At 50.2% G+C, this 250,690-nt stretch overlaps 11 protein-coding genes and 2 long non-coding RNA genes across 28 annotated transcripts; 8 read left to right on the plus strand and 5 right to left on the minus strand.

The window, feature by feature from the left end:
• Window positions 1-28,363: 28,363 nt before the first annotated feature.
• Window positions 28,364-41,269, minus strand: PNPLA1 (patatin like phospholipase domain containing 1). The gene is made up of 9 exons (XM_071450054.1): window positions 40,578-41,269; window positions 37,580-37,812; window positions 36,500-36,565; window positions 34,323-34,535; window positions 33,841-33,901; window positions 33,621-33,761; window positions 33,272-33,365; window positions 32,826-32,936; window positions 28,364-32,303 (listed from the first exon to the last, which is right to left on the minus strand). The coding sequence occupies exons 1-9, from the start codon at window positions 40,777-40,779 to the stop codon at window positions 32,300-32,302; spliced, it is 1,125 nt and encodes a 374-aa protein (XP_071306155.1). The 5' UTR covers window positions 40,780-41,269; the 3' UTR covers window positions 28,364-32,299.
• Window positions 41,270-45,306: 4,037 nt separating this feature from the next.
• Window positions 45,307-55,084, minus strand: LOC139601321 (apoptosis facilitator Bcl-2-like protein 14). Of its 6 annotated transcripts, XM_071450264.1 has the most exons (9): window positions 54,959-55,084; window positions 54,365-54,425; window positions 51,647-52,060; window positions 50,488-50,739; window positions 48,752-49,479; window positions 47,865-47,993; window positions 47,343-47,404; window positions 46,263-46,520; window positions 45,307-45,754 (listed from the first exon to the last, which is right to left on the minus strand). In XM_071450264.1, the coding sequence occupies exons 4-9, from the start codon at window positions 50,499-50,501 to the stop codon at window positions 45,707-45,709; spliced, it is 1,239 nt and encodes a 412-aa protein (XP_071306365.1). In that variant the 5' UTR covers window positions 50,502-50,739; window positions 51,647-52,060; window positions 54,365-54,425; window positions 54,959-55,084; the 3' UTR covers window positions 45,307-45,706. The 6 variants fall into 6 exon arrangements, with proteins under 6 accessions (XP_071306365.1, XP_071306370.1, XP_071306367.1 ...); XM_071450269.1 differs by lacking the exon at window positions 54,365-54,425 and having other exon boundaries at window positions 48,752-49,476; window positions 50,528-50,739; XM_071450266.1 differs by lacking the exon at window positions 54,365-54,425 and having other exon boundaries at window positions 50,528-50,739.
• A 129-nt stretch (window positions 55,085-55,213) lies between these two features.
• On the minus strand, window positions 55,214-66,597 carry ETV7 (ETS variant transcription factor 7). 2 transcript variants are annotated; one of them, XM_071450270.1, is made up of 8 exons: window positions 66,108-66,597; window positions 62,764-62,881; window positions 62,340-62,504; window positions 61,236-61,343; window positions 60,204-60,392; window positions 57,945-58,087; window positions 56,523-56,623; window positions 55,214-56,100 (listed from the first exon to the last, which is right to left on the minus strand). In XM_071450270.1, exons 1-8 carry the CDS (start codon window positions 66,111-66,113, stop codon window positions 55,986-55,988), a joined length of 945 nt encoding a protein of 314 aa, XP_071306371.1. In that variant the 5' UTR covers window positions 66,114-66,597; the 3' UTR covers window positions 55,214-55,985. The 2 variants fall into 2 exon arrangements, with proteins under 2 accessions (XP_071306371.1, XP_071306372.1); XM_071450271.1 differs by lacking the exon at window positions 62,764-62,881.
• A 1,501-nt stretch (window positions 66,598-68,098) lies between these two features.
• KCTD20 (potassium channel tetramerization domain containing 20) lies at window positions 68,099-104,237 on the plus strand. 5 transcript variants are annotated; one of them, XM_071450272.1, is made up of 8 exons: window positions 68,099-68,250; window positions 94,756-94,952; window positions 95,597-95,876; window positions 96,919-97,021; window positions 97,495-97,615; window positions 98,549-98,746; window positions 99,201-99,311; window positions 101,069-104,237. In XM_071450272.1, the coding sequence occupies exons 1-8, from the start codon at window positions 68,168-68,170 to the stop codon at window positions 101,359-101,361; spliced, it is 1,386 nt and encodes a 461-aa protein (XP_071306373.1). In that variant the 5' UTR covers window positions 68,099-68,167; the 3' UTR covers window positions 101,362-104,237. The 5 variants fall into 5 exon arrangements, with proteins under 5 accessions (XP_071306373.1, XP_071306376.1, XP_071306378.1 ...); XM_071450275.1 differs by lacking the exon at window positions 68,099-68,250 and adding an exon at window positions 73,622-73,671; XM_071450277.1 differs by lacking the exon at window positions 68,099-68,250 and adding an exon at window positions 83,756-83,851.
• Window positions 68,729-73,221, plus strand: LOC139601325 (uncharacterized). Its single transcript, XR_011682871.1, has 2 exons — window positions 68,729-71,288; window positions 72,419-73,221. It is a non-coding gene; the product is annotated as an uncharacterized lncRNA (long non-coding RNA).
• Window positions 104,238-105,051: 814 nt separating the features above from the next.
• STK38 (serine/threonine kinase 38) lies at window positions 105,052-121,699 on the minus strand. Its single transcript, XM_071450278.1, has 14 exons — window positions 121,541-121,699; window positions 119,643-119,775; window positions 117,136-117,187; window positions 116,868-116,990; window positions 115,525-115,608; window positions 114,177-114,300; window positions 113,550-113,704; window positions 111,899-112,001; window positions 111,284-111,345; window positions 110,627-110,744; window positions 110,156-110,279; window positions 109,353-109,448; window positions 109,011-109,105; window positions 105,052-108,194 (listed from the first exon to the last, which is right to left on the minus strand). The coding sequence occupies exons 2-14, from the start codon at window positions 119,771-119,773 to the stop codon at window positions 108,064-108,066; spliced, it is 1,398 nt and encodes a 465-aa protein (XP_071306379.1). The 5' UTR covers window positions 119,774-119,775; window positions 121,541-121,699; the 3' UTR covers window positions 105,052-108,063.
• Window positions 121,700-135,495: 13,796 nt separating this feature from the next.
• Window positions 135,496-141,543, plus strand: SRSF3 (serine and arginine rich splicing factor 3). Its single transcript, XM_071449946.1, has 6 exons — window positions 135,496-135,615; window positions 136,362-136,569; window positions 137,413-137,547; window positions 139,762-139,800; window positions 140,412-140,498; window positions 140,742-141,543. Exons 2-6 carry the CDS (start codon window positions 136,364-136,366, stop codon window positions 140,767-140,769), a joined length of 495 nt encoding a protein of 164 aa, XP_071306047.1. The 5' UTR covers window positions 135,496-135,615; window positions 136,362-136,363; the 3' UTR covers window positions 140,770-141,543.
• Window positions 141,544-154,178: 12,635 nt separating this feature from the next.
• On the plus strand, window positions 154,179-159,093 carry CDKN1A (cyclin dependent kinase inhibitor 1A). Of its 2 annotated transcripts, XM_071449940.1 has the most exons (3): window positions 154,179-154,272; window positions 156,749-157,156; window positions 157,879-159,093. In XM_071449940.1, exons 2-3 carry the CDS (start codon window positions 156,757-156,759, stop codon window positions 157,926-157,928), a joined length of 450 nt encoding a protein of 149 aa, XP_071306041.1. In that variant the 5' UTR covers window positions 154,179-154,272; window positions 156,749-156,756; the 3' UTR covers window positions 157,929-159,093. The 2 variants fall into 2 exon arrangements, with proteins under 2 accessions (XP_071306041.1, XP_071306040.1); XM_071449939.1 differs by lacking the exon at window positions 154,179-154,272 and having other exon boundaries at window positions 154,736-157,156.
• Window positions 159,094-159,171: 78 nt separating this feature from the next.
• Window positions 159,172-180,084, plus strand: RAB44 (RAB44, member RAS oncogene family). Of its 4 annotated transcripts, none has more exons than XM_071449937.1 (17): window positions 159,174-162,127; window positions 163,504-163,772; window positions 163,867-163,981; window positions 164,225-164,396; window positions 164,628-164,771; window positions 165,087-165,177; window positions 165,283-165,378; window positions 166,001-166,188; window positions 166,949-166,997; window positions 167,284-167,378; window positions 167,853-168,982; window positions 174,080-174,640; window positions 175,142-175,223; window positions 175,721-175,835; window positions 177,230-177,331; window positions 178,137-178,213; window positions 178,656-180,084. In XM_071449937.1, the coding sequence occupies exons 2-17, from the start codon at window positions 163,569-163,571 to the stop codon at window positions 178,741-178,743; spliced, it is 3,309 nt and encodes a 1,102-aa protein (XP_071306038.1). In that variant the 5' UTR covers window positions 159,174-162,127; window positions 163,504-163,568; the 3' UTR covers window positions 178,744-180,084. The 4 variants fall into 4 exon arrangements, with proteins under 4 accessions (XP_071306037.1, XP_071306038.1, XP_071306036.1 ...); XM_071449938.1 differs by having other exon boundaries at window positions 159,175-162,127; window positions 167,853-168,247; XM_071449935.1 differs by having other exon boundaries at window positions 167,853-174,640.
• A 3,368-nt stretch (window positions 180,085-183,452) lies between these two features.
• Window positions 183,453-208,018, plus strand: CUNH6orf89 (chromosome unknown C6orf89 homolog). 2 transcript variants are annotated; one of them, XM_071449957.1, is made up of 8 exons: window positions 183,453-183,554; window positions 186,847-187,054; window positions 188,430-188,595; window positions 200,633-200,787; window positions 201,102-201,223; window positions 202,286-202,412; window positions 203,101-203,224; window positions 203,593-208,018. In XM_071449957.1, exons 2-8 carry the CDS (start codon window positions 186,866-186,868, stop codon window positions 203,676-203,678), a joined length of 969 nt encoding a protein of 322 aa, XP_071306058.1. In that variant the 5' UTR covers window positions 183,453-183,554; window positions 186,847-186,865; the 3' UTR covers window positions 203,679-208,018. The 2 variants fall into 2 exon arrangements, with proteins under 2 accessions (XP_071306058.1, XP_071306057.1); XM_071449956.1 differs by lacking the exon at window positions 183,453-183,554 and adding an exon at window positions 183,689-185,858.
• An 80-nt stretch (window positions 208,019-208,098) lies between these two features.
• Window positions 208,099-217,056, plus strand: PI16 (peptidase inhibitor 16). The gene is made up of 7 exons (XM_071449958.1): window positions 208,099-208,438; window positions 209,426-209,593; window positions 212,190-212,427; window positions 213,715-213,927; window positions 214,535-214,644; window positions 214,923-215,011; window positions 215,951-217,056. The coding sequence occupies exons 3-7, from the start codon at window positions 212,272-212,274 to the stop codon at window positions 216,058-216,060; spliced, it is 678 nt and encodes a 225-aa protein (XP_071306059.1). The 5' UTR covers window positions 208,099-208,438; window positions 209,426-209,593; window positions 212,190-212,271; the 3' UTR covers window positions 216,061-217,056.
• Window positions 217,057-220,437: 3,381 nt separating this feature from the next.
• On the plus strand, window positions 220,438-229,388 carry LOC139601172 (peptidase inhibitor 16-like). Its single transcript, XM_071449955.1, has 6 exons — window positions 220,438-220,983; window positions 223,384-223,602; window positions 223,860-223,969; window positions 225,167-225,255; window positions 225,648-227,375; window positions 227,723-229,388. Exons 1-6 carry the CDS (start codon window positions 220,831-220,833, stop codon window positions 227,863-227,865), a joined length of 2,442 nt encoding a protein of 813 aa, XP_071306056.1. The 5' UTR covers window positions 220,438-220,830; the 3' UTR covers window positions 227,866-229,388.
• Window positions 229,389-231,752: 2,364 nt separating this feature from the next.
• On the minus strand, window positions 231,753-240,111 carry LOC139601396 (uncharacterized). Its single transcript, XR_011682893.1, has 3 exons — window positions 239,069-240,111; window positions 238,217-238,469; window positions 231,753-233,898 (listed from the first exon to the last, which is right to left on the minus strand). It is a non-coding gene; the product is annotated as an uncharacterized lncRNA (long non-coding RNA).
• Between the last annotated feature and the right edge of the window lie 10,579 nt (window positions 240,112-250,690).

Below are 250,690 nucleotides of genomic sequence, written 5' to 3' on the forward strand. Positions count from 1 at the left end.
CTCAGCCCCTCCTGGTACTCCAGACCCTTCCCTGGACACACTCCAGCCCCTCAATGTCCTTCTTGTCATGATGAACCCAAAACTGAGCCCAGATTGGAGGTGAGGCCTCAGCAGTGCCAAGGGCAGAGGGACAATCAGTGCCCTGGGCCTGCTGGACACACTGTGCCTGACCCAAGCCAGGTGCCACTGGCCTCTTGGCCCCCTGGGCACACCTGGGCTCATGTCCAGCACCCCCAGGTCCTTTTCCAGCTTTCCAGCCCCTCTGCCCCTGGCCTGGAGTGTTCCAGTGGGGTTTTGTCAGCAGAGTGTGAGCTCTTTGCTGTCACCATTCTGGAAGCTGCATCCAGGGGACACCACTGTCCCAGGCCCCAGGAGCTGGGTCCTCCACGGACACAGAGCTCAGTCCAGGGCCCTGTTATTAATAACAAGCTTGACTAGGCCAATATTCAAGCAGCAATCAATTTATTAATTAATATGGTAAAGTATGAGCCATACAGTGCTGGGTACAGTGGGGGAAGTTTTCCCTCCAACTGCACACTGATAGTTGAGGCTTACAGGTATTTATAGGGGTACTCATCAGCTTTCTCAGCAGTTTCTATTCCAATTCTTACTCATCAGCAGTTTCTATTCCCAATTTTTACATCACAATTCTATACACTATGGTGATTTAGTTTTTCTCAGGATGTATCCCAAAAGGAGCATCCCCAGATGGTGCTGGTCTGGTTTCCAAAAGAAGGGAGATGAATCCCATCTGGTGAGGTCCAGCTCTCCAGATGTGGATCCACCTTTTAATTGTAAGGACTATGAATCTCATAACAGTGATGTCCAGCTTCCCTTGGTTGAAACTATAAATCCTTGAGTGGACGTTCATCTTCCTCTCTCGAGCTGCTTTTCACTGTTTTGTTAAGGTGTGACATAAGCATGTTTCCTTTATATATATTCCAGAGCTATAGTTTCAAGGATACAAGCAATTTTCTAAAATTATACTTCAAAAGGTTATTATTGCAGAACTCTTTAAGGCTTAGATACAAGCAAAGAGCAACATCCTTAACACTTTAATTCCAATGCTCCTAAATCAACCAAGGTTAATTGCAAACAAAAGATGGGTTCAAAGGCCTTCTTCCATGCTTTACTTTCCTCAGTTATTATTAGAATCCATCTTTATAACTGTCCCATGGTTGGTCTCCACACACATCACAATCACAAATACACACATTGCCTGTATGTACCTGACACCAAACACAGCTTTGTATTTCACAGCCCTGGAGCCAACAGCAGCTGAAAGCCAAGGGCAGGCAGTGTGGGATGGGTGCCTCTGTGGCTGCAGCCCTGAGTCACCCAGGAGGAGAGCAGGTTTATGGGCTGTCACATAACCTCCTCCTGCCACTCCATGCCTATGTAGGACACACAGCCCCCGGGGAGGCTCCAGTGCTGATAAAGCATTCCTGATTTACTGAGTGCTGAGCTGCAACGTGTCCCTTGGCAGATGGGTAATCTGGGCCAAATTCTGCACTCAGGGGTAGCCTGCACACCTCTACAGCACTTCCCTGAGCCTCTGGATCCTGCTGAGCCAGGCAGGCAGCGTGACCATGGAGCCTGTGCACTCTGGAATGGGCTCCTGTGTGTCCCAGGTGTCTGTGACAGGGTGTCCCAGCACACACACAGGGCAGGGGGACAGGGGGTGCAGCCACCACTGCACCCCCTCTTTGTGACAAGAAGCGTGTGGCCACGCCAGCACTGGGAAAGGCAGAAGGAAAAGGATGAGGGAAGTGTTCAGCAGCTCCCCAGTGGGTGGGTTTGGGGTTTTTGAGTTAAATATTGGCTGTTAGAGGCAGATTTCAGTTCCTGCTTGTGGTACTGAGCATTTCTAGTGAATCCTCCTCAATTCCCTCTCCTTGAGGGGAGCCACTCCCAGCTGCACGTGTTCAGTGCAAATGAAGTGCAAATGATTAAAAACCCTTTTCTAAGGAATCAGAGAATCATTAGGGTTGGAAAAGACCCAAGATCATTGAGTCCAACTGTTAAAGGAGACCCTCCCCTTCCACCCCCCACCATCTGCACCAATCGATGGCCTCTCCCTTGCTGGGCAAAGGAACTGACCTTATTGCCAGCTCTCCCTCCTGCAGAGCAAGGAGAGAAGGTGGCACAGCTTGGAGATCCAGCTGGGGCACAAGGCAGTGCCTCGGGCATTGTTAGAGCATCCTGGAAGATGCTCTAAACTGGGAGGGGTGACATTTTTGCCACTGTGTTCTGCAATGAGCTGCTCTAAAAATCTGACTTGCTATTAAAACAATAATAATAATTTAAAAAAAAAGAGCTTTGTGCTACAAAAAAAATTTTAAAAAAATTTAAAAATCCTGCCCCTGGTAAAAGACTGCTCAGAAACACCAAAGAAACACCAAGAGCCTTGGCTTTGCCATTTTTTGGGAAATGTCCCCCAGACTGTGTCCACTAAGCACTGACTGAATCCATTCTCATTTGACAAAGAGTTCAAGGAAGTGTTCTGGGCTTCCCTGTCTGGTTGGGTGTTGGTACAACACAGATGTACCAGGAATGTTTCCTTTTGTGTTTAACATAAAAAAGCTTCTTGCCCTGTAATTTCTACATCAAGGCTGGCTTGCAGCAGAGCTGGAGGAGCCCTTCAATGTTACACCTCATCTCAGTGCAAAATTTCCATTACTTTTTCCATTCTCTCTTTATTCCCTGGCTGAGTTTATTTTGCTGCATCTTACAAATACTCCCATAGAGAGACACTCTTTGAACTGCAAATTTTAGGGCCTCAGCTCAAAACATGATGGAAACAGAGCCACAATTCAAAGGAGAGAAGAGGAGGAGCATCTCCCTGCCAAGTATTTTAGCACTTGAGCCTCCAGGATACAGAGACCCAGCTTAGCCCAGCCTCATATTAATTCTTTTTGAGATGCAGAGTTTGACTGAAAAATGCAATTTTGCTTAAGAAGAAAACTTTATCTCCATGAGCCAGCAAGGGAAAGGCTGCAGCAGAGCCATTGGCACGTCCTGGAGCAGACACAGCCATTCATCTCGGCCACCTGAGGACAAGGAGTTTGTCTTTTATCCTATTTTAACACCAGCTGGGCCCAAGTGGCAGAAAGACAGAACAAAGCTGTTGATTTAATTTCTATTTGTCTCTTTCAGTTTTGCTGGATGCTGAGCCCATTGCTTTGGACACATCCCATGAAGCTGCTGCTGCTCTTCTTGGGAACAGCTTCTGTGCATTATCCAAGCAGAGCAAGCTCAGCAGTGACCAAATCCTTTCTGGTTCTTTCACTAATCCCCCAATCTCTCAATTTTACCTAATAATCTCTATGTTCCCTATTTATACTGATCTGCTGACAGAATCTCCTGCTCTCCCTGTCTAGGAAAGCAGGGATTAGGTTGTGAATTTTTCAGTTGTGCAGGTGAGGTATTAAAAAAGCTGGCTTCACATTCACAATCTCATGTGTCCCTTTCTTTTGTTCTTCTTTTTGGAGACTGGCAGTTGTGTGAGCTCTGAGGTTTGGGGGCAAAACTGTCCCCTCAGCTCCCAGTCCCACGGGCAGAGGTGACACCCAGGAGCAACGCCAGGGATGAAGAGCTGAGGATCCCCTGCGTGACCATTTTGCTCCTCATCTCAGCCTGACCCAACCATAAATATATGAGGATCAAATAATAAGGAAAAAAAAGGCAGTTTTTAGCTATTGCTGGGGGGTGGGAAGGTTTACACTGAGGATTGAAGAGCGATCTTTGCAGGTCCCTGGAGCTCAGCCAAGCATCACAAGCTCAGCCAGAAAACCTGCTGCCCTTGATTATTGGCTGTGCTGTAATACAGATGCTGCAGGATCTGGCTCTCTGCCTCACTGAACGGGAATTCTGTCCCTGGGGAGGCTGGGAAGGCACACAGCCACCCAACCCCACCCTTCACCTGCACTTCAGACACCCACACACAGCCCCTCCTCATCCTCCTGTGCCACATCCACAGCCTCAACACCACTCAGCTCCTGCTCCTGTGCTGGAAAGGGGTGACAAGCATGGAGGTGTTTTCCATAGGGCAGAAAACCTCCCAGATTCACCAAGTCTTCCCCCAGACACCTTCAGCTGCCAGCCAGACTCTCACAGAGCTGTGTGTATTAAAATCAGATGCAAATCTCTCTGCTGCAGAAATATTCGACAGATACAAGCCTTTGTTCTTTCCCAGGCATAATTGCAATTTGAGGAATGCTCTCATCTAAGAGAAATGTCTATTTAACCTCCGTGCTATCTAGAGCTGGTTAAACTCCACATGTCCATCTGCAGCAGCTGATAGGGAAACAATGAAGGAAGCTGATAACATCTTTCATTTCTCCTCAGTAACCCCACGGCCAGCCTGCTGCCAGCCAGCTCATTTGCCATTGTACAAGCACCAGCTGCATCCTTCCAAGCCCTAACAACCCACTTTTCTATCTATTCAAACCCTGTCATTTCCACCAACATCATTAACAACAAGATTTAGGACAAAATGTTTTGCACCTTGGTTTTTTTGTTCATTTTATAGTCACAGCTGGGAGAAGGAGGTTTGTTTTTTGCTTTGCAAAGGAAGCTGCTAAGAGAATGACAAGCCTTTGTTCTTCCTAGGGTGCTTGGAGAATTGGCACTTCCAGAATTTAAGTCCTTAGGAGGCCATTCAGACTCGGGGCTGTTAAGAAAATTGATTAGAAATTCCATTAAGCAAGTTGAATGAACTGAATCTGGCACCGTTGATTACCAGCCCTGCTTGCCTCAAACTGACATTTCCAAAAGCCTGACAGATCCACGCTCCTTTTCTTTTTTCTTTTTTTTTTGAGGAAAACCCTTTCTGCAAAGTTGAAGAGCCCTGACACAGAAACCCAGGGCTGAGCCTCAGATCTGCTCCCCACAGCTGAGGTGTGTCTGTGACACTCAGGCAGTGTCAAGCTCTGGCTGTGGCAGGGCCTCCACCCAAAGCCAATCGCCCCTTCCCAGACTCACAGGACATCCTGCAAACTCTCCAGAAAGTGCTGGAAACAGAAGGGCAGCAAACAACCAAACCAACCCACCCTGCAACCCTCAGCAGAGTCTGGCACCGGCATGGGGACAGGCCCTGAAGGGACAAAGTGGCTCCAGCAGATATCCCAAGCTCCTGCCATGGATCCCACACCAAGGAGAGGCTGTTCCTCCTTGCCATGGGTCCTGCTGAGCACAAGAGGTGCTCATAACTGCTGGAAGCTTCCCTGGAGAGCCTGGGATGCACTGCATCACCTCCAGCATCCAACCTGTGTCCCTGAGGAGACACCTGGGGGCCTTTCCTCAGTCCTGCACACAATGGGACAAATCTGTGGGGTGATGCTGGTAACCCCCACCAGGAGAGTGTCCTCTACTCAACACCCAAAAGCCCCACCAGGCTCTGCCCCCTCCTGTGTCAGGTCCTGCCTACACACCTACTGAAAGGCCATTTTTGTTCCAAAAAGCTCCAGCTGGAAGTGCTGACCCTGGGAAATGGAGACACAGGGTTTCCTGCAGCTCAGGAACTACAACCAGATCTCCCACATCTGACCTCAGTGTCCCTCAGTGACCACTAACCCACAGCCCCTCCCAGCCCCACAGGGCACACACAGCTGCTGGGACCTGACCACAGCTCATTCTGGTTTCCTCAGCACAGGGAGGGTAGAATTCTCCCCATTTCCATCCTGCAGCAGGATCTATTCCCAATTCCCAGCGCCAGGCCAACGCCTCTCACCAGGTGAGAGGTGATGAGGGAGGTGTGATCTCTATTTTAAGGTGCTGCTGTGAGACTGCTGTTTCTCTGTTTCTCCAGAAGCTCAGTGGTGTGAATGCAGTGTCAGGGAGAAGGTGGGGATGGCTCCTCCAGCCACACACTCAGCTGTGCAGGAGGAGCAGTGCTCACATCTTCAGCTGAGTCACCACCGAAATGGGGAGAAAGCAGCCTTCCCTTCCCTTCCCTTCCCTTCCCTTCCCTTCCCTTCCCTTCCCTTCCCTTCCCTTCCCTTCCCTTCCCATTCTGTCTCCTCTTTCCCATTTCTTCCATCCCTTCCCATCTCATCCTATTCTATCCCCTTCCTTCCTTCCTTCCTTCCTTCCTTCCTTCCTTCCTTCCTTCCTTCCTTCCTTCCTTCCTTCCTTCCTTCCTTCCTTCCTTCCTTCCTTCCTTCCTTCCTTCCTTCCTTCCTTCCTTCCTTCCTTCCTTCCTTCCTTCCTTCCTTCCTTCCTCCCTCCCTCCCTCCCTCCCTCCCTCCCTCCCATTCCATGGTGTAGAGGAGAGGTTGGGATGGAGGAGCTGATGATGTCCCAGGGCTGAGACATTTGAGTGCCCAGTACAACCTCCATGCCCTCTCCATGTCCACAGTGATTCCAGCACTCCCCTGTGCCCACCTGAGAGCACCACGTGCCAGGCCCAGTGCCCAGCTCAGAGGGGACAGCTCCCACCCCATTCCAGTTTGCCTTCCTGCCCACCCTTCCCAGTTCCACACCCAGAGGTGCAGCTGGACCATGGAGGGCAGCGATGTGGCCATGAACAGACACACTGTGCCCAGCTCCTCCTGGCTGGCAGATATTTGGTGTTTGGGAGGGTTATTGCTACAGAGGCAAAGCTAAGCAGACAATGAACCTTCAGTGCTGCTTCAGGAAACTCCAAAATCCCATCCACAGGGCCTTGAGCCCAGTGGTGGCTGACGCCAGGCTGTTAAGCAGGCTTGTATTTATTTTTAATAACAATTCCTCCATTAAACCTGCAGTGATTTTTGAGGTTCCAGAGGCAGGTAAGTGAAAAAAGAGGATATTGAACCTGCAAGGCCAGGCAGCCATCTCCACTGTTTTCCTAACCCTCATCAAAATAATCCTAAAAACAAGGAAAAGCTTGTGTTCCTGATGGGGAGGGAACTACAAATGGCCCAGTACAGCAGTGGAGAAAGCCCTGCACACTGCCCTGCCCCTGACTGCCAGGTAAAGCCACATTTATGGGATTAGATCAGCTAATCCCTGATAAATGCAGTTTTGCTGCACCATGTTTGGATTGAGAAAACAACCAAGCATAAAAACCTGGACAAAAAGCAGAGTTGAGGATATTTGAATCTCAACAGGGAGGGCAGGGAAAGGTAAACACTAAAATCCAGCAATTGATGGAAACAGAAAAACTGAGCCCAGGGGAGAATTCATGGTCGATGGAGGCAGTTGAGGGAAGGTTCCAGGGTTCCTGCTTTTACATCGGCTGTGATTTAATGCTCAGCTCCCTGACACCCTCCTAGGGAAAGAGAAAATGGTCTGAGGGCTTTGTTGGAGCTTGGGCTGGCCCCAAATCCTGGCAGAAATATGTTCAGATAAGGCTGTGGCACATAGCATGGGGTTTCCCCACCCCTACATGGAAAACTTGGATGGGGACACCCAGCAGTGCTCAGTACCTGCTGCTGGTACTGAGAAGGAATTCAAGAACTTGTCCAATGCACCAGACACCCAGGGATGTCTCCAGTCCCCTCCACCACCTCCTGCTTTCTGCCATATCCCACCCTGTGCTTCCCCCATAGGGAAACCCACAGCCAGGGATGTCCCTTCCCATCACAACACTGGAAATCTCAAACTGGAAAGAGCCTGACACTGCCCAGCACTGCCACAGTCACATGGAGAACACAAATCCCTTCTGCAGGCATGGCTGGACGTGTGTCAAACCCCACGAGACCTCACCAGACAGTGCTTTCCTCTCAGCCCTGCAGAGGCTGATTCTCTTGCTTTAATGGGACTTGACAGGGTTATTCCTTTCCCCAGGTACACTGTTGTGTCTTTTCCACTCTCTTCCTGCTTTTTGATGGTTGTGATGCTGTCAGCCTCATCCCTTTTCACAGCAGGGGCTGATGTTTGGAAGGGATGCCCTACAATACCAGGAACTGGGGAAAGGGGGAGGCAGGCAGGAATTACATATGAGATGCTGATTTCTTCCTTTTAATTGCAAAAGGGGGATCAGGTCCTGGCTCCCACCTTTCCCATAGGGCCAGTTCTTCATGAGGACTATGTATTTCCACAGATCCTTGCATAAGGACACCACGAATCACAATTACATCCACCAAAAATCCCAGACCCTCTAGATTTTAATGCAAACCAGGGTGCTGGGTGGTGGCAGGGGACCCTGTGACACTCACTGTTGTCACTGCAGAGTGGCATGGTTACACACAGCAGCCCAAGACCTGCGTGGCTTGAGATTTGCTTTGAGCAGAAACACCTCTGCCAGCTCCCATCCCCTTCTCCAGGTCCCTTCTGAGCAGCAGCAGCCTGGTGAGCTCAGGCTGAGAGTGCCAGATGGAGGAGCTTCAGGCGAGCAAGCACGGTTGGATGGAATGTGCTGAACAATCCCATAGAAATCCTGGGCCCAGATCCTACATCTGCTCCCACAGCCCAGCAGTGCCTGGAGCCAGAGCCTCCGCGGGGTTCCCTGCGTGTGGGGAATCCCAGCCTGACACCGATACCAGGGTGGAGAGAGGAAACAGGAAATCGCACGATTCCTGTAAGAGCACCTTGAGATTGTACTCTGCTCGTGATGTAAACGACATGTGGAGCCACCAGAGACGTCAAGGCCATAAAACAGGGCTGGGCTGCTGCTCCCTACTGGCAGAGGCTCCGTGTCACGCAGGGGACGCAGCTGGGCTCAGGTGTGGCTGCACAGCCTTACCCCATCTGCAGACCCCCAAAGCACACCTGCAGCAGCAGGAACACCCGAGGCACCCCCCTTTTCTCTGTGTGTACGTTTTCTAGTCCACTGCAGCAGGGCAGGGAAGTCCCAGGAACTCCGGGCCTGGCGTCCTTCCAGCGCCGGGGGACCTGTCAGGGAGGGAGCTGCTGTGGATGCCGAGCGTGGCAGGATCCTTGGTGCAAACCCCAGCATGCTATCTTTAGAAGGAGCACATGCTCTGCTCAATTCCTTCTGCTCTATTTGCCACGTGAAACCCTTGCCAGTGCACACTCACAGGATGTGGAGGGAGGAGGGGGCTCCCCGTGTCCTGCAGCCAGTGCTGACAAGTCCGGAAGCACCAAGCAGGTTGGCATTTAAGCTTTGACACCATAATGCATCTCCTCCTGCTGGGGACTTCGTTGTCACACATCAAGAGGCACAGGAGAAGGTCACTCCAGTGGGATGTGGAATAGAGGCACGTCCTGCACATCCCCTCCCATCACTTATGGTCAGCTCCAGGAGGGCTGGTGGAAGCCCTGGTGCAACAAGTGTCATGGAATCATGGAATGGTTTGAGTTAGAAGGGACTCAAAGATCATCCAGGCCCACCCCCTGACATGGGCAGGGACATCTTTCATTGTCCCAGGTGGCTCCAAGCCCCATCCAAGGTGGTCTTGAACATTTCCAAGGATGGGGCAGCCACAGCTGCTCTGGGCAGCCTGTGCCAGGGCCTCATCATTCGCACATGGCAGAATTTTTTCCTAATATCTAATCTCACCTTACTCACTGTCAGTTTGGAGCCATTCCCCCTTGTCCTGTCACTCCAGGCACCTGTAAATAGTCTCTCTCCATGTTTCTTGTAGGTTCCCTTCAGGTACTGAAAGGCCACCATTAGGTCACCCCAAAGTGTTTTCTTCTCCAGGATAAATATATAGGATTTATCCTCAAATTCATGGTCCAGCATCCAGACCCATGCAAGTCTAGGAACCGAGGGTTTCCATCCCTTTACATACTCACATTTTTCAACCTTTTAATAACAGCTACACAAGTGTTCCCTATGGAAATCTGGAGGTCCCTGGAGGTAAGAACTACCTGGAAAAGCACCTCATCTTCTTGGGGTGGGTGCTGTTATAAGTGAGGTTCTTCCAGCAAGTTTCTCCATCCTTAATAGAGATTTTAACACCCTTTGGCTGGGGTCCAACCTCCACTTCCTGGTGGATGGTTTTCACTGTTACACTCACCTAAAAATAGGTCAAAAAGGTATTGCCTGATTAGAGTCTGCAGGAAAAGAGCTGATGGTTTCTGTGGGCTTGGGTGTGATCTCAGCCTTCTACCTCACAGTGCCTCAGACAGTGCCTGGGTTTGCAAACCTGGAAGAAATCATTGCAACAGAGAATTTCTGAGTTCAGACCAGCCAAAGGAGCATCATTATTCCCCCTAGACTTCAGGAACTGCCACACTTTATGGGAATCTGACCCCAAACCCCACATCAGGAATAAATAGCAATCATTTGCACCACTTGGGAAGGGGGACAGGGAAAGGAAATTCCTCTCTGGAGGGCCAAATTAAACCTTAGTGCAGCCACATATGAGAAATGGGAGTGAAGAGACACCCAGACTGTCCCCACATGCTCCCGTCTCTGAAAGCCTTCTCAGCCTGCCCCCACCTCTGGGGTTACAATCCAGCCAAACCACGTGAAGCAGAAAGAGAAAGAAATGTTTGGCAAGGAGTCGAGGCTGCTCTTCTGGGCTGCCAAACCTCATCAGAGCTGCCTGCGGGCAAAGCAGGGCTCTGCCACCTCCGCACAGCGCTGAGCACAGCCACCCACCAGCCTCACCGTGGCTCCAGGGCAGCAGGAAAATATGCTGCCAGCCGAGGTGAGGAGAAACTGCCTGATACTGCTGCCTTCAGGAGCCAGGAGGCTCTCCCAAGGCAGGATTCTGAACAGCAACACCATTCTCCATATTAAAACACCCCACCCTAAGTAGAGAGATGGTTCATTTATAGTTTCAGTGAATTAAAGTGCAACCGATACTGTGCTAGTGCGTGATTTCTCAGAGGGGTGACAAGGCTGTCACCCGTAATAACCTTGCCTGCTGTGTGTGACAGTCACCCAAGGCAGGAGAGCAGGGTTGGCCCTGCTTGGCAGGGCTGGCGAGACGGCTCCAGCTCCAGCTCTGGGCCATTGCATCAGCACGGGGATGCAATCACAGAGCTCAGTGCTTCTCAGTGCTGCTTATTGCTTCTCAGTGCTCCTCAGTGCTGCTCATTGCTCCTTAGTGCTCCTCGTTGCTGCTCAGTGCTTTGCATTGCTCCTCAGTGCTGCTCTGTGCTCCTCATTGCTCCCCGTTCCTGCTCAGTGCTGCTCCGTGCTCCTCATTGCTCCTCAGTGCTGCTCTGTGCTCCTCATTGCTCCCCGTTCCTGCTCAGTGCTGCTCCGTGCTCCTCAGTGCTACTCCCTGCTCCTCATTGCTCCTCAGTGCTGCTCATTGCTCCTCAGTGCTCCTCGTTCCTGCTCAGTGCTGCTCCGTGCTCCTCAGTGCTCCTCCCTGCTCCTCAGTGCTCCTCATTGCTCCTCATTGCTCCTCATTGCTCCTCAGTGCTGCTCTGTGCTCCTCATTGCTCCTCAGTGCTACTCCGTGCTCCTCATTGCTCCTCAGTGCTACTCCCTGCTCCTCATTGCTCCTCAGTGCTACTCCCTGCTCCTCATTGCTCCTCATTGCTCCTCAGTGCTCCTTAGTGCTCCTCATTGCTCCTCAGTGCTGCTCTGTGCTCCTCATTGCTCCTCATTGCTCCTCAGTGTTGTTCAGTGCAGCAAGAGATGCCCAGCAGAGTCCAAATCCCTCCTCTGCAAGACTCTGCTCCCTGCAAGGAGCCAGCCCCTGTTTGTTCTACAGGGTTAAGCAAGGGAAGATGGGGATCCTAGGGGAGGAAGCAGCATCCATCCTCAGAGCTGGCAAAAAGAGAATTTGTGTCCTCTGATCCCCCAAGTTGTACAGAAAAGGAGTGCAGGGGGCTGAGTTGTTCTCCAAAATTGATACACTGCATTTCTCACTGGGAGGGATAGGGGAAAGCACGGGGCTCTTTGCAGATATTTATTTTTATTTCCAAGAGGAAGAACAAAAGAGCCCCAGCAGGCTCCAGCAGCAGCCAGCCAGCAGAGCCACTGGCCAGGCAGGCAATTAACACATTGTCACTGAAGCAGGAGAACAGCCCTGATGGCTGGGACCGCCAGCAGCCTCTGGATTTTCTCTTTTGTTTGGGAGCCAAAGGAAAGCAGAGGAAGGAGCCTCCATCCTGCTGGCCAAGGGTCTGATTCCGCTTGGATCAGCACCCAGCCGCCCCATGCCCCCCGAGTGCCAGGCTGCTGCAGATGTCAGGTGGCAGAGGCCGGGCTGCCAGGGGCTGAAGGAAAGCAAGGAGCTCTCCTCTGCCTCTGCTTTGCCAGGGGATCTTAGAAAAGGCCACTGTCATCCCAAAATGTCCAGATGTGCCTCCAGCCAAGCGGGGTTGCCCTGACATTTCTTGCGGCTTCTTCCACCCACCACCAGAAATCCAAAGGGATAAAAATCAAAGTCTGGAGGAAGGAAGAGAAGAATTGTCTCTCGAGGCACTTCTACTAAAAATTGTTTAGGGAGTGCTGGTTTCCAATCTCTCCTGGCATTGAAAAGAGAAGCAGATCTGGGGTTCACCCAGTGCCAGCTGAACCTCTTCTCGTAGAAGGCATCTCAACCCACTTTTTTGTTGGCCTTAATGCCACAATCCTGCTCCAACTGATAGAGAAACTCAGGCTGGGAGTGGGATTTCAAACAGTTATTTTCAGTCTCTGCAGGAATAAAGAGATTTTGGAGAGTCTCACAGTGCCTGAGCACCATGTGGAGGCAGCATCAGGAGCAGGATGGGGGAATTCTCACACCAGACTGGGAGCTGTGACAATTTGCACAATGGCAGCAATAAAAATCAAAGAATTAAGAGCCACTGAGGGAAGTGTGAAGCCCCTGAGACAGGCGAGGCCACAAGTCAGGGCTGTTTTTTCAGATGGCACAGCAGTGAGTTTGGCTCCTTCTGCCCAGAAGCCCTTTTGAACTTGGCTAAACCAAGCAGGAAAAGCTGAACAGGGGGAAGGGGATGCTTCATTAAATATTCATAGGAAAATGCATTTTTCTCCCTCATAAATAACAAAAATGTGTTCCTCCTCAATTAATATGCATCACTACTAACTTGTCTAATGAAGCCAAGCTCTGTCTGAGGAACTCAACGCTAATGCTTTCTGTCAGCTACATGCACCAGCACTCACAGATTATTTTTCAGTCATTTTTTTCCTGATTTTCCTCCCAAGGTGGGAGTTCCCAGCTTGTGTCTGCCCTAAAAAATGTGAGCCAAGGATCTAGAGAGACAATAAGAAAGAGCATCACACTAGAGATACAATTGTGCTGTACCAGGCAGTGCAACCCAGCCCTGGTGGGTTGGGGTTTTTCCGTAATTAGAAATAAAAGCAATCCCTCTTGCAGGCCTATATTTGGACAAGGATATTTAAAGAGTTCCTCTTATGAAAAGAGGAAGACACGGAAATCCCCTGCAGAAGGAGGCTGACACCAGAAAATACAAAGATTATGGGGGGTAACATGTACTTCATATTTCTCATTTTGTCAGCCATGGGGTGGATGATGAGAGGAGGAGGATGCTGAAGTCCAGGTGCAAATCATTGCAAGGCAGAGCTGAGATCCACCTTGCATCACTTGAGACCCTCCCAGAGAGGGACCCAGACCTGAATTCAGATGGATTATGTGGATTACAGGGCTGCTTTCAAGAAAGATCAAGAAAAACATTTTACAAGGGCATATAATAAAATTACAGACCAAGAGGGAAAGGTTTCAAATTGAAAGAAAGTAGATCTAGATTAGGTGTTAGAAAGAAATTCTTCCCTGGGAAGGTGGTAAGGCACTGGCACAGGTCTAACAGAGAAGCTGTGGCTTCCCATGCCTGGAAGTGTCCAAGGTCAGGTTGGAGCAATCTGGTCTAGTGGAGGGTGTCCCTGCCCAGATAGGGGCTGGAATTGGATGATCTTTAAGGTTCCTTCCAACCCAAACCATTGTGGGATTACAGGATTCCATGATTCTGTCTCTGATTCAGCTGAGACTCCACATCTCACTACAGGTCCTTCAGAAAGGCCTTTGAATCCTTGCTCTGCATCTTCCACATGAGCTCCCCTGTCTCTCCCAGAGTGTTTTCTGACTGTCTGGACCTGTCTTGTCACAAAAGGCCATCTGTCACTGCCATCCCTCGCCTCCTGAACGCTGCATGTCACTGCCTGGCTCCAGTCACTGTCACCCCAGCTGTGCTGCCGGGCCTGGCTGTGAACCCCGGCAGCGGGGTGCAGGCACGTGTGAGCACTGAGCTGTCCCTCCTGCTGGGACAGCCACCTCCAGGCAGCTGGGAAGGGAACTCCTGCCAGGGCAACACTCAGCAGAGCTGGGCTGGCAAAGGTGTTAAGCCCTGGAGATTCAGCTGCTCCACATGGGGCCACTCATGAGTCCTCAAAGCACCCCAAAACCTCCACGAGAGCAACGCGCAGGGACAACTGCAGTGTCCGTGTGGCATTCACACACCCTGTGAACAGAGAGGAGCTGTGAGACAAGCAGAGAGAAGGAGAACACAATTCTTATCTCACTTGCTGTGCCTGTGCTGTGCTAAAGTAGAATGCAATATGGAGATTGTTCACCCAAAGTGAGGATGTTTTGTTCCCTTGGCCTACCAGGGCCAGGTGTGTGTGTGTGTGGGACTGTCATGGGACAGTCAGGGGAGAATCAGGGATGAGTGCAGTTCTGAGCAGTGTGAGCAAGGGTGAGTGCATGGCAGATTCAGTTGAGATGAAATGTATATAGTGCAGTGTAATAAAGTAACTCATTAGCCTTCTGATGAGGGAGTCAGATGCATCATTCTCTCTCCCCTTCATCAGAGTCGCCTTTGCTTTACAACATGTCCGTCCTGTCCTGCTGTCCCAGACTCCCTCTGCTTTGGCCACAGGCAGTGAGAGCACTTTGACAGAGATCCAGCTGGCTGGCCATGCCCACCAGCACATCACCAGGGCCACTGCTGTCCCCTCCCATTGCTGCTCCACCCTCTCCAGCAGCCCCAAAGTGGTTGAGATGGGATTTTAATGACATCTTGCTTGCCCTTCTCTGTGCCCAGCTGCAGGCAAGAGGAAGAGAGCAAAATGCCAGCACCAGTTTCTTCCAAAGAGAAGATCTGGGGCCTTTGTAGTCAAAAAGCAGATGATGGACCACACACAGGCTGAAGCCCATGAGCAACTTCTGGAAATGCCATGCTGGTACCACCCTCCTCTTGTCTCCACTCCAGCCCCAGGGGGGAGAGTTATAAAAGGGGAGCAGAGAAATGCAGGAGCCAGTCCAGCACACAGCACCTCTGGAGATGAATATTTGAGTTGGTTTCCCAGTTTTTAGTTCAGGATGAAGAAAAGATGGCTTTGGGGATATCTCATTGCAGCCTTCCAGAGCCTGCAGGGCTTAAAGGAGTGAGAGAGAATTTTTAAACGGGCAGATAGTGACAGGACAAGGGGCAATTGTTTTAAACTGAGAGGACAGAGTTAGATTAGATATTACAAAGAATTTCTTTATTCAGAGGGTGGTGAGACCCTGGCACAGGGTGCCCAGAGAAGCTGTGGCTGCCCCATCCCTGGAAGTGTTCAAGACCAGGTTGGATGGGGCTTGCAGCACCCTGGGATAGTGGAAGGTGTCCTTGCTCATGGCAGGGGGGGCTGAAACTGGATGAGTCTTAAGGTCCTTTCCAAATCAAAACCCAAATCAATCTGGAATTTAACCCCTTAAAACCAGGCTTACACAGCAAAAGAGTGAAGTATAAATCTAATTCCCACCATCAGTTCACAGTACCCAATATTTGCAACACTACAGTGCCAGAGATTGACACATCAACAAAAAATAATTCCTGGTTTAAAATCGCCTTACTCTCAGGATGACCTAGAATTGATGGATCACAAATTTTCTTTCACCAGCCCAGCCAAAACCTTGTATCTGCTTGAAAGAGCAGGCGATGCTACACAGGAGGAGAGCCAAGAGCAATACTTCTAATCCCGCGCTAACAAACATGACTCACCCATTTATTTTCACTGGTATGTTCATGGTTATTTTAAGCTTTGTCTAAAGAATGCCAGCTACTGTATAATAACTGCAATGAAAGATGGCAGTGTTTTTATTTTGCTTTACAACTAAAGATCTATTTTTAGTTCCTTTTAAATAATGCAAAGCGAAACTGGTTTGTAAATTATTTTAAAGACTTTGGCACCGATTTCCTAAAGCAGATCCACATGAGCAAGTCCCACCTCCAGACCAGAGTCCCCATGAGGGAAGACTGGTGGCCCAGGTGCCACAGGCTCTGCCCTTCCCTGGGAGTCAGCCTGGCTGCCAGGACACCCCAGGAAAATTCCACCTCACAGGTGAGGGTTTTTAAGAGGCAAAACTTTGCTTTGCAGAATGTTTTGTTCAAGTCTGAATCTAAACAGCTGCTGTTTTTCCCCAGGCTCTTCCCAGCACTTAGGAGGTGTAAGATTAATTCTTGGTGTGTTGGATCCATCCTTGCCCTGCTCCCTGTTGTGCTGGTTTGCAACCTGGAGCATTCCAGGGGGTCCTGTGGGGTTACACCATAAGCTCCCATCAGGCATCCATCTGCTCTGTGCTTCTCCATCTGCTCCCACAGCGAGGGGCTGGGTGTTGTCTGGGGGTTGCAGGCAGCAGGGAGGATGCAAGTCAGGACTCCTGGGCTCTGCTCCTACAGACAAATCAATGGAGGAGAGAAAAAATATCCACAGCCCGAGGCTGTCCTCCCTCTGTTAGAAATGGGGGAAAAGGAAAACAACATCCAACACCTATTCCAGCCCTGGAGAAACTTGGTACTTAGTAGTCAGAGCCCAAGGCTGAAAGAGCTTGTTGGGAAAAGGGGGAAATAGCACCTCCAGCTTCCTTCTCCTTGTCAAGATACAAAGACACTCACTTGACTCTCCCTGCTGGGAGAAGGGCTGCCTGGGGCTCAGCTGTGGAAAAGGACAAGCTGGGCCTGCTGGCTGCTCCTGCCTGTGGTGCCAGACACATGGCACATCTCCAAAGGCCCCGGGTACAGGAGCTGGGGAAGTGGGGGTTAAGTGCCTGTTCACATGGGTGATGAGTTTAATTTCACACATACAAATGCCTCGTATGGATTCCTTGGAGCTGGCAAACTCTGAGCTCCCCGGGGCCATGGCTGGTCGCTCTGACGTGGCCGTGGCAGGGTTCTCCCTAGGCCGGGTCTAAGCAAGCCACACTCAGGGTGATGGGTCTCTCTGGACACCCCCTTGCATGGCCAGTGGTTTGTCTGGCCCAGGGGGAGCTCCCTTCTCCCTCCAACACACCAATTTCCAGGGGTAAACCCAAATTCCTGTTTGGGAAACAGGAGGAGAAGCATCTTTGAGACAAGAGGGGCTGAATTTCAGCTGAGCAAGGGAACAACCACACCCAACCACCCCTTCTCAAACCTTCCACAACCCTGAGTAAACACCATCCCATAGCTTCATTTCTCCTTCCCACAACTCCCCACAGTTGTATTTAGAATAAATCCCCTTTGCCATCACTAGGAGACAGAGGGATGGGGAAGGCTGTGACTGCTCACACGAAGGGCAGAGCTGTTCACACAGGGTGCTCTCGGCAGGGATGCTGCTCTTGGCTTTGCTCTCTGCTCCATGTTTATGCCAGCTCTGCTGGCAAATCTGCAATGTGCTCTTGCCTCCAAGCAGACCCAAGCTTCCCTAAGAATTTTCCATCAGAAAGTCACTGTCAGGCTCCCAGAGCCACTCGCTCTTCTGCAGCTGTTTTCTGCCCTCTTGTGAAGCTCTGCAGAAATCCACAGCTACAGCTTTGCAGAAATCCACGATTCTGCTGAGCCACATTCCCTCATCTCCCAGGCAGAGACGTGAGGAGATGGTGACTGTCCCCAGCTCACATCACTAAGGATTTCCTGAGTGTGAACAAGGGCTTAAGGACCATCACCTCTCTCAAAGATGTGCATTGCTCCCATTTCAGCAATAACTCACACTGGGCTCAATCCTGTCTGAGCTGCAATCACCACTTTGAAATCCCTGAGCAGATCCTCCCTTGCACTACTGCCCTTGGCAGAGACAAAGCTCTCATTCTCTCCATCCAGCCCAGTGCTTCCCCAGGATCCTGTGGGAATAAAGGCTCCACAATCCACGGATTCTAAAAGGCTGAGTGCCTCCACAGGCTGTTCCTACCAACAGCTCCTCAGGAGCACAGGCCAGCATTGCAGGGTTCATCCCTCCCTCCCCTGTTCCTGACCTTATTTTGGGAATTCTCTCCATGGGACCCTGAACTTGGTGGTTTGTCCCAAGGGACAAGGCTGGGAAAGGACAGGGATGCAGTAAGCAACCTGAGGCTCAAAGTGTTCCTGCTCACCAGAGACAACAGTTATTTATCCAGGAGGAGCCTTTGGCTCTGATCCACATTTGGTGCCAGTGTGGGCTGTACCACCTCAGCCCAAATTTCTATTTCAATCCTGTATCTCCCCTCTTGGCTCCACAGAGGGACAGACGGGATGTGACTCATGCAGACAGTGAGACAGAGCAGGGACAGAAGGGGAAGCAGTGCCTTGCTGGGCACATTGCCCTCCAAGCACAACCCCTCCATCTGAACCCCACCATCTGATCAACAAGTCATCTCCTTGTCCAGGGAAAGCAGGACAGGTCCAGCCAGCCAGGTCCCGCCACAAATCCATAGCTGCAATTCCCTTTGCCTAAAACCTGCAGTACTGCCCCCAAAAGCAGCAGAACTGAGGCACAACAGGAGCTGTGACTCAAAAACCCCCAGCCCTGTTAGGGACCAGCAGATTCACCCACACGTCTTGGCCAAAAAAGCCCCCCAGGTCAAACCCCACACAGCATTCTGTGCTCTCCTCCTTCTCCAAAGTGCCAGTGACAGATGCCAAGGGCTCTCTGGGGTCCCCTTCATCTTGCCCAGGCATGTGATGCTCCCACACAGATTGTGACTGTTCCCATCAATTCCTTGACTCGGGCAGAATGACGCAGTACAAAGCACAGGCTGCACAGCCCCCTGCTCCTAAACCCCAGGGACAGCAGGAAAACAAACTCCATTTGGTCTGCTCCAGTCACTTGTCACAGCCATTGCAGGACTGCTCCTTAAACACAGCTTTCATTCCAGATTATGATTGTATCCAACAGCACAACACCATCGCACTGAGCCTTTTTCCCTTCCAAGAGCTGCTTTTCAGCATCCAGGCTCCAAACCCCACAGGTGCTGCCAGGGATCTGCTTGTGTCGATGCCGGATCCATTCCCAAAGCTGCCAGTTGGATCCAGCACGTCCAGAGCCCCTTGCCAGATGGCACAGCCACCCTGCTCTGCTCCCAGACAAGCACTCAGCCACGCGCAGCCCAACCCGCTCCGACAAGTGAGACAGGAGGAAGGTCAAACCATCTGTTTGCCCAGGCTCAGTGCTGTATTTAAGGACAGAGTGTTTAAAGACTGGAAATTGGATCTTCGGTTTGTCCATTACACAAGTGCTTTTGTCTTGTTTCTGCACAGTCTCAGTGAGCTTGGAGTCCTTTGGGTGCTAAAGCTGATCAGAAATAGGAAAGCACCCAACAGCTACAGGAGCAGCACAGTTGTCCTCAAACTGATGCTCCCTCTCGTGCCACATGACAGCCAGACTCAACTGTATTCCCACAACAGGAAAAAACATTCCGTTATTTTTTTTATATTTTAAGTTTCTGAAGCTCTTACTGCTAAAATATTTTGAATATTTTCAAATATTCAGTTGACATCAGTTTCTATCCCTTCCCAGAGCAGCAGCTGGTGCCTCTCACCACAAGCAGCTGGATTTCATGAGGCTGTAGCTATTGCCAAGAGTTTGGGGAGCTCTGACACACATGGGCACATCCACTCAGGCTGATTAATTCCTTCTCCAATGAAGGAGATCTTTATTTTCCCTTGAAACATGTCACTTCTACACAGCTAAACCATATTATGAGTGCCCCAGTTTGAACTCCCAGCGTGCAGTGCTTTGAACTGGAGAGCTGGACTACAAAACCTCCTTCTGTGCTCTCTCAAGCTGAGTTTTCATCAATTTCCCTGAGTACTCCAGCCACACTGGAGTTCCCAGCACTCGCAGCTGTGCCTGCATCCCACAGGGCTCCTGCTTGGCTCTGCTGTGTATTTATTTCAAGGCCAGGTTGGACAGACTTGGAGCAACCTGGGATAGTGAAGATGTCCCTGCCATGGTAGGGGTGGAACTGGATGAGCTTTGAGGTCCTTTCCAAGCCAAACCATTCTGGGATTCTGTGATCTACTATTAAAGTGTTTTTCTGGTATTACAGGGTGATCCTAAGTGTTATAAATAGCTATGTAGCTGTTGGCTTTTCCTATTATATATTGGCTTTTACAAATTATTTTGATATAGAACAAAATAATAATATAGATAGTATAATAATACAGATGGCAATAATAATATAGAACAAAATAATGATATAGAACAAAGTAATCTCTTTTTAACTGCTTTTAATATAGTATCATTTGTCAGCTTGTTATAGTTAGAACCCTAATCTCTGTATAGATTTTTATCTTTTACTATGATAAATATATTATAGTTCAGGCTTTCACAAAATATTAAAATAGAGGCTATGTGCTGTGTATTACAACATTAACTTTTGCAGAAGTAATTGTAGTTGTGAAATAATAAGTAATGCCTTTATTTTTGTAACTAACTGACAATAGTGAAATAGCTAATATTGATTGAAAGTACTTGCAAAAATAGCTAAAACCTCTGTATGGTAAGATAACATTGAAAAGAACCAGGAAATAACACTGAAAGGGCAAAGAGGAATATACCACTAACCCTTCAGCTATCCATAACTCTCAAATCAGAGACCAGGGAGCCTTGTGAAGAAATAAAATACAAAATCACATCTACATTGTGGCACGTACTCTAAGAAGATGAGGTCAAGGGTCAAACTAAGCTAAAGAATTCCCAGAACATGTAAACTCAAAAGAATGTTTGGATAGGTATAATCTTCACAAATATGCATTTGACCAATGCAATGAAAAAGTGTATTAGAAGAATTGTTATAGTTAACTGTGTGCATCTAGCTATGCACCCAGTGCTGTTACTTTTGCTTTATTCCTTATTATCCCTTATTAAACATTTAAAAATTTTAAAGAGTGAGCCTCATTTCTCACATAAGGGTCCACATAGGCTAAGGAATCTCTTCTAGGCTGAAATGAAGTTGTGCCTGCCCAAACACCTTCTAGCTGAAGGTGATCTGCTCAAACATCTCCTTATTGTGAGAAACGACCATTCACTTCAAAATTTCAAAGGTTTATTAAACCTCAACACTGAAAAAGGGAAAAGGGACAGCACTGAGTGCTTAACTGTCTATAAAAGGCTCTGCCTTTTATACCCCTGGTGTTGCAACAGCAAAATACATATTCATAAGTTCATTATACATATTCAAACATTTTCCTTATATATCTCTGGCCCCTCCCAAAGTCTGCCAGTTGAGTCTTCTTTGCCATCCATTTGGTGGAGACTTTCTTACTGATTAAAGGTGAGCTGCTGCCATGCCAAGTCTGCCCAGCAGCAAGGTTCACCCATTCCCAAGTGCCCTGTGCAAGGGCACATGCACACACCCTCCCTCCACATGCCCCTGACAACCAGGGTTGTCCCATGGCAACAACACATAGGGAGGAAAAGGGAACCATAAGGAAAACAGAGGGTGTCCAAAACCAACCTAACAATAACAGAGTTACACATCAAAAGAACTTCAAACTTCAACAACACTTCCCTTAACACACACAATATTAATCCCTTAATTGCAAGAGCCAATCATCATTTTACCCATCCGTAACATCATCCTCAGCCTTTAGCAAAAAGTGGAATGAGATGAGCTTTAAGGCCCCTTCCCACACAAACCAGTCTGGGATTCTCTAAATCCTCCATTATTTTGGCTCCTAGCTGTGATCCTGCCTGCACAGCACCAGCTCCTCACTGCCCATGGAACTGTTAGTTGAGGTCTTGACCAACGTGCCACTGCTTGAAGTCTGACAGCTACACGTTGGGTTCTGGGGCGATTCCTTGTCCCACAGAAACAAATTCCTCAGTCTTCCTCTTCAAAGGATTTGCACATCAGAAATATAAGTGGGTTAGCAACACACTGCATTCCCAGAACTGGGCAGCCCAGAGTCACAGCTTTGTCATTGCAGCAGTTCCATGAGGGAAATGGTTTGGTGTCAGCTCAGTGTTCAATATTCCACCCTGAGGAGGCCAGAGAACTTCCTGGCAGGTGCCAGCCTGTCCCTGCTGTCTCCTGACTGAGCAGCTGAGGTGGCTCCTGCTTCATTTGAATCCCATAGGAGGAAGACCCTGCTTGGGCTACGGCCCTGGATTGTCAGGCACCCCGGTTGCTTTGTCTCATTTGCCTAATGGAGCTCCAAAGTGGCCCACACTGGACGGTTTCTTTGCCCAAGCCCAAGCCTGGCTTTGTCCCCAGTACTGAGATGAAGAAATGAGGGACAGATGAGCAGGGTCCTGGGGCTCACAGTGGTTTCTGACCTGCTGATGGGGAAATGCCAAATGCAACAAGGGTGTTTGGCCTGGTAAAACAACAGACTTAAAACACAGGGCAGCACTCAGGGACACACACAGCCTGTGTCCCATCCTGGGGCAGGGCAGAGAGGGGCCAAGAAACACCTTCTGCATTTCCACAGCAGCATTTCCCAAGCGCTGTTTATGCCACCTGGCTCACTCCTACTCACATCACCTGCATTGCTTCTTTCCAAGCCCCACCTCTTTGGAGCCCTGGCTACCTCACTCTGACACAAACTGCACCCAAATACATTTTTCCTAACTCCTTGCTCCTTTCCAAAGACACCAGGGACAGTCCATGGCACTACCTGCTAGGAGGGAATAAGCAGCTGCACTCTTGGCTTCCCTCTGCTGTTCCACAATAAACACTGTTTACTTCTAGGTGCTGCAAGACTGGGTAAGAAGGTAAAACAAAGGGATTTACAAACAATCTCAATATTACACAGGTGCAATTAAGACTAAAGCATGGCCTGTGTGGCGTGATCCATGGCTTTGGTTTGGGATTGGAATGCCAGAGCTCTCCAGCTGCATTTGGAAAGCAGTGCAGTAATGTGTCACATTTCTAGTTCCTTCTCATGCTGCTGACTGAGGGCAGGAGGCTTGAACCCAAGGCTTGAAGCACTGGCAATGCTGGTGCTCCTACAAGACTGCCTCTGGTATTTTCCCCAAGCCATGCAAGTGGGCATAAAGGTTTTCCTTAAGCTCAAGAGCTTTGTGTGCCTCACCCATGCTTTCCAAATGCCACTTCCCTCCATCACCAGGAGCTACTTCTGAAGTTGACTCTTCTCTTTGCAGCCAATTCAGAGGGGATCCTTGCACTAAAGAGTAGCCAGGAAATTATTACCAGTGCATTTGTCCTCTTGATTAGGCATGGAATCTATTCCTTCCTCTTGTCTCCAGTCTTCAGTTTCATTTTTCTGCTCAGCAGCAGGACCTGCAAGGGGTGTGAAGGAGCTCAGTGCCTTGGCTCCTGGGTGCTGGCAGGCACTGCTGCCATGTGGAATTGGGGCTGCATTAACCCTGGGCTGATGCTTTGGGCTCAGTGGAGCCCACAGCCCTGCCAGCCCCAGCATGTCCAGCTCAGCTGCTCTCTCATGCTCAGGGCTGTTTTGCAGCCCCCTCGCAGAGATCAGGGCTGCATCCAAATCCCTCCAGCACTGCCCCGGCACACGGCACGAGGGAGGGGAGCATCTCCTGGTGGCTTTGGAAGCATTTTGCCTGAAGATGTCGGGTAGATCTCCATGTATATCAAAGAGGAGAGTCCAGGTTGTTCTTGTCTGTGCTGGCCACTCGCCTCTGCCTTGCCCAGCTCTCAGCACTGCTTTTCCCACTAGCAGCTTCCCAATGGCTCACCCAGCTGCAAAGCTAAGAAGGCTTTGCCTTTCTACATGGATAACCACTACATGCCTGCATTTGTCAGACTTTTTCCCCCCTTCTTTCCTTCTTTACTGACTTGTTGTTCTACTGTTACCTCAGCCATGTAGGAGGCAGGTGAAACCATGAGGTGTTACCTGGATTCTGTATTTTTACCCTTTTGTAAGCAAACTCAGGCCCTGAAATTGTGAAACAAGGAAAACAACTTAGGTTTTGATTTCTTTAGTAATCCAGCCACCTTCTCCAATCCCTGTGGTGGGGTTTGGCAACTTTGCAAATGGGGCAAGAGAGTTTTGAGCAGCAGCTTGCAAGACTCTTTTGTACGGGGGAATATTTGCAGGTTTCCACTGCCCAAGAGGCTGGAATTTTGTGCTGGAACTCCAGGGTATCCCTGAAGCAGTTCAGCACTTTGGGAAGCAGCTTTTCCCTCCCAAAGACCCAGTCCTGGGGCTCACTGGACCCCTGGGCTGCTCCCCCAACACATCAGTGTGACATGTGGCTGTCCCCATCACCTGGGGCTGCCAGTGCTCACCTCAGGCACCTGCATTGCAGTAATCTCATTTTAATGAGCATTAGGACATCACATCATCCATTCTGCCCACTGCTGCCATGTCACTGGACCTTTGGCTCTGAGATTTATGCCAAACTGAGGCATATAAGACTGTGAGAGTGAGGTTGGAAAGAGAAACACGGCTGAGGTTTGGCTGGCCCTGGAAAACCCATTGAAGCTGTTGGGCAGCTCTTTTCTTATTGTTGGCGTGCCTGGAGTTAGCAGAGATGCTGAAAATAAGTGGAAAAGAGGGAAGACCTTACTCTATACTGTTTAGAGGATGTAGCTTCATGATTGTATACCAAGCTGGAGTGTTATCTGCTTTGCAGGAATTGTCTCCTGACATAATGAAATCTGCATACAGGATCTATGGAGCATCTTCAGGATCTATTGTAGCTACAGCAGCATTGTGTGGATGTGATGTGGGTAAGGGTGACAGATTTCTTTTTATTTTGTGTCTAAAGAGATGGAATTCCTGGGAATTTTGGAGTTGCAGAATTTTTTGTATTATTATCAGTGGGTAATTCCTAAGATTTTTACTTTATTGGCTTCTTGCACAGGGGAAAACATGGGTAAAATAAGCAGCACAGAGAAAACAGTCATTGCATCTTATTAACTGGAATTCAAGGCAAGCATATCCAATAAAAGAAAGAGAGGTGCTCTCCATAATAAAGCATTGGGACTGCTGGCAGATTCCCAAAAAAATGATGGGGAAAAAAAATATATTAGCAGGGCATAGACGCAGAGCTAATAGGAGGAAATGTTATACAAAGGCTTCCTGTCTATTTTCTTCCATTGGTCCAACAACTTTTAAGATGCCTTGTGCAAAAAATGGGAAGAAATGCAAAAAGAAAACAGAACACTTCTCCCTCCTGTAATATTGAAAGCCCTTGGGAAAGTTGGGTCCATTCATGGGAGCTTCAGCCCTAATGAAACACCATGGCTCTAAATGAGCATTTAGCAGCCAGATAAAATTCCCCTTTCCCAGGTGGAAGTGTAGCTCAGAAAGTACATAAATAACTATATAAGGGATGTAGAATGATTGGTTTGCTTTGCTTTGGTTCAGATGAGTTAATGGAGTATTGCATCAGCCGCTTGAAAACCTCTCTCTGGGGGCTGGTCCACGGAGGATCTGCAATTAGACTCTTACGGGAGACCTTAGACAAATTCCTGCCTCCAAATGCCCACGAGCTGGTGTCTGGAAAGCTGCACATTATCCTCACCCGCCTGCACGACTGGAGATGTGTGACAGTGTCCGAGTTTGCCTCAAAGGAGGAGCTGATTCAGGTGGGAGCAGCCACAGCCACCCCGTGAGGGAGGAGCTGGCTGACATTTGCTGCCTGGCCATGTCCCACAGCACAAAATCACAGAATGCTTTGGGTGGGATGGGACTCAAAGCTCATCCAGTTCCACCCTGTCATGGCCAGGGACACCTTCCACTGTCCCAGGTTGGTCTCAAGCCCCATCCAACCTGGCCTTGGATGCTCCCAGGGATGGGGCAGCCACAGCTTCTCTGGGCACCCTGTGCAGGGCCTCAACACCCTCATGGTAAAAAATATCTTCCCAATACCTAAATCTCCCCGCTTCCAATTACAAACCATCAATCCTTGTCTTAATCTAAGAGGCCTTGGTCCATTCTAGTCCATGCCATGATTTCTGTCCTTGCCACTCTCTGAATAAAGACAGGCTGAAATAATTTTAAAATATTAGATATTTTGATGACTGCCTGAATTATCCTGAACATGCAGAGAGCGATTTGAGACATTTCACAGGTTCCTTTTTCTAGTTCTCTGCCCTGGCTGTGGGTATCAGACAAGGTCTGGTGCCCATTAGTCAGTGGTGCCCAATAACCCAGCTGGAGGGCCCCGTTTTGGCACACACAGATGAGCCACCCCTCCCACAGGTGACAGTTTCTGTGGCTCTTTGCTCACCTCTGTCCTTCCCATCTCACCCACAGGCTATGACGTGCAGCTGCTTCGTCCCACTGTATTTTGGGCTTGTCCCTCCAACATTCCGTGGGGTGGTGAGTAGCTTTGTGGTCTGGAGACCCTGTCCCAGCTCAGTCCAGGGCCCCTCCAGCCTCGGTCCGTTCTCCACTGGTGGCATTAAGGATGTTTCTACCTGGGTTTGCCACCAACAGAGCTCAAGGATGGGGTCCCCCAGCATCTGCAGAGAGAAGAACAGGGCCCCAAAATCTGACCTCACTGCAGACAGGAGTGAGCTTCTCACTGAATTGCCCATTTCCCCTGTCCCTGGGCTTTCCTCAGCTCCTTTCTGCTGCACTTTGCTCCCAGGTTCATTGCAGTAGCTGTTTGGTATAAGGGAGTAGGGCGGGTGTGCACCTGGAGCAGGGGAGCAGCAGGTGGGGCAGTTCCCTGCAGGGGGATCTGTGGGGCCCCAGAACCTCAGCCTGGGGTGGGCCTGGCTGGGGAACGAGGCCCCCGTGTGCCCGTGTGAACAGCACTGGGAAGGCTCAGGGCTCCCTGTTCTGCCTCCCAGCGCTACGTGGACGGGGAGCTGGCCATGTGGAGAGCCGACTTCGTGTCCCGCAGCACCATCACCATCTCTGCCTTCGCCGGCGAATACGACATCTGCCCCAAGGACGGCCCCGCTGCCTTCCTGACCTTCCAGCTCTCTGACTGTATCCTACACATCTCAAAAATGAACATTTGCCGCTTACAGCACATCTTCCAGGTGCCCAAACGTCAGGTGAGCAGCTCCTCCAGGTAGCCAGAGCCATGAGCCCCCTGCCGCAGCCCAGCTGCCCTGACTGCCACCTCCCCTCACAGGTCATGGACCGCTTCTATATCCAGGGCTACAAGGACACCATCTCCTTCCTAAAACGACTGAGTAAGTGACTGCAAGTGGGGACAGTAGCTTGGGGGCTTCCCTTACATCCTTGGTTTGCTGACACAAGGAAAGAGATGCTGCCCCAGAGTGACTGGGGCAGAGAAATGCCTGCATTCCTGGCACTGCCAGGATTCCTTGGGTCCTGGTGGCTCCGGAAGCTGCCTCTGGAGCCACACTCCCTTTTTCTCTGCCACACTGGGCATGACAGAGCTTTCTCCCAGGGAACACAGGTCCCAGGTCCTCTAGACACAATGCAGGCTCAGGTGCCCTGTGTGGTGTTTGATAAGCCCCTGATGCACAGAGCAGCAGAGTTTGGTGATCCCTGAGCCCTGGGGTCATCGGGGTCCCTGATTTCCTCTCAGCCCAGGCCATGCCTCCCACAGCTGCAGACCTGGCAGGTGAGTAACAAGCAGTGAGAGCTGGAATCTCTTCCCACCAGGGGATTTCCAGGTGAATTACTTTGAGGGCTTCACACTTTCCTTGGCCCGGGAGGAAACCCTGCACCTGAAAGCACGACTGAGGGGTCTTCACTCCAGAGCCAGAGATCATGAGGAGGACACCAGAAAGAATCCAGGGATCAACAAGGCAGCGGATGAAGAGAAATAGAAAGCCCCACACCACCTTCCCCACCCCAGGAAGGTAAAGAACCAGCACTTCCTTTACCCCATCACTTTTCACGTGACACTTGCCCAGGGCTGTCAGTGCCCAAAGAGGCTCTGGGGCAGGTGACAACACCAGGAATGGGAGAAAGCTCCCTCTCTGGTCAGGGGTTGCAAGTGAGGCCTCACACTGAGCCCTCACCCTCGATTTGGGTCAGCATTGAGGACTTCCCTGCTGGCTGGCTCAGAAGGGCTCTGTGGAGAAGGAGCTCTTTCCATGCAGAAGGCCATGTATTCACTACCCAGTGAGGTAAGAACAGGTTCTGCCCACACCTCCCTTCATTAGGGGTGTCTCAAGGGTTCCAGCTGCCATTCCTGTGCCAGACAAATCCAAACTTCTCCTTAGGAACTCGGGATGCAGCCAAAGAAATACTTAATGCAAGGAAAGCATATTAGAGCTGCAGGTAAACCTCTTCCTATATCATCTTCGAGCAACACAAAGAAAGTTTAAATACAAAACTTATAATTTTCTGCAATCATATTCCAAATAATGCCTGCTCCCTTTTTTTTGCTTGGAAAATCAGTGACTCCTCAGCATTTCAGTTTGCACTTTGTTGTTACTGAAAAATACAAAGAAGCATCTGATAAAATGCAATCTTTCTTTCAATTTTACTCTTTATTTTCTCTTTCCTTATGAATCTTTCAACATTTCAGAATTGATCAGATTAAGTAAAATTACACAGCTTTTTCAACATGACAATTATTTTAAATGGAGACACATGAATTAAATGAAAAGTGATGAAAGACACTGTGCTATATCTAGAAGGTCTAGAAGAAATGAGAAATATAAAGGGGAAAGACTGGGACCATTACCATTCCAGATCTAAAAACAAAAGTTTGGAAAACATTACATGGAAGCAAGAAAGATACATCCACTGAAAACAAACCAACTCTCAACCCACTGAGAAATGCAGGACACAGTGTTAGGCTGTAGGAGATTCTTCCCTGATGGCTTTTTTAAAGGCTCCATCAGTCTGAGCTATGAGCAGCTTGTGGAAGCAACAAGGTGGGAATGAGGTTTCTTTGGAAGCTGGGCAGCTCTGGGCTATCAGGAATCTCTGCCTCTCTTTGCAGCTGGGCTGCAACATTTTTGACCACCCTCAGGAGAAAAATTCCTCCTGTGGGAGGAGTCAAGATTCATTTGTTAGGCCAGAGAGCAAGCAAGGGGTGAGTCCAGGCTCTCCATGTCCAGAGCAGAAGCACATCAGATTTTCCAGTTCTGGGAAGGAAAAGCCCTACTGATCAAGGCCGGGAAAAGGCTCTTGCACTCTTTCCCTGTGCAATGCCAGAACATCAGTGATGCTACCACAGCAGCAGGGGGATAAACTTGGGAACAACTTGTACTTGATTTCCTGGACAAGTGTCTGCAGCCTGCAATCCCACGAGGCTCAGGCTGCACTAGCAGCTTATCCACAAGCACCTGCAGGTTATCTGTGTGCCCAGCAGGACAATTGCACAAGGAATTGCACCCTCCTTGCTGCCCAGACTGGAAACAGAGGCTGGCCTAAAGCACCTGCAGCCCACAGCCAGAGCCACAGGCAGGACTGGCCACGGGCTTGGCTTTGCTGGGCTCAGTTTCACACATCAGACTCAAGGACTCTTCCCTCTAGACCTGCAGTGGGATCCAGCTCCAGAGGGAGCTCTGCTGTCTTGCCTTGTCTCCAGACTCATCCCATCCACCTCAGGCTTCACATTTCTGATGAGGTTGAAGCAGAATGAGACAAGCAACACGACAGGGCTACAGGGGTAATATTTTGAAGATACCAAAACCGGCTGCCCTGTAGACAACAGGAGGAAGAGAAGCAGCTCTGAGCAGGCACTTGAATCCACTTTGTCCCACAGGAACTGCCAGAGGTGTCTGTCAGACTCACCAAGGTGGTTTTCTTCCCCTTAGGGCCAGGTTGAAGAGCATTTCTGAGCCCGCTGCTGCCTTTGGCCCCAGTTTCTGCTTTCAAGAGGCAATGAGCAACTTGGAACCCAGCCTGAAGGCTGAGCCTGACCTGCCCTGAGGAGCACATGGACTGTGCCAGCAATGTCTCAGCAGCACAGGCAGGGCCACAGTTCCCACATGATTCCCATGATCCAGCCCTAGAGAAGGCATTCCAGGCTGCTTCTACCCCCACTGGGTGCAGCTGGGCTTCCCACTTTGCTTCCTTGGGGTGAAAGAAGCTCCTGCACAAGATGATTCCAGTCAATGCCAAACTTTGCCTCTGGCCACTGCCTCTGGCAAAGCCTCCATTGCCATTAGCTCCAAGCTCATGTCTCCAAGAGGAGACAACTCCAGCTCTGCTTGCTTGAAAAGATGAGGGATTAATAAAGCAAAACCCAGCTGACTGGAATATGGAACTGTTAAAGACTTATTTCTTCCTCATTCCTGCAGGTTTGGAGAAGGAGGATTCTTTGCTGAAACCATTTTAGCTTAGGGATTCCTTGCAGATTGATTTTTCCTAAAGTTCTCAAAGTTTTACAATTGTTTATGATCAAGCACCACATGGTGTAGGTGAGATACACTGGGCAGTTCAAACTGTGCTTCTGTTGGTGGCTGAGGTTTGCAGATGCTTCAAATGGATTTGGAGGTCCATTTCCTAGATGGGAATTTTCTTTGGGGGATTTAAATGCCCATTTCAGTAGGGTAACTGCCTCAGGCTGACTGAAATGGTAATATCCTGCCTGGAGGTGGGGATGGGGCTTGCAGCAGCCTGGAGAAGGAGCTGTTGGATAAGTGGGAGGGAGCAGAGGTGCAAAAGCAGATGATGGGCTGATTGTCCCTGCCTGGGGAGGCCTGAGTGTCTCTGAGCCTTCCACTTTGTCCTGTGCCAGGAACAGCTGCATTTGAGCAGCCTGCCTTAGGCTGCAGTGCTTGAGAGCAGGAGCATCCAGGACGGATGGAAGACAGGAGCACACAGGATCCAATGCAAACAGGATCCATCAAAATGGGCCAGAAAATTACAGGGGGACTGGAGCACCTCCCCTATGGAGACAGGCTGAGACAGCTGGGGCTGTTCAGCCAGGAGAAGAGAAGGTTGGAGACCTCACAGCCCCTTCCAGGAGCTGAAGGGGCAACAGAGAAGCTGGAGAAGGACCCCTCATCAGGAACTGCAGGGACAGGACAAGGGTCAGTGGCTGCCCACTGCCAGGGGGCAGGGATGGATGGGATATTGGGAAGGAATTCTTCCCTGGCAGGGTGGGCAGGCCCTGGCACAGGGTGCCCAGAGCAGCTATGGCAGACTCTGGATCCCTGGCAGTGTCCAAGGCCAGGCTTGTGGGGGCTTGGAGCAGCCTGGGACAGTGAAGGTATCCCTGCCATGGCAGGGGGCAGATCTATGTGATCTTTAAGGTCCCTTTTAACCCAAACCATTTCATGATTTATGAAATAAGCATCTAGGTTTCTTTTAGGAAACCCATTCCAGGGAAGGTATTCCTAAGTCACTGATTTCAACCAAAGATGGCAGAAGACAGAATATTGCTCTTTCACACAGTTCTCCTAGTTAACTTTGAGTCTGATTACATCAAAGCTGCCTTCAGCTACTCCCCCCATTCATTTCTGCAGCCTCCCCAGCCCTTTGGATGAAACTTTCCTCTGTTCCATCAGGCTATTTACTCTAATAAACAGCTGCTGCTGTTGGGATCCATTTGTTGCCTGTTGGGAACCAACAAACAGGGGAGACACAATTGGGCCAAAGCCGATCCACAGCTTCAGATATGCAGCACAGTTTTCAGATAATTAAGAGTGCTGCTAATTAATTCTGTGTGCAGACCAGTGGCACAGGGTGTGATTGCCTGGGCCATGCTCTGTGGTGGCTGTGGCTTACAGACAATTGCATGAGAAGAACTCACATATTTGTGAAATGTCAGGAGATGCAGCCTGCAGCACTCGGAAGTATGGGGAAGTTAATCTTTAGATTTCTCCATCCTTCTGCACAGCTGCAAGTTCCAGGGGAATCCAAATGCACTCCCACCTCCACAGGCAAGAGAAGCAGGGCTATGGGGAGGTGTGAAGCTCAAGAATTGATAATTGGTAAACAAAAAACGTAAGGGAACTGTAGAAAAATTAGTTCCTGCCCAGGATGATGCTCCCTAAGGCTTTTTTCTCTCTCTCTCTGAGGAATCTCTCCTGAAGTTTTTGAGTGGGAGGAAAACACTTAAAACATGGCATTTCCAGGCAACTGCCCGCCCTGTAATCTGCATTAAACAGGGAAGGGATGCTGCTGGTGGGGAGGAGATGGAGTGGGCAGGGAAAGGACTGGGCTGTGAGGTCTGCAGGTGAAGCTGCCCCTGGCCCCTTGCAGCCTGGGCTGGGTCCCAGGAGCAGCACCGGAGCTTTTCCTCGGCCATCATGGCAAAGCAGGTGAGGCCAGAGCAGGGGCACTGCAGTGGCAGCACTGCAGACAGAGCCAGACGGGTTCTGAAGAAGAAACACTCCCCAAAAATTCCCTCAAGACCCAGCAGCCGTGCTGGTGTTGCCCACCACGCTCCAAGGCAGCGCTTCAGACCTCCAGGGCACCGCTGGGACAATCCTTGTTACCTGTGGGAACAAGGTGAGAGCTGAGGCAGGGTCGAGGTACTGACAGGTACCAAGCAGCCCCAGGAATGTTTGACTCCAAAGGATTTTCTCACAGCTGAGGAGTTTGCAGCTGCCTCAGGGCAAAATCATTCTGAGGCTCTTGGGCAGCTGCACAGGAGGGAATTTGCAAGTGGATTTTTGGGGGATATGCCTTAAATCCCTGAGAACTTAGTGCCAGAACATCTCTCAAGATCTTGGTGAATGTGCCTGGTGTCCTGCCAGGACAGAGCCCAGCAGATAAATATCTGGAACACAAATGTATTGCAGCAGGGAGGTGGCACTAAGCTGGTTTGTAGCTTCTTTGAAATATCAAAATAATATCACAGGGATAAAAAAATAGCTACTTTTAATGTGGGCTACTCCAGATTTGGAATTTTTAGCCACACTCACCATCAGTGACCCAATGGGTGAGATTCCCAAAGTCTCCCTGCTCTGCACCCTTCTCTCTTTTTGCTGAGGGTCTGCAGACCCCCAGCCCCTCACCTCCTGTCCACAGCTGTCTTAGGCAAACCAGGCACCAAGGTTTGGAGGAGCTTGTGGAGCCGTTGTACCAGGGACCTGACACCTTCCAGCAGCCCCCACACCTTCTTCACCCTGCAAAAGCAAAGTACAGGGGCTGAGTTTAACAATGGCCGAAGGCAGCAAAAGGGGAGGGTGTTCATGGTAAATGCACACTGTAGTAATCACACATTCATGGTAAATGCACACTGTAATAATCACACATTCATGGTAAATGCACACTATAATAATCTTTTCCATTAGCAAGAGATGCTGTGGCATTCCTGCCAGCCCCACCCGCTCTCCCTTGGGTCTTGCCTTCAGGAAACACCAAATCCCTCCATGTGTCCCTTCAGCTGCCCCAGCACTGCTAAAGGCACGGCCCCTGGTTTGTGTGCCATTCCCTGATGCCTCTGTTGGGATGTTCTTACCCCTTCCTGAACAAGGCTGGGAGCCTGTATGGCTGCAGCAGGACCCTCGCCAGTGGGTCCTGCAGTCCATTCACCTGCTCCTTCTTCCACAAGCCTGCACCCAGGAGGGACAGCACAGAAGGAAATAAAGACCAGTAATTACAAACAATTTAATAAATGCAATAACTCCTCTTGCCCAGCCCAGGTAGGTACTGAAGCCCAGGCCAAACTCCAGCTGGAGTCACTCTTACAAAGTGTCTTTGAAATAGAAATATTTAATAAATAACTCAGTAATGTCTTAAATATAACCCTGCTGCTCTTGAAGGCTGCAGCAGCCCTAAAGCCAAGCTGAGCACCCCAAATTCTCTACCTGGCAGGAAGTAAGGGGTCAGGCACTGAGGGACCCTTTTGTACAGGCCAGGGTGTGTCCCATTGGATTTGCCAGAGTCATTCTTCCCACAGGTGCTGCCGAAGCGGAAATTGCCATCGAAGTAGTTAAAGCCAAAGGCATCTGGGAGACACAGAGAGAAGGGGTTGATGTTTGTCTGTGTCACACCAAGGTGCCCCTCGGGTCCTGGGGTGCCACTTACTGTTCCTGTACAGGAAAAGGGCCGTGTCCTGGTACCCCTGGGAGAAAATGTCATTCAAGACCTGCAAGGAAAAACACTTGAGGTCATTAGAGAGCCCTGATCCCAGTACTATAGGATCTATCCAAAGCCGTTTGACTGTGGAGGGTTGGGATGGCCCATTTGGGAAGGCAGCAAGCACTGGTGGGTTTCCAACCACTACAGCACCAGTCAGAGAAACACAGAAAGAGTTGGGTTGGAAGGGACCTAGAGATCGCCTGGTTTTGTCTGGTCCTTTGCAGGTTGTGGACTCCATCCCAAGCTGGCCACCCATCATCAGTGTCCCTTCCCCAAAATGTACTGCAAAAACAGTGGGTGTTACCCTCTCCCTTTGAAATCCCATTAATTAACAGTGGAGAGTGAGCTGAACCTTAAATCTTGAGCAGGCAGGAGCAGCATTAATCTTTTCACCAGAACTAAGCTGGGAGAAGTCCTGGTGGTCTCACCATGGTGCTGGGCGGAAAGAGAGCATAGCTGATCCTGCACAGGTTCTCTATGGAGATCTGGATGCTGCCGTTGAAGATCTGGAAGCAGAAGAAGATGGCGGGGCAGTCGCGGGGGCAGATGTCCAGCTCGCCGGTGAACGGGGACACGGTGATCACGGGCTCCTCCAGGCTGGACACGGGCTGCAGGCCCGTGAAGCCTCCGTCCACGTAGCGCTGGGGACGAGCAGAGGGATGCACAGACATCTTTTATGAAAAACCCTTTTTGCTAGGATTTTCCTCCTGAGAAGCTGAGAGGCCTCAGAAATGAAATGTAAGCAATGGTTATCTGCTGCTGTGGAATGCAACAGGTGCATCTGTGATTGGTCTCATGGGGTTGTTTTTAATTAATGGCCAATCACAGTCCAGCTGTCTCAGAGTCTCTGGTCAGTCATAAGATTTTATTATCATTCCATTCTTTTTCCTTGCTAGCCTTCTGATGAAATCTTTTCTTCTATTCTTTTGGTATAGTTTTTACACCAAAACTATATATATAATATAATATAATATAATATAATATAATATAATATAATATAATATAATATAATATAATATAACATAACATAATATAATGTAATATAATATAGTATAATATAATATAATATAAGATAAGATAAGATAAGATAAGATAGGATAATTTATATACATATTATATATTATATATTATATAATATATAATATATATTTTATATTATTATATATTGTATTTTTATATTTTTATATATGTATATATACACATCCTTTTCTTTTAATATAATATATATCATAAAATAATAAATCAGCCTTCTGAAACATGGAGTCAAGATTCTCATCTCATCCTGCAAACACCACCACAGAGGGAGGGTTTGCTCTGGGGGCCTTTGCAGTGTCCCTGAGTTGGGAGCCAGCAGCTGCACAGGTGACACTCTTGTCGTGAGCCCATCCCAGCTTGTCCTCCCTTCCCACTTCCAACAGCGTCTTGTCCCACCTGTGCTCTTTATCCCTTTGCCAGCTCCTTCCCCTGCCCTGCCTGTGGCACCCAGCCAGCTCCTCGACCAGGTCTGTAATTCACAGCAGTTATTAAAATGGAAATATAATTATTTTCATTCACAAAGATTTGTACAACAATTTTTGGCAGTCAAGAGCCAATTCAGATATCACTGAATGCACAGTGTTGTATAACTTTCAAGTCCTGAGCTTGAGCAGCAGGACCCCCACGTTTAATAATAGCCTACAGATTCATGAGGGATTACATACTGGGCAAGGAAAATGTCAATTGCTCTATTCCAAAAGGAATCTGGATTTACCACCTCCCTTAGTGGGATTGGAAGTCACAGCTGATGGAATTAAATGTTGCTGAAATAACTGTGCAGAGAGGCCTCAGAGAGCAATCACAGACCTGGGGATGGGTTGGGTTGGAAGGGACCTCAAAGCTCATTTCATTCCACCCCCTGCCAGGGACACCTTCCACCACCCCAGGTTGCTCCAAGCCACGTCCAACCTGGCCTTGGACATTTCCAGGCACCTTAGAGACCCCAAAGGGGCTGCAAGAGAGTTGGAGTGACAGGACAAGAGGCAATGGCTTCTCACTGCCATGAGGGTTAGATGGAATATTGTGAAGAAATCTTTTCCTGTGAGGATGGTGAGGCCCTGCACAGGTTGCCCAGAAAACACTGGAAAACACTGCCACTGGAAAACACTGCCGAGCTCCTCCTTCCCCTCCCTCAGACAGGCAGAGCATGGAAATGCTCAGGGCTGGGGGAGGATCCTCTGGACTCTGGATGTCTCAGCTGTGCAAGTCAGCACCTGAGCCGAGGGATGAACCTGCCCTGCAGCCAAGCCCTGCCCAGGATAACTGGATTGTGTCTCAAAGTCCCCACTGTGGGTGTCCTCTTATCTCACTCAGAGATCTGCAAGGTCATCCACAGTCTGTCCATGGGCAAAGCAGGAGAGGGCTCTCCAGATGGCAATTCCACCCAGCTGTCATCTTAGGAGGTGGTGAAGAATAAGCTGATGGGCTTCATGATCCTCCATCAACTAAAGGAAATGCCTGGACACACCTATCCCTCCCTGTCTGTACATTCCTCCTTTACAGAGGAATGTAAACCTCAAATCAAGAACACCCTGCTGGGAGTGTGTGTTTCAGTGGAAATATCACTCACCACTCCTCGGTAGGATGGAGGGATGAATCCACAGTAAATTGGAAGAAAGCAGCTGCAGAGGAGAGCCTGGGGAGGAGAGGGATTGCAGAAGTCAATGTTCCTGTGAGTGTTCTGCACAAAAGCTGTTGACATGGGGCCTGAAAATTCAGCCTTGACAAAGTCTGGAACCAGGCTGTTGGTGCCACCTGGACTTTGCTGGGGACTGTGGCAAGAAAGGCTTCAAGAAAGGGAAAACATCTGATTTCACTGAAGTGGAAACACTTCTCTAGACCAGGGCACAACACTGCATTTTTTTAATTTTATAGCTGCCAGAATTAATAGTTGTAAATCTACATGTCCGTGTCCAACACTGCCCTTTGATGGTGGCAAGCTGAAGCTTTGAGGCCAATTTCCATCTTTGCAGGTTTTTGGACAAAACCGAGACACCCTTACAAGGTATCCTCACCCTGCTGGGATTTGTCAGTGTTAAAGCCACTTCTGGGACATTTGGAATAATTTCCCACCCAATCTCATCAGCTGGGAATGAGCACCCCAGGCTCCTTGGGGCACCATGGGGTCAACTCCAACATCTCCATGGAGCTGCCATCCTCTACTGTCTCCCTGGGACAAGGGACCCAGGACCTCAGGGTCAGCTCTGTTAGGACTTTACCCTGGGATTCTCCCCCTCAGCAGATAATTTACTGGTTGATGAGCTGCTTGTTGTTCAGCAGCAGCTTTGTCCAGTTTTTTCCTCCCAGGAAGGTGCTGAGGCAACAAGAAAACCATTGCCAGATGGCTGAGGAGAGACCTGTAGGGAGAGCTGAGGGGTCACATCAGCACTGACAGGGCTCTTTGCAAAGTCACTATTAGAGCCCCAACATCAGCTCTATGAGGCTGGAAACAAACCTGCTGCTTTTTTTAGCATGATTTGTTCCATCTGATCCTGGAACTCAAACCTTCCTCCCCAGCCCCAGGCTCATGGAGCCCATTGTGGTGGGACCATGGCTATGGCAGAACCTCCCAACTCTCCCCATCTCAGGTAGAAAAAGTGCAGTTAAAGCCACCAGCACTTGGGACATGTCCATATTCAGGTCTGTGTACCTGAATGAGCTCCTCCTTGGAGCTGAACTCCGAGGCCATGACGTTCTGGCCGTCCACCACCCGTGTCAGTGAGATGTGCAGCCTCCCCGAGGCCAGCAGGTAGGAATCCTCTGGCAGCATCCGCTGCAGGACAGTCTTGAGATTGGCCAGCAAGCTGCACTTGGGAGAGAGGGGGCCCAGGATGGTTTTCCTGACTTCTGTTGCCAGTGCAAAGAAAAACTCCTTGATGTCATCTGAGAGAAGATGAGAAGGTCAATATGCCTGCTGCACTAACAGTTGTATTTTAACTCCTATTTTTAACACTCCTCACAAATAAAGCTTCTTGCAGCCCCTCTGTGTTACCCCAGGATGACACTGCTGCTACAGTGGGGGACGTTGAGGTAGGGCAGAAAGTGGGGCATGATCCCCATAATGTCCTCAAAGGACACCATGTCTTTGTGTGACCCCACTGGTGAAATCCCCACCTGCACCAGAGATGGGGCCTCAAGAAGTTCTTGGTCAGGATTAGGGAAAGGCTCCAGAGAGCCCCAGGAAGGGGGACACTGAGTTATCCATGACAACCTGACTTGCACAACACATTCCTGCTTTCCACCTCCCATTTTCCACGTGGGCAGCCCCAGTTTTACAGGGAACTGGGCCAGCTCCTGGGTGGGGATGAGGGGCACCTCTTCTGCTCAGGGCTTTCCTGCAAGCCAGGTGTCCTGGCTCCACATTGCTGGGATTCCTGGCTCTCCTGAGCTCAGGGGAGGTGTTAATAGCCATGGCATGTGTCTGCACATCCCAGGAGCTGGGTTAAAGGAGCAGAGCCTTGGAGCCCTGGCTGAGGACTCAGGAGACTCCAGGTTTTAAAGGTTTCACAGTGATGGGGAGGAGGAGGAGTGCAGCAAATCCTGCAGGCAGCCTGATACCATAGAGGGAATTTGGTGCCTTTGCTGGCATGGAGATCTGACCTGGGGGAACATCCCACCTGGAGGGTTAAACCCTTGCAGTGAAAGCTTATCCTGCACCAAAGCTGCAAAGAGCTGTCCTTGCACCCAGGGTGGGACCCTGCACCAGCACGAGGCCCTGGGCCTGGCCCAGCACCAAGGCTTTGCAGGGGCAGAGGTTTCTGTGCGGTCTCAGGGGATTGTGTGGATGGACAGACGGATTAGGTGCAGTGTCCTGAGGGCAACTGGAGCCACACAGGCGTTAAGAGGGGTTATGTGTGTTTGAGCAGATGCTGAGGCCACACCGGGCCACGATTAACACTGGGTGGGTTTGCACAGAGGGGATGCTGAAAGAGCCAGACCTCCAGGGAGGAGGGGCATGCCCAGGTCCCTGTCTGGCTGCTCTGTGTCCTGGAAATGGGGGAAAACATGGAAAAACTGCCCACAAGCTGCTGGGTAAGAGGTGAGAGCCGAGCGCAGCTTTGCAGAGCAAGTGAAGGATGAGCCTGGCAGCAACGTGACTGTCCCTGCCTGCACCAGCCTGGTGACAAGCATGTCCCCACGAGGGGACTGGTGGGGTCACAGAGGACAGGCTGGCTCTGAGAGCCCAGAGCTCCTCAGCCAGCCTGGGGCAGGGGACAGGGACCTGACTGCAGCCACCCTGTGGGACACCAAACACACCTTTCACCTCCTTCCCGACCCAGTCATCCTCGTTATGACCATGACAGAGCTTGTGCCACATTCATTTTCCTTGTTAGAAACCTGACCAGAGTTATCACTGTCCAAAGTGTCTTTTTCTTCCTCTGGGGAAGATATTTTGGGCACAAGATCATCTCAGCCCCTCTAAGTGGATGCTGCCTTCCACCTCCAGGGAAGCAGATGCCCAGTTCAGGACTGGTGCCCGCACCAAGAGCAGTTGCTGAATGTGTTTTTACTGCTGGACAACCCTAGCTCCATCCATTACAGCAGCAGGAGGAATCAGAAATTTTGGGGCCTTGCTTATTTGTGGAGGAGTTCATCCCCACGTGGGCAGAAATGTTCCTTTCTGCCTCATCTAAACATATTTGCCAATGTTTTTAATTATTTTTAGCTGCAGAAGAACAGTTCCTGCATCCACCAGAGGTTTCAAGAACTGTATGTTTCCTCCCAGCTTCCTCCATCATTATTTGGTCCCCAAAACCTTCTGCTCCTCCTAAATGTCCCCATTGCTTGAAGCAGAACTTGGATCAGGCTTTAGAGTCTTAAGTCTTGTGTACACTTGTTTACACATGGGCACTAATTGGAAATATGGGAGGATGTGATTATTAAAAGTGGATTAACTACTCTGAATTAATTCTACACATGGAGGATCTTGTTGCTGGAGGGCCCTGTTTCCACATGGTTGAAAGAGGGTCAGAGGAAAACCCCTTTAGCAGCAATAAGAGAAATTCCAGCCCTGGGCTGGAGCAGGCTGCTGTTTTTCCAGGAATATCCTGCTGGAGCAACAGGGAAAAGTGCACCTGGAGTTGGGAATCTCCCATTGTTCTGGCAAGGCTGAGTGGGATCAGCCAAAGTGGCATGCAGACAAGGCTGCCAGCTCTATAGATACCTGTGTGGCAGCCACTCGTGTCCCTTCATAGCTACACATCCCAAGAAACCTGATCCACGGGGAAAAGAGGGCATTCCATGGGTGAATCCAGCCCCTGGGGCTGCACTGACTGCCTTTGGGACACACCTCAGCACCCCTCGGACCTCAGAGCAGAAGGGCAGGGGATCTGCTCCTCCAGCAGGAGCGGGAAAAGGAGCCAGTGGAGAATGGGATATGGAATGCCAGGTACATCCAGATCTGCCCCTGTGATTCCTGCCCACTGAGCCGGGGAACACGCGGGCTGTCAGAACCAGCTTTTTCAGCTTACACCTCCCAAAACTGCACCGTGCTGCCTGCCAAGGTGGCAACACCTTGGCTTTCTGTAATGCCTGGTGAGCCAGGAGAGTTCCACCAGCCCCAGCACCCCCCAGCACCCCGAGGCACCTCCCCAGGGCTCATGGAGCAGGAGAGCTCCTGGAAGGACTCGAGGCCGGGCTGTTCTTACCGAGGCCCACGCCGCACACGACGGCAGCAGCGATGATCGACCCGGCCGAGGAGCCGTAGACCTTGCAGGCAGACTTGAGGAGCTCAGGAGCCAACTCCAGCAGGGACTGCACCACCCCAACCTGGTACAGGGCCAGGAAGCCACTGCCCGAAAAGGAGAGAGAGAAAGGGGTGCTGGAAGCCCGGAGATCCTCCACAGCCATCTCGGGATCACAGCAGCAGATCTGGCTCGAGGTCTCGGGGTTGTCCTTTTTCACCAGGTGAACCTCAGGCTGTCTTCTCCTCTGCTGCCTCCAGGCTCATCTCTAGCTGCAGAGGAGTCCAGAAGACGGATTTTCTGCCTCCTTTTATGACAGCTCCCCGAGGCGTTGAGATTCGCGAGCTATTTTAATTGCTGCCTGTGCTAAAAACAGAAATTTTCCCCTGATCAAAACAGCTCTTATAATCCTCAACCACAGCCAGCTCAGATGCTCAGGGCTGATTCAGGGCTCCCCTCTCATGCCACGGGTCTGCAGTGCCCCAGGAGTCCTCCCAGAGAGGGTCCTGGTGCGGTTGTGCCCGTCACACTTGGGAACATCCGTGCAAAAATTCCTCTTTGCTTTATCCTTTCTTCATCAAAGGGTGTTTTCCTAAATTGGATTCTCTATCAATCCCAGCTTAGGCACAGCTCAGTACTGACTGAGTAAAGGCTTGTATAAGACACTTAAAGCCAGAGGGTGTTACACAAGGGGTGGATACAGGGCGTTACGTTGGGTTAGGTTTGGAAATATTCCTTAAGTTTGCTCCCTGTTGGAAGGGTTTTGCCCTTGCCTGACCCTTGGATATTGTTTGCATCAGGAAAAAACCAAAGACCTGGATTTGCTTTTCTCTCCCCTCTCAATAAGGCCCTACAGCAGCACCACGTTGCCCAAACCTGTGGTTATTGAACCAGAATCAAGCTGCCTTTGAACTGTCTGCATTGCCTTGGGGATAGTTATAAAACCAGGGAGAAATGCCATAGATTTCTTGTCTTTTCTAATGATCCAATGCTGCTGCCAACATACAGAACAAAAATTGCCATTTTAACAGATGTATTTATTAAGTACTGGTAAATATTGTGTCGTTTCTGTTGTCCAAATCCACAGGGCTGCACACTGAGAGGAAACATTCCGTGGGTTAGAATTAGGGCTGTGTATACAACACAACATGTGGGTAAAGAACAAGGCTCTCCTTCCCTGTGTCCATGCACCAGCCTGGCCAAAACAGCACAGCATGGTCCCAGCATCCTGATACCACCTTTGCAGTGCTGTTTCATCCCAAATTTTCATACATTTTTCCCTGCCTTCCCCAGCCATGACCGCATCCCCAAGACAGGAATTGGAGCAGAGTCCCCCACACTGACATGCAAAATGTCCCTGGGTTGAAATGTCACCAGGAGCAGCAGGTGGACATGGCCTGGAACCCCCCAGGTAAATGTCACAGCATGGCCAGGGCTGGTCTCTGGTGCTCCCTGCATGTCAGGACACCCAGGAGGAGGTTGCCAGTTCCAGGATATATTTAATTATGAATGGAATTATCCTGGAGGTGAACAAATGCCTGAATCAGGGCTTCTAGATCCACAGCGTTACTGGAACCCTTAATTTCTTGTCTTTCCAGTGTCTGGGGTTTCTCATGATCCCCTTGCTGGGTGAGTCTCCCACACACCCCAGCCTCTGCACCAGCCTCCTGGAGATATCAAAGCTTTGATCTGTGTGATTCATGCCACTGGCTCCTCCAGCCCTTGGGAAAACAAATCCCTTCATTTAAAGGATTTTCTTCCAGCACTGGCAAGTTCATGAAGGACAAAACTATCACCTGTTGCTGTGACTGGTCCAGACATGCCAGGACACTGGAAGTGCAGAGGGTTTGTGTGCTGGAGTGAGTTGTTCCCATGTTCCCTGGGCATTGACTGCTCCTATTGTTTGCCTCAGGCCCCCGGGGGCTCCATCAGGCTCTGCATAAAGAGCTGTAGGATGCTCCTGCTTCACTCCTTGCACCTCCTCAGCCCTGTCCAGCCCTGACTGCCGAGGTGTGACCGTGTTCACAGGGGTCCCAGGATGAGGGAAGAGACGAGGATCTGACTCCCATGTTTCAGGAGGTTTGATTTATTATTTTATGATATATATTATATTAAAACTATAGTGAAAGAATAGAAGAAAGGATTTCTACAGAAGGCTGGCTAAGAATAGAAAAAGAAGGAATGATAACAAAGGCTTGTGGCTCGGACTCTCTGTCTGAGCTATCTGGGCTGTGATTGGCCATTAATTAGAAACAACTAACATGGGCTAATCAAAGATCTACCTGTTGCATTCCATAGCAGCAGATAATCATTGTTTACATTTTGTTCTTGAGGCCTCTCAGCTTCTCAGAAGGAAAAATCCTAAGAAAAGGATTTTCCATAAAAGATGTCTGCACAGCCAAGGTTTAGGAAAGGTATAAATGATCCCATGGGAGCTGTGGGAACAGACTCCCCTGTCCACACTCAGCTTTGTCCTGCACTCAGTCATGGGGGCTTCTCCAGCAGGGCCAAGGTGCCCAATCTCCCCTGCACCCTCCCCAGCTGCCAGCACCCCGGCCCAGGACAGCATCCAGGAGGCATCATCCTGCCTGGCTCAGTCCCATGCTCCCGTGAGATGAAACCTTGTCATCATCCTCTTAGTGACAGCAAATTTTGCATTAATTGGCTCATTAAGTGCCGGCTGATTGTCTAAGCTGCCCTCCCCGCCCAAGCGCTCCAAAGCAGGATTAGTGGGGACTGACGGCTTTGGGGACACAGGATCCCCCAGCAGCCTGGGATGCTCTGGGGAGAAAGCCCCCGGCTCCCATGAGCCCTGGGTGGGCTGGGGGCTGTGCAGGGCTGTGTTTTGCCCGGGCAGGATCATCTGCATGCCCAGATGGCCGTGGCTGTGAGCTGGGGATTTCGTGCGAGGCGATTGTCATCGCTGAGGGAAGCCACCACGGGGTGTTTAGGGCAGGATGAAGGTAATGCCAAGAGCTGGAAACGGCTCAAACCCCCAGGACTAATAACTTGCCCTTCTTTAAAACCTTCTTAATATCTTCAGTGGTCACAGGCAGCCAGGTCCCAATTTTATAAGCAGGAGATTAATCCACGGTGCTGGAATTGTTCATGGGAAGGGACCTGGGCTCCAAAAGCCACCAGCCCTGGGGTGCTGCACTAAGGTAGCTGTGGCTGCTCCCAACTTCTTCCCACCATGCCCAGCTGGAGCAGCATCCCTGCACACTGGGTTGGGTTTTTTGGGAGCCTCTTGTGCAAGGGGCTGGGCAGGTTTGCTCCTTGTTCCCCCAGCACAGCTGCCCCGCTGGGTGGGAAAAGGTCCAGTGAGCAGAGAAGGAGAGGGTTTGGTTCAGCTGTGGTATAGGGCACAGCACAGGAGAAGGGAATGGGAGTTTCCCTGTCTGATGTCTCACCTGGCAGGTGCATCCCACGTGCTGATGGAAGATGATAACCTCTGGGACAGAGACTATTTGACTTTCCACTGGGAAGTCCACGAGGAGACAGAGACCTTTTCTGCTCCATGCAAATCCCAACCCATCCCTGACCCAGCAGGGGGTCAGATGCAAAAGAGATTTGGATACAGGGGCATCCTGTGACCTTGTAACCAATCCCCAGCAGCAGCTCACCCGGGCCTGCTCCCAGCCCAGCAGAGCCCCACGGGTGTGGGCAGGGAACGGGAATGTCGGGGCTGTTGCAAACAGACGAGGGCGGTTTCAGTCTCTCCCACAGTAAAATCTCCTGGGTTGGTTCCCAGCCAAAAGGAATCACAGTGCTGATGCTGCACTCATTGCTGGCAGGAGCCAGGAGTGGGATTTAAGGTTTTCCACACTCTAATTACCCCAGGCTGAATTAGATGGAGCCCTGCAAGGTGTCCCCCTTCCCTCAGCAGCCGGTGACTCAATCCTGTGGCTGTCAAACAGCCCTGAAGGCTCTGGGGACATGGATTGGGGTGGGGAAGGGCTGCTTCCGTCCTGTGAGGGCTCTGCTTCCCCTTTTTCATTTACTCTGGGTTTTACAAGGACCAAGGAGGTCAGATCCTCCAGGAGAGGAGGTGCTGGGCAAAGCTGGGCTGTCACCAGAGGCCCATGGGGGATTGTCACCCCAAAGGTGGCAGTGACACACACCCACACGTTTGTTTGCCACCACCATCACCTTCAACCCACCAGAGCATCCCCCCTGCACATTGCAAACCCCAAAACTTCATCTCCTTCACCCCAGGCCAGCTCCACCCTTGCAGAGGAGATGCTCCACACCGAGCCCTGGCAACCCCCCAGCCCAGCCCAGAGCTGCCCTAATCCATGGCCCTGCTTAGGGGTTCTGGGCCAAGATTAGCTGGAAACATTCCCAGTGATTAGGGCTTAAATCGCTTTGGCATTTCACATCTTCTTAGAGTCATAGGTGAAACCCCAGCAGCTGTAAATCCCCTCAGCCCCTGAGGATGTTACAGCTCCTGCACCACTTGGGAATGAGCTTTACCCAGTTCTTGGTGTCAGATCAAGCTGCTCTGGGTAGTAAATCTCCTTCTGCTGGAAAGGGAAGGCCTATAAATTGTAAAAATGGCAGGACAACACTGTGTATCTGCTCTCAGAGTCCCTTGTGCCACTTGGAATTTGGCTGGAAAGGAGCAGCCCACAGCAGCTGGAGCAAAGCAAACATTATTCCATCTATAACACAACTCCCAGCAGACAAGCCTGGCTGGCATTTAGGCACCAATTTATTTGAGTTTTAGAATTTTTTTTCAAACTGAATCCTTGGCTGGTAGAAGAAACTACAAAAATTATGTTGTACATTCACAAAAACATTTAGAAAAGCAGGTAAATAAATACATATGCACAAACAGCAACAACCCCTGAGGTTCAACACAAGCACTTGGCAGGAGCTAAAATACAAATACAGGGTGAAATGTGGGCTCTGTTTGATTTACTGACTTTTCACCCCCAGCCGGGTGGGGTTCAAGCATTTCACAGTGCTGGTTCTCCTGAAAAGATTTTCAATCCACAGCTCAGAAGGTTACCCCACATCCAGGTCACCATCAGGGATTGTCCTCCCACCACAAATGTTCGTCCTTGGCTTCCCAGGCACCACAGTGCCCGCTGTCAGTCTGGGCTGTCACAGTGGTCTGTCCTGAGCTTTTCTCTCTTCTGCTGAGACAGAAGGAAACATTCTTAGGATCATGGAATACTTTGGGAGGGACTGTCACCGTTGAGACAGCCACAATACACAGAGTACCACCATACAATGCCAGAAGGCTTCAAGCATCAGCCCTCCTTGTTCTTTAGCCCAGCCTTTTACACCCTCATGTTCATGCATTGCACTGTGTGCCCTCTGTTCCCTCTATGGTTGCTCAGCACACCTGGGCACTCCATGGCTCAGTGCTGTCAGTGCTGCTCACCTGCTTCTCACAGCTGCACCCACTGGGGATGGGGCTGGGCCAGCCCCACTCCCAATGACCCCAAACTCTGCCTACAAGGGACCTTTAAAGCTCATCCATTCCCACCCTGCCGTGGGCAGGGGCACCTTCCACTACCCCAGGTTGCTCCAAGCCTTGTCCTGGAACACTTCCACAGATGGGCAGCCACAGCTTCCCGGGGCACTTGCCCAAACTTGCTGCTGGGAGCTCAGCCCCAGGCTCACCCTCCTCCTCCTCCTCACCTGCAGAATTTTGCCGTAGGGTGCAAAGGAATCGTCCAGGTAGCGCGTGCCGAAGCCCATGATCCTGTTCACTGCCTGGCTGCAGATCCCCGCCACCGTGGCCGTGAGATGGACCGTGTAGGCAAACTGGATCTCCTGGAGGTCCACGTTGGGCCTGCTGGCTGTCAGCTCCCTCTGCACGTAGGCATCAGCCAGGTTCTTGAAGGAGCTGTAGGACATGTCCCTGAAGAAGAGCTGCAGCCGTGCATCCTCCCTCACCTGGGTGGGAGACAGGCACGTGGTGAGGGAAGGGCTCTGTGTGCCACCCTCATGGGGACACCTTCAGCTGGCAGAGTGTGGGAATGCACAAAATCAGAGGGGTTTGGGAAAGCTGCAAAAGGCCTCAGAGACAGCAGAACTGGGATTGGAGCTAAGCAGCAGCCATGAGATTGGTCAGCAGAAAAATTATGTGAGAAGTAGAAAAGCAAGGACAAATAGAACAATGGTCTGTGTATTAACACTTGTCTAGAATAACTCCCTAAGCTACAGAGAAGTTATCTATTGAGATATTAGGAAGTTTGAAGCTTAATCATGGAGCTCTGTGCATTGTGTTTTAAGGCTCACAAGCAGGTATTATATTCAAAATAGGCAAGCATTGTTTTAACCAAAGGGATGTATGCTTATAGTGGTGGATAGAACTGCTGTCAACAAAGCTTTTGCTTTGTGGGATTGGTCAAAAAACTTATAAAGTGAATTGTAACATTGAGTTCTTGGTCTGCTGCCTGGGATGGGAGCTGGTGGCATCTTCCCATTGTCATAACCATGGAATGAGACTGATGCTGGAAAATAAAACAGCTCCAGGCAGTTCCTAACAGTCCCATCCCGTTTGTGATTTGTACACAGCCCCCAGCTGGCAATAGCAGAGGACAGGCAGCCAGGCACAATCACACCCAGGCAAGGAATTAAAAGTTGGCATTTTCTGATTTTTCTGAGTGTTTTCCTGCTCCAGGGAAATCAATGGTGTTGCTGTATTTATTTTACAGCAGTGCAGAGCTTGGCCCAGATCCCTCAACCCCATCCAGCTGCCCACAGCTCTCTCACCTCCCTGTCCAGCTCATCTCCTGCACTCCGGAGCAGAGCAACAATTCTCTTGATGGCTTCATCTGTAGAGACAGACACCAGCTTATCTCCAGCCCTTTCTCCAAGCCTCATCCAGATGTTCTGTTTAGTCCCCACGAAAAATTCCTTGAACGATGTTTATCCACGTCCATCCTTCCAAAACCCATTTCAGCCTATTGCCACATGCCTTGTTACCCTTGTTACCCTCAGTCAGCAAAAATACTCTCTTACCCCTGAATTTTGTCTTTTTTGTGGTCTAGTGGAAGGTGTCTCTGCCCATGGCAGGGGGGCTGGAATGGGGTGTTCTTTAAAGTCCTTTCCAACCCAAAACCCATTCTGGGATTCTGTGAATCTCCCTCTCCCCCAACCAAACCCTGATGCAGAAAACCTCCCACATCCAGCTCTTGGGGTCACAAAAGCCCCAGGACCAGGCCTGAGGCAGGGGTGGATGCCATGCAGGCTCTGCAGGGAACAAGCCTTGCCCACATTGTTTCCAACACTCACCAACCCCGTCGGTGCTGGGGGGCTCTGGGGGCTCCCCACACCCTCCTGCGGTGTCCCCCTGGCTCTCTCTGCCCTGCACGACCTCCTGGGGCACCTGGGTGTAGCATCCATCGGGCTGCTCTGCCTCTGCTGGGACACAAACACAGAGCCAGCAGTGAGGGTTGGTTCTGACGGGGCAAAGCCACCATGGGAGCGGGGCCCACCCCGGATCAGCGCATTCCAAAGGTGGAGGAAGCAGCTGTGACCTGCCCTGAATCCAGCAGAGCTCCTCAGGAATCCCCTGGGCAGGGTTTTGGCACAGGAAGGGCTGGGCTGGGGATGGTGTCCCGCGGGCTTTGCCTGCACCCAGCCCCAAGGCAAACCTCAAGCAGCTTCACGTTGGCCTTAGAGCGGCTTGGGATCTAAACTCAGGTCTCAGATGCAGGTTTTAACTAAACCACCGTGACCCCTTGTTGTCAGAGGAGGAAAGCTCATGCTTGCTTGATAACTGCCCACAGCTGACTTGGGGTGACTGTGCTCAAAGAAGCATGGGCAGAACAACCCTTCCTGAGGCAGCAGGTTGGGGTTGGAGCCTCCAAAACCCATCCCAGGCCCCAGAAAACCCTGGGAGGGGGTTAGAAACCAGCACTGAACACCATGGCAGGCCCCAGAGAAGCCCAGCAGGGTCCCCCTGGCAGCAGGCCTGGGTCAGGGCTGGGCTGGGTCAGGTTGGGCTGGGTCAGGTTGGGCTGGGGTCCCACTGGCAGCAGGGGTGGGTCAGGGCTGGTCTGGGTCAGGTTGGGCTGGGGTCCCACTGGCAGCAGGGGTGGGTGAGGGTTGGGTTGGGGTCCCACTGGCAGCAGGACTGGGTCAGGGCTGGGCTGGGTCAGGTTGGGCTGGGGTCCCACCTGGCTGGGCTGGGGCCAGCACGTGCCGCAGGGGAAGGCAGCTGGGCCGTTTGCTCCTGGGCCCAGATCCCGGCTCCTCCTCCCCGTGCTTCTTCAGGGAGAAAACCTTCTTGAGGCTGGGTTTCTTCTTCAGGGCTCTGCCCAGCGCTGGGGACGTGCTGGAGTCCACTTTGTGTTTTTTGGCTCCTTCTGGTTTGGAGCCCTGAGGAGCTTTGACATCTTTCTCCTTTGCTTTTTGCCCTGTGTTTTCCTTCTGGTCCTCAGGGCTCTTCTTCACAAAGAGGTTTAGGAAACCTTTCAGCCAGGCTGGTTTTGAGCCCGAGCGCTGTGGTTTGCCCTGGGAAGAGTTTTTTCTGCTTTTCCTCTTGGCTTTCAGCCCCTCTTTAGGCACCTCCTGGGGAGCTTTGCTGTCATCACCCAAAGTCTCCTCCAGGTCTGGTGCTTTGAGTCTCTCCTCCTGGTCCTTCCTGGGGCTGGGTTTGGCACATGAGTAGGTGTAGAAATCACTTTCTGACCGTTGTAGCCCGTCTGTTTTCCTCCCTCGCCCTCTGTCCTTCTCCTGAAGGGGTTTTTTGGCCACCAGTGAGTTTTCATGGCAGCTCAGTGAACGCTTGACATAAATCTCCAGCACTTTCTTGGCCTCTCTCCTATCCAGAGAGAGGATCTTGCCCAACGGCTGCCCCCCTACATCCCACTGGGACATCTCCTCAGCTGGAGCCCGAGTGCTGCTGTGGAGAAAAACAACATTTTCAGTCTGGATTTTGCCTTCCCCAGTTGGGTTGGGCCGGATGGGAACCTCCCCCATGCTGGCACGCAGGGTGCTGCGGGTGTCTGGGGTTGTTAACGCTCCTGGTTAATGATCAGTCAGTTTTATGGTCATTATCTGAGTGCTCCTGATGCAGATGGCCCACATGGGGTTTTATAAACACAGACTCATTGGTAAAGGAACCGAAACTGTGGAGAGGGGGGAGATGGGCTGGGCATGTCCTAGAGGAGGAGCCTGGTCATCACCCAGGGGGCTTTATCCAGCAAGGACATCACCCAGACACCTCCCGTTATCCCATGGCAACATGTTCCCACACGAACATGAAAACCACACCCCAGGAGCACCCAGTGAGCCACAGAACCCAGAATTTAGGGCATTTCCCCTTAAAGTATTGGCTGATAAAAATCATTCCAGCCCCTGGAGAGGCCAAGGGATGTGGGCTCCTGCAGGTGGCCTTGGTCACTTTGTGATGACACCGCACTTCTGTGAGCAGTGCAGGGCTGGGAAAGGAGCTCAGAGCACCAATCCCTGCCTTTCCCACCACCCTTTTTCTCTACATTTATAAGCAAAATTCAACCAAAGACACTGCTCTTGGAAAACCAGAGAGCCAGGATGGTGCCTTGCGCTGGTTTTACCTCTATAACCAATTTTACCCTTCAAAGAACCAGACCCAAACCAGGCCTCTCCACCCCTGAACAGCACACGGGGGACCAGCACCAAAATCTGGCACCCTTGGCTGTACAAAGCACCCTGGAGTTGGGAATCAGCCTCTGCTCAGACCCAAAGATCATCATCACAACACACAGCACACCCACCCACCCCACCTCACCCTGCTTTTGGGATCAGAAAATCAGCTCCCTTCATCCAAGCCAACACCAAAGTCCACCAAACCCTCAATAAAAAACCATCCCCACTAAATTTAATCACAGCAAAGCCACAACCCCCATCCTACTTTGATTGATTCCAGTACCTTGACCACAGCATTGGTTATTTGCTGGGTTGGTTTTTACCTTTCCATCATTATTTCTGCTCCTTTGGACACCGCTCAAGACGAGCTCCTGGGCCACGGGTGCTGAGGGATCCCAGGCTCTCCTGGGAGGTGCCTTTTTATACCCTGGTGGTGAGTTCAGTCCTATTTTTAGCAGCCATTCAGGTAGGAGAGCAGCCAAGGCTTCCCTGCTATCACCGCCCTCGTGGTGCAGATCAACGGGCGTGAGTTTCGCTGGAGGAGAAAGCAACTTCCTTATGACAAGTAGCAGCAAAACAACACAGGATCACCTGCCAGCTGGTGTAAGCACTGCCCTTTGAGACCAGCTATCTCAGGCAGCTGTTTGCCTTTGGGTTTGGTTTGGTTTGTTGTTTTGCACTGGGTGTGATGCCCGAAATGGGCTCCTCTGGGTTGTGTCTGTGAGGGGAACTCACAACTTTCTCAGACGAGCAGGGTTTCAGTGCAGGAAGCCAAGTGCCCTGCTCGCAGCTCCTGGGGGCCACAGATGCTCTGGGACACGGCAATGTCAGGCTCCTGCACATCCCTGAAACCCCCGCTGGGCTCCTTCAGACAGCCCATCCTTCCACCCTAAAACACGAAGCAGCCCTTGCCCCAAATCCTTCCCACTCAGCCTCACCCAGGGATAGAAAATCTCCCACCAGGCAGATCTGCCCGGCCCAACGCCCACAGACTGCGCCCAGAGCGAGCAAATCTGACCCCAAAGCTCCGTTTGGCCAGCCCAGTGCCCCCTGCCGTGGCTGTGGCATCCTCCGGCAGGTGCTTCCCACTGTTCCCCATCGCTGCTTTGCCATCTGATGGCAAAATTCCGCACTGCAGCTCGCAGGGATGGGGCGGCAGACACGCAGGCTTTGGAAATCCCCGTTTTGGAAAACCCCTGGGGAATGTTTCCGCCGGAGCAGCGCTGTTGTCAGCTGGAATTGATGTTCAGCCTTGTGTTTCCTGCATAAAAATTTTCTTTTCCTGATACAGAGTTCAGCTTGCACTCAGGACTGTTTTATTTCTCTTTCTATAAACTCTCTGAGCTGTAATTTCCTGTGGCTGGGAGAGATCCAGACCATGTCCCTTCATTTCTCCTGAGCCCACACGGCTGAATCAGAGTCTGGTATTGATCAGGAATTACCTGGCTCAGTTTCTCAGCACCCCCATCGACTGATAAATGGGTGAGGAGCTTCCAGGCTGCTTCCCAGTTCCTGCCCACATCCTTCCACAAGCAGGTGGATTCCAGGGATTGAGGAGGAGTTTCACAACCTATTTCATTGCATAAAACAAAAAGCCACATCCACTCTGGCCATGGGGGTCAGTTTGGCCGTCTCCAGTTTGGAGATCTTTTTCTGGAGATTCCCCAAGGCTGATTCCAAACACCATCCCTGCTCATGATTCCACTGGGAATCAGAATTGATGTAGGGCCTCTTCCAGACACAGCCAGAAGATAGGAGAGCCAAACTCCAGGAAAAATCTTCACCTGAAATGTGATTCAGGACCGAGACCTTTATCCAAGCTCAGATCACTCCTGGGATTTGGGACATGTTCAAACCTAATGGGAGAGAGGCACAAGAAAAAGATGCAGGGAGGCTGAGATAAACCAAAATCCCATTACCAGAGTGGGGGCAAGAGATCTGCACCCAAACTTTTCATCCACTTTTCTTATCAGTGCTGGGAGAGAAGGAGGAAGCTGGCAGGAAATTGTGCTGTGAGGGGGGAGCACCAGTGCTGGGCTTGGCATCTGACACTGGGGGAAAAGCAGAACTAAAGCCATGGGAACACAGCAGGGGAGAAGCGGCTTCTGTGCCGGAAATTGCTTCAGAAGACAGAAAAAAACCAAGGGAGCAGAATAGGAATTCCCCACATGGAGCTGCAAGGTGCAGAGGGCAACAACAGGTTCAGAAGGCAGAGCTCAAAGCACCTGAATTCCTTGGGAAGACACAGGCTGAGATTGGACATCAGGAAATCTCCCCTGTGCAGGAGGCTGGGCAGCCTCAAATGGGTGTCTGGAGGGGCTGGGAATCACCTCCCTTGGGGTCTTCTGGGCTTGGCCAGCCAAAGCCACAGCCAGCCTAACCTGGTGTAGGAGGCCACTGTGTTTTATGGTGATCACAAAGATCCCTTTGAGCCAACAGCCAAACATGAGCCACCAACCAGGCACCAGCCATAAACCAGGCATGAACCTTCAACCAGGCATGAACCATCAACCAGGCATGAACCATCAACCAGGCATGAACCATCAACCAGGCAGGAACCTTCAACCAGGCATGAACCATCAACCAGGCAGGAACCTTCAACCAGGCATGAACCATCAACCAGGCAGGAACCATCAACCAGGCATGAACCATCAACCAGGCAGGAACCTTCAACCAGGCATGAACCATCAACCAGGCATGAACCATCAACCAGGTACGAACCATCAACCAGGCATGAGCCATCAACCAGGCATGAACCATCAACCAGGCATGAACCATCAACCAGGCACAAACCATCAACCAGGCACCAGCCATCAACCAGGCATGAACCATCAACCAGGCATGAACCATCAACCAGGTACGAACCATCAACCAGGCACCAGCCATAAACCAGGCATGAACCTTCAACCAGGCATGAACCATCAACCAGGCATGAACCTTCAACCTGGCATGAACCTTCAACCTGGCATGAACCATCAACCAGGCATGAACCATTAACCAGGCATGAACCATTAACCAGGCACCAGCCACCAACCAGGCATGAACCATCAACCAGGCATGAACCATTAACCAGGCACCAGCCACCAACCAGGCATGAACCATCAACCAGGCATGAACCATCAACCAGGCACGAACCATCAGCCTGGCACCAGCCATCAACCAGGCACCTGGGCACAGCAGCTGCAGATCTGATCCATGGTGGTGGTGTGGAGAGAAGAATCTGAACCATGGTGGGGGTGTTGAAGGGAACACCTGGACCATGGCGGGGTGTTGAAGGGAACACCTGGACCATGGTGGGGTGTTGAAGGGAACACCTGGACCACGGCAGGGTGTTGAAGGGAACACCTGGACCATGGTGGGTGTTGAAGGGAACACCTGGACCATGGTGGGGTGTTGAGGGCAGCCACTGCTCCCTGCCCCAGCCAACACGTGGCCTCAGTGGAACCTCTCAGTCCAGTTCTGCGGTTCCTGTGATCCAAGAGGGTGATGGGCACCAGCCCCCAAAGCAAATCCTCTTTTCCTCCAGCCCTGGGCGTGGTTTTAGCTGCTTCCCCCAGCAGATGAGCAATGTGCAATGCCCTGTCCCAAACACCAGCAGATGTGGGGCTGCTGAAGGGTGGCTGATGTTCTCCATGGACTGAAGCCCCTGGAAACCTCTGGGAAAGCCCACATGAGGCACCTGTCTGTGTTTCACAGCCCCTGAACCCCAAAAGTTACCAACAACCGTGTGCTGTCCCTCCCCACACCCCCACACCAAACTCCCTGGCACAAGCAGTGGTTATTTCGTTGTTTACTGACAGGGATGGGTTCCTGTTCCAGGAAAGCTGCAGGTTTACAGCCCTCCTGCCTCTGTTTGGCACAGGGGAAAACAGGTATTGCTCCAGGAGGTGCATGAAAGCTTCCTAGGAGCATGGACAAAGCTCATCCTTCCAACCCATCCCTGCAAAGGTGACCTTGGATTGTCACCCCCCAAAACCCCTCTGGAGCTGCTCAGGGAGGCACAAGGGGGGGTTGAGGGCTTTTGGCAGCTTCCCAGCGAGGAAAGGAAATCCCCAGCCAAGCCCAGAGTGATCTTTGGTCATCATGGGAAAAGCAGGTGAAGAGAGGTCACCCACACTCCCTGTGGGCACAGCACAAGAGCCAGGGCCACCAACCGTCACCTGCCCCAACAAACCAAACACAGGTGGACAAAGGGATCCTCAGGAACCATCAGGGCTGGTTCTGTTGCAAGAAAGTGGAGTGGAAAGAGGAGATCAGGAGAGAGGCACCCATGGGTGCCTGTCCCACGAGTGGCACAGGGCCTGGATGTTACAGCTCCCAAGGAAGGAGATCTGCTCTCCCACCAAAGCCGAAGGATTTCACCCTGAAAAAGGTTTGGTTTGACTCTTCCCTGGGACAAAAAGCATCCTTTGGGGAGGGAAGGACGAGGTTTGGGTGCTTCACTGCCCCTTCCTGCTGTGGAGCATCCCCAGGCTGCAGCTGGCTGGGTGCTGGGAACCTTCAGCCCCTCTCTCAGCAGGGACTGTGGCCTCCCTTCCCAGCCAGGATCTCCCCCAGGCTGTGACCTCACACTCATTTCCCCACTAGAGCTCCTCATTTCCTCCTCCTCCACCACTCAAATTCTCAAGCCCCTCTGTTCTGCCACTGAGCTGGTGGATTTTTTCTGGAAGTGAAATATTTTCAGAGAAGCTGAAGCTTTGCCATCCACCACCACCCATCCCACCACTGTCTCTTACTGGCTACTGCCCACCTACCATCTCCAGGATGCAGGTGTGAAGTAGTTCTGCAGGACCAAGACCAGTTACAGCCAAAGGAACTGTAGTTTCAGGTGGCAGAAACCAGTTTTGGAGGAAACCTCATGGTGTTTGTGCTGGGGTCACCCTTCAGCTGCTGAGCAGCTGCCAAAAGATGTTGGGGAGGAGATCTGGGTGCCCACAGGAGCTGTTTTAAATGAGGAAAGCTTGGATTTCCCAGTTTCAGACCTTCAGCAAGAAGTGAGATTTTCAACCTTACGGTCACAGCATTTTATTTCCTCTGTGGAAAGCAAAGTGAAAATAGTAGTGGGTATTTTCTGTTTTCACACACTCACATACAGACACTCTGTTCACTTCAGCTATTCCTGCTTCAAACTCAAAACAAATAATCACATATCTGACCACGGGTGGGGTCACATTTGTTACTGGCTTTGTTTCTTTTCACATTATTTAATCACAAAATTGATTACAAAAGTCATTAGCTGGAGAGAAAGGATTTAAAGTGAATACCAGCTATGGGCAACCATGGAGCTTCAGCCAGGCCTGATCCAGGCAGGTATTTCAGCACACTCCAAACCTTAATCCCAGGAGCAGAGATTCCAGCACGCACCAGGTTTGCAAGGTGCCCTCGCTCACAGCTCCCACTGCCCAAGCAGAGCAGCAGATGCTCAGCCCAAACTCCTGCTCTGTTCATCTCCCTGGAAGAACAGAGGGATCTTTGCCACAGGTTTGGACCTTAAAGACAAGCATCAAAATTTCAGAGCAAAAATATCCCATTCCCTCCCAAAGAGCAGGAGAGGAACCAGCAGAAGACCAGCCCACACATCCCCCTGTGCCTTGGGGCTGGGGGACACCTTCTGGGTGTGCTTTGCTAAAGAAGCCCCAGAGATGGCCCAGCTTTGGCTCACAGCAGGCTTTGAAATCCAGGCCAGCTCTGTCCTTCTGTCCAGGAGAGGCAAGAGACACCAGCCCTGCCCAGCAAAGCACAAGGGTCCCTGTGATGCACTCAAGTGAAGCCTCCAAAGATTTACTGTGGTGAAACCTCCACTGGGTCTTCCTTCAAATCTTCATGGTCCTCATTCTCCAGCTGCTCCAGTTTGCTGGATTTCTCATGGACAGCCTCCCCAGGAGTCCTCAAAAACCTGAAATACATTTTTGTGGTGACTTTCAGGGCATGTCCAAAGCCAGCCCCAAACCAGGCTGTAAATGTTGGAACCTTTGCCTTCAATAAGGCCAGGTTGGATGGGGCTTGGAGCAACCTGGGAGAGTGGAAAGTGTCCCTGGGCATGGCAGGGGATGGAATGAGATGAGTTTTAAGGTCCCTTCTCACACAATCCCTTCCATGAGTCTGTGATCAGCGGAGCTCTGGAGCTCAGAGGGGATTTGCCATCCCTGGGCTTTGCTGAGGATCCCAGGAGCACTGAGGTCCCAGCTGGCACAGGACAGAAACCCACGGGGGTGTGTGCAGGGGAGGATGTTGCTGGATGAAGCAGCTGCCAACATCTGGAGCTCATCACCTTCCCATGCCCCATCCATGCCATTTCTCTGCTCTGCTTCACCTCACCTGAACAACAGCTTCTGCCCTGGCTCCTTTTTGATGATGTTGAGTTTGTAGTAGTGTCTGAGAGCTCGTGACATCTTCTCATAGGTCATGTTCATCCGGTTCTGGAAGGAGAAGAGGGTTGTGGGGTGTTGAGCAGAAGTGAGCAACAAGTCCTGCTCTGGGTCTGTGTGCAGCAGGGCCTCACATGGGACACTGGAGGAGGTTTGGGGCATTGAGGGACCCTACCCCAGACTGGCTTCATGGTTTGCTTTCCAAGGGGTGAGAAAGGCCCACTTTAACCACCAGGCTGGCATCTCCCACTAACCTGTGGGACCCAGGACATCCCTCTGGCTGTCCAGGATGGCTGAGACCCCGGCCAGGGGGCTCAGAGACCCTGACACAGAGTCCAAGATGCCCCTGTGGGTTTGATTATGACCCGTGGAGCAAGTTACCAACCTTACATGAAGATCTGCAAACCACAATAGTTTAAGTAGAATAATAGTGAATTTATCACAAGCTGAAAAAGTAGATTTTAGGGTTTCTGGTATGGGGGTTCAGGAGGCAAGATGGAGGAACCTGGGTGTGTCCAGCCTTTCTCCTTCTTCTTCTTGGCCTCCATCTTCTGCTGTGATGGTGGCACTTTTATATTGGTTTAGAGTAGAAGCTCAGTGTCTAACAGAGGTGATGGGTATTGGAAAGTAATTGTAAATATTGTACAGGTAGTTTTTAGTATAAAAAGATAACACTGCCCTGGGGCAGGGAGAGTGCCTGGAACTGTCCTGCTGGATGGACCTGGGCAGGAGAAAGAATTTTATAGATAAGATGTGACCGTGTTCACAGGGGTTTTAGGATGAGGGAAGAGACGAGGATCTGACTCCATGTTTAGAAGGCTGATTCATTATTTTATGATATATATTACATTAAAACTATACTGAAAGAATAGAAGAAAGGATTTCATCAGAAGGCTGGCTAAGAATAGAGAGAGAAAGAATGAATAACAAAGGCTCTCTGTCCAAGCCAGCTGACTGTGATTGGCCATTAATTAGAAACAACCCCATGAGGCCAATCCCAGATGCACCTGTTGCATTCCACAGCAGCAGATAACCATTGCTTGCATTTTGTTCCTGAGGCCTCTCAGCTTCTCAGGAGGAAAAATCCCTAAGGAAAGGATTTTCCATGGAACATGTCTGTGACAATAAGATACAATAAACAACCTTGAGACCGAGAAATGAAGAGCTCTGACCCTTTCTTCAAACACCAGGCTGGGAAAACAGACTTTCTAACTTTTCTCAGGGTCACTCTGACCTGCCAGAGATCCTGACACTAACCCTGCAGCCCCCATGTCCCCCTCCCCAGCCCTGGGCCACGAGCTCTAGGGAACAGCTCACGAAAGGGGACAAATTCCTTCTCAGGGATGCCAGACTCCCTCTCAGTTGCACTCACCTTGTGGCTGCCCCAGAGCTGGGCCAGCCCGTTGGGGTTGACGACGCGGAACACCTTGGCCTCCCTGTCCTCCCACCGGATGTAGGGCTCGTAGCGGCGGTCGGCCAGCAGCCGGTACACGAACTCCCAGAGCAGCCTGCAGTCTGAGCAGGGGCAGCTGCTGGGCACAGAGCTGCAGTCTGAGCAGGGGCAGCTGCTGGGCACAGAGCTGCCACCCTGCCAGGCTGCCCCAGCAGCACAATTGCACACGTAGCAGCAGCAATGTCAGAACCCAGGTGTTGGAGCTCAGTGCATCCCTCTGGGTGTCCAGAGCTGCCAGGACCCTGCCAGGGGCTCAGAGACCCTGGCACACAGCCCAGGGCACCTGGGGGTTTGATTGTGACCCCTGGAGCAAGTTACCAGCTTTGTATGAGGACCTGAACGTCACAGAAGTTTGAATAGTATAATAATAAAATTATCACAGGGTGAAAATGTCGATTTTAGGATTTTTGGTATGGGGGTTGTGGGGACAAGATGGAGGAACTTGGGCATGTCCAGCCTTTCTTCTTCTTGGTCTCCATTTTCTGCAGTGATGCTGGCACTTTGGGATTGGTTTAGAGTAGAAGTGCACTGTCTAACATAGGTGATGGGTATTGGGAATTAAGTGTAAATATGTTCTATGTAGTTTGTAGTATAAAAGGACAACACCACCCCAAGGGCGGTCAGAGTGCCTGTGGCTGCCCTGCTGAGCAGACCTTGGCTGGGCAAAAAGAAAATTTTATAGCTAAGAATTAATAAACAACCTCAAGACCAAAAATTGAAGAGCTCTGACTCGTTCTTCGGACACGGGGGCCAAAACAGAGACACCCTGCACATCTCAGGGCTGCAATTAACAACCAAAACCCGAGACCCAGGAAATTCCTCTGCTGCCCTGGAGGGCTCCAGCCCCTGCCCAAGGGGCTCAGAGACCTTGGCACAGAGCCCAAGACCCCTGTGCCTTTGATTTAGCCCTTGGAAAAAACAATTACCAACCTTTATATGAAGAATTACAAGTCAAGAGAGTTTAAGTAGAATGATAGTTGGTCACAGGGTGTTGCCCTGATTTTTTAAGATTTTCTAAGCCTTCTGCTGTTTACATTCTGGTAGGAAACTTTCTCACACACTTTCTGTAAATAACTTATTGTTTTGCATTCTTTTATAGAAGAAGAGAAATTTGATGGACTGTTGGTTTGCCCAGTGTCATTGCAGAGGTGGCACTTTCACCCTCCAGTCCACAGTCTCTTTTAGAAAACTATAAATGTTGGAGTCAGAAAATAAACTTCCCTTTTCTTCACCTTGAGAGCAGCAGTGTGTGAGCTCGTGTTCTTTCATGTCCTGTAGCGACATCAGGGTGAAAAACAGATTTTTGGGGTTTTTAGAATGGGGGTTCAGGAGGCAAGATGGAGGAATCTGGGTGTGTTCAGCCTTTCTCCTTCTTCTTCTTGGTCTCCATCTTCTGGGTGATGTTGGCATTTTTGGATTGGTTTAAGGTAGGAGCTCACTGTCTAACATAGGTGATAGGTATTGGGAAGTTATTGTAAATAATGTACAGGTAGTTTTAATATAAAAAGATAACACCAGTGTGCCTCAACCTGACCTGCCAGACAGACCTCGGTGGGTCAGAGAAAGAATTTTATAGATAAGAAACAATAAACAACCTTGAGAAGGAGAATAGAAGAGTTCTGACCCCTTCAACTGCCAGGCTGGGAAAAGAGACTTTCTAATGTATCCTGGGGTCCCTGTGACCAGCAGAGACTCTGAGATGACAATTGTCACTACAGTCACTGTCACTATGACAATTGTCACTAAATAACATGCCATGGACACAAAGGTGAAAAGAGAGTTTTTAATTGCTGACTCGAACATTTATAGATTTCTAAAAGTGACAGTGCCACCTCTCCAATGACACTGGACAAACTAACAGTTTAATATATTTTTCTTCCTCCATAGCAGAATGCAAAACAATAAGTTATTTACGTAAAGTGTGTGAGAAAGTTTTTTACCAGAATGTAAACATCAGAAGGCTTAGAAAATCTTAAAAAATCAGGGCAACAGACAATAAATATAAGAGCACAGAGCTCAGGCACAGCACTTTTTCTGCAAGATCTCAGAGCAATTACAATTTTTCAGGTGGAAACTGAGGTGGAAAAGCACGGAATGAGGGGAAGGGAGACAGATGGGCAGACAGGACAAAGCACCATCTCACTTCCCCAAGGAACAAGGCCATAAATTCATAATTACCTGCAATTTTCCCATCCACTGGGGCCGACAGGGTAGCAGGAAAGGAGCAGATGGCACCTGGCCTGCAGCTACTCTCTGAGCTGTGGGGGGAGAGGTTCAGTGGCTGCGTGTGGCTGTGGAACAGGGGCTGCTCTGCACAGCCCAGCCACGAGGAAACAGCTGGGGCAGCCTCAGCACTGCAGTCTGCACCTGCAAAAAAACCCCTCATAATCACCCTGGGGTTCATTAGGGTCCCAGACCTTGCAAAGCCCTGAAACAGGAGGGGAGGGACAGCCTGGGGTGGTTATCAGGTGGGACCAGCCCAGCAGAGGAGGAGGATGCTGAGGAAAGCCTGGGATTTTCCTAAGGCTGGTGCAGCACAAAGTCCAGGGAGGGTTAGAGGAGATGTCAGGTAGGGTGAGGGTCAGATACAGAAAAACTGGCATAGGAAAATGCCCCAGAGCAGAGGCATCCCCTGGTAAATTGTTGTGGGGACTTAATATGTTAATTACCTTGCATAGGAACCAGTAGGAGAGCCCAGGAAAGTGCTCCCAGGTCCACCTCCACACACATCCAGCCTCTGAGACCAATCCAGCCCCACCCTAACTCCTACCTGGGTCCCCCAAGGGCACAAAGAAGCCTCACTGGCCCCCACCAACCTCACCTGGGCCCTCTCCCCACCCCATCCCCTGACCCAGCAGCTCTGTGTAAGCTCAGCCCCAGCTCCTCAGCCCTTTCTATGCTGCAGGATTAATCTCCAGCAGGGCTGTGCCTCTGCCTGGCTTTGACCCTCCCTGATCCAAATCTCAGTCTGCAGGCAGATTTCTTAGGGAAGTCACAGCATTGCCAGTTTGCCACAGACCCCCACAGCACTGATTCTGAGCTGCTGCATCTCTGCAAATTCCCAGCTGGCCTGGACTTTGCTGGGCCTGGTTGCCTCTCTCAGGATGGTTCCAGCAGGCTCAGCTCCAAGCCCCAGGTGTGTGCAGCCAGGCTGGTTCTGCCTGCTGGACACTGCTTGCTGCTCTCCCAGGATATTTTCCCCCATCATACCTTCCTCTGTGCTCCTGGCTTTCCTGAAGGGTGAGTTCAGCAAGGGGCTGCACACCAGAGCTCTTCTCTGAGTTTTAATGAACTGGAGTATTTCATAAAGCACATCCCCTGCAGGGAGGGAAACTCTGCTCAGATGCCTTTGGATAATGGTTTGAATAATGTTGCTGAGATTCTGAACTACAGTGTGGGGTTACTCCCCATCCCAAAGTGTTGGAATGTTGGGGGACACAAGACAGAGGATGCACTTTGGAGCTGGTTAACAAAAGAGATTTGATAACAGGATGCCTTGGCAAAAGCAAATGGAACTTTGAAAATTGGACCTGGATTGCAAGAAGATTCAATCAAACAGGTTACCAGAAAAAGAAAATCCCATTAAACTCTGCAAGCAAGAGATGTTGTTATATGCATAAGTTTGTGTATGTGATTTTAACCTAATCATTGCAGGACACATTACTATTCTCCCTGAAATAGTACATAAGTGCTTGTATCCCACAATAAAATTGGATTCTGATCACCGAGTCAGTCCCCTGTCTCTCTCCATCACTGACACCAAAGTATTTGCAGTTCAGATGGACCAGAGAAAGGAAGAGCTGTCCTCATCTCCAGCACAAAACCTGCTCTGCTGGGACCCACTGAGCCCTGTCAGCAGAGTGCTCCTTGTGCTGGGATGGTGCTCACAAACCCCTGGGTCCAACCTGAGCTGGGAGCTCAGTGTCTGAAGTCCTCCTTGCTGAGGATACACAAGGCTTTGCCATTCATTTCAAACTTAATAACCCATGGATATTCTCTTTTCAAGGTATCAAGTAACAAAGAGCCTTATAGAGTAAACAAGAGGATCAAACACCTATAGTGCTTGCAACACATTAGAGAAAATCAAATAAAAAAATAAACTTCTATCTGTTTTTAAGTTACCCATTAACTTGACCACTGTAAGATTATTAAAGTTTCCGTGGCTTCCTGGAATGTGCACCACGTGTACTTTGCATGATGGAAAGACAGTGAACAAGCAGAGACCTGTGCTCCTGCTGCCCAGTGCAGCACTCCCTGGACTTCCCTGATCCCCACCTTGTGCTGGGATGGTGCTCACAAGCCCCTGGGTCTCACCTGAGCTGGGGGCTCGGTGTCTGAAGTCCTCCTTGGTGAGGATGCACAAGGCTTTGCCGTTCATTTCGAAGCTGCTCTGCTCAATGGGCCGCAGGGAATATTCCCTCTCAGCCCATCGCAGCCAGTGCATCACATCATCCTTGCTCCACAGGGAGGGCTGGATTCCTGAAACCAGGAAAACACCTCTGGTCTCAAACTGCTGAGTGGCAGGGTGGGGTTTCTTCTCCATCACCAAACTTTCCCTCTATATTAAACACTCATGGGTCAAAAACACCACAAAGAGAGAAAATGAACCCTGAGGAAGCCTTGTCCCCCTTGCCAGCAGGGAATGGTCCCTGGGTGGGACACCATGGCTGTACCCACCCTGTCCCACCCCATGGCAACTCCTTTTTGAGCAGCACTGACTTGCTTGGCCTCTACTCACTCAGCCTCCCTGGAAGCCTGAAGATCTGCCCAGTGCTGATGGGTGAGGGTCTGGCCTGGGGTGGGGGCGGTACTGACACGGCCACCACGGGGCTGGAGGAGCTGATGGTCACTTTGCCCTGGGGAAGAGATCAGATACATCAGGGGGAGAAATTCTGGTACTGCCTTTGCTTTGGAGGTGCCTCCATGTCCTGCAATGCCAAGCAGACTGTATTCTATTTGCCATCTGGATGCCAGTTGTCTTCTGTTCATGGGCATTTTCCTTATCTCTTCCACACCCACTCCTCCCTCCAGGGCGACATCTGCCGATAACAGCCATTGAATGTCCCTGCATGGCTGATAAGAGCTACAGCATCCCATTGGGAGATGTGAGCCCAGAGGGAGGAGCCAAGCATTCCTACCTGGATATAATCTGGAGATTCTGGAACACCAGCCAAGCATTCCTACCTGGATATAATCTGGAGATTCTGGAACACCAGCACAGCTTCTGCACTGGATTGCCCAGATGAACAGCAGCTGCCTCTGCCCCTGGATCTTCAGAGGCAGAGACTGCACCTTTCTCCAGGATCCCTGCTCCAGCAGAACCAGCCCTGGCACTGCAGGAGGGCTGAGCCACAATTCCAATGGTTCTGCTGCCCACACCCTGACCCACAGGGTGTCAGGCTGGGTTCTGACTCTGGCAGTGTTGGTTTGGTTCACTGCATTGTTTATTTTATCATTTTATTTTCTTCCCTAGTAAAGAACTGTTATTCCTGTTCCCATATTTTTACCTGAGAGCCCCTTAATCTAAAATTTATAGCAATTCAGAGGGAGGTGGTTTACATTTTCCATTTCAGGGGAGGCTCCTGCCTTCCTTAGCAGACACCTGGCTTTCCAAACCAAGACACTCCACCTGCTCCAGCATTTCCTGACTGCTTTCTCATAGCAGTGTGATGTGATGTGTGTTATTTTTGTATTAATGATGGATGAATGAAGTGACCAAAACCCTTAGGTTTTTAGAAGGTAAATGTAAATTTTATTAGACACTATGTATTCTTTTGCAGATAGTTATGATAAAGTTGGACTTGATTGGTCTTTAATTAATACTCTTTATACTATTGGTTAATTAGGAATAACACCCTTATTGTAAATATTTTATAAGTAAACGATATGTTTAAAACACTAGTTGTAAAGATTAAGGATTATTTTAATTCTTTTTCTGAGAATTCTTTCCCTCAAGAATTACTTTCTCAAACTTCCCAGAGTAATGCTTGGGAAAGTTTTTCTGATTCTTTCTCTGACCAGACTTTCAGCAACCACGGATGTGATGTTTTGTCTACAGTTCTTCCTCACACTTTTCCAGTCCCTGGTTGCCAAGAGATCCCTTTCTCCAGCTCTTTAGCAGAGGAACCTGCCCTCATTCAGGCTTTGGATGGGGGTTATCCATCCTCTCTCCCCATGGCTGCAGGGAAATGGGAGATGGAGCTAAGGCTGGCAGAGCCTGCAGTGCCTGTGCTCCTGCAGGACTCTCTGATGCTCAATGGATGCTCAAGGTTTTAGGAGAGCACTTCAGTTCTTTAGAGCTGTTAAAATAAACCTGGCAGTGCTTTGATTTTGTCTTGAAAACACCATATGGAGAGAGATCTCTCACTCTGTCCCCAGGGATCATTTGGGCATAAGTGGAAATGGCCATCCCATGGTTTAGGGAGGTGCAAGCTCCTCTTGTTCACTCTCCATGGAGTTCTGGCCCCCCTCAAGAATTTCTTTCCCTCTCAGTCAGGGCATGTGAGCCAGAAGGGAGCTCAGATCCTGCTTCCAGCCACATCGAGATCTTGAAATATTACTGGCAGCCAAGCAGATAATGTTTCCCCTTAAAAACCTATTAATGTGGATCCCAGCAATTTCTCAGCTTCGCTCACTGGAAAATTAACAATTTTGCTGTCAAATGGTATTTTCTGAAGCAGTTACCAACTCTGAGCACTTCAGGCTCAGGCAGGCTTTTGCAGATGATTTAGAGCAGCCAACCCCTGACTGTGTGCAGGCAGAGGAGTTGAGCCCTCTGAAAATGAGGGTGAGGAGATGGGAGCTGGACACATCTTAAATGCAAAGCTGAAGCTCCCAAAATCAGGAGAAGAGGAGCCAGGAGCAATACAGTGCATCAGTCCAGGGAAAATGCTTCCCTGGGTGTTACAGCAGGAGGAAGGCAGCAGGTGGTGGGAGGATTTCTGAATTCTGAAAATTCTGAAAATTTCAGAATTTCCCTTCTGAAAAAGAAGGACAATTTGGTGGTCACTGGACTGGATTTAAAAAGCAGGCAGCTACATGACACTGCATGAAGAGAAAGTGAGACCCCAGAATAAACTCTGAGCACATTTGGCAGCAACACAAACTGTCTTTCAGATTCACTCTAAGCAATAAGCCATGGGGAAAATAAAAGTGAAAGAAATCAGCCGTGTATTTTATCTAGAACTCTCTAAAAGTTATTTTAATTTTCTCCCATCGACGTGACTCCCTTACTAACAAGATTTACAGTAAAACCAGAACAAATCTGGTATTTTTCTTGCTCCTAAAGATTTCTAGGCCTTGGGATACATTCTGAATTTTTATTATGTTATACTAATTTTATGTTCTTGCTTTTATCCCTGCTTAGCTGCTTTCACTCTTTTCTGAGATGTTTGGGGGTTTTTTTTGCTTCAAGAGGAAATACTGTCCTTGGGGGTGTTCGAGTGGGAAAGTGAGAAAAAGCAGGGTGAAAAGGAACCCCCAGATGTGTGAGAGGAGCTTTTTGCTCAGAACTCAATGTAGGAGGAGAGGCTCCCAGCTGCTCTGGGCTTTGTGAGGTCCTTTGGAGGTGGGCTAGGGGGTCACCCCCCAGGGCATGAACTTCCAGCAAATTTTGTCCTGGTTTGGGGCAAATTTGTGAGAAATGAGCACCATGAGCCAACATATACAGCCTCCTTATTGCCACTTGTACTTCCATAAATTGTGTACTCTGCCAGTTGTGGAGTGCAGCGTTAAAAACTCCGCGGACAGATGCCAACAGTAATTCTGGTGAGACCTGAGCAAGTCTGTCCAGCAACAGTTTCAACTGTTTTCTGTACTCCACAAACACTGCTTCATCTTCACCCTCATTTTCAAAATTATATTCTTCATCGTATATCAACTTCTTCATAGCACCCAACATGATTTGCCTATTTGAATTAGCTTTCTGTTGGTCTGCCAGTCCTGAAGGCACAGAACATCACACCCAGCATAAACAGAACACACGAGCGGGGATACAAGCATCATAACGAGCCCGAAGCGAGGAGGAGAAATCCCGAGAGGGGCCGGGGAGGAGGGAGGACAAGGACCGGGGCCGGCTCCTACCTGCATGGCCGGTGGCCGGCCCGGTGCGAGCGGAGCCCGCAGCGCTCCGCTCCCGTCCCCGCGCCGCGATCCCGGCGAAAAACGAAATCGAAACGAGCGGGAGTCCCGGGAGAGAGCCGGGGGCAGAGCCCGGGGCCGGGTCCTGCTCCCCCCGCCCCCGCCGGGGCCCCGCGGCTCGTCCCGCTCCGCCCGGTACCGAGAAAGCACCGGGAACCTCCTGCTCCCGGGGCCCCGCTCCGCCCGGTACCGGGAAAGCACCGGGAACCTCCTGCTCCCGGAGCCCCGCTCCGCCCGGTACCGGGACAGCACCGGGAACCTCCTGCTCCCGGGGCCCCGCTCCGCCCGGTACCGGGACAGCACCGGGAACCTCCTGCTCCCGGGGCCCCGCTCCGCCCGGTACCGGGAAAGCACCGGGAACCTCCTGCTCCCGGGGCCCCGCTCCGCCCGGCACCGGCACCGCACCGGGGAACCTCCTGCTCCCGGGACCCCGCTCCGCCCGGTACCGGCACCGCACCGGGGAACCTCCTGCTCCCGGGGCCCCGCTCCGCCCGGTACCGAGACAGCACCGGGAACCTCCTGCTCCCGGAGCCCCGCTCCGCCCGGTACCGGCACCGCACCGGGGAACCTCCTGCTCCCGGGGCCCCGCTCCGCCCCGTACCGGGACAGCACCGGGAACCTCCTGCTCCCGGGGCCCCGCTCCGCCCGGTACCGGGACAGCACCGGGAACCTGCTGCTCCCAGGGCCCCGCTCCGCCTGGTACCGGCACCGCACCGGGGAACCTCCTGCTCCCAGGGCCCCGCTCCGCCTGGTACCGGCACCGCACCGGGGAACCTCCTGCTCCCGAGGCCCCGCTCCGCCCGGTACCGGAAAAGCACCGGGAACCTCCTGCTCCCGGGGCCCCGCTCCGCCCGGTACCGGGAACCTCCTGCTCCCGGGGCCCCGCTCCGCCCGGCACCGGCACCGCACCGGGGAACCTCCTGCTCCCTCTAGCCCGCGGCTCGCCCCGATCCGCCGGTACCGGCACCGGGAACCTCCTGCTCCCGGGGCCCCGCGGGCCGACACACTCCTCCTCCTCCTCCTCCTCCTCCTCTTTCGGGAGGACGGAGCGATCCCGGGACACGCCGGGAGCAGCCCCAGGAGCGGGGTTCGTCCTTTCTCTCCCCCAGGGGGAAAGGGGGAAAGCGGCGCAGCGGTCCCGGAGCAGCGGGAGGTGGGAGCACACCGGGAGGTGCCCACCGGCCCCCGAGCACACCCGGGGATGTGTGGGCACACACGATGTGGGGTTCTACGGGTAATTGGGAGGGGCTGGGATGGGCTTTGAAGGGACTGGGAGGGACAAAAAATACACTTTTAGGAACAAAAAGGGCACTGGGAGGCCACTGGGATGGTAATGGGATAGAGTGGGATGGACTGGGAGTGACTGGAATAGATTTGGAGGGCACTGGGATAGACTGGGAGTGACTGGAATAGATTTGGAGGCCACAGGGATAAACTAGAATGAGCTGGGAGTGACTGGGATAGATTTGGAAGGCACTGGGATGAGCTGGGAGTGACTGGGACAGACTTGAAGGGGATTGAATGGGATTTGGGAGGGATTGGACAGGACTGGGAAGGACTGTGAGGCATTTTTAGGGACAAAAAGGGCACTGGGAGTGGACTGTTAAGGCACTGGGATAAACTGGAGGGACAAGAAGAGGACTTTTAGGAACAAAAGGGGCACTAGAAGGGCTCTGGAACCACCGGGGGGCACCGGCATAGACTGGAATATACGGGGATGAACTAGGAGGGGGGTGGATGGAACTGGGAGGCGCTTTTAGGGACAAAAAGGGGCTGTGGGAGGGGACTGGGATAGACTTAGAGCGGAGTGGATGGGACTGGGAGGCGTTTTAAGGACAGAAAGGGGCTGTGGGAGGGAACTGGGAAGGAACTGGGAGGGGACTGGGCTGGACTGGGAGGGCTCCGCTCCCCGCAGGCACCGCCCCCTCTCGCCCCGCCCCCTCCTGCTCTATCGGTTCCCATTGGCCAATTGGGGAAGCCAATCACGGAACTTATCCAATCAGATGGCGGCGTGGGCGGCGGGCGGGGCTCAGAGGCGGGGCCCCGCCCACCGCCCGCCTGAGGGAGCGGCCGCGGCGGGGACGGGGTGAGTGAGGCCTCGGGGGCGCGGGGGGCAGTCGCGGACTCCGCGGGGCTTTGGGGGCCCCTTCTCGCTCTCCTCTGACCTTCTGGGGGTCTTCTCCGTGCTCTCGGTGCTTTGAGGGCGGTTATGGGCCTGGGGGCGTCCGCAGTGCGCTCTGTGTCCGGAAAAGGGGGTTGGGGGGGGGGCTTTCCTGGCCCGGCGGGCTTAGAGGATAGTGCGGGGCCGAGAGGGGTCTGGGGGTCACAGGAGACAGGAGGAGAGGGCTTGAGGGGCTCGCTGGGGGTCACAGGGGGCTCTGTTGTTGTGAATGGGCTTTGGAGGGGGTTCGGGGGTATCTGGGGATCACAGGGGACATGGATGAGGAGTCTGGGGGTGTCTGGCTATCTCAGGGGATGTGGGGCTGAGGGAGTGACTGGGGGTCACACGGGATATGCTGGAGTGGGATGTGGGGCTGAGGGGGTGTCTGGGGGTCACAGCAGACTCTGTTGTTGTGAATGTGCTTTGGAGGGGCTGGGAGAGCTTTGGGGGCTGCTCTGAGGGTGTTTGGGGACAGAGCATTGTGTGCACTGACAGAGGCCATCTGTGAGGATGGGGGTGCTGCCACCCTTGTGGTGTTCACTTACAAAGGGGTCTTTGGAGCGTCTCCTACCCTCTGTGTTTGGTGGGGGGCTGGGGCTGTTATCCCTGGGTTAGCACTGCATCCTCGTGTTCCTGAGGTGTTCGCGTTTTCCTGGGCTGTGTGCGAGGCCGGGGCTGTGCCCGGTGCCCTGTGCTGTGTCCACCACCCCCAGAATGGAACCAGCCTCCCCTTGGGGTACTGGCTGGACACACACCACCCTCCTACACGTGTTCTGGGGCTCTAGGCTGGTGCAGTGTTGTTCTTAAACGTGTTTTTAGGCTTGGATTAACCTTCCTTTTCATCCCTCTTTTCTGGCCCCACTGTGCTTTGAAAGGAGCAGGAATTTCTTAGGGGTTTTCCCCTAAATGGGTGAGGGGAAATGAGTGGGTGAAACCTCAGTCCACCTCTGCTCATAGGCACATTTGTGTGTCAGCTGTGATCCTGCCTGTCTCTGTTCTGCCATCTCAGTGACCCGAGGCTCTTCAGGGAAGGGGTGATAAAAATGCAGTCTTGGCTATGAGGTTTAATAAGACCAAGGTCCAGGTGCTGCATCAGGGCCAGGTCAACCTCCAGTATCAATCCAGGCTGTTGCCTCAATCCATGAGTTGCTTGGACATGCCCTGGTCAGGTGTGTTGGACCCAGAACCCCCAGAGCCCTGGGCTGCTCCCCCAGTGTGGGCAGCAGAGGAAGGGGGGTTCTCCTTCTCTGCCCTGCTCAGGTTGGATTCCACCTGCAGACCTGCCTGCAGCCCTGGGGTCCAGTACAGGAAGGACATGAAGCTGTTGGAGGAGACCACTGAGATGATCAAAGGGATGGAGCAGCTCTGCTGTGAGGAAAGGCTGAGATTTGGGGTTGTTCAAGCTGGAAAAGAGAAGGTTTGGGGTGACTCTACTGTGGCCTTCCAGGAGCTGAAAGGTGTCTGCAGAAAGATGGGGAGAAACTGTTTACAAGGGCCTGGAGTGGCAGGACAAGGGGGAAGGGCTTCACCCTGACAGTAGATTTAGATGGGATATTGGGAAAAAAATCTTCCTGTGAGGGTGGTGAGGCCCTGGCAAAGGTTGCCCAGAGCAGCTGTGGCTGCCCCAGGCCTGGAAGTGTCCAAGGCCAGGCTGGACAGGGCTTGGAACAGCCTGGGACAGTGCAAAGTGCCCCTGTCCATGGCAGGAGCTGAAACCGGATGAGCTTTGGGGTCTCTTCCCACCCAAACCATCCTGGGATTCTGTAACCCTGGGAGATTGAGAACCTCTGTAGGGAGAGTGTTCTGAATTGTTTTGCCAGGGTTCCTGCACCCCAAATCGTGTTGTAGCTGTAGATTATGGCAGAAAGTTCACCTGTGATCCCTTGAGAGCCTCATGCTCAGCTCAGTGCAGTCCTTCCTGCTGGCACAAACAGCTCATGGCAAGGAAGTTGTGTCTGGGATCAACAGGAACCCTGAGCTTTCCCTGTTCAGGTGTGTCCTTGTTTACCCCGTGCAGGGGCTGTGGGGCTGCACTGCCCACAGTCACCTGCCTTGGAGGGTTGTAAATACCTCAGGGCTCAGTTCTCAGAAGTGTTTTCAGTGATCTGAGCATCAAAACATGAATTATTTGGGTCAGGAACTGTGGGTTAATGTGTAGGCAAAGCTGCTTGTGAGAGTTATTATTCTCCAGACTGGATTTCCATGTGCCTTTATTATTATTCTGTTTAGGGAAGCAGCCTCCTTCTGCTAAAATAAATACACTGTTTATAGCATAACTCTGTACTTACATCACTAACAAATGCTCTTTTGCAGAGCAGCCTGTACAACAATTGTCTTTATTTTCCATAATAACATCCATGTTCTGATCTTATGGCTGAAATGCAGCAGCTTATGTAAACCAAGGGAAGCCTGTGCAGAAGATTGTCTAGACTCACTTCAACTTATCTTCAAGCCATTAAGGACAGGTTAAAGTAAGTTCTGCTGTCATGGAAATAGGCATGTGCTGATTTTTTGGTGTTTGTTTCAAGACAGACTAATTTGCAGCACATGAAATGCTTTTTGATCTCTTTTGATGCTGTCTTGTGCTGCCAGAATTAAAGAGGATGAGTTTTATGTTTGATTTGGGCTTGAAAGGAATGATCTTTCTGGTAGGAGTTCATTACATCATTTTATTTTGGGGGAGCTGTCTGTTTTGTAGTTGCTCTCTATAAATGAGTGGAGTTCAGTGAGCTCAGTCAAGCTGCAGGGGCAGCTGGAAGTTGTAGGTGAAAGAACCCAACTGGTTATTTCTCTATAAATGAGTGGAGTTCAGTGAGCTCAGTCATGCTGCAGGGGCAGCTGGAAGAAGTTGTAGGTGAAAGAACCCAACTGGTTATTTCTATCCTTCTAACAGTGCTGAGAACCAAGTAGCAAAGTCATTTGAGCTGTTGGATGTGAAGTGCCTGTACCTGCAGACAGAGAAAGTGAATGTGGGGTTTTCTTGGGCTTGTTTATTTTCTGGAAGGGTTTGGGGGCAGTTCTTGAAGTGGCAGATAAGAGTAATTCCAGAAGCCTCATCACTGGCTGTGCTAACAGAAATGTACATCTGAGATCCATCTAGAGCTGCTGGATGTGTCCAGTATAAAATCACTCCAGGTTACACTTTGCTTTCTGTCCGGCCGTCTGTCTTTGTTGTCTGTCCTGCCGTCTGTCTTTGTTGTCTGTCCTGCCGTCTGTCTGTCTGTCTGTCCGTGCCCAGACACAGGTAGGGTGGTTCTGGGGCAGCCCACACTTCAAAGGACGAGTCTGGACTCTTCAGTTTCTCGCTCTTCACATTGTTTATTATTTCTTATCTCCAGAATTTTCTTTCTGACCTGCAAGGCAGCCAAGGGCACTCTGCCCACCCATGGGGTGGTCATGTCTTTTTATACTAAAAACTACATATATCATATTTACCTTTATTTCCCAATACCTTCCACCCATGTTAGCAAGTGCACCTTCACCATGGACCAATCCCCAAGTGCCAACATCACCACAGAAAATGGATGACAAGAAGAAGAAAGAAGGACAAGACACACCCTGATCCCTCCATCTTGTCTCCATAACCCCCCTGTACCAAAAACCCTAAAATCTCTATTTCACCCTGTAAATGCATCATTCCTGCACCAGTCACTCCCAAGTGACTCTCATGTCCCCAAACAGGTGGCACATCCCTAGAGGGGTCGAAATCAAGCCACCAGACACTCCTGGCAACATTCCAGGATTTCTGTGCCCCCCCAAGGGTTCTCTGGGTAACTCTGGCCATCCAGAGTGATGTGCTGAGTTCCCACAGCTTTCCTGTGCTCCAGAGGTGTCCTTACCTGAGCTCTGCACACCAGTCATCAATATTTGCATCCCCAAAGTATTTTTAACCATCAGGCTTGAGGAACTCTCTTACTTCAGCTGATTGGATCATAAATCTGATCTTACCTCAGTCTCTTTGAAGTACCTTCATGTTTTGGCATGCTCAGTCCTGCCTTCTCAGAGTCCAAGAGCTTTCATAACCACTTGCCTGGAGTTTTCTGTTCAGGGTATTGTAACATTTTTTGTGTGGTGACTCAGTCTGTCTTTACAGGTCATGAGGAGTAAGAATCATCATCTCATTTTATCAGTTGATACTTTCAGCCCTTTCAGAGTCTGGGCCATGCCAGGGTGTGTTTGGCACTCGACCTCATCTTGAACTCGTTCCATGTGCCCACGACAGGCAGCCAAGTGTTCAGTTCACTGTGTAGCAGTACATTCAGAAGAATCAAAGTATAATATTGCTTAAAACTCTTGCTGTTCATTCTACTTAAACTCCTGAACACCCAGAAGCAGATAATTTGGGTGTAGAGATAAGTAAATAACATTTCACCCTGTGTAATGAATTTGCTGTAAGGCTCCAGTGCTGTAGTTCACAACACCTTTGTCCCCCTTTGCCAAAAGCTGTCATCACCAAGGGACATTGGCCAGGCAGTGGGACTGGATTAATAATTGCATCACAGAGCTGCAGAGGCTGTTTGGAAAGGCACTGCACAATGAAAGGCCAACTCAGCAGCCAAATGTGGGGGAAGGAGCCTTGCAGCACTCCTGAAATAGCACCTGTGAGCTCTCTCTTTGGTGCCTGTGCTTGCCAAAGCCACTGTCGAAAATTCTTCCTCCTCCTAGAAAGTCCCATCCTGCCTAATTAATGCAAAGTGAGTCTTCTGAAAGCTTCAGCTTGGGATGGACGCTGGAACTGCTGTGTTCTGCTTGGAGATCCCAGAGGAGTGTGTGGATAATGAGCTCTTCTTTACAAGAAAAGTGCTGAGTTGGTGCCTGCTGATAAAAGTCACTTGAGCTGTCTAAAAGATCTGATTTTTAAATGAGTTTCTTAATAAAAAGTGAATTTAGCCAGAGGATCAGTGCATTACTGGCTAATTTAACCCACATCTAGACAAGCAGCACAACAAACATCTTTTCTGTGGGGGAAAATCTAAAAGAATGGGGAACCATCAGCATTTTTTTCTTCATTTATTCATAAATAGCATAACTAAAGCTAAGTAAAGTTTAGAAATTACCAATTTGGTGTCATTAATATTGTTGTAGAAACAGTTTGATTGCAATATCTGGTTTTGGGGGAGACCTGGCCAGGCTGCTGATGAAAGCCACTCTGATTTCAGGTTTCTCATCCTAATATCCCCTCCAATTCCAACATGACAGTGGGGTAGCACTGCTGGACCATCTTTGCCAAGGTTGGTGCAGTTTTGGGTCTGTGGCATTTGCTTGGCCTTGCCATGTGAATTGTTCACTGAACAACCTCCTGTTCTGAGCCATGAGAGTGCACAGAAGCTGGGACTTGGAATCCAGGTAGTGGGGAGGGGATGTGTACTGGGAGTGTTACAATAATCACAGGTGCTGAAGTCCTGGGACCTGCCTTTCCCTGTGTTATTCCATCACTTTTCACACCCATTTCTCCCCCTGTGTCTTGCTGCAGTTCTAATTTGCAGTCACAATGTGTCCTCCAGCCTCTTCACTGGCCCCTGTGGGTTTGGATCCACTTTTTGGAGCACAAAAGAGCACTAAGGACTTTTGAAGGGCAGCAGGCCCATAAGCACAGGCCTGAAATTGAGAAGGAAAATCGATGTCTGTTAGTCTTGGAGGCAGCATTGAACATGGGCTGTAGCTGCTGAAGCTCAACATTCAGTAATTTCTTCTACAATTTATGATTGTTTTTTTCTTCTTGCCCTCAGAACAACCTCAAATGTGTTGTGTGCAGCTGTTAAAAATTGTGTTAATCCATGGATTGCTCCTGGGAGCAGGAATGTTCAGCCATTGCTTTGGTTTTACTACTGAACACACAAATACACAAATACCCTTGTGAACCATAAAATGGAGCAGTCATATGGATCCCACTGTCAGAGTGCTGAGGATTACTCAGCTTTTTACTGCAAGAATAAAAAGCTGCCCGAGATTCAATTCAGAAGTAGCCAAAAGAAGCAATAAAAAAGAGGTGATAGAAATGGACTAAAGATAGAGAAATGAGAGTACAGCTCTGTGTCAGGTCTGCCTCTGCCATCTGTGGACAAATAGTCTAGATTAGAGTGTATTAGTCAGTCCTGCTTTCAGTGGCAGCAGCATTTCCAAGAACTGGGAAATGAATGCATTTCCAGCTCCCATACAACAGTGCTGTGTCCCTGACCTGTGCTGGGTGTCAGAGTTCAGTCCATTGAATCAGGAAGTTTTCAGAAGGAGGCAGAGCTTGGCAGCCACAGAAACAGGTGAAGTGACCCTTGTGACAGCAGTGGAAGTGGTGTGTAACAGTTAATGATTGCTGCTGCCACCTGGGTTGCATGCAAAGCTTTGGCTACGTAGCTTTGCAAAACAGATGAGGAAGATGTAAACAACAAGGCCAATGTCGGGTCCGTCTGTCTGTCTGTCTGTCTCTGCCCCGACACGGGTAGGGTGGTTCTTGGGTGGCACGCGATGCAATGGACGAGTCTGGACTCTTCAGCTTTTCGATCTCCAGGTTGTTTATTATTTCTTATCTACAAAATTTTCTGTCTGCCCAGCACAGGTCTGATCTGCAAGCAGTCACAGGCACTCTCTGCCCACCCACGGGGCGGTCATGTCTTTTTATACTAAAATCTACGTACACAATATTTACCTTTATTTCCCAATGCTTTTCACCCATGTTAACAAGTGCACCTTCACCATAAACCAACCCCCAAGTGCCAACATCATCACAGGAGATGGAGGACAAGAAGAAGAAAGAAGAAGGACAAGACACACCCTGATCCCTCCATCTTGTCTCCATAACCCCCCTGTACCAAAAACCTTAAAGTCTATATCTCACCCTCTAAATGTGTCTCTTTTACACCTTGTACTCTAAAGTGATTCTCTTGTCCTCAAACTCTTGTTACTTCTGTGGATGGGTCAAAATCAAGCCACCAAACACTCTTGGCAACATTCCAGGATTTCCGAGACCCCCAAGGGTTCTCCTGGCATCTCTGGACATCGGGAACGATGTGCTGAGATCCCACAGCCATGTTTAATAAGAGAAGGGTTTTCAAGCAATGTCATTCCTGGGCTAGAAGGCATAGCTGAGTCCCTTGGAGCCCAGCTCTGGCTCGCTGTGCTGGGACAGCAGCTGGTCACATCTCCTGAAATGAATCTGGGAGCCCACCTGATGCCACTGCATGTCCTGTAAACTGTCAGGATTAAGCATCTGCTCCACTTGGAGCTCTATGCTCAGTTTAATAATCATTCACATGAATTTTTTTCTAAGTGGTGCCTGGTTTGTAACTGAATGACTGCAATTCTCTGGTTTTTCTGGTAGCTCAGATGAACTGGAGTGAGAGGTCCACAAAAGATGGAAAAGGCAGGAAGAGAGAAAGTGATGGCAGCAGCAGAGTTTCTGGATGGACTGGAGATGAGCACAGTGGATTTTCTCAGTCTCTCAGTTCATGTGCTCACTATCATCTGCTAGTTCAACATGACTGGAACAAATAATGGAGAAAAATAGAGTAAGGAAGCTTTAACCTCCATGAAAGTGAGCTCATTTCTTCTTCCTCTGGGCAAGTGGATTAAAAATCGTGGTGTTACATAATCTCTACCCACAGAAAAGCTTCTGTCTGCCTGGAATGTTATCTGCTGTGGCAGTTGGTGCTTATGAATGAGTTCCCTAATCCATTGACACAAACGTTCCAGCAGGCATTTGCAGGCTTCCCTGTGGTCTGATGCTTGCTGAGGAGCCCTTAGTCAGGTGTCAGGGGCTGATCCAGCCTCAGGAGATGGATGTTACATAGAAAAGGCCTTTAAACTGATAGGGGTTTTGGAAAAAAAGACTTTACTGCCTGTCCTGGGAAAGGAATCCAACTAAGGAATGGAAAAGAAATAGAGATTATTAAAATCTCAGGTTTTGATTGCAGTTAAAGTTTGATTTCTTAAATCCATGGAGTTTCACATACATGAGCATAACCTGGCCTTTTTCTATAGGATCCAATTTTTCTTTTTCCTTTCAGACTGACCAAGTTACAAATATGAAAAATCATAAGATGGTTCAGTTGTGTGCAAATGAGGCGATTCAGGTATATTTGGGAAGTGGTTCAGCTTTAATGTAAAGCACCCAAAGATCACAAGGTTTTGCCCATATCCAAGCTTTGCTGAGATGCATCCTGAGCATGTGTAAATCAGCTAATGTTGGGCTCTCTGGGGACAGGCAGGTTTTAGCTTTTATTGTAAATGCTGGCATCTCTGCACTCAGCTGGGCTGATTTCAGAGGTCCCTTTGAGTGCAGTCAAACCCATCGATTGGGATGCTGCACTAATGGAGAGAAATATTGATCATGAGCATTTCTTGGGCACGTGGGAGAGGAGAGGAGAGGAGAGGAGAGGAGAGGAGAGGAGAGGAGAGGAGAGGAGAGGAGAGGAGAGGAGAGGAGAGGAGAGGAGAGGAGAGGAGAGGAGAGGAGAGGAGAGGAGAGGAGAGGAGAGGAGCTTTCTCATTCCCAGCACTGTCTCCTGTTTCACATCCAGTAGTCGGGCTGCAGCATCTCTGCTCCTGTCCCAGCTCAGGGGGAGGCTGTAGCAAAGTCATTTGAGCTGTTGGATGTGAAGTGCATGTGCCTACAGACAGAGAAAGTGAATATGGGGTTTTCTTGGGGTTGTTTGTTTTCTGGAAGGGTTTGGAGACAGTTCTTGGAGTGGCAGATATGATAGTGTCAGCTGATTAGTAGGAAGGATATGATTCCAACTCCTTCTCAGCCAATGAATAGGACAAATAAGTTGGTGATGATTAGGATGAGTAGAGCAATTAGGAAGAATAGTAGGTAGGTGGAAAATTTTGTGATATAGGGGTCTGAAGCTATAGATCATGTTGCAAATAGTAGGATAGATCATGATACAAACAGTGCAATGGAGTTCTTGGAGTGGCAGATAAGATAAGTAATTCCAGAAGCCCCATCACTGGGAGTGATCACTGTCTCCAAACCCCTCCAGAAAACAAACAACCCCAAGAAAACCCCATATTCTCTTTCTCTGTCTGTAGGCACATGCACTTCACATCCAGCAGCTCAGATGACTTTGCTGCAGCCTCCCCTGAGCTGGGACAGGGGCAGAGGTGCTGCAGCCCCATTGCTGATGTGAAACAGGAGACAGTGCTGGCAATGAGATGTGCTGGCTGGGGAGGGCACTGTGCCAGCTCTGCCACTGCTCCTGCTGCTCTGGGACGGGAGGTGCCCCCACAGGGCTGAACAAGGTGGCTTCAGGAAGGCCAGAGTGAGTTCATTTGATGCAAGGAGCTGTGCTGATGTGCAGTTTGGCTGTCAGGCCCAAGGAGTGATAAACAGCTGGGTTGGAGGAGGTCAGCTGGGGTTGCTGTGCACAAGATACTGAAGTGAAACCAGTCGAAGGATTTCTGTTAGCTTGTGCTGGCTGAGCAAGGGGGAAGCTGGGTTTGTTTATTGATAATTATGAAGCTGTGGAGAGCTTTGTGCATTAGCACTGGGCCATATTTAAACAGTATCCTGTCTGTCAGATGTCCCTGTCGCAGACATCTTTCATGAAAAATCCTTTCTTAGGATTTTTCCTTGTGAGAAGCTGCAGTTTTCAGCAACCAAAGTAAACAATGGTTATCTGCTGCTGTGGAATGCAACAGGTAATTAGTCTCCTGTGGGTGTTTAGATTTCTTGACCACTCATGGCAGAGCTGGCTCTTGCTCTGTCTGAGACACAGATCTTTGTTATTCATTCCTTTTCTATTCTTAGCTTAGCTAACTGCTAAAGAAACCTTTCCTTTCTATTTCTTTTTAGTATAGTCTTAATGTAACCTATATCATAAAATAATAAATCAAACCTTCTGATCATAGAGTCAACATTCTCGTCTCTTCTTCACCCTGAAAACCCTTGTGACCACAGTCACATGTCCCTATTACAAAATGTTCTTTGCCAAGATCATGGGCCTCTCTTTTTTAAAGTTGGATTTGAAAATCAATTGTTTTCAGAAAATTGGTTAATATGCCATGGCTGTGGCACCTCTGTGTGTCATTCCAAGAGCATTTTGAAGGTGTTCTGAACAGCTATGGGAAATGCCACTTCACCACTTGGAGAGTAGAATGATTGCATTTCTGAGAGATGAACTAATTCTTAGTGCAGAAAATAGAGTGTTCTCCAGCCTCTCACCCTGTGTGCTGCAGAAACTTAGTGCTGTCTTGAATTAGAAAGCTGTCACAGCTGAAGTAAAAATAACAACTCAAAACAAAACCTCCTGTGAACCAGACTGAGAGCCATGAGCCCTAAAGCTTTACTTGTGGAGCAGCTGAGCCCTGACAGGAGCATCCCAGCCCCTCGTGCTGCCCAGGCCGTGTCTGGCACACAGGGCAGGAGGAAATGTTCCCCTGCTGGGACCTCTGCTTATGGGAGAGGTGCTCAGGTTCAGCAGGAGCAGGACATTGATGGCTTGTGTCTTCACTGACAAAGGCCACCTGGTTTCATGCAGGTCATGTGAAGAGCTCTGAAATGTTCCAGTGTGGTCAGGACTGAGTTGGAATCCTCAGGGTGGAGGGAGCTGCTTTGGGGACATTTATAGACCCTTTAATTAGCAGGCTCTGCAGGAAAACCTATCTTCTTGTTAATCTTTATTAAAATCACACATTTCAGCTCTACTGCTGAAAGATGCTCATGAATTTGAGATTCTCTTGGATTATTCAGCAGAAGAGGGAATATCCCTCACAAGGACAGGCTTTGAAGACCATTTCCTTGAAATAAGTAACTTTTAAAAATTCCTGGAATTTCTTTGGCTCGTTATCTTCGAGATAGACACAAAACCAGCTACAGTTTTGGCTTGAATATTGCTGGGTTCTCTCTTGTCAAGGTAAAAACAGGCCAGAGAGGCCTTTTCTGGAGTACACTTCAATTTTAGAACTTTCCCCTTTCAAGAGTGACCTTATCCAGTCCCCAAATGGACACCTTCCATCAGCACCAACACCTCATTATGTGTGTTGAAATAGGCATCTTCTCTGCTTTTTCAATTTTGTATTTTTTTTTGTGGTATTTCCCTTTTTTTTACTCCCTCAAAATAAGGCTCCAGCTCCTGACTAATTTTGCTGTAATGCTGCACTAGCCAAATATTTTTGTGGAAGAATTATTAGTCATAGAAGAAAGAATGTAATGAAATATTCTTAGAAAGTGTTCTAACTATGCTTGACATGTAAAATATTTATCCAGGCGTGTAAACAAAGCAAGAGGTGTCTTGCCAATGTCCCCTTGTAAACCTTGGCTGGTTTGAAATCATGAACTGTTTTGCAGTTCTTGAAAATAAGGTATCAGGTTCTGTGCTGACATGAATTGGCACAGTGCTAATGGTTGGCCTCACCTAGATGAAATTGTAGCCCCTGCTCTTGCCTTCCTCTAAATAAAATCAGGAGGTGTTTTCCAAAGAGCTGCAATTGTGCTAAATAAAACTCCTGGGTTTATTTTGGTTTTGGATTACTCAGTATTACTTGCAGTTACTGTGAAAGGAGCCTCGTGTTTGTTTTGCTTTTTCTTATTGTCTGTATCTTAATGAGAATGAAAGCATGTGTCTGATTCAGAGAGCTCTGTTCTTTCTAAGGACAGCACTGATAATGTCCCCTTTGTGCCTCAGCTCAGAGGAGCCTCTCTGCCCTTGCACAGGAAAATCCAGCTGTGCTTTACCTGAACAAGCTTCCAGCAGCTCTTTGGTGAGGTAGGGCAGTGCCCATGGGCATGGCACATAATGCCCCTGCCAGGGCCCTGTGCCAGCCTGAACCAGCCCAGACTGGGGGCAATCCCAGGGCTGGGGACATCCCAGTCAGTGGGGACACCCCAGTCAATTGGGGACACCCCAGTCAGTGGGGGACACCCCAGTCAGTGGGGACACCCCAGTCAGTGGGGACATCCCAGTCAGTGGGGACACCCCAGTCAGTGGGGGACACCCCAGTCAGTGGGGGACACCCCAGTCAGTGGGGACATCCCAGTCAGTGAGGGACACCCCAGTCAGTGGGGACACCCCAGTCAGTGGGGACACCCCAGTCAGTGGGGACACCCCAGTCAGTGGGGACATCCCAGTCAGTGGGGACACCCCAGTCAGTGGGGACACCCCAGTCAGTGGGGGACATCCCAGTCAGTGGGGACACCCCAGTCAGTGGGGACACCCCAGTCAGTGGGGACACCCCAGTCAGTGGGGACATCCCAGTCAGTGGGGGACATCCCAGTCAGTGGGGACACCCCAGTCAGTGGGGACACCCCAGTCAGTGAGGGACATTCCAGGGCTGGGGACATCCCAGTCAGTGGGGGCAATCCCAGTCAGTGGGGACACCCCAGTCAGTGGGGACATCCCAGTCAGTGGGGGCAATCCCAGTCAGTGGGGGACATCCCAGTCAGTGGGGACACCCCAGTCAGTGGGGACATCCCAGTCAGTGGGGACATCCCAGTCAGTGGGGACACCCCAGTCAGTGGGGGACACCCCAGGGCTGGGGGACAGCCCAGTCAGTGGGGACATCCCAGTCAATGGGGGCAATCCCAGTCAGTGGGGACATCCCAGTCAGTGGGGACACCCCAGTCAGTGGGGGACACCCCAGTCAGTGGGGACACCCCAGTCAGTGGGGGACACCCCAGTCAGTGGGGACACCCCAGTCAGTGGGGGACATCCCAGTCAGTGGGGGACATCCCAGGACTGGGGACATCCCAGTCAATGGGGACACCCCAGTCAGTGGGGACATCCCAGGACTGGGGACATCCCAGTCAATGGGGGCAATCCCAGTCAGTGGGGACATCCCAGGACTGGGGACATCCCAGTCAATGGGGGACACCCCAGTCAGTGGGGGACACCCCAGTCAGTGGGGGACATCCCAGTCAGTGGGGGCACCCCAGTCAGTGGGGACATCCCAGTCAATTGGGGACACCCCAGGGCTGGGGGGGACATCCCAGTCAATGGGGGACACCCCAGTCAGTGGGGACACCCCAGTCAGTGGGGACATCCCAGTCAGTGGGGGCAATCCCAGTCAGTGGGGGACACCCCAGTCAGTGGGGACACCCCAGTCAATTGGGGACATCCCAGTCAGTGGGGACATCCCAGTCAGTGGGGGACACCCCAGTCAGTGGGGACATCCCAGTCAGTGGGGGACACCCCAGTCAGTGGGGACATCCCAGTCAGTGGGGGACACCCCAGTCAGTGGGGACACCCCAGGACACCCCAGTCAGTGGGGGACACCCCAGTCAATGGGGGCAATCCCAGGGCTGGGGACATCCCAGTCAGTGGGGGACATCCCAGTCAATGGGGACATCCCAGTCAGTGGGGCACACCTGGCTGTGCTATTCCTGCTTCTGCCCTTCACACTGGGCACCAGCTGGAGTCTGAGCCCCCTGCTCAACGTGGCAATATTTCCTTGCAGATTTCATTGCCTGCCATTGCATCCCTGCCTTTGTTTCTTGGCTTTGCTTTTTTTCACTGTTATTATTTTGAAAGCTGCCGTGACTGCGTCCAACTTTCAAAAATGTGCCAGCTATTGTTAGTTAGCTGAGGTGCTGCTGTGTAATTGGTCAGAAATGAATGGCAGTTGGGGTTGTAGAGATGAGCTGGGAATGAGTGAGCAGTTACTTGTTGGGATCCCTTCCAGAGAAGGAAAGGTGGAGTTCTGAGCTCTCACAGCCTTTCTAAAATAAGAGTCCGACCAAGTAGGTGCTTTTCACTGTGGGTAAAATGTCAGATAAGTTTTTGTAGCAAGCAAAAATGTTAATGATGAGAGGAATTTTGGTTTAGGGTATTGGCTGTGCTGAATTTGTAATTTTTGCTTCAATTAATTAAAACTTGTGTAGCTCACACTGATAGTAGAGCAATGCTGAGATCCACAGTGGACAGTTGCTGTCCTAAAAACAAATAGGGTAATTATAAAAGCTGATTTATGAATTATACATACACAAATAATGTCAATTATATATAAAAAGATATCAATCTATTCTTTCTCCTGATGATGGCCACCAGCCTCACCTGGTGTGGGACAACACCTCTTGGTGTTTAGAGATTCTTGCTGTTTACATTCCCCCAGCCTATTGCACCTGTGTCTGGACGATGAGATGAGAGAATTGGGCATTAAAGAAATAAAATCTTGCCCCCAAACCAAAAGTAATAACAAGTTTTTGCTTACTAAAGTTAGTAAATTAGTGACTTGGGTTTGTTTTTTTTTTTTTATTTTCTATGCTGTATTGCTTGGTTTGTTTTTAATTAAGAGCTCTCTAAAGGCATCTTTTATTCCAACTTGCCAGGACACATGGGCTTTATCACTGGCATGAGTCAGGAGGAAAATAGTTTCCTGCCTGTTTAGACTCTCTTTGCATTAAAAATTATATATTCCTGATGATATGTGATATATTTAACTCTGCTGTTTTGTGAACCTGTGTTTGGAGCAGCCTCTGAGCAATCCAGCTGTATCTTAGGGGAAAGCAGTAAGAGCTAGAATGGATGGATTTAATATTTGAGCTGACAGAGGGGAACATTTCCAGGTGACATAAACCATGTACTGCAGTGGTTCTTACTGAGGCTCTTCAGCAATGCACTGATGTGTCAGAATAACTCATTTTATCCTCACTTGCTGTGCATTTGTTTGGGCCCAAGTCCTGGGGATGCACTTCAGCAATGCACTGATGTGTTAAAATAACTCATTTTATCCTCACTTGCTGTGCATTTGTTTGGGCCCAAGTCCTGGGACCCTTGGGAATCCATGTGCACATCCTTATGTACATAACCAAAATTTCAGGTGCTTTATTCCTCTCTGCCTGCTGAAGGGCTGTGTGGCAGGAGGCTGTTTTACCAAATACTATCAAGGGTTTAATTTGAGATTCTCTTGGATTATTTAGCAGAAAAGTGAATATTCCTCACAAGGACAGGCTGTGAAGACCATTTCCTTGAAATAACTAACTTTTAAAAATTCCTGGAATTTCTTTTGCTCGTTATCTTTGAGATAGACACAAAACCAGCTGGGCTAGAATATTGCTGGGTTCTTGCTTGTCAAGGTAAAAACAAGCCAGAGAGGCCTGTTCTGGAATACACTTCAATTTTAGAACTTTCCCCTTTCAAGGGTGACCTTACCCAGTCCCTAAATGGACACCTTCCATCAGCACCAACACCTCATTATGTGTGTTGAAATAGGCATCTTCTCTGCTTTTTCAATTTTGTATATATTTTTTTTGTGGTATTTCCCTTTTTTTTTACTCCCTCAAAATATGGCCTTTTCCACCCCACAACTGAGCCTTTTCTCCCCCACAATTCCTGTCTGAATAAAGAATTTGGGAGGCTTTTACTGAAAACAGGAGACTTTAAGCTGTCACCACATGCACAGCTTATATTCAAACTTTCCACCAATCAGCTGGAGGGACTTTTAACCTGAAATATTTACATGAATCAGCTTTGGGGGAGTGACCAGTGCTGCTGGAGGAGTTTAAACTGCGGAGCTTTGCTGTGCCCGGTGCTTCCCTGTGCTCCGCGAGGATTTCGGGGTCGTGGTGCAGGGAGCGCCCAGCACGGATGAGCCGGCAGTAAGTGAGGGGTGCTGGGCACAGGCTTTGCTCCACAGCAGATGTGGGTGAGCAGAACTTCTGGTGCTTGCAGGTGGATCAGATTCTCTCTTAGAACACTCTCAGAAATACTGCTGTCCTTATGCAGTTTGTAGTTTAGAATGGAAAAACTGCATAATACAAATGAGAGGACAGATTCTCTCAAAAATACTCCTGTCCTTATGCTGCTTGCTGCAGTTTATAATTGAAAAATTGGACTTCTCATAATACAAATGAGAGGACAGATTCTCTGTTAGTGCTGCCTCAAAAATACTCCTGTCCTTATGTTGTTTGTAGTTTATAATGGAAAAACTGGATAATACACATGAGAGGACAGATTCTCTGTTAGTGCTACCTCAGAAATACTCCTGTCCTTATGCTCCTTGCTGCAGTTTATAATGGAAAAACTGGACTTTGCATAATACAAATGAGAGGACAGATTCTCTCAGAAATACTCCTGTCCTTATGCAGTTTGTAGCTTATAATTGAAAAACTGGACTTTGCATAATACAAATGAGAGGAGAGATTCTCTGTTAGTGCTCCCTCAAAAATACTCTTGTCCTTATGCAGTTTGTAGTTTATTATTGAAAAACTGGACTTTGCATAATACAGATGAGAGGACAGATTCTCTGTTAGTGCTGCCTCAAAAATACTCCTGTCCTTATGCTGTTTGTAGTTTTTAATGGAAAAACTGCATAATACAAATGAGAGGACAGATTCTCTCACAAATACTCCTGTCCTTATGCAGTTTGTAGTTTTTAATGGAAAAACTGGACTTTGCATAATACAAATGAGAGGACAGATTCTCTCAAAAATATTCCTGTCCTTATGCAGTTTGTAGTTTTTAATGGAAAAACTGGACTTTGCATAATACAAATGAGAGGACAGATTCTCTCAAAAATACTCCTGTCCTTATGCTGCTTGCTGCAGTTTATAATTGAAAAATTTGACTTCTCATAATACAAATGAGAGAACAGATTCTCTGTTAGTGCTGCCTCAAAAATACTCCTGTCCTTATGTTGTTTGTAGTTTTTAATGGAAAAACTGGACTCTGCATAATACAAATAAGGGGACAGATTCTCTCACAAATACTCCTGTCCTTATGCAGTTTGTAGTTTATTATTGAAAAACTGGACTTTGTATAATACAAATGAGAGGACAGATTCTCTGTTAGTGCTCTCTCAAAAATACTCCTGTCCTTATGCAGTTTGTAGTTTATACTTGAAAAACTGGACTTTGCATAATACAGATGAGAGGACAGATTCTCTGTTAGTGCTGCCTCAGAAATACTCCTGTCCTTATGCTGTTTGCTGCAGTTTATAATTGAAAAATTGGACTTCTCCTAATACAAATGAGAGGACAGATTCTCTCAGAAATGCTCCTGTCCTTATGCAGTTTGTAGTTTATACTTGAAAAACTGGACTTTGCATAATACAGATGAGAGAACAGATTCTCTCAGAAATACTCCTGTCCTTATGCTGCTTGCTGCAGTTTATAATTGAAAAATTGGACTTCTCATAATACAAATGCAGCAATTGAAATAGTGCAAATTTGGAACCAGCTTTGATTTAACTGCCTAAGAACAAAAGCTGAGAAATAAAAGGTTTTCGAAATCCAAAGGGATAAGGCAGCTTTTTTATGCTTTGCTGAAGTGTGTGGGGTTTTCTGAAATCTTTGTAAAGGCTTTTGCAGCAAATGGTAGAACAGAGAGCACAGCCAAACTCTGTTATCTGCAGCACTTCCTCCTGTTGCAGGCTCTCACCTCAGTATTTGTAGCTGAATTTAACACAGGTGAAGGAAAGTGTAACTCACAGGTGTCACCTGCCTTAAAACTTTATTTAGCTCAGTATTGTTTATTTTAGCAGGGAAGATTTGTTTTTCCTGTCTCTAGGTAAAAATATCCTGCTTATATTTGCAACAGCTCATCTTTTGCCACAGTTTTTTTCCCTTTTCCCTGATCATATCTGCACAATCCAACCTTCTGCCAAGGAAGGAGGTGTGTATTCTTTATGGGCATGGCCAGCTTTATGAAAAATGCTGAATTTAATCAGATAGCACTGGCAAAGCTGCCATTGCCATAGGGGTAAGAAGCTCTTTTGGAGGATCAAATATCATTTTTCAGGTGCCTGTTTTTATTCCAGTATTGTGAGGAAATACCCATTCCAGTTCACTAGGGTTTGCTCTCTAACATGAATACCTTGGGCCTCAGAGGGAGGCAAATCCAAAAGCAGTAAGTTGTTGCTGTGTGAGGAATTTTGTTGGATGTATTTCATCTCTTCTGTTGGTGAGGCTGCCACTCTGTGACCTCCCTATTTTGGGAAAGTCAGTAAAAGGTTACATCCAGTTAATAAATATCCATTATTTTTCTACAGGCTTCAGTCTTGCTGTGTAGATTGGCAAAAGAAAAGCAGCTGTGAATGTGGGGCACTGCTGAGGGGTCAGTTCAGTGCATAAACTGAGCACTGGTGGTGACAGAGGGACCTGGTTCCCCCAGGTCTTAAATCAAGGTGTGCAAATGCAGTGTTAAACCCTTAAACCCTTATTGCCAACTGTAGTTTTGAATTACATTTGTAGAAACAGTGGATTTTTGTTGAGCCTCAATTAAATGAGTAAGTCAGTAAACTTTGCTAACAGTGTAGCACTATGCACAGAATGGGAGAAACAATCAAGCATTTCATCAGCCTCCTTGCTGTCTCTTGCCAACATTTTCAGGCTGTCCTGCATTGCATCAGACCTGCTGGACATTATTTTCCATCTATCCTTTGAAACCAGATGGAAAATGAATCCTCTGTATATTGATAGAGTTACTTCATAACAAGGGAAAAGCTTTTTGTCATGTGCCTGTGCTGGTTCAACCTATAAATCAGCTTTTATTGCCTGCTTGTGTTTGTGTTGGGAGAATGAAGTGGGGGTCAGTAGGGGTTTGTGAGGAGCCTGTGAAGGTGCAGTTGGATGTTTTCCTCTCTGGTACAGCCCAGCTGAGTGCCTGGACCATGTTGTGCTCCAGGTGCTGCTACAGCTGCCAGGGAGTGGCAACCCCAGCCCTGCCAGGCCTCACCTTGCCCTGAGCATCTGCCCTGGTTCAGGTGCACGGGGCAGTGCTTGGGGCTCAGCCTGGTTGGGAGGGTGTGACTGTGGTCACAGGGGGTTTCAGGATGAAGAAGAGATGAGAATGTTGACTCCATGATCAGAAGGTTTGATTTATTATTTTATGATATATGTTACATTAAGACTATACTAAAAGAAATAGAAAGGAGAAGGTTTCTTCAGCAGCTAGCTAAGCTAAGAATAGACAAGAATGAATAACAAAGATTTGTGTCTCAGACAGAGAGCAAGAGCCAGCTCTGCCATGAGTGGTCAGGAAATCCAAACACCCACAGGAGACCAATCCCAGGTCTACCTGTTGCATTCCACAGCAGCAGATAACCATTGTTTATTTTGGTTGCTGAAACTGCAGCTTCTCACAAGGAAAAATCTTAAGAAAGGATTTTTCATGAAAGATGTCTGTGACAGGAGGGACCTGAGGAGCCAGGCTGGCAGGGCTGGGGATGTCCAGCCTGGATGGGAGAAGGCTCCAGGGAGACCTTAGAGCCCCTTCCAGGGCCTAAAGGGACTCAGAGAGCTGGGGAGGGGCTTGGGACAAGAGCCTGGAGTGACAGGAGCCAGGGAATGGCTGCCAGGGGGCAGGGATGGATGGGATGGTGGGAAGGAATTGGTGCTGAGGCCCTGGCACAGGTGCCCAGAGCAGCTGGGGCTGCTCCATCCCTGGCAGTGCCCAAGGCTTGGAGCAGCCTGGGACAGTGCAAGGTGTCCCTGCCATGCCAGGGGGTGGCACTGGGGGGGCTTTAGGATCCTTCATAGTTCCAGAATGAGCCATCAGGTCAGCTCTAATTTTTTAATAGAGGAGAATATTTCACTTCTTGCCTTTCTTTCTGCTGGGTGAGTTCCTGTCACCCTGCACAGCCCTCTGGAATGCCTCCCTGCCACTGGGAAGGTTTTACTGCAGCTGAACTGAGCTGACAGGCAGAATCATTTGGTTTTTCTCTTTCTCTGGGAAAGTCTTCATCTAGTTATCAGAAGCAAATAGTTATTATGAATATTAGAAGTTAGATTGCTGCCTACTTGCCAATATTAGAATTTTTCTCAGATCAAGACTGATGGCTGCTTTTATATTTAACCAATGCTACCCAGGCCAGGGGAGATCCATTATCTCTGTGCTGCATTCTCTGCTGTGGTTTATACCTTACAGTGATTCCTCTAATCCTTATGTACAGGAAACACTTCTTATTTATCTTAAACCCATGAGATTGCCCTTTTCCTCTCCAAAGTAGAAAGCCAATCATTGCTCATTTCTCTGCTTTTATGTTTAGAGAAACTTTTGGAATATTCTAAGGAGACCTTTTAAGATGTTATGCTGGTTTTATCTGATATAAAGTTAGTTTTCTTCCTAGTAGCTTATGGGGGGCTGTGGTTTGGAATTTAGCTGGAAAAAGCAGGTTGATAACACAGAGGGGTTTTATTTATTGCTGAGCAGGGCTCACACAGAGCCAAGGCCTTTTTTGCTGCCCACCCCCCAATGGGCTGGGGGTGCAGAGGAGCTGGGGGCACAGCCAGGCCAGCTGACCCAGGGCTGGATATTCCACTCCTTGTGGCATCGTGCTCAGCATCCAGAGCTGGGGGAGCAGGAACAGGGGGGATGTTAGGAGGGATGGTGTTTTTCTTCCCTGCTGATGGAGCCCTGCTCTCCTGGGCATGGCTGAACACCTTCCTGCCCATGGAAAGTGGGGAATGAATTCCTTTTTTGCTTTACTTGCATAGACAGCTTTTATAGAGTCATAGAATGCCAGATTGGCTTGGGTTAGAAGGAACTTTAAAATTCATCACAGAGACACCTTCCACTGTCCCAGGCTGCTCCCAGCTCTGTCCAGCCTGGCCTTGGGTGCTGCCAGGGATCCAGGGGCAGCCCCAGCTGTGCCAGGGCCTGCCCACCCTCCCAGGGAACAATTCCTGCCCAATATCCCATCCATCCCTGCCCTCTGACAGTGGGCAGCCATTCCCTGTGTCCTGTCCCTCCAGTTCATTATGAGCAGCCCCTCTCTGGCTTCCTTGGAGCCCCTCCATATCCTGGAAGGTGCTGTGAGATCTCTCCACAACCTTCTCTTTTCCCTCTTTTCCTTTACCTATAAAATGTCTGGCTCTCAACCCACAAATTTCTCTTCCAATTCTCTGCCCATCCCAGCAGGGAGCAGTGGCTGTTTGGGGCTCAGTTGCCATCTGGGGTTAAAGCAGGACACAAATGAGAGCCAGGACGTGCAGCTCCATCAGATCCATCCTGTCCTCAGAGCAGGGCTGTGGAATGAGGTCAGGCACGCCCTGCGCGCGCGCCTTTCCTGCTTGCTCATATTTCTGACAATAATTGGACATGGGAATGTTTTTGTAGACTTAAAGGAGCGTTGTCACCTTAAAAAGGAGTTGTTTGGAGTTTTATTTCTGTCGTGATGGTTAGGCTGTGGTTTAGGAAGAGGGGAGGATTGTTCACCAGCTGAGTCACTCGCTGCTGCTGCTTCCTCACCGGTTGCAAACCAAGTGGTGAAGTAGAGCCACTCATTCCTACTGTTCTTACTCTCTTACACCTTCTCTCTTGCCATGCCAAATGACAGTGAGACCCTGTATAAGCTGTCAGGGCTTTACTCCTCAATGAATTTAGGCTTTTCATGATCTTTCTTTGAAGTTTCTGTTAAGTTTTTAATACCTAAAATACTCTATAATGGCTCTTTAAAAAAAAATTCCAATGAGTATATCTTTATAAATATAGTAAAATATTGTTTTTATGTAATACAATAAATAAAAAGTAGAAACCAGCACATTTGTAGTGATGCTTTTGTTTTTTCTTGCTTAATAACTGCTGTATCTAAATGGGTTTTCTCTGCTGGCCACGTTGCAGTATTTGAGTTTCTTTTCATCTTGTTCATGGTGTTCTGTGCAGGTGAAGCCATTCAGCTCTTCCAGTAATGGGGTGAGAGCTGCATGCATTGGGAAGTGGCTTTGGATGTGCTTTAGATCCTTTAGGGTGGGGAAGGATAATGTACTGGAGATGTCACAGCCTCTTTACATTCCAGAACACTTCCTTAAGGATTGCAGAGAACAGGGATCAGCCTCTTTATCTCTGCAAAACATTTGCAGCATGAATTGTTTGTACCGATGGTGCATTGCAAAATTGAAATGTTTCCACGTTGTGATTAAAAACAACTTAAATATGACTTCCATGTTTTTCCCTCAACAAAAGACAAGGCTCTAGACAAGTTCAAATAGAGATGATTTCAGTGGGACCACCAGCACAGGCTCTGGAGAGCAGAGATGTTTGTGCAGTTGCACAGCTCATTCTTGACCTTGTTGTGTTCCAGAGGAAGGAGGGGCCCACGTGCTCCATCTATGGCCAGAGCCAGATGGGAATTTTGGGTTTTGATTCTGATACTGATTCCATTTTAAAAATTAAAATCCCAGCCTTTCTCTGGCTGGAGGAGCTTTTTCTCTGATCTTTAGTGCTGAATGTGACCTGGGGCTTTTGCTGCTCCTGCGTGCCCAGCTCCCACAGTCCAGCTGTGAGCCTTCAGCTCCTCTGTGCACTGGTCCTTACCTGCTCCTTCAGGATCTGAGCCTGCAAACAAGTCCCAGAGAAGTGGGAAAAGACATCAGGGTGCCTGTTCACTGCTCCTGAGCCACCCTGAACCAATTTACACTTCCCAGAGGGTGCCCACGTGCATGGAAGGAGCCCTCTAAGGAGGGTGGGACCTGGCAGTGTTTGTCCTGCCAGCACAGGGGAGCTGCTGGTGCAGGGCCAGGAGCTGAGGAGTGAACGTGCTCTGAGTCAGTGACACCTGAGCAGGCAGAGGCCCTGCTGCTCTGAGCCTGAGGATCAGCTCTCTGCCTCTGTGTCCCTGTTTTCTCTCATAAAACACTCCCTGCAGTGCTTCCCAGGGCTCTTAGGAGCAATGAGCAGTTCATATTTGTAAAAAGCTTTGAAGCTGAATGGTGCTAATTATTATTTATAGGCATTTGTTCTCACCATGGGTAGTTCTCCTTGATCCTGGGCATGAAAGGAAACCAGGACATTTGTAAGCTGGTCAGGCAGGAGTTTGGCCTTGAAGTCTTTATGTACTTGTTTCCCCACTGGGTTCTGGGTGTGTTTGTAATATATTTGTCACATTAAATGACCAGTTTGGGGATTTATTGCACCAGCCAGATGTGCCAAAAGATCTTTACTCATTTCCCTCAGTTCTGCTGACACACGACCTGCAGGATTTTGGCATGCCAGGAGACAGGGAAATGCCATCAGCCTGAGCTGGGTTGGATGATCAGCAGGACTGGATGTTCCACTTCCAGGAAAGAGGAAAGTCAGATCTTCTGCTTGGGAGAGCCACCACATTGCAAAGAGCAGCTGTTTGCAGCAGGTTTTGCTGGTGCTCAACTTTGGTGAAGAAAACAGAAAAGAAGGAGGAGAAAGATGTCAAACAGCTGGGCCATTTTTTCCCTGACAATCCTGCTTAGCAGATGAAGCAGCAGAAGGGGGGGAATGACAAGGGAGAATTGGTGAATTGTAGTGCCTGTGTAACTGGTGATAGTTCTGTCAATCATTTCTGAGCTGCTGTAGTTAAGGACTCTGCTGAAGGGTGTGCAGGGTCTCTGCATTTAATTCAGAGCTTGAGGTGATGAACAAAGATTTCAACATTGACCCAACCCAGTTTGGTTGTTGTGAAATTCACTTGGTGTTTTGTGCTGTTTGACATCACTTAAATGGGGCTTGTAGGGCCCAAAGAGCTCTGGGGGAGTTTTGGAGTCTGAGTGGCCCTGAATAACTCTGCTCTTTGCCCTCATATACTCTACTTATTGATCTGATTTCCTGCCTGATTTCTCCTCTCTGCTGAGTAATGCATTAAATAGTCAAGAGATTGTTCAGGCACCGCAAGGGGAAGTTGTTGGCAGAGCTGCAGCAATTCATCACTCCTGGAAGAAAGAGGCCCAAGAAGTAAATTTGATGCTTATCTTGTTTTCTTAATGGAGTTCTTGTCAGCTCACAGAGCAAATCCTGGTCCCTGGTGAGTGTGGTGGCATCAGCTTTGTCAGGGATATGGTTTGTTTCAGTGTAGGGAAGTTAGTGCTGGGGGAAAAGAGTTCCTGAGCACAGCCCAGTGTGGTGTCTGTTCTCTGAGCCACCTGGGCTGGTGGAACATTGGCCTTGAGAGGCTTGAAGGTCCCTCCAGCCCAGAGCATTCTGGGGCTCCTCCTGACAGCCAGCAGCTCTCAAGAATGACTCCCTTTGAGGGCTTTAGGGTTAGGGTTATGATGATATATCTGCTCAACAAGGCTGTTCTTCTCCCCAGCTCAAAATGCTTTTCCCTGAGTAAATCAAACTGCATTTTAAAAACAGGGTTTGCCTTTCAGTGCAGTTAGCAAATTTTAAAGCATTTTGGTTCAGATTACAGATTGCAGAATGGTCTGAGTTGAAAGGGACCCACAAGGATCATTAAGTCCAAATCTTCAGTGAATTGCCCATGCAGGATTGAATGTGCAACCTTGGTTTTATCAGCATCATGCTCCAGCCAACTGAGCTAATCTCAGGGTCAAAACAGACAATGTAATAATTCAGTGGATCTGTTTGAAATCACATTATTAGTGGTATAAATACTTTAACATTTGCAGTCTTGAAAAATTCCATTTCCTCATAACAACTACAGTGCTATGAAGCAGGGGAATAGTTGACTTTTTGTTCCAGTTGTCAGTTCTGGAATTGATTTAAAGGCTTCTGGGGGGGAAGAGGTAGGGATGGGCTTTTTTTTCCCTGCAGGGTGTTTTAGAGTATGTGACTTTTCATATTTAGATTTCCCTCCACACCCCTGTGTCCCACTGCCTGGCACTGCTGGATGTTCTCCCCCCCTTTGCTGCTCTGGCACACAAGAGAAGAGGGCAGAGAGTTGCTCAGGTGGTTCACATGGAGTTTGTGTTACTTTTGTTCAGGTAAAAGATTTGTTCATGTGTGACCACATCCATCCCTCCTAAGATGTTAGGAAAGCTTCTTACCCCAGAAGGTGCTGGGCACTGACCAGGCTCTCCAGGCTATGGGCACAGCCCCAAAGCTGCCTGAGCTCCAGGCATTGTTGGGCTCTCTGTGCAGGGCCAGGAGCTGGACTGGATGATCCCTGTGGGTCCCTTCCAGCCCAGCATATTCCAGGATTCTCCCTGGAGGATGCTTGGTCACACAGTTCAGTTTTAGGTGGCCCTGCAAGCAGTAGGGAGGTGGACTCTCATACTGATGTTCTCTCCTAACTCAGGATACTCCAGGAGTCTATTCCCAGGTACAAGGCAGCATTCACAGGGGTTTCTTCACAGGCAGCCAGGACAGGAAAGCAGCCTGGAGGGTGTGGGGACAGGGAGTTCTCCCACACTGGGTATTTTGGTGAGAGCAGAGGGCAGGGCAGTGCTCTGGGTGCTGTTCAGGTTGCTGGGACTGAGGTGACCCTTGGGGGCTCCTTGTGTCACTGTGCTGCCAGCCAGAGCCTTGAATAAAAGAAATGGTTTTGTTGTTGCCAAAAATCTTCCTTTGGATGACCATCACATGATGTGTAAGCAGCAGATTTTCTAAAAATATACAGATATAATAATGCTGGCAACTTAGAATTAGGTTTACAGAACAAAAGGAATGAATTGTTACTCCTTTTTAAAATTCTCATTAGGAATAAAATGCTTAATTCAGACTGCCAGTAACAATGGGCTTGAAACCCACCACTGAACTGCTCATTAAGGCCTTCACCCTCAGCAGGTGCTGGCCAGAAATCTCAGCAACTCTGACTTGGCATTTTGCTGTTTTATTAGTGCTGTGTTTTATCTGCTTTGTCTCTGCCAGGCATCAGAGATGGCACCCACAGGCCCTGCAGTCATCATTCAGCCAAGGGAAAGACACAGGACAATTGTTCTGCAGGGGGGGAAATTGGAAAAATTCATTAATGAGAAAACTGGTGGTTTATGTTTGAGAGAGGGAAAGGAAAACACTTGAAGCCAAGAAAGGAGAGCTGGTTCTTGTCCAGAGCAAAGCAAATGCCAGAGAGAGTGAGGGAAAGAGACAGCAAAGAGATCTGATCTGCTAGGAGATAGAAAGGGGTGAAGTGAGTCTTAAAGATAGGAGGAAGGAATTTTACTTGGAAAAAAAATGAAGCTGTGTCTCTGCATCTGCTGGAAGAGCATTCCAGATGTGAGTGGCAGTGGTTAAAGCTTCCTGTGTGGGGCTGCTCCAGCCACGGCTGCTCTGCACCATCCAGGGGTTTGTTGTGGGACTGTAGTGGGTTAAATGCTGGGGGGAGCACTGTGTGACAGCACAGCATAAATCAGGAAGAAAGAACCAAAACCAAGCAATGATTGGGAGCAGGGAATCTCCTGGTCAAACCTCAGAGTGGTTAAGAGGCAATGCCTGAGCTGGTAACTGGGAAAATGTTACATTTTAGGCTGTAACCGTGGTATAGAGCTCATTTGGCCAGGACTGAGAGTCAAGAATATAAACATTTTTACAGGAGGAGTTGCCAGGAAGGTATTTGCAGGAACACACATGTGATCTAAATACATTAGTGGCTTTAGACTAAGCTTTAAAAAAGTGAAGGTCTATAAATTAATTAAATAGATTTAATAGACCCCTGATTACTTTAAAATCTTTTTTTCCCTCTTTCCACGTGAGAGTAGGGGCAAAACTACCACCATAAGCCTCTGAAATACAGTTCAATACCTGAAGAAATGCCTTTTGAGCCTGAGGGACCTCGTTTGTGGTACCAGCTACAGAGATTTGAACTTCCTTGCTTGGGAGTTTCTTCCAGAACTAACAGCCTGGATTCTCTCTCCAGCTCTTCTCTTAGGAAACGCCACCAACTCCTCGCAGCACGGAGGCCCAGCATGAATGGGAACTGTGCTGGGGGCACAGACTGGTTGAGAAATCTGGACTCCAGTTGTCCTGTGGAAAACAGAACTCCAGCAGCCCATGAGTCAGAAGAAAGTTCTGTGGTGTTAGGAGGTCACAGCCCTGCAGTTCCCAGGACTGAGGGTAAGGATAATGCTCTCAACATTGTAATCTTTGAGGGAGATTTTTGTTTGGGCTTTAAGGGGTGTAATGGTGTTGAAAATGTTCCAGTATCACAGGGCAGTTTGCACTGGGCAGTATGTGCCCTGCCTGTGCCAGGCTGCTCCAAAGGTCAGGAGTTCAGAGCAGAGTTCAGCACCTTGGCAAGAGCATCCCCAGGGCTGTCCTGGCCAGGCTGGAGCTGGCCCTGAGCAGGTTCACTGCAGGCATCTGGGCAGTCCTGTGTGCCCACCACAGACTAGCACTGGGCACTGCTGCCCTACAGCACTGCTGAGGTGTGTGCTGCTGCTCAGCTTCCTGTGGGAGTCCTGCCAGCAGGCTGGCTCTGTGTTTCTGGCCTTGTTTGATTCCTGTGCTCCTGCCCTTTTCAGCTGAACCCATCTTGCTTTAACAGGGAACATTAAGCACCATGGCTCACCAAAACATCCAGCTGCTGGTGCAGTTCAATAACAACCAAGTTTTATGTCATATAACATCACCCTGACAGTTATGGCATCCTTAATTATTGCATGACTCAGTTTTCTCATTTCAGTAGCAAGTGTTACTATGAAATGATGTTTTTCAATAAATTCTCTCCTCCCCTTGCAATGTTTGTTTGTGTCCCTCAGGTTTGGATTCTGAATGCCGACACAACACTTGCCCAGTAAATCCCCAGATCTGTAGCATGCTGTCTGCTCCTGAAGAACCTCACAGCTGCCATATCCCAGATGGAAATAAGAGACAGCTGGAATATTTTAATACCCAGGAACGCCATGGATGCTGTGCATTGTCTTCAAGCAGCAATTCCCAGACAGTAGCTCCAGAGAAAGTGACCCTGGTGGTGGATGGCACCCGCTTTGCAGTGAACCCCCAGATCTTCACTGCTCACCCTGACACCATGCTGGGAAGGTGGGTCACTTCTGTTACCTTCAAGGTACATCAGGACAGTCTAAAATATTTTTTAATGGAATAAACATGTAATGTTTGTTTTGTGATCTCATCTGTACACATGGTGACCTCAGTCACAATTTGGCTGTGAGTGAGGCCCAGAAGACCTGACCAGATGGAGAGTTGGTGGTTCTCTAGATAAGTCTCCATGTCCATCAGAACATGCACACTTTTAGCCAAAGGTGATCTCCTTTTCCTTCTCCCCAAGTGTTTGCCTGGTCTGTCAGCTGTACATCTGTCCTCAGCTGATAACCTTCCTCCTGAATGAGGAATGTGATAATGCTCCATCCCTTCCTGCTGGCACCTCTTGATACTCTCTCAAAAGAGAAGTTACTCAGCTCCTTCTGAGAGGTTGGAGCCTGTTGCTGCACCAAGAAATCCTCATGTGCTGTATTGCCAGGGGTGCTGTATTGCCAGCACTTCCACCTCTCTGCCCAAAGGGTTCTGGTGGGTCACTGACCCTTGCATGGATCACTGTGTAAAACAAGGCATCTAAAGTCATGTGGAGTTATCTGGTGTAGGTCAGTGCAAGGGCTTTATGGCCAGGGGATTTTCTGGCCCAGGACTGAATGATCTGTTCCTTTGGCTTGTTCCTTAGAGTACAGTAGCCAGAGTAACAGAGGCCTCCCTGAGCCAAGTCTTGTCCTTGTTTACTAAGGAAGAGATTGCAGTGGAGGTTTAAGTTACTGTATCTCTGTGTCACTGCTGGGCTTCATCACAGAATCATGGAATGGCCTCAGCTGCAAGGGACCTTGAAGCTCAGTTCATTTCACCCTGCCATGGGCAGGGACAGCTTCCACTAGCCCAGGTTACTCCAAGCCCCATCCAGCCTGGCCTTGGACACTTCCAGGGCTGGGGCAACCGCAGCTTCTCTGGGCAGCCTCTGCCAGGCCCTCCTTGCCCACACAGGAAAGAATTTTCTAACCCCAGTGCACCTGTTTGTCTCTGGAATAAATGCATTTCGATGTCCTTGTGCACTCACACAGTTCTTCACCTCTTTCAGGATGTTTGGGCCAGGCAGAGAATACAATTTCACCCGGCCGAACGAGAAGGGCGAGTACGAGATCGCAGAAGGGATCAGCTCAGCCGTGTTCCGCACCGTGCTGGTAAGGGCAGCTCTGCAGGGGGGGAGAAAAGAAACAATCTGTTTGTCACACAGCTCAGCCATCTCCAGGCACTCCCTGGAACATTCTGGTTTTAGGTTTTGCATTGTGATTTCTAAAGAAAAAATGTAGCTTTGGTATAAGTCTACGTTTCAGATATTTGCTTGTGTTGCCTTTTACCTTTTCTATGTCCTGCTGTTGTAATTCCTGAGCTGTATCCTGACCTTGTGGTTGTATATAAATACATATTGCATATGAGATGTTATGAAACCCTGTGCCATGGAAAGGTTTTAACTGGAGCTCATAATTTATCAGACCCTAGAGGATCTGCAAAAAGATCGGACAAGCAGGGCTGTTTTATAAATCATTTCAGTATCTCTCCAATATTAGTAAACAAAATAAAGAACTAATTAGGAATTATCATAGTCCAAGATGTTCATAGTTTTTCTCTCCAAAAACTGTCCTTTTATTCACAGGATTATTACAAAACCGGAATCATTAACTGCCCTGATGGGATTTCCATCCCAGACCTTCGAGACACATGTGATTACCTCTGCATAAACTTTGATTTCAACACAATCAAATGTCAAGATTTAAGTAAGTACAAAGAGAAATCAGCTCTTAGGAGATCATCTGCAGGGCATTGAGCACTCTGATCCTGATTCATTGTAGTTCTTAATCTTGAGCTTTAGTTTAAGCATGAACACATGGATTTCACTGGGGCTCAAGTTGTATTTAAACAGCTTCCTTTTGGCTGCTTCAATCCAAAGTGACCAAATCCTTCAGGACACAGGCACTTTGCTCCAAAAGCAAATTTTAACATTTTAGTCTCTTTTTCTAACAGAGGCTGAGCAGAGCTTGCTGTTACTGCCAACAAAATGAAGGCTAAAAGCAGGATTATAACCCCTACCCAAAATGTACCAAAGAATCATGAATAATTTAAGCTAAAGGCTGATGGGCAGAGCAGGAACCAAGGATACCAAATCTGGAGAGCAGTAGAATTCCTGATCATGAAGGGATTTGATTTGGAGCAGCTTTTTGGTGGGCATGCTGGCAAAAAGAAGTACTTTTAACACAGGCAGGTCTGTGAAAGGCACTTTACTGAAATGGGGTGTGTGGTATCATAACACAGGCTGTGGGTGGAATTTCCTGCCCTGTTCTCTGGTGAGTGATCACAGAGAAAGCAGCAAAATGTACTTTCAAGGGCAGAGGTTGTTGCTGGAAATTCAAGTTAAGTATCATAATGAATTAATTATTCAGTCTATTACTGTTTCACTGTATTGATTGGAGCTTGGTGGGTTTTTAATGGGAATGGAATGGTTCTGCAGTGCAATTTGCATCCCATTTGAAATGCAGTCTGCACTTCTGACTTTGCCAGTTCTGGATCTGGAGGCTGTTGATGTGTCTGAACATATGTTGAGCATTTTGTCTGAAGAAGAGCTCTGGCTGTGCTCTTGGATGGATCTGGGAAGTGCAGAGCTGAGATATTTTCATGCTGCAGCAAAGCTGCTGCGCTCTGTGTCTCCTCAGGTGCTCTGTTACACGAGCTCTCCAACGATGGGGCTCACAAGCAGTTTGACAGCTACCTGGAGGAGCTGATCCTGCCCATCATGGTGGACAGCGCGCGGAAGGGCGAGCGCGAGTGTCACATCGTGGTGCTGACCGATGAGGACACTGTGGACTGGGATGAGGATCATCCACCTCCCATGGGAGAGGAGTATTCACAGAGTAAGGGCTCTGCTCTCTGTTCCACACACACCCAGCCATAAGAAAAGGGCACATTCCCAATCTGGCTTCCTCCAGGAGGAGGTGCTGGCATGTGGAGCCCTGATTTGTGTGCTCTGTATGAGCTGGTGCTGCTGGAGGCAGGATGGCTGGCTGGTTAAAACTGATCCCAGCATTCACTGCACCTTTCCTCCTGTTTCTGCCTCCCCTTAGCCCTTTCCAGGCTCCTTAATGAGGGAATATTCTTTGCTTTACACTCCCATCACCACCCAGTCTATCGAGACTGTGATTTGCATCTCTGCCCTCCCAAAAGGAAGTGCAATTAATCCCAGTGAGGAAAACAGACACCTGCAATAATCCTTGGAATCCACACCTGGCTTTTGGCACAGCAGGGCATGCCAGAAGCAGGGAGGAGGTTCCTCTTTGTTGATTCTAATCACCCCTTTTATTTCTCAAGTCCTTTACAGTTCCAAGCTGTACAGATTCTTCAAGTACATTGAGAACCGGGATGTGGCAAAAGCCGTGTTGAAGGAACGGGGCCTGAAGAACATTCGCATTGGCATTGAAGGTAACGTGCTGCTTCAGAAGGTGAAATGCACATTCAGGTCACTCCACAGTCAGCAAAGCCTGATTTCTTCTGAAATCCAGGCATTGCTTTGTTTACTCTGTGTTTTACATTTATTTTTACAAAGCCAGTTAAAACTCAGCATGTTTTTCCTTTACCTCTGCCGTGTTTCACTGAATTTGGCCAGGGGGCTTAAAAGTTAAAGGGAAGTGAAAGGTACATAACATGTAGGAGAAAGACTTGTCTTCTTAGGAATGAGTAAACAGGAAACAGGAGTCAAATGTTTCCACCTGCTGATCCAAGCTTTCCTTTAGGGAGCTTAGAGAATGCTGGGCTCTGTCCTGGGAGACTTATTTTTATAGTAGCTGTGTTTGCTCACAGGATGGCTGGTGCTGTGCAGCACCTGCAGGCTGACTACACACAGTGCTGTGTGTGATTCTCTTGTCAGAGAATCATGGAATTGTTTAGGTTGGAAAAACCCTCTAAGATGATTGAATCCAACCATCAACCCAGCACTGCTAAGCCCACCACATCCCCAAGGGCCACATCCACATGTCTTTTAAATCCCTCCATGGATGGTGACTCCACCACTGCCCTGGACAACCTTCACCAGGCTGGACCTGGTGAAGACATTTTCCATAATGCCCAATTTAAACCCTTCCAGCACAGCTTGAGGCCATTTCCTCTCATCCTGTCCCTGTTCCCTGGGAGCAGAGCCTGACCCCCCCCCAGCTGTCCCCTCCTGTCAGGAGCTGTGCAGAGCCACAAGGTCCCCCCTGAGCCTCCTTTGCTCCAGGCTGAGCCCTCCCAGCTCCCTCAGCCAGTCTGGGTGCTCCAGACCCTTTCCCAGCTCCATTTCCTTCTCTGGACACACTCCAGCCCCTCAATGTCTGTCTTGTTGTGAGGGGCCCAAAACTGAATGCAGTACTCAAGGTGGCTCAGCAGTGCCCAGTACAGGGGGACAGTCACTGCCCTGGGCCTGCTGGACAGACCATGGCTGCTGCAGCCCAGGTGCCCATGGCCTTGTTGCCCACCTGGGCTCCTGTTCTGCCTTGACTCCTCATTTTCTCCCCACATAACCTCAGGACATCCTCATAGTCCTCTTGATTTATCTGGCCCTTTTTCCTTCTCATCCTCACTGGCTCATCTTTTGGCACATGGGGATGACCTGCTCCTGAAACTTTAAGTTTTCCTTCTTGGAGGATGCCCAGCCTTGCAGGACTCTTTTTCAGGGGAAAAGAGAACAGTCTTTTGCAAGCCAGTAATGCTAAATGTGGAATGTGAGCATTTGTCTGGAATCTGAGCATTTGTCTGCTCAGTTGTGCGTGTGTCCCACCCTGACCCCACAGTCACTCCTATAGTAGAGGAAATGTATTGTACTTGAATATCTGTATGGAGGCTTTGCCCCAGGAGGTCTTGGTTGTCCTTGATGGGCTGCAGCTGCAATGTCTTTAATTGGGCTGCAGCTGTGACCAATGAAGATAACTGGGATAAAAGGGGGCGGGTTAGCCAGTCAGGGAGAGCCTTGGAGGAGCCCTGAACTGGGAAAGAACAGCATGCAGAAGAAAGAGTCTGTGCTGTGAAGGTCTGCAGCCATAAGAGCACAACAAGGAGGTATAGACTTTAGAAATCTGACAACAACAATATGAGACTCTAGAAATAGAACACGACCACGCTCCTACCTGGATGTTCTGGGATCCTGTTGTCCCTTTGTGAATCAGAGAGGTGCAGTGGAACTGAGTGGCTGTCTGTGTTTCCAGGGTACCCCACATGCAAGGAGAAGGTGAAGAGGAGGCCTGGAGGCCGCTCTGAGGTGATCTACAACTACGTGCAGCGGCCCTTCATCCAGATGTCCTGGGAGAAGGAGGAGGGCAAGAGCCGCCACGTGGATTTCCAGTGCGTTCGCAGCAAATCCCTGACAAACCTGGTCACGGTGGGGGACGATGTCTCAGAGGACCACGAGGTGATCATGCATCACCCCCCACAAGTGGATGAATTGGACAGGCTGAACGCCCCCTTCTCCCAAATGGTTGTTAATGATCTACCAGATTAGTGTGGCTCAGGGTAGAGAATCCTGCTGGAGGTGGGGAACTCTCACCACTTTCATCCCAGGTGATGGGACACAGACTCCTGCCAGGTGCTTTGTCCTCGTTCATGCTCTTACTACGTTGTCATATTTCAAGCATGTTAATAAAGAGCCACACTCCATAGTCTTAATTGTGCAATCAAAAGCAACATCTGCTCAGACAAAAAGAAATGACCTGTTGTTTCTACTACAAAGGCTTCCGGATTGTGGGTGCTGAATATTTTATCTAAACTTCTGCAAGAAGAGCACAAGTATGGAAATATCTTGTGGGACACGAGAGAGGAAATTCTGGGCCTGTCAAGACAAAGCTTTCCTTTGCCATTAGGCACAGCTTTGTTTTTGTGAGTTACAGAGGAGTGAACATCAAAGCAGGACAGATGATATTCTATATCAACCAGCAGAAATGTAGCACAGTGTGACAGCAAAGCCTGAGCATGGAGGAATCTGTTTGCACTGCCACCTGGCTTTGGATCCAGCGTGGTGTACTGCTGCCCTAGGAAGGAGGAACCAGTTCCATAGGAAGCATATTCACAGGAATTCCCCATCTGTACTTCTCTGTCAGATGGAATCATTGTTTTTAGGGATGTTTTCTGTTCAGTTCAGTAAAATGAGTAGATCATGCTGAAGGAAAACCCAAAAAAGACTGTAGCTGATATTTTACCAATAAAATAAATCTGTTAATAGCCACATAGATGTTAGAAGCTTTCTAGAGGTGACTGTGCATACTGAAGACTTTGCATTGTCTTTCCATCCCCCTAAGACAAACAAAGCCAGTGGAGGAGCTCCCAGTTTACTACCTGAGTAAAATCCTTGTTCTCATCAACCTTAGTCAGAATTGCTGTAGACTCTCCAAGGAGCTGCTGCAGCAGCTTTAAAAAGCCAGCTTTTCTTCCCAATTTGGAACTGACTGGGCCATTTTTCTGTCAGGCAGGTAAGAAATACCAATAGTAAACCAGCCCTAAGAAGAGAAAAATGGACATACCTGGGAACAAGTCCTTTACTGCTCTGAGTGTATTATCCTGATCTATGTCAGCTCTGGGAATTAGGGTTCAGGGCCAGCAAAGCTGTGACTGTAAGAACAGGCACACTCCAGGCTGGTTTAGCTCAGGTGCATTGGAGCCTCACTGGTCCTGCTCCTGCAGCACTGAGTTCCCTGTGGGAGTTCCATGTAGGAATTCCCTGTGGGAGTTCCCTGTGGAGCTGGTTTAACCCCTGATGAGCACACAGTGAGTTCTGCACTGCCCCAGCTGAGCTGAGGGCACCCAGAGCTGGGCTGCCTCCCAAAGCCATCCCTTCTGAGGCTGTGTAAAGGCTCTGTGTACCCAAACCAGAGTTTTAGAACATGGTGCTGGTGCAAAGAAAAGCTGAAACCATTCAAGAAGAAGAAAGACAGAGCTCCTCACAAAGCTGGGCAGGTCAGTGCTGCTCTGGCAAAGGTGTTGAAACCTGCATTTCATGAGTGTTATCTGGTCAGACTTGGCAAAACTGAGGTGTAGGTATCAGTCTGGCCCTAGAAAGTTTAATCCTTTTTTGCCAGGCTGCAACATCAAGCAAATTTGTATTGTTCTCCTTCTGACTGCCAAGTGCATGGTGAATTGAGCAGTGAAATTTGCTGCTGGTTGCTGCCAAGGTGTTTGTGGTTTTCAGTGCAAGTAACATAACAAGATCAAGCAGAAATTTTTAGTTGCAAGTAACAAATCTCTGCCAAGGCACATTATAATTTCCATTAGTATGGATACAAGTTCCATTCTCTCAGTGTTTCCATTCTTAGTGCAGCAAATAGATTTCTTCTAAAAAGAAGTGCCTATGGGAAGATTTCAGGACCTCCTAAGAGTCCCAGGTGTTCAGATGCCTAAATTTCCCTTGACTACTTTTGAAAACTCCTCCCTGTGTGTCACTGGGTGGGTAGAGAGAAGTGTCCTCTGGTGCCTGCACAGAGCTGGGGGATGTGCAGACACTCCATTATTGCCCCAGATGAGTTGTTATTGATGTGGTAGAGAAAAGAAGACACATGGACCATGAACCTCCACCAGGGGCCAGAGCAACCCCAGTCCTTGCCTTGTGATGAGCTGTTCCTCAGGACAACAGAAGCAGTGCTGGAACTTGTCCCTAGGCCCTGAGTGCCCAGCAGTGATGGCCCCCAGGCTCTGTGATTGTTTGTGTGGATTTATTTCCTCAGCAGTGTCAGGTTTAGGTAGATGAGTGTTGGTATTGCCCAGCTGAGCTGGAATTGGAGGTTCCACAGGTTCTGCTCTAAGGACTGGAGTGTGGGTGTTGTTCAGAGCTCCTCCTCAGGGCTCTGTCAAGGCACCAGGTGCTGAGGATTGCAGCTCAGCAGCACCTTCTGGGATCTGACACTGAAGGACCATATCCAGCCAAACCAAATCCCAATCCCACCCAGTGTGTCCCTGAGGGCAGGGGCAGCTCGGCCTCTGGAAGGATTCAGGCATTGATTAAAGTGCACCAGGCCCTCCTGGGAGTTCCAGACTGTCAGTGCTGTAGGAGTTCATGGTTCCCTGTGCAATCAGCTGCACCTTCAGCATGGGATGCACATTATCCAGCTCCCATGGTTTCCATGCAGTTTTTACCACTTACCCACTGTGGTTTATTGGCTTTCCTAAGTAATTATTCATTCTGGATTTTAAATTTTGTTAGTAGAGTGAGTTCCATTGGAACACTGAATCAAATTTTAAAAGTGTTTGCTTTTCCTCCTCGCACAGTCACCTACTTCAAGTACAAGGTCAACTTTTGTCTTACTCTGGATGTACTGAAGTGCTCCTGTGCTGTGTATGAATCCCAGATGTATGGTTTCTTTTCTGTATTAAAATATAAATTATATGTGACTTGTTTGGCTCCTTTAAAAATTGTTTTCAATGTGGAGTAGAACAGGCAGGGCATAGAGAGCTACAAGGTTTTGTTTCTTTGCTTCATTAAATAAGTGGGGGTGGTGATTCCAAAGTCTTAGGAGTAGTTTGGCATCAGAGCCTGGTTTGCAGGGAGGTGTTCCCACCATTTGTGCTGAGAGGACCCCTAAGTTTACTTCATCCCTACACCTCATTGCAATGATCTAAAGGCAGCACAGACAACACTCCCTGACCCACAAACTGCAGCATCTCTAACAAACCCCAGTGGTTTTGTTCAGTGCTGGGAAAAGTGTTCTTCACTTTTACCTGCTTCAGAAGAAAGCAGCTTTGGAGCAGTCTGGCTTTGATTTCTATCTTCAGCCTTGGATGTACTTCAGGCTTCTCCTGATGAAGGTTGGGAAGGCACTAACAGTTCAAACAAGGTGGGACTTGCGTGAAGACCTCACAGCACCTTCCACTACCTGGAGAGGCTGCAAGCAAAGTGGAGGACTCTTCATCAGGACAAGGGGAATGGCTGCCCACTGCCAGAGGGCAGGGGTGGATGGGATATTGGGCAGGAATTGTTCCCTGTGAGGCTGGGCAGGCCCTGGCACAGGTGCCCAGAGCAGCTGGGGCTGCCCCTGGATCCCTGGAGGTGTCCAAGGCCAGGCTGGGGCTTGGAGCAGCCTGGGATGGTGGAAGGTGTCCCTGTCATGGCAGGGGATGGAATGGATAAGCTTTAAAGTCCCTTCCAACCCAAGCCATTCCAGGATTTCCTGATACCTGTTTGTAAAACACAACATAGCAACAAGAGTGTGTTTACTAAGAGGATTTTATTTACACAACACAATGAGATCGCTCCATAAAAAGTTGACTACACCTGCCAAATTGTACAGTGCAATTTTGTAACAGCTTTTAAATATTTACAGAACTTTTTCAACTTCGAGGTTAAGGCAGAGTCAGGGCACAGTGATAAGAAACACTTAGTGCAGCTTTGTGCTAGGCATGAAACAGAGATGTACTGGCAGCATGAGGTGTTCAGATCCATTGGAAACTCAGATTGGAATTACTTCTACAAATCCAGCAACTGCAGCTTAAAAAAAAAAAAAGAGGTAAAAGATACTAAGAACTTCAAAACACAAAAAATTGCAAAAAATGTTTGGCTACCATGGGAGATGTAACAGACATACAAAAACCTTACTGATAGCAGTGAAGTATGGATCCTGGAAGGAGATACTGCAGGAGACACTTTTTCCCCTAATGTTGGTAAAAAACTGGGACAGGATGCAGGCTTACAGTGCACCTGGGATACAGAACCTCCCACTGCAAAGGTGTGTCCAGCAGGACTGGATTCAAGGACATCCAACTTTTGCTGGAAGACAACAGGAATGAGGTACCCAACTGCTCCTCGTGCCTTGAAAACTTCACCTTGGGCTCCAGTGACACACCTGAGGGGTTCCCCTTCAAACACAGCACTAAAAATGCACAATACACAGTACTAGAGAGTTGGTTTTTCACAGCAACTTATCACAACTTAAAATTGTTTAGCTTCTTCATCTTTGGTATTTATAAATAAAAATGCTGGTCCCTTTCAGTAAAGGGCTAAGAATGCAGCTATTATCTCAAAATCATTTGTTCCTAATCCACAGCAGCTTCAAAGGGTTTTGATTTTTGTTTTTATTTTAAGGCAGTAACTAAGCTGTTAAGAATTGACAAAAAAATGATCTTACATTAATTCCAATAGTTTATAAGGCAACATTGTCAAATGGCTAGAAGAAACTGCAGGATAAGGATGGAACAGTTTGAGAAGCTGGTATCAGTCCTTCATGCAAAGTCAAAAGGGAGCAGAATGTGATGTAGGGAGGAGCTGATGAAAGCCTGATCCTGTAAGTCATTCCTTCCCTTAGCCCTTACCCATCCGAGTGAGCCCTTCTGACTACAGACACCCTGGGACTTGTATTAAGGCTGCTTTTGCATTTCAGCTTGCTGGGATCCAAATGCTGTCTGAACTGCTTATGGCAAGTCATGAACTCGTAGGACACGTACAAAGAGCACAGGGGTGGTGAGGGGAGGACCCTGATGAGTTCTGTACAGTACTGGCAGTCCCCCACCAGTCCTTGGGGATGGCACTGGAGTCAAGAGACATCTAGGTAAACATTCCCTAAAAGCACCTATATAAAAAAAAAGTTACACTACAAATCCATTTTGTTTCATTTTCTAATCAAGAAAGTCAGGACTAAACAGACCTGGAAGCCTTTTTTTTTTTTCCTGTGAGACATCACTGGAGCTTTGTCTTGTCTGTACTCCAGAGTTAGTGTTCAGCACCAAGAGAAGTTTGCAGGAATCCAAGACAATTTGAATTGAGACACGCTTTTAGAAAACTCACTGAATTGTATTTTTAATATCTGATGGTAAATTCCAGAGTGGAACCATGTAGGCCCATGGGTTAATGGCACTTGCCCCTGCAAGTGCAGAGTTAACTACAAATGGGCACCATGTGGAGCTTGTGGTTAGAAAAACAAATTAGGAAAAGTTCAGCTGAGGAAGAATCCTCCCTCCCAAAATGCTGTTGTGTTCTGAGAGAGGCTTAGGCAAGGAAAGGCACTTTGGGGCTCTCCTGGAGAGACCCTGATCAGAACTGAATGTACTTTTATAATTAGAGTGGGCAACAATCAATGAGTGGACATGGTGGGTTCCAGTGCCCCAAAAGTGACCCCATGAGCACCATCCATGGAACACTCTGGGTACAGAAGGTACAGCCAGGGCAGCAAGAGCAGCTCTGTGAGGAACACCAGGCAGGCTCCAACAGCAACATTCTGATCCTGCTCTGCTCAAAACCAACAGCAAAAAGGCCACAGAAGTTGGGTTTTGGCCTTTAAACCACTGAAGATGCAGCAGAGCTCAGAGGTGGCTGAGAAACAGCAGCAGCTGGGCTGGGGAGCCTCAGGGCTGGCCCAGCTGTGCACAACTTGCCCACCAAGGATCAGGTTCCTGGAATTGCCTCGCTCTGCTCTAATTCCAGACCCACTTATGTGATCAGCTGTAGTTTATCTGCATTGTTTATGGATCCATCCTGACATACAGGAACCAAAAACTCGGCGCTCGGGGGAGGAAATGGCCCATTTCTCCTCTATTTAGGAAAGAAAAAGTGTTGCAAAATTTTTTAATTTAGAAAAAATATTAAATGGCTTGAGGGTCACTTAGTACCAAAAGTAAAGTGCACCAGAACTGGGGGCCACAGTGACAGAGCTGAGAAATGCTATTGAAGAGGCTTCCAGGGAGCATTATAAAAACAGCACTACAAAGTAAGGTTAAGGCAATCTGAGTTTTGTCCTTCTACTAGACAATTTCCTGGAGAGTTGTCTGTCTCAAGCTTCAATTATTGCTTTGTTTCCTCTGTCCTGGAGTCCTCAACTGCTGGGCAAACAGTGCTGGCAGAATTGGCAGAGTGAGTTTGTCACTTAATGCAGGACTGGACACAGTCCTATAGAATCCCGTGCTTTGCAATGCCAAAGGGAAAGCTTGCTCTCATCTCCCAATGGACTGGACAGTCTGGCAAAAAATATAAAAAAAACTCTTGCTCCTGAAGCAGCAAAAGGTGCTGGCAGCAGAGATGATGCAAACATGTGGAATTTTTCAATGGCGCAGGGAAAAAAAAAATCCTTAATAACAACCAGGTGTGTAACAAAACAGGGTCCTGAAGTCTTCTCCAAGAGTTGATAGCCCTCAAGTTTTCTTTTAAAAAAAAGAACAAGTTCTTTTATGGGTATAAACCCAAAGTACAGCAAGAGAATTCCACGGCTCAGAAGTCCCAGGTAAAGCTGTGTTACTTCCCTCCCTTCATATAGGATGGAATTGCTCCTCGGGCTGTCAGGCCCTCAAAACGTTTATAGGTGTAATTGATAAAAACCCAGTCTTTGTTCTTGTAGTCTGTCTCTGGGTGGTTGCTTGTTGCCACTGGAAAGACATAGAAGAAATGGAATTAATTATCCTTTGGAGCTGCAGAGTTTATTTTTTCATACAAAACACTGGATGAATGTTTCTAAAGGAACAGTCCTAAATGTAGATACAGCTTTGTGCTTCAACCCCAGGAAAGAACTGCTGGGACACAGGACATGGCACAAGCACTGTAAGCTAGAAGAGGGAAGATTCAGATCACATAGAAAGAAACAATTTTTTACAATGTGAGCTGTGAAACACTGGCACAGGTTGCCCAGAGAGGTGGTGTGGATGCCCCAATCCCTGGGAGTGTTCCAGGCCAGGTTGGACAGGGCTTGGAGCAGCCTGGGATAGTGAAGATGACCTTGCCCATGGCAGGGGTGGGATGGGATGAGCTTTAAGGTCCCTTCCAACCCAAACCAGTCTGGGATTCTGTTTTTAAACTCACTGAGCAAATGTGTGACTATGCTGTGATCCTTCAGAGATTCACAGCAAAAATCCCCTTGAGTTCCACCCTTCCCCACCCTACTCCAAGTGCCAGCAGGAATCAGCACCGAGGGGAACTGGCAGCATTGGGCTCTCAGGCCCTGCTGAGATCTGAACTCTCTGGAAGCTCTGCTGCCTCTGAGAGCTGCCCTTTCTCAGGCAACTTCCACATCATTTACAAGACAGCATCTCCTGGAACCCAAATTCCAGCTTGCACCCCCTGCACCACGAGGTTTCCAAGCTATTTGGTGATGATAACAAACAAAATCAGCATCTAGTAAGATCTGGCTAACAGGAAGGATTATTCTACAGGAAAAGGCTTACAAAGAGAATCAAACAATCATTTACCTGTTGGTTTAAGGATATCAGACTCTGGAAATTCATCAAAGTTTGAGGTATCATCAATGCTTTTAATTTCTATTGAAATCGCAGCAGGTCTCTCTCTGCCAAGAAAAGCAGATGAAGCATTGAGATTCCAAAGGCAGACAAAACAGAATTCAGCCACCTTTCATTTCTTAACAGAATCAAGACTGAAGGTACCTAAAGCTCAGCAAGCATCAGGTAGAGAACAAAATGTTCTCACCCACAGCTGCATGTGATAAATGCCAGTCAGCTGCTCCCTGCTGCAGACCAGGGCTGGCCTGAGCAGTCCCTAGAGAAGAGCAGCTGCTTTTCTGCAAAGCATCTTACCTGATGTGCTCCCAATCAACCCCTTCAAAGAATGGGTTACTCTTTATTTCCTCCACACCAGATGCACCAATTCTGTGCTCCCATTCACAGCAAAATCTGGGATGGAAGGAAGAATGAAAATGAAGGGAGGGTGAAAACGAAAGCATTCCATCCAGAAATGGAACAGCTTTCTGAACTGATACTGCTGCAGTTTCTTAACATATACATGGAGCAGACTAAGAACTTCCACAGCAAAACCAGCACACAAAGTTATGTACAGGAATGTCATGTCCAATGCCACAGTTAAGATGTGCTACTCCTTCACAACAGGATAATGTGACCTTTCTATTTCAGGACCAGAGTAGAGGAGAAGAACATATAAAGCCTAAAAAACCAGACATTTATATTTCTGTCCTGAGAATAGATACTGAAGTACAAATGAGTCAGCAAGCACTGGGATACATTTGTATGCTCCAGTGCATACAAAGGTAAAATCACTGCTGTTGCAAGAAGTCAGCTCTGTCAAAAGGACTGAAATTGTGTCCTTCCATGAGAAGGCTGCAGGCAAAATAAGGAGCAGAAACATTTTGCCAGAGTAGTAGCACTTCCATGGAGACTCCTTTTTAGCACAGTTTAGTCAGGGAACCACTAAATCGCCTGAGAGACAAAAAGTGTTTGACAAGGGAGATCAGCATTTAATGCATGTGTGTAACAGTTTGTAGCATCAGGGTTTTCCATGTGAAACAAGCCATGAGAGGCACAGAATACAGGGACAAGACAAGAAAATTAGTGCTGTATTAACTGGCAAACCATGGGGCTGGCACCTTAAAATAAGATCCTTGGCTTTATCAGAGATTGGAACCTCTGGAGGAAATGTCAGGGTCTCCTTCCAGTTCATCACTTTCTTATAGGTCTCTTGAGGAGTCTCAGAACAGAATGGTGGATAACCTGAAAAGAAACAAAAATATCATCTTGGATCAAGCAAAATTAAAATCCAAAACACACCACAGAGACCAGGCAAGGAGTGGATGCTCTGAGAACTTGAACCCAAGCACAGAAATTGGCTGCCCAGAGCAGCTGTGGCTGCTCCATCCCTGGAAATGTCCAAGGCCAGGTTGGATGGGGCTTGGAGCCACCTGGGATAGTGAAGGTGTCCCTGCCATGGCAGGGAGTGACAGGGATGAGCTTTAAGATCCCCTCCAACCCAAACCAATCTGGGATTCTATGAATATATGAATACAGCTGATGTCCTGCTCCAGCATTCCCACCTCCAGCCTGCCCTGCCTGTTCCTTACCAATCAACATCTCGTACATGATGACCCCCAGGGACCACCAGTCACACAGCTTGTTGTATCCAGTCTGCATGAAGACCTCAGGAGCAATGTAATCTGGAGTTCCCACTGTAGAAAAAGCCTGGAACAAACACCATCAGTTATGCATCTGCAGGGAAAACTGCCTGACATGGACATGGGAACTTATACAACAGTGGTTATTTTGAGAAGACACCAGATTGTCTCTGAGATCCTTTAGCAAAGGTGTTTAAAGCCTTTCTTCCAAGATATGTAGAGACAAAATTAACATCTTCACGTGAAAGAGTCTTAAAATAGCACCAGGAAAACAGGGGAGGGGATCAGTGTCACCTTGGAATGGGTCAGCAGCCCTTTGTGAGATTGGAAGTGGCAAGCACTGATAGTTTTGGCTGGGAGACTTCAGATATGCATGTAAATAATTATGGCAGTGCTATCTCTGCACATATGTCACCAGCTGTTCAGCAGATGGACAAAGGACAAACTAGAGTCATTCCTCTTCTTTTTAAAAAAAAAAATGCCTGAATCTTTTCCTTTCAGGATTGTCCAGAACTCAGATGCATTAAAAACTTCCATGTAAATCCATGTTCCATGTGGATGCAACAGCTCAGCAAGAACATCTCCAAGCAGGTGGAACCTACTCACCAGCTGCCGGCGATTCCTCTTCCAAGTCTCTGCTTTCCTCTTGGAATTCATGTTCTGGAAAGCTGAAGGAGATCCAATAGCTGTGACTGAATCCTACTGGTCACCCAATATGTTATTTTTACCCCCAAAATATCTTTACCACTAAAGATCTCATTTAAGATGTGTGTCAATACCCCAAACCTAAACCTCTCAGCAACTTCCAAACCTATGAAATATGGGCAACATTTAATTGAGCCTTTCATGAGCAGACCATGTTTTCAGGGTTGATGTAACTCCATGATCCGAGTTCTTCCCTTCCAGAATAATCCTGGATACTCAGAGACTGTGCTGGTTTATTCATTTCAGTAATGAGATGCAGTCAGCAGCTACCAACTCACTGAGTTCTCATTTTATTACACATGCAAAAAGCTACAGCAGAGTCTGTTTCAGAGACAAACATCTGAAATGAAAATGGGTTTAAAGTAACTGAAATGATTTTACAGAAAATGAAAATCCACCTCAAGATGTAAAGTTGATTATTAGACTCCCCACTGCAGCCACGCCCTGACACTGAAATGAGTTTTGTCAGGACCCAAGAGCAACCAACCAGACACCCTTTGGAGCCAAAGAACTTACTGAAGTCACTGGGAAGACTGTGATTCAAGTTCCTGTAAAATTCTGTCCTGTGGGCTTTCTTCAGTCCAGTACACAGACCAAAATCTGAGAGTTTCACGTGGCCCTAGAAATAAACAAAACAAAACAAAACAAACACCCAGTGTAAGGCATTCTCATAGTAAATCACAGCATCAACAAGGTTGGAAGAAAACCCAACACCACCCTCAACACCTCCAAATTATGTCCCCAATTATGCCACATCCAGATGCCTCTTGAACACTTCCAGATTGTGACTCCACCACCTCCCTGGGCAATTTATTCCAATGCCTGACCACTCCTGCAGTGAAAAAAAAAAACAATAACTAATCTGAACCTCCCCAGCACAACTTCCTCTTGTTCTTTCACTTGAGACATGGCAGAAGAGCCTGACCCCCACCTGGCTGCACCTTCCTGTCAGGGAGAGCAAAAAGGTCCCCCCTGAGCCTCTTTTTCTCCAGGATGAGCCCCCTCAGGTCTCTCAGCTGCTCCAGACTTTCCCCCAACTCCATTCCCTTCTCTGGACACGCTCCAGCCCCTCAATGTCCTTGGCTTTCCTTATTTAAACCCAACACTGGATGGGTACAGGGAATGAAACCATCAATACTCCCGTTGCTACTCCACAGAGAAAACCCAGTGACAATTTACTTCAGGAAACCTCTGCTCTGCAAGTTCCCAACCCCTGCAGGGTGAAAGGAAACCTCTCCAGAGACAGCTGCAGTCCCTGGGTTGTGTATTGGCCCCAGGAGATAAAAATCACCCTCAATTCAGTGATTGAATATGTCCTGGTGGACAACATAACTACAAGCAATTTTTAGAGGTGTATCTATAAAATATACCTCCTTTTCAAAGTCCTAAATGTAGGCATGTCTAGAGGTGAACATTCTGAATTGGGCACACTTGCTTGGAGAAGCTGTGGCTGCCCCAGCCCTGGAAGTGTCCAAGGCCAGGTTGGATGGGGCTTGGAGCACCCTGGGACACCATAAAGGTGGAATAGGATGAGTTTCAAGGTCCCTTCCAACCCAAACCATTCTGAGATTCTGCAGTAAATCCAACAGTGCATTACACAGCAGTGGGAAACTCATTATTTACTGCTGGCTAACTCTTTCCAAGAAATCTTAATTTTAGGCAAACTTGGAGCAATAGGAGGACACTGAAATAATTGGGATTTCTACAAAGTGCCTGCAATAACCAGGCAGCCTGGGCAGCTCTCAGGGGTACACCCTGATCCTGAGGGAGGTTCTCCACTCTCAGCCTGGAACAGCCACGTCCTTCACATTTGGTAAGACCAGAGCTGGCAAGGGGGAGTGGAACAGATGTGAGAGAAAAGGGAAACAGTTTTGCCTAAGAGGGAACTGAAACCACGTGCTTTAAACTGCATCTGAAATAGCCAAAAATAGTTTAAACAGCTGAAATAGTTTAAACAGCTGTCAGAAGAGCTCAAGGTCTGAGTGGAGGTGGGGTCTTTCCTGGCTTTTGGGGATTTATTTTCCCTGGCAATTTGGCAGATATGTCCCTCAAAAGCTGGAAGGAACAGGGCTAAATAAAGAAGCACCATCTTCTTCCACAACTGCCAACACCCCTTCAGGTCAATATGAGCAACCACAAGGCCTCTTTGCTCCTCCCCAGCCCATACCTTGCTGTCCAGGAGGAGGTTGTCTGGTTTTATGTCACGATGGATGAATCCCAGCTGGTGGATGGAGTCAATGGCCAGCACAGTCTCAGCGATGTAGAACTGTGTCTCCTCCTCTGTCAGAGTGTCCTTCTTCATCAACAATGTCATCATGTCACCTGGAAACCCCCCAGAGGTGAACACACAGGCTCCACTCTCACTGAGTTTGAAGACATTTATAGGAAATGCTGCTGCATTCAGCTCAAACCAGCAGAGATTGCCAAAGCTGGATATGCTCTGGCTCTATAGACAGCCAGGGCATAGCAAGGGTAGGAATGAGAAGAATATTAAAGCCAAGTATAAATATTTTTAAATAGAAAAATATTAAAGCCAAGTTTAAATAGAAAAATATTAAAGCCAAGTTTAAATAGAAAAATATTAAAGCCAAGTTTAAATACCTGCAGCTTGAAGACCCAAACAGGAAACCTCAAGCTTGCCTAAACACCTCAGTACCCTAAAAAGCAGAAATCCTGTTCCCTTCCAGATGCACAGTGCAAACACCACATGCACTCTAGTCCCAGACTGCATTTGTAGTGAAGGAATTAGCAATCCCCAAACAAAAGGAGAGCAGTCCTTGCATTCCAGAGTTACCTCCAGGCAGGAACTCCATGATCAGGTAGAGGTTTAGCTTGTCCTGGAAACTGTAGAACATCTTCACAACCCACAAGCTGTCTGCCTCCACCAGGATGTCCCTTTCTGCACGGATGTGGCCAACCTGGACACACACAGTGCATTGGATAAGTTTTATTAAATGCAATTATTTCACAGGCAATTCAATTATTATTCTGAACAGCATCAAATATTGAGAAGACAAAAAAGTAAAAAAAAAAAGTCTGCACAAGGGCAGAAACACTATCAGAACATTCAACGTGTGGTTGATTATATACATATAATTTATACCTATTATATATACACCTATATATAATATATATATAACTCTATATATAGTAAACCTATACATTATATAAATCTTATAAACAAAAATCTCAATTTTTTACAAATACACCTAATCATTAGATCTCTTTTTAAAAACACAAGAGCTGCATCCCAGTGCTGTCATGCTGGGACATGACTGTCCCAGATCATTATATATCCAGAAGTACTGGAAAGCAAAGGAAAGCCTTAAATATATTAGATGCTGCTGCTTTATGTCTCTGAGTCTGAATTCCAGGAATTGTATCTCTGATATTTATATCTGATCCTGCAAGTCAGAAGTGCAGTAAAACACTGGCCTTGAAGCCTGCACTGAATCATTTGCACAGGACTTTGTGTTGAAAAGAAGTCCTTGAGAATTCAGAGGTTTTTCTGACTTATTTCCTCTATAAGAAAAGACACCAAAAAATTCCCAGAATTTTTAGCTGCTAAAGCACAGAAACCCATTCCTGCTCTGCACACAGCACAGAGTGATCCATGGTACAGTTCCTGCAGTTGTATCTCTTATATTTATATCCAATCCTGTAAGTCAGAAGTGCAGTAAAACATGGAATCATTTGCACAGAACTTTGTGTTGAAAGAGCCCACTAGAAAAGAAGTCCTTGAGAATTCAGAGATTTTTCTGACTTATTTCCTCTATAAGAAAAGACACCAAAAACACCCCAGAATTTTTAGCTGCTAAAGCACAGAAGCCCATTCCTGCTCTGCACACAGAGTGATCCATGGCACAGCTCCTGCAGTTCCTGCAGTTGTATCTCTTATATTTATATCCAATCCTGTAAGTCAGAAGTGCAGTAAAACATGGAATCATTTGCACAGGACTTTGTGTTGAAAGAGCCCACTAGAAAAGAACTCCTTGAGAATTCAGGTTTTTCTGACTTATTTCCTCTATAAGAAAAGACACCAAAAAATCCCCAGAATTTTTAGCTGCTAAAGCACAGAAGCCCATTCCTGCTCTGCACACAGAGTGATCCATGGCCCAGCTCCTGCTCAGAGTGTTCCTCACCTGCTCCTTCTCAAGCATGTCAGCTTTGCGTAGGATCTTCATGGCATAAACGTGCCCCGTGTCCTTCTTCTGCACCAGGCGCACCTGGGGGCACGGAAAGACTGAGCAAACCCAGCACTGCTCTTGCCAAGGTTGGGTATCAAGCCCTTGGCTTCCAGCTCATCAAATCATCTCAGATTGTAAAACACAAGAAGCATTAGACAGTGCACAGCAATGGCAGAAAGTCCTGTTAATGCTAAGAGCTGCAGTTATTTTAACACAGGACCATGAGAGATTCACACCTGCAGGAAATAGATTTCTAGAGAATTCTTGAAGTTTAATAGAAAGTTCACATAGTATACATTGGTATGGAAAATTTGAGATAAGAAATATTAACTTAGAAATATTATAGAATAGGATAAACATTGTTGAGAGAAAAATAGAATTAGAAACAAGTTTTAAAAGAAATATATTGTAAATATATATAAATAAACATAATATGAACTTTTATATTATTTTATATATAATTATATATATATTATATAAAATATTTATATATTATATAAAAATATATTCTTTTATATATAATATAAATTTTATATATGTACAATTTATTTATATGATTATTATATAAATGTTTATATTTAAATAATAATATATAAATACATTGGTGTATATATTATATATATATAAAAATAATATATATAATATATAATATATATATTATATATATATATATAATATATATATATATATATTAAAAAAAATACTCACCAAGAGTAATTTTAGATAACTAGCTTTAAAGCATTTACAACATAGGGTAACAAAAACTTATAGACCAAGAAACTCTCATAACTTACACCATCACATCATCTTAATTATTGTAATTAAGAAATAGTTAACTTCTGATTGTGATGGTGTAAATTATAATATCTGTATTGTCTCACCCTTCACACGAGATTAAAATAGAATAAAAGTTTTTAAAACACCTCTCAATTACCCCATCTCTAAATCAGAAAAAACAAAGACCTAAAGCAGGTGGTCCAAAGCCCCTTCTCTGAAGGCCACCAGAAGAGCCTTTGCAAGGGCTCTCCACCTCTCCCTAAGTCCAGCCCCAGAAGTTCACCTTTAAAACCCACTGCAAACCTGTATTTAGCTGGCCATCAGATCATTTTCAACATCATTCTGTTTCCTTTAAAGCACAGGATGTCTTGAACCAGCATTTATTAGGTAAAAACAGCTGCACATGACTGTTCAGCTCAAGTCTATCTGTGGTTGTTCCTTTTGCTTATATAAACTGAGCAAGTCTTTAACAAACAGCAGAGCCAGTTAAAAACGTGTGTAACCATTTTTTCTGGACTCACCTCTCCAAATGCTCCTCTGCCTATTACTTTGAGAGACTCAAAGTCCTCCAGTCCAAGCCTGGTTCTCTTCAGGCGAAGGAACTCCGTCTCCTTCTGTGCATGTGCCGACCTCCTGATCCTTTTCTAGAGTTTAAGAGACCCCAGTGAGAGCTCTGCAGGTGGCTTCCACAGGGACCACAGCAATTCCAAGGAAAGATCTCAGATCTCCATTTAGAAAAAGCAAATTTCTTGTATTTAACCATTAAGATAGTTTTTCCATATTCATTACCTCTTCGTCTTTTAGGCCTTCTTCTTCCATCATTTGTTCTAGTTTCTTTTGTCTAGAGCAGAGACAAATTAGAAAAATAAAAGTTGAATCATTAACCTTGTTTTTTTAAATTAAATTAGAAAAAAACCCAGGTTGAATCATTAACTTTGTTTCTTAACAAGGTGCACATATCCACAACATCTGGTCTGTGCCAGCAAGTTATGAGGGTAAAGATGTACAAGAGACTCAGACAGGAAATGAATTCTGAAGAATCTACTATGCAGTTTTATAATTCCAACCCTGTCCTCTCTGGTTTTATTGAACTAAACCTGCCTTGAGTTCCACAAGTTATTCAAGTGTACATTTTTGCTGTACACAAATATAAATTGAGAGATCTGGGTTCTGTTCTTATCTCTCTCTGACAGCTGGGCAAGTCACTTCAGGCCAGAGCCACAAGAAGCATTTCAACACCAAAATTTCACTTATTCTAGGAAGAATTGGTATTCAAACACATTTAAAATTTCTCTGCATCTCAAACTATTCACATGCAAGATGACAAAAGTTATTTTAGATCTCCTAATCCCTGAAATACTCAAAATATTTGGGAAGAGGAAACTTGTCTGTACATGTTCTCCTCCTTAAAGAATCAGAAATATTTACAGTCTTAGTACAAAGGGATTATTTGGGAGAAAAGAAAGGAGGAAGCAAGACTTTAGAAGGGGAATGACTTCAGGGGACATTTGTAATGATTATCCTCTGGAACTTTTTCCCAATGCCAGTCAGATTAACAGCTGGCTGAACAGGGCCTGGTGGTTTGGGACATTACAAATATACTAAAAAATTCCTTCACTTCTGCAAGTCATTCTTTGCAAGATCCTCTTCCTGTCTCCTGGGGCTCTCTGCAGCTGCTGTGATGTGATAATATTTGGGGTTATCACTTCAGAATCAAGCACAATGAAAATGCTCTTGCTCAAGTACCAGTGAGCCCTGCCCAGTGACCCCAACCCACACTCAAACCAGCAACTCCAGTAGCAAAGTTTGAATTTCACAGAATTAAACAGCTCAGCAGGACTGAGTGATGCCAAAGCCATGCTGAAATTCCCCCAAATATCCCTAATAGGGTCAATCTGCACTTCAGGGTACAGTGTCAACATCATTTAAACTCCAAATTACACACCCACAGACTTCTGTTGCTACAAAAAACATGTCACTTATAAAGGCCAGTCTGTTTGTTCAGACAAGGTCTTGATCTTAAAGAGAAAAAAAAAATTGAGATTTTGGGAATACACAACAGTGCTCATAAATAAGTAAATAAATTTTAAAGGCAAGAGCTTTGTGAGGAGAATGAAACTAATTAAATCAGTGGTATTTTCTGCCTGAATTGGACCTCAGTCTCTCTTCACTCATCAGAAGCTTTGAAGCAAATATCTTTGCACATTACTATTTATTTCTAGATTGCTTCCTCGTCTCTGCAGCTCTTGCAGTGAGCAGGCATTGGGCAGCTCCTCAGGGAGCTTGTTAAGCAGCAAAGCCAAACCAACACTGAACCATTTTCCAAATTCTGGTTATAGACTCCATGGCAAGCTGGGAGAACAGCACTAGTCCCAGTGCTACAATTGAGGATATTCAGCAAATTCAGAGGGTTCCAGCCAAAGTTAAGGCACAGCTCAGTGCAGTCCATTGCTGGATTGTACCTAAAGAGGTGCCCCAGGTTCAGGACAGTCCCAGCAGTGAGGGACTCCTCACAACAGCCCCTCCTTGCTCCCTGCACATGGCTCAGGGCAATCCCAGCAAAATCCAGAGAATGGACTGGGAGCAGCCCTGGCACGAGGATCTGGGGGTGCTGCTGAGGCAGAGCTGGACGTGAGGCAGAGCTGGACGTGAGGCAGAGCTGGACGTGAGGCAGAGCTGGACGTGCCCCAGTGCAGACCCCACTGAGCCCTGGGCTGTGAGACCCCACCTGCAGCCGTAACTCCAACCCTGGGGCCAGCACAGGAAGGAGCTGGAGCTGCTGGAGAGAGCCCAGAGGAGGCCACAGAGATGCTCCAAGGGCTGCAGCCAGGCTGGGAGAGCTGGGGAGAGAGCTGGCTGCTCAGCCTGGAGAGAAGAAGGCTCCAGGGAGAGCTCAGAGCCCCCTCCAGGGCCTAAAGGGGCTCCAGGAGAGCTGGAGAGGAGCTGGGGACAAGAGCCTGGAAGGACAGAACACAGGGAATGGCTTCCCACTGCCACAGGACAGGGTTAGGTGGGATAGTGGGAAGGAATTCTTGGCTGTGAGGGTGGGCAGGCCCTGGCACAGGTGCCCAGAGCAGCTGGGGCTGCCCCTGGATCCCTGGCAGTGCCCAAGGCCAGGCTGGACACTGGGACAGTGGGAGGTGTCCCTGCCATGGCAGGGGGTGGAACTGGGTGAGCTTTGAGGTCCCTTCCAACACAACCAGAAGATTTTATTATTTTTGCTTTGAAAACAAAATTCATTCAATATAACTCTGGGCTGTTATCCAGCATGGAAGGGAAACAAGAAGGATTTTTACCTCATCTCTCGCTCCTCATGCTGAGCTATGAGGTTGCTGTAGAAGTTTTCCAATGTCACCTTTGTCATTGTGACTCTCTCCTTGGTGTGGTTACTCATGGATGAGCACGGTGTAGGACCTGTCATGGCCATGGCTGGTGGGAAAGGAGAAGGGAGGAACATCAAACATTATAAAAGACAAATAATCTTCAAACAAGAATTCATACCCATTAAGTGATGCTTAATCACAGAGTTCAGATTTTAACAACAAATATCACCAGTCCAAGCTAAGCAGGGAAAAGTCTTACAAAATAAAAGGTACAAGTCTAACTTCCTGTTTTGAACATTTTTTGATCTGAAATTAGAGGGAAGGAAACTTAAGAAACTTTGAGCCTCAAAAACCGCAATTTCAGCCAGCACTGCAAATGTTTATTGCTGCCACCACATTCTATCTTTAATGAATGCTCAAAATTCAGGAATATCACACTGAAACATCTAATCCAGAAGTTTTTCTTCCCCTAACCCTTGCAGAAATAACTCCACCAGTTGCCTACTGGCTCCTCTGCTGTGAAATTTATCTAAATCCTGAAAATTATCCCAATAAGAGAGCAACTGAGGAATGAATAAAAAGGGCACTTAGTTGCCCTTAAGCACTTTTACTAGATGTTTTCTCACAGAAATTAGACCAAATCCAGAGGATCACTGCCTTTGAGCAAGTTGTAGTTTAAAAAATAGCCAAAAACCCAAACCCTAGTGTAAGTATCTGACATATTTCTTTCTAAGAAAGATACATGTGTTTTAATACCCTTTCTATTTCTGAGAATACAGTATATAAATACTGGAATGTAGCAGCTTCAGTGTATCTGACAACCCAGCTCTATTTCCTGATATGCATTAAAAAACCCCAAAGATTTCAAATGTACAACTACACCTTACCCCGCTTCTCCTGCACACCACGTAACTCACAGTAAGGTAACAGAGTTTTGCAACCATTACTAGAAGTTGCAGACAAAATAGGTGAGACACTTCCCATTTTTATAACCCTGGGTGCTGCCAACACGCTCAAATGACTCTTTTTGTTCACTTTTTGCAGATCTTTACGAGGCAGGGCCCTGCAAACCACCTCCTTCCCAGACAGCAGCTACGTGTGTGCTGTCTTCACAGGCTCCTCGTGGGACAGGAGCTGGTGACCATCTCCAGCTGGGTGGCTTTTGAGATGGAATTACGTCTTTATATGAGGTGGAATCACGGCTTTATGCAAGAGCAGCTCAAGTAGCAAACACAAGTGGAAGGGGTCACTCTCTTACAAGTACCCCTGGATATGGGGTTACAGCCCCAGAGGTGAGTGCTTACACCCAGAAACGGGGGCTGTACCCCGGAATTGGGGTCAGACACTCTGTGGCTGCAAGTGGGAGCTGTAAAAGCCATGGGCGGTTTTCGCTTCCTAGAGAACAAACCAGGAAAATTCTCTGGCAGAAAGGGCTGCAGGGGAAATAAAAAGGGAAGGGGAACAAAAGAATAAGTATCGGTGCCAAACCACCTGTTGGTGCTCGGGGCCCCTTCACGGGGATGGGCGCCCAGAGCCCACGGACCAGCGGGACGGAGTGGGGCTGGACGCCCCCGCAGCGGGGCTCGGCGGGGCGGTGACACCGGCGGGGCCCGACCGGCGGAGGGGCCCGGCAGCATCCCCGGAGCGGACAAAGGGAGCCCGAGCCACCAACACGGGAGGAGCAGGGGACCCCCGCCGGCCCCGGGCCCGCAGCGCGGCCGCCCCCAGCCCCACTGAGCGCTCCGGGCGGCCGCCCCCGCTCCCCGGGAGAGGCGAAGGGCCCGCGGGGACGGAGGGACAGAGGAGGGCGGGGAGAGGATGCGGAGCGCTGGGTGGGGGGCGCCCGTAGGAACCAGGCGGGAGCGGCTTACCCGGAGCCCCCGGGAGGGGCGGCAGCAGCTGCAGGCGAGGCGGGGTCCCGGCGAGGCGGGTGGGGGGCTCGGGACCGGGGCCACCGCCGCCCCCCGCTCCGACAGCGACCCGGCCGGGACGGGCGGCCCAGGGACCGCTACGGCAGCGCAGGCGCCCCGCGCCCGGCCCGCCCCGCCCGGGCGGAGCCCCGCGCCCGGCCCGCCCCCGCCCGCAGCGCCTGCGCACGGGGCCCGAACAGCCCCGGGCTGCTGAGGCGCTGCTGCGGAGCCGGGGCGGCCGCTGCTCCCCGCTGGGCAGGGCAGGGCAGAGCTGCCGGGCCGCCTGCGGTGCCCTAGCGTACGGCACAGCTGAGATGTCCACGATACACGGAGTGCCGCCGTGCAGCCTCAGAAGGCTTTAAGCGTTCGCCCGTACGGAGTAACACCATGCCACAGTAGAGGTCTTCAAGCCCATACAGAGTAACAGCATGTCACTTCAGAAGGCTGCGAGAGTCTGCCCTTTCCTGTTCTTCAGCACAACCTTTTACACCCTTATCCTACATGCACCGCACCTGTGTGCCCCATAGATCCCCTGTGCCCCATAGATCCTGAAATCCTGCCTCACAGATTCCTTCTGCCCCATAGATCCTGCCCCATAGATCCCCTGTGCCTCATAGATCCTATCTTCCCCATAGATCCTGAAATCCTGCCTCACAGATTCCTTCTGCCCTATAAATCCTGAAATCCTGCCTCACAGATTCCTTCTGCCCCATAGATCCTATCTTCCCCATAGATCCTGAAATCCTGCCTCACAGATTCCTTCTGCCCCATAAATCCTGAAATTCCACCTCACAGATTCCTTCTGCCCCATAGATCCTACCCTATAGATGATCCCCTGTGCCCCATGGATTCCTTCTGCCCCACAGATCCTGCCCTATGGATGCTCTGTGCCCCATAGATCCTGTCTGCCCCATAAATTCCTTCCCTTGTGTGGTTGGTCAGTACACCTGGGCACTCCATGACTCATCACCTTCAGTGCTGTTCACCTGACCCACACAGCTGTAGCTGCCCCATAAATCCTGTCTGCCCCATAGATTCCTTCCCTTTGTGGTTGTCAGTACACCTGGACACTCCCTGGCTCATTACCTTCAGTGCTGCTCACCTGGCCTGCACAGCTGTAGCCTGTTGGGAATGAGGCTGCAGCCCCTCTCCCAGTTACCAAAAGCTGTGTACCTACAGTGCCGTGCCTTGAGGATGCTCCTGGGTGCTCCTCCCAGCCTGGGAAGCCCTGTCCTGGCTGCCTTTCCAACTTCCCTCCTTCCCACACGGTGCTGTGGCCTGCAGCCTCCCAGCACATAGCCTGGGCTCACCCTGGAGGGGAGGTTGGTTTTTCCCATCCCCATAGGGGTGATACGCATCACCCAATGGCCACAGGAGCAAGGTGTGCCAGGGACAGAGGCCACCAAGTCACCAAGCCACCTCTGCCTCTCAGGGATCAAGGAAACAACCCCTCAGTCCCTGAGGAAACTGCATCTACAAGGATGGAGAGGCTGATCCACAGTGTGCTGGGCAGGACAGGAGCTTTGAGCTGTCAGGTCCCCAGGGCTCCATGCTCTGACTCTGATGAGGAAGAGCTCCCACATCCCAGCTCAGCAAACTCATTGTACAGCTTGGGGGGCACAACCCATTTTCATCCCTAACCCTCCCAGCTCATCTGAAAGATCTGAAACCATCAGCTTCAGGAATGGTTTGACTGGCCTTGGGAACCTAATAGGGAGCTGTGAGGAATGACATAACAAATATTCATCCCAGATATGTGGAGACATTGGGAAAATGTTGTTGTGCTTCATTTTATTTCCATTTCTACCAAAGAAAAAATAAAATAAAATAAAAACCAGGTGCAATTAAGAGGGTGAAAAGGGTTTTTATTATTGACATTTTAATCACTGAGAACTGCATTCAGCACAGTTGAAGTCTACAGCAACAGAGGAAATTTTTCAGGATTTAAAACAGTGTCCCTACACAATGGAAAAGCTGATATATTTGTTACACACATGACAGATTTAACTTCTGAAAGACTGACTGTGCTTAGACAAAGATGATCTGATGGACCTTGCTTTGCTTAGACAAAGATGATCTGTTTGTTATCAAAGGTGAACAGCAAAATCCAGTGGTACCTCTCAGGAAACACAAGTGGCCTCATGAATCTGTTTTCCTGCTGCTGTGGGAGCTCTTGGAGAGGATTTCACTTGAGGAAAGAAAAGGAAGTGTGGAACAAAAGGCTCAAAGAGGAACCCTGAGAGCTCATTCTCATCTCCTCCACCAGCAGAACAAGGTGGGTGTCTGGGGCTTTGGCTGAATGGGGATCACTGCCAACTTCTACCTGAAAAAATGAAGGAAAACCTCAGGGTCTGAGATGCCTAAAACAGTCTGCATGCTGAAGGAGCAGGAAAAATCCTTTGTAACTATAAGAAAAGTGATTACTGGAGCAGAGTGTGACACTACTGCAGGCAGGTGTGAATGGAAGAGAGCCTGTATTCAGAGTTAACGTTCTTGGTCAAAACACTGGGCTGTGAATGTGCAGATTAATGATCCAAACCTCCACTGGTGTGAGCTCCAGGAGCTCCAGCTGGCTGCAGCATCCCTAGGACATCCCAAAGAGATGATGGGATGGGATGGATGGAATGGGTGGGGTGGGGTGGGGTGGGGTGGGGTGGGATGGGATGGGATGGGATGGGATGGGATGGGATGGGATGGGATGGGATGGGATGGGAGGGATGGGATGGATGGAATGGGTGGGGTGGGTGGGATGAATGGGATGGGATGGGATGGGGTGGGATGGGATGGATGGAATGGGTGGGGTGGGATGGATGGAATGGGTGGGGTGGGATGGGATGGGATGGATGGAATGGGATGGGATGGGATGGGATGGGATGGGATGGGATGGGATGGGATGGGATGGGATGGGATGGAATGGGTGGGGTGGGTGGGATGGGATGGGATGGGATGGGATGGGATGGGATGGGATGGGATGGGATGGGATGGAATGGGTGGGGTGGGTGGGATGAATGGGATGGATTGGATGGATGGATTGGATGGATGGAGGGCCCTGGCAGGGGAAGAGAAGGGAGCTGTTGGAGTTCTCTCTCAGTCACATTGCCCAGATGGGAGAGGCCCCCGACCCTAACCCTGACCCTCTGTGGAAGGGTCTCTGTGAACACCTGGAGGAGTGAGTGCCCTTAAGGGTTTTCATTTTGCTGTTCCCCTTTGTTCTGGAGCCGTTCCCTCCAGCGGTGCGCGTGTAAAGCCAGGGACAGAGGCTGGGCTGACACTGCTGGGAGCATCAGAGGGACTTGAAAAGGTGCTGTGGGTTCCAGTTACCCTCCGGGATCCTCCCATCCAGCTGCTTTAGTGGGAGGAGGCCCTGAGCTTCCATCTGTTCCAGCAGCTGGCTGGAAGCTGGCATCCTCAGCGGGCTGGACGCCTCCTCTCCACGGCTGCTGTTGGGATCGGAGGGATCGTGGCTCTCCGGCGAGTCGCAGCTGGCGCTGGGGAGCGCGGTGTCCCTGCTGCTGGCCGTGTGCACGGCGCCCAGGGCGTGCTGCAGCCACAGCAGCCGCTTCAGCCCTTGCACCGCCCTCCCCTTGTCGTGCAGGAGCTGGTGCTCGGTCAGTGCCCTCCGGCTGCGGGGGAAGGAACGCGGGGTCAGGGACGGGAGATGCTGATGTGCATCCATGGATCTGAGCGAGGGAGGAGCGCTGGAGGTGCCTCAGCTCCAGCAGCCTGTCGGGAAGCCTAAAGATCCCTGCAGATGGGAGGCTTGTGGGGTTTGGAAGGAATTTTGAATTAATTTAGAGATGGGATTTTTGAGTTGTTTTAGATTGTGTGGTTTTATTTTTTTTTCATCTTCTACATAGGCAGGAAGGATGAGTTTGGCTCACATCTTCACTGCATGGCTCAGAAGGTCTCAAGAACTCTAGTTATAAGCCTTTAAAAAGATTTATTAACTAATAAAACACTATCAACAAGGATATTTATGTTTTTTACTTAATCTTTAAATATTTCATCTTAAGGACTCATGCTACAGTGTAAGCTTTCTTAGCCAATCATGTCATGACACACAAAGAATACTGTACTCTAAAACTCTAAACTTTTTTCTACTTACTTTAGTCTGTCTCTGCTTTAAACTATAAATCCACATTCTTGCTTCTAGCACCTAAGTTTGGAAGCCTTTTCTAAAGTCTCAGATCAAATCCCGTGTTTAATTCTAAGCTTTGGCTTGCAGGCCCAAAGTTCTGAGAGTTCCCTGCATTTCAGATTCCAGCAAAGCTGAAATGCTGTGCTCTTCCCAAAGGTGTGCCTTGAATCTCCTCTTTCTTAGGAAAGGTAAACTGGGGAGACTGACAATTTGGTCTTTCCCAAATTTAGATTCTTTTCAGAGGTTTCAATTGCAGAATAAGGTTCCTTTCCATCACCCCAGTGTTACAGAACTCTTGGGTTTGATTCTTTCCTTCCAGAGTTGTAACTCAGGAGTAATTTACCTGAAATCACTGATATCCATGAAATAAAACCAAATTTTCTACAGATACACCAAAGTTTTTGAGTCAACTGTTGACTGAGGAGGGCAGGCTAAATCTCAGATGCAAATATTTCAGCATTCCAGGCTGCTTAGATAAGATCTCCCTGCAGCTATAGGTTCCTACTGCAGATTTGGATCTGAATGGGAACCTAAATATGGAATTTCAGCATGTGCCATCTCCATGGCTTCTGCTGAACATCCTTATGTGATTTGCCACACTGTGTTTAAAAGTGACAGCTGAAATGTGGTCCATGTTACACAGCTAAAAATGCAATTGGTCTAATTTTATACTGCAGAGAGGGTGAGGTAAAATGGTGCTGTATCAAATACATCAAATTTTTCTTCTGCCATGCCTGGAGTATCTAAGAGCAGTGCAGAACACAGCCCATGAAATCAAAAGTGAACAGTTTTCTAATGATATTAATGAAGAAAAAAGGTAATATTGCTTACTTTTCAAGGTCTTGGCCCATTGCAGAACAGGCAAAAAAAAGAATTGCCAAAAATGTAACTGTCTGCAGAGATCTCTGGGGCAGGAACATTTTCTCTCTTCTTTAAATCAGCTCCACAGGACCAGAAGCTGATGGTGTGACCAGAAATCTTTTCCTCTGTTCTTGCTTTCACCTGACAAAATGAATTTCAGCCTTTAAGCAGGGCTGAGAGTGGAGCACTGTGCTGTGGTGAAACACCCCAGGGCCTCCCACACCATCCCAGACCCACGGGTTTGTAACATACACAGGAAAGGATGGACAGGATTCACAGAATATGTCTGCATTTCATTGCTTTAAATCTCCTTTCCCACTGTTGCCTCTCAATATAACATTTTGTCTTGTGCATTTGCAAGCACAGAAAATTATTTTAGGACTTGGAAGAAACCCTCCTGATCAAAAACCTTCACAGCAATTTGACACAAAGATCACAATTGCTGAAAATCATGAAAATCATGAAGGTATTTAAGGTGGAGCAGGAATATCAAGTTAAAACATGTTCACAGCCCTGTGGTTTGGGCCTTCAATAACACAACCCTTTCCATGAGCAAGACAAGTGCTGACACCCAAATATCCAGGATTATGTTAGACTGATGCTGGATTTCTTTTCTGCGAAGAAGTGGATTTCTGGCTTAGGGAAGGAACAACTAGAAGATGTAATTGTGCAATTAAAAATTATTATTTTAATCTGTGTTATCATTTCATCCAGCTCTATATCTGCTCATGGCATTGGTACACCCGTACCTACATATCCCTTCAACCCCATCACACCTTTTTGGCCAGGTCTAGCCCAAAAATTTCTGTATTTTGGGTATTGATGACTGTACTCTGCTTTGGGATTGGCTCCAGCCTTTATTCCTGTATTAATTGTTACATCAAAACCTGGAGGGACAACAAAACAAAAGTTCTAGCATTTATATTGTTATGTAAGAGTAGTAAAGACAAGTTCCTGTACAAGTTTTTGTAGGAACAATTCTTTCTGTGCAGAAGAAATTTGGGATTATAAAAAACTCAGCATCTTCTCAAAAGACTTGTCTTTATACTAAATTGAATATTGTCAGTGACTGGATAATAAAGCAAATTATACATTAATAGAACATAAATGCTCATCAGTTCTGTATTTGCCTGTAACAAGTTTGTTCTTAATAAGCCTGCCCTAATAATTTGTGAGTAATTTTCTTGGGCAATATGTTGAAATCAAACTAGATGTGAAATAACAAGTGGGTATTAGCTCTGATGAAAAACATGTGTATTAAATGCAGATACATGCACATAAATATACATAAAGATGTGTCTATTAAATGCTGAGGGATATTTGAAGTTATGCTAATGCAGAACTGCTCAGACACGATAGAGAAATGACACTTTGATCAGCACTAAACTCTACATTCATTAAAAGCATTTCCCAGTTACAAAAGGAACATGATCCACTTACTGGTGGTGTTTGGATCCCAGGGAAGTCCTGGCCTGCAGAATCTCCTGCCAGCCCTGTGGTGATGCTCCAGTGCAGTGACACTGAGTGCCCTTGAGCACCTTTTATAGCAGCCCAGAGAGCTCAGCAACAATGGGAATGGGCTGCACAGCACTCTGTGACTAAGGCCTTGTGCCAGGGAAATGAGACAGCTCCAGCAGTAATAAACCTTGGATTTTAAAATATTCAGCTCTGACTAAAGACAAGATCACAGCTTTGCAGGCAGTTTCTTCCCCTCCTGTTTTGTGAGAGCTTTTGATTCTAGCACAGCTTTGCTGTGCCCCAAGATGATGGACAGGGGATACCAACTGTTCCAGGGTTGATCAGAAAAAGTGTCGCTGGTGTGGAAATTAATTTTGCTCCTTTTCTGTCCTTATGGCTCAGGTGTGGACCCTGTGTTGGGTAAGAGGAATCTAAATTAACAGCACTGGTGATGCCTGCAATGTACAGTCAGCAAAGCCCAGTTACAGAATCACAGAATGAACCAGGTGGGAAAAGAGCTTTAAGGGTTAAAAGTCCAAATTATGACCTGACACCTCCTCATCAACTAAACCACAGCACTGAGTGCCACATCCAGGATTTCTGTAATCACACCCAGGACAGTGTCTCCACCATCTCCCTGGGCAGCTGATTCCAGTGCCCAATCACTCTTTCAGTTAAGACTTTTTTCTGATGTCCAGCCTAAACTTCCCCTGGCACAGCTCAAGGCTGTGTGCTCTTGTTCTGTTCATGGTTGTCTGGTAGCAGAGACTGACCCCCTATCTGACTACAACCACCTTTCAGGGAGCTGTAGAGAGTGATAAGGTCACCTCTGAATCTTCTTTTCTCCAGGCTAAACAACCCCATCTCCCTCAGCCATTCTTCACAGGGCTTGTGTTCCAAGCCCTTCACCAGCCTTGTTTCCCTCCTCTGGATGCGTTCAAGCAAGTTCAAGTTACTCACAGAAAATCTCAGGAGCTGGTAAATAATAAAATCCCAGAATGGTTAGACTGGAAAGGACCTTAAAGCCCACCATCCACCCCCTGCCATGGCAGGGACACCTTCCACCAGCCCAGGGTGCTCCAAACCCCATCCAACCTGGCCTTGGACACTTCCAGAGATGGGGCAGTCACAGCTGCTCTGGGCAACCAGAATGAGATCCCACTGGATTTTAATGTTCAGTAGAAATTTAATTTAAATCTGTTGATTGTACAGTAAAAAAAAAAAAAAAAAAAAAAAAAAAAAAAATTGACATTTTGGAAAATGGGAGAAACTCACTAAACAATAAAAGCGCAAGTGGTAGTACAGGCAAAAAGCCAAATTCTGATATGTCTTGAAACCCTGAAAGCTGACAACACACAAGGTTTTGTATTCACTGTATGACCTCTAAGCAGTTAATTTCAATAGAATTTGGATACTCAGGATGTGGCTGGATCATTAGGCTGGAACCACTTAAGAGGACCAGTTCCTGCTTCTCAAAGTGAAAGACAGTGAATGTATTTGTCACCTCTGAGGAGCAATTCCCTGGGAGGATTGCAAAGATCATTTGCTCAGTGTTTTCTGATTCCTTTCCCATAGGCACAGGGCTGTGTTCCTGACAAAGCCAGGCTCAGGTGGATGCAGACACGTTGTCCTGCACAGACAGACCCCTTGCAGGGCTTCACAGCCTCTGTTCTCCAGCTTCCATGGACACCAAATTGCTTTTCATTGTGTTCCTCAAGGCAGCTTGTCTGAGACAGCCAATAAACATTCCTGATTTCATTACCTGAGTCCTGATCATTAAGGAGAGTGGCACCCATTAGAGTGTGTCACCAATTAAGGCTGACATTTGTTAGCACTTATGCTGTTACACCAAATTATCCACCATGGATGGATCCCTTGGTTACATCTTCAAGGATTAATGAACGTTGGCCAAAGTCCTGTGAGAAACATCTGGGACAATTCATCCGTGAACTTTTCAAGTCTCCAGTGTACAATGGGTTTTCATTGGATGCAGTTTTGGCATCTCCACCAGAAAAACATCAATTGAGTGACCACAAGCAGAGATGGTGACGTGGATCATGACAGGGGCACTTGGAGAGTGTTCTGGTGGTCACAGCACACTGCCATGGCTTTGCCCTTCCACCAAGGACTCTGGAGAAGTCAGAATAACCACGGTCATCACCTTGTAACATCTCACACTGCCATGGCTTTGCCCTTCCACCAAGGACTCTGGAGAAGTCAGAATAACCACGGTCATCACCTTGTAACATCTCACACTGCCATGGCTTTGCCCTTCCACCAAGGACTCTGGAGAAGTCAGAATAAGCACGGTCATCACCTTGTAACATCTCACACTGCCATGGCTCTGCCCTTCCACCAAGGACTCTGGAGAAGTCAGAATAAGCACGGTCATCACCTTGTGACATCTCACACTGCCATGGCTCTGCCGTTCCACCAAGGACTCTGGAGAAGTCAGAATAACCATGGTCATCACTCTGTGACATCTCACACTGCCATGGCTCTGCCCTTCCACCAAGGATTCTGGAGAAGTCAGAATAACCACGGTCATCACCTTGTGACATCTCACACTGCCATGGCTTTGCCCTTCCACCAAGGACTCTGGAGAAGTCAGAATAACCACAGTCATCACCTTGTAACATCTCACACTGCCATGGCTTTGCCCTTCCACCAGCCATTTCCTTCCACCAAGGATTCTGGAGAAGTCAGAATAACCACAGTCATCACTTTGTGACATCTCCCTGAGGTCTGACTGCGCCAGGATTACCCTATGTCCATGAGAGATCCAACATTTCTAAAGAAAACATAAAATGTGTCCATTGCACACTCCAGGCACTCGCCCAGGAGGAAATGTTCCCAGCTGTAATGGGGTCAGTGCTAATGTCACAGGGGGAAATTGTACCACCAGCACTCCCTGGTGATATTTTTAGCTGGGATAAGTTGACCCCTGTGAGAGGCCTGAGCGGTGCAGAGAGGAGCAGGAACCCGTTCTGCTGGAGGGATTCGGGCTGCCCCGAGCTTTGTCCCCCCTCAGGACATCCTCCACAGCATTCTTGGAGCCATCAAAGGTTCCAGCCTTGGCTTCAAAGCCTTCTCTCCCTCCCTCCAGCTTTCCCTGCTCCCTGCCTGGGAGCGCCTTTTGCTGTTCCCTCACCTTCAGTGGGAGTTTTGGAGCAGGAGGGTTGTGCCAATTATAGTTTCCCAGGGAGTGATTCTTTTGTTTTGCTTTCCAGCCCTTTCCCCAGGGAGCCAGGTGGGGGAGGAAGGGAATATGGCCTGCTGCAGGGCATGAAAGAAAAAGGGAAGAGAAAGCCTGGAGGCCCAGCTGAGGGGGAAGAAGGAGCTGGGGGAGGGAACAGAAAGCAAAGCAAATGTGCAAATAGCCTCGTTAGGGTAAGGGGGATCCTCTGGCCTGGGATTTGAAAACTTAATTAAACAAAGACTGTGCTGCATCAAAGGGATCCTCTATCTGTAGGGAGAGGGCTGAGAGATCTGAGGAATTTTTTCCATATGCTGTTCTCTGTTACTTACCAATAACAGGAGCGTGGGCTCCAGAAGTCTTCCTGCTTCCCTGACGAAAACATCGACTCTTTTTTAATTACCATTATTTTTGGGTTGTGTTTTTTTTCCCTTACTGCTCTTAGCCCAACAGACCCGAAATCCTGTGAGCTGCTGTGCCGTGAGTGAAAGCCGGGCACCGCCCTGCCCAGAGGAAACGCTCTGACCACACTCAGGGCAAACAGAGCTGCTGGAGGAGAAGCAGCAGCTGCCAAAGGGCTGTTTGCCCTCCCTGGCCTCCCCCACTCAGAGACAGCAGGAAACGACACCTCACAGCAAACCACGGAGATTTTGGCACCATCACACCTGCACTCGGTGCTCCAGAGGCATCACCAGCTCTCTGTCCCTGGGGAAGGAGCCAGCAGACCCATGGCTTCCATCACCATTTCAAGAGGTGAAGTTCAGCTCCAGGTTTCCCCTCCTTTCTGGGTGCTTTTCGCTCTTCTGTGTCACCTCCTTGTCTCTGGGAACAGTCCTGTGCCACCTGGAGAAGTGCCAGCAGTCTCATTTGGGAAGGGGCAAACTGTTCCAGGAGCAGTTTGAAATCGTGGCCCCTGTGCACTGCGTCATTCCAGAGAAAACTCCCATCTTCAAGGGAATTAAAATTAGAGTTGAACAGCAGTGACTCAGGCTCACTGTTTTCATTTTCCATTTTCTGTTTCCAAGCCAGATCTACAGAAGCTCCTGGGACTCACAGCTCTGCCTGAACACGGTAGCAAGGGTGAATGTTTTGTCCTCCAAAACCTACCCTGAAGCCAAGCCTGGGGCTGGTTCTCTTTTCTGCCCAAAATTGTCTCCGGATGGAATATTTTATGTATGCAAAACAAATTCAGGTGAAGCTGAGACAAAGCCTCAGGTCCCTTTTTCAGCTTCTGTAACACCCACTGGGCTCTCTGAGCTTATCCCACAGAGGTTCCACAGTGTTGCAGAAGTCTCCTGAAGATCTCACCTGAGTAAAAACAAAACAAAACAAAAAAAAGGGATGTGTCCCAGTGCCATGAGCCCTGTCTCAATGGAAAGGAACTCTCTGGGACCTGCCCCTGCAAGAGAATGTCACTGTGGTGTCAATGGCTTAGACATGAGACCCCAACAGTGGCAGAAGCCTCACACCTGGAAAGGTGAGGATGAAGGATGAGCAATTAAATGTCATCCAAGTAAAGAAATGTCACACTAATTATTAATCCCCAGGTGCTGAGTCTTGGGGACATGCTGTGCTTGGTTCTGTGCCTTACTTTAGGTCTATGATTATAAATTACAATCTGTTGCTTCCTTCTCTCTTTACATGAAGCCTGAGGTAGAGATAAAAGCTTTCACTGTGTAAAAATACATGTTTGAAAAGTGAGGAAATAAGGGACTTGTACCCTTTAAACAGAAGAGTGTGTGGGAATAAGCTCATGCATTGAAATATATCTAGAAGATCAGGCTTGTGTAAGTCTGTTTCTTCAGAAAAAAGCTTTCACCAGGGCTGGCTGATGGGCAGGATGTGAAAATGGGGTGAATCCACAGGAACCTCATGACAGCAGACTCAGATGTGCCCGTGTGCAGCCGGTTTCTGACTGAAGATGCATCCCCTCCACCAGTTCCTGTTGTGTTTGAGCACTGACATTTCCCACAAAAGCCTTTCCTGTGGGCAGAACTGTGCTAGTAAATAACTGGTTTTGCTGGTGTCTGGTTTTGCTTGAGGAGCAGCTCTCAGAGATCCTCTTGCTGATAGAAGTGTTCTCCAGTAAATATTATCTGTCTCCTGAGGAATCCAGAGCTCCAGGAGCATTTGGACGATGCTCTCAGTCACATGGTGGAATTTTGGGGTGTCCTGTGAAGGGCCAGGAGTAGATTTGTGATGGTTTTTGTGGGTGCCTTCCAACTCAGAATATTCTGTGGTTCAGTGATCCTTTAAATTTGGCTCACAAAGCTGAGGTTTCTTCGAAATCATAACGTCTAGAATGTGCTCATTTTCCCCTGAGACTGAAATCTCAGAAACCACAACAACAGTTTGACTAGAACACCTTACTGCACAACTAGAACACCTTACTGTGGTCTTGGATCCTGGTCTGGGGGTTTATAAAACATTTAACCAATGGTATTGGACACAGGTGGTAAAAGCAGTGAGTGCAATGCAGCAGGATTTTCAGGACATAGCAGGATTTTCCAAACACTCACAAACTTGGAAGAAGGAGGGAAGTGATGTAGCACAAAGCTCCCACATATGTGACATGCACAGGGCTCATGTTCAGTTTCTGAATAACACCAAAACCAAACTGAAAACGGATTATGTTTGCATGATGTGATTTTTGTGGGCTGTGATTTATAAAATGTTGTGACAGGCTTAATCCCAGGGAAGAAGTGCTTGAACAGAGCAGGTAACATGTCCTAGGTGAGTGCTGAGTGCTCTGTTTGCTTTGCAGCAGGTGAGCTGACTTGTGAATAAATCCTTTGTTCCCAAGTCTGTCACCTGGAATTATCTTCAAACGTCTTGTGTAACTTTGGTATGAAATCAAAAGTTCTGTTAAGATTACAAGGTCGTCCAAGTTGCTATCTAATATTTGTTCCGTTTCTTTTTTAAATATCCATTATTGCAAAACTTAAATCATGTTTGATATGCACATTTTGTGATGTGAGGGGGTCTAGAAATGCTGCAAACCCTCTTGGAGAAGGGAGGTGAATGCTGGAGATCACTTCTCAAAGAAGTCACAAAGTGAAATGGCTGAACAGCTCCAACCTTCAAATTATTTCCTTTGTTTGTGTTGCCTCAGGAAATTAGCCATCAGCTAATTTAGATTACAATGGATTAGATTTCCTTAATTAAAGGCAGGTAACTCTCAGATAACTGTATACACAATAAAAATACTTTGGAGCATTCATTACCTCAAAATCATTGTTGTATTTCTGTCCCTTGGCCAGTTTTGACCCTTTGAGGATTTTACTGGGAAAAAGCTCTTAAAAATAATGGGGGATTCCACAGAAGATTTTTGAAAATTCAACTGGTTGTTTTTAAGTCCAGTTGGGTTACTGGAATTAAAAATTAAATTTCTGGACATCCTATCCTCTGCACAGTTCCTGTTTAGAAAGCAGAGTCAACAAGCATTAATTTGTACTCAAAATGCCTTTTTGTGTATTACATGATTAAAAGTATTAGTAATTATACCTGTACCAGATAAATCTGTCATCTCTGGCCCATGGCAAAGAGCTGAAGTCTGGATTAAACCCAGCCTGGTTGTGAGGGGAGGTTTTTGGGAGGTTTTTGCAGCAGCAACACTGAGTAGATTTCTTATATTACCTAATAACAGAAATCAGGAAGCTTGTTATCAAAGACAACCCCTTTGGAACAACTTCATTGTTTATTAGAGGTTAAAACCCATGTTGTACGTACAAATGTTGTGTATGAGAGAGAGTTTGGCAAAGCACATCAACAGCACTGCGTATCTGTGGCTAAAACTCCTCCGTTCAAATCCTCTCGTTTTCTCTAGTAAAAAAAAAAAAAAAAAAAAAAAAAAAAAATCAGTTCCGTCCGTCCTTTGTGCCTCAGTAAGCAAAGCCCTGACATGAAATTTACCAAAAACTCCGACTTACAGCAAATAGCTCAACGCACTTATTTAAAACTCAGGGGAAGAAATGAGTCCGAGAGAATTGTAAACCCTACCTAGAGGGACCTCATCGGGCTAGAGACACAAAGAAATAAAACTTTATTTTTCACCTTAGCCGGTAAAACAGCAGTTCTGGGGCTGTTACCGCTCCTGATTCCAGGGCCCGGGTGGGGCGCCCTCAGCGCTCCCGCCATTGCCGCCAAGAGCCCGCCCGCGCTCGCGCGCGCCGTGACGCCACTTGTCAATCAGCGCAACGGCGCCCTCTGATTCGCTGCCGCCTGGCATCACGTGGGAGAGGACTGGCATTATATAAATGCGGGCGGGGTCGTTGCTGGCCGCCATTTTGTCCAGTGAGGAAAAGCGGAGCTGGGGTCTCGCTGAGGGTCGAGTCGGCTGAGTTTAGCGCGGGCTCCCTTCGCGCGCCCTCCCTCTAAGCACCGGTGAGGATCTTCACCCCGGAGGGCGGGGGGGAGGCGGCAGCCGCGGTCTTGGTGCCCGTCAGGGCGGATGGAAGCGGCGGCGGCGGCAAACAAAGCAGCCGCCATTTTGTAACGCCGGGCTTGGGGCGGCGGCTGCCGCGGCCCTGAGCGGAACCGGGCGGGGAGGCGGCGGGTTGCCGGGAGGAGCCCGTTCTCGGCCTGTTTCCCGCGGGGTGTGAGGCCAGGCGGGGTGGGGAGTGCCGCGGGGGCGGTGTGGCGGCGGCCCGTCCGCCAGTGGCAGCGCTGGTCCCTCACGGCGCACCGAGGAGCAGCTCCGGAGCGAGTCCCCGGGCATTGCCCGCGGGGCTCGGCGGGAGATGGCGCTGCCCACCCCGTTCGTGCGCGGATCGCCCTGATCCTAATCCCGATCCGGGAACAATGGAGCCTCCCCCGCGCAGCGCCCTCTGCAGACCCCCCCGCGCTAAGCAGGAAAAGAAGCGCAGGGACCTCCCCCAACAAATCTAAACAGTAAAAGTAAATGAAATTCCTCGAAATAGTGAATTTTAATCACAATGTGGTATAGCAGCTCTCTTGTTGGGTTTTAAGTTTTCTCCCAGCCCGCTCGCCCCTTCCAAACAGTGTCTCCATCACAACGCATCACTGCTGAAGTTTCAGGGGGAAGTAGCCAATAGAGTGACTTCCCGTGGAAGTGAACAAGCACGTGAACTGTGTTAAATATATGTGAACTTCTTTTTTTCTTGTCCTAGCAATGCATCGTGACTCTTGTCCGCTGGACTGCAAGGTCTATGTGGGTAACCTTGGAAACAATGGCAACAAAACAGAATTAGAGCGAGCTTTTGGCTACTATGGACCACTGCGCAGTGTATGGGTGGCGAGAAATCCTCCTGGGTTTGCCTTTGTGGAGTTTGAAGATCCCCGAGATGCAGCTGATGCAGTAAGAGAGCTAGATGGAAGGTAAAGTGTGCTTGGCTTGGCTGGTCAAAATATGGGACGTTATAGGAGTGATACAGTTTTAAATTGTGAAACTTAAACTGCAGGACTAAAGTCTTGATGCATTTCTTATGCACTGTTTTGTATGGTACTATAAGGGTGTTCTTATGGTGCAGCAATAGAATCTCAGAATGGTTTGGGCTGGAAGGAACCTCAGAGCTCATCCAGTCCCACCCTCCCCATGGCAGGGACACCTTCCACCATCCCAGGCTGCTCCAAGCCCCATCCAGCCTGGCCCTTGGACACTTCCAGGGATCCAGGTGCAGCCACAGCTGCTCTGGGCACTGAACAATTCCTTCCCAATATCGCATCTATCCCTGCTCTTCTTCGTGAATAGTATTGTAATGTTTAATTTTACATTTCCCAGTTGAGCTCCCAAGTTAGGAATTACTTGCATCTCTTTGTGTGTGTTAATTAAATTGCAGATGATGTTACTATAAAGAGGTAAAACTGATTGTGGAGACTCTCCTTTGCTCTTTCCCTGCCTGCTTTACTGGCACAGCAGTTTTGAGAAGCAGCCAATCCTTTTGTCTGCCAAGGAATCTCAGAACGGTTTGGGCTGGAAGCCCATGCGGTTCCACCCTCTGCTGTGGGCAGGGACACCTTCCACTGGATAGCCTGGGCTGCTCCAAGCCTGGCCCTGGACACTTGGAGGGAAGGGAAGTGCTGGAGCTGACTCTGGGCACTGTGCTTTGACAACAGAACATTTTTCCCTTTTGCATTGTTCTTCCACTTTCTGGATCATATGTCCTATTCCTCGCTGCCTTCTCCCTGGCAGTGCTGAGCAGAGTTCCCCTCTCTCCCCAGAACGCTGTGTGGCTGTCGTGTGCGGGTGGAGCTCTCCAACGGGGAGAAGCGGAGTCGGAACCGCGGCCCCCCTCCGTCGTGGGGCCGGCGCCCTCGGGATGACTATCGCAGGAGGAGTCCCCCTCCTCGGCGCAGGTACCTGGGCACAGCACACTCCTAGAGCCCTTGGCACAGTTACCACCTAGCATCCTAGGAGCAGGCTTGTTAAAGGCATGTTGATGGATGGCATTCATCTATCTGATCATGATTTGGAAATGACAGGTGCTAAAAAAAAAAAAAAAACCCCAAACCAACCCCCCACAAAATCGAGGTGAACTTGAGTTGTGTTGAATGTTGTTGGCTTTTGTCCGTAGGTGACTGTGCAGTTGGTAGTCAGTGCCCTCTGTCCTGGGCTTATCCTCCTTCCTCTTAAAACCTGCTCATCTTCTAGTCACACTTTGCCTTTCTTCCCCATACTTCAACTTAGGCTGTTCCTTTCCTTTACTCCATATTGGCAAAACATGACATACAGCAGTATAGCATTTCCATACCAATGGGTTTTTCCACTTTGTTTGCAGAACTAAAATACTTCCCAAGCAGGCAGCTGTTTAATAATAGATTGAGTAACAGTTGCTCTAAACATCTGGAATCTTGACACTTTAGTGTTAGCGTGGAAATAAAGCATCATGTGACAATCCTGTCACCTGAGGTTTGCAAACCCAGCTCTAGCATATAGCAGGATTTTTGGGCACTGGCACGTTCTTGGACCCAGACTAGTTTGTCTGGCAGTTTAAGTGTGCACCGTGGTTTTTACAGGACTGAATTTACCTGTGGCAGGTGAGTGAAGTCCTCCCAAGCCAGGGTTTCAAGCTTACCCTTTTGCTGTTGAAAAAAAAAAAAACCAAAAAAAATAACACATTAGGAGTATTTGTTAGCTAATAGATGGTTGTACTGATGGCTTGTTTTTCATTTTTTTTATGCTTTTTTGGTCCATCTATTAATAAAAATGAACCCGTTACAGAGTCACCATCATGTCTCTTCTCACCACCCTCTGAGTCTGCATTAGCCAGCCAACTAGCCCTTTCAGCGTCATGTGACCAGCGCGCCCCATGCAGCTTGGCTGGTGTCGTTTCACATGACCCAGGCATGGCCAGTCGTCAGGTTGCACCGCCCTTTGGTTCCCGAGCATGCTGTTTTCTCTCAGCCTTCTCTCCAACCTTAACCAAATCGGCAGCAGCCACCTCGACCGCCCACACATTCCCGGCCAATCAGCTCAGCTGTTTATTTACCAAATGTCTTCACAACAACTACAGCAGCAGCCTTCGGCTAACAAAAAAGCAGGAAAAATCCACAACACCCCCTTCGCCAACCAACTAAATACAACGCAACATCTGGCAAAACCTTTTCAGCAAATTCTTCTTGGCAGTCAGTCCGGCAGCCTCACCTCACCATTTCTAGCTTGTTGAAACCAAAGACTTGTAAGTTTTTCCTGCTTATACAGTTTACTGCTGGTTAAAATAAGGAGTAAGCGGCTTATAAGTAATTACTTTTCTCAATCAAAGGCTGGCTGTGCATAATTGAGTGGTAACGTACATATGTTGCTTGAGAAAACTTTTAAGGGTGATATGGAAGCTCTTACACTGTGAATAATGTAAAAACCAGGATATTTGCATGTGAGATGCCAAACTAAATTTTTAATAAAGCTCTAACAAATGTAGCTTTTCCTTGCCAGAAAAATCCTATCACCTTTAAATGGTTTTACTAACAGTTTTCAAAACTTAAAACAATTACTTTTTGGGATGAACTGGGCCGAGCTAAGGTTATATTTTTTAATTTTTTATTTTTTATAAGAAAATAGTCTAAACACACTCTATGGCATTAAAAATGACAATCACAAATATGCAGTTCTAATGTAGCACTTAATGGCATTATCAATATTGACACTGAGCGCATTTTCACTTTTTTTTTTTTCCACTTGATATCTCTTTATGTCTTGTTATGGACCTTTTTGGCTTGCATGGGTTCCAAAACATTTGCTCTGTGCTATTTTTTTTTTTTTTTTGGAACCACCTGTGGGACTTTGGTGTGGTGTTCTGGGCAGTGTATTTAGTTGAAATGGAAAGTGTTGCATTGGACAACTCTGCTCTGACGCGTTCTTAGTTAAGTGAATTCGTGGTTGGAAACGTGCTGTTCACACTGAGCTTGGTTTTACTGCCTAATCTTTCCATGCCTTTTACTGGATGATGGATGCCAGTTATTCTTGGCACGTTCCCTGGGCCCAACAGTGAGTTTGACAAGTTGGGAAATGCCTCAGCCCATTAAAGCTCAAAGAATGGATAAAGTGCCTCACATTTGCTTTTCTGGTTCTAGATCACCACGAAGGAGAAGCTTCTCCCGGAGCCGCAGCAGGTACGGATCCCTTCCCTACCCCATGGACTGCTCCAGCCCAGGAGTCTGAAAAGGACAGCCCAAAACAGCTCCATGTGTGGGCTGTGCACAATCAGTAGTTTGGTAAAGGAGAAACAGATTGGCTTCTGTCATATTGCTTACTTGGAATTACCGAGCTGTTTGAGATTCCTGGGGTAGCAGTGGAAGGATACTGAGAACAGAAGTAATTTCCTTTCTGCAGCTGCCTGGCATCTTCTGTCAGTTTTCCCCTAAGTTTAAGTGTTAATGTGCTACTCTCACAGATACTGTGAGCATAGGATCATTGAGCCCTGAGGTGGGAAAAGACAATTGAGTCCAGGCATAAATCAGAATGTGATTTGAATGGGATTCTGAAAAAAAAAAAAAATAGCAGACCAACCTTCTCCAAAGTGCTACATACCTGTTTACAGCACATTATTGGCTCAGGCTGATTATTCTTCCCTCAAGAAAAGGTTAATAAAAAGCAGCATGGATAACAGGTTTCCCCTGGTTGAACAGTTAGAAACCTTCACTCCTGAAGGGAAGCTCCTCATCTCAGGGAGCCTCCTGGGCCTGATGAAGCTTTGCTCTGATGGTGCTGTGGTCTGTCCCAGGTCCCTCTCCAGAGACAGAAGAAGAGAGAGGTCACTCTCACGGGAGAGGAACCACAAGCCCTCCCGCTCCTTCTCCAGGTCTCGCAGGTAAGGAGAGCCTTCAGTGTTTGTGGTTCTGAGTAAATGTGAAAACAACTTTGTGCCTTGTTGGAGAATCACCTCTAGTGTCATAGGAGATTCTTCGCTTAAAAACAACAAAATATTCAGTTTTATTAAATGAACAGTATTTTTAAAATGCTTAAATATCACCTGCTGATTGTGGCTGGGGGGCTTACAGGAAAATCTGTTCCTGACACCTGATCCTAACCCTACCTGTCTGTTGTTCTTCAGTCGCTCCAGGTCAAATGAGAGGAAATAGGACTGTGGGAAGGAGCTGTGTACAGGAAGTCATGAGATCCGAGGCCAGGAGTATGTACAGAACATTTTGTTTTGAGACTTCATAAAGCTTGGTGCATTTTTAAAATGTTTTAGCTGTTGAACTTGCTTTGTTCCTTGTATCTTGTAACAGGTGGCAAATGTAAAGATGTGAATCTGTATATGGTTCTGAGCAGATCCTATGATTTGTAATATTAATGGTTTTCCAATGTACCATTAGACATGGGAGGTGTGTGTGTGTGTGGAATGGCAAATGGTCTGTGTTGTGTAGCTGGGAGAGCAGGGCTGGGCTGGCCTGGGGGTGGCTGGGGCTCAGCTGGAGGAAGTGTGCAGGGATGGCTCCTTGTGGGATCAGGCCAGGAGCAGAGCAGGACACAGGTGCTCCATAGCCCATGTCTGGGAAGGAGAGTAGTGGGGCAGGGGGAGGGTGAGGGTTGGGGGCTGCAGCTTCATCCAGCTCCAGTTCTGACTGAGCTGCTTTCTATTCCATGAAATACAACTTTGTAGCTGTAGGGTCAGTTAATTTTGTACTTGGTGTGAGTAGAGTCCTTAATTAGGTGATTGTTGATTGACCACGTATTCCAGAAGCTCTGAATAGACCAAATCCACAGCAGAACTGACACCTGGAGTGGATGTGTTGTGTCTAATGGTACATTGTAAACATTAGTTATTAAACATTTCTTTACTGTACAAGAATTTTCATGTCACTTGTAAAATGTCTTTTGTGAGATCCTTGGGATTAAAGTTTTGGTTACAACTCGTTGTTCAGTATTTAACTCGTCCCTGACTGTGGCAGTCACCCCCCTGGCTGTAGCACAGCTGTACCTGCTCCCCTGCCCGTGGTGAGGGGCAGTCTCACTCCACCATGGCAGTCTAATCCTGTTTTACAGGTCCAGCTGGGCTGCTCAGTAGCAAATGCCACCTGACTTCTTGCCTGGCAAGGAGCCCTGTAGTGATTCCTTGGAAAGCCAGCTGGAGATGCAAAGGTTCAGCATGAGCTTTGTGTGCCAGCTGTGGGTTGGGAGCAGCAGTTCAGGTACTCATCCCATCTCAGTCTGGAAACCAAAACTTACCTGAGATTCACTTCCTGTAGAAATGCAGCATGGCTGGAGAGCAGCTGGGGCTGCCACACTGCCCAAGGGCTCCCTTGCACCTGAATCCCCAGACTGCTCCACTGGTTCAGTTGTGTGGTTTAGATTAAATCCCTCATGATAAACACTGGTGGTGTGTGCCCGTGTTCAAAGGGGTCCCAGGATGAGGGAAGAGATGAGGATCTGACTCCATGTTTCAGAAGGCTGATTTATTATTTTATGATATATATTACATTAAAACTACATTAAAAGCATAGAAGAAAGGATTTCATCAGAAGGCTGGCTAAGAATAGAAAAAGAAGGAATCATAACAAAGGCTTGTGGCTCAGACAGAGTCCGAGCCAGCTGACTGTGATTGGGCATTAATTAGAAACAACCACATGAGACCAATCCCAGATGCACCTGTTGCATTCCACAGCAGCAGATAACCATTGGTTACATTTTGTTCCTGAGGCCTCTCAGCTTCTCAGGAGGAAAAATCCCTAAGGAAAGGATTTTCCATCAAATATGTCTGTGACAGTGGTGGAGTTTCCTTGGCTTGGTGGTTTCCAGGCAGGGACAAGGAGGTGGTGAAGCTCTAAGGCAAGGATGTGCTGGTGCTGCTGAGCTGTGTCTGGATTGATTTATTTTTTTAATGACTTAGTCTTTGTTGGGCTGGGTCTTGAAGGTCTCTTCCAACCCCTCTGAGGTTCTGTTGAGTTAACGACTGTGTGCCACTGTGTCTCCCACCTCCTGTCCCAGAAACACAGGCTGGCCGCATGTGCTGCAAGAGGCCCTCACAGCCCTGGAACGGGATTCAGCGATGAGCTGGGACTGCCCGGGCCAGTCCCGGCGTTTGCGGGGCCTCGTTTCACCCGCGGAGGGTGCGAGCAGCGGCTGGAGCGGGCTCGGGCCTGCAGTGCCGCCGGTGCCCGGCAGGGGTCAGCGCGGCTCCTCCGGCCCCGCTCTGTTCGCTCTGGGCTGCCCCGGCCCTGCTCCGTTCCCTTCCCTTTCCCTCCGTGCCTCTGGCAGTGTCGGGTGTGCAGAAGGGTCACAGCTCGCGGTGCCTCTGCCGGCACGGACGTTCTTCCTGTGGTTACCTGGCAGAACAAGGAGCCTTCAGTTCAGCGGCTGCAGGGAGAGAAATCTGAAGTGCCAGAGACAGTGGGAAGCAGGTTGTGGTTTTCATACGCAACACTCTTGCAGAAGTGTTCCAGTTTCAGGTTTCTGACTATTTTACTCCCCAGCTGAATGAAGAAGTTGCTCCTTAGATCAGAAGTGGGCTGGTTTTATGTAATTGGGCGGAGGTTTGAAGGGGAACACAACAAACAGCTTCTAGAGAAAGATGGGAAATTAATAAATATGTGTAAACACTGACTGGACAGCCCTTCCCACAGGGTGTAGGTAATGAGCTATTTTTGATGTACCAGCACATTTGTGGATTTCAGGCATCTCCTTCCTGTCTGAGGGAGTGACCAGCCTGGGAGTGTTGTGTTTCAAAAGTTTGCTCTCAAATTAAATGTACAAGGAAGTGTTGGTGTTCTGAGGCCAGGGCCATCCCTTGCCTTTCCCCGAAGATTCTGACACCAGGAAGAATCACCAAGCAGTCTGTCCCTGCCAGGGTAGGACAGAAGGACACTATCCAAGGCTCCTTGGCAGAACCTCAGCCACAGCCCTGCTCTGGAGACCCCTGGAGTGATGGAGCAATTGCTGCTGCCTGGCACCTTCCAGATTGTTTCAGGGCCTGGTTTCATGGTGCTGACAGTCATGATTTACACAGTGTTTCTAATTTGGGGAGAGGTTTAACTGCCCCTGCTTCAGGCAGAAGCATCCTGGGGTTAATCACCAGAGATCCTCAGCAGTGCCTGAGCACATCCCAGTTATTTTATACACTCTCCCTGGGGAGAGCATTGTGTGCAAATGGGTTTGCAAAGAAGATCTTGTTTTTTTCTTTTTATGTACATGCTGCTCTTTGTTTATGACCAAAGATCGTGTTAAGAATGTGCCTTGCACTTTAGGACATCCTTAGCCTCTCCACTTTCTTTCTTTTGTTGGGATTTGTTGCACTGGCCTGCAGACAGGGTCGTGCTTGGCTGAGGGTTTGTGATCATCCCAAGCACTGACAGTGCTGCTGGTTAGGCTGCTCCATGTGCAGGATGATGTGTCCATATGCATAATGCTGGTTAGGACAAAAACTGGAGAAAAGGAAGGCTGACAGATATATGTTAAAAAAACAAGGAAAAAATCCCTTGAAAAATAGATTTGTTTTTGTCTGTTCCACTCAAATTCATCAGGTTTTAGGATACCTTATCCTGACCCTGTTCAGAAAGCTGAAGGGAGCCAGTATGGACCATTCCCACTGTTGATTTCAAAGCTGAACCTTGGGAAGGATTGTCAAATCCCTGTCCAGAGGTGCAGCCTGGCAGTTTGTGGTTTCTCCTCTAAATTGATTTGCTCCCTATCTGAGAGCAGAACAGAGCTGCAGAAGTCCAGAGCCAAAAAAAAGCTTTTTTACTCTTGGACAAACAGGTGTGCTGTGTTATCCCCCCTCATCCTCCAAACCCAGTCTGGTTCTGGAGCTTTGCTCTCCTGTCCTCCAGCCCAGCTGGAGCTGCAGTGTGTTACTGATGGAAGGGCTTTGAATTTCATCCTCTGCCCTTGCATTTCCTTCTTTCTGAAACCAGAGAGGCACCACACAGTGCCCATGGATCTTCTGCAGCAGCCTGGCACAGGTTACACCTTGTAGTTCTGAACCTCTCCTGCTTTGGTGGGGTCAGGAAGCAGAACCCAGTGCTGGAAGGGTTTTTTGACCTATAGATGTTTTCAGGGTTTTGTGTTTATTAATAAAATCATGGAAAAACCCCCTAACATTGCGTCCAACCATTCCCCCAGCAGTGCCTGAGCACTTCTGCAGCTTTTTACTGCTCTTATCACCATTTTTCAGTTTCCAGTTTTTCCAGTTTTACTTTCATTTGCTGTGATGTCATCCCCATGAGCTGCCTCAGTGTCTCTTGATACACAGGTCCTCAAAGGGGCTGAATGTTGGACAAATTTCTGCTGGATTTGATCCCTGTCTCTGTACCCCTGCTCAAATCCTGCCCCAGCAATACTGTCCCAAAACCTGAGCTGCAGTCCCCCCACAGGTGAACCTGCTCTGGAGCTGTCTTAGTGCAGAGTTAAACCAAATTACAAAACAAGTGAAAAAACTGGAGCATCAGCTCCTTTTGCAAACAAAAGGCTGAAGGGCAGGAGTGCAATTCCAGTTGCTCTGCTTTGACCTTAGCTCCTGCACGGGCGATGGCACCTTGCCATACCTGCCCTAAAGACACAGCTCCCCACTGCCCTGCTGCTGGAACACAGCTGCCTCCAGCTCCACCCCTCAGCCTGCCAAAACCTGGCAGAATAAAGCTATTTTTAGCTTAGCCATGTTTGCAGTTAGTCAGGGGCTTGCTGGAGCTGAAGCCTTATCCCAGGCTCTGACATGAGAAGTGTTCTGGTTTCCTCCAAGCACCATCACTCTCTGGGGTTGCTCTTTCGTTTCTGCAGTTTCACTGGGGCACGGCCACGAGTTCCTCTGTTAATGCCTTTCAAACAAACATGGCTGGGGACTAAAATAAACATGGGATCCAGACAAATACAAAATAGACATGCAAGAGGAACACTATGTTCGTTCCCAAGTGATTCATGTGGCTATTATTTAATAATTTAGTGGCTGACATAACTTGGAGTTGAACAAATCTTCACATTGATTGGGGTGGTGTTTCTGCTTGCTCCTCTAAGTCATTTTAGCCGTCAGATTTTCTGTGGGAGTGATCCCAGTTGGAAAAGGGAAGCACAAATCCTTCCCATCTGGATCCTGTCACCATGGCCAGCGCTGTCACTCCACAACCTCCCTGACCATGAGGAGATTCCTCCTGCTCCAGTCCCACTGTTGTTGTTGGCATTTTGCTGGCTAACACAGGGTTGTCATGTGCCACTGGCTGATGCCAGCCCCAGAACACCCCGAGGTGTGTGACAGGCCCTGGGCAGCCCCGGCTCAGTCGGGACGGCGCTATCGGGGTGCAGCAGGGGTATCAGGGTGGGGCACTGTGTCACTCAGGCTGTCACTTGGGAACATCACCCCTGCCAGCTGTCAGACAGGCATTATCTCCTCATGGGCAGAGGCTGCTTACAACATGAATATTCAAAAATATTCAGCAGGAAGTCTCGGTGCTGTCCCAGCCCTCCCTGCTGATGGAGGGTTTGCTGTCAGTGTTTGATACAAAGCATTTGCAGTTGGTGTTTCAGGGAATCCCGGAATGGTTTGGGTTGGGAGGGACCTTAAACTCATTTTGTTCCACCCCCTGCCATAGGCAGGAGCACCTTCCACTATTCCCAGGTTGCTCCAAGCCCCATCCAACCTGGCCTTGGACACTTCCAGGGCTGGGGCAGCCACAGCTGCTCTGGGCAGCCTGTGCCAGGGCCTCAGCCTCATTGCAGAGAAGGATTTCTGCCCAGCACCAGTGTTATTGCCCCTCGTGCACTGGGTGCTGCTCTTCCTGGTGCTGGATTGATCAGCTTTTCATGCACTTGCACTATAAACTTTGTGGGAGGAGGTTGTCCAGCTGGGGAGATAAGCTCCAGGTGTGGTTTGCTGCCACTCCTGCCAGCTTGTCCTTGCAGCTGCCTGGCTGACACGTGCCACTCAGGAACTCGTGGATGAAACTCTGCCAGGTTTGGAGGCAGGAGTTCCCCTGTGCAGGGAATGTTTGACAGGGACCCATAGGGTATTTTTTGATCTGTAGATATTTTCAGTGTTTCCTGTTTCATAGAAGCATGAAATAATTTAGGTTGGAAAAGCCCTCTAAGATCATCATGTCTAACCAAGCACTGCCAGGTCCAGCACTAACTCATCCATACTTTTTTTGAAATGTGTCCAGGGATGGTGACTCTGCCACTGCTCTAGACAGCCTGTGCATGTGCTTGACAGCCCTTCTGATGAAGGAATTTTTGCTAATATCCAACCTAAACTTCTTCTGGTGCAGCTTGAGGCTGTTTCCTTCTGTCCCTGTTCCCTGGCAGCAGAGCCTGACCCCCCCAGCTGTCCCCTCCTGTCAGGAGCTGTGCAGAGCCACAAGGGCCCCCCTGAGCCTCCTTTGCTCCAGGCTGAGCCCTCCCAGCACCCTCAGCCATTCCTGGTGCTCCAGACCCTTCTCCAGCTCTTTTCCCATCTCTGGACACACTCCAGCCCCTCAATGTCTTTCTTGCCATGAGGAGCCCAAAACTGAACGCACCTCAAGGTGTGGCCTTAGCAGTGCTCAGCACAGGGGCAGGGGAACTTCAGCTTTACAGCATCCCTCTCCCTTTGTCTCCCTCCTGCTCCCATTGTGGATTTACAATTGATAATCTATAAATGTCTCAGTGTTCTGCCAAGCTGAGGTTTGTGCAGAGGTGGGAAGGGCTCTGGTGCAGCATTGCTGCTGGTGGGTGAGGTACAGAACATTTTAAACCCTGTTCCCATCCTCTGTGGCACTGCTGACCACAGCTCCAAGTTCCAGAGTTCCAGCAAATTTTCTTTTTTTTTTTTTTTCCTGAAACTGAAACAGAAAGTTTTATTTTGGCACCTGGAACTCCCCAACTTAAATCTCTGTGGAACTGGGCAGAGCCTCTCTGGTGTGTGGAGCATGTCCACCCCCATGGCCCAGCTCAGGGGACCAGTGGGGTGAAATCTGCTCCTCCATCCCCACTCCCGGAAATCCTGCTCTGCCTGACTGACATGTAGGAGGAAAAGTGCAATCGACCCTTACCCTGTGTCAAGGTGGTGGCTGCCATATCATCACCCCTGCCTTTATTGCCATCTCAGCTGTCCCCTCCCATTACCTCTGCTCTGCTCTGGGCTGTGCACGAGTCACTGCACAAGGCAGGGCTGGATCTGTCTGTCTGGGGTCTGGGTCCTGGTCCTGCCCTCCTGCAGATCCCATTTCATGCCATGCTCAGGGTCTGTCTGGGGTCTGGGTCCTGGCCCTGCCCTCCTGCAGATCCCATTTCATGCCATGCTCAGGGTCTGTCTGGGGTCTGGGTCCTGGTCCTGCCCTCATACAGATCCCATTTCATGCCATGTTCAGGGTCTGTCTGGGGTCTGGGTTCCTGGTCCTGCCCTCCTGCAGATCCCATTTCATGCCATGTTCAGGGTCTGTGTGGGTCTGGGTCCTGGTCCTGCCCTCCTGCAGATCCCATTTCATGCCAGGCTCAGGGTCTGTCTGGGGTCTGGGGTCTGGGTTCTGGTCCTGCCCTCATACAGATCCCATTTCATGCCATGCTCAGGGTCTGCCCCCTGCTCTGCCCCTTCCCTCCCTGTGCCCACGCCCAGCCCCATCCTCGCCCCCCAGCACAAAGTGAATCACGAGGCTGTGCTGGACTGGGGCATTCCCGAAAGGTGTGACTGGGGATCCCAGGAGATGGTGACACACGCTGAGCCAGTGGCTGTTGGGATGGGCAGGCCAGGGTGCACATCCCAGAGCCAGGTTTGTGTGGGACAACCCCAACTCCCAGCGTTTGGGAGTGGAGATGCCCCACCCTGGTGTCTGGGTGCTCCAGGCAGAGGGTGCCCCATGGAATCAGGGTTGTTTCAGAGGTGACACCGTGAGCAAATGCTTGGTCAGAGCTCCCCATCCTCACCTCCTTCTCGTGCCTATAAAGGGCCAGATCCAGCTCCCAATGGATTTCAAACCATCCATGGCTTGGAGAGCAGCAAACCCTCAGCAGCAGCACCGTGCCACATGTGCTGTGCATTGGGAAGAATTTACATCCACTGACAGCTTCCAGGGGCTGCATGGACAGGAGCAATCCTGCCCCACACTCCCTCCACTCACTCACCCTGCTGGGTAAGGTCCTGCTGTTCTCTCCCTGCCCTCACTGAGATGCCCATGGGGAACTGCTGGCTGCAGAATAACCTCCAGTGAGCATTTTGGATGGAGCTTATTCCCTGCAGGAAGCACTGCAAGAGGCTGGAGCCACTCAGTCCTGGTTCCCAGTGGGTGTCTGTGTCCCCTCCTGTGGGTGTCCATGTCCCCTCCTGTGCGTGTCTGTGTCCATGTCCCCTCCTGTGGGTGTCTGTGTCCCTTCCTGTGGGTGTCTGTGTCCCCTCCTGAGGGTGTCTGTGTCTGTGTCCTCTCCTGTAGGTGTCTGTGTCCCCTCCTGTGCGTGTCTGTGTCCCTCCTGTGCATGTCTGTTTCCATGTCCCCTCCTGTGGGTGTCTGTGTCCCCTCCTGTGGGTGTCTGTGTCCCCCCCTGAGGGTGTCTGTGTCCCCTCCTGTGCGCGTCTGTGTCTGTGTCCCCTCCTGTGGGTGTCCATGTCCCCTCCTGAGGGTGTCTGTGTCCATGTCCCCCCCTGAGGGTGTCCATGTCCCCTCCTGTGGGTGTCTGTGTCCTCTCCTGTAGGTGTCCATGTCCCCTCCTGAGGGTGTCTGTGTCCGTGTCCCCTCCTGTGGGTGTCTGTGTCCCCTCCTGTGGGTGTCTGTGTCCCCCCCTGAGGGTGTCTGTGTCCCCTCCTGTGGGTGTCTGTGTCCCCTCCTGGGGGTGTCTGTGTCTGTGTCCCCCCCTGAGGGTGTCTGCCCTGTCCTGCCGTGCTCCAGGCCGTGGGCACTGAGGTGGAGCAGCAGGGGATAAAGGGACAGCCGGGTGCAGGGTCTGGAGCCAGGTACTGCGGCCGCCTGGCCGTACTCAGAACAATGAGGCCTTTGCTGCCAGCAAAAAAACCCCACAAAGCTTCCAAGCTGCTCATGGAAAGTCAGTGAAGCAATTACGTTAATGACTATGAATGGGGCTAAAAACAATCTTGGATGAAAATGAGTGAGGGGCCGAATGAAGCGACCGATTCATGGCCTGGCTCTCGCATCCAGGAATATTTCCAGTAAGCAAAGGCCTTGTTTTAGGACTGTCTCATCCCCTATTTGTGCTTGGTGGGACTCTATTTCCACTCTGCTGGGTCTGGTGTCTCATCAAAATGCCTTCATAAATGGGGCAAACAAGGGCTGGATATGGCAGGGGAACAGTCAATTAACACGATCCGAGTTCTTTTAGGGGCAGAGTTAATCAAGCATTCAGCGTTTTGTCATTCTTGTCTTTCTTTCCTGGGAAAATCCTATTAGTATAAAATCACTTAATAGGGCACTTCAAAGAGCTGATGGGAAAACAGGCTTTGCTGGGATACAAACGCCCTCCAGCCGAACACTGGGCTCATTTAGACTTCTGCTGGAGCGTGAGGGTTTCATTAAGAGCCTTCACGTTTCCCACTTAAAAGAAAAAAGCTTGTTAGCAGAGATAATAAAAAAAAAAAAACCTCAGAGAAAAAAACTCCTGGTGATTTGAATCTTGCTGAAGAGGCTTTTTAGTGCTGGAATACTCAGGACTTTGTCACTGGCAATCTGCTGTCCTGAGTTGAGTAATTCCACCTGCCTGGGATGTTCTGGCAAATAAAAGCTGTTTGAGGAGGGGAAAAAAAATCACCCCTGTGCCCCATGGAGTGGGACACAGCCTGGCTGGACACTTGGGGTGTAGGATGGTGAGTTCTGCAGGATTGAACCCCAACCCCATCTCTCCACTGTCCATGCTGGGGCAGAGGTCCTGTGTTAGTTCCCTCTATTTTCAGGGTGTTTCTTTGGGTAGAAATTCACCTTTTTGCAGAGTTTGTGTTTATCTCACCTTGAGAAATAGGTGAGATAAACATAAAAAAAAGTGTGCCCTGATCTCTGCCATCTCCATCCCAAAAGACCTGAGGGATGCTCATCTGCCCAAATCTTTGCTGTTTTCCCCTCTGTGCTGCTTGATCTAACAGGAATATTACTTCCCTGCCCCAAAAAACCTTTTTCACATAAGACCTTTGACCACTAAATCTCAAACCCGTGTAAAATCCTTACACGCAGGAATCTGTGTGCATTTCAAACAGTCCCGATGAGCGCGGGCTGGACCTCGGTGAGTTATTCCTGCAAGCACAGCTCCACCAAACCACATTTCCCCATTTTCCAAGGCTGGAGCATTCCCACCCCAATCCCTCCGTCCGACCCAAGCCGTTCCCTGCTCCACCCTGGAGCTGCCCCCCTGTCCCCGTGGCTTTGGGGCTGCCGCTTCCCGAGTCAGAGCAGGACACGGGGCAGGGACGAGCCCGTCAGGAGCGCCGTGCCCGGGCACGTTCCCTGTGGAACATCCCGGGCTATGTGAGGATGGGCTGAGTCACACTCGGCTCTGCCTGCCCACAGTGATGCGTTTGCTTCCGTGTCTGCTCAGGCTTCCACTCCCCCCGGCTTCTGCGGGACCCACCTGGGGAGATCCCCTGGGAATTCAGCGCTCCCGAGGGCTCCCTGCGGCCGCTGCTCAGTGTTTGGGTGCCGCCGGTGCTGGGAAGGAGGTTCCTTTGAAGGCTGTGAAATATGCAGTAATTTAATATATTCCTTCTGCTTCCAGGCATTGGGACGGGTTATTCAAGGAAATGATAAACACGGATTCTCCCACGAGCACCCTCCTCCCGGGTGGGGGTTTGGGAGCCCCGGGCCAGGGGAGGTGACAGATCCCACACCGTGGCTATAAATGGTGAGAAGGAAACAGCCCATCAGCCTTCAGCGCTGATCCTGGTCCCCAGTCCTGTGTCTGCCTTGCTCCTCCTCCTCCTCTGTGTTGTGGGATCAAACACCATGAATCACCTTTGGGATTTTTTTTTTTTAAGTTCCTGTATCGCCTTCTTAATCACTCTTCCTCCTCCTATCCCCCCACTCCTTTTTTTCCCTCTGGTAATGCCAATGCAGACGTGCCCATGGACTTCCTGACCCAGACCCTGACGCCATCCCTCTCCCACTTCCCATTTCCAATTAACCCCCTGGTGGCTGGAGCTCCCCTCTCCCAGAGGAAGGGAAGCGAGAGTGGAGTTTGCAAGAGCCAGAAACCTCCTCATGCCCCCCATCCCAGGGTGTGGGGAGTGAACCCTCACCCCACCAAAAAATCACTGGGAGTTACTTTCCTAAGGAAAAAATCTACATCTGATGGATTTTCTTGCTGGTTTAGTCCTGGGCTGACCCCCTGGAGTAGCTGGGATGTTCCCAGCAGCCAGGCTGCTTGGCTTATCTCACTTTTTGAATCACCCAGTCTTGCACCAGTGGCTCTGGGGCCACTCTGGGTTGCACAAGCTCCTTCCTCTGCCACTTCAAAAAGCTGCTGGTTTGATGTTCCCATTTCCTTCTGTGCACTGGGGGAGAAGAGGGAGGCAGTCCTCTATGGAAGAAAAGGGATGTGTTTTAAGCAGGGAGCATCCTCTGGCAAATGCAAATCCCAGAGTCCCAGGTGGCTCCTTTGCACTGACCCAGGGGATGCCTGGGCTGGGGCGGTGCCAACTGCATCCCTCACATGCAGAGGGAGCAAACCCACACCTGCAGCTGGAGCGGGGCTGGGGCTTGGCAAGGAAATCATCTGCAAACTTCCTCTGCATGAGGCTCTGAAGGCTGCTCCTGCCACCCAGGAGCACAAATCATTCCTGGGTGGAAAAAACAGTGACAGCTTCCCTGTCCCAGCTTGCCCCCTCCTCTCCCTGCCTATTGTAAACAGAAAGGATAAATTTTAGAGCCTTCAAGTCCAGACTGCATCTTTACAGGTTGGCTTTTCAGTGCTGTGACAGGAATTTAGCATTCCTCACCCTCATTTCCTGTCCATCCAACTCTGCCGCTCTGGAGGCAGCCACAGGGATTGAACCAGGCAGGCACCACTGGGCTTGGCACAGCTCTCCAGAGTGGGGATGAGTGATTCACTTTCCTCACTGTCACCTTGTCACTTGGAATTGTGATTTCCCATTTCCCACCTTCTTTTCACCTTTCCTATTCCATCCAGCTGTGCCTCTCTGGGGGACTGCAGAGCCACCACTGAACCACATTACAGCACCTTGGCACAGCTCTGCAGAATAGGGACAAGAGATTGTGAAATACTCCTGCAGCTTGTGGCAGGAGCGAAACATGCCCCAACACATTTTTTAGCTGCTCTGGCCAGTGGGAAGCTGCTGCTCCAGCTGGAAAAAGCAGGAATGGTCTGCACACCAAGGGTCCTCCTCAGCACCCCAGCACCTGCTGCCTCCAGGGGCTTTTGAGGACACCTGGCACTCCCAAGGGATCACTTTAACGTGGCCTTTGTCGCTTGGAATTGTGCTGTCACCTCCTTGTGCCCAGGGGAGCAGGCTGTGTTTGTGTCCGTGTGCCTGAGCCACGAGGGGGCTGCAGGACAGAGCCCCTGTGCCCTGCTGGGCTGGCTCTGAGGGCATCCCTCCCCTCCTCGGGCTGCCAGGCAGCGATGGAGCCACGAGCCAGGCTCAGGGCAGCTCCCTCCAGGCCCACAGGGTAACCCCAGCAGAAGCTGACCTGTCTTCACACCTTCCCTTGGATGCGTTTTCCAGCTAAGCCACAGATCTCCTCGAATCCTTGCCGCAGATTCCTGCAGGACATGCACAGACTTGTTCCTCCTCCTCATCCCTGCCTGGACATCTGCAGGACTCAGGGCAGCAGATCCGACTCCAAACACTTTTTGCTACCCACAGTGGGTGCTGGGGCTCAGCTGGTGCAGCAGAGCCGGGCCTGGGGGAGACAATCCTGTTTGAGAGGCCGGGGATGGGTTGGGCAGTGCCTGGGGGCCAGGGGGGAATCATCACCGTGTGGTTCTCAGCTTGGCACCCGAGGGGCTGAGCCACCCCTTCCTTAATCCGTGAATCTCCTTCCTGCAGTGCCGGGTGGGTGGGACAGGACCCTCTTGGGGCTGGCTGAACTCCTGCGTGTCCTGGCTGGAATGTGGCACCTGGATCCACTGCAGGGGGCTCCTTGTACCCTCAACGAGGAGATCTCTGCATCCCTCCGGGGCATCTCCCTGTCCCCTGACCCCTCTAGGAAGGGAGTCTCTGCATTTCCTCATGGATTGGGGGGTCCCTGTATTCCCTGATGGGGGAGATCCCTGCACCTCCCAGGGAGGAGGGCTCTGTATCTCCTGGCTGGGGTTTCCTTTGTCTCCTGCCTGAGGTTTCTCTCTGGTCCCTGATGCCGGAGCCCTGCACCCACCTAGGAAGGGCTTCCCCCTATCCCCTGGTCCCTCCATCTCCTGCTGTAGGGGGGTCCAACACACTCCCCAAGGAGGGGGATCCCTGTATCCCTGACACAGCTCCCCGCCCTCCCGAGCAAGGGGGTCCCGATGCCCACGGTCCTGGCATGGCCGGGTCTCCCGTGGCACGGCGCACATTCCCGGGAACAGGGAATGGGGGAGGAAGGGGCGATGGGGGCGAGGATGCACACGCAGAACGGGGCCGGTCCGGGGCGGGGCGGGAGGGAAATCCCGGGCGACGCCGGGCGCGGCTCCTCCCCGCCCTGCACTATAAAGGCGGGGACGGGCTGGGCTGGGGCAGACGCGCGGAGCCGGCGGTGAGTGCGGGCAGGGCTGGGCACGGCCGGGCCGAGCGGCTCCGCTCCTGCGCTGCCCGGGGAGGGAGGGCGAGCGCCGGTGCCCCCGGGGAGCGCCGGTGCCTGGAATGGGGGAAACGCCGTAGCGGGGGCGGCTCCGCCTGGGGCCGTGTGCCCAGCGCTGGCAGAGAGCGGGGCCGGGGCCGACGGTGCCCGGGGGTAGCGGGTGCTGCTGGGGCCGGCGGTGCCCGGGGCCGGCGGTGCGGAGCCCCCGGAGCCCCCTGGGGGATGCGGAGCCCCCGGGCTGGGTCACGCTCGCCCCCCGGTGGCGGCGGTGCGGGGTGCGGTGCGCGGTGCTGTGCAGGGTGCGGTGTTGTAGGGGTGCGGTGCCCGGTGCTGTTCAGGGTGCGGTGCGCGGTGCTGTGCAGGGTGCGGTGTTGTAGGGGTGCTGTGCAGGGTGCGGTGCAGGGCACGGTGCGGGCGCGGTGCCACCCCCGTGCCAGCCCCCCGGACCCATCGGTGACACGAACCGAGCGTTCTCTGCGTGGGATCAGCGCTTCAGCCACTCCCGGATGCGGATGCCCCCAGCCCCTCCTGCTCGCCCAGCCTTGCCCAAACTGGTGGGACTGGTCCTGGCTGTCGCAGGTGTCTGTGGAGCCCCGCTGCGTGTCCCCCCCCAGGGCTGCTCTCATCACCCAGCTCGGCTGGCAGAGGTTTTAACGGGGCCGTGCACCTGCCGCTTCCTCGCCCGAACCTTGGGGTTCCCTCGGTGCCGGGAGCCTCGGAGCTCCGGCTGGGCAGAGGTCGCTGGAAGCGGCTCCAGCCCCACGGGAGGGGACGATGACCCGGCGCCCGTCGCGGTCCCTCCCTCGTTGGTGGCTTTGGCAATCTGCAGCCATGAGTCAGGGCCAGGCTGTTATCTTGAGGCTCCAGGGTGGCACCTGAGTGGCGTCGGCGACCTGGGAATGGGGACATCGGCTCGTGACGCAGGCGGGGAGGGCCGGGGGTGTCTGGCCAGGCTGACGAACGTGTCCCCCTCCCACCACCTGCCCGGGCTTGCCTGGACATGCTGGGACTTGCCTGGCAGTGAGGTCACCCCTGTCTGTGTGCTCACACTGCCCGGAGATAGGAAGCTGGATTTCTATTTTTACTCGGGGTGCTGGGTCTGAGCACGGGGTGCCCACGGGGGTGCCCACGGGGGCTGAATGTGGCCCCCCAGCCCCGGGCTGGGCACTCCCCAGCTCCCCACTGGCACACTGAGCTGGTGACATGCCTGGCAATAGGATCATTGAATCATTAGGGTTGGAAAAGATCTCCAAGATCCTCGAGTCCAAAAATCTGACCGACCCTCGCCCTGTCAGCTGGACCAGAGCCCTGAGTGCCACATTCAGTTGTTTCTTGCACACTTCAGGGGTGGAATGTGGGGAAGACAATGTGGCACGGGCAATCCAGAGGGGCTGCAGGTGCTGAGTTTGGGGAGAAATTTTCCCTGGAGGAGGCTGAGAACTCATTTCTTGGGGAAATTTGGGGACGGGGAGGATCTTTTGTGGCCTGGCTTTGAGAGTCCCAGATTAGGTGGGAAATTGGAGCTATGAATCTTCCTTTTTTAAGCTGATTCAGTGAGTGTGGCTGTTGCAGCAGGGGCAAGCCTTAGCTCTGAAAACTCAAATCCCAGAGCAGTGCTGCCTCTTATCAGCTGGACTCGATGATCTTGTAGGTGTTTTCCAACCTTAACAATTCTGATTCTATGTCCAGCTTCCTCATAAGTGGGGTGTAATGAGGGGCCCATTATCCCCACATGTGTGTCAGGGGAAGCTCTGCTCGGATGGAAAGGCTTTGTCACTTTCTGGGAAGGTCAAGGCTTTCGGCACCGATTTGAAAAAAAACAAACAAGGTCTTGTTTCTGGTTACCCAACAGCTCCTTGCAGATAAGGAGGGTGGTTAACAAAGTGGTCAAGCTTGTGGCACGTTCTTGCAGCTGCTTGAAGGTTTCCTTACCACTGGGTCTGAGTTCTTGAGATGAAGAAACTGGCCAGAAAAACATCCTGTTGCTTCACTTGCCCATGTGCTAACTTGCCCTTGCCTGCATGGAGGTGGGGATGAGCAGGTTGGGCAGTGTCTGGGGACTGGGGGAGCATCATCTGCTGTGGCTCTGAGGCTGGCACCCCCAGGGCTGTCGTGGGTGGAGCAGTGAGGTGCTGGATGCTCTGACCTGGCAGGGCTTTGCCTGCTGCAGGGGGAGTAGGGAACGTTGACATCTGCACCTTCCCCACCCTCCTGTCTCGCGCTGGGCTGTGTCTGACCTCAGCCATGCTCAAGCCTTTGCTAAAATCTCCAAAGTCAGACTCCAGATGTGTCAGTCCCCTCTGGGCTGCCTCAGTGCAGACCCAGCCCAGCTTGTCCCACCTTGGCTGCCTTGCTTTGCCCTGGTGGCCAGCGCTCCCCTGTGTTTGCTGCTGTCACCCCAGCCCCATAACTCGCTCTGCTTTCCCCGCAGCCGCCACGATGCCGCTGTCCCAGAGCAGGGCTGGGCAGAGCCCCTGCAGCACCAAAGCCTGCAGGAACCTCTTTGGCCCTGTGGACCACGAGCAGCTCCAGCAGGACTTTGAGGACCAGATGAAACAACAGCTGGAAGAAGCTCAGCAGCGCTGGAACTTCAACTTTGAGACAGAGACTCCCCTGGAAGGGCCCTTCAAGTGGGAGAGGATGCTGGTGGCTGAGCAGCCACCCCAACAGGTTCACAGCCTGGTCAGGGCTGTCATCAGCAGCGACAGCAGGAGCTCCCTGGCCACCAGGGTCCCCCCCAAGGAGCGTGTTGGCAGGATTTGCCCCGAGGAGGCTCAGCAGAGCTCGAAGGTTTGCAGGGCTGGTTCCCTGCAGAAACGTGGGCAGACCACAATCAAAGGTGAGCACTGGGGGTTGGTGTCACTCCTTGGGGGCTTGGTGGCATTGATGTCATGGCAGGGACAGACAGAGGGGACTTGGGTGCCAGAGCCCTGCTGGCTCTTGGGCGTGGGGAGGGGTCCCACCCTCCCTGGATGTCTCCTAGGGAAGCAGAGCCCATCTTCCAGAGGGAAAAAGGCCCCCAGCTGGGTGCCTCTTGGCTGCTGGGGTTTGTGCAGGGACTGACATTGGGCCTGTGGGTTTTGTAGCTGAAGATGCCCCCAAGTTCATCACCTTCAGTTCCAATGGCCTGACCCAATCCTAGAATCGCTGAATATTAATGGGTTGGAATGGACCTTAAAGACCTTCAAGGTCCATGGGCAGGAGCACCTCCCACTAGCCCAGGTTGCTCAAGGCCTTCATCCAACCTGGCTTTGAACACTTCCAGGGTTGGAGCATCCAGAACCTCCCTGGGTAACCTGTGCCAGTGTCTCACCTCCCTCACAGTGAAAAATTTCTTCCTGTGCTCCATGGTCAGGGCCTGAAGTAGAACTGCAGATGAGACAAACAGCAGAGATGATGCAGATTTACAGCTCTGCTCTCCAGCAGCTTTGCACAGGGGCTTTAGGGTGAAACCCACCTGGCCTGGGCTTGGGGTGCCTCCCTGGGGACACCTCCCTCTTCCTGCCCTGCTGTTCCCAGCGGGCTGGAGCCACTTTCCAACCCTTTCCTTCTTCCTTCCAGACTTCTACAGTGCCAAGAGGAGGATTGTCCCTGCCCGGCCCCGGCCGTGACGCGCTGGGGCAGCCGCTGCCACCAGGAGCGTGGCTCCCCACCCTGAGCTCCGTGTAGCAATGTAGATCTGTAGTTTCCTATTTATGAGTTGCTCTGGGGTCCTGAGGGACCTCCACTGTGTGCAATGTAGAGGAGGAGCCCCACGGTGGGGCTGAAGGAGGACTGAAATGGACCTGGTGGGATGAAGGCACTGCCCTGCCTGCAGAAAAGCATCCTGTGCCTGTGGGTCCAGGCACCGTCCTTGTGCTGTCCTGCTGTCCTGCCGTGGTCTGTCCCCTGCCTAGGGGCTGGTCCCGGGGGACACTTGTGTCCCAGCCACCTGGTGGCACCAGATATCTTTAAGAAATGTCACTGGTGTGGGTTGTAGAGCCCCGGGACAGCCCTGCTGCCGGCACAGGGGTGCCCTCTGTCCCAGCAGGATGGACTGAGCACTTGTCCGTGTGTGGGAGCAGAGAGATGTGGAGGCTGCTCCTTCCCACGGCTCTGGGCAGAGGAAGCTGTTCCCGGGACAAACCTTCCCTGGGAGCAGCCATGGGGGACCAACAGTGCCCCCGGGAGGCTTTGGGATCCCCTGCACTCTGCTGGCCCCAAATCCCATTTTCTCTCCTTGCTGTTGGCTTGTTGAGAGGTACTGCTTGCCCCCATGCCCCTGCCTGCCCCGACACTGACCAGGCTGGGGAGCCCCTGCTCTGGCTCTGCTGGGCTCCTCTAGGAAGAAGTTCTTCTCAGCAGCATGGATGATGCTGAAATAAGGAATTGTAGCTTGTTTTCCTGGACTCTTTCTCCTTTGGGGCTGGCCAGGAGAGGACCCTCACCTGGCTCTGCTCTGGGACCAAGGATGGCCTGGAGCAGAGGCTGCTCAGTTCCAGCACTGAAGGATGAGTCCCTGAGGGACTCAACACTGTCGGATCTTGGCACTTTCATGGAGTTCATCTGCTGCTCTGCTGGATTTGGACTCTGGAAACTGGTGCAAGATGGTCCCAGGAAGAAAAGGGACAGGGTTGATCTCCCACCTTGCACCACCATGCACTTTGCTGTGGGTGAAGCTTCCAAGCTCCCAGCACTAAATGTTTATTTATATTTAAAATAATGCTATGAAGTTATGTGGGGAAAGACCTCTTTGTCTGTAAGTGTTAACTCTGAATAAACAGCTGTGCAAAGGCATTCTGGGTTAATGTGGGTGATGAGAGCAGGGCCTGGCTGAGGGAGGGGGGTGTTCCAGGGGCTGGGGATCCCTCTGGGGGTGCAGCCCTGAGCTGGGATCTGCCTTTGCCAGGGCTGAGAGGAATCAAGCCTTGCCCCAACCTCTGTGCTTGACCCCATTCCCTGGGGACCGTGGTCTGGTGCTGCCACCATGTCCCCAGCAGTGTGGGGTGTCCCTGGGGGCTCCCTGTGGCTCCTCTGTTGCCCCCATCATTCCCCTGCCCCACTGTGACTCCCCCCTGCCCCTCAGCCTGTGGCCATTAGCCATGGGCAAGCTGCTCCCCTCCCTGTGCCTTTAAAGGGTGCTGGGGGCCCACAAGGGTGACCCACGCTGTGGGATGGGGACACAAGAGCATGTGCTGGCACTGCTGCTGGAAATGTGCATTTTCTGGGTGGCACTGAGATCCCAGGGGCGTCAGGGATGTCTCAGTCCTTGGAGGACTGGGCAAGGCTTGGATGCAGACTCAGGTTCTGGTTAATGTGAGAAATGCCCAGATGAAAAGAAAGCTGATGGCAATGACAACCTCGTGTCATTGCTCAGCTGAGGGTCCCTAAAGCCTCTGCCTGTCCCTGGAGTGAGGGGTGACATCCTCGCAGACCCTTGACACGCACTCAGCCTTTGAGCTGCTGCTGAGTCAACCCCTACAGATTTAGCCCCTGTAATCTTTCCCCTTACGTCAGTCCTTCCAAACCCCCCTGGCTGCTGCCAGGAGCTCCCCTCTGCTGTCACCTCCTGCTTACCAGGAGCAGGAGCAATGAAGGAAATGAGAAATAAATCAGTGAACCCCCCTTGTCTGTGTTTGTGGCTTTGGGGACAGCCAGGTTGGACTCTGCAGGGTTGAGCTCTGAGTCCCCAGGACACCCCAGGACTGTGTCCCCCCAGCTTTGGGACACAAAGCAGTGATGGCAGCTGGGGAAAGGATGGAAACCTCCCACTTCCAGCCCAGGCTGTGTCTGCTGCTCCCAGCCCAGCCTTAGCACAGAGCAGGGATGCTGAGGGTCAAACCCTCACAGGGGGAGGTTCAGGTGCTTCCCTTCCCTTGTCCACATCAATCCCCTTTCATTGGGGGTCTCATTGGGGTTGGATTGTGCCCTCCCCCCTGGGCTGTGGTGACCATTGCTGATCCACTGGATGCACGATGCCAGAGCCTTGCTGGGCAGAGGGCACAAATCAAGCTATCCCAGGGATATTTAGGGTTTTCCCTTCAAAAAGGAAAATTTTCTCCTCAAATCCTTGGGGAAAGCCAAAACCCAGCCTTTCTGTGCAGCAGCAAACATTGCAGAGGGTTGGAGGGTGAGGGCACAGCCTGACCAAGGGGATGCTTCAGTTTGGGGTGAGCAGCAGCAGCAGCTTTGCCCAGAGTGTGGAGAAGAACCAGCTGAGCTTAATCTGGCCCTGATGGAGCAGATGGACCTGAGCTGGCTGCTGCTCCCTTAGGTTAGACAGCAAATGAGCAGGGTGTGGCTGGTTCCCAGAGGGATTTCACCTGTTTAGGTGGGCAGAGAGAGCTGGGGCATTGTTCCAGATTGCAAGGCAAGATGTTCTCTATTACCATCTGTATGGCAGATTATCTTTTGTCAAGAGGGCAGTTTGCCTTGTCTCTCTCTTTGAGTGACCACAATCACTCCTCCCTCCAGAGAGGGGACACTGCTGATAACAGCCATTGAATGTCACTGCATGGCTGATAAGAACTACAGCATCCCATTGGGAGATGTGAGCCCAGAGGGAGGAGCCAAGCATTCCTGCCTGGATATAATCTGGAGATTCTGGAACACCAGCCAAGCATTCATACCTGGATATAATCTGGAGATTCTGGAACACCAGCACGGCTTCTGCACTGGATTGCCCAGAGGAACAGCAGCTGCCTCTGCCACTGGATCTTCAGAGGCAGAGACTGCACCTTTCTCCAGGATCCCTGCTCCAGCAGAACCAGCCCTGGCACTGCAGGAGGGCTGAGCCACAATTCCAATGGTTCTGCTGCCAGCACCCTGACCCACAGGGTGTCAGGCTGGGCTCTGACTCTGGCAGTGTTGGTTTGGTTTACTGCATTGTTTATTTTATCCTTTTATTTTTTTCTTCCCTATTAAAGAACTGTTATTTCCTGCTCCCATATTTTTGCCTGAGAGCCCCTTAATTTAAAATTTACAGCAATTCACAGGGGTGGGGAGGGTTTACATTCTCCATTTCAGGGGAGGCTCCTGCCTTCCTCAGCAGACTCCTGGCTTTCCAAACCAAGACAGGCATCAGCTCCCAGCCCACAGCTCCTGCCCTGGGCTCTGCTGTGGGCCAGGGGATGTTTGTTTGAGTTATGCCCTAGAGATGACAGAGTTTCCTCCTGCCTGTGTTCTCTTCATGTTTTGCAGCTAAAGAGCAGGAAAAATGCCTCTGGTCCATCTGACTCCCCTGTCCCTCATGAGGAAGAGTGGCTGCAGCCCATGACCAGACAGTGGGTTTAAAGCCACGTTTATAATTCAGGCAGGAGCCTTAAAAAAACCATCAGAGAACAGCACAGGAGGGACATCTTCAAATTCTGGGGGCAAAGAGCCTCCACAGGAGGGATTTTCAGGTTGTTCTGTCTTTGGTAGGATGTTATAATCTGGAGGCTGTAGATAATCTTATATTTTGGGTTATTTGGAGTCTTAAAATAACATTTTTTCTTTGTCTGCTGTTCTTCCCCCCACTCCAAACCCCCTCCAGCCCCAGACATGGCAAACCAGGAAAGGATGGAGACTTTTCTGCCCTTCCTGATGGCACTGGCAGTGCCTTTGCAGAGCTGCCTTGGGACCTGGGCACTCTGGGGACACTGTGACCCTCTGGATGGCTCCTTCCCACACCCCCCTTGCAAGGCAGCAAACAGGAAATGTGTGAGCACCGGCAGTTGGTGTCACCCAGAACGGAAGGTGCCTTGAGAAAGAGAGATGAGAGCAGAGGCAGCTCCGTCCCTCTGAGCTGGGGAGCCCCTGTGCCCCACTCTGAGCGTCCTTCGTGGGCAGGGTAAGTCCTGCTGCTCGGGGGCTGGCTTGGACATCACCTTCAGGAAGAGAAAAGTGAGGGAAATAAGGGGTTTTTTCTTGCTGTTGTGATCCAAGGGGTTTTTTTCCTGCTGCCTGTGAGGGGCTGTGGCTGGGGCTCCTTTCTGAGGGCTGGGAGCACTGCAGGGTGCTGTGGAGGGAGGCAGAACACTGGGAGCTGGGGATGCCATGGGGGCCCTGCTTGGCTGGGTGGGGGCCACAATTCCCATCCCATCCCATCCCATCCCATCCCATCCCATCCCATCCCATCCCATCCCATCCCATCCCATCCCATCCCATCCCATCCCTTCCCCCTGCTCGTTCAGCACCTCCATCATGCTGTGGGCTTAGCTCACTTGCCCTGGAGCTGGAACAGGAACCAGGGGCTTCTCCATGCCTTGAACAACCCCCCTGCCCCCCAGAGCTCCTGCTTCTGCTGTCTTAGAGGCTGGGACCACCACAAGGCTGTTTCTGGTCCTGTGGGACTCCAGCAACTCCACAAGACCCTCTTCTTGTTTTAAGGGTTTGGGGCTGGTTTTGGGCTCTGTTCCCATTTCTGATGCACACTGGGATTCAGCAGGACCTGTTTCTCATGGCAAAGGGAGGGGGCAGAGGGCTGGAGGAGCTGCTGTCCCCCCAGGCTGGGAGGGGAGAGCTGGGCTCAGCCAGACCCAGCGTGGCCCCGGCTCTGCGTCACCGCTCCCCACGGTTTCCTTCCCTCACAGTTTCAGCTTTGCCACACAAAGAACAGCCCCCCTAGGGGATGGCATGGTGGCTCTTGGTGACAGGGCCACCCACCCAGGCTGGGGACAGGGCACTGGGGCCCCCAGCTCAGGCCCCAAGAGCCTGGGCGAGCAGCAGCGTGGTGGAAACCGGCCAAGGGCTCCTGCGCTCTGCCCGGAGGTGACTCACAGCTGTGAAAACTGGGGGAGGACTTTAAAAGGTGCTGCTGAGCTCTGAGAAGGCAGGTGGGACCAGCACGTGTTGCTCAGACCTCCAGCATCACCTTGGCTGGTCCTTTCCTGGTGTCACTTCCTTGCTGTGTCACCTCCTGGCTTACCCTTGTGCTCTGTGCATCCTCCACAGCCAGGGAAGAGATTTCCATGGGAAAGGTTTGGGGAGATTTGGGATGGGTGCTTGGCTGGTGGCAGGAGTGTTCAGCAGGCTGGGAGCCCCTGGGAGGGCTGGCAGGAGCAGCTGTTGCTGCTGCAGATCCAGGCTCCATCCGTGCCGTGCAATCAGAGATAAGGCCTTCCCTTCCCTTCCTGTTGCCAAACTCTCCTCAGCAATCGAGGTTTGGGCCCTTGACAGCAGCAAAATGAACTTCCAGCTTGGTGCCTCTCTGCTGTCTCCCACCAGGCTGGAGCAAAGGTGCCCAGTGAGGGCAGGGCTGCCCGAGTGTCCCCGCCAGGCCAGGCCAGGCCATGTCCGAGCGCCGGGCGGGCACCAAGGGCCGGCGCTTGGGCTCCAGCCGGCGCAAGCAGCTGCAGGAGGGCCCTGGGCAGGCACCAGCACCCAGCCCCAGTGAGGAGCCACCATGGGCATCTGAGATAGTGCAGAGGGCGCAGCAGCTGCTCAGCACCAGGCACACGGAGCAGGCAGGAGTCGTCACCCGCTCGGATGTGCAGGTGAGGATGGGGCTGTGCCCTGGGCTCCAGCACTGCCATGGTCACTGCAGATGCTGTGACAGGTGGGTTTTACCCTGGTTTGCTTTGGTTTTAGAAGCTGCAGGAGGAAGGTTTGCCGTGCAGCAGGGAGGAGCTGGAGCTGGTGTTTGATGGGCTGGATGCTGCTGGCACCGGGCGCTTGGGCACAGAGGAGTTCACGGCCGGGCTCCGTAAGTGCAGCCTGGGCTGGTCCTGGACACGGTCCCAGGGCTCTCCTGGGGGATGTGAGGTGCTGCCTTTGCTGTGTGGCACAGGATGAATCATCCCCATGACCAGCTCTCAGCCCTTGGCTCACCAGGAGCAGGGTCCTGCTGTGCTGAACCGCTTTGTTGAAGCCGTGGAGAGGGAAATGTTGGTGTTGGGCTTTGCTGTTGCCCTGCTGGGCACTGAGGATTTGGGATATCTGTCAGCAGGGCAGTTCCTGAGCTCCCAAAATGCTGCCAGGGAGCACCGGAGGAGGAAGACGGCGTCGCGGAGGGTGAGGCTGGTGCTGCCCAGCCCAGTGCTGGAACAGGGGGACAGCGAGGAGAGCAGGCACTTCAGAGCCTTCATAGAGCAGCTGGGCACAGACAACCCCTCTGAAGAGTGAGTGCCCTGCTTGGCACCCGTGGGTGTCCTGCAGGATGGATAGAGGGGGAAAGCTTGGGGCAGGGAGCTCAGAAATGGCACGGAGGTGCCTTGGGCCTGAGCACAGGAGCGGGGTCACAGCAACCCCAGAGCTCACACACTTCAAAAAGTGTGAGTTCAGTGACTCAGCTGGCCTGGCTTTGGGGGTTCTGGGGGGATGCTCACCCCACAACACCCCTGTCCCTGCAGACAGGAGATCTGGCAGCTCTGGGTGAAGCTCCGGCAGGACGAGCCCCAGCTGCTGGACAACCTGGAGGGATTCCTGGCCAAGATGAGGCAGCGCATCCAAGAAGCCAGGAGGGAGAAGGAGGCTCTGGAGCTGACTCTGAACAGGTGAGTGACCCCAGGATAGTGCACAGGGATGGGACAGGAGGGATGGGGCCCTGGAGGGCCACCCCAGCCGTGTGGAGAAACCTGGATGCCTTCAGCATCCCCACCAGCGGCCGGAGCAGAGGTTCTGCCAATGTTTGGGGTCGGGCTCCCTCTACAGTCACGGAAGCGATGGCGAAAGGGCCGGACGGACTGCCGGACACATCCGTGCTGGGGGACACCCTCGGGCAAACCCAGCCCGGCATCCCGAGGCTCCGAGGGCACTGTGGGGTCCTGGAGCGGCTCTCACCCCCCTGCCCGGCCCTGCTGTCACCACAGGCGTGTGGCCGAGCACGACAAGGACGTGCAGCAGCTCTGCGAGGCCCTGGAGCAGCAGATCCAGCAGGAGCAGCTGCGGCTGCAGCAGCAGGTGCGTGCCCAGCTCCTCCTGTCCCTGCCCTGGGGACCCAGCACCCCGGACCCGCTGGGCAGCTGCCGGTGGGTCCGAGGGTGCCAGCGTCCTTGTGCCACCCAGAGCACGGCCCGGAGCCGCCAGCAGGGCGAGGAGCTGCAGCGAGCGCTGGATGCCAGCGAGAGGGAGGTGCAGCGCTTGGTCACAGCGCAGATGGAGGTGGGCTGCCCCCAACCCCCCCTCTGTGAGCCAGGGGTCTCTGGGCTGTGCTGTAACAACCCCATGCTGCTGCACAGCCTGTTCTGGGGTGTCCCCACCACCCCTGGCTGCAGGCTGTCACACAGGACCCGCTACACCCCATCCCTGCCCTCCCCTCCATCCCCTGAGGACACAAGTTGAGTTTCCCATCCACCATCCTCGTGTTGTCATTATAGTGCAAGGGTTCTATTGTCATTACATTGCAAGGGTTCCATAGTGCTGGAGTTTTGTACTGCCTTGATGGTTCTCATAGGCAGCTCCTCTAGGCACTGCCTCTTCCTGGTCCTGACAGCAGCCAACTGACTCCAGATCCCACCAATCCACTCTTTAATAACACTCTTCTGATTGGCTACAGCTGTGGCCTGTTAACATCAGGCCTGCTCCTAATCTTTAGTAATTGGTTCAGCTGCAACTCTTTAGTGGATAAGATTGCATTCTATACCACCTTCATTTACCCATTCTGTATCTCCCCCTACATCCTTGGAGGGGTGGTGTGAAATTCAGCCCTGTTCTAGAGGAGGTGGTTGTGAATTATTTTGCGTGGGGATTTTTGGCTCTGAGTGTCCTGGTTGCCATCCCCCAGCTGGAGCGGCGCTGCCGCAGCCTCCAGAGCTCCCAGCAAGCGACCAGCACGGAGAACCAGCAGCTGCAGGAGAGCAACCAGGCCCTGCAGCAGCACCTGCAGCACCTGCACCAGCAGCTGCAGCACACCCAGGGCCACCTGAGGACCATGAGGGCCACAGTGGCTTGGGAGCACATGGGGGAGCCCAGGTGAGTGGCTGAGTGACCGTGTGTCACTCTGTGTTCCCCACAGACATCATTTCCTCCTGGATGGGGAATGAGTTGGATGGGCCTCAGGCATCACGGTGCTCCAGTGCTGCCCATGGTGCAGGTTAATTGTGGCTTGGTGTGCAAAGCATCAGAGGAGAAAGCAGGACTATCAGCACCATGAATGTGTGCCTGGAGGGCAGTGCCAGAGAGATGTGGGTGTCTGTGACCGTGTTCACAGTGGGTTTTGGATGAGGGAAGAGATGAGGATCTGACTCCATGTTTCAGAAGGCTTGATTTATTATTTTATGATATATATTATATTAAAACTATACTAAAAGAATAGAAGAAAAGATTTCTTTAGAAGGCTGGCTAAGAATAGAATAGGAAAGAATGATAACAAAGGTTTGTGGCTCAGCTCTCTGTCCGAGCCAGCTGGGCTGTGATTGGCCATTAATTAGAAACATCTAACATGGGCCAATCCCAGATGTACCTGTTGCATCCCACAGCAGCAGATAACCATTGGTTACATTTTGTTCCTGAGGCCTCTCAGCTTCTCAGGAGGAAAAATCCTAAGGAAAGGATTTTTCATAAAAGATGTCTGTGACAGGTGTCCTTCACCCAGGAGGGCTCAACAGGACTGATCCAAGGACTGTGGGTTTTGTTGACCTGCCCTATCACTGCCCTGACAGCCCTGGTGCTGGGGTGGATGTGGTGAAGGGGCTGGAGTTCCTGTTTTGACCCTTGTGCTCTGTGTTTGCAGGGACAGAGTGGTGGCAGAGTTACCCATCGTGGTGCCAATGTCCCCCCAGGTACTTCAGCTGGGTGTGTGGGGACAGGTCCAGGGCCTTGTGCTGTTCTGTTTGGGACTGCTGAGGAGCTCAAAAGCACAGGGAGCACCTGCAGCACTGCCTCCCCTAAAATCTCTCTCAAACGGGGCTGGTGCAGATGTTTGGGAAGGGAGGGGGTTGCAGCACCTTACTTCTTGTACCTCCAAGATTTTGGGGGGTACAGGTGGATACTTGCACATCGTTTCAGGTGGATATTCTCCCTCACCAAGTGTATTTTTCTCTCCTCCTCCCACCCTGTTTCCTGCAGCTGAGTCCTGGGAAGAGCGAGAAGTTCCGCTCCGAGATGCGGATCAGGCTGGGATCCCAGAGCAGCGAGGGCAAAGCCAAGAGCCCCCACCAAGTGTAAGGGGTCCCCTGTGTGCCCCTGGGGTCTGAGAGCTGGGGCTGAGCCCCAGGCCCTCCCTCCACCCTCCCCAGGCAAACAATGAGATTTTGTCCTTGTAGCGCTCCTCTCCCACCCACTCATCTCTCACCACAGAGCTCACACCTCTTATCCCAGCTCATCACTCCCTTGGCTCAGGAACTGGCTGTACCTGGCTGAGAATTGTCTTTTCCTGTCTGATAATGTCAATATGGGTACTGGGAAGAGGCCAGGATGCAGCCCTGGGTCTGGCTGCCTGTGTGTGCATCCCCTTTCCCCTGCCCCCATTGCTGCCTGTGTGAACTCCAAGTGCAATGGGGGGAAATAAAATCAGGTTTGGAGAGGAATGGGGTGAGGCTGTAGATCAGAAACCCTCTGGGACTGACTGGGGATGGGAGGGAGCTGGAGCCTGACCTGGGAGCTGGTTCATTGCCCCCCTTTTCTGCCCTTTCCAGGGTTTGGGAAATGCTGCCAGCAGAAACAAACCTTTCAGGAGCCCCACAGAAAGCAAGCTCTGCAGAAGAGGACCCCTTCCCAGAACCTTTGAAAGAGGAAGGTGTCTCTGACCAAAGCTCTTTGCTAAGAGAGATGAATGATGCAATAGCAGCTCTGAGCAAACATCTGAAGGCACAGGCACTGGGTGCACCCCCTGCCCTGGCAGACACTGCCTGTCACCCCTGGGACAATGCTGAGCCCCACACGGGGACAGAGGCAGCCACAGCCCATGAAACAACCCCTGGGGTTCTGCAGGAGACCCTCCCTGGCCACATCCATCGTGAGCTGCTGGAAGGAGACCTGCAGGAGGGAGCAGGCACAGCTGAGCTTCGTGCTCTGGATGTGACACAGGCTGGTGCGTCCGCAGGAGCCGGGCACTGCACGGCTCAGGAGCCAGGGGCAGAGCAGGGAGAGAGCCCAGAGGAGGCACAGAGGATGTTATTCCTGCAAGGAAAGGGTGCTGGTGTGGAGGAGATGGTGCTGAACGTGGCTGAGCATCTGGGAGAGAGCATGGAGGCAGCAGAGCAGGTCCTGACGGAGGTGGAAGGAGCAGGGTGGCTGCAGGAAACAACGGCTTGGGCAGAACCACAGCTCCTGGGAGAAGTTGAGGAAGTGGAGATAAGCCAGAGAGAAGATTTGGAGGCAGGTCTGGGGCCACCTGAGGCTGGGCAGGAAGGTGTAGCAGTGGGACAGTGCCTTGCCATGGATGAGCAGCAGCCAGGGAGGACACTGGAGGTGCAGGCCCTGGGCACAGAGCTGCAGGAACGGGCTGACCCCACCCTGGGGCTCCCAGGGAAACTGGAAACTGAGCTGGGAGAGCACCTGGAGCCACAGCCCCCATCCTGGGGTGAGGCACAAGTGGGAGCAGCCCGTGGGGGTGGTGTCCCTGAGGTGCCAGTGGCTCCAGGCCCAGGAGTGCTGGATGAGGAGCGTGCCAGGATGGAGGTGCAGCCCCAGGGAGAGACCACGGACTCCAAAGTGCTGGAGGCACTGCCAGCCCCAGCTGAGCGTGCAGGGAGCAGCAGAGCCAGGGACGAGGAAGAGGAGGTGGAGGAAGCAGAGCCCAGGGAGGCAGAGCAGCAGCTGCAGGGTGAGTGTGCCAGGGGAGGTGCAGGGTGGAGAGGGAGTGTGGGTGCTCTGGAGCCACTGGCAGTGGCTCTGCCACCCACCCACGGGCAGGGAGGAGGGGGAACAGATGTGGAACTGATGGAGGCCCCCAGCAGCACCAACATGGAGCTGCTGGCAGAGGTGGAGGCAGATCTGCAGGGCTGGAGTGAGGCTGGATCCCCAGGGACACAGCAGGGAGGGGGTGTGGATCCAGGTGTGCAGCTGGAGAAGGAAAAACCAGAGGTAGGGCTGGGAGAAGAAACAGGGGCTGCTGCAGTGCACAGGGAGGGTCCTTCCCCTGCAGAAACACCTGTGGGCAGCCCAGACTGGTGTGGGCTGTTCCCAGGTACGTCTCAGGCACTGGTGGAGGCAGATCTGCAGCTCTCTGGGGGTCCCAGCCCAGAAAACCCCCAGGAAGGGAAGGGGGAAAGAGCTGTTCAGCTCCCAGAGAATGAGGAAGAGGATGGGGCACAAGGACAGGGTGAGCAGGGGCTGCCACATGGGCCAGTGCCTCATCCCACTGGGGTGAGTTTGGGTCAGGGGGACGGGGCTGGTGCAGGGCCAGAGCTAAAGGAGAATGCTGAAAGCCTGGGCACTGCTGAGGAGCAGGGCAGTGGTGCCAATGTGCAGCTGATGGCAGAGGGGGATGAGCTCAGACTGACCCAAGGAGGGAGCACAGAGACAAATCTGCAGCCCTTGGGTGAGGCTGGATCCTCAGGGACAGAGCAGGGAGGGAATGTGGATCCAGAGGTGCAGCCTCTGCATCAGGGGGATAAAGCAGAGGTTTTGGAAAGGAAGGCAGAGGATGCCCAGGCAGATATGGTGTTCCATGAGGGTCCCAGCCCAGGGGCTCCATGGGGAGGGGAAGGTGAAAGAGCTGCTCAGCTGGAGGAGGAGGAGGATGGGGCACAAGGACGGGGTGAGGATGAGCTGCCACAGGAGCCTGAGCTTGATCTGCAGGGATCAGTAGCTGAGCATGGTGAAGGGGCTGGTGAAGACATGCAAGCAGAGGAAGAGGCTGAAAGCCTGGACACTACTGAGGAGCAGAGCAGTGGTGCCAATGTGCAGCTGATGGCAGAGGGGGATGAGCTCAGGGTGACACCAGGAGGGAGCACAGAGGCAAATCTGCAGCTCATGTCTGGATCCTCAGGGACAGAGCAGGGAGGGAGTGTGGATCCAGATGTGCAGCCTCTGCATCAGGAGGGTAAAGAAGAGTTGGTGGAAGGGGAGGCAGAGGATGCCCAGACAGATATGGTGTTCCATGAGGATCCCAGCCCAGAAGGCCCACAGGGAGGAGAGGCTGAAAAAGCTGCTCAGCTGGAGGAGGAGGAGGATGGGGCACAAGGACAGGGTGAGGATGAGCTGCCACACGAGCCTGAGCTTGATATGGACAGATCAGGGGTCAGGCAGGGAGGGGAGGCTGATGAAGACATGCAAGCTCAGGAAGAGGCTGAAAGCCTGGACACTACTGAGGAGCAGGGCAGTGGTGCCAATGTGCAGCTGATGGCAGAGGGGGATGAGCTCAGAGTGACCCGAGAAGGGAGCACAGAGACAAATCTGCAGCCCTTGGGTGAGGCTGGATCCTCAGGGACAGAGCAGGGAGGGAAATTGGATCCAGAGGTGCAGCCTCTGCATCAGGAGGGTAAAGAAGAGTTGGTGGAAGGGGAGGCAGAGGATGTCCAGGCAGATATGGTGTTCCATGAGGGTCCCAGCCCAGGAAGCCCATGGAGAGGTCAGGGTGAAAGAGCTGCTCAGCTGGAGGAGGAGGAGGATGGGGCACAAGGACAGGGTGAGCATGGGCTGTCACACGAGCCTGAGCTTGATCTGCAGGGATCAGGAGCTGAGCATGGTGAAGGGGCTGGTGAAGACATGCAAGCACAGCAAGAGGCTGAAAGCCTGGACACTACTGAGGAGCAGGGCAGTGGTGCCAATGTGCTGCTGATGGCAGAGGGAGATGAGCTCAAATCAGCCTCAGGAAAAAGCACAGGGGCAGATCTGCAGCCCTTAATCCAGACTGACTCCATGGGGGCAGAGCAGGGAGGGAATGTGGCTCCAGATGTGCAGTCCCTGGATCAGGGGGATAAAGCAGAGGTAGTGGAAAGGGAGGCAGAGGAGTCCGGGACAGACACTCAGCTGTGTGTGACTGCCAGCCCTGAAACTCCCCGTGGAGGGGAGTTCTGTGCAGCTGTGCAGCCCAGGGATGGGGCTGGGGATGGGGCACAGGGACAGGGTGTCCGTGGGCAGATGCAGGAGCTGGTGCCTGACCCATCTGCAGTGACCATCAGCCAGAGAAGGGGGACAGATGGAGGTGTGCAGCCAGTGGAGGAGGCTGAAAGCTTGGACACAGTGGAAGAGCAGAGCAGTGGTGCCATTGTGCAGCTGATGGCAGAGGGAGATGGGCTCAGACTGACCCAAGGAGGGAGCACAGAGACAGATCTGCAGCCCTTGGGTGAGGCTGGATGCTCAGGGACAGAACAGGGAGGGAATGTGGCTCCAGATGTGCAGTCCCTGCATCAGGAGGGTAAAGAAGAGTTGGTGGAAGGGGAGGCAGAGGATGCCCAGACAGATATGGTGTTCCATGAGGGTCCCAGCCCAGAAGGCCCACAGGGAGGAGAGGGTGAAAAAGCTGCTCAGCTGGAGGAGGAGGATGGGGCACAAGGACAGGGTGAGGATGAGCTGCCACACGAGCCTGAGCTTGATATGGACAGATCAGGGGTCAGGCAAAGAGAGGGGGCTGGTGAAGACATGCAAGCAGAGGAAGAGGCTGAAAGCCTGGGCACTACTGAGGACAAGAGCAGTGGTGCCATTGTGCAGCTGATGGCAGAGGGGGATGAGCTCAGAGTGAGCCCAGGAGGGAGCACAGAGACAGATCTGCAGGTCTGGAATGAGGCTGGATCCTCAGGGACAGAGCAGGGAGGGAGCGTGGATCCAGAGGTGCATCCCCTGGATCAGGGGGATAAAGAAGAGGTTTTGGAAAGGAAGGCAGAGGATGCCCAGGCAGATATGGTGTTCCATGAGGGTCCCAGCCCAGGGGCTCCATGGGGAGGGGAGGCTGAAAGAGCTGCTCAGCTGGAGGAGGAGGAGGATGGGGCACAAGGACGGGGTGAGGATGAGCTGCCACACGAGCCTGAGCTTGATATGGACAGATCAGGAGCTGAACATGGTGAAGGGGCTGGTGAAGACATGCAAGCAGAGGAAGAGGCTGAAAGCCTGGGCACTACTGAGGAGCAGAGCAGTGGTGCCAATGTGCTGCTGATGGCAGAGGGGGATGAGCTCAGAGTGACCCAAGGAGGAAGCACAGAGGCAAATCTGCAGCTCATGTCTGGATCCTCAGGGACAGAGCAGGGAAGGAATGTGGATCCAGAGGTGCAGCACCTGGATCAGGAGGATAAAGCAGAGTTTTTGGAAAGGAAGGCAGAGGATGCCCAGGCAGATATGGTGTTCCATGAGGGTCCCAGCCCAGGGGCTCCATGGGGAGGGGAGGGTGAAAGAGCTGCTCAGCTGGAGGAGGAGGATGGGGCACAAGGACAGGGTGAGCATGGGCTGTCACACGAGCCTGAGCTTGATCTGCAGGGATCAGGGGTCAGGCAGGGAGGGGAGGCTGATGAAGACATGCAAGCAGAGGAAGAGGCTGAAAGCCTGGACACTACTGAGGAGCAGAGCAGTGGTGCCAATGTGCAGCTGATGGCAGAGGGGGATGAGCTCAGAGTGACACCAGGAGGGAGCACAGAGGCAAATCTGCAGGTCTGGAATGAGGCTGGATCCTCAGGGACAGAGCAGGGAGGGAGTGTGGATCCAGAGGTGCATCCCCTGGATCAGCGGGATAAAGCAGAGTTTTTGGAAAGGAAGGCAGAGGATGCCCAGGCAGATATGGTGTTCCATGAGGGTCCCAGCCCAGGGGCTCCATGGGGAGGGGAGGGTGAAAGAGCTGCTCAGCTGGAGGAGGAGGAGGATGGGGCACAAGGACAGGGTGAGCATGGGCTGTCACACGAGCCTGAGCTTGATCTGCAGGGATCAGGGGTCAGGCAGGGAGGGGAGGCTGATGAAGACATGCAAGCAGAGGAAGAGGCTGAAAGCCTGGACACTACTGAGGAGCAGAGCAGTGGTGCCAATGTGCAGCTGATGGCAGAGGGGGATGAGCTCAGAGTGACACCAGGAGGGAGCACAGAGGCAAATCTGCAGGTCTGGAATGAGGCTGGATCCTCAGGGACAGAGCAGGGAGGGAGTGTGGATCCAGATGTGCATCCCCTGGATCAGGAGGATAAAGCAGAGTTAGTGGAAGGGGTGGAAGGGGAGGCAGAGGATGCTCAGGCAATTCTGCAGCTCTCAGAGGGTCTCAGCTCAGGGGCTCCATGGGTGGAGGGGAGAGGAGCCCTTCAAAATGAGGAGGAAGAGGAGGGTGGGGCAGAAGTACCAGGTGAGAATGGGCTGCCACAGGAGTCTGTGCTTGCTCCAGAAGAAGCAGGAGACCAGCAGGGAGAGGGGCCTGGTGCACAGCCACAGGAGGAGGCTGGAAGGCTGCACACACTGGAGGCCCAGAGCACTGATTCTGGTGTGCAGCTGTTCTCAGACCAGCAGATGCCCAAACCAGGCTCAGGAGGGAGCACAGAGGCAGATCTGACACCTCTGGGTGTAGCTGGGTTGTGGGAAGGGGAGCAGAGCCTGACTCTAGGCTTGGAGGCAGTTCTGGGGACATCTCCCACTGCAAAGCCATGGGAAGGAGCTGCTGCTGCAGATGTGCCCCCTCCAGCTGAGGCTGCCACTGCTGCAGAGGGCCCTGGTCTGGAGGCAAAACTGGGAGCATGCATTGCTCCTGAGGGGCAGATTCTGGAGGCACAGGAATTACTGCAGGGAGAGAGGGCTCCTGCAGAGGGGAAGCCTCTGGATGGAGCTCATGGTCTGGAAGTGGCACAGGGAGAGAGGCTGGAGGCAGGGGTGAGGAATGGAGTGAAAACTCAGGGTCTAGGACTAAACCAGGGCCATGATGATGCTGAGTTGGCCTCCCTGGTCTCCGAGGCGCTGTCACAACTCAGCCCCCTAAAGCTGGAAACGATGATGCAGGAGGATGTTCTCATTCCAGATGTGTGGCGGCTTTGTGCTCCGGGACAGGCAGCCCAAAGGGAGCCTCAGGAGCAGGTTTCAGCACAGGGGCATGAGGGGAGGCTTCACAAGGTGACCCAACAGCCAGAGGGGGAGACACCACCCACGAGGGAACCGGAGCACACGGCTGCTGGACCTGCTGAGCATCCCAAGCAAGAGGTGCCACCAGCATCACCACTGCACAAGGCAGTGCAACCAGGAGATGCTGGGAATGATCAGCTGGGGGTGGTCCTCAGAGAAAACTCACTGGGGCAAAGGCAGCTCTTGGGAGAACAGAGCAAAGACATCAGTGTTGGTCAAAGAGAGAAGATGCAAGAGTTTGGTGAGAAAATGAGCCAGGAAGGTGAGCCCAGCTCAGGAGAGCCAGGGGCTGTGACTGCAGCTGGGGCAGGAGCTGCCCCACAGGGTTGTCCTAAAGCTGCCCTGGACCCAGACCACCTGTACAACGTGCTGTTTGTGGGGGACTCCCACGTGGGCAAAACGTCGTTCCTGTACCGTTTGCACGCCGACACCTTCAACCCTCACCTCACGGCCACTGTGGGTAGGTCTCCTCCAGCCCCCTCCAAGAACTCCCTTAGATCACAGCTGCAGTTCCCTTTCCTCCACCCCACAGGCTGCTGGTGGTCCCCACACGCCTGTTACAGCTCACACCAAGCGTGGTGTACGAGCAGTCCCCAGGGGCCAAGCAGAACCACCAAGTCCCCACGCCTGGGTGCTCATGGGCAGGAAATGCTGCTTCTCCTTGTCCTTCCTAGCAGCAGTGGCCCAGTGCCCTCCTCTCTGCTTTGCCTTTCAGCTCCATTCTCCTTTCCTCACCATCCTGGTTTTATTCATCATGAGATGATGAATAAATGAGATGATGAGATGACAGACCTTCCCAAAATCCAGTGATTAAACATCTCAAAGCCAGAGGCTCACCTGGGACCAACCCCTGGAGCTGCAGCCTCAGACCACCCTGCACCATGTTTCTTCTCCATCCATCTTCTGTCACAGGGCAGAACTCAAAATACAGTATCAAAATATTTTCTTTTGTGTTTTCCAGGACTGGATTACCAGATCAAAAACCTCGTTGTGGATAACAAGCGCTTTGCTCTGCGCCTGTGGGACTCAGCTGGTCAGGAAAGGTGAGGTGCTGGTGCTGCTTAAGGACACAAACTGGGATTTTTTTTCCCCTGTAGTTTAGGGGCAATTGCTATCCTTTGCTTTGCTAAGGTGCTGCTGCTGCTTAAGGACACAAACTGGGATTTTTTTCCCCTGTAGTTTAGGGGCAATTGATATCCTTTGCTTTGCTAAGGTGCTGGTGCTGCTTAAGGACACAAACTGGGATTTTTTCCCCTGTAGTTTAGGGGCAATTGATATCCTTTGCTTTGCTAAGCAAAGGTGAGATTGCTCAAGGAGGGACTCTGTACAGTATGTGATCTGATAAAGCATAATAAAGGAAGTAATTAAGATAAAACTGGCGCTCAGGCTGTTCCTATGGCCCCTGCCATCAGGACAAGAGCCAAATGTGGGGGCTGCCTGTTTTGTAGACGTGCGTTCCCACCTTTCCCGCTAGGATTTCACATCACACGTAGGCAGAACCTCCTCAGACCGTGCTGGTGATCATCCCAAATGCCCGCAGGTACCGCAGCATGACCAAGCAGTTTTTCCGGAAGGCGGACGGGGTGGTGCTGATGTACGACATCACCTCCGAGTACTCCTTCTCCGACGTGCGCTACTGGCTCAGCTGCATCCAGGTGGGGGCGGTGAAAAGCTCTTGGGACTGACAGGAGTGGCCAAGCCCTTTGGAAAGGGTATTCTGCATTGCTTTCATTATAAAATAATTTTTTTTTTGTGGAGGATTTAACGCAGATACAAACGATTTTCACACGCTGGCAGTGTTTCCCGGGGTGATTTGTTGATAGTGTGGAAAAAATGTCAATCACTTGGTTTTAAAATTTTAAAAGTTTAATGGTAATAAAATGATTATAAAAATAGCAATACAATTAGAGTAATAATAATTTGGACGATTTGAATTAGGACAATATGAGACAATAGAAACAAAGAGTTATGGACCTCTAGGTACCTCTTTCTGGGCAGCATAAGCCCAAAAAAGGACCCACGATTAACCCTTAAAAGCAATGGCCTGTTGCATATTCATACACCTCATCCATGATGCATAAATTCCATTCAAACACAGGATTCTGTCTGGTCATCGTCAGCTTCCTCCTCTTAATCCTGATGGTGTCGTCCTGTCCTAGCAAGGCAGGAAGAATTTAGTTTCTCCTGATAATGGAGCAATAAATTCTCTTTCTCTGAAAGATTCAGGTGTCCTGTGGCTGCTATCTCACTGTGAGTCCTTTCTTTAGGAAAAAAACGTATCCTACATAGCACAGTTTCTATTTTAACATGATGTTGTAACCTAAAACGATATTTAACACACTACTTAAGAGAATTAACACAGCATAACTTTCTAACACAACACATATAATATTTATTTTAATATTTGCGAAAAGCCAATCATGAAATACGCATTTTTCACACTTTCATTATAAAATAATTTTTTTCCTGGAGGATTTAAGGCAGATACAAGTGATTCTCACATGCTGGCAGTGTTTCCCAGGGTAATTTGTTGATAGAACCAGTAGGGTAATGATAAACTCTTAAACAATTAAAAACTAGTGCAAAGGAATGGAAAATGTTGCTTTTACATCAAGAACAGTCCACTTTGAGTCCTAGGGAATGAGAGGTTATTCAAGGCCTATTAAAAACTTCTTTTCAGAGATTTACAGTTGACATAAAACCAGTGTTTAAAAATGCTGAAACAAAATAGGATATTGCCTCACTTGGTGCCTGTAAATCCCACCTAGAGCACCTTCAAAGACTGCTGCCGTTGAGAACAAAGTGAATTCATTACAAGTGTAACTCATCCAGTGCTCTGTCATGTTAATTGACATAGGCAGATGATTTAAGGAGAAAAAAAAATAAATCTTAAATGCTGTTGAAATTATTCAATTATTTAAAGTTTTGTTATTAGCCCAAATCCGTGGGTGTCAGTCATGGTGTTCCAGGATTTGTGTAGAAAGTGTGGCCAGCCGGGATTCAAGGACGATTTTGAAGCTGTTCTGATCTTCCCTACTTTCTCACTCAGGAAGGAGCAGAGGATGGAGTTGCTGTTCTGCTTCTTGGGAACAAAACCGACTGTGCTGCCCAGAGACAGGTCCCTACAAAGGAGGGAGAATGCCTGGCCAAGGTGGGTGGTGAAGCACAGCCAGCCAAGCGAGGCAGGGACACCTAAGGATCAACACCATCAACCCCAAGAGCTGGAGAAAGGGGAAAGCCCTTAATTTACCCCTCATGCATCAGTGGTTGACAAAATGTTCTCTGAATCCATCTCTCACCCTTCCCTGCCTTGCTTTCCCTTTGTCACTTCAATTTTGCCTCAGCACCATCCCAGTAAATTGGTTTATGGAACTGGATTTGTGAATTAAAAGATTTTCAGCTCTGCTTATCTTTGCTGTGAAGTGTTGAGTGTCTTCCCAGCATCATAAAAATAGTAAACCCACTGAGCACTATCCTGGTTTAAAGACACTGAAATGATCAAATTTGATTAATCTCTTCACATATAGATGGCTAATAAAAATTAGATTAGGAGAATGAGAAGAATCTCACCTTTACTGCCTTGTGGGATTTGGGCCAGAATCCATGGAGCAGTTTTGCTAATGGAGATCAGGGATAGATGCTTATTCTACCAAACTGAGAGGGAGCAAAAAAAGAGTTGGGAACATCTAGTTATGCCTCTCTCTGTGTTTGCTCCCATGACCAAATTCTTCTGTCTGCACAGTCATCCTTTTCCTTGGTGTTCAAAGCTGGTGTTGTAGCAACCAGAAAATCTGGATTTCACCCTCGTGTTCCAGTAAATAAGTTACTGAGTTATTTGTTTCCTTGATTCCCTCCTGTTTCCCCTTGGCTGGGACTGTCCCATGGCTATTTATTCCCACATTAAACTATTCCAGTGCAAGAACATTACATTTCTACTGGGGGTTTGTGTCTTCCAGGAGCACCAGCTCATGTTTTATGAGTGCAGCGCTGCCTCAGGCCACAACGTCTTCGAGTCCATGGTCAGCTTCACCAGGTGAGCCAAGTGCTTGGATTTTTTCCACCTGTCCTCGATTTAATGGGCTTCCCCTCTGCTTTTTTAACTCCAAATACTGGATGTCACCATCACCAGAGACTCCATGCCCAAATGTCAGGGAAAAATCAGGGTAGTTCATGTTGGGATGAGAATTTAGCACTAACTTGTCTCCTGAACACCCAGCATTGCAAGGAGGTGAATTAAACCCTCTTGGGGATGCTGCTGATTTCTCCCTGGCTTGACTGAAACATGTTCTGTCTGTGATTTGATTTAGGTTGGAATTTTTAGCAGCATCCACAGCTCTAGGATCACATGGAACTGGAAGGATCCTGACTCCTTTCAGCTGTGCTGAGCCTCTTGTACCAAGGTTCATCAAAACAAACAGCACAGAAATACAAAATATGTGGGAAATACACAGCTAATTTGCTTGCTTTTCTCTCAGGTTGCTCAAAGTTCGTGAGGATGAATTGAAAAACAAGGCAGAAGAGGTACCAAAGGCACCCCAGAAGAAAAAGGGCTGCTGCTGGTGATGGAGAGACACCCCACACACTGATCTGAAACTGCACCAACAGCCAGAAAAGCATAAAAATAATCCTTGGACACCTTCTCTTTTCCTGTGTGTCTTCCTTGGATGCTGAGAGCAAAAACTGCTGTGGGGGACCCCCTGCCATTCCCCCAGCCCTCCAAAATACTTCTCAGGGAACTTTACCACTTCCTCTGGGAGACCAAAAACAGGCTAGGAAAAGAGGCAGAAAAGGAGCCCAGCTGGGTCTGAGATGCTGCAATGATACTGGAAGCAGCAGGGAGAAAACCCAAGCCTTGGGAGAGAAGAAAAGAAAACCTGAAGCCATCCAAATGTATAAACCAAGGAGGTTTAGTGCTGTTGGTGCTCTGGGCTGTGGGGACTTCTCCTCAGGCTTTGCAATCTGATTGGATTTGATCAGGAACAATGAGATATTCAATATATTCTAAATGCACTTAAAACTCTCCAATGACACAAGGTAAAGCTGATTTTTCCCTTCTGTGGTTTATCCTGCCAGTGAGCAGTGATGGGGCTTGACAGAAACTACTGAATATTTTGCTCAAAATAAATTCAAAACCCCCAAGAGCACGTCCAGGATAAGAAGAAGATAAATGCTTGCAGGAGGTTTCTTTCATTGTGTTGTCCCCAGAGCAGAATTCTGGATTATTGCAACAAATTTCAGGCTGGGCAGAGAAGAATGAGCTGCTGCATCCTGCCCTTCTGCTCTTTGTGAAGTGCTGAATTGGTTTTAAATCCAGAAAAATCTAAATAAGCACATGTCACAATTTCAAGGGTTTTTTTTCTCTTTTTACAGCTTAATTGAACGATGTTTTTGCAGAAAAAAAAGACTTACAGTCTAAATAAATAAGAATACAAGTGCTATATTTTATTATTTTATATGCTCCATGTAAATTCCCAGCAGTTCAACAGGTGTGTTTAAAGACTGTGCTTATGTGCAGAGTTTTCAGAAATAATTCTGCCTAGTTGGGTTTGCTTTTTTTGCCATTATTATTTATATGTGCATAATAGCAAAGCATAATAGGAGCCAGTTTGTGCCTTTGAAAAATAAAGTGAAAGCAGGAGTTGGGCTTCTAGCAACACTATATATTTTCATATATAATTATATATATTTTATATATATCAGCTTCACCTGACAGAGTCCAACTTTGTAGCGACTCTGGAATTTTGGGGTCTTTTAGGGATGATTTATTTCTCCTGCACACCACAATTTATCACTTCAGTACCTCTGTACCCTAAGTCTCCATCCTCTGTGTCTCCCCCCAGCCTACCTCAAGTAATTTTCCTTTGGCCCCATCATTAAAAGACTTTATTTTCTTAATGCAATATATTTAATGCTCCCATTCCCTGTCCATCCCTCTTTAGTGTATTTCTTTATACAATATTTTTAGTGATGGAGCAGCTCCTCAGGAAGGATTTATGTGGCTCAGCTCAGAGCTGTGCCTGTGGGGTTTGGTATTTGGGATATCTGGAATTGCTTTTTCTTATTGTTTGGGACCTTCTTCACTATTTCTTCTTTTACTTAAAAATAATATAAATCCAAATGTACTTTGCAAATTTGATCCATAATAAGAGAAGCATCATTTCAGTCTGATCGAGCCGAAAACTTTCTGCTGGCTCTGTAACACTTCCCCATGTAAAGCCACCCATCAGATCAGCTTTTATTTTGCCTAAATATGCTGGGATTGCACATGGAAGGTACTGCTTGGCCGAGTGGCAGCAGGATTGTGCAAGAAACGCTTTTATCTGATTCTAAAATGAAGAGTTGAGGCCGTGGAGGCTGAATTTTCCCATTAGATGGCAGCAGCTGCAGCAATTCCTCCCCACTGCAATATTGCTGCTGCAGGGAAGGACCAGGGAGCTCCAACAGGGCCTAAAGTGGGAGCTGAAATAAAAGGATTCCCAGAACAGCAGGCAAAAAGAAATGTCTATCTTATTCCCCTATCTTATTCCCCTAGAGAAATCATCTCTAGAAAAAAAGGATGGAGTTTGTGCCCAAAGCATGAGTTACCACACTCCAAACCTCCTCGCCAAACTTGGAAATGAATTTTTCATTGCCAGGCTGGGAGAAACACGGGGCAGGGAATAAACCACACTGGAAAAAATTGGGCAGCATGTTGCACTTGAAAGCATCTTTCACCTTTAATAATTCACATTCCAGCAAACATTCCCACTCTGGGATCAAAGGCACCGCTCCTTTGCAAGCCATTAAACGCCTGCACAAGTGTTTGGAGGAGGATCAAGGCCTGGGATATTAATAGCAAGAGGGAAATGCATATTTGTTTGGACCACAGGATGTTTTTTTTTCAAATCAGGTGGTTTCCTTTTAAGCTGTTTGAAATTCCTCAAGGCACTCCACAAGAATTAGAGGAGCTGCCTCAGCCAAACCAAGATTGGGAAGATCTCGGATCCCAGCCCAAAGTCAGCAGGGATTTACCATCATCCTGCTTGGATGAATGCACCTTGGAAGCAGAGAACCCACACGAGCTTCTGACAAGTTGGAACAAATCTTCAACCACAGCTTTCAGTGCCCCAGCTGTGGGATTTGGATTTTGCCCAGGAGCGTTTCCCAGAATTTCACCCATTTCCCTGGAATGGCAGTAAAATTGAGATGAGGAGACAATCCCACTCCCCTGGGCTGGGATTGACAGGGCAGGAAATCCAAACCTGAGGAGAGGAAGTCCTTTTTCTTGCAATGTTTAATTCATCTGCAGAACTCAGCACTGCAGGAAGTTGTTGAGGCTGAGAACTTAAACAAGGCTGAAATTTAAACAAGGTTGCTCTAAAGGGTCCTGGTCTGGTGGAACAGGGGGAGTGGAATGAGATGATCTTTAAGGTTCTTCCAACCCAAACCATTCCAGGATTCTATGAAAATGCATCAGAGAGATACCAAAAACACCCATCACACCCACAATCAAAAGCTGACTGAAAATATGTTTAATTGCAGTTAAATACTGAAGCTCATATCTGAGAGTGGGGCTCCTGCATTCTCCGAAGCTTTTCATACCAGGGGTGCCTCCAGGGAGGCCTTTCCCACAATTTTGGGGGCTTTCCCACATTTTTTAGGGGGTGTTAACTGTGTGCTCAGTGCTTGTCACTTGACCTGTGGGAATGGGCACCCATGTCCCCCATGGGGCTGGGGATAAGTGGGGTTCAGGGGGCACTGTGAGGGTCTCCCAGGAGGTGCTGGAGGGGACTGTGGGGTGATACTGAGGACTAATGGGGTGCTGGGAGATGAAGGGAGGTGTTAGGGATGCTATGGGATGTGGCTGTGAAAGATTTTGGGGGTTCTGGAGGGTGTTGGGTGTGCTGTGGGCTCAGGAAGATGCTGAGGGTTCCTGTGGAGGCTGTGTGGGATGTCTCAAGGTGCTGGTGGAGGCTCAGGTGTTCCTTAGGGGGGTCTGTGAGTAATGGGGGATCAGGCAGGTGCTGGAGTGTGGTCTCAAGGTGTTTATGGGCTCAGGTAGGTCCTGGTGGGGTATCTCTGAGTAATGACAAGGTCAGGCAGTTGTTGGGGGTGGTCTCAATGTATTTATGGGCTCAGATGGGTGCTGGGAGGGTCTTAGGGGTCCTGAGGAGCTCTGATGACCCAGGGGAGTCTCAGGCTGGTCTGGGGTGGGAATAATCACGGACTGAGATGGGTGCTGGAAAAGGGGTCTCCATATTCTGTGCTGAAACGTGAGCAGGGAGTCTCCGGGGGACATTGGGGGTGCCAGTGGGGAGGGATGTGGGTGCTGGGGGCTGTTCAGAGGTACTGGGGTGGTTGGGGGTCCTGAGGGATGTTGGGTGGCCCTGGGGCTGACCAGGGTGTTGGGGGTTTCTGGGGGTTTTTGGGGGTCCCGGACAGTGTTGGGGGTCCTGAGGGACGTTTGGGACCGCAGAGGGACAGGTGTTGGTGGGGTCCTGGGGAATGTTGAGGCTTTGGGCTGAGCAGTGTGTTGGGAGTTCTGGGCAGTGCCGGGAGCCCAGGCTGGGCCATCCCGGCTATTGAGTGCCCCGGGTGGTGAGGGGGGTCCCGGGGAGTGTTTGTGTTCCTCCGACTGGGCTCCCTGGGCCATGTGGCCGACCCGGGCAGTGTTGGTTCCCCGGGCAGTGTGGCAATCCCCGGGCACTGTTGGTTCCCTGGGTAATGTGGCGGTCCCCAGGCAATGTGGGGGTTGCCCGGGCAGTGTCGGTTCCCCGGGCAGTGTTCCCTTGGCGATGTGGCGGTCCCGAGGTGGTGTTGGTTCCCCGGCCAATGTGGCGGTCCCCGGGCAGTGCTGGGTCCTTGGGCGATGTGGCGGTTCCGGGGCAGCGTTGGTTCCCCAGGAAATGTAGGGGTTCCCTGGGCAGTGTGGCGTCCCCAGGCAGTGCTGGGGTTCCCCGGGCGGTGTTCTCTGGGTGATGTGGCCGTCCCGGGGCGGTGTCGGTTCCCTGAGCAGTGTTGGTTCCCCAGGCAATGTGAGGCTTTCCCGGGCAGTGTCGGTTCCCCGGGCAGTGTCGGTTCCCCGGGCAATGTGGCGGTCCCTGGGCAGTGTCGGGTCCCCGGGCAGTGCTGGTTCCCCGGGCAGTGTTGGATTCCCGGGCAGTGTTAGCTCCCCAGGCAGTGTTGGATTCCCGGGCGCTGTTGGATCTCCGGGCAGTGTGGCGGTCCCCGGGCAGCGTGCAGGCCCCGGGCCCTGCCGGAAACCGGAAGCGGGGCTGTAGCCGTGCCCGCCCCGCCGCGGGAGGAGCCGGGGCCGGAGCTGGAGCCGGGGCCGGAGCGGGGCGGGCGGGGCCGCAGCCGGAGCGGGAGGAGCCGCCGGGCGGGACGCGAGCGGGGTGAGGCCGCGGGCGCGGGCGGGGGTCGCGGGGGGCCCGGATTGCGGCCTCTGACCGTGGGCTGGGCCGGGGGGATCCCCGGCTTGTGGAGGCCGGAGCCGGGGTGGGGGGTGTCCTGCTTAGTTTATTGATTTATTTTTAAGAATATCCCCTGGCTGGGGCTCCTCTGCCTCAGGGGAGCACGGGCGAGGCCGTGGGGCTGTGGCCGGGTCAGGGTCCCTCCGGAGGGGTTTCATAGCAAGGCTGGGACCTGATCCCCTGGCAGGGCGAGAGAGGCGGCACCAAGCAGATGGGAATATATTTTTATATCTATATCTATATATATGTACATCACTGTAGGTTCACCCGCAAGGCGAGCGAGCTTCCCCTTTTAAAGACTCCTCCAGCTCCGTTTCTGTCTAAATATTTACCTTGTAAAGCCTTGGACTAACCACGCTGGGGTCTGTGGGCAGAGCTGGGTGCTGGGGTGCAAACCCTGCCAGCCAAGTGCCATCACTGTTTCTGTTCATGGAGAGAGCTGCTGATTCCTCCCGGGGTGCTGGAGTTCATAAAAAACCAGAATAACATATGGGTTCCTCGTTCAAAGGCCTCTCTCTAAGGGGTTTGCAAGGGATGAGCCCTGCTCAGTGTGTGCGGTGGCAAAGAGGGTACAGTAGCCTGTTGTTATTATTTTGGAGGGATAGGAAGGGAAATAATGGGTTGTTATTTGTTTTTTAAGGCCTCATTTGTTCTCCCAGCAATGTGGAAGCATAATGCCTTATTTCCTAGCTGGAGGATTGAGTTACTCTTGATTTTGTCAAGGAGGAGGATTGGGTTTTCAGTCTCTGTGATTTACAGGGGTTGTCTACAAAGGTGTTTGCTCAGAGCGGAATGTAAATGGAGAGGGGTGGGAACTGGGATATATCTCAGTGTTGTATTTTAGCAGGATTTTTGTGTTGTTTGGAAAAGGGGAAACCACAGTGTTTGACAGCATTTCTGTGGGGATGTTTGTTATAAGTGGTTCCAGGCAGATCCTGCAAGCAGGAGAAGCTTGTTGAATCTGCTGGAATTCTGCACGGGACAGCTCCAGGGGGGAAAGCTTTGGCACTTGGGAGCCAGAGGACACCAGATAATCTTTCAGACCACTTAGCACAGCACTTACAGTGTCCAGGCGACTGGAGTAACCAGAAAAGCTGGAGGGGGGAAAAAAAAGGCCTTTAATATCCTGCAGATGTGCTGGCTCCTGCTTGTTCCACGAATCAGAGTATTGCATGAATGAAAGAGTTAGCAAAGCAATGGCTTGTTTTTATTGTCACGTGCATGGCAGGTGCTTTACAGATGAGAAAAAGAAGTCCTTGTCTTGGAGAGGTTAATATGAGATATTATTGACCCAACCTGCTTTGCTTGCCCATGGGGCTGCTCAGGTGGCAAGATCTGGGACAAATATTTGCATGGAATGCAGGGAATGCTGGTAGAAGAAGGCCAGAAGCTAATTAACCTGGTAATGCAGTGCAGTATGTTCTCAGAGTTGGGTTTTAATTTGGCATTTTTACCTTTTTGGTGTTTCTGTGGCTGTGGCTAGAAATTTGACACTGATGTTAATATAACATCTGACATTAACTGCTGGAGTTGAATGCTTAGGCAGCTGCTGACCAAACAAATCAGGGTTATTTTTCTGCCAGATAATTTTCCTGATCTGATGCTCCATGTGACCACATAAACAAGTGTACAATGACAGAACAGGGGGGATCTTGTGGGAAGAAGAGCAATCACTAAAGCTGTGAAACTGGGGGGTTTTGAAAATACATCCCAGAGTTGCACTAAAAAGATCTTAACATCACCCTTGCTTGAGTTGTGACTTGTAGGTGGTTTAGGGGCAGAGCTGTCAGCCAGTTCTTTAAAGGCAAATCAGAGTTCAGATCTGAGCTTCATCATGTCTCCAGTTCTGTCCATACATAGAGTTGTGGCTGATTTGTGCCATGGGAGCAGCCAGAACAAATTGCAGCTGAGCAAATCTGAGTTTAGGTGGTTTGTTACTTAGGGCTGGTCAGTGGGTGCTCAGGTGAGCAGAGCCCTGCCAATAGTTACAGTTCTCACAGTGCAGGGACAGAATTTGGGGAGCAAAGAGGTGGATTGGTGAAGTGGATTCATGAGCTGGTTCCTGGGGCCAGGAAACTGTAGAGCAAAATGGGGACAGGGGCGTGATTTCAGTTTTCAGCTGTGATTATCCATGGTGCTTCTTGTGTTTTTATGTGATGATCCTCAGGCTGTGCTCTCAGGGCAGAGCATTGCTCAACTCTCTCCCAGCTGGCCCAGTTTGATCAGGTTAGTGTTACCCACATCAGAAACGAGAGGCAAAGCAAAGCTCTGCAGATTCTGCCTTTCCCCCAGGCAGTGGCAGTGTTTTTTCCCAGGCAATGGGAAAATTTTTTACAGTGTGATTCTCACATTGGCAGCTTGTACCTTGTCCAGCAATTTTTCTTTACATCTTTTCTTGAGCCCATGAGCTGCTGTCAGAGAGGCCTTTGTGGCAGAGTAGAAGTGGTAGAGGAATATACTTTTTTTTGCAACTTAATGTTGATCTCTCATGGGTGTGTTCTTATATAAGTGCGAAATAATTTGCTGTCAAATGCCATTTTGTCACCCAGCACAATGCAGTTCTTGCTGGGATATTTAGTTCTGTGGCATCTCTGACCTGCAGGCAAACTTGGAGAGGAAGGTGGGGGCTTTGTTGCCTGCAGGGCAGCTGCTCTCACGTTGCTGTTACTCAAGAATCGGTTGGTTTTGACATTATGTTGCGAAAATTTAAACAAATTGTGAACTGCCGAACTTTGTCCGACACATTCTGCTTGTTTCTCTGTCCTGTCCCACTGCTGACGGGGGATTTAATGAAAACAAATCTGGGTTGAAATAAGCGACTGCAATCGTAGCACGGGAGGGCTTAGCAGGGCTGCTGTGTGTGATGATCAGCTTTGTATTGTTGGCTTTTGTACTCGGTGAGCAATTGCTTTATGGGACGGATTCATTTGGAGTAAATGAATAAATGGAGTTTCATGGATTTCTGGGAAGCTTTGTTCATTTACATAAGCTGCGAATCTCGGCCGGTTCTGCTCTTGTCAGGAAATTTCACGGCTTCTTTGAGTCGGTGGGAGATCCTGAAGCAGCAGAGACTATTAGGAGTGCAGCTCAGTGTTGTGCTGTTGGCTGGGAGCAGGTTTGCTCCAGAGGATCCTTCCTTCATTCCTGGGATGGCTGTGATGTTGAGTTCTGTGGCTGCAGTTGATTTCTGTTAACACACCCCATCTCTCCTCAGGGATTTTTCCTCGGAGGCCATGGAGCTTTCAGCCAACGAGCTCAGCATCTATGACAAGCTCTCAGAGACCATTGATCTGGTGAGGCAGACTGGCCACCAGTGTGGCATGTCAGAAAAAGCCATTGAGAAGTTCATCAAGCAACTCTTGGAGAGAAATGAACCCCAGAGGGGCCCTCCACGGTACCCTCTCTTAGTGGCTCTCTACAAGGTAAGATGACTTTTGTGCATGAACACAGCATTTGAGGGTCAGGATTCTCCTTTGCACCTGAGCTTTTCATTTCCCATTGCATTTTCTTGATGAATTTTCCAAGATCTTTATTTAAAAAGCTGTGAAGTGTAGCTTCCTTCCTTCATGCCATGAGCTGCTTTGAGAACAGCTGTCCAAGATTTGGAATTGCTCATCTGTGCTGTAAATTTATGTTGTCCACATCTTCCTCTCCCATAAATTATTAAATAATGAGATTTGGATTGATTTTTCAGACTAAGATTCCTAGTGTTGGCATCCTGAATGGAAATGTGAGGAAGGAAAGAGATTCTTGAAGTTCAGGGTTGAGTGAACATGAAGTGAACATGGCTCTTTTTCTGACCCTGCCACAAGCTTCTACATGCCTTTATTCTCCTTCTGGTCTATGAAATAAAGCTATTATCATCATGCTTGATGGTAGAAAAATGTTTTAAAAGCCTTAAGTAAAAGATTCTGTAAAAACTTTTGCAAAGTGAGTGAAAGGGCGCTATTGTTAGGTAGGTTTGAGACCATTCAATCCCAGACTGGTTTGGGTAGGAAGAAATCTTGAGGATCATCCTGTTCCAAGTCCTTTCCATGGGCAGGACACTTTCCACTAGACCAGATGTTTGCTTCAAGTCTAAAAATCTTCCCACTGACATAATATTCAGTAATACTTTGGTGTCATCTCTACAAATCCATTGCAATGGATTTTATTTGGAAAAAAATTCAAGCTCTCTTCCTCGTGTCCTATAAAAAGCTGTAAAATGAGGCAGGAGAACAGGAAACTGCAAATTTGAACTTTCAGCTTCTGTTCTTGTTTTTGCTGTTGATTCAGTTTGACTTTGGCCAGGGGGAGAAATGCGTCATGTCATCTCTTCAAGGCTTATTTGGGATTCTGCTATGGAGGAGGGAGCTGGTGCCAACTCTGCCAAAGTATTTCGAGGCTTGATGGATGTTTGCAAAAGCCACAGGGTTTTCCTTGTGTAAGAGGCATGGCAGGAATGCAAGCTTTTATTTGATTAGGTAGGGAGGAAAAGGAACTATCTGTAGATAATCCTGATTGATCTCTTGCTGGATTATTTGCAGTGCTAAAATACAGGAACAAAGCTGTTTTGTGTGGCTTGGGTTTGAAGGCTGCTTAATTTCATCTGTGGACAGCCCTAATAATAAAACTGGCTGACAACTCTGTGTACATAAATAGCATTGCAGCTGAACAAGGAGACACAGCAAAAATAAAGAGTGTTCATGCTGTGGTGCACAGCCACAGCCCTTTGATACCAGCAGAAGGTGTGTCCTGGTGTGAGGACACCTCAGCTCCTTGCAGTGTGATTTACTCTGTGCCTGTTTTCCCTTGCAGGGACTGCTCACCCTGGGCTTGGTGTTGCTGACTGTTTATTTGGTGATCCAGCCCTACAACCCTCTGCCACCTGAAGCACCACTCTCCAGAGCCCAGGCCTGGGGCTCCCTCGTTGGGCACATCCGGCTGCTGTCCCTGCCCATTGCCAAGAAGTACATGTTGGAGAGTAAGGAAATGTTTTCCCTGCTATAACATAAGCCTAGCAAGAAATACCAACTTAAATACCAGCCACGAGAGTCACTTGAATGTCTCCAGGGTGCCACAAATGTGTTGCTGGCTTGGCATCATGGTTTTCTCTTTTCCTACCACTGAACTTAAAAATAGCAGCCTGAGTTCTAGCTTCACTGGGACTGAAGCATATTTTATCTCTAACTTGATAATTTTGTTCTTGCACATTCTCTTTTCCTTGCTTTTAATGCCTCGGGTCTTTCTTCCACCAGAGTTCCCTTTTCTCTAGAAATCTTTGCACTTTTGAGAACCAGAACTGAGATAGCTCTGCTAGGGAAATGTCACCTTTTCTTGTTTTTTTCTGAGTGAGGCAAAACCAGTGTCTCAACCAAATCTTGATATCTGTGAGCAAAGTGTAAAAACCTCAACTTTTGGCCTGGTTTAAGGAAAAGGAGTTTGTGCCAAGTGGCATATTGTGAAAGGCCTGGGGGATTGAGTGCTGTCATGTTTACGTGACATTAAGGGCAATGTGTGTGTGTGGGAGGAAGTCAGATAAGGGTTCCCTGTGAGGTGATCCCATCACAGGAGAGCAACATCCTAGATTTTCCTAGAATGGCACAATGGAAATGGAAAAGTTTGGCTATTTCTCATTCTTGGTTAATCATTTCACTGACTTAGCCTGACAGGTGGGTGCAAGCCTGGGCTCTACCTCTGCTGGAACACAAAGACTGGCAGTGATGATAAAGCTGTGAATTATTTTGAGCAGGGATGTGGCACAATGTTGATGGTCTGGTGGCTCACTGTAAAAACAAACTCCTGTAGCCATGCCCTTGTCATGGTTATATTTAGCTTGGGTACCTCATTGTGTTGGAGTTGTCTGTGTTGGCTCTGACCTTCCTGCCAGAGCTAAAAAGGGCTCCCTGAAATGGCAGCACCATTCTACATTCTCTCCCTCCCTCTTGCTGACATGGGATTTCTGCTGATTCCAATTTGTATGGGTGGGGCAGGGTATCCCCCATTGTTCCTCTTATTCCTTATGGATTATCTCTGGGAATGAAAAACAAAGGTGAGAAGATGGCCCTGATAAGCACATGACATTAAGAGCTTGCTTATCTACTGCATTCCAGCTTTTCCATGGGTGAACACCTCCCTGCTCCTGTATTGAGATGGAATCCAGTGGGAATTTTAATGCTTATTTCATTTTTCACAAAGGCCAGGAGTGACAGGACAAGGGGAAATGACCTAAATATGAAGGCAGGGTGGACATTAGGAAGAAATTCTTCCCTGTGAGGGTGGGGAGGCCCTAGCACAGTTTGCTCAGAGAAGCTGTGGCTGCCCCATCTCTGGAAGCTTTCAAGACCAGGTTGGGCAGGGCTTGGAGCAACCTGGGACAGTGGAAGGTGTCCCTGCCCATGGCATGGGGTGAAGCAAGGTGAATTTTAAGGTCCCTTCCAACCCAAACCATTCTGTGCTTCTGTTGTGTTTGTTCAATCAGATTTTGTCCAGAAAGTTGACAGGTTCTTCCTTCAGCTACCACAGGGTCCCTTCGGATGAGAAGAGCCCAGGGAGGTTCCTTAGCACAGCTAAAGTTTGTAGGACAAGGGCTGCCTGAAACCATGAGGATCTCCTTGTAAAGATAAAGAAGAGCAGGAGCAGTTCTGGCCTACCTTTGGAAAAATCAGCTGCATGATGATGAGATGGGGAAACATCCAGAGGAACAGGGGAAAAGGGAAAGGTGGATGGAGAGGAAGGATGCAGTGTTTTTATTTAAATGACATAAAATCCCTCATGTCTCTGTGAGCCCTGTAAGTCTTCAGAAGTGATGAGCAATAGGGTGGGCAGCAATCCAGTTCTGGGGAAAGAGGAGAGGGGAGAGGCAGTTCCTGCTCTCTTTTTCACAGAATTGGGTTGTGGTGGAAACCACAGCATGTCCCAATTAACAGATGGACTTGGGGTTGGCTGGAGTGACTTTGATCCTGGACAAGACCCTGGCTATTGAAATGGGAGAGTGCAGCACCCAGGCTGAACCTTGGCTGGGTTCCTGTGGGAATCCCTCATGTCCTGGCTTCCCAGCAGGCAGCTGCAGCCACCAGCACTGTCCCAGTGACACTGGTGTCACCATCACAGCTTGCTGCCCGCAGGACACTGGTGAAGCCATCCAGCAGGGGCTGAGTGCTCTCCCTGCTTTTTGTTTGTTGTATTATTTTGCCTCTAATTTTGGCCTTGTGGTCTGCTGAAGGGAAGGGGTAAAGCTGCATTTTGTGTCTTCTTTGTTGATGAGAGTTTTAAGTCCAGGAGGTCTTGCAGGCAGGTCTGGTGTTCTCTATCTGATCACAGAATGCCAGAATAGTTTGGGTTGGAAGGGACCATTGCAGGTCACCCAGTCCAACCCCACTTTCAAGGCAGGGTCACCTGGAACAGGTGGGTTTGGAATGGGTACAGAGGGGGGGACATGACCTCCCCAGCAGCTGTTCCAGTGCTCTGCCACCCTCCATGGAAAGAAGTTGGAATTTCCTATGTTTTACTTTGTGGCTAAAACATGTTGTTGGGCACCATGGAGAAGTCTGGCACATCCTCTTGGCATCCCTTGGAGATATTTATATGCCTTAATGAGATCCCCTCTGAGTCTCCTGTCTCTAGAAGGCAGATGTTTGCACTGTGCCTGAGCAGCAGAGAAAACCACTAATGAAGGGACTCGATGTACAGACTCCTCTTCCTTTCCCAATCTGGGTTCTGGGAAGAAAATTTTGAGGGGGCTGAGGATGGAGCTTGGAGCTTTCTGTGCTTGGGCACCAGTTCAAAGCCAGCTTGGGCTGTTCCTGTTGGAAACCACCTGGTGTCAGCTGGAGGCTGCTGTGGCCCACCAGCAGTGCTGGCACACGTTACCCTGCCATGGACAGGGGTGGTCTGGCTCCTTCCTCTGTGCCTGGGCAGGCAGGGGCAGCCTGGGCTCTGCTGTCCCTCCTGAGCTTTGGGGCAGCTTTCCTGTTGAGGTTCTGTTCCTGTTGAGGAAGCTTTCTGGGGTTGAGGTTGGAGCCTGCTCTGCTGGGAGCTGTGGGCTGAGCAGCCAGGTTTGTGTTGCAGAACAAGGGCAGCTCAGTTGTTGGGTTTCCCCTGAGAGGCAAGAGCTGCAGTCAGAGTGGTGGTGAGGCTTTGGGAGGTGCAGAGGTGCAGGATGTGCTCCCCCCTCCCTCCTGCTGATGGTGACCTGCCCTCCATCCTTGTGCCTTCCACCCAAGAGTGGTGCTGTGGGTGACAAGGGCTGTCAGTGCCTGTGGGTGGACCTTTGAGCAGCCGAGGTGAGGAGCAGCATCCACAAAACTCTCTTGCATTGTTTATAGGATTGAGTCCAAAGTAAATTTCCTTTTTGCCTGTCTCTGTGCTCTCTTTCTTGCTGACTTTTTTCCCCGGATCAATTCCCATATTAAACCTTATGTTCCCACCCTTTGTTCCTTGATAGCTGACTCTTAGACCCTTGGGTCTGTGCCTCTCTTCCAGCTGTTTTCCCAGGGCAAGATCCCTGTGGTTGGGGAAAAGGTCTGTGGAAATGTGCTTTGCATTTGCTCTTCCTGAGCTGGTGTTTATGCAGAGCTTGTGAAAGCCCTGGTGCTGGGTCACATTGGCTGCTCTTCATTTATAACCCCAGAGAGGTTATAAAGGGCAGTGGGCTGTCAGGCCTCTGGGTCTACCTGCTGTAAGGAACATGGTGTATTTTGATGGGTTAACTCACAGCTATCTAATGCTATTCCAGGGAAATGTAAGACCTGTGCATTCTGGATTAATTTCTCACACAGGCTGGGATGGACAATTCCCGCTGTGTTTCAGTTCTCTGGTGCAAAATGGGGGTACAAGTGCTCCTCTCTCCCAGCATTAGGAAGCATTAGGGATACATGAGCTCTCAAAGTCTTCAGTAAAGCCAAATGAAAAGGGGTTTTCTATTCTTTTACAGAAATTTTAAAACCACGCTGGTGGTCACTCTACCTGATTTTTCTGTCCTTCACAACTGTGTCATCCCTATAGCTTTGTTAATATCTAAATATGATTTTTGATGTCAGCTGGTTGGTAACTGTTCCCTGCCAGCCATGCAATGATGTGATGAGCAGGGCATTAAGCTGCTCTCACATTAACTCATGTGTCAGCCTGTGGTAAGTTCAGTCCTTGCAGCTCAAAAACCTCAGCAGAGCAGGTCTGTCAGTGGGGAACAGGCTGTGACCCAGTGTGACAATTTGCACATTGTACTGGTAGCAGGGAGTGTAATGACCTCAAGGAAAATCCAGCTTTGCTTTTAATAATGACACTTGGTCCTGGGCACACTCATCCTGCACAGCCCAGAATCAGCTGGGTCAGTAACTGCTCAGCACACCTAAAATCAGACAAAAGCACACATGAATCTCAGTGTTGGAGAAGAGATCCTGTGCAAGTTATCCCCAGCTTGGAGAAGAAGTGTTAAATACCCCTTTTTGCCTAGACCAGTAGGGCTAAAATCACGTTTAGGGCTTTATGTGTAATTATTGTAGAGAAAGGAGCCCAGCTGGAGGAGCAGTGTTTAGCAACACCTTGTAAATGGCCTGTCAGTGTGTTACTAAAGCCTGCTGGGTGCCAGAGCTGTTTGTGGGGATGGGTCACAGCAGGCTGGGTGACTGGGGGAGGGCAGCAGCTGGTTACTGGGAGAGGGCAGCAGCCTCTGCCTCTTGGCTGGCCCACCTTGGGTTTAGCTGGAGGCTTGCCTTGGCTCTTGGCCAGCCCCTGTCTCTTCCCTGATCTTAACCCTTTGCAGGCAAAACACTTTTCCCTACACTTCTCTCACTCCAGCCTTTGGAGAGTTTTTATCCTTGGCACAGCTTTTTGCAGAAGGGGAGCACCAAGCATGCCTGCCTTGCATGGAGACTTGCTGCTTCTTGAGAGCAGCCTGGGCACCCAGATCTTCATGCAGCCTTTTCCTGAGAGCTGAGCACCCAGATATTCATCCAGCCTTTCCCTGAGAGCTGAGCACCCAGATATTCATCCAGCCTTTCCCTGAGAGCTGAGCACCCAGATATTCATCCAGCCTTTTCCTGAGAGCCGAGCACCCAGATATTCATGCAGCCTTTCCCTGTGAGCTGAGCACCCAGGTGTTCATCCAGCCTTTCCCTGTGAGCTGAGCACCCAGGTGTTCATCCAGCCTTTTCCTGAGAGCTGAGCACCCAGATATTCATCCAGCCTTTCCCTGAGAGCTGAGCACCCAGATACTCATCCAGCCTTTCCCTGTGAGCTGAGCACCCAGATACTCATCCAGCCTTTCCCTGTGAGCTGAGCACCCAGATATTCATCCAGCCTTTTCCTGAGAGCTGAGCACCCAGATATTCATGCAGCCTTTCCCTGTGAGCTGAGCACCCAGGTGTTCATCCAGCCTTTCCCTGTGAGCTGAGCATGTGTTCATCCAGCCTTTCCCTGTGAGCTGAGCACCCAGATATTCATCCAGCCTTTCCCTGAGAGCTGAGCACCCAGATACTCATCCAGCCTTTCCCTGTGAGCTGAGCACCCAGATATTCATCCAGCCTTTTCCTGAGAGCTGAGCACCCAGATATTCATCCCGCCATTCCCCATGAGCTGAGCACCCAGATATTCATGCAGCCTTTTCCTGTGAGCTGAGCACCCAGGTGTTCATCCAGCCTTTTCCTGAGAGCCGAGCACCCAGGTGTTCATCCAGCCTTTCCCCATGGGCTTTGCAGCCCATGCTCTCTCTGTCTGACCCATTCCTGAGCCCAAGCAGCATGGGCCTGCTCAGAGCATGGGCCTGCTCAGAATAAAGGGTTGAGCAATAAGGCTGCATGGGAGGTAAAGCAGGATCTGATTTCTAACTTGTTTCCTCTCCTCTTGCTCTCAAAGGATGTTATTTTTTTTTCTCCTCAGCAAAGTTGAGCTGGTTTTTGCTCTTGTTTTTGTGTGTGTTTTTGTGCACCCGCTTTGGGGGCTGAAGCATTTGGAGGTGGTTGTGGGTCACAGCATGTGCAGGGCTCCCTCCCATCACTGCACAGCTGCCAGTTTATCTGATCTTTTGTGTATGTAAACAACCCTTTTATGATATAACCTGAAAGCAACCAGCAGACATGTGTTGGCTCGTTCAAAGGGGAAAAAAAAAACAGCTGACTTTGCAGGGCAGGGTGGTGCCAAGCCGTTCATACTCTGTTACTTTGGCCTTGGTTCAGCCAGTGAGCTGTTTATTTGGGTTTGCTGGCAGTAAACTAACCCCAAACCATTGTGGTGCTGTGGAACACAAAATACTCTTCCTTTTATTTCTATATTGTGAAGCCTCCAAAATTTCTTGTCTCCTCATTTGCAGAGTGAATCCTTACTTTGGATTTGCTTCCCTGGGATCGGTGTTTGCCATAGGTGGCCTCTTGCAGAGGCATTTAGCAGCCTGGCAGAGCCCTCTGTGCACTTGTGACACAGACATGTCAAACCTTTTACAGGCTGAGGCCACCATCAGGCAGGTGACAGCAGCTGGGAGGGGTTTGTTTCCAGAGCTGTTCCTCTGAGGCAGATTGCTCATGCAGCACAAGCTGTCACTGGGGCAGGTAACCAGAGGTGCAGCTGGACTCTGGATGCTTTCCTGACAGCTTGGCCTCTGCTTTCCATTCTCGAGACTGGTAGGTGCAGATTTCTCCTGGAAATAATGCTCTTTTGCCCCAGTGGACTGTGAATTCCTCTTGGGCTCGGCTCAGCAGACTTGATTTCACAATGTCTGCTTGGATCAAAATCATTTTCATGCTTTGCTCGGGGTTGACTAATGGTCCCTGTGCTGGTGGAGCAGCCGTTCCCCATTAGTGAGATGAACGAGTAGTTCTTCAAGCTGATGACTTCTACTCAGAACAACAATAAAGGGGTTCTTGATGGGGTTTTTTTGTAGTTGTTATTTTGTTCCTAGCTGTTCCTAAAAATGCTGTGAACCAAACTGGGAGGTACTTTCCTCTTGTGGTATAAATCTATTCAGTATACCCAGAGCTACAATAAAAGTTCAATATGAGGGAGGGGTGAGGATCTGGTGCTGAACAGGGACACTCTTTGTAGTATATATTTAAAGCCCCACTGTGATGCAGTCCTTAATCAGGACTTGCAGGCTGTAATTAATAATCCTTGTTTCCTGCCTGACTTACTTAAGAATCTATCAGTTTAGTCTGACTTTGACATGACATTATAAATGATCAAATTAATTTTTAGCCTAGTGAAGGATTTGCAGCAAGATGGAAACATTGCTTGTGCAACAAAGTGCTCCAAATGCCTCTTCCAAGCTGTGCCACCACTGTTCCTGGTAGCTACAGAGCTTGGAATTCCTACTTTTGTAAAGTAAGAATTATGGGATTTACCTGTGTAAATGTTGTGATCATGAATTGATGCCTGAATTGTTCCACTATTCCAAGTTACTCCAAGCCCCATCAAGCCTGGCCTTGAACACTTCCAGAGATGGGGCAGCCACAGCTTTTCTGGGCAGCCTGTGCCAGGGCCTGCCCACCCTCCCAGGGAAGAATTTCTTTCCAATATCCCATCTATCCCTGCCCTCTGGCAGTGGAAGCCATTCCCCCTCATCCTGACCTCGTCCCAAGTCCCTCTCCAGCTCTTTGGGATCTCCTTTAGGCACTTGGAAGGGGATCCAGGGTCTCCCCAGAATCTTTTCCTCTCCAGATGAACAACCCCAGCCTGGCTCCAGAGCAGAGGGGCTCCAGCCCTCAGAGCATTTCTGTGGCTTCCTTGGGACTCACTCCAGCTCCACATCTTCTTGTGTTGGGGTCCCAGAGTGGAGGCAGCTCTGCAGGTGGGGTCTCATCTGAGCAGGGCAGAGAGGCAGAATCCCCTTTTAATGAAACACCCAGGTTTGTACAATGGAACTACAAGAAAGGACAGAGAAATGTCTGGGGAATATTCAGTGCACAGCCATTCTTGGGAGCCCTGAGTTCATCCAATGCTTGTGGAAGTTGTTTGAATATTCCAAGCATTTCATTCTATGTTTGCTTGAATATTCCAAGGACTGGCCCTGGTGAAGTATGTGGTAGGTCTGGGGAATAGTCTCATCCTCAGAAAGAAGGATGTGGGATTGGGAACCAGCCTTTGCAGGTTGTGGAGCTGCTCAGTTCATCAACCAGTCCTCTGGGGAGCTTCCTGTCAGCGACTGTGGGTGATGGCAGCAACAGCCCCTACAGACACAGCACCTGGGGGGCTCTGAACTCCTGGGGGGTCTCCCTGGGGCCAGACTTCCCTGTGCAGACCTGGCAGGTGCTTGCCTGGTGGAGATTGCTACAGCCTTGCAGCCCTGAGTGCTAGGGAGCAAAGCGGCGTGGTGGGGAGCCAGCAAACTGCCTCAGCACCTGCAGTGCTACAAGCAGGAGGTTTCTGTGTTTTGAACACTTTGTTAGGGTCAGGAGCAGCCCTTGGCTCTGTATCCTGCAGGAACAAAAGTTCCTCCTGCTAGAGGCTTCCCTTTGAACCTTCTGCAGTGGCAGATTGATCCTGCACCCTCTGTATGGTCCCTAAAGAGAGCAGGGCTTGCTGAGATCCTGCTCTCACATCCATGTGGGCAAGTTTCCATGAGGTAATTTGCTTTGCTGCAATGGGCAGAAGCAGGGCCAGGTCTTCTCAGGAGCTATGAGTTTACAATCTGATCATCCACACCCAGCATCTCTGGGGCTGTGCACACACACCCCTCTCCAGTGCTGTGGGCAGCCAAAAATTTGGGAGATCCTCTGTGAAAACAGCCAAGAAGGGCGGGGTACTCATTTTAAATTGAGGGTGACTTGAAAATTATTTTTCTGCATAGTGGAAAGTAGAGTCATAAACTCCTTGTAGTATTAATCATAGATGTGTTTTAAGGGAAGATTGTTATCTTTTGGTCTGTGCTGTGTTAGCAGCTGAAAATCCCAGGCCTGGCTCTGCTAGGAGCTCTCCTGACACAGGGGAGAAGGCAGCTCTTGTTCTGGAGAAATAATAACACATAAAAGGAAATATGAGGTGCTTATGGCCGATGGGGAACTGAAGTTCTGTTGAACAAAGGCTGCCCCTCAAAAAGGGGTGAGAAACAGAGAGAAGTTGGCCACACTTGTGTCGTGTAATGGATAGTTGGATGTGTCACTGCTCCAGCTGCTCTCCTGCACTCCAGCTCCTCGGGGATCATTGCCCACGCCCAGCACTTCAGCCTGGTGTGGATGGGAGTGGATGAGACCATGGTGTGAGGGCTGGGCTGGGATGAAAAGAGCATCTTCCATTTGCATCCCTGAGCAGCGTGTGTGAGCACAGACAGCGCCCAGCCTCCACCAGAGCAATCCCCAGGGTGTCTGGGCAGGCAGGGTGATAATGTAAAAGGCATGCAGGGAGGGCAAGGAGACAAAATCAGCATCCTGGGTGAAATCCTGCCCTGGTCCCCAGTGGCAGTTGGCTTCTGTGTGCCCCATCTCTCCTCCTGCCCTCCCTGGGAAGGGCAGGCACTGCCTGTGCTTGTCATGCCAGTCACACACATGCTGGTGCACAGACTAACACCCTCCACAATAAATCTAAAAGATTAATTACTAGGGGAAAAAAAAAAAATCCCACAACCCCACTTGCAGCGTTTGAAATGCATCTCAGCCAGTGCTCTGCTCTGGTTATTCATGGGGAAAAGAAATCACCTCCTGAATCGAGCAATTGAGAATGCAAATATCCCAGCCTGGCTCAAAAGAGGAATCAAGCTCTGTACTGTCAAGCTGATTAGCATCCTGTTCCGTGGGGTACTGCCCTGAGCCCAGAGGGAAAATTTGGGGACAACTGTGCTTAATGCTTGGGGATGAGGTTTCTGAGTTTTGCCCAGAGAGAAATTACAGCCTTGCTACGCCCCATCTGATGACAGAGCATAGAGATGTTTTCGTGTTCTCTTCACAGTGACTGCCCTTTCTCTGGTGAGATCTTTCAGCCTTTTGTTTCCTGTCACTGACCAGCTGTTTTTTGTGAGTTGAGTTTTTTTGTTGCTGTAAAACTGAAGCTTTGCACAGGCAGTGGAACAAAGATTTTCTTTTTTCTCTTGTGAGCAGGGAGGGAAAGTACATTGGAGCAGTTTCTCATGGGACTGGGACTTCTGCTTGCAAGAAGGATTTTACACTTTGTTTTGCCTTTTTCCTCTTTCCCTGAAAGCAGTGTAGATGCCTCTTCCAGAAAGACTAGGAATTATATCCTGATCCTTTTCAGTCCATATCCCAGCAGTAGGGTGGGAAATGCAGCATTTGGGAGTTGGAAATACTCAGGAAGAAAGAAGCAAAATGAATCCCAGTCTGCTCCTTGTTGTTATGTCCAAATGAACATAAATCCTCTGCAGCATTCCTCATGGCCCATTGCAGATGTCAGAGAGGAAAATAAAACAAGAGTGTCCCTCTGAAGTGCTGTTCATCCCTTCTTAGCCCTGTGCAGGAGCATGAGTGTGGCTGGAAGTTGCAGTGGCAGTGACAAGCAGTTTGTGCATGGTCTTTTTTGCCCCAAAAAGCTGCTGTGTATCTTTGTTTTCCAACTTGATTTTTCAGCCAGACTTCACTCTTCTTTCTCCCTTTTCCATCCCCTCCATTTTTCCAAGTTTGCCTGCAGCAATGTCCAGGAGACTTTGGGGCTGGTAGGGTGGGCCTGCTGGTGAGCACAGATCCCTGGATATTTCATGTGAGATGTGTCCCAGGCCTTGGGTTTTTCCTGACCCACCCTGACAGATCAGGCCTGGGATGGGTTTGCTGCCACTGCCCAAGTTAAGCCTCTCCTGTTGGATTAAGGCTGCAGAACCAGGGCTGTCATTGCCATAAAATCTGTGTTTGAAGTGGAATTTCCATTAAGCTCTCCCATTTCTCATAACCTGCTGCTGTATCTCCCAATTAAAAAATTTGTCTTGGGGATGTTACAACTGGATATCAGGGCAAGGTTCCTCCCCCAGAGGGTGCTGGCACTGCCCAGGCTCCCCAGGGAATGGGCACAGCCCCGAGGCTGCCAGAGCTCCAGGAGTGTTTGGACACCACTCTCAGACACAGGGTGGGAGTTTGGGATGTCTCTGTGCAGGACCAGGAGTTGGAATTTGATCTTTGTGTGTTCTGTAAATTAGACCCACACCCTTTCAGAGTGGTGGCTGCCCTGCACATCCTTTCCATAGAAATGCATGGGGTGTTCAGCATTGTCCTGCTCATTCCCTGCTGCAACAATTCCCTTCTCTTAATGTTTCTTTGGTTTTTTGGGAGAGCTGTTAATTGCAGGAGGGAGGTGGGATATAGGCATCAAGTTGGTGTTTTCATGTAAAAATTAAATTTTTGAAGATGTAAACATATGCAGTGTTCATTGTAGGCCAGTTCAGCTGATTGTGGTGTAACAATTTTTGGAATTTAAAATGAATGTGGCTGTGGTCCAGGGGTTGCTTGTGCTGGAACTTTTCTCCCAGTTTCACCTTCAAGTCAATGCATGGGATGAATGAAAACAGCAGCAGCATGTCTTGGTGAAATCTGACATTTCCCAACATCTTCTGCACATCAGAGATTGTCCCATTGCCTGGGACAAATTTCTAAATTAACACAGTGGGAAAGGGCAGGGTGATGATTTCAGGTATGTCCTGGCAGGGTTCATGACACCAGTGCTAGCCATGTGGGAGTTACTCTTTCCACCCTGAATCTATTTTTGGTTTACTGGGTGTTACCTCCTTGATAACACCTTTGGGTTGCTCATGAAACAACTTATGGAGTTGTTTCAGTTTAATTACACTACATATGATGGTTGCCATCCCTCTGTTGCTCATGGAAGGGTAGCTGAGCTGTGTGCCTCATGTACAGAGAAGTGGAATTTCCATGAGCTCTCCCATTGCTCACAACCTTCAGCTCTATCTCCAAAATGTGCTGGAAAGATTCTCTCCAGCTCCCTGCCTGCTGAAGCTGCTTCTTTTTGAGTTACAGCCATCAGAAACTATAAGAAATCTCAGTGTTTCATGTTAGGGATAATGAGTTTGTAATTGAATTTGTCTCCTTTCCATTCCATTTTTGGTCTTACTAAAGAGGTTTCCCTTGTTTCTTCCCCAGAATGCCAGGACTGGTGGGCAGCAGGTTGCAGACAGAACACTTCTGCACTTCCTGCAAACTGCACAGTCTGTTCTGCTGTGAAAAGCCTTCACATAGTGACAGACTTCAGAGAGCTATCAGAAAAGCTCCAGAGGCATCAGCCTTTTCTAATCAAGGTAATGCAGGGATTTGTGAGGCTGGGTGATGAGTCCAAACTCTTGAACAGCACAAGCCCAAAACCCCTGCCCAGGATTTTCACCCATGAACTCAAACTGCTCATTGAGGACAGGTGTCTAAGAAGACATTTCACTCCTGTCAAGATGTGGGAGGAAAGAGCTCCCTGCATTGTTTCTCTGACTAATGATCATTGTATTTGGACACTTAGCAATCCATGTGGCTGTTGCTTTTGGATATTTTCTAGTGGGAGGGAAATGGCAGCAGGGAGCAACCCTGTGGGCACAGCTTTTATCTTTGTCTCATGTTCTTTAAGACAGGGCAGCACCTCTCCTATGAAGAACTGAAGCATTTTCAGTCCCAGGATCCAGAACTGGCAGAGGTTATAATAGAAGAAAATTCAGCTGAATTATGGAGCTGCCCATTTTTCTTTCCCTGGTGAGTCAGACAAAACATGTGATGGATGGACACATCCTTTCTGTAGGGGTGCTCAGGCTCTGCCTGTGTGAACCAGCAGTGCCTGCAAGTTGCAGTTTAACTGGAGGGAAGGTGTACAGGAGTGGGTTAGAGGCTGCTTCTGGCACTGATTTGTTCTGAGGACAAGACTTCTGCACTAAAAATGGAGAGTTGGTGCTTGGTCTCCAGCTATTGCTCCTCTTATATGATAAAATTATCCCAGGAACTGCCTGGTCCCGTTCTTCAGGCTGTAAATCATCTGGGCTGTGACTGATCACCTGAGGCAACTGGTTCACATTTCTATCACCTCTGTCTGCTCAGTGGAAATCCTCCACCACTGGTGCTGACTGAGAAGAGATGCCATGACTTCTGCAAACACTGGGAAGTGATGGAAAGCCAAAGAATCCTGCAGTTTGTGTTTGGTCTTGTGCAGAAAATATGGCCAGCACTTATCCTGCCCCTGTAATCCAAAAGCTCTTTGCCAAAGCCTTTAATGGGAACAAGACATGTGAGCAACTCAGAGCTCTCTGAGGTCTCAGAGCCAGCACTGGTAGAGGGATGGTCAGGGTGCAGAAGAATTAATCATGTTAGTCCCCTAGACAGGGATGTAAAGATAACAAGCCCCACCTGGCCTTTTCCAGTTACATTTCCTGGTCTAGAGAATAGCCTTGGATCCCCCCCTGGCTCACAGTGTGGGTTCAGTTATGGTTGTGTATGATGCCACCTCTCTGCATCTTTTGTAATTAATGGATCTGGTCAATGACTTGGATCATTTTAAGGGAAAATGAGAGGGAAACGAAGTTCAGGCATCCATAAGGACCTGTTTGCTCCCTCTTTACATGGTCCTGGTGCAGGAGCTCAGAGGAGAGTGGGAAGGAGCAGATTTCGAGGCTGAGGTTGAATTTTGCTCCTGCCTCCCAGGGCTAGTCTGTCATGCTGCTTATCAAGCTTGAACGTTTGGCAAGAATTTTATCTGGAAAATAGCTTTTAAATGCAAACATTATCATTGTATGATGATTGTTTAATAAGGGCTGGTTTGTTTAGGAACAAGTCTGTGAATAGATCCAGGATTCTCCAGGAGTTTTTCCCTGCTTCCTCATTGCTGTCCTTCCCCAAGACAGTGTCTCTGGAGAGCTGCTTCCTCATCCGCCACCCAGATTTGGGGAATAAGGTGAGAAATTAATTCCAAAGGCATTCTCCTCCTGGCCATGAGTTGTCTCCCAGCAGCTCTGAGTTTTTATGGGATTTTCAGGGTATTTTTAGCTGATACAGTCCTGGAAAGGAGCTCTTGGGGTTGTCTCAGTTCTGTCCATCCCTGTGTAAAGTGGCATCTCAAGGTGGTTGTGCCTCCTAGCACTTGTGTCCAGTTTGGGGCAGAGATACCTTGTGCCCATCTCCCTTGGCAACTGGAAATGTCACAGAAACAGAGGGACTTCAAAGATCACCTTGTTCCATCCAACACCCCTTGCCTGCTCCATTCATGTGTCTGGCCTTGCTCTATAGTTGGGTGAGGTTTTTCTGTGCACAGTTGGGCAGAATTGTTTTAAAAGTTGCATTTTAGGAGCTGTTGCAGGCAGTGAGTCTCACTCATTCTGAGACACTTCACTGGCCTGATCTCCTGCTTTTTGTTTTCCTGAGTTGTGGGGATGTGCAGGCCCTGCCTTGCCTTGGAGCAGAGGAGAACCCTTGCATGCAGCTGACCTCAGCTAAAATTCTGTGCTCCACTGGTAACTGGTGGAGCAGCAAACGTGTTGTTTGCTGTGTCTCACCTGCCTGCAGGGCAGTGACTGTCCCTGCTTTGGGCAGACAGAGCCAAGGAAAGCTGGCCAGGCTTTTGAAATCCTCTCCTCCTGTCCTAGAGCTACAGCCTGCACAGCCTCTTCGCTGTTGGGAGTGGGCAGCTCACCCTGACTGTTGCACCTCTGGACACGTGCAGAGGACACTGTGAGGTGTTCAAGGTGGAGCTGGAAGCTGGGGATTTGGGTGAGTACCAGAGCTGTGGCTTGCAGGGACTGGGAGTGGAATCAGGAGACTGCTTCCAGCTGGGTCATTTCTGTCTGACACCTGGGATGGTGGTTTGTGCCATTGTCACCTCCAGAGTGGTGTGTGCCTGCTTGTCACAGCACGGGGAGCGATCCTCTTGGACTGGGAGTTTGTGGCCTAGAACTCCAACACTGGAGATGCTCCAAGCTGAGCAGTGTGGGTGCACAATGGGTACTAAAAACCCAGTGCCCACTGAGGGAATTATCTTTCCAAAGAGCTCCAGCATGACCACATCCCTTTGTGGGAAATGGGAGCACTCATTAAGGATGGGTTCATCTAACAGGGCCTCTCCATTGCCTCTTCCCAAGGTTATGCCAGCACAGATCACTGGACAATGAGCTTCATGGCTAGAGGGACAGAGCCAGCTGTGATTTGTGATGGAGCTGCCAGCTAAGGATGCTGGGGTGGGAAAACAGAGCTGTTCCCAGGACAACAAGGCTTTCAGCTTTGAAGCCAAGGCAACGACTTGAGAGGAGCGAGCCGGGGCTACTGGGGCAGGCAGCTTTGCCACCCTGCATGTTTACAGTGTTTTAAAAGGACTATTTTCCTGACCCTTGAGGTAATCCTTTGCCTTTCCTCAAATGTATTTTGGGAGAAGCTCAAGCTATTTATGACCCTCCCTGTCCCCTCAGGTAAGCCCTGGGTTTGCAGCAAAGGGTTTTTTTTTCCAGGAGCAGCAGATGGATTTCTCAGGATGAGATTCACCTTATGTTCTCTGTGGATTATGGCACTTCTGAAACTTCCTGGGGGGTTTGGGAGTGGATGGGGTGTGTGACATTTCTGTGTACATTCCTCCTGAGGAGGAAGCTTTGAGCCTGTGTAGTCAGGCCAGTTCTATAAAGGGAATGAATTGGTGATGTGTCCCAGCTCTCCCTCACGTCCGCAGCTGTGTGAGCCCTGCAGAGCTGACCTTGGCTCCTGCTCCCAGGCTGGGGAGAGCCTTGAGCCTGAGGGCAGAAACTCTCACCCACTGCATCCTTCTTGTACCAAAAGAATCCCTTCAGGCCTCTCTGTGTTGTGATCGCCTTTCTGCAGCTCTCTGACAGCAGGTTGTGAGTGAGTCAAATGGTAATTGTGCTTTTCTTCACCTCCACTTCCTTTCCTGCAAAAACACCGACACACATCTTAGAGGTGCTGGCAGTGCAGGAGTTCTGGATGGAGCTGGGGCTGGGAGAGAGCAGCTCTGTCCAGCTTTCACCTCAGACACCAAGGGCTGCACAGCCATTCTCAGCTGCTCCTTGTTTTGGAGGCACTGCCTGCGTTCCCAGCCCATGGCACCTCTGGGAGCACCTGAAACCTCCCTCTTCCCTGGCATATTTTTGCATTGACTCCTTCCAGACCTGGAACTCTGTCTTCAGAATGAACGTTGGTTTTTCCTGGGTCCTTTCCAAGCTGCCTTTGCGTGTTTCCTGCTGCTGGAGCAGCGCTGTCTCCAGTGCCCTGAGAGAGGCTCGGGTTCGGGGTTCGCAGACTGCGGATGCTCCGGTCCCTTCCAAGTCTGATCCTTTGGGTCTGATCCCACTGCTGAAGATCATTTACAGATGTGTCAGGCTGAACTCATAGGCCAGGGCTGGAGTTCAGGACATACTCTCTCACACTTGTTAATATGGAGTTGGGAGGGGTTTTGGTTGACAGCGAGTTAACTCTGTTCTCAGGAGCAAGAGCCTTTTTCTCTGTAAATATTTTAGGTACATGTAAAATGACAGATTGGGAAAATGTCTGTCCAGCCTTTGTTTTTGAGGAGAATGGGAGCAAACATTGTGCTAATCTGATTAGGAGTTGACAAAAGCTGCCAAGTGGGATGACCACTTCTGGCTCCTGTACAAGAATAAGGCAGAGGATAGTTCCTGCTCCAAAGAATTGAGTCTGAGGCCTTGACACTACAAACATTTCTATGCATAACCCTTGTTTTTCTCCTGTCAAAACAATGAGAACAAGCCCAGCACCTGTGTGAGTCTGTGCATGGCCCTTGGTGCTGGACACACACCAGATCTAGTAGAACCAAAAGGGGAGAGTCTGGCTCTCTCAGGATAGAAAAGGACTAATATAATTTGTTACCAAGTATTAAAGGGAATTGGACTAATAGAACTTCCATTAGTGTTCTCACTGCTTGGAGTGTATTTCACACTCATGACACTACATTCAATCTTGTACATGCCAAGACACACACACACACCACCCCTCTCCCTCCTCTTAAAACCTGGGTCTTAGTTAATGGAAATTTGGGAGTTCAGTGATGGCAAAATTAGGGCCTCATTAGTGACTGTTGCTATTTACACTTTGGCAGCTTCTCAAATCAAATTCAAAGGCTGACCAGGTTACTGCACCTCTTACTGCTTTTGTATCTGACCCATTTTTGTAAAGCATTTGCTCAAAGATGCTGCTGGAGCCATTCTTGCTGAGATTGTGGCGGTTTGGTGACACTGTCACTGCTAAGTGTCCTTGACTGTAACTTGTAAAAGAGCTGCGGAGATAATTCCCAAGTGTCTGTGAAATGCCTGGATTTTGAGAGTCACACTTAAGCCATTGTGGCTGTCTGGCTCTTTCAGGAAGAAGCAGAGAAAATGGATCTATTTACAGTTGTTGTTTGGACTAGGGGGAGGAAGGGGCAGGTTTGTGCCTGTTTAGCAGAAATGTTCTCACGTCGTGCTTCTCCCTTCCTCGAAGAGTTGCAGCCTTCCTCGAAGAGTTGCAGCTGGTTGGACAGGAGCTGCTGAGTCTGGCCTGTTTGCAGAGCAGCCTTCCAAGTGCACTTTATGGGCTCTGCATAAGTTTCCAGCTCTGTCTCAGATACATTGCATATGTCCCAGCCCCGCTCCCTTCGGGGCTTACATCATTTGTTTTTAAGCTCTCCGGTATATTTTCTCTTCCTCTTCCAAAGGCTGTAAGGAATTAGCTGCTAAACTATAACAGGAGGGCAGTTCTCCTGCTGATAGAGTCAATTTTGGCCAAAGTGCAGAGCCCCAGTCTGCAGCACAGCTTCCAGAGCAGCTCCTGTCTCCAGCTGCCAGAGGAGTGGTGCTCACACCTTCCACATCCCAGGGCAGGCGAGGAGCCACGGTGGGAAACCCAGAGGTGAGGCCACAAGGGCAGAATGGGATGGCCAAAGGGAGGTTTTGATACCTGGTTGTCTTCCACATCCAGAGCTGCAGCTTCCCAGCATCCCTGGAAAGGCTGCAGGACTTCCCTGGAGAGGCTGGTGGTCCTAGTGGCTGCCGAGGTGGAACAGGGCCGTTCCTGCAGCTATTGAGGTTTCACAGCCATGATCACTTGATTCACAGAGAGGGTGTCCCACCGTGGTCTCCCTCAGCTCCCCTTTTGCACTCTCTGTGCTGGTTTGGACAATCTCCCACTCCCACTCTGCCCAGCTCACACAAGTTCCCAGTTAATACATTTTAAAATCCCTTTGTGTGCTTCAGAGCTCATTGCCTGTGAGCTGGGAGGGGGATTCCTCCTCACCCCACATCCCAAAGGCTGCAAAGCTGCTCTGAAATCACACCAGAATCGGTACTACCCACGAGCCCAGCGGGCAGAGGTGAGGAGGGGGCACCTCTGCCCTTGCCAGGCTGGAAGGATGGGCTGTCCCCATCAGCTGGGCAGGAGGATCGTGGTTTAAAGCTGCTCCCCAAAGCAGGGGTCACTGACCAGTGCTGTCAGTCAGTCCCGAACTCAGGGTAACTGAAAGGAGGAGAAAGGATTATTATGATTTACTGCAGTACCAGGAAACCAGTGGCCCCATGGGAGCCAACCTGGCAGTTTCTATTGATTCTTTTTTTTTGCTTTCTTTGTTCCTTTTCATTTTTTTTCCCTGCCCACTGTTATTGCACACATTGATTCCCCTGAGGGGTCTCTTTGCAAGGCCCTGGAGAGCTTTGAGTCAGATTCCCCATGAGTCTCCAGACTGCAGCTTCTCCCACCAGGCCTGTTTTTGGAATATTCTGGAGGAGAAGCTGCTTTGTCTGGGCTGGATCAAAGCACCTCCCTTCCCTCATGGCCTCCTGGGCTCCAGCAGCAGCAGGAGGAGGTGGGGAGCAGGAGAGCATCTCATGGTAGAGATGTGAGCTCTGTAATCCCCAGTGTCTCAGAAAAGGGGATCCTTCTGCCTTGAAAGCCTCTTGTTCCCTCCCTCCAGGAGGGAAATTTCCACACCCCAAACCCAGGTCCTCATTCAGCCCCACGGCCCCCAAGAGAATTATTGAACATTTCCTGGGGTGAGGCCATTTTGGTGGGTGCACAAAGAGTTTTTGCTTCCTGCAAACCAAACTTTCTCCTCTTGGTAAATTTTATAGGTAGAACTCCAAATCCTCCTCTTCAGGAACCTCCTCCTTGTAAAGGGCAGATTTAGTGTCCTGCTGAGTTAGACAAGGGAGATGCTGGACTTCCCTTTGCTTTGGAGATTGAAACAAATGACAGGTGATTTATTTTTAGCATTATCTCCTTGTCTTGGGGAGGGGAGCCACATTCTAAAGGCTCAGAGGTGCTGGGAAGTAAAGCTATATATGCATAAAGACTGTTTCAATGCTGAACACTAAACTTAGTGATGGATTAAAAAAAAAAAAGAATGTGAATATGCACTTAATGCAGAATTTTATGGATGGTCCTAATTTAATATATTGCAAACTTTGTAAATACTTGGGAAGAGCCTGTAAAGTATGTAAATAAATGAGATTTGTATGTAAGAAGAATAAAAAAGTTTTTAATTTTTGCAATTAAATACAAGTGTTAATGACCCTTTTCCTGATTTTTATTTTCATGTTGAATGTCAGCTATTGAGGGATTATTTAACCTTTTTTGGTACACTTTTTCTAAGGGAAGTGTAATTTTAAATGAAAAGTCAGAACACTTTTGTTAGGAAAATGTCATAAGAAGCACTTTGTGGAAAAGGAGCAGTTTGGGAAAGGTTTTAGCCTGATTTTCTGAACAAAGTTGATACAACAGCTCTGCCTGTCCCTCCTTTCCTTTCTTCCCAGCAACAATCTCCATCTTTCCTTCACAATCCAGCTGATTTTAGCCAAACTTTGAGGCGTGGAAGACAATAAACTCCTCCAGAGCTCATAAATCCAGGCGAGTAGGGAGAAAAGAGAGATCCTGTTACTCCCACAGCAGAGCAGGAGCCTGTTAGACACCAGCCAGCCCCACTGGAGACCTCGAGATGTGAGTCAGTAGAAGCCCAGGCTTGGTCACTTCTGTGCTGCAGAGTGGGGCCTCTTGGAGCCAGCAGGGCTGGAGCAGAGCCTGTCAGGTGTGGGTGGACAGTCCTGGGTGGCAGCAGGTTTGGGGTGAGGAAACCTTCAGGAGGGTGGAGGAAGGGATGGGAGAACGGAGATATGACTCTGGCCAGAAACTCCCTGGCAAAGCTGAGCTAATTCTGGGATCCCAAAGCTTTGGGGCAGTGCACAAAGGGTTTCTGGAGCTTAAACCCAGTGTGAGACCCCCTTGATCCCTGTGGTGGGGTTGAAAGGGTGCAGCCCATTTTCCTTGCACACTTTCAATCTCTCCCTGCTGGGTTCCCAAGGATGAGCAGGTGACACTACCAAACATAGGCAAGGATAATGGTGTGTTTGGGGTCATAATGGGTGTGGCTCCTGTCCCCATGCAGTGGCTGCTGCTCCCTGGGCTGGGGGACAGGCTGTTCCTTGAGTGAGCAGAAGGAAAGCTGCATTGCACATACCCTGTCAGAGGGTTTGGTTATTCCAGCCAGCCCTGAGGGCAGCCACACACTCCCAGCTCTCCTGTTTGGGGCCATCTCAGCTCTGTACCCTGTTCTTCCTCTCCTGCTCCCCCTCTCCTGATGGTTCAGGGCAGAGGCATCAAGCTCAGCTCGCCCCTGTTGCCAGCAGGCTGGGCAGCCCAGGGGCTGTTCCTCAGCTGCCAAATGCTGTCCCCCATCACAGAGGTGGGCTCTGCCTCTGTCTGGGGAGTTGCAGTGCTGCAGACTGCTCTCAGCAATTGCATCCTGCTGCCTTTGTTTGTAACACATTTCTAACCCTGCATTCCAGGCACGGGGGAAGACCCGTGTGAGAACAGGGCTTTGTCAGTTGCTGTGGGATTGTTGTTACAGATTGTGGGTGGCACTGTGGTGGGTATTTGCTACAGGGCACCTGTGAGGAGGAGGAAGCTGATGAGGTTTTCTCTGGGCAGCTGGAAGCAGCCTCATGGTCAGAGGTCCTGGTTCTCCTGGGGAGCTTCAGCCATCCTGAGATTTGTTGGAGAGATAACACGGCCCTGCACAGGCTGGAAGTCCAGGAAGTTCCTGCAGATCATTGAGAATAACTTTGATTCCAGTGGTGGAGGAGCCAAGGAGGAGAGGTGTGTTTCTGTTCTGTACTGCCAAACCAGGAGGGCCTGGTTGAAGATGGGGAGCTTGGGGAAAGCCTTGCCTGTAGTGATCCATGTTATGGTGAAGCTCAGGATCCTGTGTGGGGAGCAAAGCAGTAACAGGGCTAGAACCCTGATTTTCCAGAGGGTTTAATCAACCTTTCCAAAGACCTACTTAGAGGAATCCCAGGGAACAGGGCTCTTGAAGGGAAGGGGGCCTAAGAAAGCTGGTCAATATTCAAGTATCCAAACTCAAGACCAGTGAATCCCCATGACCCAGAAATCAAGCAAAGGGGGCAGGAGAACTGCATTGAAGAGCAGGGAGGTTCTAGCAATTCTCAAATGGAAGAAAGAAATTTATGGGATGTTGCAAAAGGGCACATGAGATCTATAGGAACATCTTTGGGGTATGCAGGGATGCAATGAGGGAGGCTGCAGTCCACTTGGAATTGAGTCTGGCAAGGGACATCAAGAACAACAAGAAGGGCTTGTCCAAGTGCATCAGCAGCAAAAGGAAGATTAGGGAAAATGTGGGGCTGCTGCTGAATCCAGTGGGTGTCCTGGGCATGGAAGACTCAGAGAAGGTGAAATTACTCAACACCTTCTTTGCCTCAGTCTTTACTGCTGAGAGCAGCCCTCAGGAATCGCAGATGTTGGAAGTAAGAGATGAAGGATGGAGAAAGAAAAACTTCCCCTTGGTCACAGAAGGTTGAGAGAGAGGCAGACTTAACACCCATAAATCCATGGTGGGATGCACCCACAGGTGCTGAGGGAGCTGGCAGAGGTTGTTGTTCACCCACTCTTCATCATCTTCAAAAAACCCTGGAGAATGAGAGAGCAGCCCAATGATTGGAGAAAAGCCAGTGTTAAGTCCTGTCTTCAGAAAGGACAAGAAGGATCTGGGAAACTCCCAGCCAGTCAGCCTCACCTTCATCCCCAGAAACGTGATGGAACAGCTCATTGTGAAGATCATCACCAAACCCCTGAAAGTAAAGGAGGTTATTGGGAGTGGTCAGCATGGACTCACCCAGAGGAAATCCTGCTTGACCAATCTGATGCCCTCTATGATGGCATGGCAGGATGGGTTGATGAGAGGAGAGCAGTGGGTGGTGTCTGCTTGACTTCAGCAGGATTTTGACATTGTGTCCTGTAACATCCCTATGGATAAGCTCAGGAAATGTGAATTGGATGAATGGACAGTGAGGTGGATCAAGAACTGGCTCAATGGCTGAGCTCAGAGGGTTGTGAGCAGAGCAGAATCCCTGGAGGTCTGTAGTCAGTGGCATTCCCCAGGGATCAGTACTGGGTCCAGTCTTATCTAACTTGTTTATCAACAGCCTGGGGGAAGGATGGAATGGACCCTGAGCAGGTTTGGGGATGGCACAGAACTGGGGCAGTGGCTGATCCACCTGAGGCTGGGCTGCCTTTCAGAGGGACCTGGACAGGCTGCAGAGTGGGATGGAGAGAAGCCTAATGAGGTTCAACAGGAGCAAGTGCAGGTCCTGCACCTGGGAATGGATAACCCCAGGTACCAGCACAGGCTGGGGTGACCTCCTGGAGAGCAGCTCTGCAGAGAAGGAGCAGGGGCTCCATGAGTTGGCCATGAGCCAGCAGTGTGCCCTGGGGCCTGGAGGGACAATGGGATCCTGGGAGGGGGCATTGGGCAGAGTGTGGGGAGCAGGTCAGGGAGGTGATCCTTACCCTCTGCTCTGCTCTGGGGAGGCCATATCTGTGTTCAGTTCTGGTCTCCAAGAAAGACAGGAGTTACTGGAGAGACTCCAATGGAGGCCATAAAGATTAAGGGACTGGAGCATCCCTCTGATGAGGAGAGACTGCTGGACCTGGGCATGGTTAGTCTGGAGAAGAGAAGACTGAGGGGGATCTCATCAGTCCATATAAACATATCCAGGAAGTGTCAGAGGATGGTGTCAGACTCTTTAGTGATGCCCAGCAACAGGACAAGGAGCAATGGCCATAAACTCAAAATACAAGAAGTTCCACCTCAAGACAAGAAAAAAATTCATCCCATGGAGGGTGGCAGAGCACTGGAAGAGGTGCCCAGGGAGTTATGGAGTCTCTCACTCTGGAGATATCCCAAACCCACCAGGATATGTTCCTGTATCACCTGTTCCAGGTGATCTTGCAGAAGGGTTGGACTGGATGTTTCCAAAGGGCCCTTCCAACCTGAGCTATTCTGTGATTTTGAGAAAAAGGACAGAAGGTAAACAAGGGGACCCATAACTGAGGGCTCAGGGGATGGCTGAGGTTTGGAGCAGCAGAGGGGTTGGTCTGGATGATTTCCAGAGGGCCCTTCCAACCTCAGCTATTCTGTGATTTTGAGAAAAAGGACAGGAGGTAAACAAGGGGACCCATAATGGGGGTCTCAGGGGATGGCTGAGGTTTGGAGCAGCAGGGGTTTGGATGAACAATGCCAATCCAGGGACTGGGATTCAGGCATGGAGAGTGACCCTGCATGTTCGTTGGCACCAGCCCAGTGCAGCCTCTCCATCAAGGCTGGTATATGACACGGGTGTGTCCCACGTGGCTCCAAAACTCCAATAAATACATTTCCTCCCCAATCTTCAAGCTGTTGGGTGTTCCTGGCTCTTGGGAGGTGCTTTAAATCCGACTGCCAGAGCCGTGGGCTGCTGAGAGCAGAAGCTGCCTGCATGATGCTGAGCTCAGGTCTTCCTCCCGTTCTCCTGGTGCTCTCAGTGCTGGAGCTGAGCTGGTGCCTGAGTGATGAAGAAAAGAAGATCATCGTGGATGAGCACAATAAATATCGCTCCCAGGTCTCTCCTCCTGCCCAGGCTATGATGAAGATGGTAAGTGGCTTTTATTACAGAGGAATATTGGGGTGTTTGTGTGGTCCAAGGCTGGATCTTAATGCAAGGAGGGGTCAGGGAGTTCCTTAGGGGAGGCAGAGCAATTCTCATCTAGGGTTACAAGTAGGTGTTAATGGAGGGGTTCCCAAAACTGCCTCTAAAGAGAAGAGTTTCCTTTACCTTTGGAGTTGTCTTTGATCATTTTCTGGAAGTTCCTAAGCGTGATGTGAGTCCCCAGATGCTCTTCCATGAGAGGGATGCAGCTCTCGCTCACATGAGTGCCTGCTGGAGCTCCCTGTGATGGCAGGAAGGGCAGGTGAGACCCTGCCATGAGCAGGTGCCATGACCTGGAGACTTTGCCATGGTCATTGCCAAGAGTGGTGGGGGAATCCTGCTGTGTGGGACACCACACAGTGCTCTGTATTTGCATCAAATTCAAACATGTTGGTCAAGTCTGTCAGTTATTTGGGCCCATCATGCTCCTACTCCTCCCCATGCCTTTTGCTGGGCTGCCTTGGATGTGAGGGATCCCCCATTTTGCTTGAGGAAATCAAATCAGGTCCCACATCACATGTGGCTGCAGTGGGAGCAAAACCGAGCTCTAGATCTGGTGCTTTTTGTCTTGCTCAGACTCTTGATTTGATTGGAACTTGGCTATGAAGTTTTATCTTGCACCACATGTGATTTTTCCTTATTGTTTGCAAATCATGGGGAGGAGGAGGACAACTGTTTATCCTGGAAAGTTGGAGCCCTTTCCTTTTTGGGTCACAGTGTGTTTGGAGGACATCTCCCTGCCTGGCCCAGAAGTTGCCCAGAATGAGTGAAGCCTTTGTGGGCTGGTAAATGGGAGTTTAACAACCAAACAAAGCCAAAAATTCAGGGAGAGGAGACCTAACCAGTGACTGCAGAATCAAAGGGGACAGAGCCAGAACCCTCAGCACTGTGATGGTTTCTCCACGCTGAGTTGAGAATGCTCCATGATGGTGTTAGATAAGCTCCAGGAGATGTTGTGAGAGTTGTGCTGGTGCCCTGACCTTCTCCTGTTTGAAGAGATGCAGAGAAGTGCATCTAGGCCCAGAATGGGGGCCCAGGCAGGTTAAACCAAGGCTTGTGCTGAGGCTGACCATGGAGCTCCCCTCTCCTGAGGACTGTGCTGGGCAGGGGTTTGAATTTTCCTCATGCATGGGGAAACTTTGGCCAGACAGAGCAGGGGTCCTTGGTGAGTGCCTTGTTCCTGTTGGAGAGCCCAGTGTCCCTCCCTGTGTGCTGACACCAAGCTCCTTTCAGACCTGGGACACCGACCTGGAGGTTGATGCTCAAAGGCATGCAGAGAAGTGCAAGTGGGGCCAGAACGGGGGCCCAGGCAGGTTAAACCTCTTTGCTATACCTTCAACCCTGGATGTAAAATTTGCCATTGAAGGATGGAACAGTGAGAGGAAATTCTTCAACCTGACAACATCCGAGTGTGTCCCTGTGCATTCGTGTGACAACTACGTCCAGGTACCAGCTGCTGGGGTGGAGGGACTGTTGGGACAGGAGCTGGAGCACTGCCCAGTTCCTCCCAAAATCTTTGCAAAAGGACAGGGAACCAGGTGGGATTCACAATGATAGATGCAGACCTGGGCATGGTGTCAGCCATGAGTGGCCTTTTGGAGAACTTTTTTGAGACAAACTCTGCAGCCCTTTTTTTTTTTTGGCTGCTCAGCAGTGCCAACTCAGTGCCAACTTGTCTTAGGTGGAAGGATGAGATCTGAGTGTTTCTTCACAGCTTGGGTGGGAGCAAGGAGGAGAAGAGATGATGGTGGTAAGTGGGTGGATGGATGGATGGATGGATGGATGGATGGATGGATGGATGGTTGGTTCCAAGACCAAAGCAGAGGTGGTGATGTTCTGCCTGGGTAGATTATATGGTAGGAAAGCTGTGGCACTGGAATATATGGCCTTGGGAAGGTGGTTCGGGGTAAGATCCTGAATGCCAAAGCAACGTGGGAATAGGGATCTGGGGCACCTGCTGGGAGATGAGGAAGATATTGGAGCAGCCTTTAAGGCCAGAGGAGAGACTGCCTTCAGCCTGTTCCTTCACCTTCAACCCTGGTCTTTGCCTTAGGTGATCTGGGCAGCAACAACTCGTGTTGGCTGTGGGAGCAATTATTGTGAGAAGATCAATGGAATGGAAGGAGAGAACTTGCACCTGCTTGTCTGCAACTATTATCCCCCGTAAGTCCCAGGCCCCAATGTCCATCCCCTGCTCTGTTCTGAGGGGGATGAGGGATCTGCTCACCCCCCAGAGTTGTCTGCCCTGGCTTTAGCTGCCTTGGGGTCAGGCTGGTGAGTAAACAGCCCTGACAGGCCATGGCAGGAGACCAAGACCTGTTTTCTACATTAATCCCAAGTTTTGCCTTGGCTGGGATATCCCAGCTGAATCAGCCCCCTCTCTGGGATGGGTGTTTCCCCTTTCCTCATGTCTTCTTTATCTTTGCATTTTCTGCTTCCAGGAGTAAAATAAAGGAAAACAGGGCCTACCGGGAAGGACCCTCGTGTAAACTGTGTCCCAGGGGTACAGTCTGTGTGAACAACCTGTGTGGTGAGTGAGCAGAGCCACACATGGCCCTGGGGGGGATGTTGGGACTGAGACCCCGGGCTGGTCTGAGCTCTGAACCCTCCCAGAGCTGTCAGGAAGCCCCTGAACTGCAGTTCCAGGGCTGGACCATGAGACAGGACAACTGCCTTAAGATAAGAAGGGGCTTGTACCCTGTTAGGCAGCATTATTTGCCCCTTGCATGGCAGGAGGTTGTGAGGGCCATGAGATGTCTCCAGGCTGGGAACCCCAGAGTGACCTGAGAGGGATTGGCTGCTGTTTCAGGCCCTCCTTGGTTTCTGTTGGTCCTGCTCAGTGCATGGATCTGTGGAGGTGAGCCAGCCCTAACCCATGGCACTTTTCATCTCTGCATCTCTTTCCCCCACCCTAACAGCCCTGCCAAAACTCACAGCCACAGCCAAAACAGAACCCACAACATCAGAGGCCATCATAATTACAGCCAAGCCACCATCCAAAAACTCACTTCCAACCACAATGACAGCCAAGCCAGCCCCCACAGCCACACTGCCAAACACAGCCAAGCCCAAACCCCCAAACTCTCACCCATCACAAGAGCCAAACCAAAACCTGCCACCATTGTCTCAACAACAACCCCAGCCAGGCCAAAACCCACAACACCCAAACCCACCACAACTCTGGCTAAGCCAAAATCCACCCCAAGTGTGGCTAAGCCAGTATCTGCTGCTACAACACCAGCATGTGCCGTAATGGCAAAGACACGACTGAAAACTGCCACAACCACAAAGCCAGAGCACAAAGACCTGATGAGGCAACCAGGATCACTCTTTCCTTTGAGCCCAAGTTAGACCCATCTCCAGAGGTTGAGGCAGACAATGGAGAGCTTCTTAGCTCCTTCAATAAAGAGGATCTTCTACTCTAACTTCATCTTCTCTTCTTTTCCTTCCATATCCGCCCTGCACACAGCAAAACCGGGGACAAACTCGGATCCGCCCAAAGGAGGAGCCCCCAGTACCTGCTTGGACCTTTCACTCTTCCTCCTCCCCAGTGCCATCCTGGTGGGCCTTCTGCTCTGAAGGGTCTTCCTCAGCTGTGCCTGCACCCCTCACCAAGGCTTTTGTCAGCGCTGGTTGTTCCACAGCCCTGGCAGGCTCAGGAGCTCCTTGGACAATTCCCACGCTCCCTCCTTGTGCTGCCTTCTCTGCTGCAGCCCCAGAGAGCCAAGGGCAGCTGATGCTGGGGCAGCTTTGTCCCCTTCCTGAGGAGACCTGAGGGCACGAGGGTGTTTGCCATAATGCTGGTGACCTTGGATGCTTCTCCTTTTTCCTGGCTTCTGTTACATTTCCAGGCTCTCCCACTCACCCACAAACCCATGTGGCCAGCAGGCCCTGCCACAGCCTGACCCTGGGGACAGCAGGGTGACTTGGGGACAGTGAGACATGGTGGTTGGCTTTGGTGTTTGATTCCCACAGAAAGGCTCTTTTCCCTCCCAGTGTGTTTCTTTCAGTTTTGGACATATTTTATCTCTTTCCTATCTTCTCCAAATAGAGTGGCTTTTTTGAGGATTTGTTTCCTCCTGGTTCTGGTGTAGCTCTGGCCAGTACTGCCCAGCTGTTCTCCCCTCACCTCTTCACACTCTGCAGCCCTTGCCTCCCCCCTCTCTCTTGCTCTCTGGCACATATCCCATTCCTCAGTCACTCCAATGCCACAGATTCATTTTACGCCTGTGCCTGCACCTGTGCACACACAGAAGAGAAACCATCAGAGCTGAGAGAGGCCACCAGCTCCTTCATGTAGCTTTTCCCTGCATGGCTTCATTGCATAATTTCAGTGTATTTAAATTTAAATACAGACCCTGCTTGATGTGTAACTTGTGTGTGTGTGGTCAGGGAGAACAAATCCCCACGTGTGTCGGTACAATCTGAGCTCCAGAGGTACAAGTGATGCTGTTACAGGTCACTGGTGGCTCTGCTGCCCAGCAGCCCCAGCAGTGCAGCAGGAGCCCAGCTGGCTGCAGGCTGCCCTGAGCTCTGAGCCCAGCCCAGCCCAGCCCAGCCCAGCCAGGAGGTGACCAGCAGATGGCACTGGGAGAGGCACCGCTGGGAACTGGGCACCTCAACTCGCCCCCACACCCTGCCCGAGCTCTGAGCTTTCTTTCACTGCCAGCCTCAGGTGTAGTTAAGAATCAGATTCAAAATAACCTCGTGCCCAGGTGCCGTGGCTGCTTCTTATCTCCTGCTGCCGCTGTCCTGGGGGAGAAATCCCTGCCTGCCTTGTGGACAGGTGATAAAAACACGGCCCCAGAGGCGGCTCCTCAGCCCTGTGAGGGGAGAGGGCTCGGAGCTGGGACAGCATTTCAGGACCTCGTCTGCTTTTGCATCTGTGTGAAGGACAGTGTGGCATTCCCTAGAAGTTCCCTAGAAACTCTACCAAGAGCAGAAGAACATTTCTCCTCCCAGCAAGACCAGGGCACTCGGGCAAGCCCTGATTTTTTGCAGGGCTGGATCCCCCACGCTGCTGAGAGCCTCGAGGCAGAATGCTGCTGCTGATTATCAGCCACCAACAGAATTCCAGGATGGCAGTGTTTTATCACTGGTGTGGGGCTGTGAAAACCCTTGAGTTTTGTTTTCCTGGAGGTTTTGACTTGTGGGGACAGGCTGTTGTGCAAGGACCTATTTATAGAGATCCTTGCAGCAGCAAACTCCAACCCAGAAGGAAATCCGCTTTCCTCTTGCCCTGCTCCCCGGGACAGCAGGGCTGAGCCTGCCCACACAGGCATTTGGGGGCTCGGCTTCATGCTGAATTTGGGGGTTTAGGCACGGGCAGGGTTTGGTGTGGTACACAGGGGAGTGCACAGAAACATTCAAGGGAGACTTTTTCAGCATTTCCACTCCATTTCTGGGCTTGGCATAAAGGGGACTCTGGCACCGAGGTGACCCTGGCAGAGACATTCTGCCAGCTTCTTGCACCCTTATGGCCATTTTTTCTGGGAGGAGGAGAAGGCATTACCCATCAGCCGTGCTGCCTGGGGTGAAATGGTGGCATTTGTGGTGTTTGTGAGGCCTGGCTTCTTTATCAACCTCACCTGCTGGGTTCCCTCTATCCCTGGGCCTGTTTCCAGTCCATTGCAACCATCTGCAAAACTAAAACAGGAGGGCACTTCTCCTGGGAGTAAGGAATCTAATTTTCCCAATCTGCCAATGTCCAGTCTGCAGCACAGCTTCCAGAGTCGCTCCTGTCTTCAGCTGCCAGAGGGGAGTGGTGCTCACACCTTCTGCATTGCCAGGGTGGCAAATCCACAATGGCAAAACTGGGATGACCAAGGGTAGGTTTTGATACCTTGGCCAAAGAGCTGCAAGTGAGCCCTGGTCATTTTCCTCATCCCGAGCTCCAGTTTCACAGATCCTTGGAAAGGCTGCAGGAGGCTGGGACCTCCCTAGAGAGTCTGGTGTTCCTGGTGACCTGCTGAGCTGGAATTGGGTGGGAATGGGGCTGTTCCTGCAGCTGTTGAGGCATTGTGGTGACAGACACAATCAGATGAGTCACCGATGGGGTGGCTTTCCTCACCTCAGCTCTCCTTGGCACTCACTGTACTGGTTTGGACAGTACCCCACTGTCACCCTGCCCAGCTCAGAGGAATTCCCCATCAACATTTGTGTCCCAGCATTTTTAAATAATAGAATGGATGAATGGTGTGGAAGATGATAAACTCCTCCAGAGCTCATAAACCCAGATGAGTAGGGAGAAAAGAGAGATCCTGTTACTCCCACAGCAGAGCAGGAGCCTGTTAGACACTGTCAAGCCCCGCTGGAGACCTCAAGATGTGAGTCAGTAGAAACTCAGGCTTGGTCACTTCTGTGCTGCAGAGTGGGGCCTCTCTGGAGGCACCAGGCTGGAGCAGAGCCTGTCAGGTGTGGGTGTGTGGCTCCTGTCCCTGTCCCCATGCAGTGGCTGCTGCTCCCTGGGGTGGGAGATGGGCTGTTCCTTGAGTGAGCAGAAGGAAAGCTGCATTCCACACACACTTACCTAATGCCGGCTGGACACGAGTCTCAGCTCCAGGGTGGGGCTTGGACCTTGCACTGCTAATCCTGATGCTTCTGACACTGGCTCCAGAAGAAGCTGTCACAGCAGGTTGGGAGTTGAGAAATGGCCCTGCACCCCTTTGGCAGCCGCCCTGCACTAGCCAAAGGCATCAGCTCTTACTCACGTTTCCCCGTGAGCCACATGCCCTGGTGATGACTCCTCCAGGGCTGTTTGCTCTTCCCCACAAGCTCTGTGAATCCCAATTTCCTTCATCCTTGTGGCCATGTTATCTCCTGCAGGGCTCAGCCAGGCTGCTGTAGTGCCAGGGCCTATGGGGAGCCTGGCCCTGCATCTCCACATCACCTTTGGAGAGACCAGAACCTGCACTGGTCCAGTGGAAGGTGTCTTGCTCATGGCAGAGGGGTTGGAATGAGATGAGCTCTCAGGTTCTTCCCAACCCAAACCATTCCATGGCTCTGTGATTCTCAGCACTGCCTTGTTCCTTGTAAGCCAGGCCATGGTGAGCTGGCCAGCAGGAGCTGGAGCCCGTGTTGATGTTTTCTGGATGTTTCTCCAGGGCTCCAGAGATCCAACAGCAAATGTGTGGAGGTTGTCTCCATCAAGAGACAGATTTGCCTTAGCAATACATGGGAATCTCTGGTTTGACCATTGGGGTTGAAGACCTGGTGAGATCTTGGCCTCAGACCCCACTTGCAGGAATTGTTGGACAATTGAGGGCATGGCTGACTGCAGAGCTAGTGAAGGACAAAGTAATCCACAGAGCTCAGAGACCTGGGGGGCAGCAGCAGAGCTGTTGTGGTGAGAGAGGTGACCCGTGTGGCCCCAAACCGGAGGAAAACCGACAGAGCCTTGCCTGGGGACTGGGGAGGGGAGGCAGAGCCGGCGGCTGTGATGAACTTGGCCCGGCTCTCAGAGCTGCCCACCCGCTGATCCTCTGCGATCCCAGCGGAGCTCCTGGAGCCGGGCCGGGCGCTTGCACAATCGCAGATGGGAACCGAGGCTGGAGCAGCCCGGGGGGCTCGGCCAGACCCGCTCCGGCCGCGGGGCTGCGGGACACGGGTGCGGAGCCCCCAGGTGTCTGCGGAGGGAGCACAGCCCGGCTCCGCAGAGCCACGCTCTGGTTATTCCAGCCGGCCACAGCCTCCTGTTTGGGGCCATCTCAGCTCTGTACCCTGCTCTTCCTCTCCTGCTCCCCCCTCTCCTGATGGTTCAGGGCAGAGGCATCAAGCTCAGCTCGCCCCTGTTTCCTGCAGGCTGGGCAGCCCAGGGGCTGTTCCTCAGCTGCCAAATGCTGTCCCCCATCACAGAGGTGGGCTCTGCCTCTGTCTGGGGAGTTGCAGTGCTGCAGATTGCTCTCAATCCTGCTGCCTTTGTTTCTAACGCAGCTGCATTCCAGGCACGGGGGAAGACCAGTGTGAAAACAGGGCTTTGTCAGTTGCTGTGGGATTGTTGTTACAGATTAGGAGAAATGGAGCAGGAGGTGGAGGAGAGGACCCGTAACTGAGGGCTCAAGGGATGGCTGAGGTTTGGAGCAGCAGAAGCTTGGATGAACAATGCCAATCCAGGGATTGGGATTTAGGAACAGGGTCTGTCCCAGGGAGAGGACCCTGCGTGGTCGTTGGCACTGCTGCCTCTCCATCAAGGCTGATATGTGAGATGGGTGTGTTCTGCATGGCTCCAAAACTCTAATAAATACATTTCCTCCCCAGTCTTCAAGCTGTTGGGTGTTCCTGGCTTTTGGGAGGTGCTTTAAATCCGACTGCCAGAGCCGTGGGCTGCTGAGAGCAGAAGCTGCCTGCACGATGCTGAGCTCAGGTCTTCCTCCCATTCTCCTGGTGCTCTCAGTGCTGGAGCTGAGCTGGTGCCTGAGTGATGAAGAAAAGAAGATCATCTTGGATGAGCACAATAAATATCGCTCCCAGGTCTCTCCTCCTGCCCAGGCTATGATGAAGATGGTAAGTGGCTTTTATTACAGAGGAATATTGGGGTGTTTGTGTGGTCCAAAGCTCGATCTTAATGCAAGGAGGGGTCAGGGAGTTCCTTAGGGGAGGCAGAGCAATTCTCATCTAGGGTTACAAGTAGGTGTTAATGGAGGGGTTCCCAAAACTGCCTCTAAAGAGAAGAGTTTCCTTTACCTTTGGAGTTGTCTTTGATCATTTTCTGGAAGTTCCTAAGCGTGATGTGAGTCCCCAGATGCTCTTCCATGAGAGGGATGCAGCTCTCGCTCACATGAGTGCCTGCTGGAGCTCCCTGTGATGGCAGGAAGGGCAGGTGAGACCCTGCCATGAGCAGGTGCCATGACCTGGAGACTTTGCCATGGTTTTCCAAGAGGTGAAAAGAGGGAATCCTGCTGTGTGGGACACCACACAATGCTGGGTATTTGCCTTTGCAGGTGAAGATACTTTTATCTATTGGAGGGAATGTCAACTTATCAGTAAAGGTCTTTCAGTTATTTGGGCTCATCACACTCCTAATCCTCACCATGACTTGGTGTCTTAGAGATGCAGGATCCCCTATTTTGCTTGGGGAAATCAAGTCAGGTCATCAGTGGGAGCTGTAGTAGGACCAAAAACAAGCTTGGTGCTGGTGCTGCTTTTTGTCTTGCTCAGACTCTTGATTTAATTGGAACTTGGCTATGAAGTTTTATCTTGCACCACATGTGATTTTTCCTCACTGTTTGCAAATCACACAGAGAAGGACAATTGTTTATCATGCAGAGTTGGAGCCCTTTACTCTTTGGGTCACACTGTGCTTGCAGGACACCTCCCTGCCTGGCCCAAAATGAGTAAAACCTTTGTGGGCTGGTAAATGGGAGCTTAACAATTAGAAGAAGCAAAAAGTTAAACTCAGGGAGAGAAGGCCGGACCAGTGACTGCAGAATCAAAGAGGACAGATCCAGAATCCTCAGCACCATGATCCCATGGGACCCACCAGGCACAGCAAACTCAGAGTATCGGGGCTTTGGAGCCAAAGTCTTAGAGAAAGCCTGAGGGAAATGATCTCTCAGGGTCCTTGAGTCAATTCCTGTCCTGTGGGGCTGCTCCTGGCTGAATCCTTGCTTGCAGCCCCTGTGCTTTGAGATGCTCCCTCTGCAGCTTCTGCTCCTGCTTCAACACACAGGACCTGCTCTTGGTCTGGGGCCAAAGGCTTTTTCATTTTGAAGTCCAGCAAATGTTTAGCTCACAGCAGCCCTGACGATTCCTCAGCAGAGGTTTTCCATGAGAACACCGTCCTCACCTCCCTCCTGGGACCTTTGCTTGGGCTGAGTTTGCTCTGGATTCACCTGCTGCCATGGCACTGTGCCTGGCTGAGGTCACTCTGTGCTTCCTTTTGGGACATGGGGCTGCTTGCTTTGGAAATATTCAGTTGAAGGGGGGGAATCTGTAGCCTAAAGCCCCTTTGCTAATGAGGCAAATCTGCAGGTGTGAGTCCCCCGTTTATGGAGCCCAGCTCTGTGCCAGAGGGAGAGGGGTGTGTGCTCCCCACATTGGGTCTCCAGCCATCTCTGGCAGCGTGGCTTGGGGCCGTGCTGGGAGCTGAACCAACACTCTGTGTCCCATCCAGGTGTTTCCTCCCCCCAGTGCCTTCATGCCTGTCCTCATCCCCTCAACACCCCAATGGTGCCGTGTCCTCCTGTCTGGCACCTTTGGAATCCAGCCCTGGCTCTGTCCAGGAAGGTTCCCCTCAGGACCCTGTTTGCAGGGCCAAGCTGCTCTCTCCATCAAGGATGGTCCAAACAGCTGCAGTGCAGGATTCCCCATATGCATGCCTGTGAGAAAAGCTCTTCCTCCCCCTCCTCCTCCTCCTCCTGTTCTCCTCCTGCACATCCCTGTGGCCAGGGGCTCAGCTGGTGGCGGGGCTCCTGGCTGGCAGCCACATCTCGGTTCCAGGCAAACAGATGATGCTTCCAGGAGCCTGTGCTCCCAGGCTTTGTTCAGCTGCCAGGAGAGATGTGTCCCATTCCCCTCCCATCCCCACCCTGGGTGAGGAGGGATGGCCCCAGACCCTTCTGGTGTGACCCACAGTGGGTTTCCTTCTTTCTTCCATGACTTCATGGTTTCTCCACGCTGAGTTGAGGATGCTCCATCGTGGTGTTAGATGAGCTCCAGGAGACGTGGAGAGAGTTGTGCTGGTGCCCTGACCTTCTCCTGTTTGACCTATAAACCAAGGTTTAGTTTGTGCTGAGGCTGACCATGGAGCTCCCCTCTCCTGAGGACTGTGCTGGGCAGGGGTTTGAATTTTCCTCATGAATGGGGAAACTTTGGCCAGACAGGGCAGGGGTTCTTGGTGAGTGCCTTGTTCCTGTTGGAGAGCCCAGTGTCCCTCCCTGTGTGCTGACACCGAGCTCCTTTCAGACCTGGGACAAGGAGCTGGAGGCCCTTGCTCAATCCTATGCAGAGAAGTGCATCTGGGACCACAACAAGGAGAGAGGCCGACGGGGAGAAAACCTCTTTGCAATGGCCCCAACCCTTGAACTGGAATTTGCCGTGGAAGACTGGAACGGGGAGGAGAAATTCTACAACTTTACAACATCCACATGTGTCCCCGGGCAGATGTGTGGCCACTACACCCAGGTACAGCTGCTGGGGTGGAGGGGTGGCTGCTCAGCAGAGCTGGGTGCCAGATTTTCTCAGAGAGATGAAGTCTGAGTGTTTCTTCACAGCCTGGGTAGGAGCAGAGATGGTGGTGGATGCTGAATGCCAAAGCAATGTGGGGATATGGGATCTGGGACACACTCTGTGGGATGAGGAGGTCTTTGGAGCAGCCTTTAAGGCCAGGGGACAGTTGCCTTCACCCAATCCCCTCACCTCCACCCTGGTCTTTGCCTTAGGTGGTCTGGTCAAACACGCATCAGATCGGCTGCGGGGCACATTTCTGTGAGAAGATTGATGGAATTGAAACAGAGAACATGCACCTGCTGGTCTGCAACTATTATCCCCCGTAAGTCCCAGCCCCTGCATGGATGGTGCATCTCAGTGGGGTTTCTGTGCTGGAAATGCCCTCATGTCACAGCAGGGTTTGTCCTTGGTCAGAAATAGAAGTTCCAAATAATGCTGCTGTTATCTTGGGTTGGTCCCAGACTAAGGAAGGGCTGTCTGGAAATCCTGGCCCATGATTGTGACTGCTGAGTGCTGGTTCAGCTCCTGGAACACACCCAGGGAGGGACCTTCTTCCCCAAGAGCTGCCCAAGGCTGAGGTGGCAGTAGCTGAGGGTACAAACTCTCCCCTGCCCCGGGCCTTGTTCTTCCCTGGGGTGGAGAAGCCCTTTTGCAGCAGCAGGAAGGGTTGGACGTGGGAGGAGAGCTGGGCACCGCCTTCCCAGCCCTTGGACCAGCCTTGGCACCACTGGCTTGGAGCTGCCGAGAGCACCAAGACTGGCTGGTGGCTGCAGAGCTTCCTGGGGTCTGGAGTAGAAGTGAGACAGAATTCCCTGGCCCGATGTCCATCCCCTGCTCTGTTCTGAGGGGGATGAGGGATCTGCTCACCCCCCAGAGTTGTCTGCCCTGGCTTTAGCTGCCTTGGGGTCAGGCTGGTGAGTAAACAGCCCTGACAGGCCGTGGCAGGAGACCAAGACCTGTTTTCTACATTAATCCCAAGTTTTGCCTTGGCTGGGATATCCCAGCTGAATCAGCCCCCTCTCTGGGATGGGTGTTTCCCCTTTCCTCGTGTCTTCTTTTGTTGCAGTGTGATGCAGTGGCTGTCTCAGTCATCCCGGTTCTTTTCCCAGGTGTGCCAACAACCTCTCCCTTCCCCTCCCTTGCCCCTTGCTGAGTGCTGTCTGTCAATCCTGGCATTCCAACAGAACAAGAAAACCCCGTGGTTGCTGTGTCTTTTAATCCCAGGGAGAGGGGGAGGGAAGGGGTAGGGAGCCACCAACCAGGTAAGGGAGGGGAAGTCTCAGGGGACAAATGACACCTGGATGGCCCAATGTCCCCAGGGCTGAGAGGCAGCTTTTGAACTTCGCCAATCACACACCCCGCCCTTGCTGGAATGCCAAGATTGACAGACAGCACTCAGCAGGGGCAAGGGAGGGGAAGGGAGAGGGCATTGGCACACCTGGGGAAAGAACCGGGATGACTGAAACAGGCTATTACATCACACCACAACATTCTTTGTCTTGGCATTTTCTGCTTCCAGGGGTAACATGAAAGGCAAGAAGCCCTACGTGGAAGGACCCTCATGTGAAATGTGCCCCACGGACACAGTCTGTGTAAACAACCTGTGTGGTGAGTGAGCAGAGCCACACGTGGCCCTGGGGGGGATGTTGGGACTGAGACCCCAGGCTGGTCTGAGCTCTGAACCCTCCCAGAGCTGTCAGGAAGCCCCTGAACTGCAGTTCCAGGGCTGGACCATGAGACAGGACAACTGCCTTAAGATAAGGAGGGGCTTGTACCCTGTTAGGCAGCATTATTTGCCCCTTGCATGGCAGGGGGTTGTGAGGGCCATGAGATGTCTCCAGGTTGGGAACCCCAGAGTGGGGGATAGCCCAGAGTGACCTGAGAGGGGTTGGCTGCTGTTTCAGCCCCTTGTTGGTTTCTGCTGGTCCTGCTCAGTGCAGGGGATCCATTGAGGTGAGCTGAGCCAGCCCTAACCCATGGCACTTTTCATCTCTCACCAGAACTCGTTGTAGGAGAGACCACTCCGGCCTCTGTGACAACAAAGGCAAGGCCATCCACCCCAGCCACAGCCAAACCAGAACCCACAGCCAAACCAGAACCCACAGCCAAACCTGAGCCCACAGCCAAACCTGAACCCTCAGCCACAGCCAAACCTGAGCCCACAGCCAAACCAGAACCCACAGCCAAATCTGAACTCACAGCCAAACCAGAACCCACAGCCAAACCTGAGCCCACAGCCAAACCAGAACCCACAGCCAAACCTGAGCCCACAGCCAAACCTGAACCCTCAGCCACAGCCAAACCTGAGCCCACAGCCAAACCAGAACCCACAGCCAAACCTGAGCCCACAGCCAAACCAGAGCCCACAGCCAAACCAGAGCCCACAGCCAAACCAGAGCCCACAGCCAAACCTGAACCCACAGCACCAGTTCACACCACAGCTGAACCCTCACCCTCACCAGTGTCCACCACAGGCAAATCTGAACCCACAAAACCAGTGTCTGCCACAGCCAAGCCAAAACCCACAGCCACACTCCCAACCACAGCCAAGCCCAAACCCCCAGCACAGGCACCCTTCAGCACAGCCAAGCCAAAACCTGCCAGCACAGTCCCAACAGCAACCCCAGCCAGGCCAAAACCCACAACAGCAGCAGCCAGCACAGCCATGGCCAAGCCAAAACCCACCGTGCCAGCAGCCACCAGCACTGCAGCCAAGCCAAAGCCCACCACAACTGTGGCCAAGCCAACACCCAGCACACCAAAACCCAGCCTAACAACCACTGCCACTAAACCAACACCCATCACTGCCACCAAGACAACATCCACCCCCCTGAAAGCCACCACAACAAACAGCACCACCAAACCAACACCCACCACCAGACCAACACCCACCACAACCACCACCAAACCAACACCCACCACACCAAAATCCACCACCACCACCAGACCAACACCCACCACAACCACCACCAAACCAACACCCACCACACCAAACACCACAACCACCACCAAACCAACACCCACCACAACCACCACGACCACCAAACCAACACCCACCACACCAAAATCCACCACCACCACCAAACCAACACCCACCACACCAAACACCACCACCACCACCAAACCAATACCCACCACACCAAAATCCACCCCAACTGCAGCTAAGCCAAAACTTGCTGCAGCCACAGCCAAACCAACACCCACCACCCCAACATCCAGCACCACTACAGCCAAGCCAGCACCTGCTGCTACAACACCAGCACCTGCCACAACAGCAAAGACACAACTGAAAACTGCCACAACCACAAAGCCAGAACCAGAAAGGCCTGATCCTACTGAGGCAACCAAGATCACTCTTTCCTTTGAGCCCACCTTAGACCCAGATTATAAAGTATCACCAGAGGCAGACACTGGAGAGCCTCTTAGCTCCTTCACTACAGAGGATCCAGCCTTATTAGAAAGCATGGGCACAGCCTTCAGCCCCAGATCAGTCCCAGAAATACAGAAAGGTGTCAAAGAGCATGAGAAAGAGAAATCAGCCTTTCCCAGTCCATCTCCATCCCTCAGCCAAGCTGTTCCAGAGACGAAGCTAGGTTTCAATAGAGCTGAGCTCATAACCCCCTCCAAGTCCGTGGTCCTCAGCCCTGAAGAGCCCACGTTCTTGCGCTTAACATCATCCTCCAAAGACAAAAAAGGGCCGAGCCCCCATTTCCAGACCTCCCTCTCAGGTAAGGCGACCGTGGAGTTTGTCCTGGCATGGACACTCGGACATTCAGGGATCCCCAAGCAGCATGGAGAGGGCTTGGGAGGAGCAGTGTCAGACTGGTCCTTTGGATCCTTCTCTTGTATGTGGCACCAAGCCTTTCCCTCACTCTCTGCTCTAACCCTGAGGGGCTGTTGGATGTCTCGTCCCTGCAGCATGGTCCCGTTCACAGCCTGCTCCCACTAACGCACAGCTTCCCTGGAGCAGAGCTCTGCTGCCTCACGGAGCACGTCATGGCACACCTGCATGAGTGGGAGCTTCTCTTCTGCCAGATCTTCCCCTCTAACTCCACGTTCTCCTCTCTTCTTCCAGCAGGTGCCGTGGACACCGAAGAACTGGAGACAAACTCGGACCAGACAAGTGTGGATCCGCCCAAAGGAGGAGCCCCCAGTACCTGCTTGGGCCTTTCTCTCTTCCTCCTCCCCAGTGCCATCCTGGTGGGCCTTCTGCTCTGAAGGGTCTTCCTCAGCTGTGCCTGCACCCCTCACCAAGGCTTTTGTCAGCGCTGGTTGTTCCACAGCCCTGGCAGGCTCAGGAGCTCCTTGGACAATTCCCACGCTCCCTCCTTGCGCTGCCTTCTCTGCTGCAGCCCCAGAGAGCCAAGGGCAGCTGATGCTGGGGCAGCTTTGTCCCCTTCCTGAGGAGACCTGAGGGCACGAGGGTGTTTGCCATAATGCTGGTGACCTTGGATGCTTCTCCTTTTTCCTGGCTTCTGTTCCATTTCCAGGCTGGAAGTGTTGAGCTCTCCCACCCATCTGCCCATGTGGCTGGCAGGCCCTGCCACAGCCTGACCCTGGGGACAGCAGGGTGACTTGGGGACAGTGAGACATGGTGGTTGGCTTTGGTGTTTGTAGATGAGACACAGTGGTTGGCTTTGGTGGTTTTTTCCAGCAGAAATGCTCTTTTCCTTCCCAATGTGTCTGTCTCAATTTTGGACAAGTTTTACCTCTTTCCCTTCTTGTCCAAACAGAGTGGCTGTTTTGAGGATTTCTGTTTCCTCCTGGTTCTGGTGGAGCTCTGGCCAGTACTGCCCAGCTGTTCTCCCCTCTCCTCCTCACTCTCTGCAGCCTCCTCCCAAGCCCCAGATTCATTTTACGCCTGTGCCTGCACCTTTGTGCACACACAGAAGAGAAACCTTCAGAGCTGAGAGAGGCCACCAGCTCCTTCCTGTAGCTTTTCCCTGCATGGCTTCATTCTTTGCATAATTTCAGTGTATTTGAATTTAGATACAGATTCCTCTTGACGTGTAACTTGTGTGTGTGGGGTCAAGGAGAACAAGTCCCCACTTGTGGTGGTACAATCTGAGCTCCAGAGGTACAAGTGACATTGTTAGAGGTTATTGGTGGCTCCTGGGCCTGTTGCAGGACCACTGGCATTGTCTGGGCCACTGTGTTTTGTTACCCCAAATCTCTCCTCCCTTCACCTGAGGATTCCCAGTCAGGTGTGTCAAATATGTGCCAAGCTTTGCAGACAGATGGAAGGAAGACAATGGGGAGATGCAGCCCCTTCTCTGTCATTGCAAACTTTCATTTCTTACAGATGAGGTGGAGGATGACCTGAAGGCCATTATTCAGATCCTCCACTGCTGCTCTGTCCTGTGCATCCCCAGAGCATGCACTGAATAAATCCTGTTGTGAAAGTCTGTTCACTCTCTCTCTGGGGGATCTGGACACCTGGGAGCTGCTTACTATTAAAAATGCTCTTAATTATGTGCTTACATAGAACTGCTAAAAGACAACATGACTTCTGTGGGTCCTGAAGGGGTTTTTTGGCTTTCCAAAAGCATCCATGTGCTGCCTTTTGTAAGGGTGTAACTTAATGTTTTTAAACCTTTGTAAAAGCAGCAGGAGGCCATGGGGATTGAGGATGACGTAGGGAATTTTTCTTGAGCATCCAGCTGAGTGTAAAGTAAAAATGTGTCCCCACCAGGAATTCTTGGGCAAGGCAAGCAAGAGAAAAAGACCTCAGAGCAAAACAAGAAATAAAAACTATGGCTGGAGCACATCTGGTTCTCTGTTTTAGGAAGCCTAGCACAAGTCTCTCACACCCTAAACACAATTTCATCTTTGCAGCACAGAAAAAAGATAAATTCCAAGTGTAGATCCCCAGATTCTGTTTTTGCAGTGTTTTCACATCAGAACATCCATCTGGGAGCAGCATAAGGGACAAGGACCTTGAGAGGCAGAATCAGCACTGAAGTGATGCTGGTATCTGACTTTGCCTTTTGCTTTTCCCCATCCTCCTGCTTTTCCCAGCAGAGCTGTCCTGCAGCTCCTCATTCCCCTTGTCCCGAGCCCCTCTGCAGGAGCCCAGCTGGCTGCAGGCTGCCCTGAGCTCTGAGCCCAGCCTAACCGAGCCCAGCCCAGCCTAACCCAGCCCAGCCCAGCCCAGCTCAGCCCAGCCCAGCCCAGCCCAGCCCAGCCAGGAGGTGACCAGCAGATGGCACTGGGAGAGGCACCGCTGGGAACTGGGCACCTCAGCTCGCCCCCACACCCTGCCCGAGCTCTGAGCTTTCTTTCACTGCCAGCCTCAGGTGTAGTTAAGAATCAGATTCAAAATAACCTCGTGCCCAGGTGCCGTGGCTGCTTCTTATCTCCTGCTGCCGCTGTCCTGGGGGAGAAATCCCTGCCTGCCTTGTGGACAGGTGATAAAAACACGGCCCCAGAGGCGGCTCCTCAGCCCTGTGAGGGGAGAGGGCTCGGAGCTGGCACAGCATTTCAGGACCTCGTCTGCTTTTGCATCTGTGTGAAGGACAGTGTGGCATTCCCTAGAAGTTCCCTAGAAACTCTACCAAGAGCAGAAGAACATTTCTCCTCCCAGCAAGACCAGGGCACTCGGGCAAGCCCTGATTTTTTGCAGGGCTGGATCCCCACGCTGCTGAGAGCCATCGAGGCAGAATGCTGCTGCTGATTATCAGCCACCAACAGAATTCCAGGACTGCAGTGTTTTATCACTGGTGTGGGGCTGTGAAAACCCTTGAGTTTTGTTTTCCTGGAGGTTTTGACTTGTGGGGACAGGCTGTTGTGCAAGGACCTATTTATAGAGATCCTTGCAGCAGCAAACTCCAACCCAGAAGGAAATCCGCTTTCCTCTTGCCCTGCTCTCCGGGACAGCAGGGCTGAGCCTGCCCACACAGGCATCTGGGGGCTCGGCTTCATGCTGAATTTGGGGGATTAGGCACGGGCAGGGTTTGGTGTGGTACACAGGGGAGTGCACAGAAACATTCAAGGGAGACTTTTTCAGCATTTCCACTCCATTTCTGGGCTTGGCATAAAGGGGACTCTTGGCACTGAGGTGACCCTGGCAGAGACATTCTGCCAGCTTCTTACACCCTTATGGCCATTTTTTCTGGGAGGAGGAGAAGGCATTACCCATCAGCCGTGCTGCCTGGGGTGAAATGGTGGCATTTGTGGTGTTTGTGAGGCCTGGCTTCTTTATCAACCTCACCTGCTGGGTTCCCTCCATCCCAGGGCCTGTTTCCAGCAGGGACAGGGAGGTGTTTGCTGCTGGTTGAGCAAGAGGAGCTTCCTTTGCTTCAGCTCCTGAATCTCCCATGAATGCAGTGGGTCAGAAGGGTTGGGGTGAGCACCTACACCCTGCTGGGTATTTGGGGTTATGCTGCTGGCAGTTCCCTCCAGCTTCCAAGTATTCCCTCAGAGTGTTTGGGCTGAAAGTGCTCTCATCCCACTGTGTCTTGAGATGGTCTGGGGAGGTCTCACCTTTCTTGATCTTGTTTCCTGGCTGCTTTTTGCTGAAAGGAAGTGCCCATTCCTGCCTGCCACTGTGGTCAGGGGTGATGTGGCTGCCCCAGTGCCAGGTGCTGTGGGATCCTGGCTGAGTCAGGCTGGTGTCCCACAGATCCATGGTGTAAGCTCAGCCTGGCTGGTCACCCTCCTCCTGGGCAAAGCTGCCCTTTCCTTTGTGCCAGGATCCATTGGAGCAATTAAACATTACCTGGGCTGGTTTCTTAGCCCTTGATGGGATTTATTTGGGTTAGTGAACCCTGTGTTCTCCTCTGGCTGGTATGCACATTATAAACCTGTTTATAGCAAGGACTATCCAGGGCAGAGGGAAGCCCAACCTGCAACCCTTGATCTGATTCAGGGTGAGGAAGCAGGTCAGGCTTTGTGTAAGAGTTGTGCTGAAAATTTGTGTCAGGAAAGCACCTGCTGACAGCCAGCACACATGGTCTCAGCTGCTTGGCCAACTCAGTCTGCCCCACATCCTCATCTCGTGGCTTCCCTTTCACACCCAGGATTTTGGTCGGTCAGGAACAGTGATCACCCCTCAAGAGGTCCCAGTTCACCAGCCAAGCTCACTTCAGGGCAATAAAAAGACTCAGTTTTTAAAAAGTCAAACCAAGTTTATTTTCACGAGGGAATATCTCCAGTAATATTTTATTCATGGCTTCCAGCTCACACAGTTCCACTGTTTGAGATTCTCTGAGTTAATATCAGTGCCATGGAGGGGGACTGAAGAGATTCCATCTGGGACACGTGGGATTAGCTCTTTTCCAGGGGACACCTCTCCAGATGAAGTGGATATGCTGCCCTGTTCCCATCCTTGTGCTGCTATTTTGGTACCTTCCAGGCAATCTGTGGGCAGGAGCCCTGCCCCTGAGCAAGCAGCTGGAGGATAATAATGCAGCTCAGAGGACCAAGCTGTAGCTTTTTGCACAGCAAGTCGCCAGGACTGCTGAAAAGCCAGATTTATGGCGAGAGGGCTGCATTCCTTCTCTGCTCGGAGCTGCAGCATCCCCACCCAGCAGCTGCGTCCCAGCCCCGCTGCAGCTCCGCCCTGTCCCAGCAGAGGGGCCTGAAATTCTGCTTCATTCTGGGGACTCCCAGCAGCCAGCTCTGGCTCTCCCTGTGCCTCTGCTCAGGGTGAAACTGGAGGGCTCCAATTTCTCTCTGCTCTCTCCCTCCCACTTCATCTGAGAAGGTGTCCTCTGCTTGCCCTCGCTCCCCGGTGGCTCGGGTCTCACAGTCTCCCTGGCAGTGAGATGGTCGTGATAATGGCCTGAAATGTCCTTCCTGGTGCAGCCCTGATCGTGTTACAGCTCCACTCCTGGTCTTGATCCTACTCACTCTGGAAAACGGCAGAGGGATCGTCCCATCTGCTCCTAAGAAACACAAAAATTAACAGCTCCCTGTCCCTTGCCAGGGGCAGAGCTCTGAGGCGTGATGCCTTCTCTCATGTCTGTTGTCAGGGGAGAACCCAGAAGGATTAGAACCTGCTCCTTTTGCCTCAAGTCTCTTCCTTACCTGTCTCCACTTTAGGACAAGATTTTAGTTGGAATCATTGGTTCACCCTATGTAAATACCCAAGAGCCCCAAAATTCCCTGACAGGGTTTGCATGTGAGGGAGTTCAGTTGATAAGGGATTATCAGATCAGAAAGAACCACCCTCTAACTCTGTTCCATGGGACAGGCTGGGAACTCGTCCAAAACAAAATGCACTTCCTGAGCAGGGGCCAAGCAGCCAAATCTGATCAGCTCCCAGGGCTCTGAGTCCACAGGCTGAGCTTGCCCCTGGCTCTGGTTCTGAACTCAAACTTCAGAACTGAGCACAAGAAAATTAAATCATGAGCTCAGATCCGTCCCATTTATACAAAAGTGTCTTCTCCCCTCCAGACCTGAGGACAGACCAGAAAAGATCAACACATTTAAACATTTTACAACTTGAATCCATCTCCTGAAAAAAAAAAAAAAAAAAAAAAAAGAACAGAATTGAACACTGAGTTGCTGCTGTGCAAACTCATTTCCCTGGTTCTCTGGAATCCTAAAGAGAGGTGGGTTCCCTGGAAGCAGGCGGCTCCATGCACCAGTGCCTGAGGCATGAAGCAATTCCTGGAAGAATGCAATTCTGGATGCTGTAAGAGAAACACCCACTGAGTTGTTTAACAATGCCATGCTGCTTTTTTGGATCCTCCACAAAAGAAGCGATGCCTCAGGAGCTCCTCCGTGGTTTTGCTGCTCTTTAAGGAAGGCAATAGACTGTATAGTTATCACCTGAAATGGGATCAAATCCCTCCCACCAAACTATACAACCTACTACCTCACCTCCACAGAGCAGAACAGATGGGTCACGGGCAGGGATTTGCTTTTCTGGCACCACCTGCCCCACACCTGGTGTAGAAGTGGACGAGCAGAGCTGAAGACCTGACTGTCTCCTTAGGAAAGACAGTAGATTGTATAGTTAGCTCAGAGGGAGGACCAGACTCCACAACTATTCAATCTACTACCTCAGCCTCAAGGACAGCTTGGGACCGTGGCAGCCTAAGGCACTGAGATGATCTTTATCCAGGCTATGAGATGATCTTTATCCAGGCACTGAGATGATCCTTATCCAGGCACTGAGATGATTCTTATCCAGACACTGAGATGATTTTTATCCATCCACTGAGATGATTTTTATCCATCCACTGAGATGATCCTTATCCAGGCACTGGGATCAGCCTTATCCAGGCATTGGCTGCTCTGTAGGTCCTGCAAGAAGGAATGAATGAAAAATCAGAATTCTTGATGGCAGGGGAGAGGACTCATATCCAGCCTTGTCCTGGAGCTCTTTCTCCTTCTTCAAACCTCCTTCAGCCCACTTGGACTGTACCTTGTGCTTGGCAATCACACCGGCTGCAGACTTCATGCACCCAAGGGTGCCCAAAAGCAGCAGCCCTGCCCTTGGAACCTGGGGCTACACACGGAGATAGCAGAGCTCTCGGGAAGCTGCAGCAGCGCCAAGCACACCCAGCCAGGCTGACCTCACCTCCTGAACACACAGCATATCTAGAACAAACCTGCCAGACCAGATAAGAGAATCCATCAATTTAGCTGCTGTGCACTCCAGGGAATTGAGCAGATTAGAAATAACTAAGTACAAGGAAGCTTTTAGGCTGCAAATGTAATGGTATCGAGTACATCAAGGCAGATCTTATTTCCTAAACAAATGAGTGCAACATGCAGCCGTGCTGTCCCTCTAATGCTGCAGCCCAGCCAAGCAGTATTAGCATGGATCTGAGACAGACTGGCTTCCCCCCAAGCCCTTGGCTCACCTTCTGAGGCTTCTTCACTCTCTGTACACCCAAATACAGAGGCGAGGTATTAATCTGGGAGTTTGAAAGGAACGTGTGAGGCTCTTTTGCAAGGAGAAGAAAGAATTCCCCTTGGAGATGAAAGAGGCCCTAACGACGAGGGAGCCACGCCAAGCAGGCTGCATGTGCAGCCCAGCACAGCCCCAAAGGATCACTTCCCATGGGAGCTCAGCAGGAGATGTCCCCAGCCTCCACAAGCATCTGCTGAGTGCTGTGGTGGGAGAGGAGGGGGCTCAGGGAGTTTCCAAAGGGATAAAAGCTGCCTAATGCTTTGTGCTTCCACAGCTACCAGGCAACAGGCAAAATAATCCCAAAGTTTTGGTCAGCTACTGTAGCTGGAATCCTTGGGAGAGTTTAGGATGGCCTCAGGTGCAAGGGTATCTCTGCAGCAGGGTTGGGAAGTGCCCTCTTCCAGAGCTCTCCGTGGGCTCTCCTCACTGGCATTCAGCACAGTCCAGGTAATTCTCTTAATTTCCTTTGCCAAACTGGTCCTTGACAGGGAATGACCCACTGTGCTGGTGTAACAGGGCATGAACAGCATCAAAACCCAACGTGGCAGAACTGGATCCTACAGCACTGGAGTGCCCAGCCCATCCCCGGTGCCAAGTGCATCCCAAACAGCCTCCTGATGGGAAATGCTGTTTTCTCCTGGTTTTATCAGCATAGAAAGTGATGCACAGGGGTTGCACATCCCTCCTCAACCAGCCAGAGGTGAGGTGAGGTGACAGCCAGGCTTTGGGGTCCATCAGGTCTGGCACTGCTCAGCTCCTTGGGGACAGAAGGGTTAGTTTAAACCAAAATGTTTCAGCTTCCCAAAAATTAAGCTGCTGCCACATGCACCAAGCAAAAGGGTGGCAAGAAAACCAGCAGATGCTGCACTGGTCAGGGACTGGGAGGGTGGGTGGTCTAGATGAGTCCTGGGTGATGCAGAGAGGCAGAGGATGCTTGTCTTCTCCAAGGAGACTTTTAGCAACTCGCCTGGAGGAATAATTTTTCCTGATTCCCAGTCTGGTGGTTTATATTACTTTAACCACATAAGCCAGATGTATCAGGCAGGCATTTCAAAGGTCACTCTTGATGCCATTGCAGACAACAGGCATTTGGGTATATCTCAAACTGTTGGTGGAAAATTACATTAAATAACTCTGAGCTCACATAGATGTAATTATACATGGAGAGAGAAAAAAAAAAAATCCCTTCTGACTTCTATAAGTAAACCTGAAAACAGAAGACTTAATTATAATAATTGTCTTAATGAGTATAGGTTTTGGGAATACCCAGCTGCTGAGTCTGGAATCCTGATTTTAGCAGGATCTGTGAAGAAAGGAGTCAAACAGGAGGATTTATGGATCAAACAGGGGGATTTTTTTATGCCCAGTAAGGATGACTAAGAGCATCCTACCCTTAGTATCACTGTCACACTTGTTTGTCCTACACAAATTGCAATGACAGGAATTCCCTCTCCTCATGGCCCAAGGTCTAAACCATCAAGACAAAAGACAAGGAAGGAAGGAGATGTGCCCAAATTTGCCTGGATGTGATGCAGCTATGCAAAATTCTGGATTAAACAGCCAACAGGGTCTGTAGGGGTCAGAGACCCACACCCAAAGCTTCTCACTGCCTTCTCACATTAAACCCAAGATTTTTTGGATCCTTGATTGCCAAGAACCTCTTCAAAAAACATCACTTTCTGTGCACGCCTTAAGGCAGTGGCCCTGTAATTTCCACTTTCCAGATTCATAGAAATCCCTCAAAATTGATAAAATCTGATTTCTGTGAAAACACTTCATCTGTTTCTGCAAGCCACTGCATGAAGGTCCCTGAGCACAGAGTGTGTCACTACATGGTCCCACTGTCTATGGGTGCTTGGAGGGGTGAGGAAAATTGGGAGGTAAAGGGTATTTTTTCACAGCAAGATCCTCCAGGCTGCAATAAAAATGGCATTTCCAGTCCAGCTTTCAGACTTGTTTTTGGGATCCAAGTGACCTAAACTGCTCCTCGTTTATCAGGGCTCAGGGCGGCTTGTGATGACCCCAGCAGAAAACCCAAGACGCCGTCCCCCAAATTCTGAAACATCTTTGCACCAGAGATTGCTGAGCATGGCCAAATGTCTGCATTTAAAAGGAGCCCACCTCGGAGAGGAGCTGGAAAGGCTCCGAAGCCTTGAGGAGCTGATCTGGTTCATTAAGGAGCACTGAATGCAATGGAAGAGGGGGGAGGAGGAAACCAGAAAACAACAAAGTCTCTGCTTTAAAAGCTGACACCACTTTCAGCCTTTGTGTCGGTGCCGAAACGTGCCAGGGACAGGGAGGGCTTCTCAGTGGGAAATCAGGACCCTGAGTCTCCAAGAGGATTTTCAGCCTCCTGGAGCTGGGGCAGAACCAGCCCCGGCTCCCTGGAACGGCGGCGTTGGCACAAAATGGCCGAGTGTGGCCATTTTGTTCTCTTGGCTTCGTGTCCTCCCAACCTGGCTGGAAAAACAAAAACCCAAACAGACCAAAATAAAATAAAATAAAATAAAAATCAAACCAAAAATAAGCGAAAAGAAGGGTGGAAGGTTTTCAGTAACTCCCCAATATTGTGGGGACCCACAGCGCCAATTGGAGCTGCTGATCCGGCCGGCAGCGAGGAACCCGCTCACACAAAAAGCAGAAAACAAACCAAAAACCCATCTTGGACACACCCTGTGCCACGGGAAAGCAGTAAAAAATGACATTTGCCAAACTAGCCATGAAGACAAGTTGTTTATAACTTCTCCCAGGCCAGGCAAACCTCTCAGCAAAGCAAGGCCAACCACCTTCGCAAACACCCCATCCTAAAGTCAATATTAAATATCACACTTTGAAACAATTAATCAAAGACACCCTGAATAGGGAAAGAGAAATGGAAGTAAAAATATTTACAGTTCAATGCTGCAACAGCCCGTGGCTCTCAGCAATGCTTTTACTCCACACACTTTTAATGACATAGGGAATATTTCACATCAATTTTGTCATCGCATTTATTATTAAGCAATTAGCAGGCATCTTTATAAACAATTGCTCATCACTAAGGGGTTGTCTTGAGTCCTATCAGATGTTTCTAAACATCTGGATCATTATTAATGAATCTGATATTGTTATCTATAATGCAGGCATCTGTAACTTGCTTGTTGTATGACTTATCCTTTATTAACCCTTCCTAAATGCATTATTAAAGGCGGCCATAAAGGTAATGCTTTTTCTAAATATTTTCCTAAATTTTTCTAAATATTTTCTAAGTATTTTCCTTCTAAATTTGTATATACCTCACCCTCTCCTGAAGCAAAAAAAAGTCCCAGAATTTTTGTCATAAAAGATAGCCGCTACTGATATTTCACAGCGTAATTTCATTAAATACTAAAAATAAGGCTTATTTTTACCTGTTCTGCACTCAATTCTATAGGCTAACTCAAAAATCGAAAGAAAAACCTTTTTTTTTTTTCTGTAACACTCTATAAAACTGTTCTATTAATACTGCTAACCTTCTCAATGATGAGTTCATAAGCTGCTCATGAAAGGTGTGCAGGTAATGTCCACCTCTAATGTAGATTTGGACCAAAACATTAAATTTGCACCGTGAAGCACCCGCCCAGCGCCCGCCCGTGCAGCCCCGGCTCCGGGACCACCGTGGCCCTGCCATTCTCTCTATTGTCTGCTTGCAAACAAGCCAAGGGGATATGGAGGCAAATCAAATACCTTTCTGTGCAAGGAAAGCCATTTTTCACCTCTTTCTGCTCTCCTTCCCAGCTCCGCTCTGCAAGTGTCTGCTTCTCTCCACATGTCTGGAAAGCCACTCAAGGAACAGCAGGACGATCATTCCGGCACCTTATCAGAGCCTGATCCCCCCCCGTGCCACAGGGCAGGGATCTGCTCCTCAGAGTGTCCACAAACAAAGTGACGTGGCTACTAACTCCAAGACATCCAGGCTACTGAAGGAAATGCAGAATCGCTTAAAAAAAAAAAAAAATTCACTTTTTATTTGGCGCATTTTCTTGTGTTTTTGCCCCGCTTCTGCGCAAAATTTTACGGTAACGCCACCAAGTTGCTTTAAACTTTCAAGGCGTGTTCCTGTGGATGGTGTTTCTGTTGTGTATCACACCTTAACGCGTGCAGGATACACACAGAGTGCAGTAAACAGCTTGTGAGCACAGTACAGCTCCAGCCTTGGGAGAAAAGCAAGGGCTTAAAAAGCCAAGAACAGCTATTGCTTTAAATATTTAAATTAAGATGTTTTTATTCCGGAGATGAAAACTTTCAAGGCAAGAAGGCAATAAACAAAAAAAATCCCTAAAAAAATATCCTCCGGATTACATCAGCTAAATCCAGGCAGTGCCAGCTCGGTGGAAAGGTCAGATCCCGTGGCACCAAAAACAAGAGGACACACAACAGGTTAAAACGCTACCGTCCGGCAGTGACCGGCTCTGGTCATACCAAGCCGATGTGTAAAACCATCCGCCCGTCCAAAAACAAATTAAGACAACAGTGCTCTCTGGTACTTTATAAATCCAGAAGAAAGGAGGGCTGTTTTATTGAATATAGCGAACAAACCTTTCCGTCCGGCTATTCCGTGCAGCCCTGCGGCTCTGCGTGCACCGAGTAGCCCTTACGCTGCTCATACAAAAGCTCAGTTTGGCAATTCCAGGCATTTTCAGAGCTCAACATACGCCAAAACTACCCACTCTCTGCCTCTGCCTTTGGTCTCATTCCAAAATGTCCTTTTTTTTTTTTTCTCTTTTTTTTTTTTTTCTTTCCCTTTCTCTCTCTTGCTACAGCCGGTGCCACGTAGAGACGGGAGAGTTGGGCTCGGACATGGCCGCAGCCTCCAAAAAAGAGCCAAGTCCCAGCGTCCCGGCTTCTCCCTTCCAGACGGGAAACAAAATGGCCATGGAGCAGCCATTTTGTTTGCTGCGGGATGGGAGGGAGAAGGGAAGGGAGGGGAGACGCAGGCCAGGCGGGAAGGATGAGGGGGGAGAGGGGAGGGCGTCGATTCGGCAGGAACCCAAAAGCTCTGCAGCCATGCCCGGGCGCGTCCTCCTTCCTCCTCCACAGCAGGACTGAGCCGGAGGGATGGACGCAGGGTTGGATTTCCAGCCCTCCCAAGATGGTTGAGCCTGAGTTGTCTGGCCTGACACGGGTGACATTTCCCTCCCTGGGCCAGGCTGGCACCTCCATCCTGCCCGCGGGGTCCAGCCCGGCTGCTGCCGGGCTCTGCGAGAGCTCCCGAAGGGAGCCGGGCAGGAGAGCGGAAACCAACGCAGCAACGTCAAACTCCTGAACTTCCCTGGGCAGGAAATGGTGTAAATAACACCCGCAGAGAGGGGGAGAGGAACCCGCCTTGGGGACAGCGCGGCCTCCACAGCCCGGATCCCAACGGCACCCGCAGGAGCAGCAATCCCAGCAGCTGTCCCGGCTTTCCCTGCTCGCTCTCGCTCCCGCCAGGACGAGCCTGCCTCGGAAACAGAGGCTCTCTCCAGCAGCACCTTGTGCCCACAAAAAGCCTCCACAACTTTTGTCTTGCTGCCCTTCCACGGAGCAGCACCACAGCTGCCCATCCCATGGCTTGAGGACCCAGAGCCTCTCACTGGACCCTCTTTCCCAACAGCACAGGGCTGAAGTCCCAGTTACATCCAAAGAGACACCCAGATGAATCCCACCCTCCACCATGGGCGTTACGTTCCTCCAAATCCTCACCAAAACCAATGACAGGTTTTTAGAGCAAGGCAAACACCTCACAAACCTGTCTGGGAATGAATACCCAGCATGGGAAGACCTTTAGGAAGACACAAATCAAACAGCCCCTGGGCTGTCTGCTTGTGTAGATGGGACAAGCTGTGAAAATCAGAAATATTCCAAGATTTAGGACTGGTAGGATCTCCCCATTAGAAGTCCTATCCCTTAAGGATGCAGGGAACTGGAAATGCCAAACCCAGCACAGCTGTGAAGCTGTTAAAGGACCTGTAGGAAAATCCTGTAAGAAGGTTGTCAATAGGATGAGGCACTTTGTGCCATATTTACATGGGATAAATTTAAGCACAGGAGGCTGGACCTGCTCAGATTTCTCAAGCCAGTGAGGAGGGTAATTTCTCTGCAGAGTAATTCAGAGCAGAAGCATAATGGCAACACCTTGAATTATCCTGTGAAAAAAGTTAAATCTTTAGATCTTTTTTAATAACCACTATTCCTCACTGCAATTTCTGGCAGAGTAACCTAAGATCTCCAGGTGAAAATTGTTATGGATTTATTAGTCATTTGTTGTGATTGATTAGGCTTATTAAAATGTCCCTAAAAGTAAGTATCACCTGTAACAAACTCCACTGAGAGCCTGCTCAGGATATCCTGATTTCTGCGATGGGTTTGATGTGGAGCCATGTGACCCCACAGGTGGGTTTGTGCCCTTTGTATTAACCTCAAAGTCTGGGAATTTTGAAGGAATTTGAGAGATCCAAGTCTGGTTTATTTTACTAGGCTTTAAGAAGACAAGGCTTGCTTGAAAGCCTGTGCATGGAGAGAATAGTGCATCTCTTGTGGAATACTCTCCCAGGAAAACCAGCAAGACAGGTTGGAGAATGATGATCAAAGGGCTCTAGATGTGCATAGGAACAGATCAAGAATGGCCATGTGCAGCATTTCAGGCTGAAGCTAAGAGTGAAAACCAACTTCAGCTGCTCTGGCACCCAATATTCTCTTCTAGAAACCTCCAACAACCCGAGGAGCTCTGTTTTTACTCTTATTCCAAGTGGAAAGGAACAGAGCAGGATGAGACACATTTACAAGATACATTTGGAGTGTTTTGCCTTTCCCAGTAACAGCTCCCCTACATCAGCAGCACCTTCCTGGTGGTCCTGAGATGGAGAAATATGGAACTGGGGACATGCAAGGGGCTGGGGCTGCTCAGTCTATCAACAGCACACCCAGAGCTGCATGTAGCCCCTCAGCACTAGCTGGTTATTCAACAAATCTTAGTCAAATTAGGGGGGGAAAGATGGAAATACAGAGAATAAGAAATGGGGATTTTTTGGGAGGCTGATGGAGGGGAAAGTGTCTGATGCATCAGGAAGAGAATGAGACCAGGAATGCACAGGTTTTGTGGACCTGGGAGGGAGCTGAGATGGTTTGTGTCAGGAGAGGGAGGTGTGAACATGATTAAAATGCTGGAGCTTCACAAAGGACAAGGGAGGAGTTGCTGAACAGGGATATTTTTGTAGCCTCCAATCTGGGCTGCTGTGGGCTCAGCAAACTGGTGGTGGATTAAGCTGTGGTCATGAAAGGAGTCCCTCCTACAGGACAGGCCACTTGCTTTGGTGCCTTCTGCCTCTGTGACCTCAGCAGTCCCTCATTCCAGGCACTCCCTTGACATTCCAGCCTTGAGCAGGGCTGTGGCTGCCTGGGCTGCTGGAAGCCAGCAGACTGATAAGGCACACGTGGCCCCATAATGAAACCCTGTGAGATTCCCCTCCTCAGGGATGGATCCCTGCACGCAGGAGTTGGTTCTCATTCCTCTGCACACACATCCTTGCTGCTGAGAATTGATTTATTTGAGAGCAGGCAAAAAGCACAGGGAGCTTCAGGTCAGAGCTGGGTGGAGAGAACAAGCTTCTCCTTTCTGTTTGGGATCAGGGCTCGTGAAAAAGGGTCTGTGGCATTGTCATGGGTCTGGCAAGCCAAAGAACCGTACCCTTGTGCTTCAGCTCAGGGTTTTTCCCAACCACGCTGCAAAGCTGTGTAAATCAGCTGCTCATCATCATGTGTTGGAGGTGAAGGGCTTCCTCAGCATCGAAGTTTCCCCTCTGGTTGTTTGTCTGAATCTCTTCAGGAATTATCCCTCTGGTCTGATCCCATCCCAGCGAGCCTGTACAAACACAGCCCCACTGCCATTCCTGTGTGCTCTCTCCTCCCCACACTGGCCATTTGCTCATGAAATTTAGAGTAGATGAAGATCTGAGTGAAAAGCCGAGGTAGGTGAGAAAAATTTCCTTGAAAATGAGGTGAAGTGGTTTTGGCTTTATTCCTTAGTTGGTGCATTTGGGTGAAGCAAATTGCCTCCTCTGAGTATTTGGACAGATTCAGTTCCTCTCAGGTTTGTCCAGGGGTACCTTCCCTCACTGGGCCTGAGCACTCTCTTGGGAATTTTTAGGACTCCTCCATTTCTGCCTCGAGTAAATTATGTGCATAAGGCAGCAGCAGTCACACAAAATCACTTGGGACAGAAAAACCCAGACTTAACAGCTGCATTGCTAAGCTTCTGCATGCAGTCTTAGTGAGTCACTTTGCCTGTTTCCTCCTTTGGGAGACAGATATTCCCTACCTGGGATGCTGAGAAGGTTATTAGTTAATGTACTAATTAACCAAATGTGCTTTGAACAATAGAATTGCTCGAGGCAGTGGATCTCATGAAGGTCTAAGTCTAACACTGGCTTTAACAAGATTGGGCTCCCAGTTCTTATCAGCTGGGACACCTTGCCCCTGGCTAGGGAGAGAAGAATTGAACTCCTATACATTATTCATACTGTTGGCACTCCTGAAGCACAAAGGACTGAGTCCATCCAAGCTCTTTCCTGCTCCCACCACGGATGAAGATGGAGCTGCCACATCACAGACCAAGCTCTGGGGCTCCAGAAAAACCCCAAGCCACGGTTTTGACAACATTGCTGACCCCTTTAGTACATGCCCAGCAGTCTGTGACCCACATCTCACCCTGCTCTGGAGCTCTGCTCTCACCCAGGGCAGCTTCTCCTCTCTCTTCCAGAAGATGGATGGTGGCAGAGAACTCCCTGAAGTGAGAGATGCCTTCTCTGTCCATCTCACTGACCCATCCCAGGCTGGATTTGGAGCTGCAGCTGCCACAAATCCTGCAAGCCAAACCAGTTGAGGCTTTGGCCAGTCCTGAGCTCATCCAAAAGCCATTTTGTGCAGCTTCAGGCACCTAAGGTGTCTGTTGAGGCAACTGAACAGGGAAGTCAAAACCCATAGTGGAGATTTCCACTGAAAGGTTCCAATAGAGATGTAACCAATGGAGCTGATGAAGGCTGTTTGCCTTGAATTCATGTTTGGGATGAATACAACAATCCTGCTCTGCCTGCACTGCCTCAGGGTGCCAAAGTTACCCCTTAAGAGTGACACTGTCCCCAGGCTGGGGGCGCTGGAGGAAGAGAAATTGTGACAATTTAGATTACTCAGGGAACTGAGTTTGATTCCCAAATGTGAAACTAAATTCTCCTTCCACACCAGCCCTGCAAGCTCTGAAACCCTGCAGGTTTAGCTGCTTCCTCCCCAGCTGGAACAGAAAATGCCAGGCAATGTCACAGCTATTCCTTGTGTGTCACATTTACACAATGCAAAGACCAAATGGAAAGAAGCTGAAAATCATAATTAGGCAAGCAAGAACCTACAGTCTGAAAAATTCATCCCTCTTTAGTCTAGTCTGAGGCAGGTATTGTATGAGACTCTGAGGAGCTGAGTTTTCAGAGCTGCATTTTCAGAACTGAACTGCTTCTGAAAGCAGGGCCCCTAAAATAAGCAAGATTAGCAAATGTTCCCACCTCCAGCAGTTCTGACGATGACACCAACAGACAGATTTTCATCACCCTTTTGGCTGAGCCCTTCTGGAACTGTGGACACATTTTCTACAGGCAGAATCCTTTCTAAAGCTCCCCCTTTGCAACATAGCAACTGTACAGATTCCAAACTGCAGCCAAGTTTGACCACAGATCCAGCTCTCAGCCCTCTCTGTGGATGCAAAAATGCTTTGGAGAAACAATATCAATATGGCTTTGCTAATTGATGGTCTTGTGCTGGCTTTGACCCATCAGTTGATTGACCATCCTCAACTGTCATTTCCTAAACCCATTTTTTTCCTGCTTGTTTATCTTCCCCAGCCTTGTGTGCACACAGCCACCACCCAAAAAACCTCTGTCCAGGGACTGGGATTTGTCACTCCTATTTCAGTAGCAGCAGAGCACAGAACAATGCAGGGCCTATGCAAACAAGTACTGCTGTTTTCTTTTGCTTTTCATTTATTCCTTATGGTAAATCAGTGCATTCCAAACCAAACAAAAATCAGAAGATTTAGGACCCAAAGAGCAGCCCAGGGGCTGAGGACAGGTTGCATTTAGAAATGAAGCAACAAGTAGCCCTTGAAAGCAAATGAAATGTTTAACCTGTGCTGCATTCCTGAGATTGTTCCTGCTGTAATGACACTTTGGCAGGAGCTCAGGTGCCCTGAACACCACACATGGGGGAGGACTGGGCTGTGCATGTGAACTCCCCTGGGCAGGGACAACTTTTATCTTCATGTGGACAGCATTTGGTGTGGCAGATCCCCAGGACACTCCAGTGCCCACCAGTAAGAGCCATTTCAGTGGAAGCTGACACTGTTTGGATATACAGGACACCAGGACTGGGATTTGTAACTCTGAGTTTTGTCCCAACTCTGTCACCAAGCTGGACCTTTCAGAAGACCCTAAAGGACCATGCACACTTCAGCCACTGCACTACAAAAAACCCCACTGATCCACACACCAGCTCCTCTTTTGATTTCATTTCAGCCCAGGCCCAGTGCATTACCTGACACTTGTACCCACTGCAGGGCTGTCATGGTTTTTGCATAGTTGGGCAAAATAGCCAAGGAAAAGAAGCTGAAATGAGCCCTGGGGATCCTGCACAGCACCCATCAACTTTCCCAGTGTTCTTGCAGAGCAGGACTGAGAGCTCAGTCCCTCTCCTGACCATGAGGGGCCCTGTATGTCCTGTGCTCAGCATCCCATGGGATGAACAAGGCTTTGAAGCCAGGCAGCCCAACATAATCCACCTTTACCTGCGTGTGGCACAGCTGAGCTGGGATGAGCAGGCAGAGTCTGGAAAGCTGAGCTTATCTGTGTGTCACAGCCATCCCTTTGAACTGCTCCAAGCCCTTGAGAGCAGCCACCCTCCCTCCTGCCAGAGCAGTGGCTTTTCCTGGATGCCAGGCTCCATCCAAACAAGACACCCAAGGCCAAGGGAGGCTGGCACAAAGGTGAGCTGGCGGGAATTCCTGCACTGGAGGCCCCGCTGCCTCCCAAAAAATCAACCTCTGACACCCCCTGCTCCGGAAGGTTGCCCCAGCAGGCTCGAAAATGCCCCACGGTGAAAAAAAAAGGACAAGGGGAGGAAGAAAAGGGCTGGGTGCTGCTGTTTGGGACCATGGCCGTGCTGGCTGCAGCTCCTCCAGGGCTGCCCCAGCCCAGCAGGGAGAGGAGCAGGCACTGCCTGGGCTCAGAGCAAGCCTTGTTCCCATCCTGCCTGAGTGGCTGTGGCAGACAGGGATGGAAACAGTGCCCCAGAGGCATCTGCCTGCAGTGGGGCAGACAGGGATGGAAACAGTGCCCCAGAGGCATCTGCCTGCAGTGGGGCCATGGCAGGGATGAACACAGTGCCCCAGAGGCATCTGCCTGCAGTGGGGCCATGGCAGGGATGAACACAGTGCCCCAGAGGCATCTGCCTGCAGTGGGGCAGACAGGGATGGAAACAGTGCCCCAGAGAGGCATCTGCCTGCAGTGGGGCCATGGCAGGGATGAACACAGTGCCCCAGAGGCATCTGCCTGCAGTGGGGCAGACAGGGATGAACACAGTGCCCCAGAGGCATCTGCCTGCAGTGGGGCAGACAGGGATGAACACAGTGCCCCAGAGGCATCTGCCTGCAGTGGGGCAGACAGGGATGAACACAGTGCCCCAGAGGCATCTGCCTGCAGTGGGGCGTGCGTGGCTGATGCACAAGGATGAACAGATGGGTTGATTACACAGGGAGAAATGGACACTAATCATATCCAGACTCACCAGCTGCAGGATTTCCTCCTGAGCCCTGGAGTACAGGAAGCCCGTACCTGCTCGGTTATCCTGTCTGTGCTCATTAGGCCCTCCCCCGCCCTGGGAACCGCAGCTCCGCTGATCCCCCGGGCAGGGAGGGCCGGGACGGCAAAGCTGAGATGCAGATGGGAGCTCCTACCGTGCTCGGGCTCGGCTGGACCAGCCCCGGGGCAGGGCAGCTCCTGCACAGCCCGGCCCCATCAGCCCAGCTCTCCCTGCTCTCTGAGTTTGTGGCCAGGCTCTTCTTTTGCTGCTGCCTCTCTGAAGAGCCAGGAGGATTTCGGGGTTAGCAAGGCCAACAGCAAAGACTGTTGGGTTTGACACATCATTCACTGCGTGTCTCCTCATCTCTGCTGAGATGCAGCTGCCCCTAGGGTGGGGTTTGGTGTGTGGCTGTTGGGGACAGGGAGAGAAGGAAGTTTTGTGGATTTAAAGCAGCAGAAGCAATTCCCTACCACACTGTGGGATGACTGGCCAGACTGAATTGAGAGGTGATGTTGGAAACCTCAGCTGTGTTATATCTGGACACTGAAACATGCCAAGTGGATGGGTTTCATCACCTGCTTGGATTTTGTGCAGTGCCACCTTGGAGGAAGGAGCAAAGCCCTTCTTTTATCCATGTCCCTCTGCATTCATCCCAGCTCTCTTCAGAGGCAGCAAAGTCTCCCCACTTTGGATGTCCCAGGCATCCTCCCTGTGGGGCTCCTCAGCTCCAGGGGTCTTAGCCCAGCCCTGCTCCCACAAACTGGAGCTCTGGGAGCAGATATGCAGACACTAAAGCCATCAATCACATCGGCATCAGCAGCTGCCCCGACTTTTGGTGGAGTCTCTGTGAGGCGTTTCCTGCTTGGGAATTTGTTGCTCTGAGTTGGGATTTTGGGACTTTCTCTCCTTGCATGCCCAGGGTACCTCCACTACCAGCCTGAGCTCACCTTTCTGTTGTCAAAATTGATGCAAAAGCAAATTAAGCTGCTCCCACCTTGTGCCTGCTCCCCATTCAGATTCACTCTGGCTCATGTGCCAGGATGCCACATGCTGCCCCACAACCTCCCTTTCCCTCATTAGAGCTGATGCCCAGTGCCAGGCAAACCCAGACTGAAGGATGGGAGAACCTGAACTCTTGGTGTTACTCCCTGAAGCTCCCAGGCCTTGCAAAGCTGCTTCAGGTCTTCACACCTGGCAATAAAACATCAGCATGGGCCATCCTGTGAGTCCACACCAGACCTAAGACTGAGATAAAGGTGGCTGTGGCTGCCCTGCAGAGCCCTCCAGCTGGGGGGAAGAGGAAGAGGAGGAAGGAGAAAGGAGGAGGAAGCACAATGCTTGTTGTGGTCTTGCAGATGAGGAGAAACCTGCCCAGCCCTGCAAGAGCCAGGGATGCACGGCCACCTCCCTTGGGCAGCAGGATGGTGATGCTGGCAGCAAGCACAGAGGGGAAAAGCAGTGCTGGGGGAAAACCCTGGTGTGGGAATGAGCAGGAGAGGTTCAGTGAAGCCACCCCCAGGGTGATATTTGGTTGCCATCACCTCAGCAACACAGCCCCCACCCCTCTGACTGCACAGAGCTCGCCTCATGCAGTGTTGGTTGTGTCTTTGCTGGGCTATTTCTCTCACATTTCCTGTGGCCAGGACTATCTGGAGAGCAGCCCTAGCATGCCAAACCCTGTGTGTCTCGTGGGCTTTCCAGCTGCAGGGCCAGACAGCACAGCTCAGTGCCCATGAGCAGCCCTACAATAACAAACTGGTCACCTCCTGTGTCCTCCCAGACCTCACCTTTCACAGAGCCAATCCTCACCAAAGTTAAACAGTAGCTATGAGCAACTCCAACATAAAAAAAAACAGTACCACAGAAAAAAAGGTAGAGAAAATAGGAGAGGTGGCAGAGAGAGAAAAACACTGCAGGGGGAAAAAGAAATGGTATTGATTCTTCTGAGGCCCAGCTGTGGGGTGGTACAGAGGGTGAGTCTGATCTGGCTGTGCTTGGACACCATGTTCCCCATGGAGCCTGCCAGCATCAGCTCTCCCCTGGATGGGCTTCTACCAGGATCTCATGAAATTTGTATCCCCAAATCCCTTGGAACAATTAGTGGAAAGGCTGAGGGTGGAGCTCACAGAGGTCAAATTAGTCTCATTGCCTTTTACCCCTTGTTCCCCACCAGAAGTGGTTCCTGGAGTGGTGAAGCTGCTCAGCTTCAACATGGATGGTCCAGCATGGGGGAACCTTTGCCCCTCAGCTCTGGCCTGTGGAGACACAGAGCTCAGCATTTTCTGCAGCTGTAAATCAGGCAGTTCTCACCAATAGAAATTTTGCTGTGAGTTGTAAGGGATTAAAAAAAAAAAAAAAGAGGAAAAAGAAAAAGGAAATCACAATTCAAACTCTGCCTTGGCCAAACTTGGTCCTTTTAAGGAAAGGAAATTACCCAGAGCCACCCTCGAGAAACCTGGGGGCCTGATCCTGCTGTGAGGAATGTCTGTGCAAATCCAGAGTGGCTCTGCTGCCTGCTGGGGGTTACAGCAGCTGAACGAGGCTCCAGCCTCAGAGCAAAGCTCCTGGTCTCCTGCCAGGAGATGGAGCAGAGCTCACACCAGAGCAGCCTGAGAGCAAACTGGGGATTTAGAGGCAATAAACAGCAGAAAGATCTGACTCCCCCTTTCAAGAATTCACCCTTTCTGCTGAGCCATGTTCTGGAAGCACGAGCCCTGTTGTGCTGTGAGCTGTGGAATAAAACAGCTGTGTCCCTTGGCTGGATGGCTCTTCCAGGGGTGCCAGATGTTTTGCTTAGGACACGTCAGAAGAGCCTTGCTTGAGTTCAGACTTTTTTTCCTCTCAGGCTGCTTGTAGGAACTTCAGTGGGGTTTTGGTTTTTTTTTTAATATTTGTTCTCCACCACATTTTCACAGGAAAGCAATAGGGATTGGGAGCAAATTGGGAAAGGTCTGGTTTCACCCCAGCCCCTCTTTGTATAAATAATCTGCAAGGGAAAAGCTGAAATAATGAGTAAAACACTTGTGCTGCCTTTTTACTGGAATTAAGGGTCTGGATGCAACCCACTGTGTCCACGTGCTCTGCTGAAGAGACCATCCTGGCACATTTTGGGGGTCAGACCCCACAAATGCCTGACTGCCCCCAGCTCCCACAATGTGGGGATTTCAGCTGCCAAACCAGCCACGGGGTGTTGTGGAAACAGCACAACAAGCAAGGCCCAGGACAGGAGCCCAGAGTCCCAGCCACCAAACCAGGGTGCATGAGGCCATTGGGTCAGGAAGGTGTGAAATGCCCAGGACACCATCTCTGGGAGGCTGTCACCATCCTGGTGGGAAGGCATTTTTGGGAATGTCCCCAGGGCAGGGCTGCTACAGCCAGTGCAGGCTGCTGGGTTACGGAGGCACAGAAGGGCCGCAGCATTCGGGTGCTTTGTAGCCAGTTTGAAGGTTTTACTGTAGGGCCATGCGTTGCTCACTGAAAAAGGGGTTTTTTTTTCAGAGAAAGAAGGAGGAGCAGGGAGGCTGGGCAGCAGGGAAGAGGAGGAAAAATTTGGTGAAGGAGGAGGGGTGGCTTCCATGGCTCCGAGCGCCTGCGGAGTGCACGGCAGCCAGGAAGGAGGACCCTGCCCTGCAAACAAGCTGCTTTTGTTGTGTCCCAGCCAGGCCTAAATTAAGTTTGACAGAAAGAGGGCATATTCCCCCACGCTGGGGCAAGCCCTGGGCTCGGGCAGGGCTGGGCCACCCTGCGGAGGGAGCCTCGGCCGTGCCAAACCTCGCCCCGGTGCGAGGCGCGAACCTGCACGAGGCCGGAGGAGCCGCAGGGCCCGGGAACATCCCGAGCCTTCACGGGGCTTCCTCCAGCAGAGGCTGGGAGCACCCTGAGCCTTCATGGGGCTTCCTCCCGCAGAGGCTGGGAGCACCCTGAGCCTTCACGGGGCTTCCTCCAGCAGAGGCTGGGAACACCCTGAGCCTTCATGGGGCTCCCTCCAACAGAGGCTGGGAACACCCTGAGCCTTCATGGGGCTCCCTCCAACAGAGGCTGGGAACATCCCGAGCCTTCCCGGGGCTTCCTCCAGCAGAGGCTGGGAACACCCTGAGCCTTCACAGGGCTTCCTCCACCCTGAGCCTGGGAATATCCCGAGCCTTCATGGGGCTTCCTCCAACAGAGGCTGGGAACACCCTGAGCCTTCACGGGGCTTCCTCCACCCCGAGCCTTCTCAGGGCTTCCTCCAGCAGCACCCGGCCCAGCCCCGAGGCCGCCGTGGCTCCAGGAAAAGCCGCCTCCAGAGTGCCCCGTCCCGCCCCGCTGCCGGGCATCTCCCAGCCCCGTGCCTGCCCGGGCACG

Source organism: Agelaius tricolor, unplaced genomic scaffold, assembly GCF_023055355.1.
Source record: "Agelaius tricolor isolate 1412-34295 unplaced genomic scaffold, bAgeTri1.0.p SCAF_30, whole genome shotgun sequence".
In the NCBI taxonomy this organism is placed as follows: domain Eukaryota; kingdom Metazoa; phylum Chordata; class Aves; order Passeriformes; family Icteridae; genus Agelaius; species Agelaius tricolor.

Bases quoted from the DNA above. Each gene is read 5' to 3' on its own strand.
- PNPLA1 (XM_071450054.1), bottom strand. From the start codon at position 40,779: ATGGCTGTGGAGGATCTCCGGGCTTCCAGCACCCCTTTCTCTCTCTCC. The intron at 37,813-40,577 runs GTAAGAACAGCC...ATCTTCTCTCAG, and splicing joins CGTGTGCGGCGTGGGCCTCG to ATGACATCAAGGAGTTTTTC. The intron at 34,536-36,499 runs GTGAGTGATATT...GCTCGTCCCCAG, and splicing joins CTCCATCCTACCGAGGAGTG to CGCTACGTGGACGGAGGCTT.
- SRSF3 (XM_071449946.1), top strand. From the start codon at position 136,364: ATGCATCGTGACTCTTGTCCGCTGGACTGCAAGGTCTATGTGGGTAAC. The intron at 136,570-137,412 runs GTAAAGTGTGCT...CTCTCTCCCCAG, and splicing joins GTAAGAGAGCTAGATGGAAG to AACGCTGTGTGGCTGTCGTG. The intron at 137,548-139,761 runs GTACCTGGGCAC...TTCTGGTTCTAG, and splicing joins AGTCCCCCTCCTCGGCGCAG to ATCACCACGAAGGAGAAGCT.
- RAB44 (XM_071449935.1), top strand. From the start codon at position 163,569: ATGTCCGAGCGCCGGGCGGGCACCAAGGGCCGGCGCTTGGGCTCCAGC. The intron at 167,379-167,852 runs GTAAGGGGTCCC...TGCCCTTTCCAG, and splicing joins GCCAAGAGCCCCCACCAAGT to GGTTTGGGAAATGCTGCCAG. The intron at 177,332-178,136 runs GTGGGTGGTGAA...TGTGTCTTCCAG, and splicing joins AGGGAGAATGCCTGGCCAAG to GAGCACCAGCTCATGTTTTA.
- STK38 (XM_071450278.1), bottom strand. From the start codon at position 119,773: ATGGCCATGACAGGTCCTACACCGTGCTCATCCATGAGTAACCACACC. The intron at 113,705-114,176 runs GTAACTCTGGAA...GGGGGTTTCCAG, and splicing joins CATGGAGTTCCTGCCTGGAG to GTGACATGATGACATTGTTG. The intron at 109,106-109,352 runs GTAAGATGCTTT...TTTTCTTGGCAG, and splicing joins GTTGATTGGGAGCACATCAG to AGAGAGACCTGCTGCGATTT.
- CDKN1A (XM_071449939.1), top strand. From the start codon at position 156,562: ATGCTCAAGCCTTTGCTAAAATCTCCAAAGTCAGACTCCAGATGTGTC. The intron at 157,157-157,878 runs GTGAGCACTGGG...TCTTCCTTCCAG, and splicing joins TGGGCAGACCACAATCAAAG to ACTTCTACAGTGCCAAGAGG.
- LOC139601172 (XM_071449955.1), top strand. From the start codon at position 220,831: ATGCTGAGCTCAGGTCTTCCTCCCATTCTCCTGGTGCTCTCAGTGCTG. The intron at 225,256-225,647 runs GTGAGTGAGCAG...ATCTCTCACCAG, and splicing joins CTGTGTAAACAACCTGTGTG to AACTCGTTGTAGGAGAGACC. The intron at 227,376-227,722 runs GTAAGGCGACCG...CTCTTCTTCCAG, and splicing joins TTTCCAGACCTCCCTCTCAG to CAGGTGCCGTGGACACCGAA.
- PI16 (XM_071449958.1), top strand. From the start codon at position 212,272: ATGATGCTGAGCTCAGGTCTTCCTCCCGTTCTCCTGGTGCTCTCAGTG. The intron at 213,928-214,534 runs GTACCAGCTGCT...TCTTTGCCTTAG, and splicing joins CGTGTGACAACTACGTCCAG to GTGATCTGGGCAGCAACAAC. The intron at 214,645-214,922 runs GTAAGTCCCAGG...TTCTGCTTCCAG, and splicing joins GTCTGCAACTATTATCCCCC to GAGTAAAATAAAGGAAAACA.
- KCTD20 (XM_071450272.1), top strand. From the start codon at position 68,168: ATGGCGGCGTGGGCGGCGGGCGGGGCTCAGAGGCGGGGCCCCGCCCAC. The intron at 98,747-99,200 runs GTAAGGGCTCTG...TTATTTCTCAAG, and splicing joins GGGAGAGGAGTATTCACAGA to TCCTTTACAGTTCCAAGCTG. The intron at 99,312-101,068 runs GTAACGTGCTGC...CTGTGTTTCCAG, and splicing joins CATTCGCATTGGCATTGAAG to GGTACCCCACATGCAAGGAG.
- CUNH6orf89 (XM_071449956.1), top strand. From the start codon at position 185,764: ATGGTGCTTCTTGTGTTTTTATGTGATGATCCTCAGGCTGTGCTCTCA. The intron at 187,055-188,429 runs GTAAGATGACTT...TTTCCCTTGCAG, and splicing joins TCTTAGTGGCTCTCTACAAG to GGACTGCTCACCCTGGGCTT. The intron at 200,788-201,101 runs GTAATGCAGGGA...ATGTTCTTTAAG, and splicing joins ATCAGCCTTTTCTAATCAAG to ACAGGGCAGCACCTCTCCTA.
- ETV7 (XM_071450270.1), bottom strand. The intron at 62,505-62,763 runs GTGAGTAGAGGC...TCCTGGTTTCAG, and splicing joins CAGGCTTCCAGGGAGGCTGA to GAATCCAGCCCTCCCTGTGG. The intron at 58,088-60,203 runs GTAATTATGAAT...GCCCCTGCTCAG, and splicing joins AGTGGATGGGAAAATTGCAG to ACTGCAGGCTGCTCTGGGAG.
- LOC139601321 (XM_071450265.1), bottom strand. The intron at 46,521-47,342 runs GTGAGAGAGCTG...TCTCCCACCCAG, and splicing joins GAGATGAGCTGGACAGGGAG to GTGAGGGAGGATGCACGGCT. The intron at 45,755-46,262 runs GTGAGGAGGAGG...CTTCTGTCTCAG, and splicing joins CCTACGGCAAAATTCTGCAG to CAGAAGAGAGAAAAGCTCAG.